The sequence below is a fragment of the Lepus europaeus genome, chromosome 21 (genome assembly GCF_033115175.1).
Source record: "Lepus europaeus isolate LE1 chromosome 21, mLepTim1.pri, whole genome shotgun sequence".
NCBI lineage: Eukaryota > Metazoa > Chordata > Mammalia > Lagomorpha > Leporidae > Lepus > Lepus europaeus.
This window is the reverse complement of record NC_084847.1, coordinates 15,117,002-15,382,272: the sequence shown is the minus strand read 5'-3', so window position 1 is coordinate 15,382,272 and position 265,271 is coordinate 15,117,002. Positions and strand designations below refer to the sequence as shown.

At 54.8% G+C, this 265,271-nt stretch overlaps 3 protein-coding genes across 7 annotated transcripts; 1 reads left to right on the top strand and 2 right to left on the bottom strand.

Annotated features, from left to right (window-relative positions):
* Positions 1-4,020: 4,020 nt before the first annotated feature.
* On the bottom strand, positions 4,021-24,644 carry CEP20 (centrosomal protein 20). Of its 4 annotated transcripts, none has more exons than XM_062180020.1 (5): positions 24,568-24,644; positions 22,109-22,306; positions 17,831-17,915; positions 11,714-11,850; positions 4,021-5,640 (listed from the first exon to the last, which is right to left on the bottom strand). In XM_062180020.1, exons 1-5 carry the CDS (start codon positions 24,593-24,595, stop codon positions 5,564-5,566), a joined length of 525 nt encoding a protein of 174 aa, XP_062036004.1. In that variant the 5' UTR covers positions 24,596-24,644; the 3' UTR covers positions 4,021-5,563. The 4 variants fall into 4 exon arrangements, with proteins under 4 accessions (XP_062036004.1, XP_062036005.1, XP_062036007.1 ...); XM_062180021.1 differs by lacking the exon at positions 24,568-24,644 and adding an exon at positions 24,092-24,218; XM_062180022.1 differs by lacking the exon at positions 24,568-24,644 and adding an exon at positions 24,092-24,229 and having other exon boundaries at positions 5,551-5,640; positions 11,718-11,850.
* A 49,973-nt stretch (positions 24,645-74,617) lies between these two features.
* ABCC1 (ATP binding cassette subfamily C member 1 (ABCC1 blood group)) lies at positions 74,618-207,054 on the top strand. The gene is made up of 31 exons (XM_062179593.1): positions 74,618-74,690; positions 115,762-115,938; positions 119,411-119,536; positions 120,672-120,809; positions 122,413-122,538; positions 135,284-135,345; positions 138,722-138,853; positions 148,461-148,694; positions 150,066-150,243; positions 150,328-150,489; positions 153,978-154,070; positions 155,600-155,803; positions 163,579-163,725; positions 164,562-164,649; positions 166,039-166,114; positions 168,533-168,659; positions 171,920-172,096; positions 173,801-173,968; positions 176,326-176,509; positions 185,878-185,968; positions 189,077-189,212; positions 191,040-191,235; positions 193,356-193,666; positions 195,455-195,654; positions 197,148-197,274; positions 197,795-197,896; positions 200,064-200,210; positions 201,185-201,343; positions 201,922-202,088; positions 203,196-203,390; positions 205,528-207,054. The coding sequence occupies exons 1-31, from the start codon at positions 74,643-74,645 to the stop codon at positions 205,634-205,636; spliced, it is 4,587 nt and encodes a 1,528-aa protein (XP_062035577.1). The 5' UTR covers positions 74,618-74,642; the 3' UTR covers positions 205,637-207,054.
* Positions 207,055-210,416: 3,362 nt separating this feature from the next.
* On the bottom strand, positions 210,417-261,589 carry ABCC6 (ATP binding cassette subfamily C member 6). 2 transcript variants are annotated; one of them, XM_062179975.1, is made up of 31 exons: positions 261,499-261,589; positions 260,331-260,513; positions 257,466-257,591; positions 257,205-257,333; positions 254,952-255,077; positions 252,767-252,828; positions 249,627-249,758; positions 245,308-245,493; positions 244,068-244,245; positions 242,198-242,359; positions 238,831-238,923; positions 236,287-236,490; positions 235,537-235,683; positions 235,277-235,364; positions 232,358-232,433; positions 230,636-230,762; positions 230,295-230,471; positions 228,431-228,598; positions 227,234-227,408; positions 223,881-223,956; positions 222,542-222,662; positions 221,115-221,322; positions 218,317-218,627; positions 216,868-217,067; positions 216,238-216,364; positions 215,271-215,372; positions 214,192-214,338; positions 213,267-213,425; positions 213,015-213,181; positions 212,123-212,317; positions 210,417-211,819 (listed from the first exon to the last, which is right to left on the bottom strand). In XM_062179975.1, exons 1-31 carry the CDS (start codon positions 261,541-261,543, stop codon positions 211,711-211,713), a joined length of 4,506 nt encoding a protein of 1,501 aa, XP_062035959.1. In that variant the 5' UTR covers positions 261,544-261,589; the 3' UTR covers positions 210,417-211,710. The 2 variants fall into 2 exon arrangements, with proteins under 2 accessions (XP_062035959.1, XP_062035960.1); XM_062179976.1 differs by lacking the exon at positions 230,295-230,471.
* Between the last annotated feature and the right edge of the window lie 3,682 nt (positions 261,590-265,271).

Sequence of the window (265,271 nt, the reverse complement as noted above, 5' to 3'; positions counted from 1 at the left end):
GCCAGAAGGAATTAAAAGCTAACTTTATTTTGATGGGGGAAAAGAACATTGAGATCCATGCACACTTTTTCATAACATGCGTTTCCCATATGCACTTTTTGCAAGACCCCTCGGAGGCATGGATGTCAGGGGATTTTTGCACCAAAATCACCCTTTCGCCGGGCTTCCCACGCCGGGTTTGGAGGGGCCCTCGGAAGACCCTCTGCACGGCGCTGTCGCTGGCTCTGGCCTCGGTCCCCGACTTCTCCCGGTCTCTCCCCTCGCGCTGTCCCACGCAAGCATACACAGGCCATAAAAGGAAGTCCAGGCTGGGGGCTGGCCCCTGGCCAGGCCGGGGACCCCCGCTCCCCGCGCGGGCCGGCTCCGAGGTTCCCGGGCCGGTCCTCCCTCCCGGGGCGCGGCGGGCGCGGGGCGCGGGGCGGGAGACAGCCCAAAAAGGGCAGGCGCGGGCTCCTTCCTGCAGGAATTCCCAGCGCCGCATACCAGCCCGGGACTGCCCGCTCCCGCTGACTAAATATGGTGCCTCGCGGCCTCGCGGCTCGGCCGGTGCGGGGAGGGCGCCCTGCACCCCGCGCGGGGCCCGGAAGGGGACCCCCTGCGTTTGGGGCACCCCCCCGAGTCCCACGCGCTTCCCGGCCACATCGGGCCAGAGCGCTTGAGGGAGTGGGTTCAGGGAGCTGGGAAAGACCCCAGCCTGGCTCTGGACTTGGCTTACGTAGGTCCTTATTCCACAACCCCGCCCCCTGCAACCACGTGTGCGTGGGGTGTCTTTATTAATACCCCCAGGCGGCAGGTGGGAAGACTGAGTCCCTACGGGGCCTCCCGGGGCCTGTCGGGGATGGGTGCTGGGGCCTTCTGACACCCCGGCTCACTTCCAGAGGGGAGCCCTAATTGAGAAAGGGCCAGGCCAAAGCCAGGGCTCTGGGGTGAGATGGCGGAGTGTGGATCTGCAGGGGCCTCTTGCAGCTGTTAGACCAAGGGCAAGCACCTCACCTCCGCCTGTGTGTGCCTCGGTTTCCCGGCCTGTGAAAAGGCAAGGGCAGTGGCTGTTTCCTGGCTTTTGGGAAGCAGTCCTCCTGTCAAACACACACTGCCCATTCCATGTTAGCCAGCAAACCTGAGAGCCCGGCCTGGGAGGACCGAGAGCCTGCTGGGCTTAGTGTTGCCTGCAGGCTCCCAGGCCGGCTGCACAGCTCCGCCCCGCACACCCTCTCGGTCCCTTCTCCATCCCTCCCACACCAAGCTCAGCCTGGAGAACAGCCCAGCTCCTTCAGTCAAGCAAGGCGCACCAAGCCGGCTGGGGAAGAGGGGCGAGGCTCTGGAAGATGATGGATGAGCTGCTTCCCCACATGCCTTTTCGCATCGACACTGTAAAAGGAGTGGAAACTGTCCCTGCCTCCGCACAGAGCTGATGTGGAGCAGAGAAGTAGGTAGAGGATAAACTGGAGCTGATCATCGTCTTCCCACCCTACAAAGATAATCCAGAGCAGCTGCTGGAATCCCACCCCCTGGCCGGGAGGCAAGGATCCCAAGGGGCTGTGGTGGCTTCTCCAGGATCTTGTTGGTAACTTTCCAAGGAGAATGCTTGTATTAGTGGAGACTTTGTAACGGTTTTCCCACGTTACTGTTGAAAATCCAGGTTCAATAATCTAGCCGAGGTAGGCAGATAATGTGGTGGTACAGCAGGAACGCCACCCCCAATGCCTCCCACCTGCCCCACAGAGTATGAGAATCTGAGGGTCTTTAACCTGCAACCCTGCCAACAACCAGCCAAGCAGTTCCGATGCCGAGTCTTCAAAACTGCAGTGTCGAACAAATTAACTCAGAGGCCTCGGTTTCATTTCTCATGGCTCAAAAGGTCAGTTATTTTGAGAAAAATGTTTTTTTACAAATGTCACTTTGAGCGAGTGCTGTCGGACCACTCTCCTCAGCGTGTCTTTTCTGAGGAGCTGTTGATGGGAGTTTCCAGGAACTTGTGAAACAAGATGGCAGAGGGGAAATTTCTCTCTTGGGGTCTTTTTTTCTGAATCAAAGAGCTTTTTATTTGCTACTGCATTCAAAAAGCCCCAACATGTGATCCCCTCCAGTTTTAAGTAACACCGAAGATGGGGGCCAGCTGTGTTTCCTTCTGTGTGTGTGTCAGGTGGACATGGCCCAAGATCTGCCTCCCTGTGAGTGTGGCTCAGCCCCACTCCTGCGGGAGAGCACTTCTGCTTTACCCTGGTGGCCCCCATGTGTCTCCAGGCACGACACTGCACTGCACAGACACCAGCCACGCTCTTGCCCTCACCACCAATTTCCACCTCCGGTGTTACAGGACCGCAATTCTCTACCTCCATCAGAGAATGTCCTGAAATCCCGAATTAAAGTAGCTTTAGGGTTCACAAAACCAACAAATGTGCATACGATCCAGCAAATGACACTTCTTAGAATCTACATCCACACCCAAAAAGCTGCACACAGATGTTAATAGTTTATTCATAACTGGCCAGACTTAGAAGCAATCAGGATGTCCTTCGGTGAGCGGATAAGTAACAGTAGGATAATATTCAGCACTGAAAGAAATGAGCTATCAAGTCGTGAAAGGAGACAGAGGAACTAAGAGAAGGAAGGCAATCTGAAAAAGCCACATACTGAATCTTCCAGCTACAGAACATTCTGGAACAGGTGAAGCAGATGGAGAACACATTTGCCATACATGTGTCTAAAACACACGAGTGCATGTGGGTGACAATGCTGTGGCTCGGTGTAGGTTCAGCCACTGTCACCATCGTACTGCTCTGGTACAGGATGCTGGTGGTGGGAGAGGCCGTACCTGTGGGGGGCAGGGGGAGATGGGAGGCCCCTAAACTTTCCACTCAATTCAGCCATGAGTCTAAAACTGCTCAAAAAAATAAATAAAGTCTATTTTTAAAAAGGGAGTTTTGTCTCACTTTCATTAAGCAAAAATTCATGAAGACCACACAGTCCTTGCATAACAGTTGTTGTTAGAAAAATAAAATACCAATGGCTGGGAAGCAAGTGCCCTCAATGCCTTTAAAGGCACATTCTCACCCGTGGCAATCCTTCATGCACACTTGGCTTTAGGCTGGGGTGAAGAAGCACACCAAGTTGACATAATCATACAGGCATGTGGGTCATACACAGATGTGTCCCTGCACATAATTACGAAGCCATTAGTTCATGCTATGCAACCATATACACTTGTCATCCGCAGAGGCCACCTCGGCTCTGGCCAGTTCTTAGACTACCCACGTGTTTGAAACTCCCCTTCCCTAAACCCCTCTTCAGGTTCAACGCTGCTCCTATTTTTCCATTAGTCCAGGTTTTCTGCTAGAACTGCTCCAGCGTTTCTGGAAGGTAACTTCTCCCAGTCACACCGACAGCAGCCACCGGGGACTCCTGTACCCTTACTTCCTTCTCCTTCCACACCTGTCTTTATTTCTTCTTTTCGTCCTTTGAGTTTTTAAACTGCCTCAGCTCATGCACCTTTTAAGATTACTGGATTGTAAACTAATTGGCATCGTTCGTTCAAAAATTTCAAGTTTAGATACTTCTAGAGCAGATTTTCTCAGTTTGTAGGAACACAAAGTTCTCCCTTTTGGATAATCATAAAAATCTCATACTGTCTTAAAAACTATTTTTTTCTTTTCCACATATAATACTATTTTCAAACCAAACATGGCCTCTCAGGCTACACTACTGCCCCTCAGAGACCGACACCATTCCTACACGCTACCCTAAGCAGTCACTGTTCAAAGGTGATATGGCTGCTGTCAGAGGCACAAGAGGCTACTTCAAAAAGCTCAGAAAATGGAGGTGAAAGAGAACGCTGGTCCCCATGAGCTTTTTGAAGAGCCCTCACACATCAGGACAAATCCCCCTCCCTCAACCCTTAATCGCTGCCTTCCAACAACCAAGTCTTGGAGGATCCCGCAGAGGGTCCAGAGACCAGCCCGTCTCTCTTCTGCCTCTGGCACCTGGCTTCTGATGACACGGCAAAGAAACAGACATCCTCTGTGCAAAGGTGAGTGGATTCTTTTTTATTATTATTAAATGGTACATTAAAAGTATAAAAATTGTCTAGGTACAAATTACAGAGTAATGCACACAAAAGCACTATGTGACAATCCACTTCACTCCCATTTTGATGACTTTATGTCAGCATCCACAATGATAAACTCCAGCATTTTTTCTGAATCTCATCCCACATGATTGTAATTCCTGAGGTAAACTTAGTGTCCACTGCCAATATCCTTGGATGTAAACCAAGTTCTCTGGAAGCATTGAGATATTTATATTCCCACATAAAACACAATGGAATTCATCACTGTAATCAGATATTACAGACTTAAAAATGGAAACTGGCCTTACAATACTTTGGCATCTATCTATCTATATTTATATGATTTTAAGCCCCACAACAGGGCCTCTCAAAACCTTGTGACTTATGAAGTTTGGTATTAAAGAGGTTGCATTAATCAGTTTATGCATTTAGATAAAAATTCCTGGTTAACTTTTAGTGAGTGAAAACTAACATCACTAAATACAAAATCAAAAGTTTCAATAATTTTCAAAGCACAGGATCAATATCCTGCAGAGAACGCCAATTTTGCCCACTACACTTAGTGGAAAACATTTAAGCTAACTGGTGTCAGAGTACAGGTACGCAGGCCAAGTTCTATTCTGAAGACACCCATCAAAGGACCATTTTAGGGAATGCATCCTAAGAGCTACTGTTTTTCTATCCTCAGAATCAAAACTGATGTTTAAAAGACTTTCAGGTCCGAGGGCGCGTGGGCTGGCCCTTTTCCGACTCATCTGTGTGCACAACTGACAGCCCGTGGAGGTGTACCAGGCCCACCTTTTAGAAGTCACTATGCTATTTCTTCCAAAGCCTGCCTCTTCAAGTATATTTCACAGTCTTTATAAAATAAGCTCTTTGTTTTACTTACAGCAAAATTAAAAATTATTTCATCCCTCTACCTTTTAATTAAACCTTCCAGTGCAAGCCAAAAGGAAGGAGAAAGTACATTGTTCTCTAGTTGAAAATTTCAACCTTAGATAGTAACTCAGACATTTAAGCCTATTTATAAATGGTTATGTGAAAATAGCTACTTTTAAAAAAATCAAACTATAGAAATTATAGGGTTTCTTTTTCTGGTTTTAATGTCATTTAAAATTTTTAAAACATGAATGAATTTTCTTACAAATTTTGCAGCTGACAGGAATTTAATTAATGTGCCACGTCAAACAGCTGAGCCTACTTGTGTGGATACACAGACCTGTGTGTTTGTTTAGAACAATGTACAAGGTACTGAAAAGCCCTTTCATGTCTCATCAACCTGAAGGCCTTTAAAATACTCCCTAAAACCCACATGTTTTCTTTCAAGTCGACTCCAGTAAGCTAGATGACAGAGTTAGCTTTTATTCACCAACGAAGGAAAACGTGAGGGGCAATGTGTTTTGTAGAAACTCAATTTCTACAACACTGGTAACACCATGATAATAAATAAGTTACTGACTAGAATAATTTTAGGACAAAGATACCCTGAAGGCCATGTCATCTCTTCACTGCCGGAGACACACGAAGATCTTCCGCGTCGGCACTCTTCCCTCTCTCTTTTCTTAGGTGATCATCTGAAATGAACAGAAATCCACACCTACGTTAGGATGTAGTATGAGGGTGCTTCAGAAAGTTCATGGAAAAATGGAACTATGTAAGTTTATTTTGTTACAAAAATTTTTTGAAATTTGTGCCTAGTTTTTGCAGAAGGCACGTGTTGGTACAGAAACAACTTTGAAATCCATCTATAGTTTGCAATTTTAAGTTTTATTTATTTGAAAGAGTTAGAGAGAGAGAGAGGGAAAGACAGAGAGAGAGATCTTCCATCCACTGGTTCACTCCCCTAATGGTCACAACAGCTGGAGCTGGGTTGATCTGAAGCCACGAGCCAAGAGCTTCTTCCACGATTCCCATGTGGGTGCAGGTGCCCAAGGATTTGTGCAGTCCTCTGCTGTTTTCCCAGGCCTGTTAGCAGGGAGCTGGATCAGAACTAGATCGGCCAGAACTCAAACAGGAGCCCAGGTGGGATGCTGGCACCACAGGCAGCGGTTTTACCCACTACACCACAGCACTGGCCCCTCCCCCCATCTATAGTTTTTTGATAATACTCCTGAACTATCTGAAGACCTCTGGTATATTCCATGAATTCTTTACAAAATATATACAAAATATTCACTATTTTGTAGTACTACTGAAGTAATCAGAAATGCTTAGTAATAAACACCCTAGTTATTTAAAAAGATCTCTCATTTGTAGAAATTCTGATTTGGAAAAAAAGATAGAACTTTAGAAAGATTTTTAAAAAATTCATTTATTAGAGAAAGATCTCAATCTCATCTTTCACTGACTCCTCCAATGCCTGCAATGTCCCAAGGGTGGACCGTGCTGAAGCTGGGCACTCGGTCTGGCTGCCAGACCTCTCAGGGTCTGCGTTAGCAGAAGCTGGAGTCAGGAGCAGGAACTGGGTACCAAACCCAGGTACTGCGATGGGGGATGCAAGCATACTACCTGCTAGGCCAAATGCCCATCCCCTTGATATTCTTTTTAAATTTATTTTCATTTATTTGAAAGAGAGAGAGAGAGAGAGATCAACCTTATATCCCCTGGCTCATTCCTAAATGCTTACAATAGCCAGAGCTAGGCCAGGCAAAAGCCAGGAGCCTAGAATTCCATCCAGGTCTCCAACATGAGTAGTAGGGACCCAAGTACTTCAGCCATCACCTGTTGACTCCCGGGCTGTACATGAACTGAATAGGACTCAGAGCAGAAACTTGAACCCAGGCACTCAGATATGGGATGTGCACACCTCTGGCAACATCTTAACCACTGCACCACACACTTGAACTAGCCCTTGGCTTTTTTTTTTTTTAAAGTGATTAGATTAGAATCCATGTATAAGGGGCTACAGAATTCTCTTTTAAGAAATGGAATTAGCAAGAAAGGACAAGGTGTTCAATCAGTCTTTTCAAGGATGCCAAAACTCTTCAATTTAAAACACTCTTCAAATGAAAACATCTGCTGGCAGCACCCCCTTAAGACAAGCAGAAAACTCAGCACTTACATGCTCCCTCCAAAATGTCAACTACCAGAAATTGTAGAACACAATCTTTTTTTTTTCTTTTTTTTTTTTTTTTCTTTTTGACAGATAGAGCTAGACAGAGAGAGAGAGAGAAAGGTCTTCCTTCCATTGGTTCACCCCCTAAATGGCCGCCACGGCCGGAGCTACGCTGATCTGAAGCCAGGAGCCAGGTACTTCTTCCTGGTCTCCCATGCGGGTGCAGGGGCCCAAGCACTTGGGCCATCCTCCACTGCACTCCCGGGCCACAGCAGAGGGCTGGACTGGAAGCGGAGCAACCAGAACTAGAACCCAGCACCCATATGGGATGCCGGTGCCACAGGGGATTAGCCAAGTGAGACACGGCGCCGGCCCCAGGAACAGTAAAACACATTCTTAAAAGCGAAAACAAAACAACAAAGCTCCCAGAGCACTCAGAAGTACCCAGGGCCCCGTGGCCACTCTGCACTTTAGCAGTAGCAAAGACGGTGGTTTCCTCTCAACTTCTTTTGTCATGGGGGTGAAATGGTAGAGGACAGAGCGCTCTAGATTAAAAACTGAAGGGACTCAGTATTTAAGAGCAATGACAATGTAGGGGCCGGTGCTGTGGTGTAGTAGGCTAAGCCTACGCCTGTGGCACTGGCGCCAGTTCAAGTTCCGGCTGTTCCTCTTCCGATCCAGCTCTCTGCTATGGCTTGGGAAACCAGAAGAAGATGACCCAACTACTTGGGCCCCTGCACCCACAAGGGAGACCCGGAGGAAGCTCCTGGCTCTTGGCTTTGGATAGACCTAGCTCCTGCTGTTGCAGAGTGAACCAGCAGATGGAAGACCTTTCTGCCTCTCCCTCCCTCTCTCTGTAACTCTCTCAAATGAATAAATAAAATCTTAAAAAAAAAAAAAAAAAAAAAAGCAAGGACAATGTCATGTAAAAACTAGATTTCTGAGAATATGTAGGCCTCCAATCCCCTAAGCAATTCTACAACTGACAAAACAAAACCTTTCTTGTGGCATTTTGAGAACTGGAGAAAAATACAAATTTAGGCCAGCGCCGTGGCTCAATAAGCTAATCCTCCGCCTTGTGGCGCCGGCACACTGGGTTCTAGTCCCGGTCGGGGCGCCGGATTCTGTCCCGGTTGCCCCTCTTTCAGGCCAGCTCTCTGCTGTGGCCAGGGAGTGCAGTGGAGGATGGCCCAAGTGCTTGGGCCCTGCACCCGCATGGGAGACCAGGAGAAGCACCTGGCTCCTGCCTTCGGATCAGTGCGGTGCGCCGGCCGCAGTGCGCTGGCCGCGGCGGCCATTGGAGGGTAAACCAATGGCAAAAGGAAGACCTTTCTCTCTGTCTCTCTGTCCACTCTGCCTGTCAAAAAAAAAAAAAAAAATTTAGACAAGCTATTAGAAAAAGGCAATATTAGGCCGGCGCCACGGCTCACTGGGCTAATCCTCCGCCTTGCAGCGCCGGCACACCGGGTTCTAGTCCCGATCGGGGCACCGATCCTGTCCCGGTTGCCCCTCTTCCAGGCCAGCTCTCTGCTGTGGCCAGGGAGTGCAGTGGAGGATGGCCCAAGTGCTTGGGCCCTGCACCCCATGGGAGACCAGGAGAAGCACCTGGCTCCTGCCATTGGATCAGCGCGGTGCGCCGGCCGCAGCATGCTACCGCGGTGGCCATTGAAGGGTGAACCAACGGCAAAAGGAAGACCTTTCTCTCTGTCTCTCTCTCACTGTCCACTCTGCCTGTCAAAAATAAAAATAAAATAAAATAAAAAAAAGGCAATATTAGCACCAGAACAGATACAAGATTTTCTAAGCCCCTCCCCTTTTAAACATTTATTTATTTGAAAGACAGTGTGACAGATCTTCCATCCCCAAATGGCTACAACAGCTAGGACTGAGCCAGGAGCCAAGAACTCCATTAGGGACTCCCACATGAATAGCAGGGACTTGGACCACCATCTGCTGCCTCCTCTGGTGCACATGAGCAGAGAGTTGAATAGGAAGTATAATAGCCCAAACGGGCCCAAGCACTTGGACCATCTTCTACTGCTTTCCCAGGCCATAGTAGAGAGCTGCATCAGAAGAGGAGCAGCTGGAACTTGAACCGGTGCCCATATGGGATGCTAGCACTGCAGGTGGAGGCTTACCCGCTATGCACTGGCCCCACTAGCCCCCTAACTCTTAAGATGGTGAGATGTCCACACAGTTTTGTTAGTCCTCAGAAGCTGATGAGCCTCACTGTGAATTCCATTTTACAGGTCTAGATAACAGATGAAAATCTCACCCTCATTTTAGGCAACTTTGCCAGACAGACAAAGTTAACAATTTTTAAAACATCACAATATTAGGTTTTCTAGAAAAGTCCCATAAAAAATGAAGTCTGTTATTTTTGTACATGAGACAAATATGTAAAACAGTTGAACTGGTAACAGTTTTCTCTATTATGAAATCTTGAATTTTGGGGGCAGGCACTATGGTGCAGTAGGTTAAACGGTCACTTGTAACACCCTCAGCCCACCTCAGAGTGCCTGATTTAAGTCCCAGCTATTCTGCTTCTGACCCAGCTTCCTGCTAATATGAGAGTGGAAGACAGCTCAAGGACTTAGGTCCCTGTCTCCCGTGTCGGGAGACCAAGATGGAGTTCCAGGTACAGGCATTTGAGAAGTAAATCAGCAGAAGGCAGATCTCTCTTTCTCGCTCTCTCTGTCACACTGCTTTTAAAATAAATAAATTTAAAAAAAAACTCAATTTTTATTTAACAAAAAAATTACTTAGAAGTATTAATAGCCAGCAGCACTACGAAGGATTATCTCAAAGGTAAGTATACCTTATAAACCCCCTTCATTTTTTTTTCAGTGCTTTGAACATTTTGATGAGAAATGCTTTCATCTTTGGACTTATTTTCAAGTAGATGTGAATTCAGTTTCAGTGTTTTATATTTCAGCTGGATGAGCTTTGATAAGGGCTGTGATCTGAAGAATAATTATTTTAATAGCTTCATAACCTTTTTAGTGCTGTCAAGAGTTATGTAACCTTCAGATGGTAGGCTGGAGTTAAGAAAGCAAATGGAATTGTTTAAGTGTGTTACTGAAAGATGATGCAATTTTTGGCTAACAATTCTTCAAGTCTTTGTGCAAAGAAGTTACTATCGTGCCAAGAAAATTTCTGATGATCAAGAAAATAATATGCAAAGTCACTGTCGGCCTCCCCTGAGCTCCGGGGTGATCCTCATTTCCGAGCTTTCCATAGAACAGGCCCCCAAAGCTGCTCTGCTGCCTCTGCCGCTCTCCATATAAAGATGTCTCTCAGCTGCCCGAGCACCGCCAGTCACTGTCCTGCTTAAAAAGAGATCCAGCCCTACCAGCTGGAAACTCTGAGCTAAACAAAACCCATTCAAGTCAAATTAGCAAACTGAGGTCTTATTGCTGATGCAATCAGAACGCGAGCTCAACTGAAAAGTGAGTATTCTAAAAGAAATATGGGCGATTCTCCTAAGACTGTTATTTACAAATAATTATCATTCCACCATAAAATATGGCGAGGGGCATGGGAGTTTAAATCACCATAGGTAACACTGGCCTCCCATGTCAGAGGACCAGTTTGAGCACAGCTGCTCAGCTTCCAATCCAGCTCTATGCTAGTGCACCTGGGAAAGCAGCAGAAGACGGCCTATGTGCTTGGACCCCTTGCCACCCACGTGGGAGACCTGCATGGAGTTCCTGGCTCTGGCTCTGGCTCCAGCCTGGTCCCGCCCCAGCTATTGTGGCTACTTGGGGAGTGGACCAGCAGATGGAAGACCCCTTTCTCCCTCTGTTACTTCTTCTAACTCTTTCTAGTTAATTTTTAAGAAGTATTCTGAAAATGTAATGGACACATACACTGAAACTTCTTTATCTGTATTCAGCAATCTTAACTTTTATTTTTCAGTCTTGAAGAGGAAAAAAAATCACTTGATAACAAGCTTTCTATTCAGTACATTAAGGACCTAAGCTTGGCTGGCGCCGGGGCTCAATAAGCTAATCCTCCGCCTTGTGGCGCTGGCACACCGGGTTCTAGTCCCGGTTGGGGCACCGGATTCTGTCCCGGTTGCCCCTCTTCCAGGCCAGCTCTCTGCTGTGGCCTGGGAGTGCAGTGGAGGATGGCCCAAGTGCTTGGGCCCTGCACCCACATGGGAGACCAGGAGGGGCACCTAGGTCCTGGCTTCAGATCAGCACGGTGCGCCGGCCACAGCGGCCATTGGAGGGTGAACCAACGGCAAAGGAAGACCTTTCTCTCTGTCTCTCTCACTGTCCATTCTGCCTGCCAAAAAAAAAAAAAAAAAAAAAAAAAAGGGACCTAAGCTGCTCCAAAGATTCTAAGTGTATGTGGACATCAGGCATTACAGCACTCTTGTACAGACATTACAGCTAAGGCCCTGCCCAGGCATCCCTGTCTCCCTCTCCCCTCGAGATATCCTTTCCATGAGGCATTTTGTTTTCTGGAAGTTAAATAATACAAGTTTAGATACAAGCAGAAATAAACTATGATTCAACAGATCAGGAAAAACTCCACCAAAGGAACAAATATACGGGAAGAAAAGACACTTGCTAGAAAATGCGTACCTACTGGCTTCCTCCCACTTGGTTGTCTGCCAAGGTTTGGGTTTGGAGGCTGAAGCGAAGACTCTTTCAGAAATGCATTTTGGAAGCCATCCTTAGCTCCATGCAAGAAATGAGCTAAAATTCCATACAAAAGAGGTCTGTAGCAGGAAAGACACATTAGGTTAAATCTGCACACATAATAGAAGCTTAACACACTTATTCTTTAAAAGGTAACCTTCTAACCCAATGGACAAGTTTTTAACTAGATTTAAAAACCTGAACGGGGGCAGGCATTTGGCACAGTCGTTAAGATCCTGCTTAGACACCTGCATCCATACTGGAGTTCCTAATTCGCATCCTGGCTCCACTTCTGATCCAGCTTCTTGCTAATGAGTACCCTGGGAGGCAGCAGGTAATGTCTCAAGTAGTTGGGTCCTCCTACCCATCTGAGAGACCCTACTAGCTTCAGCCTGACCCAACCCTGGCTATTTGTGGGCATTTGGGGAATGAATCAGTGGATGGGAGATGTCTGTCCTGACTTCCAAATAAATTTAAACAAAACTTTTGAGTTGCATTATTATTGAAATTGCAACTGTTCATACTCTTTTAAGAGTACCATGTAATTTGAATGGCAATTTTAAAGATTTTATTTATCTATGAGGTAGAGTTACAAAGAGAAGGAGAGACAGAAAGATCTTCCATCCACTGGTTCACTCTCCATCCACTGGTTCACTCTCCAAATGGCCGCAATGGCCGGAGCTGGGCCAATCCAAAGCCAGGAGCCAGGAGCTTCTTCCCACATGGCCATCTTCCACTGCTCTCCTAGGCCATAGCAGAGAGCTGGAACAGAAGAGGAGGAGCCAGGACTCGAATCGGCACCCATATGGGATGCCGACTCCGCAGGTGGAGACTTAGCCCACTATGCCACAGTGCTAGCCACTTGAATGACAATTTTAAACCCAGAGAAAACATATTAACAAGTTAAATCTCTTCTAAAGGAAAACACAATTTTAATCAAGCCACAGTATTTAGCATTTAAATCCCAAAGTTCAGTATAACCCAGTACCTGACAGTGACACACAACAGGCACGGAATAAATGTCTGTTAAATGAATAGATCCTCATCCAAAGAAGGTCTTATGTCCTGAGCACCAAGCTGCTGGGTTTGTCCCTTACGCAGGATTCTTAACCTAGCCAGCCTCATATTTCTTCCTCTCTGCATGAGAAGCCCGGGCCCTACCTCAGGCTTAGTATGCACTGAGTTCCTCAATGTCAGTGTTTAGAACTGCACCAGGCACATATTAATGGCATATAAATGCAAGCTACATGGGAGCTGGGCAATATCTTAAAGCTATCTCAAAGTTTACAAAACACTGTCACCTCTCTTCATTTTATGCTCATTTTGTGATGTCATAATCATCAGCTCATCAACTCCAATTTATAAACAAGAAAACAAGTGTGTAACTACAGATACCAGGTCCAAATGGCTTCCTGCCCATGGGGAAAGTCAGGTGTGTGAGATGCTCCAGAAACCCCACAGAAAGGAACCTGGGGCAAGGAATCGAGGTTTCCTACCAACAGCCTTGGCAATGAGCCCTTTGCAAGCACATCCACCAGAGCAGGGAGCCAGGGACCAGGTACTCGGGCCATCCTCTGCTGCCTTCCCAGTCACAACAGCAGGGAGCAGGATCAGAAATGGAGCAGCCTGCACTTGAATTGGTGCTCATATGGGATGTAGGCATCACAGGAGGTGGTTTACCCCACTGCAGCCACAATTCTGTCCCCGTCCAACTCACGTTAAGCCACCCTTAAGACTCCTCCAAATTATTTTTTTCTGTGTTCTCAACTGTATCATTTTCAGACTTTTCAAAAATTGTCAAAATGTATATATTTTAAAGTGTTACCCACTCTTTTGTCTAACACTCATTCAAATTTGCATCACCGCTTCTGGGCCTTTTGGCTACGATCAAGTGTAGTAACTACTTGCATCCATGAACACTAGCTCCACAGAATGTGAAAAACTATGCCAAGAAAGAAAAAAAGATTCCTTAGTCAAGTGAGTTTGGAGAGCCTGAGTTAGATAAGCAGGATTCTCTATACTGCAGGATTTCTTGGAGCAATTACTATATTAGCGTGCAAGATGGATCTCTAAGGGGACGTGTGCAGCGCCTTTCCCAGCAGACAGCCTTGTGCGGTGAGAACACAGGACAAGCACTGCAAACTCTGTAGTCAGTAATGTGTACTGTGGCATCCCCAGGCCCACACCAGTGCCCGGCACATAGCACGACATCAGATATTTTAAATGACCAATGTCTCCGACAATAGCAGGACACTAAAAACAAACTAAATGTCCAGCGATAAGACATTGTATAAATCAGTTATGATACAGGGAGCACTACTGAGTTGTTTAAAACACAAAGGAAAACATGGTCGTGACAGAGAGGGATGGGGACACGACAGGTGGTCTTCAAAGGTACCCCTAACATTTTATGTAGTTAAACAACTCTGAGACAGAAAATAACATCCCAAATCTGAACGGCAGGAACACAGATGTCCATTAGGTCACTCTTTTTCTCTGTGTGCCTGAAGTAACTCATAACTTTAAAAACAAGAAAAATGAAGATGGGTGTAAGCTGCTATGAAAAACAAGTTGCAGGGTCCAATTCCTTCTACATGTAGAAGAAAATATATACAGAGGTTTAAACAGATAGTGTTATGTGAACAAATGCAAGAGACAGTTGCCAGTGGTAATCTTCTGCTCCTTTAAAACTTGTTTACTTGAAAGGCAGAGTGACAGAGACAAACAGATCTCCCATCTGCTTGTTCACTTCCCAAATGCCTGCAACACCTAGGGCCACGCCTGGCCAGACTCCACCTGGGTCTCCCACATGGGTGGCAGCAATCCAAGTGCTTGGGCTTCTGAAGGGCACTGGCAGGAAGCTAGACTGGCAGCCGAACAGCTGGGACTCACACCTGCACTCCAACACGGGGTGCGGTCATCCCACGCGGTGGCTTAACCGTTCAGCCACACCCAGCCCACCAGTGGCCATCTGCGGGTAGTGAGACTGCATCTCAGTGGGCAGGGTGGGAAACAGTAAGTTTTCCTCTTCCATGAATACTCTTCCATGCTATCTCCACTTTTTACAATGCGTAACTGTCATTTTCACTACAAGTAAAACAAGTTCTAACTACCCTACTCAAACGAGCTTTATCCTAACCATTCCTGCTACTGCCTTTTCTTGTCCGTGGTCTTTCAAGTCAGTGTCTAATCGCGAGGCATGTGGACAAGCGGTCAGCTTGTTACACTCACCCATGTCTCAGGTTTACAAAGCCTTTTGAGAGCACTTAGCTAGATGGAGCCTACATGCTCAATAAATACTAAAACTAAATGCTATTTTTTTTTAACAGTTTTATTTACTTGAAAGGCAGAGCATCAGAGAGAGCGAGAGCCTCTATCTGCTGGTTCATTCCCCCAAATGATTCCAACCGTAGGGCCAGGCCATACTGCAACCAGGAGCCCGGAATTCCATCTAAGAAGATGGCCCAGGTCTTTGGGCCCCTGCACCCATGTGTGAGACCCAGAGGAAGCTCCTGTCTCCCTGCTTAAGCCCGGCACCAGCCCTGGTTGTTGCAGCTATCTGGAGAGTGAACCAGTGGATGAAAGATCTCTCTTTCTCTTTCTCTCTCCCTCTTTCTCTTAACTCTGCCTTTAAAATAAATAAATATTAAAAAAAAAAACAAACCTGTAAGAATAAATGAAATACACATGCAATAAAAGTACAAATTAAATCATCCAAAAACTTGCAAGGGAGAAAGAAGCAAAAATGACACAGAGAGGAGTCAGCGCTGTGGCTCAGCGGGTAAAGCCATCGCCTGAAGTGCCGGTATCCCATATGGGCACTGGTTAGAGTCCCGGCTGCTTTTCTTCTGATCCAGCTCTCTGCTATGGCCTGGGAAAGCAGTGGAGGATGGCCCAAGTCCTTGGGCCCCTGCACCACGTGGGAGACCCAGAAGAAGCTCCTGGCTTCAGATCGGCACAGCTCCAGTTGTCATGGCCAATTGGGGAGTGAACCATAGGATGGAAGACCTCTCTCTCTCTCTGCCTCTCCTCTCTCTGTGTAACTCTGACTTTCAAGTAAATAAATTAATTTAAAAAAAGACACAAAGAGTTAAAATCTGCACAGAGCCAATGAAGATAAAAGATGCTCAATGAGCATTTAGAGGGAGAAGAGGTGATCCAGGCTTCTAGGCTGAGGAAACGGTTTGTACAAAGGCAAAAAAGCACCAAATTGGAGCCTAGTGAGCCGCGGCGCCGGCCTGTTCTTTTTTTTTTTTAAAAAGAGTTTATCTACCTATCTATCTATCTATCTACCTACCTACCTACCTACCTACCTATTTATTTACTTATTTAAAAGACAGAGTTACAGAGAGGCAGGGGCAGAGAAAGAGAGAGAGAAGTCTCCCATCTGCTGGTTCACTCCCCGGATGGCCGCAATGGCTGGAGCTGCGCCGATCAGGAGCCAGAGCTTCTTCCAGGTCTCCCACGTGGGTGTAGGGGCCCAAGGACTTTGGCCATCTTCTACTGCTTTCCCAGGCCATAGAGAGCTGGATCAGAAGTGAAGCAGCCGGGACTCAAAGCAGCGCTCATATGAGATGCCAGGACTGCAGCAGGCAGCTTTACCTGCTACACAACAGTGCCAGCCCTGTCTGGCCTGTTCTAATCCTGGCTATTGCAGAATTTGGGGAATGAATCAGCAGATGGAAGATCTTGCTCTTTCTACCTCTCCCCCTCTCACACTCTGCCTTTTAATAAATAAATAAATCTTGAAAAAAAAAGTTTGAACGAAGAGTAGTCAATCTATAAAACACTGCAGACACTCTAGTAACATTGAGCATCTCAAGTTAGAACCACGTGTGTGCACCCACACTGGTGCAGAGCTTGGCACGTAGTACAGGATAAACATAACAAATGAATGACCCTGGAACATTAATTTTACACTAAGACTTTAAAGTTCACTGGCATATAATCTGAAACATGATTGTGCTAAACACAGTATATTATGAAGTAGAATGAAAAGTTCCACGAACTTTTAGGAAGAGAAAACACAGCCTTCGGAGACATTTCTCATTGGGGGAAGGCTGCTTTGAATTCTGTACTACAGTTGTTTTTGAAATTTAGGGACCCTCCAGAAACAGCTTTGGAAACACTGATCTACACAAAGAACTAAGAAACTACTAGAAAGTGGTCATTCTCCTTTTCCAAAACATAATTCAGTATAAACAGTGAGGCATGAATTAACACACACGAAGCTTAACACAGAAGGTAATAGAAACAGAAAGCACTGGAGGCGGTGATTAACTCAGGGGTAAGTCACTAACTGGGACACCTGCATTCCACGCTGGAGATGCCCGGTTCAAGTCCCAGCTCCTCTGCTTCCGATCCAGCTTCCTGCTAACTCATGTCCTGGGAGGCAGCACACGATGCTCAAGTACTTGGGTTCCCGCTACCCACATGGAAGACCTGGATGAAGTCCTGGGCTCCCAGCTTTGGCGTGGCCCAACTTCTGCCTGTTGCAGGCATTTGGGGAGTAAACAAGCAGATGGAAGATCTGTCTTTCAAATAAAATGAAAATACATAAAAACTTAACAACAAGCAGAAAGGAAACAAAAATGGAAAGCAGACGGTTGGTTCAGTAAGCATGGTGGTGAAAAGGCTCCTGGAGCAGGGACTAGGCGTTGGGAATTCACAAACAATTTTGTTTTTGTTTTTTAGTAGACGGGAAATCTGAACACATTCCCAACTTCAAATGGAGGAAGCAGGAGCAGGAAGAGTTAAATATGAAGAAGAAAACAATCGACAGAGCAAAGCTTCAAAAGAAAAAAGAAAAAAAAGATCCAAAAGCCAAGAAGAGTAAACCTGAGAAAGAAGGAGAGTCTAATTCCCTGAAGCCTCCAGAATTTCCACTCCAGTGAGCAGAGCCATCGACCGACTTGTTCATTGCTGCACGTCTGGCCTTTAGCACCTGCTTGACACACACTAGATCTCAATAAATACCTGCCAAAGTGAAATAAAACCACCTCCATGCAGTTATGACTCCAGTAAAATAATATCTGAGAACCTACTTTAAAAAATTCTTACACTGTGTTATCCTTGGACTCTTCAAATGCGTTTAGTTCACGAATGAGAAATTGTCTGTCCAATGGAACTACGGGTTGGCCAGATTCTGGGGGGAGAAAGTCATGAAAACACTGAGTCTATAATTCTAAAAAGTGATATGATTTTGATAAGAATCACACTTACCAGGTATACACATTTATCAGACTTGGGATGACAGCACATACCAAGACAGATCCAAGTGCATGTGACTGTGTGATTTCTAAAATACCTGCCTTTTGGGAGCTGGTGCTGAGCATAGTGGAAAAAGTCACCACCTGCAGCTCTGGCATCCCATAAGGGCACCGGTTTGAGTCCTGGCTGCTCCACTTGCAATCTAGCTTCCCGCTAATGCACCTGGAAAAGCAGAAGAGGACAGCCCAAGTGTGCAGCCACGTGGGAGACCCAGAAGAAGCTCCCAGCTCCTGCCTGGCCCAGCCCTGGCTGTTGTGGCCATTTGGGGAGTGAACCAGTGGATGCAAGCGCTCTCTCGCTCTCTCTCTCTGCCTCTCTCTGCCTCTCTGTAACTCTGCCTTTCAAATAAATAAATCTTTTTAAAAGATCTATTTTGTTGGCTGGCGCCACAGCTTAATAGGCTAATCCTCCGCCTGCAGCGCCGGCACACCAAGTTCTAGTCCCGGTTGGGGCGACGGATTAAGTCCCAGTTGCTCCTCTTCCAGTCCAGCTCTCTGCTGTGACCCGGGAGTGCAGTGGAGGATGGCCCAAGTGTTTGGGCCCTGCACCCGCAAGGGAGACCAGGAGAAGCACCTGGCTCCTGGCTTCGGATCAGCGTGGTGTGCTGGCTGCAGCAGCCATTGGGGGGGTGAGCCAACGAAAAAGGAAGACCTTTCTCTCTGTCTCTCTCTCTGTCTCCTCTGCCTGTCAAAAAAAAAAAAAAAAGATCTATTTTGTCACATTTGTGTAACTTAATAGTTTAACAAAGTCACTTTTTTTTTTTTTTTTTTGGACAGGCAGAGTGGACAGTGAGAGAGAGAGAGAGACAGAGAGAAAGGTCTTCCTTTTGCCGTTGGTTCACCCTCCAATGGCCGCCGCGGTAGCGCGCTGCGGCCGGCGCACCGCGCTGATCCAATGGCAGGAGCCAGGTGCTTCTCCTGGTCTCCCATGGGGTGCAGGGCCCAAGCACTTGGGCCATCCTCCACTGCACTCCCGGGCCACAGCAGAGAGCTGGCCTGGAAGAGGGGCAACCGGGACAGGATCGGTGCCCCGACCGGGACTAGAACCCGGTGTGCCGGCGCCGCAAGGCGGAGGATTAGCCTAGTGAGCCGCGGCGCCGGCCAACAAAGTCACTTTTTAAAGTCCCCAACTTTTGGTTGGAAAATTACTCTTCATGAGGTGGGTGTTTGGCCTAGAAGTTAAGACTAACATCCCACATCAGCCTGTGTCTGAAACCCGGCTTTGCTCCCGATTCTGGCTTCCTACTAAATGCAGACCTGGGAGGCAGTGGTGATGGTTCAAGTAACTGGGTTCCTTCCACCCACGAGAGACCTGGATTGGGCTGCAGGTTCTTGGTTTCAGCGCTACCCAGAGACTCTAAGTGGGCATTTGGGGAGTGAACCAGCAGATGGGAGCTCTTCTGTTTCTCCTTCTATCTCTCCAGCTCTCAAATAGATAAATTTTTAAGGTGGAAGTTATCTGTGGGCCTTAAATTGTGACCCACCCACCCCAAATACTGTTTCTATATCTAAGCTACAATTCTAGACTTCAGCCTATTTTCTAGGAAGCCCATGAATTTAACAGAGCACAACATCAATAACTTATTATTATTTTTTTTAAAGAATCCACTGATGGCAGTAATTCTAAAAGTTGCATTTAATAGGAAGGGCTGGCAAGGACATGGGGCAGCCAAAGCTCTCACACTTTGTTGGTGGAAAAGCAAAATGGTACAGCCATTTGGGGACTACTGAGCAATTTTCTTTTCTTTTCTTTTTTTTTTTTTAAATTTATTTATTTGAAAGTCAGAGTTACACAGAGATAGAAGGAAAAGCAGAGAGAGAGAGAGAGAGAGAGAGAGAGAGTTTTCCATCCGCTGGTTCACTCCCCAATTGGCTGCAAAGGCCAGAGCTGCACCAATCTAAAGCCAGGAGCCAGGAGTTTCCTCCAGGTCTCTCCACGTGGGTGCAGGGGCCCAAGGACTTGGGTCATCTTCTACTGCTTTCCCAGGCCATAGCAGAGAGTTGGATTGGAAGTGGAACAGCTGGGACTCGAACCGGCACCCACATGGGATGCCGGCACTGCAGGCGACAGCTTTATCCACTACGCCACAGCGCCGGCCCCTGAGCAATTTTCCTATAAAGGTAAGCATACACCAACCCCAGAGCCTGGCAACCCTCATAACTGTTCAGGAGAAACTTATATACACACAAAGACTTGCTTCCTAACTGCCAAAAACTAGCAACAACCCACATGCCTATCAAGTGATAACAAATGTTCACAGTCATATCATGAAGTGCTGTTCCCAGAAACCAACCACCAGCACTCAACGGCCAATGGACTCTGCCAAGGCACAGGAGGCAGGCTCACGGGTTACATCCTATATGACTCCTTCCGGGACACTCTGGGAAGGGCAAGTGTCAGGCACAGACAGCAGCACCTCAGCTGCTGCCAGGGGCTGGAGTACATGAACACGTTGACTATGAAGGGGCACGAAGAGTCTGGAGGTGATGGAAATGTCCAGTATCTGCACTGTGACTGTGGTAGTGGAAACACGAGTGAACGGGTTTGACAAAAATCTATACAACTGTATACTGAAAAAGGGCAATCACATTACATGTAAATTGTACCTCAGTTTTTTTTTTTTTTTTTTTAAACAAAAAGCCAAAACATTTAATATGAAACCATTATCACTATATTTTATCCTAGGGAAGCCCAAGACCAAGACACTGATATTGTCATGATGGTTTTCTTTTCTTCCTGTTAATAGCATTATGTAGCCATCTACAACAAACTGAGGAAAGCAGAGATACTGACATCAAAGCTCTCTATTGCTGTCATTCTGCCTTTCAATTAAATAATAAATAATCTTTCATTTAAAAAATTAATTTGAAAGGCAGAGTTACAGAGAGAGAGAGAGAGAGAAAGACAGAGAGAGAGCTTTCATCCACTGTTTCACTCCCCAGATGTCCACAATGGCCAGGAGCTTCTTCCGGGTCTCCCACGTGGGTGCAGGGGCCTAAGCACTTGGGCCATCCTCCACTGCTTTCCCAGGTGCATTTGCAAGGAGCTAGATGGGAAGTAGAGCAGCTGGGGTTGGAACTGGCAGCACTGCTACACCACAACGCCAGCCCCAGTAAATCTTTCTTAAAAAGTCTTTAAACCAATACAAACACCGGTCTTTACACAAAAAGTTAAGAGGTACACTTAACATCAAGTGTAGGATCTGCAACGGAAAACTCCCTTCTAAAACCTAGTTTGTGGTTTCTTTCCTTCAGTGAGGCATATCTCAGAGGTGTGAAACCATCTTAAAGCACAGATAAAACTTGACACAAGGAAGTCAAATGATGCACACACAGGTGCTCCTGACCACCCCCGACTGCAGTCCTCCCCCCAGCCGGGAGGGGCCCACGGGCTCAACTACCAGGCACCTGCGTATTTAGACTCTGCTCATTCTCCTGGGAGAAGACATCCACAAAGTCAGCAGAAGATGTGGAAAACACTCTCACGACCCCAGGTAATAACTGTTAGACTACAGAGTGTGTTTTTTAATATTTTCTTAAATAAAAATTTAACAGATGAATGTCTCTTGAACTACTCACCCCCTTCTCCCAATACCATTGCTCTCCCTCCCATCACTAGGGTGCGCATTTGCAATTTCCCACCTCATGTTTTTTAAACACCAGTTTTCACATACCGTGGTATATATCCTTAACCAACACACAGCAATAATTTGCCGTTCTTAGCTCCAACATCTTAAATACTTTTTAATAAAGATACGTGTAATCTTTACATGCTTTAAAAGCATATGCATCAGCAAACGGGGTAAGATGTCAACAGTTGTTTATTCTCTGCATCAGGAAATAAAGACGACTTTTTCAAAGCACACACCTGGTTTTGGGTGCCTGTTTAAGTGTCTACTTCCCGCACAGTTCAGCCTCGTGAGAACTCCCAAGAGTCATAATTTCTATGCTCTGGTCACCCAAACACTGCGGTTTGGTAATGGAATGACATTTCCAGGGTACACACTCCCCAAGGACTGGGGAGGGGAACAAGCAGACGTTGTCCCAGGAATGAACGGTGAGCACTCACCTGCCATGAGGACAGACGCTGTGTACTTGTATTTGTTGAATTCCAGATACTCCCGAATTAACTCATTAATGAGCAGGTTTTCATGGGACAACGCTGGCCGGGGCTCACGGTCATCATCCAGGGCATTGAACACTTCAGCTCGGATTCTGGCTTTTAAATGCCCCAATACTCCCTTTTTTTCCAAAGTGTCCCTTAACACTGTTAAATATAAAACAGCAAGGATCCGGTTACAGAACAAATTTTGTCACTGTTAGGCATACCTTGAAGATGTTTAAGAGGTGAAGGGCACAAACCTAAACTTCGTGACTGACTCAGTGGCATTAAGTACCATAGGGCATGTTTGTAATCAAAAATAAAGGTCCCAAGTTTCAGTGATTTACTTTTAACACTGGAGGAAATTCAAGTTCATCCCTACAGCATCTTCACTGTGTGAGACTACAGTCTAAAATCTATTATTTAGCGAGGAGAGAGGAGAGGATGGAGTTACAGTTAACTCACCGGGACCTGACTTTAAATGCCAGTCTCTCATCCATTTTCAGGAGTGTCTGTCACCACAAACAGGTTCTGTGTGTCATTAACAACCTCTGATCCAGAAAGATGATTAAGGAAAACAGTACACGCCATACAAGGAGGGATATGTCACCTTCCTGGCGTAAAAACTACTGATATCTAGAACCCATTCTGAATAAACAAGTGGTTTAAACAAACAAACAAAAAAAAAAAGTCAATCCTGGGTTAATTGCTTAAAATAGTAGGATTTTGAAAGTTTAAGTCTAGATAGAAATCTCCTATGTGCCTGTATGACATCTTAAGGAGTCAGGGGAGTGGATGGTAAATGTAACCCAACTCGATGGACCAAGGTCACCGTTAACAAGTGTCAGTTCGCGTAAATGGGATTGATCTCAAGAACTCAGTATAGGTGATCAAAGGCTTCGGGCTGAACTGGCACCACCCCTTGCAGTGCTCTGGAACCTTCTTTTATCAAACAGTCCTGATGGCTAAATGACAATTCCACAAACCCACGCATCTCATCCAGAGGGCTGAGAATACAGTGAGAGCTCGAGAAATGTTATCTAGGAGCTTTACAATCCAATGTTGTATTCCATCAGTCAAATGCAGCTTACTACTGCATCAAAGGCACCAAGTAAGCGTGCCACAATAAACAGAAACGTGAAGTACGATGTGAGTGCTTAAAAACATAAAAGTCCACAAAACATACGATGACTGGTTGGCAAACAAGTCTTCACTGGGTTTCTCTTCAACACAAAGTACATACAGAACTGGGGAATGCAGGAAAAAAAAAAAACTAATTATATATACAGAAGTAGCCCTGGGGCCAGCGCTGTGGCGCAGTGGGTAACGCCGCCACCTGCAGAGCCAGCATTCCATGTGAGCACCGGTTCGAGTCCCGGCTGCTCCACTTCCCATCCAGCTCTGCTATGGCCTGGGAAAGCAGTGGAAGCTGACCCAACTCCTTGGGCCCTTGCACCTGCGTGGGAGACCCAGAAGAAGCTTCTGGCTCCTGGCTTCCGATCAGCTCAGCTCTGGCCGTTGCGGTCATTTGGGGAGCGAACCAGCGGAATGGAAGATTTCTCTCTTTCTCTGGCTCTACCTCTCTCTGTAACTCTTTCAAATAATAACAATAATAATAATAATAAAAAAATCTCCAAAAAAAAAAATCACCATACCATAAACACCGCCTCGAGAGGCACTCTCAGAGGTCCGCTCGTCTTCCTGCTCACCAGCACGGCGTCCCAGACACACATTTCCATGCCTGGGAACTGAACCAGATTCTCTCCGCCTCCCCTCCAAGTCCCTGAGAGTAACTGCTCTAGCCCTCGGGTTTTCGGACACCTGGAACGGGCTCTAATCCTAACGCAGCAGTACAGCCCCGCGACTGGGACCTGGGGCTCAGACTCCACACACCGGTGCCCCCCACCCCTGCCTCTCGCTAGCTACATTAGTCGGGGCCCGCGAGTTCACCTCTCAGCGCCTCCGTTTCCCAGGCCATGAAACGGGCACAGAGCGGCCACAAGGAATCCAGCAGGTAACTCCCGAGCTAGTGGCGCAATCGCTGACGACAACACCCCACCCGAGAGGCCGAAGACGACCACGGAACCGTGGCGGGCACTGACCATGGTCATCAGCGCCCGGGTCCTCGGTCCCCCCCTCCTCCCCTCCCCTCCCCTCCGCCAGCCCCCGGTGGGGGCTGGAAAGACGCAGGCCTGGAGACCGCCCGGCTACCTGCAGATTCCGGACTCCTGCTCCAAGCAGCTCGGAGCGGGTCAACCCCTGGGCAACCACTTCCGGCCCCGAGCCGCCGCACCAGCCGGACGCTCCCCGCAGGCCCCGAGACCGCGCAGAACGAGCCCTCCAGAAACGAGGCCTTCCTTCCCATCCTTTTCATGAGGGGCAAGCCCTTAGATTTCCCACCCGGTCATCTCCCCGCTCGCACTCACCGGCCTTGAGCTCGGCGACAGTCGCCATTTTTCAACGGCTGCCGGAAGCGCGCCTTGACAGGACGCACGCGTATCCCCGCCCCCCTCTGCGGCGTGGCCTGTACCCAATAGGCTCTGTCTACATCCAGACCCGCCCCACTCAGATTCAGCTCTCTCCGTGGTTGGACGAAAGGCCAACGTTCACGAGAGACTCCACCAATCAGCTGGTGTTCTAGGCGGGCCCTATAGAGGGAGGCGGGAGCAGGAGCAGGAGAGACGCAATTCCTAGACGTGACCTGTGGGTGCTGCTAGTTTCTTAGGGCTTAGCTGTACTGGCTGGTCCTTTCACCGCTGGCCCACCGTTGAGCTCTGCGGCCTCAGGTTCCCACCGACGATTTCGCCACGTATCAAGCCTCTGGTTGGCAAACTTGAGCAGGAAGACTTTGACAACAAGCCCTGGAGTTTCTGATTCCGTGTGGGATGAGGCCTGAGAATTTTTGTTTCTGTCGAGTTCCCAGGTGCTGGTCCGGAAATCCCATTTCCAGAACCGCCGTGTTAAGCACTTCGCACCTGCCGGCCGGTGGGCCACGTCCGTTACGCCTCTTAGCTCATTCGCCTGTGATCCCCGTCCTGGACAGGGGTGGAAATGGCTTCTCCCATAATGAAGAGACCAAGCTCACCCAGGTGGCGGCGGGGACACTCGGATCCAGGCTCCTTGCTCTTCCGCTCGCATTCAATACTGGTCACACAAGGTGCCCACGAGCTGTTTGTACGAGTGAGCCAGTTCTAAGCATCCCAAGGAAATGAAGAAAAAAGGAACATGGGAATGCTGTCCCCAGAGCTGGTGTGATGCCAGTTGTGTTGTCAGGAAGGTCAAAAGGCTCAACGAAATAAGAGACTGTCCCACATTCTACAACAGTGCTCTTAAAACTGCCGGTCAACCAATGGTAGAAATCTGCTTTTCAGTGGAATCTCAGTGGTGCATTTTCCACGCAGTAGAATGAAGTGAATAGAAGACAGAAATACTGGTTTTTTTTTGGTTTTTTTTTGTTTTTTGTTTTTTTTTTGAAATGTTTGTTTCAGGGGCTGGCGCTGTGTGGCAGTGGGTTAAAGCTGCGGCCTGCAGCGCCAGCATCCCATATGGGTGCCGGTTCGAGTCCTGGCTGCTCCACTTTTTTTTTTTTTTTTTTTTTAGATTTTATTTATTTATTTGACAAGCAGAGTTACAGACAGTGAGAGAGAAAGAGACAGAAAGGTCTTCCTTCCATTGGTTCACTCCCCAAGTGGCCACAACAGCTGGAGATGCACCAATCCAAAGCCAGGAGCCAGGTGCTTCCTACCAGTCTCCCACACGGGTGAAGAGGCCCACGCACTCAGGCCATCCTCCACTGCTCTTCCAGGCCACAGCAGAGAGCTGGACTGGAAGAGGAGCAACCAGGACTAGAACCTGGCACCCACATGGGATGCTGGCGCCGCAGTCAGAGGATTAACCTAGTGTGCCACGGCAGGTGCCCCTGCTCCACTTTTGATCCAGTTCTCTGTTATGGACTGGGAAAGCAGTTGAAGATGGCCCAAGTCCTTGGTCTCTGCACCTGCGTGGGAAACCTGGAAGAAGCACCTGGCTCCTGGCTTCCGATCAGCTCAGCTCTGGCCATTGCAGTCATTTGGGGAGTGAACCAACAGATGGAAGATCTCTCTTTCTCTCTCTCAGGTTCTACCTCTTTCTGTAACTCTGTCTCTTCCTCTTGCTGTGTAACTCTGCCTTTTAAATAAAGTAAATAAATCTTTAAAAAAAAAAAGAGAGAGAAGGGAAAGTGCTACTGGTGTACTGATGTAGAGGCACATGGAGCTGGAGACATATAATAACAGGATGGCTAGTACAGAGCTCCTGCTCGTAGGGTAACTAACACCCATCACTGCTCTGTGTGGCAGGTGCCGCTCCAGAAGTCCTCACCAACAACTTGAGGAGACAGATGCTCACACAGCAGTTGACTAAAGTAAAATTTCATTTCAAAACTTGTGGTGTGGGCCTTTGACCATTAATTAAGAGACCCACATCTCATATCAGAGCGTCTCCACTCTTGACAATAGCTTTTTACCAATGCAAGACCCTAGGAGGCAGCAGGTGATAGCTCAAGACCCTAGGAGGCACCCAGGTGGGATACCAGCATTGAGTTTCTGGCTCCTGGCTCTAGCCTTGGCCATTGTGGGCATTTGGGGAGTGAACCAGTCCATGGGAGCTCTCTTTGTCTTTTTCTGCCTCTCTGAAAAAAAAAAAAAAAAAAGCATCCTGAAATTGAGTCATGCTGTGTTGGTGAGGACAGGTGTGACCTTACCTTACTGGGTAGGTGGACAGATTGGCAGCACCACCCAGAAGGCTGTTTGGCAATACCAAGTCAACCTTTCACACCCTTTGACACACCAACTCGAGTGCTACCAACATATCTCACAGATACACTCGTACCCAATTACAAGGGCGTTTCCAAAAGCTGGTGGAAAATGGAATAACAGGATGAGTTTGGAGAGCAGGTGTTCAGCCTGTGTTTCTGACACCTGTGTCCCCTATCATAAGCTTGGGTCCCAGCTCCAGCTGACCGCAGCTTCCCTCCAGTGCAGATCCTGGGAGACAGTGGTGACAGCTCAGGTACTTGGGTCCTTGTCACGTGGAAGACTTGGATTGTGTTTGGGGCTCTTGGCTCTGGCGCAGCCCTAGCCCCAGTCCCAGGGCATTTGAGGAGTAGACCTGTAGTTGGGAGCTCTGCCTGTCTGTCTCTGTCTCTCTGCCTCTTTAAAAAAAGGAGGGGGGATAAATTTATTTTGGCACAAATTTTGAAACCTGTGCATAATTTTTCCATAATAGGCATTTTCTTGAACCTTTTGAAATATCTTGGCTGTATAAGGCTATTCATTGTATCACTCTTTATAGTAAACTAAAAGCTACACACACCTACCAGAAAGGCTACAAAAACAGCTAGCAAGCATGTGTATGTTGCTGGTTGGAAATCAAAGTGGTATAGCCACTTGGAAAACAGTTTGCCAATGGCTTACTGTTAATGGCTTATCATATGACCCAGTAATCCCAATCATGGAATTTACCCAAGAGAAACAAAAACTTATGTCCACACATAAGCCAATACCCAGTAATAGCAGATTTATACATGACTGCCCCATACTAGAAATGACCATGTGTCTTCTAATTGGTGACTGGATAAATGAACTACAACATATCCCTCCCATGAGTCCCACACAGTGACAAAGAGCAAGTGACCACTGACACATGCCACAAAATGAGTCTTGAATGCTCTGTGCTCAATGAGAGAAATCAGATCCAAAATGCAATTTTTAAATTGTTGTTTCATGTTATTTGGAAGGCAGAGAGACAGACAGAGCTTCCACTCACTGAAAAAACTATTGGAAACATCAATACCATCAATGGAGGCACTGGGTATGTACATTATAGTACAACCACCAATCAAATACTGTAAAGGGGCTGGCTCCGTGGCGTAGCAGGTTAACACTTTGGCCTGAAGTGCTGGCATCCCATATGGGCACTGGTTCAAGACCCGGCTGCTTCTCTTTCAACCCAACTTTCTGCTATGGCCTGGGAAAGCAGTAGAAGATAGCCCAAGTCCTCGGGCCCCTGCACCTGCGTGGGAGACCTGGAAGAAGCTCCTGGCTCCTGGCTTTGGATCAGCACAGCTCTGGCCATTGTGGCCAACTGGGGAGTGAACCATCAGATGGAAGACCTCTCTCTCTGCCTTTCCTCTCCATGTGCAACTCTGACTTTCAAAAAAAAAAAAAAATATACGTGCAGTCATTCCAAAGAATGGGGAGCTCTAAACACACCCAAGCGGACTTCCAAAAGTTAATGGAAAACAGAATTAAGAGATAAATTTATTTCAGTTCAATATTTTTTTAATTTATAACCATAATTTTAAAAACATTTTTGAATATTTATTAATGGAGGAGAAAGTGAATTAAGTGTGTGAGAGAGTGAGGCTATTTACTTATTTATGTAAAAAGCAGATCTACAGAGAGAGAGGAAGAGACAGAGAGAGAGGTCTTCCATCTGCCGGTTCACTCCCCAGACGGCTGCCATGTCCAGGGCTGGGCCAAGCTGAAGCCAGGAGCAAGGAGCTTCTTCCAGTCTCCCACATGGCTAGCAGGGGCGCAGGCACTTGGGCCATCTCCCGCTGCTTTTCCTGGGCCGTTTGCAGGCAGTTGGATCAGTAGGGGAGCAGCTGGGACTCGACCGAGGGCCCATGGGGGATGCAGGCATTGCAGGCGGCGGCTTTACCAGCTGTGTCACAACGCTGGCCCCCTGGTTTTTTCATAATAGGCAGTTTCCATGAATCTTTGGAAGATCCCTTGTATGTGTGGGTTTCAATAACTCTGCCCCTAAATAAACTCATTTTTTGATTCCATTTTTTATAAACTTGGTATACAAACAAAAATTCCCCTGGGGAGGAGGACCAGCTGACTAAAAGTCAGTGGTCACAGGACATTTTCTTTTGTCCACAGACTGTTGGTTTGATTTAAATTTTTCATTAAGCACATGTATCAGTGTGTGCAGCCATCCGTTTACAAGTACAACCTTGATAGCACCTCCTTTTTTTTTGACAAAGCACTTAAAAAAAATGATTTGATCTGTTTATTTGAGAGGTAGAGTTACAGCCGGAGAGAGGGAAAGACAGAGAGAAGGTCTTCCATCTGCTGATTCACTCCGCAGATGGCCACAATGGCTGGAGCTGGGGTATCTGAAGCCAGGAGCCAGGAGCTTCTTATGGGTTTCCCACATGCATCCAGGGGCCCAAGGACTTGGGGCATCTTCTACTGCCTAACCAGGTCGTAGCAGAGAGCTGGATCAGAAGAGGAGCAGCTGGGACTTGAACCGGTGCCCATATGGGATGCAAGTGCCACGGGCGGAGGCTTAGCCCACTACACCACAGCACCGGCCCCTAGCGCCTCCTCTTGACTGCCTTGAGAATCTCTGACTCCATCCTGGGGCCTGCACAGTGCCATCCTCCAAAGGCTGCCTGCAGGCGTCCTCTCTGGAAATGGTCCCCTGAGCAGTGAGTGATGGGCGCCAGTGGAGAACCCCTGCCTCTAGAGGGCACTTGGGAGGCCTGTTTTACGTCGTCCCTAGAGGGGCTGCAGTGGGACTGAGCCCTCGTTGCCTTGAGTGGTACCCAGTTCAATCACTCACCATTGCCAAGATGCTGTCTCCTGTTTTTCACTCTTCAATTCTCCTACTCCAGCTTCCCAGAACTCTTTTTCGAGCAGGCATAGGAGTCCTGGTCGCAGGTTCTGCTTTTTGGGCTAAGCTAAGCTAAGGCCATTGCTCTACTGTGCAGTTGTCTCTCAGCGTGCAAGGCGGATTGGTTCCAGGATCTCCCAAGCATACCAAAAGCCATGGGCACTCAAGTCCCTTACATAAGGTGATGTGGTATTTGCTTAGGACCTGGGTTCAACCCCAATGTATTTTATTATTACTTGAAAGGCAGAGAGAAAGAAAGAGATCTCATCTGGTGGTTTCCTCCCCAAATACCTGCCATGGTTGGGATTGGGCCAGGCTGAAGCCAGGAGCTGGGACATCAGTCTGGTTCACTCATGTGCATGGCAGGGATCTAATTACTTGAGACAACACCTGCTGCCTCCTAGGGTGCACATTGGCTGGAAGCTGAGATGGAAATGGACCTTGAACCAGGCTCTCCTACATGGGTTGCAGGCATCCCAAGCAGTGTTTTTAATCACTGCACCGAATGCCCACCCCACCAGTTTATACTTTAAATCATCTCTAGACTACACATAATAGCTAATATAAATGCTATGTAAACAGTCAGTGTACTGTATTGTTTATGGAATAATGACAAGCAAAAAAGTCTGTACACGTTCAGTTCAGAAGCATGCAATTTTTTTCCAGATACTTTTGATCTGTGGTTGGTTGAATCCACCGATGCGGAACCAGCAGATACGGAGGAAGGACTGTCTGTCTAAACAACAACCTTCCTGGTGTGTCAGCTCCATGCCAAGCCAGGGCAAGGCAGAGGGTGTCGACATGAAATCAGAGTCACCATTGTGATTCTTCATCACAGCAATGATGAGCTTTGGCCTCAATCATGTCACAGAGTCTGAACTCATGAGTTTTCAGGATGACAAAATAGGAACTTTATTGGTGGTGTTTCACTTTGTCTGATTGTAATATGATCGTGTAAGTGGTGCAGACACACCTACCAGAGTGTACAAAGGGTATTCCAAACAAGAGAGAAAAAGCTACCTACAGAAGAGACTTGAAATGACTTCTCAAATGACAGAGGCTGGTTTTAATGTTCCAACGATCTTAGCTGGCAAATGGGAGTCCCACCTGTTTCTATAAATAAAGTGTTCTTAGTGCACAGCCCTGGGGCAGACATTTGGCTTGGTGGGTAAGACACCACGCGAGATGCCCACATCCTGCATCAGTGTGACTTGGGTTCAAGTCCTGGCTCCACTGCCCACCCAGCTTCCTGCTAATGCACACCCTGGGAGGTAGCAGTGATGGCCCAAGTAGTTGGGTCTCTGTCACCCATGTGCGAGACCTGTATTGAGTGCCTGGCCCTGCTATTGCAGGTATGCGGGCAGTGAACAAGTGAATGGGATCTCTCTCTTCCCACGCCGCCCCGGCTCTCTGTGTCTGCCTAAAGAAAGAACATAGACATGCCTATTTTTTGGTGCCTTGCCTATGTCTGGTTCCAGAGAGCTCAGAAGCTTAAATATTTCGGCTGCCACTAGAAGAAACAGTTTATTGACTTCTAAATTCTTGTTCCATATTTTTTTAGGCAAGGGGTATATTATTAACAAGTCAACCATTATTACTTTCTGAGCAAAGCCAGAAATAATAATAATAATAATAATAATAATAATAATAATAAAAGCAACTAACAGGTATGAAATCCTTACTGTCCTTTTTTCTTTAATCTTTTCAAAAATATTTATTCTCATCTTTTTTTCTATTTGAAAGGCAGAGAGACAGAGACAGAAAGAGAGGGAGAGAGAGGTCTTTGATGTGCTGGTTCACTCCCTAAATGCTGGAACTGGGCCAGGCTGGAGCCAGGAGAGAATCCTATCTGAGCTTCCCACATGGGTGGCTCCCTCCCAGGGTCTGTATGAGCAGGCAGCTAGAATTAGAAGTTGAATAGCTGACACTCAAACCCAGGCACTCCAATATGGGATGTGAGCATCCCAAGTGATATGGGATAGGCAAGTAGCTAGCTAGATCCGCGAGCCTGGAAGCCATCGCCTTCCCCTCCTACTTGTCAATCAAACCCTCCCAGGGATGCGTCTCCTTCGAAGGAGGCCTGTGGGAGAGACGCCTCCATCCCGACCTCCTCAAAGAGGCTGACAACTGGGAGAGCTGTCTCTCTGCTGGACACCACTGCTGGAGGAGGAGCTGAGGGGCCTCTCTCTCTCTAACCCCCACGCCCTTCTCCTGGGCCCACTGCCTACTCCTGCTTGGGAACTCCCTGTGTGGAGCAACCCCAAGCTCGTGTGTGTGTGTGTGTGTGTGTCTTACATATGCCAGCGTTAAGGATTCCTCTCCATGCATGGCAAGAGCCTGGAATAAAAATAAAGCCCACTTGCCCCACTGCGTAAGTACCACCGCTCCTTTCACAGAGGTGTGGAGAGTTTGTCACTCCCGAGCCAGCGCTGGCCCCTACGTCCGTCAGCTGACCGCTGCCCTTGCACAGTTCCCTTCGGGTGTCGGGAACCTCTCCTCGCTTGTCTCTGGGAAAATTCCTCCTGCTCTAGTTAATTTCCACTTACCCCTGGGGGCCAGTGCTTTCTATGCCTTCCCTGGCTCCAGGAGCTTCCTCTTCTCCAATCTCTTTCGGGAGTGGGAAGGGCTTCCAAGCCAACAGGCAGCCCCTTCCTGCAGGGTCCCTGGGGACCCCCACCCCAACTTGGGACAGTCCTGTAGGAGGCAGGCTGAAGCCTTGTTGGGCCTTCTCAGGTTCTTCAAAAAGTTCCTGGAAAATAGTATTATAAAAACAAAAAACATCCCCCCCCCAACACACACACAGTTCACAGATTTCAAATTTTTCACTGAAATAAACTTAATTCCATTTCCCAGCGGAAATTTCTTAAGAACCCCTCCCCCTTCCTGACCCCAAAGCCCCTTCCTAGGAGGAGGTCTCCCCAGAAAATGTCCTGCCTTTTGTCACCCAAGGAACCTGCCACTCAGGCCTGGAGCCTCCCCTAAGAGGCCGAGCCGCCTCTGGTGCTGTACCGGCTCCACCTCCACAGGTGCTCTGGGTGACTCAGCACTAAGCGATTCCCGAGCAGAGGGCGTGGCCCTTGCACCTGGAGCAGCTGGCCGGTTAAGGTCTCCCTCAGAACTCCCCCACCCATTATCGCTCTGCCTAGGTGGGGCTGCGACCCTCGGGGACCACACTGGACTGCTTCTCGGGACAGATCCTCCCGTCTGATAGAAGATACTTGCGGAGTGACTGCAGGAAGTCCCGCAAGGCAGCTCACCTTAGAGAATACTTAGCAATGGCCAGAAGCACTCGACCGTGAGTGGTGGAGCCCAGATTCTGAACCACATTTGGGCAAGTCCAAAGGTCAGCACTTTACGTCCTGGGGACTGAGAGCCTGGAACCCACAGGGATCAGAGCTGCCAAGTTCTGGACTGTGGCATATCCCTTGTACCTAGTCCTTGCATTTTGATGTTGTCACAAGGGAGGTGGACATTTTTGATGGAGGGGAGGGGTGCATATTAACGTCAGTGTTTTAGAGGAAATTAAATGGAACCGTTCAGGTAAAATGACACTCATTCAACTGTCAACAGGTCATTTTCAGGGATGAACAGTAAATTCATTCAATGCCTGTTTGCCTAGAGGATTAGAGAGAAAGGAATTCTTTTTTAAAAGTTTATTTTATTTATTTCAAGGCAGAGTTGCAGAGAGAGGAGACACACACACACACACACAGATTTTCCATCTGCTGGTTCATTCCTCACATGGGCGTCACAGGTGGCAGCTTAACCTGTTATGGCACGACTCGGGCCCCAAGAAGAGAGAATTCCTGTGTTAACTCTTGCTGAAGTGGGTTTGGACACAGGAACCCAGGGGCACAAAAGCTGCCTGTTCAGTTAAAAAGAAATCATTGCTTCTTTCCTAATAGATTAGCCTTCTTCTTAGGAGCCACAGGAGATGGTATGGTCAATCAGGAGGAAAAAACCCACAGGTGGAATTTTACAAATTGGAGACAGTTTCTTTATAGAAATGGCATCTTCTCATCCGACAAGTCAAGGCGGCTCCTAAAACTATGACACACCTCTGCCTCAGCCACGCACATCCCCTAAGACTATGGCAATCACATCTAAACCATGATTCAAAGGAACGGGATTGAATTCCTGACACATTCAAATTCTTTATGGATGTATTAAGCAGAATAACAGCAACTTTTAAAAAAAATTTATTTATTTACTTGAAAGGCAGAGTTAGAGAGAGACAGACAGGGAAAGACAGAGAGAGGTCTTCCATCCACTGGTTCACTCCCCAGTTGGCCACAACAGCCAGAGTTGGGCAGGTCCAAAGCCAGGAGCCAGGAGCCAGGAGCCAGGAGCTTCTTCTGGGTCTCCCATGTGGGTGCAGGGGCCTAAGCACTTGGGCCATCTTCCACTGCTTTCCCAGGCCATAGCACACAGCTGGATAGGAAGTGGAACAGCCAGGACTCAAACCAGTGCCCATATGGGATGCGGCACCACAGACTGCAATTTTAAAAATTTTTATTTATTTGAAAGATGGAGTTACAGAGAGAGGTAGAGCCAGAGAGAGATCTTCCATTCCGCTGGTTCACTCCCCAAATGACTGCATTGGACAGAACTGAGATGATCCGAAGCCAGGAGCCTCTTCCAGGTCTCCCACAGGAGTACAGGGCCCAAGGAGTTGGGCCATCTTCCACTGCTTTCCCTGGCCATAGCAGAGAGCTGAATTGGAAGAGAAGCAGCCGGGACTCAAACCAGCATCCTTATGGGATGCAGCTCTGCAGGCTGGGGCTTTAACCCGCCTCGCCACAGCACCAGCACCACAACTTTACCTTATATGCCACAGCCCCGGCCTACAGCAGCTGTCTTGATCTGTAGTCTTATTGTACCATATGCAATCCTAAGAACAGAAATGGCTATTATGTTTTGAAGTGCTCACCCATCTATTAGCCACTGCATGAACTGTTGCCCACACATCATTCCAGTTCATGCTCGCAAGATGGTGAGACACAGGTACGGTTGTTTCTGGAGGAAAGCAAGTGTAACTGAAGGGACACAAAGTGACTTCCTCAAGGTCAGACAGCTGGGAAGAGGCCTGGCCAGATGCCATGTCCAAGGTCTGGCTGTTTTCTCTGCCCAGCAAGTGGACGGAATATTTGATACTCTGGCGGGATTAGATAAATCTGTTTTTGTAATGAAATCATGTGTCCACAGAATAAGGACTTTTTCTCTCTCTTTTAAAAAGTTTACTTATTTTTATTTATGTGAAAGGGAGAGAGAGAGAGAGAGAGAGAGAGAGAGAGAGAGAGAGGCATCTTTCATCCACTGGTTCACTCTCCAAATGTCTGCAGCAGCCAGGACTGAGACAGGCTGAGCCGGGAGCCAAGACTCCATCAGAGTCTTCCACGTGGGTGACAGGGACCCAACTACTTGAGCCACCAGCTGCTGCCTCCCAGACTGTGCATTGGCAGGCAGCTGGATGTGAAGGTGAGGCAGGACTCAGTTCCAGACACTGCCCTATGGAAAGGGGATGCCCCAAGCAGTGACATAACCTGCTGCACCACGACACCCATGCCAAAGGCTTTCTCTTGTTGGAAAAGAATGCAGAAGGGCAAGCATTTGGCTCATTTGTTAAGTTGCCGGCATCCCATATCAGAGTGCCTGGGTTTGGGTCCTGGCTCTGCTCTTCTTCCAGCTTCCCGCTAATGTGCACCCAGACCACTAGCAGGGAGCTGGATCAGAAGTGGAGCAGCCAGGACACGAACCAGTGCCCATATGGGATGTCGGCATCACAGGTAGTGGCTTTACCCATGCCAGCCCCCTCTTTTCCTTTCTGATCTTCAGTCATTGTGAGGAAAATAGAACAAAAAACAGAGGCAGAGAAGGGTTAAGTACCTTGCTGCAAGTCACACAGGTGAGCCGACCTTGAACTCAAGCAGGCAAGGTGGCACCTGGCTCCAGGCCTGGAACCTCCTTGCTGCACTGACCTTGGGTTACAGCCTTGTGCACATATCCCGGACCCTCTTGGAGCTCTGTTGTCTATGCAGAGTCTGTGTTATCTGCATAAGGTCCGTTACTACACAGAACTGAGTGCAAATCCTTGCTAGTGTGTGGCCTTGGACAGATGGCTGTACCTCTCTGAACCTCAATTTCTGCATCTATAAAAGAGGAGGCCATACTAGTACATGTCTCCTGGAACCCTGATGTGGCCACAAATCAGCATGTGCAGGAGAAACACATAGCTCAGAATGGACAACATAGCGCACATTCAATGAACGCCTATTTCCTCGTGCTTCCCCACTTGGCAGGCTGTAGCTCAGCCCACTCCACACCTCCTCTGCCTCTTTCCCAGTCTCCAGGAGGCCAAACTGCCTGGAATAAGTGAGGAACACATTTCTCCTCCAGGCTTCTCTAGTTGATTTCCTTGGCAAATCCTCACCCCCATCCTCCTTTGCTAGGGTTTGAATGAGTCCCCCCAAATCCGTGCATTGGCAGCTTCATCCTCAGTGGGACATGGTGGTCGGGTGGTCCTCAGGAGTGGATTCGTAAGTGGTTCCTGATGAAAGCATGAATTACGTTTAGCTTCCTTTCCTTTCTCTCTCTGTTGTGTCTCCGTCTCTCCATCTCTCTCTCCTCTGCCCTTCCACTTGCTGTTGTAGGATGACACAGCAGGAACGGTCACTGGATGAGTTGACCTTGAACTTTGAAGCCTCCAGAACTGTAAGAAATTAATTTCTGTTCTTTATAAATTACCTAGTTATAGCAGCAGAAAAAACATCATCCACTCCTGTTCACTCAGCTGTCACTGTGACTCCTCCTCAATTAGGAAGGCCCGGTGATGCCTCCACTTCAACCCTAAATCTCTGTATCTTCTCTCCCCTTCCCTTCCTCTTCCTCTCTACAGAAATTTACTTAGTGTCTACCCTGTGTTAGGTGCTAAGGGTAGTGTGATGGACAGAATAGACATGGTCTCTTCTTATACAGAGAGCAATGACCCATGGGGAAGGCGGCCATTCATCAAATAATTAATTATATATTGAGATGAGTACTGTAATAACAAATGCAGTGACTCTGAGACACACTGGGCCTGGATCTGGACTGGGCTGGGAGCCAGGGGAGGCGTCTGCAGCATGAGGCTCTCGGGTCGTGGAGGACCCACTTTGTGACAGCTCAACCACGTGGCTGACAACTTGGCGCTTGGCTGTCAGCTGGGAACGAGGCCAGGGCGTGGGCAGTGGTCCCACTCCCTCTCTACGGGGCCCTCCATGGGCTACTTGTACTCCCTTATGGCATGGTGGCTGGGTTCCAAGAGGGAACACCCCAAGAGAACCAAGTGGAAGTGCTTTATCTTTTACGACCTAGCTTCAAGTCACCAAGCATCACTCCCACAGCAACCTCACTTGGATTCCAGGGAAGAGAACAAGCCCCCTGTGTTAATGAGAGAGGTGTTAAAGTCACTTTGTGACAAACAGGTGTGGCCCTATTTGGAAGATACAATGGCACAGTTTCCCTGAGGAAGCCACGTTTGAGCTGACACAGTAATGGACAAGGGGCACAGAACCACATGTGGAACAGGCTCGGGGTGAATGATCACCCGTAGGTAGTGAAGCAGACCCCAGAGACAGGCAGGGAGAAGGACCATGAATCTGAAGGGCCTGGTCATGCTGGACCCTGTCTGTCAGGTGCTGTCCACGGCTACTGTCTCCACTCAGCCATCATCACCCCTTCTTCCAGAAACAGCACCCTAACTTCCCACTATGGAACCACTCGGCCTCCCTACCACCCTCTCCACGCCTCTCAGTGGGGCTGCAAGAGTGGGTGTAAGACACAGATCTAGCCATTCAGGATATTCCACACCCCTTCACCAGCCTTGGTGGTTGGTTCAGGAGTGCACATGTGACCCAGGCAGAACCAATGAGTTTCAAACATGAGACCTCCGCTGCAGCTGTTGGACAAGGGATTGTCTCTCTCTTTGAGGGTTGCTAGGCAACCCTCTATCAGAGGTGAAAGCTCGGTGTCACTGTTGCCTCTAAGTGAGAAGAATGACACCTGCTGAGCACGACACCAACAAGGAGAGCAGAACCGAGGGACAGATACTGTGGAGCTCCCAGACCGTGATTAAAGCCGAATCTACTGCCGGACATTCTGGATACATGAGCCGATCTATTTTCCTTTAGGCTGAATTGAATTACTGTCACTTGGAACCAAGAGTACTGTTAATTTTTTTTTTTTAAGATTTATTTATTTACTTGAAAGGCAGAACCTTAGAGAGAAAGAAAGAGAGACAGAGAGAGAGGAGAGGGATCTTTCATCTGCTGGTTCATTCCCCCAGATGGCTATAACAAGCAGAGCTGGGCCAGGCTGAAACCAGGAGTCAGGAACTCCATCCTGGTCTCCCACATGGGTGGCAGGGGCCATTCGCTGCTGCCTTCCCAGGTGCATTTGCAGGACACTAGATCAGAAGTCCAGCAGTCAGGACTCACTTGGTGCTCTGATGTACTTTATTTATTTGAGAGAAAGAGCATTCTCTCCCCAAAATGTCCACCATCGCTGGGGCTGGGCTATGCTGAACCCAGAAGTCAAGAACTCAATCCAGGTCTCCCAGGTGGGTGGCAGGGATTCAACCACTTGAGCCATTACCTGCTGCCTCCCAGGGTACACAACAGCAGGAAGCTGGAATGGGAGTGGAGTTGGGACTTGAACCCAGGCACCCTGATGCGAGATGTAGGCATCCCAAGTGGTGTCTTAACCACTAGGGCAAACACTTGTCCCTCGAAGAGATTTTTCTTTCCCCTAATGAATGGTCTTGGCATTCTTGTGAAAAATCAGTGAAGGAGCAGGCATTCCGTCTAGCAGTTAAGATTCCTGTGTCCCACATTGGAGTGCCTGGGTTTGATTTCTGGCCCTCGCTCTTGACTCCATCTTGCTGCTAATGCACACGCTGGGGGCAGTGGAGATGGATCATGTAATTGGATCCTTGCCACCCAAGTAGGAGACCTGGATTGCATTTCTGGCTCTTAGCCTTAGTCTAGCCCAGTCCTGGCCATTGTGGGCATTTGGGGGAGTGAACCATTGTATGCAAGGTCTCTCTGTAAATCAGTCTGTCAAATAAATAAACAGCTTTTTTAAAATTAGAAAAACACAAAAATTGACCATAGAAATATGCTTTTGTTTCTAGATGCTTAACTCTATCCCTCTGATTTCTACATCTATCCTCATGTTAGTCCCATATGGTTTGACTATTGTTGCTTTGTAGCATCAAAGGACAAAATTATAAGAATTCAGTTTAATGATGATTTTTTTGAAGATTTATTTTATTTATTTGAAAGAGTTACAGAGAGAGGTAGGGCCTGAGAGAGAGAGAGAAAGAGATCTTCTATCCACTGGTTCACTCCCCAAATGACCACAACGGCCAGAGCTGAGCTGATCTGAAGCCAGGAGCCAGAAGCTTCTTTCGCGTCTCCCATGTAGGTGCAGGGTCCCAAGGAATTCGGTCAGCTTGCACTGCTTTCCCAGGCCATAGCAGAGAGCTGGATCAGAAGTGGAGATGCCAGGACTTGAATCAGTGCCCATATGGGATGCCGGTGCAGCAGGCTGGGGCTTTTACTCTCTGTGTCACAGCGCCGGCCCCAATGATCATCTTAATTCACTTTGGATTTTATTCAGGAATCTGACAACACATGATTGCAAAAAACACAACATGTGTTTTGAAGGACAGAGCTGAAAAGATTGGTTTTAAAGACAGAGGAAGGGGGCTGATGTTGTAGTGTAGCAGTTGAAGCTGCCACCTGTAGCACTGGCATCCCATATGGGCACCCGTTTGTCTTCCGGCTGCTCCACTTCCGATCCAACTCCCTGCTAGTGTGCCTGGGAAAGCAGTGGAGGATGACCCAAATCTTTGGACCCCTGTACCCGTGTAGGAGAGCTGGAAGAGGCTCCTGGCTCCTGGCTTCAGTATGGCCCAACTCTGTCTGAAATACAACAGATGGTTGCGTGTTGATCTTGTATCCTGCTATTTATCAAAAAATGTTTATTAGTTCTGACTTTCTGTGTATGCATGCATTCTTTACAAATTGCTACATATACGATCAAATCATCTGTTAATAAAGATGGTTTCGCTTCTGCACTTCAATTTGGATGCCTTTTATTTCTTTTTCTTGCCTAACGCTTTGGCTAGGAATTCAATGTATTAACCATGGTTCACTTTTTTGTCCTCTGATTTTTTGACCTTGACTCTGGAGAGACTGCCCTTTCTGGGGATCAACCAAGTGTGTCCTTCAAATGCAAACCAACAGCTTCAGAGCCCACGCCCCCTCCTTTCTTTGGGCTCACACTCCAGGCCATTATTCATCCACCCTAATCATCCCACGGCCAGGCATGAGGTCACAAGGGACAGTCCCTGTGTCCCAGAGCACACCGCAGCAAGCCGGGAGGCCAGCCCTAAACCTGCTTCTCCCGGCTCTCCTGTTCCTTCCTGTTGAAAACACAACAGTGACTCTGGTTTCTGTTTCCTTGTTTTCCCTCTGCTGACAGGTCCCAGTGCTTCTCCATGTATCACAGCGCCGTATGCTGCTGCTCGTGGGACCTGGGGCTACAGCAAACTGTCTTCTCCGTGGCAGTCACCTCCTGATCTGTTGGCCTAACCATACCTGAAGAGTAATAAAGCATATATATATATAAATATATATATATAAAAGATTTGTTCATTTATTAACTTGAAAGGCAGAGAGAAGCTGGTGCCACGGCTCAATAGGCTAATCCTCTGCCTGTGGCGCCGGCACACCGGGTCCTAGTCCTGGCCAGATTCTGTCCCAGTCACTCCTCTTCCTGTCCAGCTCCCTGCTGTGGCCCGGGAGTGCAGTGGAGGATGGCCCAAGTGCTTGGGCCCTGCACCCGCATGGGAGACCAGGAGGAAGCACCTGGCTCCTGGCTTCGGATCAGCCTGGTGTGCCGGCTGCAGCACACCAGCCATGGGCGTTGGGGGATGAACCAACAGAAAAAAGGAAGACCTTTCTCTCTGTCTCTCTCCCTCTCTCTCTCTCTCACTGTCCACTATGCCTGTCCCAAAAAAAAAAAAAAAAAAAGAAAGAAAGAAAGAAAGAAAAGAAAAGAAAGGCAGAGAGAGAAAGAGAGAGAGAGAGGGAGAGAGAGACAGAAGGATCTCCCATCTGCTGGTTCATTCCCTGATGGCCACAACAATCAGGCCTGGACCAGGCTGAAGTCAGGAGCCAGGAACTCCATCTGGGTCTCCCACATGGATGGCAGGGGCCCAGTACTTGACCATCTTTTGTTGCCTTCCTAAGTGCATTAGCAGGAAGCTGGGTCAGAAGCAGAGCAGATGGGACTCAAACTCGCACTCCAAAAGAGGATGCTGGCATCTCAAGCAATGGCTTAACCCACTGGGCTACAATGCCATAATGCTAAAACTTCCATTTCAAGTGCAGTGGTGAATAGAGGTAGAAGCAGGCATCCCTTACTGAGAGGAGGGAGCTCACACACTTCGGGTGGGAATGTAAATTAGTAAGCCATTTGGGAAGTTCCTCCAAAAACTAGAACTAGAACTACCATATGATCAAGCTATCCCACTGCTGGGTATAAAGACAAAGGAAATGAAATCAGCATACTACAGATACACGCGATAACTGCAGCTCTATTCATAATAGCTAAGATACGAATCAACCTAGGTATCCACTCATGGATTTATGAATTTAAAAAAATGTGCTATAGACATACAATGAATATTACTCAGCCATAAAAAGAATGCAAATTAAATCCCTTTATTTGTGGTGGCACGGATGGAACTGGAGGACATTATGCTAAGTGAAAAAAGCCAGGCACTAAAAAGCAAAACTCACTCATACGTGGAAGCTAAAAAAGTTGACTACACAGAAGTAGAGAGTAGCCTGGAGTGGGTATAGAGGGAAGTTGGGTAATGGGAACCAAAAATAATTACACAGATGGAATCAGTTCTATGTCTTATAGCACAATAGGGTGACTATAGTTCACAACAACTTCCTTATTTTATAAATAACTAAAAGAGAGGTGTTCAGAGCTCTCTCCAAAACAAAGAAATGAAAAATGTTTAAGGAGCAGGAATGCTAATCATGATCTGATCATTGCACATTTTACCATCACACTGAAACAACACACTCTGCCCCATAAATATGTATGATTACTGCGTCAATTAAAAATCATAGTAAATGAGTGAGCAGGCATCCTTGACCTTTCGCTGTTGAGTGTGATGTGGGTTTCTTGTATACATCCTTTATCCTTTCGAAGTAGCTCCCTTCTAGTCCTAGTCGCTGAGAATTTGTATCATGAAAAGCCATTGGAGTTTGTCCGATGCTCTTTTCAACAGCGTCCCTTCATTCTATCAGCGTGCCAGAGGACACTGAGAGGTGGCTAATTTTAACTGTCAACTTGATGGATTGACGGTTGCACAGATGGGAGGTGATGCCTTGTTTCTGGGTGTGTCCGCGAAAGTGTTCTCAGAGGAGGCTGAGCGTGTGCGTCTGTGGCCGGAGAAAGAAGATACACCCTCACCGTGGGTGGGCACCATCCAATTGGCTGAGGGCTGGGTGGGCCAGAGAAAGGGCACAGGTAGAGTCAGCTTTCTCTTCTGGTGGGGGGTGGTGCCTGTCTCTTCCTTGCACATCAGAATGTCAGGTTCTTGGGCCTTTGGATCACACTCGTGCCAGCAGGGACTCTCAGGCCTTCTGCTGCATGCCAGGGTCTGCACTCGGGCTTCCCTGGTTCTCCAGCTCCCAGACAGTCTGTCATGGGTCTTGTTAGGCTTTGCGGTTGTGTTTGCCAATTTCCCTAGTTAATCCCCTCTCCTATATCCTCTTGGTTGTGTCTTTCTGGAGAACCCTGATGAATACACAAGGATTATTTCCTTATATTGAATCCCTTGTGCATTCTTGAGACAAATGCCATGTTATTGTGATGTAAAACCTGTTTATATGCTGCCAGATTAGATTTGTGAGTATTTTGCTGGGTTTTTTTGCGTCTATATTCACAAGGGACACTGGTCTATAGTTTTCTTTTTTTGACAGGCAGAGTGGACAGTGAGAGAGAGAGAGAGACAGAGAGAAAGGTCTTCCTTTGCCGTTGGTTCACCCTCCAATGGCCGCCGCGGCAGGTGCACCGCGCTGATCCGAAGCCAGGAGCCAGGTGCTTCTCCTGGACTCCCATGGGGTGCAGGGCCCAAGCACTTGGGCCATCCTCCACTGCCCTCCTGGGCCACAGCAGAGAGCTGGCCTGGAAGAGGGGCAACCGGGACAGAATCCGGCGCCCTGATTGGGAGTAGAACCCGGTGTACCGGCGCCGCAAGGTGGTGGATTAGCCTGTTGAGCCACGGCGCCGGCCTATAGTTTTCTTGATCTATAGTTTTTCTGCAGGATTGGTGCTAATTATTTGAATCATTGGTGGAAGTTACCAGTGTAGCCATCTGTTCTTGAGATCCATCCTTCCTTCCTTTCCTTCCTTCCTTTCTTTCTTTCTTTCTTTCTTTCTTTCTTTCTTTCTTTCTTTCTTTCTTTCTTTCTTTCTTTCTTTCATCTGAAAGGTAGAGTTACAGAGAGGGACACACACACACACACATTTTCCATCCACTAGTTCACCACCCAGTGGCCACAATGGTCAGGGCTGAGCCAGACGGAAGGCAGGAGCCAGGAGCTTCTTCTGGGTCTCCCATGTGCATGGCAGGGGACCAAATACTTGGGTCATCTTCTGCTGCTTTCTCAGGCCCATTATCAGGGACCAGATTGGAAGTGGAGTAGCCAGGACACAAACCAGTACCCATATGGGATGTCAGCATTGTAGGCAGCTGCTTAACCTACTATGCCACAATGTCAGCTTCTCCTGAGATTTTCTATGTTGGAAATTTCCTTATCATTGGATCTCTCTACTTGTTATACATATACTAAGATTTTCTATTTTTTTCTTGAGTTTGTTTTAGTAATTTGTGTGTTTCTAGGGATTTATTAATTTCATCCAGGTCATCTAATTTGTTGACATGATTGTTTATAGTAGTCTCTTATAATCTCTTTGCTTTTTAAGACAACGTTTATTTATTTGAAAGGGAGACAGAGAGAGACAGAGAGGAACTAGGTCCTATCTATTGGTTCACACCCCAAATGCCACAACAGCCAGGGTTGGGCTGGGGCTGAAGCCAGAAGACAGAAACTCCATTCTCCACATAGGTGGCAAAACAAACAAACAAACAAACAAACAACAACCCAAAGCCTGAATTTGTTGCGTGCTGAGCGCTATGCTGAATCCTGTATATTCGCATCACTTCACGTCACAGAGCCTCAGTTCCTCTCCAGCACTCGTCTGAGCATTTACCACCTCAGGTCTCATTTATCTGCTAAGTAGTTAGGCATATGATGGTTGCACCTGTGCTGAATATCCACAAACTTCTTATCACTATTCTTTAAAAATACAGGTAACAACTATCTGTAGCATTTATATAGCACTGAGTCTTAAGAGGATCTACAAATGATGAGTGAATTCGAGAACTGTGCAGTCCACATGGCGATGCCATGCCTTGCACAGAAGGGATGAGAGCATCTGCGGATGTTGTTATCTATGCTGAGCCCCGAGGCAATGCTCTCTAGATACCAAGTGGTAGCTGTGGTTGGTTGTGTATTTCCATGCTGTCAGTCTCAGTCCCTGATTTGGAGAATTGAATCCATTTATATTTAACGTGATTACTCATAACCAATGACTTCTTTTTGCTAGTATGCTCTTTGTCTTCTGTATGAAATATTTTTTCTGTTCCTCAATTCTTCCATTATTGCCTTCTTTTGTATTAAATATTTTCTAGTGTGTCATATATATATTATATATATATAAAATGTGTATATATATAAATATATTCTGTTTCTTTATGGTTGCCCTGATAATTATAACACCTTAATTTATAATGAACTAGTTTGAATTAATGCTACTTAGCTTCAAAAGTATATAAAGTTTTATTCCTGTATAGCTCCTTTACCCCCATTATTCTATTATTGTAAAAAATTGCAGCTATATATATTGCATGCCCATCAACATAGATTTTAATTATTGCTCTAAGGAGTTTTTAAAAAATTTTATTTATTTATTTTTATTTGACAGGTAGAGTCATAGACAGTGAGAGAGACAGAGAGAAAGGTCTTCCTTCTGTTGGTTCACTCCCCAAATGGCCGCTATGGTCGGAGCTATGCCAATCTGGAGTCAGGAGCCAGGTGCTTCCTCCTGGTCTCCCATGCAGGTGCAGGGGCCCAAGCACTTGGGCCATCCTCCACTGCCCTCCTGTGCCACAGCAGAGAGCCAGACTGGAAGAGGAGTAACCGAGACTAGAACATGGTGCCCATATGGGATGCGGGCGCCACAGGCGGAAGATTAACCAAGTGAGCTGCGGTGCCAGCCCCAGGAATTTTTTTTAAAGATTTATTTATTTGTTTATTTGAAAGTCAGAGTTACACAGAGAGAGGAGAGGCAGAGAGAGAGAGGTCTTCCATCCACTGGTTCACTCCCCAGTTGGCCGCAATGGCCTGAGCTACATCAATCCAAAGCCAGGAGCCAGAAGCCTCTTCCAGGTCTCCCACATGGGTGGCACAGGCCCGAGTACTTGGCTCATCATCCACTGCTTTCTCGGGAGCACTAGCAGGGAGCTGGGTCGGAAGCGGAGCAGATGGAACTCAAACTGGCACTCCGATATGGGAAACCAGCATCACAAGCCGCAGCTTTTTTTTTTTTTTTAAAGATTTATTTATTTATTTGAAAGTCAGAGTTACACAGAGAGAGGAGAGGTGGAGAGGGAGGTCTTCCATCCGATGGTTCACTCCCCAACTGCCTGCAACGGCCGGAGCTGTGCCGATCTGAAGCCAGGAGCCAGGAACTTCTTCCGAGTCTCCCACATGGGTGCAGGGGCCCAAGGACTTGGGCCATCTTCTACTGCTTTCCCAGGCCATAGCAGAGAGCTGGATCGGAAGAGGAGCAGCCGGGACTAGAATTGGCGCCCATATGGGATGCCGGCACTTCAGGCCAGGGCGTTAACCTGCTGTGCCACAGTGCTGGCCCCACAAGCCACAGCTTAACCTGCCACAGTGCCCGCCCCAAAGCACCCTTGCATGTAGACATGACGTGAGGAAGTTAACAATTACCATATCTGGGTGAAGTTCATTGTGCTATGCTTCCAGCTTTTCTAAATATGAAGATTATTTTTCAACATTAAAAAAATAAAATTTATTCTTTAAAAATCACACTGGCTGATTCCAGCTGTGAAAAGTTCCTCAGTAAACAAAATCTCCTTCTCTCAGTACTCTCCACATGTGTTTACCCTATTACTGTTCTTTCCCTGCCATCTGTAACTCCAGCCAGCACTAGGCACAGTGTAGGAATGAAAGGAAGGCACCGAGTATGTTCTAGAGAGAATCCACAAGACGAGGCCCAGTGACCAGGAGCTTGGGCTTGAGCCACTGGGAGGTTGGAGAGGTTCAGCTCCTCTGCTGGGCAGGGGTGGGGTGGTGGGGGTGGTAGTGGAAGGTGTGGAAGACATCGGGCTATGTTTTTTGCTTCTAAGATACTCAAATGGAGGCTCTGAACAGGCAGTTATAAATGTGGCCCGGACAAGGGAAAATGAGGCAGCTTTACTTAAGAGTTGGACAGCACACAGAAGTCAATGGAATGGCTGGCACCACGGAGAGACGTGGGGAAGAGCAGCCAGTTGGTTCCTGCTCACCACCCTGCCCTTGCTTCTAGTAATGACATCTCAGTGTTCTCTGGGGGAGATACCACTCCCTTCCTGTCGACCAAAATGCCATCACACTTCCACCCTAGGAGTTGGCTTGTGACCCAATTCCTTTTCCTGGTAGCATCAGGATTAAAAGAATTTGAGTCCACTTCATTCTTCTTCTTCTTCTTCTTCTTCTTCTTTTTTTTTTTTTTTTGGGGGGGGGGGGTGGGGACTGGCAGAGTTAGACAGTGAGAGAGAGAGACAGAGAGAAAGGTCTTCCTTCCTTCCGTTGGTTCACCCCCCCAGAAGGCCGCTACGGCTGGTGAGCTGCGCCGATCCAAAGCCAGGAGCCAGGTGCTTCCTCCTGGTCTCCCATGTGGGTGCAGGGCCCAAGCACTTGGGCCGTCCTCCACTGCCTTCCCGGGCCACAGCAGAGAGCTGGACTGGAAGAGGAACAACCGGGACAGAACCGGCACCCCAACCGGGACTAGATCCCGGAGTGCCGGCACCGCAGGTGGAGGATTAGCCTAGTGAGCCGGCTGAGTCCTCTTCATTCTATCATCATTTCCATGCATGCACAAGATGACCTATGTGTTGTCTTGCCAAAATTGATTACCGTGGCTCTAACTCTGAAGAAACAATGAGAAAGTAGTGGACGTCTAGGCGAGGGTCTGCACAAAAGTCATAAAGGACACAAACAAAAAAAGCAAAAAGGGAGGGAGAATTCTTTTGGATTGAAAGAGATCAATGATACAAAATCAAAGGCAATGCATAGCTTTGGATCCTGGATTGAGTAACAAAAAGTCAGCTGACAGAATTACTAAACAAAGACTTCAATTAACTTTTACATATTCGCAAAGAGTTGAAGAAAATCACGGATAAAGAGTGAAAGGAGATGATGAACACAACGTCTTATCAAATAGACAATATCAGCAAAAAGACAGAAATTATACAAGGAGCCAGAGAGAAATTCTGGAGTCCGCTCAGTGACTAGGGGCGGGTGCTTGGCCCGGCAGCTAAGACACCAGTGAGGAAACCCGCGTCCTGCATCGGGGTGCCTAGGTTCGCGGCTCAGCTCTGGCTCCTGGCTGCAGCCTCCTTCAACACAGACCCTGGGAGGCAGCAGGGGATGGCTCAGACGGCTTCAGCCCTGACACTGCAGCCATCTGGGGAGGGAATCAGTGGGTGGAAGATCTCTTTGTCTCTGTCTCTGTCTCTCTCTCTAACTTAGCCTTTCAAATAAAGAAAAATAGGCCGGTGCCGCAGCTCACCAGGCTAATCCTCTGCCTGGGGCGCCAGCACCCCAGGTTCTAGTCCTGGTTGGGGCGCCAGTTCTGTCCCGGTTGCTCCTCTTCCAGTTCAGCTCTCTGCTGTGGCCCTGGAGTGCAGTGGAGGATGGCCCAAGTGCTTGGGCCCTGCACCCGCATGGGAGAACAGGAGGAAGCACCTGGCTCCTGGCTTTGGATTGGCGCAGTGCACCAGCTGTAGCGGCCATTTGGGGGTGAACCAACGGAAGGAAGACCTTTCTCTCTGTCTCTCTCTCTCTCACTGTCTAACTCTGCCTGTCAAAAAAAAAGAAGAAGAGTATTTTTCTCTCTCAGATGGTCAGGTGGGAGAATGCTGACACAAGTTTGAGAAACACTAGTCTATGTGATTTCAACAGACTTTTTTTTTTTTTTTTCAATAGACCCTTAACCACCACTACTATTACTGTAGCGGCAAATGCTTTTGGAATACTGATGACATCACATACGTATGTAGACATTTTACATGCACACGCCCAGTGACTCCTTATAGTAACCACATGTAACAGGTACTATTCTCATTTCCTCTCTGTACTTGGGGAAGCGGAGGCAGAGAGGGGTTGCTAAGAAACAGGGATGGCTTAAAGGCCATGAAGGCAATGCTGAAAGGCGCCTACAGCCACAAAAAGATCTGTCCGTCTCCCACCTTCTGGCCGCCCAGACACCCTTGGAACAGGCCCCCAGGAGGGACGAACTTGGCCACTATGCCTACATCAAGTCTCCCTGTCCCTGGAGCCTGCCCTGAAGAAAACAATGCCCTTGTGTTCCCTGTGAATGTCAAGGCCAAAGAGCCTGGATCAAACAGGCTGTGAAGGAATTGCACACTTAAGGGGCCAAGGTCAACACCCCGGCCAGGCCTGAAGAGGGGAGGGAAGCCCATTCCGCCAGCTCCCTTCTGGGAAGCGTTGGATGCTGCCAATAAAATGGGACGTATACGAGCCCAGCTGGCTAATTCAACATTTATAGGTTTTTTTCCCACCATAGTCAAAAAATAAAAAGGGAAAGAAATAGAGCTGAGGTTTAATCTCAGAGTCCGATCTACTTATGGTGCTGCTCTGCTGACCATAGAGCCGACATCACGAGCGCCAGAAGCCTCTGTTAAAAGGAAGATGCACGAGCCACACCTCGGATCTGCTGATCCAGACATTCCAGAATGGTTGTTTTACACAGTTCCTCCAAGGCTTCTGATGTGCACACAGCCTGGCGACTCCACCTCACTGATCCCAAGCCTTCTTTCTTCCTTCCCCTCCAAACTCCGGCTGTCAGGGGCATGTGCACATCTTCGTCAGTTCCTTGTGGGTTAAGGAAACGATGATTCAACAGCGGGGTGAGTAACCAGGTCTTGGGGGCAGGTGTTGTGGTACAGCAGGCTAAGCCCTGTATCGGAGTGTTGGTTCAAGTTCTGGCTGCTCTGCCTTTGATTTGGCTTCCTGCTAATGCATCCTGGGAGGCACAAAACATACACTAAAATAAATAGGATGATGGCTCACACATCTGGGTCCTTGCCACACCCAGATAGAGTTCCAGGCTCCTGGCTTTGGCCTGGCCCAGTATAGGCTATTGTAGGTGTTTGGAGAGTGAACCAGCAAATGGAAGCTCTCTCTCCCTTTCTCTGTGGCTCTGCCTTTTAGGTACATGAAAAATAAATAAATAAGCATAAATAAATAAATAGGACTCGGTTACTGCTGAACTTATGTCTTGGTTCTATGCCTATCCAGCAGCACGTTGGCTTGTTTTTTGATTTAGTTACTTGTTTTATTTGAAAGGCAAAGTGATAGCGAGGGAGAGAAAGACTGTAGAAGACAGAGATCTCCCATCTACAGGTTCACTCCCCCAAACGGCTACAATAGCCAGGACTGGACCAGGCTGAGGCTAGGAGCCCAAGACTCCATCCTGGTTTCCCACAGAGGCCCAAGCACTTGGGCCATCATCCCCTGCTTTGGCAGGTGCACTAGCAGGGTGCTGAGTCAGAGCTGGAGCAGCCAGGACTCAAACCAGCACTCTGGCATGGAAAGCTGGCATTGCAAGCAGTGGCTTCACCCACTGCACCACAATGGTAGCCCAGCTCTATGGTTTTAAAGGAGGCATCTAGGGGCCGGTGCTGTGGCATAGCAGGTAAAGCTGCTGCCTGTAGTGCTGGCATCCCATACGGGCTCCAGTTCGAGTCCCGGCTGCTCCACTTCTGATCCAGCTCTCTGCTGTGGCCTAGGAAAGCAGTGGAAGATGGCCCAAGTCCTTGGGCCGCTGTGCCCGTGTGGGAGGTCCGGAAGAAGCTCCTGGCTCCTGGCTTCGGATCGGCGCAGCTCCGGCTGTTGTGGCCAGTTGGGGAGTGAACCAATGGATGGAAGATTCTCTCTCTCTCTCTCCCCCCTCCTCTCCTTCTCTTTGTGTGTAACTCTTTCAGATAAATAAATCTTTAAAAAATAAAGGAGGCATCTGTTCTCCCCAAGCCTCAGCTTCCTTACCTGGGAAGTCAGAAGCGGGTGGGGAGTGTGGAGCAGCACCCGGGATGGTACCTGTGACTCACCGACGGCTGTGACAGTGACATCGTACAAACCCCTCACCGACCCATGGGCCAATGACCAACTGATTTCCATCGCCCCACCTGTAGGGCGGGGCTGCTGGGCCGTGCAGGCTGCAGGGAGCAGAATGCCTTTCCAAAGCAGCCCGCTCGGAGCAAGCATGCAGCGAAGTCAGCTCTTCCTTTTAATCATTTTCTTTATTTTGATGCCTCAGATAAAAAGAGACACTTAGAACAGCTTGACTAGGTCCGGAGTTTGCAGCCTCAGGGCCTTTTTCTTTGCTATGCCCTCTGCCTAATACACTACCCCAACTCCCGGAGGCCAAAATCCCAGTAGTCTCTCCTCCAGTCTCAGCACCAATATCCCTGGTGCTGGTGGAGTCTTCTCTGATCCCCTCAGCTGAGACTCTTCTCCCCTCCTGGGATGGTCACCTGTGGCTTTGTATGCAAAGTTGCTGGTCCCACCCTCCTCGAAGCAGCACAGATCTCTGCTACCCCGGCTTGGGTTCAAGGGATACAATAACTGATTCCTTTGGAACCTCCCGTTTTTTGTCGTAATGACTCGGGATACATGCGCTGATAGGGACCGGTCTCCCTGGGTGAGGAGCTGCTGACTGCCACCTTCCCGTGCAGGGAGGATCTCATCACTGCCCAATAGGAAAGGCCCCCGTGGAACTTGACCAAGGACAAAGGGTGCCGAGTTGCCCCCATGCAGTTACACTGATGGGAACACAGTGGGCAGGCGGCTACCGAGCCGGGCAGGTGCACAGGGTGGGCAGGAAGGAGCCTTCCTCTGGGACAAGATGTTTTGATTCCTTTCTAGGGAGGCAGATAAAAGAGTTACCAGAACCCAGTCCCTCCCCATGCCTTATTTGCAGACTGAGAGGCTTTCTAGACATTGTCCTTGGGTAGGCTGTGGGAGCTCTTGTTCATTTCAGAGCTAACATGAACAATAGCTACTGTCCTTCCAGGGCCAGCCGAGAGCCCGGCCAGGCACGGTCCGAGTCTCCCGGGGAACGGCCGACACAGAGCAGCTGGAAGTAGCAGGTGTCCTCTGCATGGTCTTCAGGTCTCTGCTCTGCTGTCGCCTTCTCAGGGATGCCCACCTTGACCACCCCACTGAGAGCTGCAGCCGGACCCCGGCCCACTCTCATCACTGTCCTTAGCATCTTCAAACATCTGCGTGACTTATTTACTCAAGACGGTTGCTTATGGCCCTGATATGCCCCACCCACCACAAGGGGCGCATCCACAAGCGAGAGATCTTGGCCCATGCCCGTTGGTGGGTTCCTGAGGCCTGCAACAGAGCCTGGCTCATGGTGACATCGAACAATCTATCAATCACAGGTGGCCTCTGTGTCTGCGGGTTCCACAAGCCTGGATTCAATCCAGTGCCGACAGAAAACATTCAGGCAAAAAACTGTACTGGACATGTGCAGACTTTTTTTCCTTTCAACACTGCCTACACAATACAGAAGAGCTATCTACAGAGCATTTACATAATAGTTATAAGTAGCCTAGGATTCAGGTATATGGAAGAACAGGCATGGGTGTATGTCAATCCTGCAGTATTTTATTTATATCTTAAAGAGAGAGAGAGATGGCCGTAACAGCCAGGGTCAGGCCAGGCTTAAGTTCAGGAGCTTGGAGCTCCACCCAGGTCTCCCACATGGGTGCAGGGGCCCAAGCACTTGGGTCATCTTCTGCTGTCTTTCCAGGTGCAATAGCAGAGAGCTGGATTGGAAGTGGAGCAGCTGGGACTTGAACCACCGCTCCAGCATGGGCTCCGAAATTTCTCACATTTTGCCTGACTCCTCTCTGGCCTCTGTAAAGGGGGAGATGAGGCCAAAATGGCCAAGAATTTGACACTTTTGCTCTCAATTCTCTAGGACTTTAATAACTTCACACAGAGAAATGGCAACGGGTCAGGGGCCCCCTACATCCAAGACTTTGTCCCCCTCCGAGGTCATATATCCTTATTCCAAGTCCTCAGGCAGGAGAGAGGGCTGGAGCCTGTTATATATTAATGTTAGCCGTCACAAACACACCGGACACTGGAGTAAGGGAAAGGGTTTATTGGGGAACACCCAACAGACTGGAGTGAAGGGGCAGCAAAGGAAAAAGAGAAAGAGAGTATAAGAGAAACAGAGAGGAGAGGAGCTAGCAAGGAGAGAAGAGAGCAGAGAGGAGCCGAGAGGGAGAGCCAAGAGACCAGAGGAGGAGGCTAGGGAGAGGAACCGAGAGAGAAGGACCAAGAGCCAAGAGAGCACGTGTTCAGGAACAGGCCCTTTTAAAACTTCGCCTGAGGGCGGGCAGGGAAGCAGGAGCAGTGAATCCCATTAGGATGGGGGTGGAGCCTGGCTCAGGTAGCTGGGCCATGCAGCCACCTGGCTAAAACTGCGCCAGTTTCCTAACAGAGCCTCCGCTGGAAGCCTCCACTTTCCCTTTCTCTACTCTTGCTCTTCCCTCAGGGAACACGACCTTCCACTTGCCCTGTCCCCCTTGCTGACCCTCCCCCACCTTTCCCTTCAGTGGCAGCCACAACAGCCCCTCCCCTCTCTTCCTGACCCCTCCTCCTCCACTCTGCCACTCTCTCCCCCTGGGTGCAGCACAGTGATTGCTCTGGAAAGCCCTGCACCTGGGGATGCTCCAAACTGCTAACACGACGCTGTGCACACTCCACCAAGGAGCCTTTCTCACATCTCCCACCCACCTCATCGGGGTCCCTGTGGAGCTGTGCACCTCCCCCAGCAAGCAGCGTAGGGAAGGACTCTGCTCAAGTGGAACCAAGCCTGACTTCAAACCCCTGCCCAATGTCCAGGCAGGCTCAACCCCACTCTCTTTATCCTCCCATTCTGCCCCCTAAAATAATCTTCTCTACTTTAGCTGCTTCCTCTCCTTCTTTGAACCCTAAAATCCTAAAACCTAACATACCACGTGGGTGCAGGGGCCCAAGCACTTGGGTCATCTCCCACTGCTTTCCCAGGCACATTAGCAGGGAGCTGAATTGGAAGTGAACTGGTGTCTTGAACTGGTGCCCATATGGGATGCTGGCACTGCAGGCAATGGCTCAATATGCCATGACGCCTGCCCCTTAAAATTTAATTTATTTTTACTTTATTTGAAACACAGAGTGTGGCAGAGACAGAGAGAAAGATAAAGAGACAGAGATCTTCCTTCTGTTGGTTCATCCTCAAATGCCTGCAAAAGGCCAGGCCAAACCTAGAAGCACAGGACTCAATCTGGGTTTCCTGTGTGGGTGACAGGAACCCAAGTACCTGAGCCATCAGCTGCTGCCTCCCAGGGTGGCATTAGGGGAAGCTGGATCGGAGGCAGAGCCGCAACTCAGACCCAGGCACTCCGCTATGGGATGCAGGCTTCCCAAGCGTGTCCTAACTGCTGCACCAGTGCCCACCCCTGCTTAACCGGTCCTCTGATGGACGTTCAGACTGGTGCCAACCTTTGGCTAGTATAAACATGCTGTGGTGCGCATCCCTGGGCAAACAGCTTTGCATAGTTCTGCACTTACATAGTAGGAAAGAGTCCTACATGAAGACAGAATTGCTAAGGCAAAGGCTATGGGGCACTGTAAATTTTCAGTTGATATTGCCAAGCCACCCTTCCCCGATGTCCACGGATACTCTCACCAGTGGTACACAGAAGAGGGTTCACTAAGGATGAATGAAATTGGGTGTGGGGGCCGGCGCCGCGGCTCACTAAGCTAATCCTCCGCCTGCGGCGCCGGCACCCCAGGTTCTAGTCCTGGTTGGGGCGCCAGATTCTGTCCCGGTCGCTCCTCTTCCTGTCAAGCTCTCTGCTGTGGCCCGGGAAGGCAGTTGAGGATGGCCCAAGTCCTTGGGCCCTGCACCCGCATGGGAGACCAGGAGAAGCACCTGGCTCCTGGCTTCGGATCAGCGTGGTGCACTGGCTGCAGCAGCCATTGGAGGGTGAACCAACGGTAAAGGAAGACCTTTCTCTCTGTCTCTCTCTCTCACTGTCCACTCTGCCTGCCTGTCAAAAACTAAAAAAAAAGAAAGAAAGAAAGAAAGAAAGAAAAAAAAAAAAGAAAGAAAGAAAGAAAAAAAGAAAGAAAGAAAGAAAGAAATTGGGTGTGGGGAGAGTCCCAACAACTCCCCTCTGCTGCTGGACTGTTGACAGGCATAACAGTGGAATCTGAGTGTCGAAAAGGATGTGAGAACTCACCGTGCTCTCTCCGACCCCCACCCCTGGCAGAAAAAGCTTTGCCAAAAGCCGTGTTTTGAATTCTTCCCCCCACCTATGGATTTCAGAATACACTGCCATTGGCGGGGATCATGTTTCTTCCAGGAAGTTGATTGTGTGTCTGGGGCAGCATCTCCCTTCCTGCCACCCACTCTGCCAGTCCTCACCCTGTTCTCAGGAGCAGTACAAAAGGGCTAATCTTCTTCCACATGACAGCCCTCAAAATGTCCCAAGATTGCATTCAATGTCTCTGAGGCTTCTCCTTCCCAGATAGAGTTCCTCTGCTCCTGCCAGACACATCCCGCAGCTGTCAAAGTGCTGAGCGAGCGGGAGGCCGTGAGCTTGGGGGCTGCGGGCGTGAGCCTGAGGGTCCCCCAGGTTTGGGCTGAAGTCCCTGCTCTCACGCTTTCCAGCCACCTGATGTCGGCTAAGTCCCTTCTCAGATTTCTGTCTCGGAGAAACTGTAGAACAGTTGGCTGGGTCACGGGATGACTTCTTCCCTAACAGGAAAACCTTCTACAATTGGATTCCATGATTACGTTGTTATAAAGAAAAAGATAATACAAGCAGGGCTATATGTATTTTTTTTTTCATCTGATTTGAAAAGAATCAGAACATGTTCATAGGGCCCTAGGGGTATGGTGGGCTTTAGGCACTGAACTTCCTGTAGTTGATGGATATGCAGGCCCTCGTGGCTGGAAGGAGGGCAAAGGAGAAATGATTTCACATTTGTAATGTGCTTGGCTCAGCGTGGAGCCTGCCTCTTTAGTGACTTAGTAAGTGATGATCCAAAATACAAAAGGATGGTACTGTTACGAAACCTAACACGTAGATCAATGGAACAGAAACGAATCCACTGGTTTTTGATGAAGGTGCCAGGAAGAGAGGAAAGTCTTTTCAATAAATGGTGCTAGCAGGGGACCGCATTGTGGTGCAGCAGGTTAGGCTGCAGCTTCTGGCATCCCATATCTGAGCCTGGGTGCTCTGCTTCCAATCCAGCTTCCTACTTATGTACCTGGGAAGGCGGTATGATGGCTGGAGTATGTGGGCCTCTGCCACCCATGTGAGAGATCAGGATGAAGTTCCTGGCTGCTGGCTTCAGCCTGGTGTAGCCCTGGCTGTTGTGGCCATTAGGAGAGTGAATCAGTAGATGGAAGACCTCTCCCTCTCTCTCTCGTTCTGTCTTTCAAACAAATAAATCTTTTTTAAAAATAAATATTTCTCCTTCTCACCCTAAACAAAAATCAACTCAAGATGGATCAAAGACCTAAATGTAAGATCTATGAAGTTGCTAGAAGAAACCATAGGGGAAACATTTCAAGACATTGGGGTAGGCAACTATCTTTTTTAGATAAGACCCCAAAAATCATAGGCAACAAACACAAAACCAGAGAAGTGGGATTGTATCAGACCAAAAAGCTCTGCACAGCAAAGGAAACAACAGCCTGGAAGGCAAGACAGAGGGGAGAAAGCATTCGCAAGCTCTTTATCTGACAACGAATCAATATCTAGGCTGCTTAAGGAACACAAGCAATTCAACTATAAAGTCACAGTCAGTCCAGTTCAGAAATGGGCAAAGGATATGAACAGGCATTTCTCAGCAGAAGAAATACAAACGGCTCACAAACACATGAGAAATGTGCCATATCACTAGCCATCAGGAAACACAAATCAAAACCATAATGGCAGATCGCCTTGCCCCTGGTAGAATGGCCAATATCCAAAAGACAAAATAACAAATTCTGATAAGGATGTGGAGCAAAGGCAACCCTCGTCCACTCTCGGAGGGAATGTAAATTAGCACAGCAACTATGGAAAACACTATGGAGATGCCGTAAAAAGCTAGAAAAAGAACTGCCATATGATCCAGCAATCCCACTCCTGGGTACATATCCAAAATCATTATATCAAAGAGCTGTGTGACCACACTTGTTGTAGCCCTATGTACAAGGGATGCAATCCACCAAGGTATCCCCCACCAGAGGAGTGGATAAAAACAATGGTATGATGCCATACATTCACACACAATGGAATGCTATTCAGCCACAGAAAGAAGGAAATGCTGTCATTTGCAGCAAAATGCATGAAACTGGAGGTCATTAAGTAAACAAACCAGACCCAGAAAAACAAATGCTACTTGTTCTTCCTGCTATGTGGAAGCTAAGGAAACTCACTCTGAACATGGACTAGTAATTATTAGAGGCTGGCAGGGGTGGGGGAGGCGGTAGAGAAGGCCTGGATAACTGGTACCAAATCAGAGTTAGAAGAAGAAGTTCCGGGGCTGGCGCTGTGGCAGGGCAGTAAAGCTGCCGCCTATGATGCCGGCATCCCATATGGATGCCAATTGAGTCCTGGCTGCTCCACTTCCAACCCAGCTCCCTGCTAATGCACCCCGGAAAAGCAGCGGAAGATGGTCCAGGTTCTTAAGTCCCTGCCACCCACGTGGGAGATCTGGAAGAAGCTCCTGGTTCCTGGCTTCAGCCAGGCCCAGCCTTGGCTGTTGTGGTCAGCTGGGTAGTAAATCAGCAGATGAAAGACCTCTCTCTCTCTCTCTCTCTCTCTCTAGTCTCTCCCTCTCTCTGTGTAGCTCTGACTTTCAAATAATTAAATCAATCTTAAAAAACAACAGTAGGAAGAAGTACCTAGTGTTACACAGCACAGCGGGGTAACCGCAATCCACAATAGCCTATTATGTATTTTCTGAGCAAACAGAAGAAAGGCGGTCCAAAGCTCCAATCATAAAATAACGACACTAAATCAACAACAGGAGTCACTGGGTACAGTCTCCCCACGTAGGATCTCTGTCCTTAATGTGTTTTACTATGAAACTTAAAAACAACACTACTAATTGAACAATACCCTATACCTTCTGCGGTTGTGTGAGGGCAGCCTGTTGAAATCCTTGCTTAGTATATACTAAGTTGATCTTCTGTATATGAAGGTAATTGAAAATGAAACTTGATGAAGGGCGGGATGGGAGAGGGAGTGGGAGAGGGGAGGGCCGCGGGAGGGAGGGAGGTTTGGGGGGGGGGGAGCCGCAACAATACAAAAGTTGCACTTTGTAAATTCACATTTATTAAAAAATAAAATAAAATAAATGACACAGAGGGAAATGTTCATTACCCCAGCACACACTAAATACGTGGATGGAGACCTCACCCTGTACCCCCTCAGTACACACTACCATTGTGACTCAAGAAAATTGTAAAACTTTTTAAAAAGGGGCTCAGAGAGTGGAGAGTGGTGCACTGGGGAGTGGGCCTGCAAAGTGGGTTTACCTGCCTGTGCTGGGACTCACTGCCTCAGCCTCCCGGAGAAGTGAGCGGACGGAGCTGCACCTGCAGGCGATGCTGTTATGTATAAAGTCACTAGAGGTTGTCAAAGGGGAGCTTACACAGGCGGAGGCGAAGCATGAGGCCAGGGAGACACAACACAAACCCGAACCCGTGTCGGCTTTGCTGGTTTTCATCACCTCTGTCTCCTTACCTCTCTTATGTGTGAACTTCAGCACAGAGATTCAGACAGGCGTGAGCCTGTGTTGTTAAAGGCAGCAGGAGAGTGACAACGATGAGGCCTCGGGTCTCAGTCGTGAGTTGGTCCTCTCCTGCTTCTCCCTGACGCTGGCTTTGGCAGGCTGCTCTCCCTCCCTGTGTGTGTCACCCTCTCTGCAGAATGGGGACATGACTGTCCCCACCTAGCGTGCTGTGAGGAAGGCCAGCTTTTACAATGCTCGAAGTGCCAAAGTGTCAAGTGCTAGGGATAAAATGTGAGGGACATCAAAGTTTGTCCCCAATTTTACATGTTCTGGAGTCTTGTGCCGGAGACGGATGATCTCGTAACTGGTCACCCAAACACGCATCAGTGGCCAGAGTCTTGAAGGATGAGTGCAAGATACTGAGAAGGGGGATGGGAGCTGGCTGGGGAAAGTCTTTCATTTTTCTTTAAATAAATATTTTTTTAAGGGAAAGAGAAAAGCAAGATGTATTTAAGTCAGAGATCTCCTGGCAGAGTGGCCAGGAGAGGGGCTCCAAGAGAGGCAAAACCCCAATATATATTTAACGACATATAAAACACTACATCTATTTATGGGGTCCCATAAATTCAGTACACGACCATTATCTATAGCCACTCCACTTTGCAAGAGAACACTAGAACTCCTTCCTCCTAACTAACCGTAACTTAGAACCCAGTAATCAATCATTTCCCCTTCCTTCCTCCTTCTCTAATTCCTCAGCCTCTGCAGCCACCACCATACTCTCACCTTCTACAAGGTCAAGTTCTTTAGATTCCACAAATGAGTGCTGGACTCTACTTATATCATTTAACATACTGACCATCCATGTTGTTGCAAATAGCAGAATTTTGTTCTTTTTATGGCTGAATCACCTTCTACTGTGCATATATACACATCACACCTTATTTATCCATTCCTCCATTGATGGACATCTCAGTTGGTTCTGTACTTTGGCTATTGTGAGTAGTGCTACAATAAATTTGGAAGTGAGGATGTCTCTGACAGATTGTTTTCATTTCTGGATATATACCCAGTCGTGGTATGGGCAGATCATACGGTAGCTCTATTTTTAAGGTTTTGAGGAACCTCTGTACTAGTTTTCATGACAGCAGTGGAGTGAGGTGGTATTTCATCATGGTTTTGATTTGCATTTCCTATGCTGATTAGTGACGTTGAGGATTTTTCCACGTATTTGTTGGCCATTTACATGTCTTCCATTAAGAAATGTCTGTTTAAATCTATTGTCCATTTAAAAATTAATTTTTTTTGCAATACTGTTTGTTGAGTCTCTTATATATTCTGGCTATTAACTCCTGGTCAGATGTCTAGTTTGCAAATATCTTCTCCCATTCTGTAGGTTGTTTCTTCACTCAATTATTTCCTTTGCTGTGCAGAAGTTCTCCAGCTTTATGAAGTTCTTTTTTAAAAAAGATTTATTTATTTTTACTTGAAAGCCAGAATTACATAGAGGAGAGGCAGGGAGAGAGAGAGAGAGAGAGAGAGAGAGAGAGAGAGAGAGAGATCTTCCATCCGCTGGTTCACTCCCCAACTGGCTGCAACGGCCGGAGCTGCACCAATCTGAAGCCAGGAGCCAGGAGCTTCTGCCAATCTTCCATGTGGGTGAGGGACCCAAGGACTTGGGCCATCTTCTACTGCATTCCCAGGCCATAGCAGAGAGCTGGATCGGAAGTGAAGCAGCTGGGACTCAAACCGGCGCCCATATGGGATTCCAGCACCGCAGGCGGCGGCCCTACCCGCTATGCCACAGCGCCGGTCCCTGATGAAATTCTTTTTGACTACTTTTCCTTTTGGGGTCTGATCTAAGGAATTCTTGCCTATTCCAATGTCTTGAAGAATCTTGCCTAAGTTTTCTTCCATCATTTCCAAAGTTTCAGGTCTTATGTTTAGGTTTTTAATCAATTTTTAAAAAGATTCTTTTTATTTGTTTGAAAGGCAGAGTGACAGAGAGAGAAGTAAAGACAGGGAGAGAGAGAGAAAGAGAGTGAGATATCCGCCATCTGCTGGTTCACTCCCCAAGTACTTTCAATAGCCAGGGCTAGGCCAGGCTGAAGCCAAGACCCAGGAGCTCCATCTGGTTCTCCCACGTGGGTAGCAGGAACTCAAGTATGTGGGTCAGCATATGCTGCCTCCCAGGTGCATGAGCAGGAAGCTGGAGTAGGTGGGACTCAAACTAAGTACAAAATAAGGGCTGTGGGAGCCCCAAGCAGTGGCTTGCCTGTTGCACCACAATGCCTACCATCTTGAATCCCTTTAGAGTTGATGTTTGCGTGTAAGAGATGGAAAGTGTGTGTCTAGTTTCATTCTGTTGTATGTGGATATCTAATTTTCTCAGCACTGTTTATTTAAGACTGTCCTTTTTCTTTTTTTATTGGAAGAAATTTTATTTTTTTCCAGAAAACTTTTATTTAAGGTATACAAATTTCATGCATTGCATAAACACAACTTTAGGAACATAGTGATTCTTCCTACCTTACCCACGCTCCCACCCTTCTTTCCTCCCCCTCTCTTATTCCCATTCTTATTTTTCACTAGGATCTATTTTCAATTAACTTTATACATGTAAGATTAACTCAATACTAAGTAAAGAGTTCAATAAATAGTGTGGAAAAACAAAAACTATTCCTCAACAGTCAAGACAAGGGTTGTTCAAAATCATCGCATCTCAAAGTGTCATTTTCATTTCTATAGATTACCTTTTAGGGCTGTATTAGTTTCCACAGATCAGGGAGAATATACAGTATTCGTCCTTTTGGGACTGGCTTATTTCACTATGATGTTTTCTAGTTTCATTCATTTTGTTGCAAACAACAGGATTTCATTTTTTAAACTGCTTTGTGGTATTCTTTGGTGTATGTATCCCATAATTTCCTTTTTAAAATATTTATTTATTTGAAAGTCAGAGTTATACAGAGAGAAGGAGAGGCAGAGAGAGAGAGAGAGAGAGAGGTCTTCCATCTGCTGGTTCACTCCCCAACTAGCCGCAATGGTTGGAGCTGTGCCGATCCGAAGTCAGGAGCCAGGAGCTTCATCCAGGTCTTTCATGTGCGTACAGGGGCCCAAGGACTTGGGCCATCTTCCACTGCCTTCCTAGACCACAGCAGAGATTGGAAGTGGTGCAGCCGTGACTCGAACCGTTGCCCATATGGGATGCTGGCACTGCAGGCGGTGGCTTTACCCGCTAAGCCACAGCAACATCCGCCCCCCCCCCATTTTTTTTTTTTTTTTTAAGATTTACCCATAATTTCTTTATACAGTCTTCAGTTGACAGACATTTGGGTTGATTGCCTATCTTAGCTATTGTGAATTGAGCTGCAGAAGATTTTTCCAGTGTGTGTTCCTGGCACCTTGTCAAAGACCAGTTGACTGTGGGTGTGTTGGTTTACTTCCAGGATCTAGCACACTCCATTAATCTGTGCGTTACTTTAAAGCCAGTCATGCTGTCTCAGTTACTGTAGTATTGTAATATATGTTAAAGTCAGGGAGTATAATGTCTCCCACTTTATTCTTTTGCTCAAGGTTGAGTTGGCTACCCTGGGTCTTTTGTGTTTCCACATACATCTTAGTAGTGGTTTTTCTACTTCCATGAAAACCATCATTGGTATTTTGCATCGAATCTCTCCATCACTTTGGGAAATATGCACATTTTAATGATTCTTCTATCTATGAATTCCGAATGTCTTCATTTTTTTGTGTCCCCTTCCATATCTTTCATCAGTGTTTTATAGTTTTCATTGTGGAAATCTTTCATATAGTTGGTTAAATTTATTCCTAGGCATTTAATTTTTTTGGTAAGTATTGGAAATGGGGTAGCTGTGTTGATTTCTTTTTCAGATAATTCGCTATTGGTGCGTAACAATGCTACTAATTTTTGTATACTGATTTTACATTTTGCAACATTGCTAAATTTGCTTATTATTTCTAATCTTTTTTTGGTGGAGTCTTTATATAAGATAATGTCATCTGCAAACAGTGACAATTTGGCTTCCTCCTTTCCAATTCATTTATTTCTCTGGTCTAATTGCTGTGACCCACTTCTGTTTTTCATGTTGTCTTTTTATATTGTACATTTCTAGGATGTCTACAATGACGTCTTGTTGTGATTTTCTGAAATAGTCAAAAGGAAATCTTAGAGACCACAACCTATTACTTTAAATACCTCTGTATACATTTCTAAAGCAATGATCATATCTATCTGTTCTGGAATTTCTCTGATAATTTTCTTTTCTCAGTTTGATTTTTCTGAAATTGTTATTATTTAGATGTCTGACTTTTTTTGTGTGATCTCCTAATATTTTCTCTGGAAGATTTCTTCATGTACTTCTTCCCCACCCCAGCCTTCATCCCACATATTTTGCTTCATAATTTCTTGTGTTAAAAGGTGTCCTGTTTTTGTTCCACAAACGCTGAATCATCTGTGACTTCCCTAAGACACGCAGCTTGTGGAAGGTTGTTTCCTTCCCCTGCGAGACTGTCTCTCCAATTCTCTCTTCCCTGATGGCCTGAGGTTCACATTAAAAGCATTTCCTGGATGTCCAAGGCCTTTGGCTGCCGGTTTGGGTTCCAGAACGAGGCACACTGGACAACTCCAGGGTGGATTCCCTGCAGGGAGGTGGGAGGGGCCCAGCTCTAGCACACAGATCTCCGAATGTCAGCATCTCCATGTCTTTTCTCCTGGGCTACTCAGTTTTCCGGGGAAACATTCTGCCACCTCCGCTTCAGAGGCTGTAGAAGTCACTGGTGCTGTTCTTTCTGGTCTCTTCTCTCCCACCATACTGAATTCTGTGAGGTTGGCTGGGATAATGTGAACACTTCTCACCAACACGGCAACGAACAATCCGAGATGGAAACTGAGATGACAATTTCATTTGCAAGAACACCAAAAAGAGTAAAATACTCGGGTGGCTGTTTGGCCTAGCAGTCAAGACACTGGTTGGTATGACCATGTCCCACATGAGAACGCCCGGGTTCCATCCCCAGCTCTGGTTCCTGATTCCAGCTTCCTGCTAACGCAGACCCTGGGAGGCAGTGGTGACGGTGAAGGAGGGGGTTAAGCTGCTGCCTGTGATGTCAGCACCTGATATGGGCACCGGTTCAAGTCCTGGCTGGGCTGCTCTGCTTCTGATCCAGCTCCCTGCTAATGTGCTTGGGAAAGCAGCAGAGGATGGCTGACTCGTTAGGACCCCTGCCAGCCATGGGGAGACCCTAATGGAGCTCCTGGCTCCTGGCTTCTGCCTGGCCCGGTCCTGGCCATTGTGGTCATTTCAGGCAGTGGCCCAGTGGACGGAAGATATCTCTCTCTCTCTCTCTCTCTTCATCTCTCTCACTCTGCCTTTCAAATAAATAACATTTTTACAAAAAGAAAAAAAAAAAGTCCTTGTCAGACACACCTTTTCTGGAAGAATGCTTACTCACCTGAATCCAATCAAGTTTTTAGAGCTAAAGCCTACAGAAAACACTCTGCAAATACAGGAACAAAGTAAACCAGTCCAGTGAAGAAAAACAGAAGAAGCCAGAATGTAGGACGTTCTGTGGGTAACTGACTCGGTCTCTTCAGTAAGACAACATCTTAAAAAAAAAAAGGAAGGAAAGACAAGGCAGGAGATTATTCTAGATTAAAACAACCAAATGCAACCAAATGCCGTGCATGGCCTTTGTGAGGAAAGAAACATGGGACTGGACGAGGCCAGTTCTTCAGGCTGGGATCCCAGACAGAGATAAAGGGAACAGGAAGTGAGAGTTCTCGCCAGGACATTCTACAACCGCAAGTGTCACAGTGCTGAGAAACACTATGCCCCTGAATTACAGGCGGTCAGAACATGTGCAGCTTGAGCCTCTATCAGCACAGGTTAAATACCTTCTAGGGCATGGGGAAGGGGTTGGGGGGTGGATCTAAGCCACGTGGACGTCCCACCCACGTAGAGAGCTTCAGACACGGGCTTCCGGGGTGAAACAGTCCACACTTGGTAACTTTGTAGTCTCCACGGCAACAGCACACTGGGTTCTTTGAAACCTTGCCCTTCATTTTGACTTCGGCCACTTTGTTTGCAGCGCTGCTTTGGTTTGAGTTGACCCAAACCCTTGACTCTGCTTCATTTAAATTTTACGTAGTGAGTGGGTGGGCGTTTGGCCTAGCAGTTCATTTGTTTATTTGAAAGGCAGAGTGATGGTGAAGCAGGGTGGGAGGGTGAGATTTTTTAATCCATTGGTTCACTCCTTAAATGGTCTCAGCAGCCAGGGCTGGGCCAGGCCAAAGCCAGGGGCCTGGTGCTCCACCCAGGTCTCCCATGTGGGTGGCAGGGGTCCTCTGCTGCCTCCCCAGGCACATTAGCAGGGAGGAATCACAAGCAGAGCCGCCGGGGCTGGAACTGGCTCTCAGATATGGGAGACGGACATGGCACGCATGAACTTCACCTGCTGCACCCAAACTAGGCCCTGGGCCTAGCAGTGTAGGTGCCAACCAAGACACCTGCATCGTCTCCTGTTAGAGCGCCTGGGTTAGAGCCCCAGCTCTGCTCCTGACGCCGGCTTGCTGTTCATGCAGACCCTGAGAAGCAGCAGGGATGGCTCAAGTGAGGGGGTTCCTGCCACCCGCGTGGGAGACCTGGATTGAGTTGCTGGCTTCCTGCTTTGGCTCTGGTCCCCGGGTGCTTGAAGGCATTTGAGGAGTGAACCAGCAGATGGGGGGTCTCTTTATTTCTCTTTCTTAACCTGGCAAATAAATAAACTAGAACACAAATGGCACTTGAACTTGACCCGCCCCTAAATCCTGTAATGACTTGGTTTTTCCTTTGTTTGCTAAGGTGTCCCGGAGCGGCATCACTGTGCCCTCACCTGCTACAATGTTCATGTGACTACAGGTCTGTCCCTGCTGGCCTTTTGGAGTGGGGCTACGAAAAATTCAGTCTTTTTTTTTTTTTTTTTTTTTTTTTAAGATTTATTTATTTGAAAGTCAGAGTTACACAGAGAGAGAAGGAGAGGCAGAGAGGTCTTCTATCCGCTGGTTCATTCCCCAGTTGGCCACAACAGCTGGAGCTGCGCCAATCCGAAGCCAGGAGCTAGGAGCTTCTTCCGGGTCTCCCACGTGGGTGCAGGGGCCCAAGGACCTGGGTCATCCTCTGCTGCTTTCCCAGGCCCTAGCAGAGAGCTGGATTGGAAGTGGGGCAGCCAGGATGTGAACTGGCGCCCATATAGCATGCTGGCACTGCAGGCGGCGGCTCTACCTGCTATGCCACAGTGCTGGCTCCCAGGCCTTCTTTGAAAGCCATAAACGGTACCAAAAGTATATTTTGGTGGAATAGGGAAATCTGAATGTGAATTGGGCATTAGGTGACCTTCCGGAACTTGGTGAGGTGTGATGCTGGTGTGGTGCCTACTGAATTATCTTTGCACAAAGCAGCATGAAGTCTAATTACTTGGAAATGGTTTTAAAAACAATACTTTTATTTTTAAAAAAGATTTATTTATTTATTTGCAAGTCAGAGTTACAAAAGAGAGGAGAGGCAGAGAAAGACCTTCCATCTGCTTCACTCCCCACATGCCTGCAACAGCTGGGGCTGGGCCAGGTCCCCAGTGTGTGTGGCAGAGCCGCCATCTGCTACCTCCCAGGTGCATTAGCAGGAAGCTGGGTAATGGGGACTCAATCCAGGCCCTCGGGTATGGGGTGTGCGTGCCCAAGAGGGGCTAACCCCGCAGCACCACAACACTCAGCCTCCACCTTTCTGTATGTTTCAAGGTGCTTACAATAGAGTTCAACAAAAGCAAACCAGAGCGCCATCATTGCACCTGTCCTGTGGACATGCAGAAGCCCTGTTGGAAGGCTGCTGGTTGCAGCGTTCCAGCCCTTCTTGTGGCTTTCAGGAATTTGGTCCCGCCAAGGCAATCACAAACTCTCAGAGCTTCTGACCAGAGAAAAGCATAGTGGTGGGGCCGGAGCTGTGGCTCACTTGGTTAATCCTCCACCTGCGGCGCCGGCATCCCATATGGGCGCTGGGTTCTAGTCCCAGTTGCTCCTCTTCCAGTCCAGCTCTCTGCTGTAGCCTGGGAAGGCAGTGGAGGATGGCCCCAGTGCTTGGGCCCCTGCACCCGCATGGGAAACCAGGAAGAAGCTCCTGGCTCCTGGCTTCAGATTGGTGCAGCGCAAGCCGTTGCAGCCATTTGGGGAGTGAACCAATGGAAGGAAGACCTTTCTGTCTCTCTCTCACTGTCCATAACTCTACCTGTCAAATTAAAAAACAACAACAACAACAATATAGTGGCTCCTGGGCTGAGTTGCCACCGTGCTATCCTCCAGGGATACGGGCGTGGGTAGGTTCCTTCAGCTCTTTCAATCTCTACCTCTTCAGGGAAACCAGCACAATGACGAAGTGAGGGCACAGTGCCTGTTGTGGCTGCAGGAAAGACCTGGAAACCCACCACGGATGGTCTAATACGGTGGCTTTCTCTGGTGTTTCCCTTCCATCTCTCAGGGTCTCCCTTCTCACTACAGCTGTGGCTTGATGTAGGGGTTCTTAGTTGCCGTGGTGCTCAGCACACAGTAGGTCAGCCTGTGTGTGGCTGGAGAGCCAGCCAGAGGGTGACCAGGGGGAACATGCGTTGGAGCCAGCGTCCGGAAGCAGCAGCCTGGATCTTTGCTCTCACTGAGTTCTGCCTCCTCTTCCTGCACCCAGGGCTCTCACCTCTCCCCGTCTCAGCGCGTTGCCAGTTTCCTGACCCCTGTTCCTGTCCACACCACCTCCCCTTTCTCCCGCGCCTGCCCCATTCTCCCCCTCGCAGCCCCTCTCTGCCGTGTCCTCAGCAGAGCTCTCGGACAGGAAGGGACCCTGCAGTTCAGTTTCTGCCCTGGGAACCCTGTCTCTCCCTTTCATTCGCTCGTTCATTCACTGGAAGTTTGCAACAAGAGCGTTGTGTGAACTTGCGCTGGGCAGGTGCTTGGGAGACTACAGGCTTCTGGGGGCTGAGGCCCAAAGCCCTGGACTCCTCCTTGGTGCCTGGATCTCTCAGACACCCCGAGTCTGATCTGATGGCAGATCCTGTTGGTTCCTCCGAGTGGACCGAGACGTTTCTCACCACCTCCACGTGTCACCCTGGCCTGCACCCACGCCCGCGGGGACTTCTGCAGTGGTTTTTCAAGCACTCTTGCTTCTGTCCACAGCCCCCACTCCTGTCCACAGTCTTTTCTCCACCCAGCTGCCAGTGATGCAGTTGAAAACACAGCCCAGGGGTTGGCGCTGTGGCACAGCGGGTTAACGCCCTGGCCTGAAGTGCCGGCATCCCATGTGGGTGCTGGTTCTAGTCTTGGCTGCTCCTCTTCCGATCCAGCTCTCTGCTATGGCCTGGGAAAGCAGTAGAAGATGGCCCAGGTCCTTGGGCCCCTGCACCCACGTGAGAGACCTGGAAGAATTTCCTGGCTCCTGAGTTTGGATCGGCGCAGCTCTGGTCGTTGCGGCCAATTGGGGAGTGAACCATCAAATGGAAGACCTCTCTCTCTCTCTCTCTGCCTCTCCTCTCTCTGTGTAACTCTTTCAAATAAATAAATAAATCTTTAAAAAAGAAAAACACAGCTCAAGTCATGTCGCCCCCTGTCTCAGTGCCTTCCCGCGACTCCCCACAAAGCCCTCTCCATGGCCGACGAGGTCCTGAGTGATCTGGCTCATCTCCCAACCGCTCGCTCCCAACACTCCAGCAGCCTCAGGCTCTCCGCTGCTCCCCACGCTCGGCCTTCCCGCTCCAGCGCCAGCCTGGACATTGCTGTGCCCTCTGCTTGGAGTGCCTTCTCACCTAACCATGTGTCCTCTACGCCTTTGTTTACAGGTCACTGCCCACACTCCCGGCTCTGTCATAGGCCCCCAAGGGCAGGTGTTCTATGCGGTGGTTAAGACATTGCTTGGGATACCTCCCATGTTCTATCAGAGTGCCTAGGAACAAGTGCCAGCTCTGTTTCCAATTCCAAACTCTTGCTAATGTGCACCCTGGGAGGCAAGAGCTGAGGACTTAAGTAGTTGGGTCCCTGCTACCTATGTGGGAGACTTGGAGGGAGTTCCAGGCTCCTGGCTTCAGCCTGGCCTTGCCTTGGCTCTTGTGAGCTTTAGGGGAATGAACCAGCCAATGGGAAAGCTCTGTCTCTAAGTCTTTCAAATAATAACAAATAAAAACGTAAAATATCTTTCTCTCATACATCATATCCCTTGTCTTTCCTTTTTCACATTTAATTATCTCACACCATAGATACTCAAAAGCATGTATGTTTACCTTGTAAACACGCAAGTTCTTTCTCTTTCCCACTAGGACAGCAGTGCTGTGATGGGAGGACTTTGGTGTGATTTACTTGATGTGCCCATAGCAACTAGACCAGGAGTTGGCAGATTTCTCTGTAAAGAGTCAAATCGTAAATCTTTTAGCTTTTGCAAGACACCTGGTCTCTGCAGCACCTCCTGAGCTCTCTTGCTGTAACATGAAACTATTCATAAGAAAAAAAAAAAAAAGGATGGACATGGCCCTGGGCCAATAAAACTGTTATTTACAAACAGAGGCGGTTGGACATGGTTTACCAACTTTTGTCCAGAATACTGCCTGATAGTCAAGCTTTGTTGATTGAATTTATGAAGGTAAATAAATCATTCTAGGAGGAGAGATAGGCAAATCAAACAACTTCAGACAGTGTTCAGTGCTAGGAAGAAATCCAAGAATGGGCAGGTGTGAAGCTTAGCAGTTCAATGCCAGCGTCTTACAACAGAGGACCTGGGTTTGATGCCCAACCCTGGCTCCTGACTCTGGCTCCAGTCACTGGGTTCCTGCCACCCGTATGGAAGACCTGGATTGAATTCCTGGCTCCCAGCCTAGGTCTGGCCCAGTCTGAGACACTGTAAGTCTTTAGGGAGTAAACTAGCAGTTGCGAAGGCTCTATTTTTTTGTCTTTTATATAAATAAAAAATTCATAATAAAGAAGGAGATTTTTTTTAAAGATTTATTTATTTATTTGAAAGGCAGAGTTACAGAGAGAGGGAGAGAGAGAGAGGGAGTTTGCCATCCACTGGTTCATTCCCCAAAAGGCTCCAAAGGCTGGAGCTGGGCTAATCTGAAGCCAGGAGCCAGCAGCTTCTTCCAGGTCTCCCACGTGGGTGCAGGGGCCCAAGCCCTTGAGCCATCTTCTACTGCTTTCCCAGGCTTGTTCGCAGGGCGCTGGATGAGAAACAGACCAGCTGGGAATTCAACCAGCACCCATGTGGGAATGCCGGCACTGCAGGCAGAGGCTTACCCCACTGTGCCACAATGCCGGCCCCTGGAACAGATAGCTGTGCTCCTGGCTTCGGATCGGCCCAGCTCTGGGTGTTGCGGTCATTTGGGGAGTGAACCAACAGATGGAAGACTTCTCTCTCCCCGTCTCTAACTCTACCTCTCAAATAAATAAAATAATAAAAAAAATACATATCAGTTTCAGTCCCTGCTCTGTGTCCTGCATACATGCCCGGAAATGGAAGTGCTAAATCACTTCCTGTAGGATTTTACAGCAAGAACACTGGGCGGGGAAGGGGCCCTGGAAACCTGAGGCAGGGGATGGCATTCGCGCTTTACTCTGGCTGCTCTGAGTTTTACGTGCAGTGAGGGTTGAGGTGGGATGAAGGGGACCCAGGAGACAGCAGGTACAGGGGGCCAGCTCAGAGACAGCAGCAGCTGGATGCTTCCAACGTGACTGGGGAGGTGTATGGAGCTAAGAAATAAATGAATGACTACAGCGGGAAGTACTGCCAAAGAAATGAAGAGAAAGCGAGTGCTATGACCACAGGAAAAAAAAGACCAAAAGGCTCTCTCTGGCTTCCTTCTTCATCCCAGTCCACCAGGCTCCCACAGCTGCCATGCAAAGCCTGCATTTTCATCCCGGATGACTGTGTTTGAGGCTGGGTGGGCGTGGCGGGGAGCCCTGAGCTGCATGCTCTAAGGGTATTTGATATTGGACAGGAGCGCCAGGTGGGGAGGAAGGAGGCTCCAGAGTAGGGACGGGGAGTGGTCTGCGTCTGAGCTGGGGGCATTGCACGAGAGGCTTGCCGGCTAAGCACAGAGCCCAGCGGGGCCTTCACCACGTCCCGGCCAAGGAATCCTGACAGAGGCAGGAGACCTCATCTGTTCTGGCGCCCGGTTTCTGCTTTCAGAAAACGGAGGCTAAGTGGTCTGGCCTGCTTCCTTCTCAGGACCACACGGGGGTCTTTGTATTGGTCACTGCTGCATTTGTTTTTTTTAAAAGATTTGTTTATTTATTTGAAAGTCAGAGTTACACAGAGAGGAGAGGCAGAGTGAGAGAGAGGTTTTCCATCAGATGGTTCACTCCCCAATTGGCTACACTGGCTGGAGCTGTGCCAATCCAAAGCCAGGAGCCAGGAGCTTCTTCCAGGTCTCCCACGTGGGTGCAGGGGCCCAAGGACTTGGATCATCTTCTACCGCTTTCCCAGGCCATAGCAGAGAGCTGGATCAGAAGAGGAGCAGCTGGGACTAGAACCAGTGCCCATATGGGATGCCGGCGCTTCAGGCCAGGGCATTAACCCGCTGTGCCACAGCGCTGGCCTCCACTGCTACATTTGTAACATGCAATGGGACAGGGTCTTCAGAAAGTTCATGGAATCAGATTATGAAAAAATTAAGCATTGATTTTGAAATATTTGCACCAGAATAAACATCATTATTGTTATCTGTTTGAGAGACAGAGAGAGTTCCATCCGCTGGTTCACTCCCTGAAAGCCTGCAATGACTGGTGCTGGGCCAGGGAAAAGCTGGGAGGGAGCAAGGAATCTAATCCAGGTCTCCATGTGGGTGGCAGGGATCCAAGTACTTGAACTATCACCCACTGCCTCCCAAGGAGTGCATTAGTGGGGAGCTGGAAACAGGAGCGAAGTCAAGATTTGAACCTAGGCAGTATTCTCACTGCTATACCAGACGTCCACTTTCCACATACTTTTTTTTTGCAGTATCCTTGTATATGAAGTTTAAGAACAGGCAACACTAATATATGTGGCTCAAAGTTAGAGCAACGGTTATCACTGCAGGTGCTGCCTAGCAAGGGGCCTGGGAGAATCTGCTGGGGTGGTAAAAATGTTCTTGAACTTGACCTGGTGGTAGTTACATGGTTTTTCAAACATGAGGGCGCTTCGAGTCCACGGAAAGTGTGTAGTATGAGAAAACTATGCAGGATTTCAAAATTTGGGGCAACAAAGCACTTTTTTTTCCCCCATGAACTTCTTGAAGTACTCCTGTACCCGAAGGCAGGTGCAGGGAGCCAGGTGAGAGGTGGCGGCTTGAGGCTTCCCCTCTGGCTGGGGAGGCCACACTCGATCATGAAAAGTGTGTCCTTTTTGTCTGGCTTCTGTCTCCCCTCACTCTGTGTTGTAAGATGGGACCTACTGTCGCTGTTAAGAATGGTTTTTTTGGAGATGCCTTTTGGTGGACCTCGCATTCCTGTCTCCTGGAGTGGAGAGGAAGTGCTGTGTCACCGTGTAATTGCATGTTTAGCTTTAGCAGAAATCGCCGAAGTTTTATCCCTAACACATTTTATCTGTGTTTCCTTGATGACTAATGATCTTGGAGACCTTTTCATGTTTGCTAGTAAGTATCTGTTGAAACAATGAATGAACAAAGAGAATAAAAATGGAAAATACTGAGACCGGCGTCGTGGCTTAACCTAAGCTGTTGCCTGCAGCACCGGCATCCCATATGGGCACTGGTTTGAGTCCTGGCTGCTGCACTTCTGATCCTGCTCTCTGCTAATGGCCTGGAAAAGCAGTGGAAGATGGCTCAACTGCTTGGGCCCCTGAACCCTTAACAGTTCCTGGCTCTTGGCTTCAGCCTGGCTCAGCTCTGGCCTTTGCAGATATTTGGGGGAGTGTACCAGTGGATGGAAAAAGATCTCTTTCTATCTTTCCCCGTCTTTCTATAACTTTGTCTTTCAAATAAATAAAATAAATCTTAAAAAAAAAAAAAAGAAAGAAATCTGACTTTGTCTCTTGTCCTACCTAGAACCATCAGTGGCTCCCCAGTATCCCTTTCCTGACCAACAACATCCTGTCTGCTCTGGCCTTGCCCACCTACCCTGAGTGCTTTTCTCTCTGGATTCCTGCCACCTGGGCCATCTTCAATATACTCCAAGGACTCTCTCGGCTTTGGGTTTTCCAGAAAAAAAAATTTTTTTTTTTAAGATTTTATTTATTTGAAGAGAGAGAAAGGTCTTCCTTTGTTGGTTCACTCCCCAAATGGCCATGATGGCTTGGCGATGCGCCGATCCGAAGCCAGGAGCCAGGAGCCAGGAGCCAGGAGCCAGGAGCTTCTTCCAGGTCTCCCACATGGGTGCAGGGGCCCAAGAACTTGGGCCATCTTCTACTGCTTTCCCAAGCTACAGCAGAGAGCTGGACTGGAGGAAGAGCAGCTGGACCAAAACCAGCGCCCAAATGGGAGGCCGGCTCTGCAGACAGAGGATTAACCTACTGTGCCACGGCGCCGGCCCCCAGAAAATGCTTTCTTCTGTCTGTAACACAAAGCAGGCCTTCAACTCAGACTCACTGCTTATGGCTCAGCTTAGAATCCCCTTCCTCCAGGAAGCCTTCCATGAATTTCACCCCCAGCAGGCCGGGATTCCTTTAGATCCTTAGGCTCCTTTTTTTTTTCTTCCTAGGTCTTACCACAGTTATTTTGTATCTTTACTTTTTAATTTTACTTTTAAAAATATTATTTATTTGAAAGGCAGAACAACAGAGATGTTCAGAGAGAAAGATAGGGACAGAGAGGTATCTTCTATCTGCAGGTTCACTCCCCAAATGGCAACAACAGCCAGGCCTGGGCCAGGCCGAAGACACGTCTTCTGGGTCCCAGGTGGGTGGCAGAGGCCCAGGCTGGGCCATCTTCTGTGGCCTTCCCAGGTGCATCAGCAGGGAGCTGGATTTCAAGAGGAGCAGCTGGCCTTGGACCTGCACACAGATACGGGATGCCAGGGTCACAAGTGGAGGCTTAGCCTGCGGTGTTGCAAGACGGCCCCTGTTTTTAAACTTCTGTATCTTTATTTTGTTTTACCCTTTTCTCTATGCCATTACTTGTTATCAGCTGCCCTACCGTAAACACACTTTCCAAAATACTCTTTAAGTTCTATAAGAACAACGATGTTGTCTTGCTGCTGGCAAGACCCTGACATTTACTCAGTAAATACCTGCTAAGCCCACTCAGCCTTAGGGGGACCTGGGCCCAGGAGACAAAACCACAGAAAATCCTAGCCCTGCGTGTGTGAGAGAGACTAGGATGCAGACCCTGGTCCTGTTGTCACTGGTACGGTTTTGTGTAGGGCACCGGACATCAGGAGGGGATTGAGGAAGAGGGGTGGCAGGGCAGCAGGGGTCCGGGCAGAGCAGCCCCACCACTTGGTCTGGTCCGGGCAAGGGGGACTCAAAAATTCAATACACCTGCAGCGGGCTGTTCTAAGTTGATCGTTGTGTATGGCCTGGGAATAAAGTTATAAATATTCCAGATGGCCCTGGGAGACGCTCAGGACTCGGCCCCAGGCCTGGGCGTGTCTCTGGCTGCCTGTGTACTGAACAATCCTGACGCAATGACATACTGGCATTGGCGTCACGGGGCTTCCTGAGACCCCCCTCCCCATGCAGCCTCCCTGGGTTCAAAGTCTGGCTCAGCCCCCTCCCATCTAACCAAACCCTGACAAACGGCTCTGCCTCTCCAAGCCGTACAGTGCATCCGCCACACGGGGATAACACCATCACTTACCTGGGGGGGGGGGGGCTGCCGTGAGGAACCACACCTGTTCATGCTCGTGGCTGAGAAGGGCTTTGACTACACCATGCTTCTCAGCTTCTGCCCCTTCGCTGCTGAGCTGAGGATCAACAACCAGCCCTTTCCCGCGTGGTGCTCAAAGAGGGCCCAGGAGAGGCGCAGGTGCTCTGAGCGCAGGGGGGGTCAGCAGGTGTTTGGAGTGGCTTCGGGCGGAATCCCATGTGCACTGCGTCCTGTGTGACCTTGGCCACGTGGCTTCACCTCTCTGAGCCTCAGTGCCTCCCTGTGCAGAGTCTCCCCACTTCTCTGCCACGTTTGGGTACAAATCCCAGCCCCCCCACGCAGTTGCCGGCCAGGTGACCCCAGGAAAGGCGCTGCACCTGCTTCGCTTCCATGGGGTGAGCGGCGAGGGTCGGCGCACGCCCCCAGAGGGCCTGTTCTCCGCTGGGCACGCACGGCGAGGGGCCAGACAGGACTCCCAGCCCCCCGGGGGCCGGGGGCCGCACACGTGGCTCCCAGCCGCCCCAGCGCGCCCGGCAGCGCCGAGGGTCCCCGCGCCGTCCGCGCTGCCCACGCCGGGCCGCGCGAGGTGAGCCGGGCGCCCGGGCGGGGCGGGGCGGGGCCGCCGCATCCCCGTGACGCGCGGGCCAACCAGGCGGCGTTGCGGCTCCGGCTCCGGCTCCCTCCGCCGCCGCCGCCGCCGCCCGCCTTCCCGCCGCCGCCGCCAGCGCCGGGCCCGTCCGCCCGCCGCCCCGAGCCCGCCGCCCGCCGCCCGCGCCGGCCGCATGGCGCTCCGGAGCTTCTGCAGCGCCGAGGGCTCGGACCCCTTCTGGGTACGTGCAGGGCGGCCGCGTGGGGCCGGCGGGCGGAGGGAGGCCGGCGGGCTGCGAGCGAGGCCGGCTGGCGAGGGCGAGCGCCGGGCCCGCGCCCTGCAGCCGGCCTGGGGGGCCGGGGGAGGAAACTTGGGCGACTCGGTTCGGGGTGGGGGTGCGGGCAGGCGTGAGCCCTATTTGGGGCCGGGGCCTGGGCGGGAAGGAGGCTTGTGTGTTTTAGGGTTCCCTTCCAGGAGACTGGGGGTTACAAAGTCACCTTCCCAGGACCGGGGGGGGGGACGCTGGAGATGGGGCAGTTAAAGGGGGTGTCCCCTGCCTCTGCTCGCCCATCTCTTTTGTGGGTGAGGGTCTCCCCTTTGAGCAGAACACCCCAGGGGTGAGCCAGGCCGGGGACGGTAGACAAGGACTTCCCACCGAGCGGGCTGGGGCTTGGCCTGTCACCCCCGGGTTTGACATCGCCCTCCTCCCCTGAGGTTTCATGTTGTCATCGTTTTCTGTCTCTGCTTACATACTGCTCCCGGGAAGTTCAGGGCAACAGGGGGAAAGTGAGGGAAGAAGGGGGCTGCCTCGGGGTCAGGGTGCAGCCGGGGGGAGCCCAGCACGCGCCGCCCAGACCCCTGGGTTTGACTCCCCCCAGGCGGGTTTCTCTGCAGACCCGAGCCGCTGGGTCCTTTCAGTCCACTTGCTGTGGCTCAAGCCCCAGCGCTTGGAGCTTCCGTGTCCCTCTAATGCGATTTGTTCCTCTGCTCCAGGAGGGGGCACTTGGGGCGTCCGGCTGTCTCGATTGTTGGTAAACCCAGCAGGCCAAATCTGGACTTGGTCGTTCGTCCCCTTTTGCTTAGGAACCGGGGAGACCACGCTTGGCTCTTAGGAGCGGGTGGTTGGCACCCAGAAGTACTATTTCCTGTAGGCTGCGGGGGGTGGGGCAAGGCTGCTCTCAGGACCCTGCTGGCAGGCCGTGTTTTTTTTTGGGGGGGGGGGGGTGTCGTTTGGGTTGAGGCAGCCGCGTGCCCTTGGCCACGTCTGTCGTCTTGAAGGTAGCCAGGTTGTAGTTTGCTGCCGGGTTGGGAGCAGCACGCTGGTTTCGGGTTCCCGGTCTGGGTGTGTTGGGAGCTGTCTGCACGTGGGTTCTTGTTCGCAGACAGAGGCAGACCTGTGGATTGTGTCCTGCTTAGCTCAGCGTCAGTCACAGGGAGACCAGCTCTGCCAGGTCCCACATGGAGGTCTGATGGAGCCTGGCTGTGAATTCTGGTGTCCATTTTATGCCGAGTAAAAGGAAGAGGGAGGGCAGGTGGCCCTATGTGGCGTTCCGTGCCCGGATCTGTTTTATCAGTGGCAACTGGCCGTCGGTGGCGAATGAGTCTCGTGGGGGGTGTCCCCTGTTTGTTTAGCTTAAGATGGTCATCCAAGAAATCCAGTTGTATATGTGTGTGCTTGAGATTTTATTCATTTCTTTGAAAGGCAGAGTTGGAGGTCTTCCATCCACTGGTTCACTCCCCAACTGCCCGCACTGGTGAGGGCTGGGCCAGGATGAAGCCAGGAGCCTTCATCCAGGTCTCCCACGTGGGTGCAGGGGCCCAAAGATCTGGGCCATCCTCTGCTGCTTTCCCAGGCACATTAGTGGGGAGCCGGATCAGAAGTGGAATGGCTGGGGGTTGGGGGCGGTTGTGTTTTTTATCCTTTGGAGGACTTTGGCTAAAGAAGTTGACAGGTGTGAGATTTTGTTTGGTGCTAAGTGGTAGCTGACCTTCAATCTGGCCAGTCCCCTCTCCTCCCCGAGTCTTTGGCCTTGCAGACTTGCTCTGCCTCCCTCCCTCGGAAATCCTAGACTTTGTGGATGGCCCAGTTTCTGGAGGACCAGAGTTTGAGGGTAGGCCGCAGGGGAATCCAAGCCTCCTAGAAAGCAGGCAGCTTCTCTGTTTGTTCAAGGCCAGGAGGCATAACTGTGACCCGGAGCAAACAGCTGGGCCTGGGTCTCGGTTTCCTTATCTGTAAAATGGGCACAGCCTCTTAGGGTTGTTGTGAAGCAGGCACAAGTTCGTGTGTCAGCGGCTCGGCTTTGCCTTCCTCAGAGATAAATGATGGTTGCCATCGTTCCAGGTCCGAAGATGAACTTGTGCCGAGGTCCTTGTCCTTCCCCGGGGACTCCTTCTCCCTTCAGCTGTGGGGCTGTGCACCTGCCCCTCACCCCACCCCCACCCCATGCATGCCTGACTCCTGTTAGAAATCAAGGGAGCTGGCCCCTGTGGGACTGTATCCACCGTGTCCCTGGGCCAATATCTGCCACTGAGCCCTCAGGAAATGTCCAGAAAAACCAGTATGGAGAAATGGCCATGCTGACTTATCACCTGCACAGCAGCAAAAGCCTGGGTGTGTGCGAGCAAAGAGGAACTTTGTTATGGAAATGGAAAGCCCTGGTTTGCTTTGTCCCTGGGTGGGTGGGGGTGATGGAGCCGCTGGGAGGGGCTTTGAGGTTGGTGTTCCAGTGATGGTTAGAAAAAGGTCGTGGGCTTTGGCTTGTGGGGTGAGTTGGTCCCAGGGCTGCTGGTTGCCTTGGAGATGCCCCGGGACTTTGTCCAGCCCAGGAAGCCCCTGATCATTGGACTGAGCGGCCGTGGTCTGGGGGAAGAAGACTGTCTTTTTTTTTTTTTTTTAAACAGGCAGAGTGGACAGTGAGAGAGAGAGACAGAGAGAAAGGTCTTCCTTTACCGTTGGTTCACCCTCCAATGGCCGCCGCGGCCGGCGTGCTGCAGCCGGTGCACCGCGCTGATCCGAAGCCAGGAGCCAGGTGCTTCTCCTGGTCTCCCATGGGGTGCAGGGCCCAAGGACTTGGGCCATCCTCCACTGCACTCCCTGGCCACAGCAGAGAGCTGGCCTGGAAGAGGGGCAACCGGGACAGGATCCAGCACCCTGACCAGGACTAGAACCCGGTGTGCCGGCGCTGCAGGTGGAGGATTAGCCTATTGAGCTGCAGCGCTGGCCAAGAAGACTGTCTTAGGAGCGATTAGAAATTCCTCTTGGGGTGATGCCTCCCAGCAGCCTGTGACGGAGGGAAGGGACCTTGGTCCCTGCCTTGGATGGCTGTTGAGCCTGAGGCCCAGGGCCGTGTCCTGATGGGAGGGGATTCGGGGTCCCCCAGGGGGTTGCCCCTGGCCACAGCTCATCCACCTGTTGGGCTGAGACTCCTGGGAGGCTGCGGGCTCCTCTGTAGTTAGGCCTGGAGGTGTCTCACCTCTGGAGTGCGCTGGTCAGGGACCAAAGCTCCTTTACAGGTGTTTGTTGATGGCGCTGATCCCTCGTGGCCCCAGTTTACCATGTCCCCAGAGGACCCGGGGCTCCCTCCCCCGGCCCTCCCAGACACAGGCCGACACCGGGCCGTGCTCCACTCCCTTCGGCCCTTCCTTTTCCGTATCTGATGGGTCAGCAAGTGCTGTCCTTTCCTTCACAAAGTATCCAACACTGCCCGCTTCTCAGGGCCCGAGCTCCCGCGGTGGCCCCGGGCACCGTCCGCTGATTCCTGGATTTGAAGCCGGCCTTCCCGCCTCCCTCGGACCTCTGCAGCCTAGTCCCAGGGCAGAGCTGGAGGGGTGCTGTAGAGAAACAGAGCATACCGTCTCCTGCCCAGATGCCTGCCGGGGCTCCTCATCCCTCTCCGGGTGAAAAAGGAAGCACTCACAGTGATCTCTGGCCGCATCTTGTTTTCTGTCTTACTGTGCTCCAGCGACCACGTTGGCTACCCTGCCAGGCTCCTGCCTCAGGGCCTTTGCACTCGCTGTTTCCATTGCCTGGAATGTCTCCTTACCTTTGAGTCTTTTTCCTTTTTTTTAAAGATTTATTTTTATTTGAAAGGTAGAGAGAGCAAGTGAGAGAGAGAGAGAGAGAGAGAGAGAGAGAGAGAGAGGTATCTCCCATCTGCTGGTTCATTCTCCAAATGGCCAAAATGTCTAGGGTTGGTCTAGGCCAAAGCCAGGAGCTCCCAGCACTGGGTAATCCCAGCACTGGGCCCGGTATCTGGTACTCAGTCTGCCCACGTTGAAGGAATGCATGGTTTTCAGGTGGGATCGGAGCCTCTTCACAGAGGTCCTGAGGAGGAGGTGGGCGCTCAGCTGTGGGGTGAGATGCTCAGAGGCTGAGCCTGCCAGCGCCCACGTGCAACCGTTGAGTCCCACCGCAGCCCCGGTCACCTCCTGATAGGAGCTGAGGTCTGCGCTTCACACCGGGCAGTTAGATCTGGCCCTCCTGGGTGCTGGCCTAGCTTCATTTCAGTTCTGTGAATTCCCCGTATTTACTGATTGGAAGAGTTCGCAGAAACAGCTGGTGTCTGGCCTCAGTGAAAAACGTGAGGATCCGAGCTCTCCGGGGCTGCTTGGTGCTCAGCGGGGCCGCCCCCGACAAAACAGGCTGCTGCAGGCTGCGGTCCTCGGCGTGGCAGCCTTCCTCGAGGGGCCAAACAGTGCTTGGCCGGTCTGCCTCCTCCCTGACGTAGCCCCCCTGGCCCTGTCGGCCTTGGCCTCACAGCTCCTGCTTTGAAACCCACCCGTACTCCGCGTCACGACTGGGGTCCCTCTGCCTTGCTGGTCGGACGGCACCATGGCCGGGTTCCACGTGGTCGTGGGGGCAGGAGGGGATGGGTCAGCTCGTGGTCACTGCCTCCCTGCCCGAGGAGTTGGAAGCGGGCATCTCGTTGGTAGATTGTCTCCGGATCTTCCCGGCTGGGTGAGGCCTTGTTTTCCTGTTTAATGGTCGATAAAATGGGTGCTCATGAAAGCTTGCCTGGCCCTGGCAACCGCAGCTGAAGGGGTTGGGGTCATGGGAAGAGCCCCAGGTGCCCGGGGCAGGTGCACCCAGCTTGGCAGGAAAACAGGGCGAGCTGCTGCTTCAGTGTGGAGGCTGCACAGGGAGGAGGCGGGCAGGGCTTTGGAGGAAGCCAGACCGCGGGGCTAGGGGTGCGGCTGGGGCGGGACCCCCTTTCTCAGCTGAGCATTCCTGGGGCGGGGGTGTGGGGGCTGTCCTGGGGCTCAGGATTGTAACAGCATCCCTGGCCTCTGCCCCCCAAGATTCCAGGAGCACCTCCTCTGTGACAGCTGAAGATGCCGCCAGACCTTGCCCCGGGTCCCCAGGGCAGGTGGCACCACAGCTATCGGTGCAGAGAGGGAATGTGGAGGACTTTCTGGCGAGACTTGTGTCCCACATCCCTGCGTTTCCCTAGGAGACTAGGCTGTTGAACCTGTAGTCTAATTGGCTTACTGGGGTTGCCTTGGAGAAGCTTAATGAGATGTTAAGGAGGTTAAACTCCACTTAGCAAGGGAAGGAGCCGCTGCGCCTGTGTGACTGTTGGCTCTCGGCAGGCAAAGCCTCTTTGAAGGCCTACCCCTTCATTTGTGACTATCCCCCCACCCCCGTCCCGGACTAGAGCACAATTAGAAAGTGGAGATGCTACTTAAGTGTCCCCTTGGCTTAATTGTGGGCTTCATCTCCTGGGGAGGTTGCCAAGGCCTGGCCAGTGGGTGCTGAGGCCCAGGGAGGGCAGCCCCAGGCTGGCCTCCTGGAACCTTCCAGCAACTTCCCCCTCCTGGCTCCGAGTCGTCTCTGGGAGAGCTTGTCTGTGTTTTGTGTTGTCCTCAAGGTAGCTCCTTGCTGGGGAAGGCCCCTCATGGGAGGGCTCTTAGCAAGTGCCCGAGTTTCCCAGGGAGGAGAACCTTAGTGTGGTGGTTCAAGACCGTGGCCCACGCCTGCACGTCGTGGTCAGTGCTGTGAAGACCTAGCCGGGAAGCGCCAGGTCAGGTGGCGAGCCACATGGAGGGCATGTATGCTGAAGGCCTTTCGGGGGGTGTGACGTTGACCCGCAGCCTCAGAGGCAAAGCTGGCCGTGGCAGGACCTGGGGACAGGGAACAGTCCTCGAGGTGCGGTGTGGTCAGAGCATCATGGGATTGAACTCCAAGGAACCACAGAGCCTGAGCCTGGTCTCATAAAAATCTTGGCTCGAGTGCTCTGCACAGCGCATAGGGCGCTGGCACAGGGATTTGGGGGCCTGGCAGGGCGGAGTCCTCGGATCCATTTGTGTTTGAATGACTTGCCTTTTTTTTTTTTTTTTTTTAAAGATTTATTTATTTGAAAGAGTTTGAGAGACAGAGAGGGAGAGACAGAGAGATCATCTATCTTCACTCTCCAAATGGCTGCAATGACCAGGGCTGGGCCAGGCAGAATCCAGGAGCCTGGATACTTCATACAGGTCTCCCATGTGGGTGCAGGGGCCCAAACACTGGGTCCATCTTCCACTGCTTTTGCAGGTGCATTAGCAGGAAGCTGGATGGGAAGTGGAGCGGTGGGGACCTGAATCTGCGCCCACATGGGATGCCGATGTTGCAGGCGGCAGCTTAACCCTCTGCACCACAGCGCCGGCCCTGAGTCTTTGCTTTTTAAGATGAAGTGTATCCAGGTCTCATCTCTGAGACCTGTAGGTGTGAGCTTCCTGGGTGGTTCCGTGGGATTCCCCGCGCCCCGGGGACCTTGGCTTCTCACAGCCCGGAAGACGATACACTGCCTTCTTTTGAGTTTGCGATGAGTTTCTGCAGATTACTAGACAACTCTCTTAAAAATAGTTGTTACTGAATTAATTGACCTGACTGATTTGCATGAGGAAAGCCTTGCACTCCGACTTTGTGATGGTTGCTGTTACTTCGGAAAGGGTGAGCAGGGAGCAGGTGTTCCGCCTACCCGTAAGGACGCCCACGCGCCTGGGTTGAAGAACCGGCTCTGGCTCCTGACCTGCTAATGCAGACTCTGGGAGGCAGCCCTGGTGGCTCACGGGGGTTGGGTTCCTGGGTTGCTTTTCAGGTCTCCCAGCTTTGGCCCTGTCTGTTGTGGGCATCTGGGGGAGAGAACCAAGGGCCGGGAGAGCTCACTCTGGTTCCCTAGCTGCCTCTCGAGTAAATGAGATAAAAAATGGTGAACACTCTAGGAGAATATAAAAGGGAAACTGAACATTCGAAAACTTCCTGCCTCTGCCCTCCGTCTGCAGTAGCCGTTAATGATGATCCTTCTAGAAAAAGTATCAAGTCCATAAAAATCTGTAAATAAGCACACGGATGTGTGTGTATGTATAATCTTACTTCCTTCTCAGATGGGTTCCTATTCTGCGTACTGTTTGGTATCTTGTGCTCTTCACTCAAAAAACCAGTCTTGATTTTTCTCCCCTTGTTAAGTCTATGCAAATCGAAAGAAGGAAGGAAAGCTTTTTTTTTTTTTTTTTGCAAGCCACAGTTTGCCTGTTCACCAGGCCCCTCTTGGTGGCTGGTGGTTTAGAGGCTTTTTTTTTGGCATGATTGAACATGGTGCAGTGACATGTTCTTGGACGCTGTGTGTACATGTATGTAAACAGATGTGACTGACCCAGCAGGATGAGCCTGCACGGGGCAGGGGTCCGCGATGAGAGATCCTTGTTTTCAGTTTGATGGTTAACTGCCAGGTCCACTGGACCCACCAGCATTTATTAAGCACCTGTTGGGTTCCTGGTCCAGCAGCGCACAGAGCTTCCCTCTAAGAGGGATTTTGCCCAGTGAAACCTTACATTCCAGAGGGCTTAAGTCAGGAGACCTAAGTAGTGGTTTTGTTACAATTTTTAAAATATGTGTTTTTTAAACATTTTTTTGACTTCCCTATTTTAAAAAATGCTTTAAAGTCAATGATCTAACAATGTGTAAACACTTTACTCATTATCTCGCTATTCTGATTCAATTTTTCCACATAAACTTTTACTTGAGTCGTGTAGAGTGTTCCGACTACAAGAAGGGCACATATTCTGGGGACAAAACAGGCAATAGAGAGAGATCTAAATTAAACTTGGACCTACTGCTCTTGGGGCTAAGCGGTAACCACAGTATTCTTGCATTCCTCTCTCTGCAGTCATCTTGTTTGAATCAAAGTGGATGATAATCATGACTGTGCTGTTTTCACTCGCCATGCCCTGTCGTCACTCCCACAGAATCTCAGGACTCCTTGGTAATAGTTGTCCAAGACACTCAGTTGGAGACCGGCTGGCGTTAATTCAGCCATTTCCTGTCAATGACCGTTGGTGGCGTTGAATTTTATGTTTTGTTCCACTAGCAATGCTCTAGTAAACATTTCTTGTACACAGGCCAAAATGATACCAGTTTTTATTCTTTAATACCTGTGGGCTGGTTATGCTCCAAAAAGGTGGTGGCAAATCCTTTCCCAGCCCCTCCCGGTACTGACGGCGGCTGAATTGTGTTGAGTTCATGGTGACGAATATTTTTTCGTTTGCATTTCCCCTGTGGTTAGAGGCTGAGCAGCCGGCAGCACCTTCCCCCGTGGCTTGTGTCTTCTGCGCTGGTCTCTCTGTGTCCTCCTGGGCTGCACGTAGAAGGGTTTTTGTCTCCTTCCTGTTGATCCGCAGTCTGTCAGTCTATAGGGGTCCTTGCCCCTTTGTCTGTAACGTTTTACCGCAAATACTTTTTTCTTAAAGTTCATGTTTTCATTTTTGATTTTAACATAAAAAAAAATCAAAGGTTGTGTGCGCGGATACACTGGAGCAAACCAGCTCCAGAGCGTGTGTTGGGAGGGCTGGAGAAAAACTGCTGTCTCACTCATGGAGTTCTTAGTCCTTTGCAAATCAGTGCATTTCTGGAGTGCAAGAATCCTCAGTCGTTTCTTAGATCGAACTACATGTAAAACTTCCCCTTGCCTTGTCCCTTTAAAGAGGCTTTTTAAAGGTTTATTTGAAAGGCAGAGAAAGGGAGCCAGAGAGATCAATATTCCATCCACTGGTTCACTCCCCAAATGACCACAATGACCCGCGCTGAGCCAGGCTGAAGCCAGGAACTCCATCCAGGTCTCCCATGGGAGTGACTTGGACAAGCACTTGGGCCATCTTCTGCTTTCCCAGGGAGCTGGAGCAGCCGGGACTATCCGGTGTTCCACGTGACGGCTCGAGCCACTGTGCCGTGACACCAGCCCAAGTCTCCTGTTCTCCACACAGGATGAATTCTTTGTGTCCGGCAACGTTCAGTGGAGGGGCAGCCAGCGCACCACCGTCTCCCTGGACAGAGAGCCTCCGGACGCTCTGTCTCATCGGTCTGTGTATTCTTCGTATGTTTCTCCGCCAGTTCCGATGGTAGTCTCATCCACACCCCCCGGCATCAAACTTACATGCTGGTGGGAGGCGTGTAGTCTGCATCAGAGCTCTCCATCACTGCCCACTCCCACCTGAATTTGCTCATCCCAGCCACTCCTGTGTGGCACTGGTAGTTCCTGGCTGGTCTGCGCTGGCCGCCATGTTTCCACCCCACCCCCTTTTCTGCCTCGAAGAACAGGTGAGCATCTCCGGTCTCCAGGCTTCAGGTACTTGCTTTTTTGTCCATTGCCATGTTAACATTCCAGTCTAGTCCACGTTTGCGTGTCGTTCGGCAGGGCTGTGTTTATAGATCACAGACCTCTTCATAACTTTGTGTCTGTATTTACTGCTGTAGGAACTTTCCCAGGTTCCTCCTAGAACCTTGGTAATTACACCTTTAAATGTCGATCAACCTGCCCGCGTGTTGGTGGACTGTAATTAGGACCTGTGGTTTGACCTTTGCGTGGTCATGGGTTTTTCCATTTTAGGATAATCATTGCAATGACCATGTCATAGTGACAGCACCTGTTGGCTTATTTCCTTAGAGTATATTCTTAGGAGTGGATTGCGTAGCTCAAAGCATTTGAAAAGCTTCCTCTCTAGCTGTTGCCTTGTGTGTTTATCCAAAAAGGGTTGGCTCTACTCTCTCTTCTAGGAGCGTCTGAGGATGCCTGGTGTTTCTGGGATGGTGCATGTTGGTGACAGGCTCATCTCGGTTCCCTCCGGATGGCCTGCGGAGGCTGGAGGTATCCGGTGCTGGGAAAGGTGACCTGGTGCTTATAATTAGGTTGGCTTATCTGGGAGCCCTTTGCTAAGGCCTCTCTAATTTGTTAACCCACAGTCTGGGAGGAAAGGCATGTGTTAGATCAGATCCCTGTGTTTTTTTTTTTTTTTTTTTTTAATGCTTTACATTTTTTTTTTTTTATGTATTTGGAAGAGAGAGACTGCAGTGCAGTTCAGCAGAGCCACCTTTTTTTTTTTTTGAAGATGTATATTTGAAAGGCAGAGTTAGAGAGAGAGAGAGGGAGAGAGAGAGAGGTCTTCCGTCCGCTGCTTCACTCCCTAGTTGGCTACAAAGGCTAGAATTGCGCCAGTCCGAAGCCAGGAGCCAGGCACTTCTTCCATGTCTCCCATGCGGGTGCAGGGGCCCAGGGTCTTGGGCCATCTTCCACTGCTTTCCCAGGCCATAGCAGAGAACTGGATTGGAAGTAGAGCAGCCGGGACTCAAACCAGCGCCCATATGGGGTGCAGGCGGTGGCCTCACTTGCTATGCCACAGCGCTGTGGGGCTGCCCTTTACATTTGTCACCCCTGAGATTGATGTTGGAGGCAGAGCCCTGCCCATGCCTGGGTCACTGCCCTTGGTGTGGGCAGGGGCTGGAGAGAGGACTCACCTCAGGGTGGCCTGATTCATCCGGGTGTCCCCACGGCAGAGCACCTGTGGCAGTTTAGGTTCATCCAAGCTGTGGCTGGAGGGGGTCTCTCTGTAGAGAGTGCCCCAGTCTGGGTGCAGCAAGCCCAGGAGGGTTTTGGACAAAATGAGTATCGAGGGTCGGCTCTGAAGTGGGATTGACGTGTGGGGAAGTTCACACTGTGGGTTTTATCTGCGCTTGAGAATTGGGGAAGCTTGCTTCGCCACCCCAGTCATGGCACACGCACGAAGCTGGGCTGTGACAGCCGCGTGCTTTGAAAGTTCCAGGGTTTCTATTACTGCAAGCACGGTGGTGAGTGAGTTAGCCAGCAGGACTTTTTCTTGGTCTCTGATGTGATCGAGGTATGATATGGCGTGATGGGGTGTGGGACTAGGCACAGGAAAGGTGAGGATTCTCCACCTTCCCACTCCACTCGGGTGGATCTTGCTGGCAGGTGCTGTCACACTCAGTCTGGCTTCCCCACCAATCCTGGATGCGCAGCACCCTGGGAAGACGCGAACGGGACCCCGTGAGCACACGTTCCTCACCCTGTCTCCCGTGGCTCGCGTATCTTGGATCCGACCCATTTTTCTGAATCAACAGGTAGTTTACTTGGAGATGAAACGCAGACGGGAACCTAGTGAAGTACTTGGGCTAATAATTGTTCCCTCTTGAGGGGGCTGCTCTCAGCCTTGTTTACCTCTGAGTGCACTGAGGTCCCGGGGAGAAGCTGGGCTTGGGCAAGTGGACATCCTCGTCCCGCCAGATCCCCCACCGGGTCAGTACCTGGGCCGGGGCCCGTCCTGTCCACAGCCTTGGGGGATCCCCCAGGTTTCCTTTAATTGGCCTTGGTGCTGGGAATCCAGAGGCGTGCAGTGTCTGGTTCACTGCCTTCCTTGAGTGGGCAAATAGGCGGAAAGTCAGAACCGTGGGGTGCAGTGGGAGGAGCCACGTGGCGCACTGCGGTGGACAGTTTGGGGTGGCTGGATGGAGAAGAGGGCCCCTTGAGTGCGGGGGGCTATGTTATGATCAGAGATTGTCTGTATGTGGTAATGTGGCACAGTGGCTTAAGGTGTGAGCTTATTTCTGTGTCATGACATCATGGTCCTCGAGATGGTTATAGGCTCGGGCTCTTCCCATCTCTTTGCTCTGCTGTCCTGGGGTGCTGCCCTCTGCAGACCTAGATGGTGCACCCCCACGTGCCCCTGTGAACCGCTGGGAGGGGGAAGGAGGGTCAGGATCCGGAGGTGGCCCACAGCTCTGTTCTTCACATCCCATTGGCTGATAGCCGGTCACCTGACTGCATATACCTGCAAAGGAGACTGGGAAATGTAGTTTCCTTTCTGGACAGCTTTGTGCCCAGCTGATTATGTTACTAGTGGCTGAGGGAGAATGGATATTGGAGTGCAGCCAGCAGTTTCTGCTACATAGGCGAAAGCAGAAGGTGAGCGTGTTCTAGGCAGAGCATAAAGGACGTGCAGATGCCCCAGCCTGGCAGCAAAGGCCAGCGTGGCCGCGGGCTCAGATGGTAGCTTGGCTCCTCCAGGAAGTTTTGGTTGCTCCCCCTCCCCGCCTACCTGCCTAGGAATTCTGACAGGGGCGTTGGAAGCACCGTGGAAAGGACCAGTGACTAAACCAATTCTAGCTTCTGCTTTATGCATGTCGTACTGTGTCACTTTGGTAAGAGGTTTTGGGTTTTTATGTTTTTACTTTTATTTTGTTTGAAAGGCGCAGAGGGAGAGAGAGAATATGAGAACGTACACTCCGGGGCTGGTGCCGTGGCGCGGAGGTTTAAAGCCCCTGTCTGCAGTGCCAGCATCCCATATGGGCACGGGTTCAAGTCCCGGCTGCTCTGCTTCCGATCCAGCTCCCTGCTATGGCCTGGGAAAGCAGCGGAGGATGACCCAAGTCCTTGGGCCCTGTACCCACATGGGAGACCCGGAAGAAGCTCCTGGCTTCAGGTCGGCTTAGCTCCAGCCACTGTGGCCTTTTGGGGAGAGAACCAGTTGATGGAAGACCTCTCTTTCTGTCTCTACCTCTCTCCATAACTCTTTCAAATAAATAAATCTTTAAAAAAAAAAAACAAACACAGAAATCTCCCATCTGCTGATTGACTTTGCAAATGCCCACAAAAGCCAGGACTGGGCCAGGGCAAAGCCAGGGGCCAGAAACTGCACCCGGGTCTCCCACATGGGTGACAAGGACCCAACCACGTGAGCCATCACTGCTGCCTCCCAGGATGCATCAGCAGCAGGGAGCTGGGTTGGCAGTGGAGGAGCCGGGTCCTGAACCAGATGCCCAGCTGCAGAAGGTGGGAGTCCCCAGCAGCGTCCTAACATTTGGCGTCAAGAAGTAGAAATCCTGGGGCCGGGGCTGGGGCGTAGTGGATTAAGCTGCCTCCTGTGTTGCTGGCATCTCATGTGGGTGCCCATTCAAGTCCCAGCTGCCCCACTTCTGATCCAGCTCTCTGCTGATGTGCTTGGGAAAGCAGTGAAAGGTGGCCTGAGGGCTTGGGCCCCTGCACTCCTGTGTGGGAGACCTGGATGGAGCTCCTGGCTGTGGCCTGACCCAGCCCTGGCTGTTGGGGCCATCTGGGGAGTGTACCAGTGTGTGCAAGATCTGTCTCTCTCTCTGCCTTTCAAATAAGTAAAATAAACTTTTTTTTTTTTTTGATAAATAGAAAGCCTGACATCCCCCTCCTCTGTGAACTAAACATAATGATTAAAAAGAAAATGTTGGGAATTGGATTACTTCTGGAAGTTGCTGGCATTGGCTTAGCGCTCCAGTGGCATGAGGGCTGAGGTCTTCCTCAAGGCCTCATAATGGTTGCTGTGGCGCTGTCGATCACATGTATGTTCAGGGCAGGAATGGGGGAGGACCACACCAGCCTCGTCCATAATTGGAGGAAGTCCAGTCGTTCCAGCCAGTCCTTGTTCCTGAACTGCAGACTCATGTCTAGGGTCAAGGCAGGCAGGAAAAGTGAGCGCTGGCTTTGTGCTTCCCAAGTGGGAGACAGAAATTGGGCCACTGGGCGAGCTGTTGAGTAAGGCAGCAAGTGGTATCTACTCCTTAGTGGTCTTTGAGTTTTTAAACCTTAATAAATTTATACCCAGATTTATTTGGAATATCTGTGAAGACACAGATTGGTCACATTCACGTGTTCACCTGGTGGCTGTTACAGAGAACAGAATGTCCCTCAGTGTCCGGGAGACTCGGTCCCAGCCGCCCGTTGGGTACCACGACCAGCAGGTGGTCAGGGCCCTAATGTAAAAATGGCATAATATTTGCATAATTAAGAACATCTCCCTATATGCTTTAAAACATTTCTGGGTTACTTATAATAACTAATACAGTGTCAGTGCTAAGGAAATAGTTGGTATACTGTGTTGTTTAGGGAGTGAGAAAGAAAAGAGTCTGTATGTGTTTGGCACAGTGTTTTTTTTTTTTAATTTTCATTTATTTTTTTTTTTAATCTCTTCAGTCTGTGGTTGAATCCATGGCTGTGGAACCGATGAATGGTGAAGGCTGTTCAAAGAAACAAAGATCCTTTTTTTTTAAAAAGAGATTTTATTATTTGAAAGCATAATGACAGAGAGAGAAATATATCTTCCATCCGCTGGTTCACCTCCCAGATGGCCACAATGCCCGTGGCTGAGCCATGCCTAAGTCAGGAGGCTGGAACTCCAATCGGAGTCTCCCACGTGGGTGCAGGGGTCCAAGGACTTGGGCCGTCTTCCACTGCTTTCCCAGGCGCATCAGCAGGGAGCTGGTTGGGAAGTGGAGCAGCTGAGACTTGAACTGGTGTCTATATGGGATGCTGGCACCACAGGCAGTGGCCTAATCTGCTGTGCTACAATGCTGGGCCTGTCGTAGAGACACTTGCAAGTCCTGTAGATGAGGGGGGGAGGCGGTTCTTACCCTGGGTAATGCTGTCCGCTTGCCAGTCGTCACAGCCAGGGGAGGGAGTTGGTGCTGACAGGTCGTGGGTAGAGGCCAGGGGTGTGCTGAATGCCATACAGTGCCCAGAACGGCCCCCTCCCCGTCCCAAAGCAAAAGCCCGGCAGGCCCCAAGCCTCAGTAATCCTGCAGTTGAGAAACCTCGGCCTGGGCTGAAGCCTCCTCGTTCTAGGCAGTGCTGCTGTTTCCCAGTCTCTCTGCACTGTGTAATCGGGGGTCCCCCCGGGAGACTCGGCACCGTCTGTAATTGGGGGACCCCGGGAGACTCGGCACTGCCTGTAATTGGGGGACCCCGGGAGACTCGGCACTGCCTGTAATCGGGGGTCGGCACTGTCTGTAATTGGGGGTCCCCCAGGAGACTCGGCACCGTCTGTAATCGGGGGCCCCCTGGGAGACTCGGCACTGTCTGTAATCGGGGGCCCCCTGGGAGACTCGGCACTGTCTGTAATCGGGGGTCGCACTGTCTGTAATCAGGGGTCTCCCCGGGAGACTCGGCACCGTCTGTAATCGGGGGTCCCCCGGGAGACTCGGCACTGTCTGTAATCGGGGGTCGGCACCATCTGTAATTGGGGGCCCCCTGGGAGACTCGGCACTGTCTGTAATCGGGGGTCCCCCGGGAGACTCGGCACTGTCTGTAATCGGGGGTCCCCCCGGGAGACTCGGCACTGTCTGTAATCGGGGGCCCCCCGGGAGACTCGGCACTGTCTGTAATCGGGGGTCGGCACTATCTGTAATCGGGGGTCCCCCCGGGAGACTCGGCACTGTCTGTAATCGGGGGCCCCCCGGGAGACTCGGCACCGTCTGTAATTGGGGGTCGGCACCATCTGTAATCGGGGGCCCCCAGGAGACTCGGCACTGTCTATAATCGGGGGTCAGCATAGTTTGTAATTGGGGGTCCCCCCAGGAGACTCGGCACCGTCTGTAATCGGGGGTCGGCACTGTCTGTAATCGGGGGTCCCCCTGCGAGACTGTACAGCAGCAGCACCTGTGTCTGGCGGCGGCCTGCTGGTGGTCAAGCTCTGTTCCCACAGATGATCCTCAGGTCTCCCACAGTCCCGTGCTTGTCCTCATGTCGTCTCTGCGTGGGAGCAGGCGTTTGGCGCGGCAGTTAATCTGCTGCTCGGGGTGCCCGTGTTTTGCATCTGAGTGCTGGGGTTCAAGTCCCGGCTCCGCTTCCACTTCCAGCTGCCTATTAGTGTGCATGCTGGGAGGCAGCAGATCATGGCTCAGCTGCCCCGGTCCCTGCCACCCGCGTGGGAGACCTGGATTGAGCTCCTGGCTCTGGCCTGGTCCAGCCCTGGCTGCTGTGGACATGTGGGGAGTGAACCAGTGTGTGGGAGATTTCTCTCTGCCTTTCAAGTGGATAGAAATACATTTGAAAATGTGGGTGTGAATTCCTGGGGTGCCCCTTGTCGTGGCTGGTGAGGGGGCAGCTCCTGGGCCGTGAAGCTGCAGGGGTTGAAATCAGAGCCCCCTTTGCCAGGCGAGCTGAGTGCGAGTGCTTGACACAGAGAGGCCGCCGTGTGGTGGAGGGCGCCTCTCCCGAGGGCAGGAGGGGCCTGTGGCCTCCTGGTGAGCGTGGCCTTTGGAAAGGGCGATGCTTTGGCACGGAGGAGGTGTTTCTGCCTCCTCTCTGCCTGGGTTTGGCAAAAACAACCCAGCCCAGGCATGCACTTGGTGGAGACATGAAGGCAGCTGGTGGGCGGAGGGGATCAGAGGTCTGGTCTCTGGCAGCTTTGCCTGAGCTGGCCTGGCCAGGTGGCCTGCCCTCCCTGACAGTTCCACTCGGCATCCTAGCGAAGGCAGAGGAGTTGCTATGGAGGGGAGTGTGTGTGAGTGACTGAGAAGGAGAGGGGTAGAGGGGGTGGGAGAGGACACGATTGCCTTTCTCCAGGGGTCAGCATGGCTTTCGATTTTCCTTCTGGGATCTGGAGACTTGGGACGAAACCGCGCCTTCAGCTCAGAGAAGTCGGCCCAGCCACGTGTCATGGCGTCCGAGAGGCCACCAGCTGTGTGCTCCATGCCCACCTTGCAGATCTTTGCCTATGAAGATGAGGCCGGCAGTGTTTGTCGCGGCGGCTGCTGGCGGGACACAGACCCGTGTCAGTGACATGGAGACGGGAAGGAGCACAGTGCAGTGGTAGCTTCCTGCTCTCCCTCCCTCCCACTTCCCTTCCTTCCTCTTCCGGATGCTGGTCCAGTATTGTTGCGCTAAGTGCTGGGGACACGCACCATGGCGAGGGCAATGTCCACTGTGCCTGTCTCATGAGCACAGCTGTGTGCAGGTTTGGAGGAACAAAAGCAGTACAGAGCTGGGGCAGCGCTGCTGCAGGTCCTGGCTCTGATGCCTGCTAGCTGTGTGTGACCTCAGACCAGTGCCTGCCTCTCTGGGCCCCCATCCTCTTGTGTGCAGAGTGGAGATACTAGCGGCACCTGCCTTCACTGGACGAGTTCGTAGCTCGGCGCACGGTGAACGCGCAGTGCCGTTGTTAACATCGCTAGAGCATTGCCTTGTGTAGTGATCAGTCTCTGCTGTTACATGGCGGTCCCCACCCTCGTCCGAGGTGAACTCTGAGCATCAAGAAGCAGGCTATGGTGCCGAGAGTCCTGGGTGTTGACGTAGTTCCAGCTTGGGCTCCGACGTGGCCCTGGTTAGCCTCAAGTCCTCTGTGTGCCGTGGTCTCCTTGGCCTCGCTCAGGGAGTTTCCCATTGTGTAGCCAGGGGCGCAGGAGTGGCACCTAACCAGGATTTAATGAGCTGGTGCACGGAAGGCGTGAGTGCCTGAAAAGCCATCTGTGGACAAGGAGACGGACCCTCCCGTCGTCTGCTTAAAGATTGGTTTCATTTATTTCTAAGGCAAAGCAACAGAGAGAGGTGGAAAGAGAGAGAGAGAGAGCTCTTCCGTCCTCTGGTTCACTCCCTAGATGGCCGCACTGACTGTAGTGGCTGGGGCTGGGCCAGGCTGAAGGCGGGAGCCAGGAGCTGCATCCCTGTCTCCCGTGTGGGAGGCAGGGGCTGACATGCGTGAGCCGTCACCTGCTGCCTCTCGGGGTGCACATGAGCAGGAAGCTGGGTGGGAAGCGGAGTAGCCGCGAACCAGGCGCTCCAGTAGAGGAGGCGGGCGTCCCACGGGACAACTGAACCTCTGTGCCCCACACTTGTCCGCTGCATGGGGGCCAGAGAATGGGAGTCCCAGGTAGGTGGCTGGTGCCTGCACGTGGGCGTGGACAAGGAGGCCCCAGAATGGGGCTCTGGACCACCGACTCGTTTTTGACGAGATCGCGGGCCTGGTTCGCTCGGATCCTCTGGGCCTGGGAGTTGTTCTGGTTCTGCTGTCGCAAGCGGTCGAGCTTGTACTCCCAGTTCCTCTTGCTGCTGCTCGGGCTATTTTTGGTCTTGGCCTTTAAGCAGGGCTGGTTGGGTCAGAGGTGGGGGTGGATTCTCAGGCCTTACCCTGCAGGTGCTCTGGGTTGCTACTGAGATGGACTGGTGCGCCCCTTCTCTCATTGGCTGAGTCCCTCCCGTAGCAGCAGGTGCATTAGATGGGTGTTGGGGAAATTCCAGTGGATAGGAAGGAGAGACCCTGAGAAGTCTACGGAGAGACGATCACCAGTTGGGACTTAGTGCCTGGGACTGCTCTGAGCACTCTCAGTGCCACCCCGGGAAGCAGTGGCCGTGGAACAAAGGAGGCCGCGAGAGACGTGAAGGCACCAGCTAGTCGTGGCAGAACCGGGTCAAACCTGGCCGTGTGGCTCCATGCTGCCCTGTGAGCACGCAGGGGCTGAGGCAGACGGGCAGCTTTTGGAGTTGGTGCCCGAGATGGGAGAGGACCAGGCAGGAGTCCCCTTTTCTCCCCCTGGCATTTGAGGCTATCCTGGGGGGTGGGTGGGAAGGAGCCACACATGCCACAGGAGGTCCTGGGGCCGGGAAGGGCACAGCAGGGTGGGTCTGGAGGAGGCCAGGGAGAGAAGGTCCTTGTGAGGATTGGCATGACCGTGCCTCATAGTGCTTGGTGAGGCTGTGGTGCTGGGAGCCGTGAGTGACCCTCGCATGCTGGTGTTGGCCCCGGGCACCGTATGCACCACTTGGATTTCACTCTCAGAGCGGCTCTGGTGCAGGGTTAGTTAAGCCACCACCTGGGACACTGGTGTCCCCTGTCAGCCTGGGTCCAGTCCCGGCTCTGCTCCAATTCCAGCTTCCTGCTGATGCACACCCTGAGAGGTCACAGATGATGGCTCAGGTAGCTGGGTCCCTGCCACCCACTTGGCAGAACCAGATGGAGTTCCTGACTCCTGGCTTTGGCTCGGCCCAGCCCTGGCTCTTGTGGGTATTTGGAGTGTGAGCTAGCGGATGGAAGATCAATCTCTAACTCTCTGCCTCTTCAAATAAAATAAAAGAAAGAAATTAAAATCCTAGCCCTATGATGTTGATAGTGTGTCATTCCCATTTTATAGCTGGGGAGACTGAGGCACGGAGAGCTTGTGTGATTTGCCCTGGGGAAATGCAGTGGCGAAGCCGGCTCAGGCCTGGCTGTCCGGCCCAGGTCCAGGCTGTTGGGTGCAGCACCTCTCTGCCATGGTGATTGGTGTGTCCACAGTGGCCATCATAGTGACCTGTCCTACATCAGCTATCATGAGTGCTTCCCACGTCAGTGGCAACAACAGGAGGACCCAGGGGGCTGGCCCAGAGGGGTCTCTTGGCTGATCGTGGAGTGAGACAGATTAGATTGAAAGAATAGGTCGTCTGGGGGCTTCAGCCTCTCAGCGTGTTGCTTCCTGGGCTGTTGTCTGAGTGGTTACGGCCGGAGCAGCAGTCACACCCTGGTAGCAGTAGCATCAGTGGACTCAACCCCCTGACAACCACCGGCCCGCAGCTTGAGTGAGAGAGCCGCTGGGAGATGGCGTTACTCTTTCCACCGGATGCTGGGAGTCAGAGTGGTGGGGTGACTCTGCCAAGGCCACACAGCCAGGAAGCAGGAGTGCCGGGCCCTTGACCACTGTCATGGCCCCTCCTCCCAGCACCGCCTCGCTCCCTGCCCGTGACTGGGCAGAGATGGGGCAGAACGAGGGCCCCAGTTGGAAGAGACCTCAGGATGGGAGAGGTGTGTGCCAGGCCACCCCTCGGGACGGGGCACTGGGGCGTCCCCAAGGGGGTGTTACAGGATGCCAGTGGTTTTTCTAGTCTCCTGTTCTTAGCTGTCTTCAAAGGAGAGTTATAGAAATGTGCTCCCTGGGTTTCATAACACCCAGGAGCTTTTGCAACATGTGGGTGGTGCAGCGTTTTCCCCAGCGCTCTCGCTCGTGTAGTGTCCTGATGGGAAACCCTGAGGGAAGCTTTGTCCCCAGCACTTACAGCCTGGCCTTGGGCTGTACTTGTCACCTGGGCCTCCTTTCATTCTTTGTGGATCAGAGAAACTGGGAGAGACTGAGTGGGGGGTGAGCTCCCTCCTGCCGGTGCACCCCCCTCCCTCCCCACGTGGCCACAGTGGCTGGAGCCTGGATCCAGGGACTCAGTCCAGGTGTCCTGTGTGGGGGACAGGGACTCAGCCACTTGCGCCACCATGTGCTGTCTCAGGCTGTGCCTTGGCAGGAGCTGGACAGGGATGGAACCCAGGTACTCTGGGGGGGAGGTGGGCATCCTGGCCCCTCGGTTCTACTTTGGAGTGTAATCGCCACCCTGAGCGTGCTGGCCGCTATCTTCCTTCTCCATATTCTTGTCCTTCCCTCCTCTCCACGTCCATGTCCACGTCCACGTCCACGTCCACGTCCACGAGTCTTAGCATCCTGACCCGTCAGCTTGCCTCGCGTTGGACGTCCTCCAGGAAGCCTGTGCTGACCTGCCAAGTGGCAATAAAGACCAGAGCTTCCGCTGGTGGAGCCACTGGCCGCTGGCTGCCTGTAACACCTCTGGGCGGGGCTGTCTCCCGCCCCCTTTACTCCCCCGAGCAGCTTCCTCCCCCAGCTGGAAGGGTTGGGGTGCAGGTGAGGTCATCGGATGCGTGCATTTCGTTCCAGCCTTATCTCTGGAAGGCAGGTGTCATCCACCCCACTTCCTCCTTTGCTTTGTGAATTAACCCATTTCTCTTCTCTGGACATCTCCTGCCTTCTTTTTTAAAAAAAGATTCATTATTTATTTGAAAGGAAGAGTTATAGAGAGGGAGAGACAGACCCTGTGTCCACTGGTTCACTCCCCAAATGGCTGCGATGGCTGGGGCTGGGCCAGCCCAAAGCCCGGAGCTTCATCCGGGTCTCCCACGTGTGTGGAAGGGGCCCGTCGTTTGCTTACGTTTCCAGGTGCATTAGCAGGGATTTGGACGGGCTAATTCGGGATGCCGGCGTCTCGGGTCGGACGTAACCTGTCACACCTTTTGTGCTTTTAAAATCTTCTGTGTTAGCTGTGTAGGTCCCTGTCCCGCCTCCCATTCAGGACCCCAAGCTCCTTCCGGGTGGTGTCTGGGTGAAGTGCTGGTGTAAGCAGCAGGTACCTCAGGGTCAGTAGATTGGGGAGCAGGAGAGGGGCCTGGGAAAACTGTCAAGGCAGTGGCTCTCAGCTGGGAGAGCGCCCCAGGGGACATCTGGTAAAGTCTGGAGTCATTTTTGTTGTGGGAGCTGATGGGGTGGGGTTGGAGTGGAGGCCAGAGATGTCCCTAAGCTTTGTACAGTGAGCGCACAGGACGGAGTGATCGGCCTGAAGAGTCAGGGTGCTGGGCTTGGAAACCCTGGGTTGTGGGAATACGTAGTCAGGCTGTGGGCGACGTGGCAATGGGAAAAGGCTCTGCGCTGACAGATTTTTAACAAATACAAAGGAATCCACGTCTGGATGATGTCTCATCTTACTGAAGTGATGGACTGTTGTCTGTGTGCTTGTTGATTGTTTGGGGAAGTATTTCACAGGGAAGATGAAAATTGCTTCTTGTCAGAATGACCCTGGGTCTTATAAAGATTTATTTATTTGAAAGAGTGACACAGACACCGACTGACTGATCTTCCATCTGCTGGTTCACTCCCCAAATGGCTACAACACCCATTGCTGAGCCAGACTGAAGCCAGGAGTCAGGAGCTCCCATCTGGGTCTCCCACGTGGGTGGCAGAGGCCCAGGCACTTGGACCGTTGTCTGCTGCTTTCTCAGCTGCATTAGCCGGGAGCTGGATCGGGGCAGAGCCGCCAGGACTGGAATTGGCGCTGGTCCGGATGCCAGTGTTGTAAGCAGGGGCTTAACCTGCAGTGCTGAGCGCCAGCTCCTCTGTGTTCGTGACGTACCACGGGCCGTGTGAATGCTGTGATTCACATGCCCCATGGTCCCCAAGGAACCTAACGGCTCTGTTGGCACCTTCTCATCCACCTGCTTTATGTCCTTAACCCCGGGCAAAATATGGGCCCTGCACGGGGACCACAATGTTCTCTGCTCTTTGTGTGCCCATCGGCTGGTTCTGCAGGTCTTTTCTGAGTGTCTACCTGGCCCTGGGTACTGTGCAGTGGGAGGGGAGTGGGAGAGACAAGAGCATTGGCTGCCAGAGTGGGGGCAGAGCAAGCTGTGCAAGGTATAAAATACTTATCCTCCTCGGTTCCTGCTGTGGCTCCTGACTCCAGCTTCCTGCTAACGCAGATCCTGGGAGGCAGTTGTCTCTGCCACTCACGGGAGACCTGGGCTGAATCCCTAGCCCTAGCCCTTGTGGACGTTTGGGGACTGGACCAGCAGATGGGAACACTCTGTGTGTCTGTCCCTCTCTCTATCTGCATCTCTATCTCTTGAATAAGTTTTTTAGAAATTAAAAAATTAGATCAAGCCATTGGAAACTGCCAGCATTCAATAACTGCTGATTACTTTCTTGGGCAGTGCACGTTTAGATACTTTTCCATTGTTTTATCAAAGTTTAAACAGTATATGGGGCCGGCGCTGTGGCACAGCGGGTTAACACCCTGGCCTGAAGCACCGGCATCCCATGTGGGCGCCGGTACTAGTCCTGGCTGTTCCACTTCCCATCCAGCTCTCTGCTATGGCCTGGAAAAGCAGTGGAAGATGGCCCAAGTCCTTGGGCCCCTGTACCCATGTGGGAGACCAGAAGAAGCTCCTGGCTCCTAGCTTTCGATCGGCGCAGCTCCACCCGTTGCGGCCATCTGGGGAGTGAACCATCGGATGGAGGACCTTTCTCTCTCTCTCTGTGTAACTCTGACTTTCAAATAAATAAATAAATCTTAAAAAAAAAAAGTTTAAACAGTATGCAGCAATGGTAGCATACACAGTAATTTTTCCCCCAAGATTTATTTATTTATTAGAGAGGCAGAGAGAGAGAGATTGGTGTCTTTCATCTGCTGGTTCACTCTCCAGATGGCCTCAACTGCTGAAGCTGGGCCTTTCCAGAGCCAGGAGCCTCTTCCTGGTCTCCCACATGGGTGCAGGGGCCCAAGGACTTGGGCCATCTTCTACTGCTTTCCCAGGCCACAGCAGAGAGCTGGATCAGAAGTGGAGCAGCCGGGACTTGGACCGCAGCCCACATGGGATGCCAGCGGCACAGCCAGCGGCTTTATCTGCTACGCCACCAGCGCTGGCCCCACAGTAAAGTTTATAGAGCTGTAAACCCCTGGAAATGGGTCCGCCTTCCTTTTGTGACACGTGAGAGACTAAATTCCCGTAGGATTTTCTGGGTGGGCACTGAGCCTTCTTTTTAAGGCTCTGCAGGTGATCAGACTGAGCCAGGGCTGTGTCCTTGTTTCCTGCCCCCTCCAGCTTAGCAGTCTTTAAGCCAAGCCCCCGATTAGATTAGCGTGTGTGAGTCAGGCTCTGCCTGTGTTTCCTTTAGCTTAAGAAGCAGTTTCTAAGGGAGTTCATTGTGTCATTGTTTGGAATAGCAGAATCCTGGCAGCCGCCCAAGTGGTGCCGGTCCCCAGGGGCTGGGTGAGTGCAGGACCTTCCTGCTTGCACCAAGGGAGTGGGGAGAGAGGCTGTGCTTTGTCTACTGATGTGGAACAGCCTCTGAGGTCCAAGTGTTAAAAAATTCTTGTTTGAAAGACAGAAACGAGTGAGCACACATGTGAGCTCCTGTCTGCTGGTTTGCTCCCCAAATGCCCGCGACATCCGGGGCTGGGCCGGGCCAAAGCCAAGAGCCCAGAACTCAGTCTGGATCTCCCGCCTGGGAGGCAGGAACCCATCACTGCTGCCTCCCAGGGCGTGCATCAGCAGGAACCTGGATCGGAAATGCAGCCGGGATTCGCACGAGGCACCTTGGTAGGGAATATGGGTGTCCCAAGAGGGACTGCCATGCCTAACGCCTGTCCCCACACTCCAGATTTGAAGTGACATCTAGATACAGTCGGCTGGCTTGTTTGGCGTGATACCGCTTGTGTAAAGAAGGGGACTGGTGAAAATATGTTTTGGGATTGGCACAAAGAATTTGAGAAGGATCCACAAGAAATTCAGGAATGGGCTGTGTGTGGGGAAGGAGAGGGAGGCAGAGTGATCACCTGTACATACACACCCACACACAGCAGGCACCCACGCATACACACATAGAAGGTACATATGTATACATATATACACGCATACACACATAGAAGGCACCCATGCATACACACACATACACCCACATACACACACACACATTTTGTAATTAGAGTGAATTCCTGTTTCCCTTGTCCGTGGCTCCCCTCGTTGGGCAGCATCTGCGGGGCACCCCCCACCCCACCCCATCGGATGTGGACGGTGTTTCAGAAAGGGCTGGGAGTGCCCGGGGTGTCTGGTGCAGCGGTTAGGACCCTGCTTAGGACCTGCACACCCATCTCGGAGGGCCTGGTTCCAGTGCTGGCTGCTCCGCTTCTGATTCCTGCCTCCTGCTAAGGCACAGCCTGGGAAGCAGCCAGTGATGGCCCAAGTGCGTGAGTCCCTGCCGCACACATAGAAGACACACATTGAATTCTGGGCTCCTGGCCTGGCCCAGTGCTGGCTGTGGCAGGCATTTGGGGAGGTGAACCAGCAGGTGAGCAATTTGTGTCTCCGTCTCTGTGCCTTTCTTCAAATCAGCAGAAAACTCAGGAAGCACAGAGCCCAGGGCTCATAGAGGGGCCTTGTCGGGTGTAGATTGACCTCGAGCCTGGGACTCGGCCTGGGCAAGGCTGCAGGGGCGTGAACAGCTGTGAGTACCAGAAGCCAGCCTTGCTTCCCCGCCGGCTCTTTCCAGCGCCTGCTGCATCCGTTGTCTGTGGCTGCTGTAGCAAACACAGAGCAGAGTGGCTTTGGCCAGCACACGTGTGTTCTCTTCTGGACCTGGAGGCCAGAAGTCCAGAACGCTGGGCTGGTGTCCTTCTGGAAGCTCTTGGGGAGGAGCCATTGCCTTGCTATCCCAGCTGCGCTGTTTCTTGAGCCCCTCCGTGGCCTCCGACCTGCCCGTCTTCCTCTTTCCCCAGGTGATACCCTGGAGAGTCCATGGGACACTTGTAGTTCATCCCACCCAGCCCGTGTCCCCATCCCAAGACCCTTAATGCCACCTTAATGTCCAGGTGCAGATCCCCCTGCTCTGGACAGCCCCACAGCCTGCTGCTGGGGACTGGGGCTGTGTGGCTGCTTGCCTGCCGGCCTGGTACAGGGCACACAGGAGGGACTCGGCCCACCTTCACTGAGTGGAAGAATGGGTCACGTCTGAGGCTGGAGGCTGTGGGAGGGACAGAGCTCGGGGTGAAGAGCAGTGCTGTTTACTGAGTCCCTAAGGTGTGCTTTGGTCCGGGCCTCATGAAACGCCTATTTGCATAGTCTGAGTATTCCCACTTTACAGAGGTGGAAACTGAGGTTGTGTTGCTCACCCAGGATCCCATAATGAGGAGCTGAAAGCTCAATGCCTGAAAAGGAGTGTGTTTGGGGAGTGTGGACTGCACACTTGGCAGGGCGGGGCTCTGTGCTAATAGGGTCTCTCCGCCCAACAGCCATTTGGGGGTTGGGGGGGGTAACTGTCCCATACATCCGTGGTTGCTTAGCTGCCTCCCTGGCCTCTGTGTCTGCAAAGGACCAGTAGCACAGCCCCCCGCCCACCTGTCGTGAGAACTTGAAAACGTTTCCAACCGTTGTCAGATGTCCCCAGAACTGACCTGAGGCCCAAGTCCCGTCTGGGCCCATCAACTCCGTGGTCTCCGTGTCACTCGGTGCAGAAGTGAAATCTCCTGGAATGGCCCGGGGGTCCCACACGGCCGCCCCCTCCCTGTGGCTCCTGGGCATGCTGGCCTCTCTGTTAGCGGTCAGAAGCGCCGGGTGCAGTCCTGCCCTGGGACCTCCGCACCCACTGTTGTCTCCGTTGCCTCACGCCGCTGCTTCCTTCCATCCTTTATGCAAATCCCCTGCTCTGTGTACCTGCTGTTAGCACACATGGCACTGTCTGCGTCCCAACCTATTTCTGTGCCTCCATATCCGTTTTTACCATCTGTCTCCTCTCCCTAGGGGGTCAGAGGGCACAGCCTCTGTCCCCATTCACTGCCGAGGCCGCAGCCCTGTGGGTGGATGGGTGCTGTCTGTCCAGTTTCTGCTGTGCCAGGCGTGTGCCTGGCGCCTCCCCCACAAGTCCCTGGGATGGGGCAGGAGGAGTTGAGGCAGCTCAAGAACGTGACAAGAGGCAAGACGTGGCTGGAGGGGACCCCCAGCACAGAATGGCTGGTGGTCCTTGTGGGGCAGGGCAGGGCAAGCCGGCCGCTGTGACATCTGGGCACCGCCAGTGGGCGGCCAGGCCTCTGAGGTCACTTCAGTGCCCGGAGCCCTGTTAGCATGGGGACCTCAGTGTCCTCTCCCTGTCTCACCAGGGTGCTCTGTTGTGGGTCTTGGGTGCGAGGATTTGGGTGGGACTCTCGCCTGGGCAGGGCCAGGAGCACCGTCGGCCATATCCTGTCACCAACGCGATGCTGGCATCGGCTGCCTTTGCGGGCGCCTCTCACCGGGTCCCAGCAGGGACCTCTGAATCTTTATCTCGTGTTTTTCAGGACTGCGGTGGGAAAATGTCAGCCCCATGCTGCACGCAGGGTTGGTGTCCCTGACCCGGCGGCCCCCGCCTCTGGCTGCCCCTCGCCAACCACCTGTCGCTCTGCTCCGTGGCGGGTCCCTTCCTTCGTTGTACGATGCAGGAGTGAAACAGAAACGTGCACCCGAGACCGGTACCTGGCTTGGGAAGAGCTGCCATCGTGTGACAGGCCGAGTGTGGCCTACGAAGTCCTTGGGACCAGAAATGCTTCTGATCGGGGAAGTTTCTGGTTCTTGGCGCTTCTGCGTACAATCTCTTGGTTGAGCGTCTGAAACCGGAGACACTCCAAAATCTGCAACTTGTGGGGTGTCCTGCTGGTTTGGGGTCAGGATGCCCAACCTGTGCCATGGCGTGCCTCTTCCTGGCTGAGTTAGATTCCCCGGCCTTGCACCCGTGTCAGCCCTGGGTGTGGTCCCGTGTGGCCGCTGATGGGCTGCTGAGGTGGTAACTGGATTCAGCCAGAGGCCCGCCTGGCCTGGGCCCCTACTCTGCTCTGACTGATGTCCCTGTCCTTTCATTCCTTGGGTCTCTTTCTCCCCTCCCCTCCCCTCCCCTCCCCTCCCCTCCTCCCCTCCCCTCCCTCCCTCCTTCCCTCCCTCCCACCTTCTTCCTGGCCTGTGTAAAGAGACACAGTGTCCACCAGGAGCCGTCCTGCCCTTGGGGCCCTTCTCCCAGAAGTCACCGTTGTGACCTCTTTCTAGGGCTTCTCGGCTCCTCCGTGTCCAGGGTGTCCTTGGCGTGTGGGTGTTCCTTCTTTCCCCGCCTGTTTGACCTAAGGGGTATGCCTGCATTGTGCACGCACCTGCGTTTGTTCCACAGGGCCCCACGTCAGCATGAGAAACGCTGAGCCTGCCTGGTCACCTTGCGGGAAGAGGCCCAGGTGTAGGAGTTAGGAACTGGGCCCTGGCCCCGGCGCTGGTGGTGCCCCTTCCTCTGTCTGCATCACTGTGTAGTCACTGTGCAGCTTGATGAGTGTGGACAGGTGCACATCTGTGAAACTGTCGCCCTGTCTATGCTTTAAACGTGTCCATCACCTCCAAAGTTTCCTCTCCGTGCGTGTGCCCCGCCCATGTTCGGGTCACTTCCCGCTTGGCTGTTGGGACTGCACTGTGGCTGGCAGGATGGGGGCTGTGCCAGCTCCATACCCTCTGCGGGTAGCAGCCAGCCTGCCCCAGTGGAATCTGGGCGTCGCGGGGTCTCGGAGCCCAGTGTGCTGGGGAGGATTGTTGTCCCCTGTCCTGGTTTTCCATTGGCGAGACCCCACCAGACCTTGCAGATGTAGGTACAGGTGCAGCTCCGTTCTGGGGAGTTACATCTGCGAGTTGGCGCCTACGTGCCTGGGTTGCACCTGGCGTCTCCAAATAGAATCCTGGCTGAGTGGCATCCGTGCAGAGACACGTGGACCGCGGGAGCTGAGCAGCACCTGGTACTCACCGTGCATGCCCCAGGGGAGGGACTCATAGCCTTGGCTCCTGCCGACTGGCTGGGGGGACTGTCTGGGCCCTGGCTCACCAGGAACAGGCAGTGTGCTCACACCGTGAGCCCTACCTCAGTGGTCCCTTTGTACGGCTTCTCCTGTGCTTCTTCCGCAGCCTCTCCCCGGCTCCGATCTCCTGGCCTGACCCCGGAGGCTCCTTCCCGGGGTTACTTCAGTGTGAGTTAGGCAACACCAGGCCCCTGCTCTGAGCTCACCCAGGAGGCCCACGGCGCCAAGGACAGATGTCTCTAATGTCATCCCTTGGGATCTGACAACTGCAGGTGCTCAGGCGAGGAATTTGCTTATAACCTAGGCACGTCCTGCTGTGGTCACTCAGGGTACTGAGTGCTGTGCTGTTTATGGCGCGGTGAAGAGGAGGAGGTGCTGTCTGTGTTTAGTACAGATGTGGTCGTTTTTCTGTTTTTGATCGTGGACTGCTCGAGCCCTCAGATCCAGTGTGGAAAGCCCAGCCGTGGAGGGTTGAGTGTCCTCTCCTCACCATGGCTTTGAGACTGCCCGTGACCCCAGGTGACTGCTCCAGCCCCCGTCGTGGGTCCTGGGTTACCACTGTTGTCACTTCCTCCACCGCCCCGGGGCCTTTGCACGTGCTGTCCCTCTGCCTTACACGTGCTCCTCCCAGATCTCTGTGCAGTGTCAGTGTCGGCCGGATGTCCCTCACCCCCCGGCCTGTGTTTCCGGCACCCTCCCCCATCCTTCATGGCACATGTCACCCTTGAGCTTACGTCTTCAATGGCTTCCGAGTCTTGGGAGGCAGAGACAGGGACTGATTTAGCCCCACATCTCCAGGGCCGGGCACGTGGTAGGTGCCCAGGAAACACTCACTGTGTGGTTAGTGAACGGACGGCTGAATGACAGGAGCCCTGCGCTTGGTTGCCAGGAGCAGAGACTGGGGCCACGTGGGTCTTCTGCCTTAACCCTCCTGGGTGCTCTAGAGTTAGTCTTGTTTCACCGTTGAACACGTGAAGGCCGGTGAGGCGGATGGACTTGGGCCCCATCAGGGACATCTGGCAGTATCTGGAGACATTTTTGGAGGAGGAGGAGGAATGTTCCTGGCACCTGGTGGGCGGGGGTGGGGGTGCCGCGTGGCTGCTGCGACACGCAGGAGGGTCCCCACATGGCTCAGGTGGCAGTGGTTCCAAGATGGAGCAGCTGTGTAGAAGGGCCCAGGCCAGGGAGCGGTGCACACAGGAGCCCAGAGCTGACCCTGTGCCCCTTACCACCTGCACTGCTCACGTCCAGCGGCAGCGATGGTGGTGGTGGTAGGAGATGTGGAGGGTAAAACATTCCCATGACCCTTATTTCCTTGTTCTGCGCAGATGAACTTGGACCCCGTAAGGCCTGAGGGTGTTTAGTTGGTGACCTGCCGTGTGCAGCCTAGGGCTGGGTGCTATGGCTGCCAACCTTGCCAGACCATTGGAGGTCCACACACACCTGGGTTAGAGGCACATGCCCATCTCCCCACAGGTTCAAATCCCAGCTCTGTCTCTGGTTCTTTTTTTTTTTTTTTTTTTTAATTTATCTTTTTAAAAATTTTTTTGACAGGCAGAGTGGATAGTGAGAGAGAGAGAGACAGAGAGAAAGGTCTTCCTTTTTGCCGTTGGTTCACCCTCCAATGGCCGCTGCAGCCGGCGCATCTCGCTGATCCGAAGCCAGGAGCCAGGTGCTTCTCCTGGTCTCCCATGCGGGTGCAGGGCCCAAGCACTTGGGCCATCCTCCACTGCAGTCCCGGGCCATAGCACAGAGCTGGCCTGGAAAGAGGGGCAACCGGGACAGAATCCGGCGTCCCAACCGGGACTAGAACCTGGTGTGCCGGCGCCGCAAGGCGGAGGATTAGCCTGTTAAGCCACGGCGCCGGCCCTGTCTCTGGTTCTTTTCTTTCTCTTCTTCCCTTCCTCCCTTCCTCCCTTCCTTCCTTCCTTCATTCCCCTCCCTTCCTCCCCTCCTTTCCTCCCCCCCTCCCTCCTTTCCCTCCCTCCTATCCCTCCCTTCTTTCCCTTCTTTCTTATTTATTTATTTAATTGAAAGTCAGAGTTACACAGAGAGAGGAGGAGAGGCAGAGAAAGGTCTTCCATCTGCTAGTTCACTCCCCAATTGGCCACAACTGCTGGAGCTGCGCCAATCTGAAGGCCAGGAGTTTCTTCCAGGTCTCCCACATGGGTGCAGAGGCCCAAGCACTTGGGCCATCTTCTAGTGCTTTCCCAAGCCATAGCAGAGAGCTGGATCAGAAGTGGGGCAGCCAGGACAGGAACTGGCGTCCTTATGGGATGCCGGCACTGCAGGCAGCGGCTTTACCTGCTATACCACAGCACCGGCCACAGCGCCGGCCCCTCTCCCTGGTTCTTGAGGCTGGGGAAGTGACGCGAATTCTCTGGGCCTCGTCGGCCTCACCTGCTTAGGAGGGTGCTTTGATCCTCCTGACTTTGTAGGGCTCGGGTGGACCCGCGCGTGCAGACGCGTGGCGCCGGGCCTGCCGTGGCACTGACAGCTGTTATTCCTGGCACCCAGTACGTATGTGCTGTCTGCTAGCTTCCCACTCGGCGTTTAGATATCTTCTAGCCTGAGAGTCCTGCTGCTCTTTGCTTACTCAAAGTGTGAACTGGTGTTATTCTTGTTCTTTCTGGGGTAGTGCATGCAGAGTGAAAAATAATCAACCGGGACAGAAGACAATAAACAAAATACTAACAGTCGCCGTGCTGGCCCTGGCTTCTGGCTGGCCTCCTGCAGACCAGCTTCTCTTTTTTACTTTGTTAAATCCTTCTAAGAAAAGGTCCTTGCCTAGACGTCTCTGTGTGTGTGTGTGTGTACGTACGTGTATATACATAGATACCGCTGAACCTCTGTGTGTGTAGGTTCTGAACCCGTGATCCAACTAAAAATACTGGATTCAAAAAAAAAAAAAAAAAAAAAAAAAAAAAGCGAGGGAGGCATTGTGGAGCAGCGAGGGAAGCTGCCACTTTGGACACACGCATCCTGTGTCCCAGAGCCTGGTCCCAGCCCCGGCTCCTCTGCTCCCCACCCCCCTTCCCACTCATGCACCTGGGAAGGTGGCTGATGCTGGCGCGAGTCCGTGGGTCCCTGCCCCCCCCCCCCGGTGGGAGACCAAATGGCATTCCTGGTTCCTGGATTTGGCCTGGGCCAGCCCTGACTGTTACAGGCATTTGGGGAGTGGACCAGTGCGTGGAAGATCTCTCCCTGTCTTTCAGATAAATGAATCCCTTTTTTTTTTTTTTTTTTAATTGCATCTGCATTGAGCAGGGACTGACTTTTTTTTTCACTTGTCATTGTTCCCTGAGCAATACAGTGTAACAACTACTTGCATAGCGTTTACGGTGTGTTAGGTTATTGTGAATAATCTAGCGTTGCTTTCAAGTCTACGGGAAGATGCACTTAGGTTCTGTGAGAACACTGCCATCTCAGGGGCTTGATAGCTGTGGGTTTTGGTATCTGCGGGCTCCTGGAAGCAGCCCCCTGCGTGTGCTGAGGGGGACAACCCTGTAAATGCGGGTAGTGGTACACGCAGAGGAGTGAAAGTACGCAGACGTTTCAAGTTCTTTTTTATTTTATTTTATTTTTTTGACAGGCAGAGTGGACAGTGAGAGAGACAGAGAGAAAGGTCTTCCTTTGCCGTTGGTTCACCCTCCAATGGCCGCTGCTGCCGGCGTACCACGCTGATCGGAAGCCAGGAGCCAGGTGCTTCTCCTGGTCTCCCATGCGGGTGCAGGGCCCAAGGACTTGAGCCATCCTCCACTGCACTCCCAGGCCTCAGCAGAGAGCTGGCCTGGAAGAGGGGCAACCGGGACAGAATCCGGCGCCCCAACCGGGACTAGAACCCGGTGTGCCAGCGCCGCAAGGCGGAGGATTAGCCTGTTAAGCCACGGCGCCGGCCAAGACGTTTCAAGTTCTTTGTGGCAGTCAGCACTCGGATTCCGATTCCTGAGCCTGCTGCTAGCAGAGTATGGGATGAGCTTCAGTTTTTGTGTCTGTGAAAGGGACTTAAGTATAGTTCCTCGGTCCTGGAGTTGTCTGTGGGGGGAACTGTGATGCCAGGCACTTAGGACCACGTCTGTCACACGCCGCCAGTGACCTGAATGGACTTCACTCTGAGCTTTTCTGTTTTTAAAAAAGCATTATTTGTTTGAAAGGCAGAGTGAGAAAGAGAGGGAGGGAGAGAGCTTCCATCCGCTAGTGCTCTCCCCAAATGCCTGCGGCAGCCAGGACAAGGCAGGCAGGAGGAGGCCCGTGTTCATTTCTTTCCCATCTCTGCTCAGAGGTCGCCCTGGCCCGGAGGCCTTTTCTGCCTGCCCAGTATCAAGCCAGCTGCACCTCTGCCCCTTAGTTCCTCCGCAGGCCGTTGGCCTTAACTGCAGATCATCTCCTGGTGGTATCTGTGGTGCAAAAGGGTGAGCCTGTGCAAGGGTGGAGACACTACCTGACTTCCCAAAGATCTTGGTGCGCAGTGGTCTCCCGGACCTGGCTGTCCACCGAGCGATGGATGCTCGGAAGGGTGGATGTTCAAACCCCAGTGGAACACGTGGCTACGTTTTGCTGCTGGCGTGCTCTCGCCCCAGGCCTGCGTGACTGAGCAGCAGTTCAAGGTCATGATCACTGACCCCTGTCGTCTGCTCTGTCCTCTCTTTAGCTTTCCCTCGCGTCCTTCAGTTGGCCTGCTGGTCCCGCACAGGTCCGCTTCCCTCATGCCCCCAGCCCTGGCCAAGCGTCCCCCCCTTGGATGCTGTGTCTTGCAGATGGAGTGGTGGGGGGTAGGGAAAACCAGAGGGGAGACCTGGTACTTGGACAAGTGCAGCTGAGCTGAGAGGGGGTCGGGGTGCCACTTCCTGCCTGTGTTCAGCAGGGCTGTGGTGGCAGTACCTTCTGAGGGTGACCCACTAGGAGAGAACCACGGTGGTGCTCCTGGGAGGTCCAAAGAGTGGCATCAGGAATGGGCTGGAATAAACCTACAGCACTTAGTAGACAGAATGGTGGCTCAGCTGGGTCCCCGATCCACCCCTGGCTGCTCTGACCGTGTTTTGGTCTACGGCAAAGAGGAGTTAAGGCCAAAGAGGGAAGGCAGGTTGCTGGTCACCGGCCCAGCGTGGGCGGTGATCGGGGGTATCCGGGGCAGGTCTGTAATCCGGAGAGCCCTTCTGAGTAGGAGGAGGAAGAAGAGCGAGAACCAGAGAGGGCCGTGTGGGAAGTCAGCCTGGTGCCACTGGCTCTGAAGATGGAGGAAGGGGCCGTGAGCCCAGGATGGTGGGCAGCCTTGGGAACTTGACACTGCACAGGAAGGCGGAGTCTCCTGTGGGGTGTCTGCGAGGGATGCTGCCCCGCCCATGCCTTGGTTGTCACCCAGAGGGACCGTTTTGGGGCTCTGACCCCAGAGCTCTGCTGTGTTGGTTTAAGCCCACAATAGGAAATTAATGCAGGTGCATGGTAGATTGTGAACTTGGCAGTATCTTCAGCTCTTCTACTAGCCCCGACCCAGAGTTCTCGTGGGTGAGATTTGTGAGTTACCTATGACTAGGAACCCACAAGGGAGTGGGGGCCCCCAGCAGTCAGCCCTCCGGGGTTGGCACCCCAGCCTCAGCCGGCTGTGAGACTTCTCTTCGCCTTCCTTTTCTTATCTTCTAAGTGGGTATGAAGACTCCTCCGTGAGTTAGTTCCTGTAAAATGCAGGCATGTAGCTAATGCCAGGGACTGGGTTCTCGGTCACAGTGGACCCCGATTATGTTAGCCATAGATCAATACAGACCTTATTTGTTTTAATTCTAAGAGAGTTGAGGTTACTGCCAATAGCCTTTTTTTTTTTTTTTTTAATTTATTCTTACCTACTTTAGAAAGGCAGAGTGATGGAGAGAAGGAGAGAGGGAGATACTCATCTTCCAGCTCACCCCTGAAATGCCCGCAACAGCGAGGGCTGGCTGACCCCAGGAGCCCGGGGCTCCATGTGGGTCTCCCGTTGATTTCAGGGGCCTGCTGCCTCCTAGGGGTCTCAGCAGGAGGCTGGATTGGAAGCAGGGAAGCCGGGACGTGAAGTGTGAGGCGGGGAGCCCTCTCCCGAGCGTGAGTGTGCGCCCAACACCGGCCAGGCTCTGCGTGCGTGTGATCGCAGGGTTTTAGGAGGGAGAGGCCAGCCTTGGTTCCAGGTTCTGTAATTTGCATAATGTCATGCAGCTCCTGCCTATGAAAGTGGCTCAGAGACTGCATGGAAAAATGGAATTAAACGTATAGATTTATTTTGATGCAAAAAAATGTTTTTTTTTTTCCATAACAGGCATTTCCCTGTGGCTTTCAAAATTTTTTTGTAGCAAAGTAAACTAATACTTTTAATTTCACATCCCATGCATGCTTTGAAGTCCCCGTGTGGAGAGGGGAGTGAGAGCTGTCAGGAATGGGCTTGGGGACAGAAACTCGGGGCTGGGGGCGGGGGGGAGCACAGGAAAGGGCAGAGCGGAAGAAAGTTGGGGATTCAGGAGCAGCCAGTGCGGGGTCTGGGGGTCCTGAGGACAGCACTCAGGTGAGCCTCGGAGAGGGTCAGGGACGTCCTGGGGCTGGGACATCTGATTCTGAGTTCTCCAGCGTATCCTCATCTAGTGGGTCAGAACTGGGATTGCTAGGGTGCTTGGTCTGGTGAGAGCTAATTCACGTCGGAGCTGTGTGAACAGTCAGGTGAGCTTACGGGAGAGGCGCAGTAGGAGTCTGGGCTGCAGGTGCAGCTCCATCCGGCAGCCTGCAGTGACGCCCATCCCCACTTTCCTTCATCTGCTCTTTTTGCCACGTCAGCTTCATTCTCAAAGCTGCCATGTAAGTTAGTGTTTTGATTTGTTTCTGACTTTTTGTTATATCTTTTTAAAATTTTTAAAGATTTATTTATTTATTTGAAAGAGTTATACAGAAGAGAGGCATAGAGAGAGAGGGAGGAAGGAAGGGAAGGAGAGAGAGAGGGAGGGGTCTTCCATCCGCTGGTTCACTCCCCAATTGGCCGCAATGGCTGGAACTGCACCGATTGGAAGCCAGGAGCCAGGAGCTTCTTCTGGGTCTCCCATATGGGTGCAGGGGCCCAAGGACTTGGGCCATCTTCTACTGCTTTCTCAGGCCATAGCAGAGAGCTGGATCAGAAGTGGAGCAGCCGGGTCTCGAGCCGGCTTCCACATGGGATACCAGCACTTCAGGCCAGGACCTTAACCCACTGCGCCCCCTGAGCAGAAGCAGAGGTGGGCAGTCGGGCTGGCCTGATCCTCAGGGCTCCCTGGGTTCCTGCCCACGGTGCCTGCAGCTGGGAGCGACGCGTGAGCAGCGTTCTTGAAGCAGAGGCCTCTCTGCCTCTCCCTTTGCAACCAGCCCCGCATTTTTGTCCCCTAACAGGGGATGAGAGTCCCCCCTCGGTGCCTCTTGGGGTTGAGGTCATTGTTTCTTTGGGTAAAGGACACACCAGGGGCCCAGCCAGTGAGGGTGGTGCTGGGGCCCCTGTGACCGCGGCCGCTGTGGCCAGGGGTGGCAGTGAAAGTTCACGTGCAGAATCAGACTTCCCCTTTTCACATCTGCCCTTCCTCCTCCCTCCCTCCGTCCCAGGGCCGCCATCTGGCTTGGAGCAGGAAGTTGGAAGCCCTTGGGTGTGCCGGCTGCAGAGGAAACACCCGGCCTTGCGGGGCGTTCCTGGCCTCTGCTTCCCGGGTCGCCCCCGGCCATCCTCGGGAGCTGGCTTCCAGGGCTCTGCTCCTAACAGCCCTCCTTGATCTGTTGCAATCCCACCTCATCCTTACCAGAACCCCTCTGCAAAGGGTGGGGGGCTGGCGTGCTGGGGCAGGGGTTAAGGAGCTGCTGAGGTTCACTGGGGGGGGGGGGGCAGAATCTGAATCCACATCCACCCGTCCAGGAGGCACGGGGTCACAGCTAAGCTCTTCTGTGACGGGGTGCTTTGTATAAAACAAAACCAAGGCCAAACCAAAGAAGGAGACGGTGCCAGGAAGGGAAGGTGTAGTTTTGTTTTCTTTTTAATTTGAGAGAGAGACAAAATGCCCATCCTCCGGTTCACTCCCTCAGTGTGTGCGGCAGCCTGGGGCCAACGCGGGGAGCCAGGAGCACAGCGGAGTTGCAGGTGGTGGGATCCCAGCGACTGTCGCCTTCCCGGTGTCTGCACCTGCAGGATGGCGGGAAGGTGGAGTCAGCAGTGGATGTGGGAGGCGCGCGCTCAGCAGGCGTGGTTTTAGATCCGAGGTGGGCTTAGTAACCCCCAGGCACCTGTTGGGTGAGGAGGATCGGAGACAAAGGTGACTCCAGCGCTGAGGTCTGAGGTCAGAGCTGGTGACAGGTGAGTAGGAACGTCACTGCCCAGGTGTGGGCAGGGAGCAGGACAGCTTCTTAAGAGAAGGGGAGCATCTCGGTTGGGTTTGGAGGTGTTCAAGCAGAAAGACATCACAGAGTGAGGGTCTAGCCCGAGCTGACCGAAGAACTGTCCCTTTCACTGCCCTGTGTGTGGGGACCATGGCTCTCCTGTCTCCTGCGCCGGGAACACTGTCCAACACAGGCTCGCTAAACCACGCACCTTTGAGGACGTGCCCGAGCCGGCACGTGGAGGAATGGACAGAGTCATGGAAGCCTCAGGGGCCGAGACAAGGATCGGGTCCTAAAAGGTAGTAGGGAGCTACTGCAAGTTGTCCCCACCCCCACCCCCCACCGGGAGAGGCACAGTCAGGTCTATCTCATTTGTTGATGTGTGTATCCAAGTCCACGCGTTTTCTTCGCAGCGGGAGAAGCAGACTGCTCTTAAACACACAGAGAGATCTTGTACTCCACAGCGAGGCATTTTCTTCTGTCAGACGGGCAGATGTAAGCGTGTCATACGTAGAGGGTGGTGCTTGGCTCTGGCTACGTGGAGTGTAAGCTACTGGTACCACCAGGACAGAGCATTTATCTAAATCCAAAGTGCGTGTGCTTCGTGCCCCAGCAGGCTCCCTTGTAGCAAGTGTTCTTACACACAGGCGGGCTTGTGTGTGAAACGAGGCACCTCCCCAGGTTATTTACCCAGTGCCGCCTTGTTTGCGAGAACAACCCAGATGCCAAGGCAGCAGGGGACCGATTAAGTCAGATGCATCTGTATGGTGGGTTACAAGAATGAGGAAACCGTTTTGTATAATTTAAAGTGTTATGCAGACAAAAAGGTAAGCTACAGATGAAGCTGCCTTCCACTCCGTGTTTGTTTTGGTTACCTGCGCACAGACTGTTTTCTGGAACGGTGCCCAAGAAGCCAGTAATGGTTGTTGCCTGGGGAGAGGACAGGATCGGGGTGAGGGCTAGGAAGTGGGGTGGGAAGGCTTGCCCCTTCTGCTCCGTGGTCCATGAGAACCGAGAATGAGGAAGGTGTGTGCTACTGATAAAGATCGGTTTCCAATGCCACTGAATGAAGCAAGCTACAGAACCTAGCGTAGGTTGTGGTGCCTTTTGGGGAAGCAAAACAGGGTCTTTCAAATGGGTTGCAGAAAATGGAATGAAAAGATAAGCTTACTTTGATGCAAAAAGTTTTTGAGATCTATACATTTTTTAAGAGGTTTATTTTTATCTGAAAGACAAAGCATGAGAGAGAGAGAGAGAGAACACTTCCATCTGCTAGTTCATTTCCCAAATGGCTGCAACAGAAAGGGCTGGGCCAGGCTGAAGCCAGGAGCCAGGAACTCTGTTTTCCCTCCCCCATGTGTGTGGCAGGGACTGAAGCCCTTGGGCCATCATCCACTACCTTCCCAGGTGGATTAGCAGGAAGTAGGGCAGCTGGGACTGGAACCAGGAACTCCGACGACATGTCTTGCCGCGCTGTGCTGGCCCATCCAGTTTTTTTCTTCATAATATGCATTTGTCTTGAGCTTGAGGACCTTTTGTTTGTTTGAATGTGAGTTCCTGTGTGTAAGACATTAGCAGTGGTAGCTTGCCTATGAGTGGGTGGGAGACTTATCACTATATACCTTTCTGTGTAGTTTGAAAAGTTTCAGCATATATATGTGTTGTCTATTAAAAAAATAACAGAGAAAAAAGAGACATAGATAAATGTGTAGGTAGATAGGTGGATAGACAGGTAGACAGATGAGTGCATGGGTGGGCCCGCGGATACATAGACACGTGGATGGGTGAATGGGTTTGTGGATGGGCAGGAGGCTACATAGGTGGATGAATGGGTGGGCTCGTGGGTAGGCAGGTGAGTGCAGGACAAGTGGATGGACGGATGGGCAGACAGATCTGTGTGTGGGTGTGAGTTACTCTGGCTTTGTACTCAGTGGGACCTGAGAGGGTGGAAGAAGAAGTATTGGGACGCTGTGGCAAAGGTCCAGACAAGGGAGTAACTGGGGCGTCTGCCATACGAGCCGTTCCCGTGTCTGTGACCGCGTGCAGTGAGCCCCAGAACTGTTTTCTCTCGAGAAGGGCAAATTCCTTTGGAATGAGCTTTTTCTGGCATCGGCTCAGAAACTCTTTAGCCCTTAATAACCACCCACGGTTTAATCCTCTCTCAAGCATCACCTTCAGGATTACCAGTGGTGTGAAACCCGCTCGGAGGCTCGGTCTTTGATGGAGTCCTTATTTACAGGGCGGTCCTCCAGAAGGCGTGAACTTGGTCCTTTTGGGGTTTCTTTGTGTCTGAGTACTTCTGAGCTGAGTGTGTGTGTGTGTGTGTTGGCTTTCCAACGCTTATTCATCAGTGATTCTGGAGAAATAGCTTTGTGTCGCAGAATGGTTGTACTGGGGAACCTTTCTTCTCCCAAGGGCCATTTGGTTATTTATAACATCATTTGCAGGCCACACAAAATTATCAGCTTAAAAATTAGCCTGGTAGAGACGTATTTGGATTTCGAGTGCCCCCTGCGGTTGCCTTGGCAGGGCCAGACCAGATGATTTCGAGGGCCTCGCGTGGCCATCTCTGCTCTAACAAAGTAGTTCAGGGACCTGCTTCCCTCTCCTTACCTCTCTAAAAAGTTTTTAAAATCAGTTTATTCGAGAGACAGCTTAGCGAGTGAGTACTCCCTTCTACTGGTTCACTCCCCAAATGCCTGAGCCTGTAGCCCACAGCTGGGATGTGCATCCAGGATCCAGGTGTCCCATATGGGTGGCAGGGACCCAAGTACTTGAGCCGTCACCTGCTGCCCCCCAGCTCTGCCTGAGCAGGGGAATGCAGTTAGGAGCCAGGGGCAGGTTTTTTTTTTTTTTTTTTTGAAGATTTATTTATGTATTTTAAAGTCAGAGTTACACACAGAGAGAGGAGAGGCAGAGAGAGAGAGGTCTTCCACCCACTGGTTCACTCCCCAACTGGCTGCAACGGCCGGAGCTGCGCCAATCAGAAGCCAGGATCCATGAGCTTCCTCCAGGTCTTCCACATGGGTGCAGGGGCCCAAGCGCTTGGGCCATCCTCCGCTGCTCCCCCAGGCCATAGCAGAGAGCTGGATCAGAAGTGGAGCAGCCAGGTCTCGAACTGGCACCCATATGGGATGCTACCGCCTCAGGCCGGGGCGTTAACCCTCTGTGCCACAGCGCCACCCCAAGGGGCAGGTGTTACATCCAGACATTCATGGGATGCTGGCATTTTAACTGCTATGCCAAATTCTCACTTCTCTTTCTTGTTTTTAGAAGTCAGACTATTTTATTAAAAAAAAAAAAATCTGTGCTGATCTTAACTGTTTTCAGGTTCACTGGTGGTCCATGTGTTCACATTTTTGGAATGCGTGGCACACGTACTTGGATCACTTGTGTCATCTCTTTGCTTCTTTGCTTTTAAAGATTTATTTACTGGAAAGGCAGAGTTAGAGGGAGAAGCAGAGATCTTCCATCTGCTGGTTCATTTCCTAAATGGCCACAACGGCTGGACTTGGGCCAATCCGAAGCTAGGAGCTTCTTCCAGATCTCCCACGTGGGTGCAGGGGCCCAGCTAACAGGGACGTCCTCCTCTGCCTCCCAGGTATATCAGCAGGGAGCTGGGTCAGAGGCAGAGTAGCCAGGACTGGAACTGGTGCTCCGGTATTGGATGCCAGAGTTGCAGGCGGCAGCTCAACCTGCTGGGCCATGACGCTAACCCCCACTTTCCAGGTTTCAAAGAAAAGCCAAAAAATCCAGTTTTTATGACATGTTTTTAACTGTTGGCAGCTAATCCAGTTTTTTTTTTTTTTTTAAGAATGCTTGAGGGGCCAGTGCTGTGGCGTAGCGGGTAAAGCCACTGTCTGCAGTGCTGGCATCCCATATGGGCACTGGTTCATGTCCCAGCTGCTCCACTTCCGATTCAGCTCTCTGCTATGGCCTGGGAAAGCAGTAGAAGATGGCCCAAGCCCTTGGGCTCCTGTACCCACGTGGGAGACCTGGAAGGAGCTCCTGGCTTCAGATCAGCACAGCTCCAGCTGTTGCAACCAATTGGGGAAAGAACCAGTGAATGGAAGACCTTTCTCTCTCTCTCTCTCTTTCTTTCTGCCTCTCCTCCTCTCTGTAACTGTGACTGTCAAACAAAACAAATAACTCTTTAAAAAAAAGAAAAAAAAAAGGCAGGTTGTCAGAGGCGGTTGGTGCCGGGGGACGGGTCGGGGTGGGGTGGGGGGCGGAGATCTTCCATGCACGGATTCACTCCCTAAATGCCCAGAGAGAGAGAGAGATCTTGCATCTACTAGTTCACTCCCCAAATGCCCCCGACAGCTGGGTCTGGCCCAGATGGAAGATGGGAGCCAGAAACTCCATCCTGGTCTCCAATGTCGGTAGCAGGGACCCACGCACTTGCGCCTCCGTCTGCTGCAACACGTCTAGGACCTGGCCCACAGGTGTTATCCACAGTGGTGGTGATGATGATGATGGTAGGGAACAAGGTGAGTCCTTGAGTGACAGCTAGGAAGGTAGGAGGCCACATGCAGCTAAAGGACACCTTTGGTTTGCAAGAGAACATTCCTCAGGCTTCCTTTAAATGGGGTCCTGTCTTTTGTGCCACGGGCTCTGGGCCTTTGGTTGGGTCCCTCTGTCCCCCAGGACTTGTTTCTCTGGGTGTCTGGCCAGCGCTCCGCAGAGCTCTCCTGCTCCTCCCGAGCGGCGCTCATGGGGCGGGATCTCCTGTGTTTGTGCCTGCAGGACTGGAATGTCACGTGGTACACCAGCAACCCCGACTTCACCAAGTGCTTTCAGAACACGGTCCTCGTGTGGGTGCCTTGTTTCTACCTCTGGGCCTGTTTCCCCTTCTACTTCCTCCACCTCTCCCGACATGACCGGGGCTATATTCAGATGACGCATCTCAACAAAGCCAAAACTGTAAGTCTCCAGGATGGGGGGAGGGGGTCAGGGTGGGGCTTGCTGGGGAGCTGGGCGTGGCCCTAAGTTCCCTCTCCTTGGAGACAGGCGGAGAGTGCGGTGGGCGGAGCCTGGACTCGAGCCCCGCACCTGCCTCTGGCCACTGCGCGACCCCCAAGCAGATGCTCTAACCTCCCCAGCCTTGGTTACCCCAGTTATGCAATGGGGATGGTAGGCTGTTTCTGGAGAGACTATCGAGAGACTATTGAAAAGGTCTTCCTTTTCATTTGTTTTATGTTTTTATCTGAGAGACAGGCAGAGTGAGCTGCCGTCCCCTGGTTCACCCCACAGATGCCCTCGGTGGCCAAGGCTGGGAACTGGGAACTCGGTCCAGGTCTCCTGTGTGGGTGTGGGGGGGTGGGCAGCCCATCACTCCTGCCACTCACTACCTGTGCCTCCCGAGTCAGGAGCTGCTGGAGCCCCGGGCACTCTGCTGAGGGATGCAGGTGTCTTGTATGTATGTATGTATGTATGTATGTATGTATTTGAGAGGTAGAGTTACAGACAGATGGAGAGGGTGGGAGGTCTCCCATCTGCTGGTTTACCCCACAAATGGCTGCAGTGGTCAGAGCTGAGCCGATCCAAAGCCAGGAGCCAGGAGCTTCCTCCGGATCTCCCATGTGTGTTCAGGTGCCCACACTCTTGGGCCATCTTCTGCTGCTTTCTCAGGTGCACCAGCAGGGAGCTGGATCAGGAGTGGAGCAGCCAGGACTCCCGCCCAAGTGCAAATGGGACGCTGGTGCTGCAGGCAGCGGCTTAACCCACTGCGCCGCAGTGCCGGCCCCTTCTGCAGGCTTTAAATTCAACTTACAAATAAGGCTTGCAGTGTTTGACTCAAGAGCAACCCCTGTCACTAACTCTTTCACAGGTCGCATGGAGTCAACCTGAATGTCCAGGCAATCCTGATTATCTCTGTTCTTCTGCTCTCTTTTCTTTAAAAAGATTCATTTATTTATTTGAGAGGCATAGTAACAGAGGGAGAGAGAGAATGAGAGAAGCCTTTCGTGTCTGTTGGTTCACTCCCCAAATAGCCACGACAGCCGGAGCTGGGCGATCCAGAGCCAGGAGCCAGGAGCTTCTTCTGGGTCTCCCATGTGGGTGCAGAGGCCCAAGAACTGGGCCATCCTCCACTGCTTTCCCAGACCATAGCAGAGAGCTGGATTGGAAATGGAGCAGCCAGGACTTGAACCAGCACCCATATAGGATGCTGGCACTGCAGGCAGTGGCTTTACCTGCTGCGCCACAGTGCCGGCCCCTGTTGGTTCTCTTTTTTTTTTAAGTTTTTTTTTGTTTGTTTGTTTGTTTTTATTTGAAAGACAGAGTTACAGAAAGAGGTAGAGACAGAGAGAGGTCTTCCATCCACTGGTTTACTCCTCAGATGGCCGCAATGGCCGGAGCTGCACCGATCTGAAGCCAGGAGCCAGAAGCTTCTTCTAGGTTTCCCACATGGGTGCAGGGGCCCAAGGACTTGGGCCATCTTCTGCTGCTTTCCCAGACCACAGCAGAGAGCTGGATCGGAAGAGGAGCAGCCAAGACTAGAACTGGTGCCCATATGGGATGCTGGCGCTTCAGGCCAGGGTGTTAACCCGCTGCGCCATAGTGCCGGCCCCTGTTGGTTCTTTTTGAAGCCGTTGTCATCTGGGACTCATTTCCTTGCACCCTGGGTTAAGCATGGAGACTCCGGTGGTTGTGCCGAAGCCCTTCGCCTCTCATAGGCCTGCCCAAACCTGCCTGGTTCCTACTACAGTTCAAGCCTATCTTAAGACGTTATCTACCAGGCAGATGGAAGCCGCCTGAGATCCCAGTGCACCCCAAGGGGAATGGCCCAAATCCAGAGCACAGGGACGGCCTCCCAGCGTGTGTGTCCAGTCCCAGCATGCCTGTGCCGGTGATGTGGTCGCCATCCTGGGCAGAGGTGTAAGCCGAGACTGTGCAGTGCCAGAAGGCACAGAGTGGCCGAGTGCCGCAGGGCCACGGGGACCTTTAAACATGCGTCACCGGCCGGCGCTGCAGCTCACTAGGCTAATCCTCTGCCTGCGGCGCCGGCACATCAGGTTCTAGTCCCATTCGGGGCGCCGGATTCTGTCCTGGTCGCTCCTCTTCCTGTCCAGCTCTCTGCTGTGGCCCAGGAGTGCAGTGGAGGATGGCCCAAGTGCTTGGGCTCTGCACCCGCATGGGAGACCAGGAGAAGCACCTGGCCCCTGGCTTCGGATCAGCGCAGTGCACCGGCCACAGCGGCCATTGGAGGGTGAACCAACGGCAAAAGGAAGACCTTTCTCTCTGTCTCTCTCTCTCACTGTCCACTCTGCCTGTCAAATAAATAAATAAATAAAAATTTAAAAAATGCGTCACCAAGTCAAAGAAGCCCATCAGAGCAGGCTCCAGGCTGTCCCCGTGGCTCCCACTGATGCCACCGTGGAAGAGGCCACGCTCTGGGCACTGCAACAGCTGAGGACAGGGTGGGGGATGGGAACTGACAAGGTGGAGTGCAGGGAAGACCCTACGGGGACAGCCCGTGTCCTCACGCGTGCGCCCTTGCCTGGTGATGGCCACGCGGCAGTGCGTAGTCATTGCCCATGCTGCCCGAAGCTGGCAGGGAGAGACCTAGGTAGGGGCCGGGCAGACGGGAGCCCTAGTACCTTCCCCTTAGTTGTTCCGTGAACCCGAAGCTGCTTTTTGGTTTTTTAAAAGAAATGTCCTCTCTCTTACTATCTGTGTAATGTCTTCCTCTCAGACCCAGGGAAGCTCTCGGTACATTTCTTGGGCAGCAGTGTCATCTTTAAGATGCAGATGGGGTGTTCCCCTTGCTTTGCTCAAAAACTCTCCGGGAGCTTCCAGAGGTCCTCCCACAGCCCAGCGTTGTCAGCTCCAGGCTGTCCGCCCACACCTGTCGCTGATTGCCCAGCAGTGACAAGCCCTCTGAGCGTGTTTCCGTCTGTCCCAGGGCCTTTGCACTTCCCATTCCCTTTGCCTCAGTTGTTCCTCCCTCCAGCGTCGCCTGCTCAGAGAGGCCTCCCCTACCCCTCTCTCGCCCGGAGAGTCCTGTCTGCTCTCTGACGTGGTCTTAGGTAGTTTTCAGCGTATTTCTTGCTGCTAGAATGTCAGCTCCAGGAAGGTGGGGACTCTGGTCGCTGTGGTGTCCCCGGCGTCTTCCTGAGCACCAGCGGCGTGAGCGTGGCTGGATGAGGAGTGGTCGTGTGGGGGCCTCAGCACACAGGGGCTGCGGCTGGAGCTCTTGGGTTTGCAGCAGCCAGCCGGCCTGTGGGCGTGGCTCGCTGCCTGCAGCCAGGCGAATGAATGCCCAGGTGCCTCCTCACCCTCCCTGGGCCTTGGCTTGTTCCAGGAGAGCTGTGGCACACAGCTCCGAGGTGCAGCCACTTCCCCGAGGACGGCTCCTCCCTGCCCCTCTGAGACCTCGTCTGCTTCCCTGCAGGCCTTGGGGTTCTTGCTGTGGATCACCTGCTGGGGAGACCTCTTCTATTCTTTCTGGGAAAGAAGTCGGGGCACGCTGCTGGCCCCGGTGTTGCTGATCAGCCCAACCCTCCTGGGCATCACCATGGTGAGTAGGGCCCCTCGGCCACCTGCCAGGCACCAAGGAGACCCACAGGAGTAGCTGGCATTTAGAAAGGAGAGGATCTCCCGGGAAAACCTGACTTCTCTTGGAAACCCTGAGATCTGGCGGTGCTGGACACAGTTTTTCAGGGCAGCCATCAGCCAGGGCATGGGCTGTCCACTTTTCCCTGGTCCCCACCGTGCCTTGTTGCCCTCCCTACCTCCGAGGCTGAACGGCAGGCGCCGTCTCCAACCACACTTGCCGTGTGCCTAAGGCATGTCTGTTAGCTGTGTGGAAGCTTCTGGGCTGTGGGGTAGGACTGAGCAGGAGGGCTCCCTGGTAGAGTGGGCCCCTCCAGGCGGTGATGGCTGACATGGGGCGAGTGCTCACCATGCGCCTGGCCAGGTTCTGAATGTTGGTAGCTCCAGCAGTTCATCTGCTTCTCGGGACAGCCCTGTCCCCATCTCACAGGCGAGGAAAGAAAGGCACATGAGCAAGGGTCACACAGCCCCCAGGGACCTGGCAGTTATGCTCTTAGCTCCGTGGTCACAGGGCGCTGTGGATTCAGGGCTGTCCCAGTGTCTGAGCTCTGAGCCTCCCTGAGGAGCTGGACAAGTTCTTAAGTGTTATTAAACAAGGGGGGAGGAAGTGGGAGGCGGCACCTTCTGAGCACCGAGAGCCGTTTATTTGTCCAAGGGAGGGGTGGTGATGAAAGGTGGAAGGGAACGTGTGGGAAGGAGGACCAGTTGTGCTCTGGAGCCTCTGGGGGAGGCAGGGGATGTGCCAGCAATGGGGGACTGGGCTGGGGGGGCCCATGAGCCTTCACGTACCACACAGTGTCTGCGCTAGGCACCATCCTTGTTTCTTACCCATGCGCTCATCCCCCATGTCATGGGTCAGAGAGGTGGAGGAGCTGGCCCAAGGCCACACAGCACACGTGGCACAGTGGAGGCTCAGGTCCTGTGATTGGCACAGGGGCCAAGCTGGCACGGGAGCTGGGCTGCCCGCGGGCAGCTCTTACACCCCTGAGCCAAGTTCTGTCCTTTCCCCAGCCTCCCGTGCTCCCAGGACCCTGGGGCCATGGGGGTCTTGAGGACCTGCCTTCTTCTAACAGCTGTGTGTCTACGCCCGTCTCTTCCAGCTGCTCGCTACCTTCTTAATACAGCTCGAGAGAAGGAAGGGGGTTCAGTCCTCAGGGATCCTGCTCACGTTCTGGCTCATAGCCCTACTGTGTGCCCTGGCCATCCTGAGATCCAAAATCATGACTGCCTTAAAAGAGGTAAGTGGTGGCCTTCTCCTGGGTGGGCCGGATGCCCTGGGAGCCACGGGACGGCCCACCCAGTCCTCACCAGGTCAGCTCCAGCCTTTACTCTAGAACCTACTTTCCTCCAAGCTCCACTTGGCAGGGCAGCTGTGAGGGACCCAGGGACGACACAGCACTGCGCCCTGAGCCTCTGTCCGCAGAGCATGGCCAGGCCGGCTCCCGGGAAGGAGCCATGTTTGCAGAGTGGCCGTGTACCCAGGGCAGTCTGGACGTGTCCTCAGGTTACCTTTGTGCCGTCAGCCACCACTCTGGCCGGAGAAGTTGTTGACTTGGCTGCCGCGCGTGGCTGCTAGGAATTTGGAAGTGTGTGCGCTTTGAGAATGCAGCCTGCTGTTCCCTGCGTGCCGGGGCTTATCAGGGGCTGGCAGGAGGCAAAGGAAGGGAGAGGAGCAAATGTTTGGTGAGCTGCACAGTGTGCACAGCATAGCTGTCTTCGGTTGCCACGGCCACCGGTGGCTGGTGTGGGCTGGGCCTGAGTGGTTCTTACGAACAGGTCTTTCGACTTCTCGCCAGTATTACTGCGATTTCTCAGCCTCAGCACTAACTGATGTTTTGGGCTGGAGGATGTTTTTTGTCTTGTGTTTTTTGTTGTTTTAAGATTCATTTTGTTTATTTAAAACGGAATTAGAGACAGAGAGGTCTTCCATCACTGGTTCATTCCCCAAATAGCTGCAATGGCCAGGACTTGGCCAGCCCGAAGCCAGGAGCTTGGAACTCCATCCAGGACTCCCACGTGGGTGCAGGGGCCCAAACGCTTGGGTTATCCTCCACTGCCTTTCCAGGTGCATTAGCAGGGAGCTGGATTGGAAGTGGAGCAGCCGAGACTAGAGCCAGTGCCCATAGGGGATGCCAGCATTGCAGGTGCTTAACTTGCTGCACCAAGGTGCCGGCCCCTCGTCTTGTGCTCTGTGGGATGTCGGGCCCCTTCTGGCCTCCGCCCCTGCCCCCAAGTTAGGACAGAAGAGTCCCCTGACACTGCCACGTGTTCCCAGGGAGGCAGAATCAGTTGAGGATGACTGGACTGTTTGTGGGTGGGGAAACTGAGGCCGGAAGAGGAGAAAGAAGGTGACACCAGGTCCCACAGCCGCTGCCAGCAGAGCAGAGCCAGGCCTTGCGTGCGGCTGTCTCACTCCCCTGCCCAGGGCACCCTCTGTGGGCCATAGTGGGTGGTGCTGCCTGCTGTGATGTGGCTGCCTTCTGTCCAGGGGAGGAGGCCAGATGCCCATGATTGGGGCTGCAGCCAGCCCTCCCAGCACTGGGTAGACTGGGCAGTTCACAAAGCACTGAGGTTTGCTCAGGTCATGAGTCTGGAGTCCTTGAGGTCCAAGGTCAAAGGGCCAGCCCTGGACACCGAGTCACAAGGTAGCGAAATGGAGCATGGGTGCAGACTGGGGCCACCCCACCCTCTTGCCCTCCTCCGTCGATGGCCTCCAGCTGCCGTCCCCATGAGGCTCTGAGGGTCCAGCCTCTACAGGAGCTTTGGGGGGACAGACCATGGCCCAGCCCCTGCAGCCCACTCCTGGGAGCCATCAGTTCTGCTTCCCTCATCCCCCCCCAGGATGCCCATGTGGACCTGTTCCGTGATGTCACCTTCTACATCTACTGTTGCCTCGTCCTGGCCCAGCTCATACTGTCTTGTTTCTCAGACCGCTCACCCCTGTTCTCAGAAACCATCAACGACCCCGTAAGTAACCACATGCTGCAGGGGGGGTGGGAGCTCTTGTCAGCTGCTGTCTCCCTGTCGCTGGCTGTGGGTGCTGAGAATGCTTGGGGCACATTGGCATTTGGGGAGGAGGGAGTTGGTGCCAGCTGGGAGAGTTCAGAAACCCGAGTGCCAGTGTGGGCTCCTCTGGGAGGAACAGAGCCAGAGAAGTTCGCAGGCCATTGATGAGATCGTGTGTATCTGTGTGTGTGCCCATGTGTGTGCCCGTGTGTATGCGTGTGCATGAGTGTGTGCGCACGCTCTGACTTCTGGCCTCCTGGTGTCTGCCTTTTCCAGGGCTCGTTCTTCCTGTGGCCAGCAAGGGAGGGGAGTGGGCCGATAGGAGATGCCCGCTGTGGTCTGGCTAAGAATCCCGGGGCTGTGCCTAGTGCTTCCTGCTCAGCTGTCGCGTTCACCCCTCACACCAGCCCTGATAGACTTGGCGGGATTGCTTTTCCCATTTTAGAGACAAAGAAACCGAGTCACAGGGAGGAGAGTGCCTTGGGCAGGTGCAGGCGCAGATCTGAACGCGGGATTGGGGGATTGGCAGAGTCGGGTGGCTTCTCTTGGGTGAGACCTGCTCCAGGGCGGGCTCTGAGCTGAGTGACAGCTTTGTGTTGGGCTCTGAGCCCCAGGAGGCAGAGACCACTCCACAGCCTCTGTGCCTGCCCTAGGGCCTGGCACGTGGTGGACCTCCTGCTCATTTGCTGCTACTGTTGTGTTGTCTGGGGAGGCACAGGGTAGTCCTCCTTCTCAGAGAAGGGAGAGGTCTACCCGGGGCCTCGGATGGCAGGTGAAGCTCCCTGGCTGCCTTCAGCCTCCTCTCGTATTAACAGGGAGGAAGTGGGGAGATCACACCTGGAGACCTGCAGGACCACTGGCACAACGCTAAAGCTTTTTCTCTAAAAATTTTATCTGTGTTTATTATATATATTTTTATACATAGAACATAAGATTTCCCATCTTACCCATTTTTAAGTATACACCTCGGTGTATTAGGAGCCTTTTATCTCGTTCAGACTCCCGTTACTCCAAGTGGGGCCCCTAGCTGGCAGTGTCGATACCACCTGGGAGTGGGGTTGCACACGAAAACGCTCGGCCAGAACCTGCACTTGCACACGGTCCCCAGGGAATTTGTGTGCGTGCTAAAGTGGGAGGCACACCCATCTAACCTTGCAGTAGCCTTGAAAGGAAGATGTTTCTTAAGAGAAAGGGAGAGATTGTGCTGTTAGATCCTAGTGTACACCCTGGGTCTGACAGTGGAGGCAGCATAGTGTGATGCAAGAGGAGCCTCATGGTACAGCTGGGCAGACCCTGGGCTTGTAGCCCACGAGGTGCCTTGATGCCTTCAGTAGACATGTGCTAAGCGCCTGTGGTTTCCATCTTTGATGCTGAAAGGGGGTGTGTGCAAAGTAGACATGGGTGGAGCTGGAAGGAGGAAACACCCTTCCGCTACCGTCTTAGTGTCAGTGACCAGGGTCAGTGGATTAAACTGATAGAAGATTCACAGAAGAAAATGCTTGTGAGAGGACTCGGGAGCAGGCCTCACAGAAGGGAAGACAAAACCTGGGGCAATGGTGAGGCCTGAGGTCTTGGTGACAGTTTTGTTTTTTTTTTTAAAGATTTATTTATTTGAAAGGTAGAGTGATAGAAAAAAAGAGAGAGAGAGAGAGAGAATCTTCCATCCATTAGTTCACTCCCCCAGTGGCCACAACAGCTAGACTTGCACCAATCCAAAGCCAGGAGCTTCTTCCTGGTCTCCCACATGGGTGCAGGAGCCCAAGGACTTGGGCCATTTTCGACTGCTTTCCCAGACCAGAGAGCTGGATCAGAAAGTGGAGCAGTCGGGACTCAAACCGGCACCTGGGTGGGATGCTGGCAGTGCAGGTTGTGGCTTTACCCGCTATGCCACAGCACTAGGCCACTGTATACCGTTTTAACAAAGGGTGATAAATTAGTGGAAAAAGAGACGGGACCCAGGGCAAGGGGGGTGGGTGGGCTTCTAGAGGTGACAAATCACGAGACGGCAGATACATGTGGAGCTAAGCGAGGGCGAGGACGGTTTAGTATGGGAAGTCCATGCAGGCCCAGACTGGCACCACTGTGCTAACAGTGGTTCTCCCGTGCGCGGGTGAGGAAGCGGTGAGGATCTTTGAAACAGGGACGTTGGTGTCCTGCTTTTGAGCACGGCGGCAAGGCGGGGAGGGCGGCAGAGAGCCCTTTCTGTGTGTTGATTCTTACCTTCAGCCCCAGTTGGCCAAAGTGGCGCATTTTGGGGCGGCCTGTTCTGTGGGAGATTGGATTCTGTGATGGCTTAGAGTTGGCCCCTCTGTACCTGTGGAATCTGCAGCTGCGGATTCAACCAAGCAGATGGAAGATAGGCAGGGGAACCATCTGGCCTGCCCTGAGCACGTAGGGGCCCTGCTTTCTCACCACCGTGCCCTCAGCCGTGCCGTGTGGCAGTTGTCCCCACGGCACTCATGTCGTGTTAGGCAGCCTACGTCACGTAGCGAGGAATCAGGGTCGGCGTGAATAGTGCTGCCTTCTGCAGGAGGGCTTGGTCCTCTGCACATGTGGGTGCCCCTGGGGGTTCCTGGGAGCCCGGGAGACCGAGGGACAGGTGCGTCTCTTACCCCATCACAGACCCTGAATCTACAGTAGCATGAGGCGACTACAATGGTGGATGACGGTGTCGGGTGGTCCTCGGGGCTGGCGGGGCCCCGCTGGGCTTGCTCAGCCTCTTCAGCATCACGTGGTGGCTGGGACTGCCCTGCCCTGGTATCCGGGGGTGCACACTGGCCCTTGGCGGGAGTCTCACCCAGGCCTGACGTGTGGCCCCAGCTTCCCCGCAGCATGGCAGCTGGCGTCCTAGAGTGAGCGTTCCGAGGGAGAGACAGCACCAGGCGGAAGCTGCACCACTTGTTTATTTTCCAGAGACAGAGGCGGACAGGTGGACAAGAGTGAGCTGCCGTCCCCTGGTTCTTCCCCACAAATGCTGTAACCACTGGGGCTGAGCCAGGCTCTCCGGTATGGGATGTGGGTGTCTTAGCCAGGAGCTCAACCATCACAACAGACGCCCGCTCCACTGTATGACTTCGGGGCCGAGTTCCAGAAGTCGCACCGTGTCCCTGCTGCCATGCTCCATGGTCAGGGTGGTCACACGGATCTGCCCAGTGTGATGGGGGAGGGGGGGACATAGACCCTGCCTCCAGAAAGGGGGCAGCCCGAGGTGGGTGGGTGGGGGGCCGTGGTAATGTTCTGGCCGTCTTTGGGAAATAGACCATTCGCGTGTACCTGCTCAGGGGCTTGGGTCCCATTGGGAAACAGCCGCTAACCAGGCCGGCAGAAGAGTAACCACACAGCTGCCATGGGGGTGCAGGCGGGGCAGGTGGGATCAGGTAAGGCGAGGTCAGCTAGATTGATGATTTGGGGCAAGTTGCTCTTCTTTTGGCGAAGCTCGGCGTCTGCTTCCTGAACGTGGGCTGCAGCTTTAGTTGCTGTTGGCTGCACCGCATCTCCTGGCCCGGCCCAGAGGCCTGTGACCTGCTGAGGGGGCGCTGCGATGGGTCCCTGTCACGCTCGGGGCTCAAGTCCCAGGGGAGCCCGGAAGGTTGTGGGTGTCCGGCTCCTGCTGCTGTCCCATCGGGCAGTCAGGTGGCGCCTGACCTCAGAGCGAGTGGTTGGCCCGGGCCTGGCGTGGCAGGGTCAGGTGGGGCCGCTGCCCTGTGCTGAGTCACCAAGTGGGCCGGCCGCCCCCACTGGCCCTGCACCCACTGCGTGACTCAGACTGCTATTCTGGGCCTGGCCTGGCGTCTGGGTGGGGCTCCTCCCATCTGTTCTTCGGGGAGCCAGGCTGTGGCTGGCTACGCCACCCGGGGCTTTCCTGGGGCTCCTTTCAGCCCCAGCCTCCCGTCCCTTTCTCTGGCTGATGCTGAGGCTACTCCTCCAGGGAGGGGGTCCATGGATCAGGGGCACAGAGGCCACGTGAGGTCACTTGGTAGGTCCCTGCCATTCCAGATGGGGTCCTTGGGCTAGCAGCGTGGGCTGGGCATCCCCCAGGGACTTGTTAGAAATGCAGAGTCTTGGGCCCCACCCCAGACCTGCGGATACCCCTCCACCCCTGCCACCCCCGCCCCTGCAGATTCATGCTTCAAAACACTGATTGATTCAGTAGAAGCTGCGCAGCTCCTTGCAGTAAGAGGGGTTTTCCCACGGAAATCCAACACTGTAAGTCCTTGCAGCCTCGGTTAGCGCTGGTTCTGACCCACATCTGTCCGACGGGCCACCTGGCCAGTCTGACGTCTGAAACGTAGGCTGGGAAACACGCTAGTGCCCTTCACCCCCTAAGTCGTGAGCCAGGTTTCAGTGTCTCTCTGCATCCTGTCTTTTCCCCTTACAACAAAAGGTCCATCCAGCGGCATTCCTGACCTCAGGTTACGGTGCGATGGGCTTCGATCTGTGACTCCCTAGAACCTCTGCCAGGATACAGAGCCTTACAGGGAAGGGAGGAAGTTCCCGGGGTCTGTTCTCGGTCCCCCTCCTCAGCTCATCCCCAGCACCCCGCCCGCAGGGGGCCTGGTCTTGGACCATGAGTCAGGCTCCTCCCTGATCGTTCCTCCTCTCATTTATGGAGAATTCAAGGTCCTGCCAGGGGCTGAGCTGAGCTAGAGGTGAACCACCTGGACCCCTGCCCTGGAGAGATGGGGAGGGGTGGGTGGCAGGCAGATAAGCCAGCAAGCGCTGGAGGAGGCTGTGAAGGGGCTGAGCACTGGGGGGCTGTGGCGGCCGGCCTCGGGCCTGGTCCTCCGCTCAGCCTGGGGGCTGTGGCGGCCGGCCTCCCTCGGGCCTGGTCCTCGCTCATCCTAGGGGCTGTGGCGGCCGGCCTCCCTCGGGCCTGGTCCTCGCTCATCCTAGGGGCTGTGGCGGCCGGCCTCGGGCCTGGTCCTCCGCTCAGCCTGGGGGCTGTGGCGGCCGGCCTCCCTCGGGCCTGGTCCTTGCTCATCCTAGGGGCTGTGGCGGCCGGCCTCGGGCCTGGTCCTCGCTCATCCTAGGGGCTGTGGCGGCCGGCCTCGGGCCTGGTCCTCCGCTCAGCCTGGGGGCTGTGGCAGCCGGCCTCGGGCCTGGTCCTCTGCTCATCCTGGGGGCTGTGGCGGCCGGCCTCGGGCCTGGTCTTCCGCTCAGCCTGGGGCTCCAGATCAGGAGGGAGAGACCAGGGTGGGGGGGAGGGCAGGAGGGTGCTCCTGGTTGAGGATCTGGCACGGACAAAGGCCCAGCAACAGGGTGGGACTTGGGGGTGCGTGGGGGAACACGTCGGATTCTGCTGGAGGGCCCAGGCATGTCAGGGTTGGGATGAGTCCAGGGGCCGAGGGTGAGCGGTCTGGGGAGAACAGTGCGTTGTTGTCATGTTTGGGGATGGGAATGCCCACCTGGCTGTGGTGGGAGCTGGTGAGAGTTGGTGGACACCGGGACACCCACGCCATGGGCTGTGTGTTGGCGACTCCCTCGGGCCAGTTTGGTGGCCCTGAGAAATCTGTGCAGGAACCCAAGCAGGCCAGGACTCTGACTCTGTGTATAGCAAGAGGAAACGGACAGGTGCGTGGGAACAGGTTCGGGGCGTGTGCCGCAGCCCCGGGCGGGGAGGTGCCGTGCACAGAGCGGGCTCTTCTCGAGTGCGGGTGTTTCAGAGGCGTCTGCTTGTTCAGGCCGTCCTGCCCAGTGTGAGGATAGCAGAGCAGCAGCGCTGTGCCCGTGCTTCGGTAGCCAATTATCTGATGAGGCAGGTGGCCAGGGCCCCACCCCCGGGGAGCTTGAGGAGACCCTGCAGTTCTTGGTGCTTCTTGGGCCTTTGTGGTTCTGCTCTGGGGTCGTCGCCTGCCTGCCTTCCTGTGGCCCTGGGGCTTTGCAGAGTGGGAGCGGCCTGCAGAGCAGCGGAAGCAGGTTCCCATGCTGCCCTGTTGGGGTGGTGAACCAACACTTCCCAGAGAGTCCTGCCTGGGGCTGTTGTCCCAAATCACTTTAAACCACAGGGTTTCTGGCCCAGGCACCTGGTGCTGAACACAGATGTCAACACAGATGGGAAAGAACACGGCTCCTTCTGTTTATGTAAACAAGACAGGCCCCTCCCACCTCCCCTGCCAGGACCTGCCTACATGTCTCATTTCTTCTTCTTTTTTTTTTTTTAATTTATTTTATTTATTTGAAAGTCAGAGTTACTCAGAAAGAGAAGGAGAGACAGAGAGAGAGAGAGAGAGAGAGAGATCTTCTATCCGCTGGTTAACTCACCAGTTGGCTGCAACAGCTGGAGCTGCGCCAGTCTGAAGCTAGGAGCCAGGAGCTTCTTCCGGATCTCCCACATGGGGTGCAGGGGCCCAAGGACTCGGACCATCTTCTACTGCTTTCCCAGGACATAGCAGAGAGCTGGATCGGAAGTGGAGCAGCTGGGACTAGAACCGGTGCCCACATGGGATGCTGGCACTGCAGGTGGCGGCTTTAACTGCTACACCACAGCTCCAGCTCCATACATGTTTCATTTCTAAATGAGACAGAGCAAGGGCCAGGCTTCCTTCATCCCACTCGAGGCCAATGTTGCTGCCTGTGTCTGAGGCTGGGAGTCGAAGCCATGTCTCATGCGCTTCACGTGTGACCTCGGGACGTTGTCCGTGGCTTCAGTCAGTGGTGTGGCATCTGCCTGGATCCTTACCCCTGACCTCTGTTTTCCCTTTTTTTTTTTTTCTTTTTTCTTTTTTTTACTGTTGCTCCCTGGCTACTTCAGAAGTCCAGTTATCTCTGTTATCAGACTTCCTGAACCCTGCCCCCACAACTGAGAGAGTGCTATCTTGGCTGTGGATGAACATCTGTAACTTCAGATAATGGGAAAATCCGTGGCTGCCTGCGGGGGTGTGGCCGGGAGGCCAGAGCGGAGCTTGCCTGAGCTCGTGTTTTTTCCCAGTGCCTGCAGCCCCGCTGTACCCAGGAGGGGGTTCGAGGTCTCCCGAGCTGTGCGCAGGTTGCACGCCAGCCTCCCCGGGCTGTCTGCACCTTGCACGCTGATGCACAGGCAGAGGAAGGCTGGACTTGGAGGCCCAAGAGCAGCCCACGAGTCCTGGTTCTGAGCATGGGCAGTCTCCAGGCCTCCGAGTGTTTGCTGCAAGGGTCCTTGTGAGCCAGGGTGGCCGAATGTTTCTGTCAAGGACCAGCTGGTCAGTTCTTTTTATTTTTAAAATATTTATTTTTCAGGTGTTTTTCAAATATTTTCCGATGTCCCATTGGCTGAATCCGCAGACGGAGAGCCTGGGGCGGGAGGGTGGGAGCCCCAGCTCTGCCAGTTGCCAGCCCTGGGACTGTGGGCGAGCTCCTTAGTGGCAAAAATGAAATAAAACAGTAAGAGCTAGGGACGGGGCCTGCCCTGGAGTAGAAGCTGATTGCTGGAGGCGGTGGCAACGGCAGTGATGACAATCAGAATTGTAATCCACCTCCAACAGCAGCAGTGGCTTCCACGTCTGTGGAGACACCGAGGTGGAGAGACCTCAGATACACGCAGCTCACCTGGTGGGTTAAGTCGCCACCTGCATCCCATTTGGACTGCTGGACCGAGTCCCGGCTGCTCCGCTTCCCATCCAGCTCCCTGCTAACGTGACTGGGAAGGCAGGGGAAGATGGCTCAAGTGCTTGGGTGCCTGCACCCATGTGGGAGACCTGGATGGTGTTCCAGGCTCCCAGCTTCTACCTGGCTCAGCAGTGGCCATCTGGGGAGTGAACCTGTGGATGGAAGCATGTGCTTGCTCGCTCTCTCGCTCTAACTCTTCCTTTCAAATAGATAAATCTTATTTAAAAGTTACATTTGTACTGAACACATACAGGACTTTAACATTTTTTTTAAAGATTTATTTATTTGAAAGGCAGAGTTACAGGCTGGTGCTGCCATTTCACAGTTGGTTAGGGTTAGGGTTAGGCTAATCCTCCACCTGCAGCACTGGCACCCCGGGTTCTAGTCCCGGTCAGGGCGCCAGATTCTGTCCCAGTTGCTCCTCTTCTAGTTCAGCTCTCTGCTGTGGCCTGGGAAGACAGTGGAGGAAGGCCCAAGTCCTTGGGCCCTGCACCCGTGTGGGAGACCAAGAGGAGGCACCTGGTTCCTGGCTTCGGATCGGTGCAGCGTGCCGGCTGTAGTGGCCATTCTGGGGGGTGAATCAACAGAAGGAAGACCTTTCTCTCTCTCTCTCTCACTCTCACTCTCACTGTCTAACTCTGCCTGTCAAAAAAAAAAAAAAGAGGCAGAGTTACAGAGAGGCAGGGGGAGTGGGTCTTCTACCCACTCGTTAACTCCCTAGATGGCCACAGGGCCAGAGCTGGGCTGATCTGAAGCCAACTTATTCCGGGTCTCCCTCATTCATGCAGGGGCCCAAGGACTTGGGTCATCTCATACTGCTTTCCCAGGCCACAAAAAGCTGGATTGGAAGTGGAGCAGCTGGAACTTGAACCAGAGCCCAGATGGGATACTGGCACTGCAGGCAGTGGTGTTACCTACTGTGCCACAGCACTGGCCCCATATAGGACTTTTACCTTGTCTCTGTGCCCTCACAGCATGGCGTAACAATTGCTTATACTGTGCTCACATTGTGTTAGGTATCACAGGTCATCTTGAGATAACCTAAACCCCTTGGGAAAGTGCCTAGGTGCTGTGCAGGTGCCACAGTGTTTGATACGAGGGATGTGCATGTCCACAGTGTTTGATGCCCACAGGAGGTCCTGGACCCCAGCCCGCGTGGAGACCCCTGACTACAGTTCTGCCTCACCTTGAGACTGCCCTCCACCCTCCTCCCCCATCTCGCTCTGGTGCTGTTCTTGTCCCTTGTTGGCACACTCACTGTTTCTAGTTTTGTGTTTGCATCTTGGTTTACTTACTGTCCCTCTTCTCCGCGGTGGAGAGCTACAGAGCTTGGGGACCTGGCTGTCTTGTCACAGCGCTGTCCCCAGCACTTCACCCTCAGCCCCACATTACAAGCAGGTCCCCCCTAAATGTTTTCCCGAGCAATCAGTGAGTGCCTACAGCTGTGCACCTGCACCCCCCCACCCCACCCCGCCAGCTGCCTCACATTTCATCGTGGGCAAGACTTGGGGGCTGCAGTTGAAGTGGACTTGACTGATAACCCACCCGCCCACTGTGGCTGTGGGCAGGGCTGCGGGCAGGAGAGGGACAGCATTGACCGCGGCTGCCGTGAGACCTCGTCCAGCCACCTCCTCCGGGAGTGATGCCGTTGACTTGGGCTGGAAATGCGCCAGCTTGCAGCACAGATCCGTGGAACCCCGGTCCCGCACCCCCACCTGGCCGTCCTGTGAGGGCAGCTGAGCAGTAGGAGCAGCCACACCCATTTCCCAGATGTGGAAATCAAGGCTGTGAGGTGCAGGGACTTGCCCAAGGTTCTTGAGTTAGAAAATAGCAGGGCCAGGATTTGAACCCAAGCCCACCTGGCCTTTGGTTGGTCTGGGCTGCTAGTGTCTTCCTTCTCTTACTACAGATGCACTTGTTCCAGGGCCCTGCCCACCCGCAGGTCCTGACTGACGTGGTCTGTCGGGGGCCCTGGGCATCTGTCCTAGGCACGAGCCCCCATGGACGTCTCACCTGGCATCACGTGTGGAGACCTTTCTGTGTGTGTCTTTCAAGGATACAGATTTTTTTTTTTATTTGTAATAACTTTCTTGGAATGTTTGACTCACAAAAGTTGCAAAACAAGTAGAGTCCCTATGTGTCCTTTACCCAACTTTCTCCAGTGATAACATCTGAAAGATAAGGAGGTGTTGTTTCATTTGTTTTAAAAATTTATTTGTCTGAAGGACAGAGTCACAGAGAGGGAGAGAAAGACCTTCTATCTGCTGTCATCCCCTGCCCCCTCCGCTCCAGTGGTCACAGGAGCCAGGAGCTCCATCCACGTGTCCATGGCAGGGGCCGTCTTCTGCTGCCTTCCCAGGCACATCAGCAGGGAGCTGAATCGGAAGGGGAGCAGTCAGGACTCCCCACGGGCATTCCCACGACGGGATGCTGGTGTCCTGAGCAGTGGCGCCACAATGCTGGCCCCAGGATTTAAAAACGACAATTGTAGGTGAGGGCTGGTGTTGTAGGACAGTGGCTTTAACTGCTGTCTTTGATGCAGAGGATGGCCCATGTGCTTGGGCTGCTGCAGCTCGTGGGAGACCAGTAAGGAGTTCCAGGCTGCTGGTTTCGGCTTGGCCCAGCCTTGGCTTTTGTGGCTGTTTGGGGAATGAACCAGTCATTGAAAGATATTCTCACTCTTTCTTTTTATCTGTAACTCTGCCTTTCAAATAAATACAAAATAAGTCTTTGAAAAAAAAAAATGAGCTGGCCTAAAAACTCTGCTAATTCTTTAAAATCGCCAAATATTTTAATAATCCTCTGTGGCCACAGAGTGGCCCCTTAAGTCATTACGCAGTGTTGTATTATTCTTTCGTTCCTTATCTGGGCTTTCTCTATGAAAAGACATTTCCGCTCATCTCTCTGGTCACCCTGGGGTGCAGCTCATTTAAGGAAATGGGGGGTGGTGTGGACAAGTGCTTCCTCCTTTCTTGTGTTTTCAAAGCAGTAACTTGGTTCATTTGCATCTTTTGAGTTGTTTTAAAAATTTTTTGAGGTAATATTTTAAAAGATTTATTTGAAAGGCAGAGTTATGGGGGTGGAATGGAGAGAGAGCTTCCGTTCACTGGCTCACTCCCCGAAGGGCTGCAATGGCCAGAGCTGGGCCTGTCCCAACCACCTGGGCCATCCTCCGCTGCTTTCCCAAGTGCATTAACAGGGAGCTGGATCAGAAATGGAGCAGCTGGAACTTGAACCCGGTGCACATACAGGATGCTAGCATCAAAGCCCGCAGTTAAACCACCAATATAGGATGCTGGTGTTGCAGGCGGCAGCTTTACCCGCCACGGCACAGTGCCAGCCTGGAGGTACCATATTTTCAACTTAAATTTTTACTGGTATTAATGAAAGGCTTAGTGGCTCCCCTGAGGATAGAGTTCAACAAATAGAAAGTAGACTCGCGTCTTTGTACAGGTAGTTGTGAACTGGTTTTCGTTGCTTTCAATACGAACAGGAACAGGTGCGCTCAGGTGTTTGGGGTGTGATGTTGGCCTGTGGCCGGCGCGCAGTCTGTTGGATGTGTTGTTCTACTGAAGTGCACGTTGGCTGGCGTCTGGCCGGGGGAGCTGCTGTGGGTGGCCCCTGGGGCCTCTCGTCAGTCCTGCTCCTTGCTGGTTTTCTTGCTGAGGGGGTGGGACTAGGTGTTGGAGACCTAGCGAGGACTGTCCCCACCCTGCAGCCTCCGCAAGCCTGAAACAGAACCAGAGTCTCCACGCCCTGGTTCCACACTGGACCTGCGTCATGGGGCTCTCTGAGATGGGCAGAACCGGGGTGTAGAATTCACTGTACTCGCCGCCCGGGTAGAGCCGCTTGTTTGGAGTTGGCCGGCTCCGCTGGCTCTGTGAGTGCAGTGCGTCCTGGGCCACAGATCTTGTCGCTGTACGGCAACCCTCCCTCCCCTCTGCTGAAGCTCGTCTCTCAGGACAGCTCGGCGTGTGCCTGCTCTGTGCTTCTAGAGGCCCGGGCCGTGGAGCTGGGAGTCATTTTCAGGCCTCCGGGAAGGAGGTTCTTTGATGACTTGCATAGAGCTGGTCAGTGACCTCCTACGGCCGTCAGATGAGACCAGAGTTCCTCACGTGCTGGCCGCTGGAGCTGCTCAGGCCCCTCTTGGTTCCGGAGCCTGCAGCACGTTCTTCCAGCCTGGGACCCTTGCACATACTGTGCGCTCCTGGGAAGACCTCACTGCTTCTCTGCCCCCCCCCCCCCACTCGCCTTTCTTAGGGAAACTGTCTTCGACCCTGGAATCTCGGTCCGCCCCGTCCCTGGCGTGGGCTCCTTGCTAGTACTCACCCGCCTTGCAGCGCACACCACGAAAGCAGTTTAGCCATTGTCTGTGTGACCCTGGGGTTCCTGGAGCCTGTGTGAGGTTCCATCCTGTCTCTGCCCCTCTCGGGCCCTGGGGCCTTGGGGAAGTTCCCTGACCTCTCTTCCTCACTGGGAGCTGCTGCCTAAGGTGGTTATGAAGACCGGGTGAGACACTTGGGGTGGAGTGCCGGCGGCAGAGTTGCCTGGTTGGGAGCGCTGGCAGTGGTGTTGTCATCTCACAGCGGACCCCACACTTTCCAGAGGCCGGGGGCCCGTCTGTTCTGGTTCGTGTGCAGCAGGTGCTCAGGGAATCCTTGGTGGGTGAACAAGTTAACAAATGAAGTAGAGGTAACAGCAATCCGTATGCTTCGAGTTCCCTGGGGACACAAAGCAGTGCGGGTGTGCAGCTCGTGGCAGAGGGCCTGGCCCTTGGTAGATGCTCAGGAAGTCCTTGTTTCATGAATGGACGAGTGAGGGGGTGACAGTCATACCGGCTCGATGGCTTGTCCTGGGGACACGGGGCGGGGCGGGTCTGTAGTGTGTTCCCCTGCTCGCCGTGGCAGGTCCTCCGGCAGAGTTCGGAGGAGCCCCCCCAGCCCCGCGGGCGGCTTTCCTCTGGGCTCGGGGGCGGAGTCTCGCGGGGCACGGATCAGCACAGGGCTGGCTGGTGGTCCTGAGCGAGGAGGGCGTCCCCTGCCTGTGCTCGCAGAGCTTGGGCCCGCTGAGAGGATGAACCACTTCCCTTGCTGCCCTCCCGCCTGTGTTTTCTCTCCCGTAGAATCCTTGCCCGGAATCTGGCGCCTCCTTCCTCTCCAGAATCACCTTCTGGTGGATCACGGGGTAAGGCGGGCCCTGGGCACTGAGTGGACGGTGGGCCTTGGCTCTCCCCGACCCTTCCTCGCTTGTCTGGGTCTGCCTGGGCTGCAGTGTGGTCTCACACGTTCCAGCCTCATCCCCAAGTTCATGACCTTGAGTGGGAGAAATTGTGACCCCTGAGCACTTTCAACTCTGGAAGGCCTGGCCTGGGACAGCCAGGAGCTGTGCTGTCTCGGCTTAACTTTGGGTTTGGGTTTTTTCTCACATTCAGCATAAAATGACAATTATCCCTCGGTATCCTCATGGCAGCAGTTCCAGGAAACCCATGGATAGGAAGATCCCTGGATGCTCAAGTCCCGTAGAGAAAACGGTGTAGCATGTGCATGTGAGCTACACACACCCTCCTGTGTAGTGTACATCATCCCCGGATTACTTATAATACTTAGTATAATGAAAATGTTATACAGATAATGACAAGAAAAAGGTCTGTGCATGTTTGGTTTTATTTTATTTTTTAAATTTTTTAAATTTATTTATTTTTGACAGGCAGAGTGGACAATGAGTAAGAGAGAGACAGGGGGAAAGGTCTTCCTTTTTCCGTTGGTTCACCCCCCAATGGCCGCAGCGCACACCGCACTGATCCGAAGCCAGGAGCCAGGCGCCTCCCCTGGTCTCCCATGCGGGTGCAGGGCCCAAGCACCTGGGCCATCCTCCACTGCACCCCCGGGCCACAGCAGAGAGCCAGACAGGAAGAGAAGCGACCGGGACAGAATCTGGCGCCCTGACTGGGACTAGAACCCAGGGTGCCGGTGCTGCAGGCGGAGGATTAGCCTGTTGAGCCGCGGCGCCGGCCCCATACATGTTTAGTACAGATGCTTTTTTTTTTTATTTGAAAGGCAGAGTTATAAAGAGGTAGAGAGAGAGAAAGAGAGAGAGGTCTTCCATCTGCAGGTGGCTGCAGCAGCCATAGCTGTGCCAATTTGAAGCCAGGAGCTTCTTCCAGGTCTCCCACGTGGGTGCAGGGGCCCAAGCACTTGGACCACCTTCTACTGCTTTTCCAGGCCATAGCAGAGAGCTGGATCGGCACTGGAGCAGCTGGGACTCAAACCGGTGCCCACATGGGATGCCAGCACTACAGGCAGCAGCTTTACTGCTGTGCCACAGCGCTGGCCCCCAGATGCAGTTTTTAAAATGATTTGAAAGGTAGAGCAGTGCTCACACACACACACACACACACAGATTTTTCATCTGCTGGTTCACTCCTCAAATGGCAACAGCAACCAGGGCTGGGGCAGGACAAAGGCAGGAACTCCATCCAGGTCTCCCACATGGGTGGCAGGGGCGCAGGTGCGTTAGAAGAAAGCCAGATTGGAAACGAAGTAGCCAGGGCTCAAATCAGTGCTCTGATAGGTGATGCAGGCATGATGCCCACCCCACTAATAACAGTCTTAGTTTTAATCACTGTGCTCCGGTTCCGCTCCGTGTGTCTGGGGCATCCACACTTGGGTTTAGGGCTAAAGGTGTGTAGAGTCTATCTGACCAATGGGTCAGAAAAGGCAGGAAGCGTTGCCATCCATTGGTGTGCATGGATGGGGAGAGGCAGAGAACGGAACTGTGAATGTGGCAAAATACTCAACCAAGTGAGCCAAGTGAATTCTTTATGTGAGTCCTGCAGTTTTCCTGTTGCATTTGAAATTACTTCAAAGCAACACACGAAAATGCTCACTGTACTTTCTATTATGAAAGTACACAGACACGTGAATCAGCTGGTGCAGGCTGAGTATCCCTAATCCGAAATGCTTCAGAATCCTTATAACTTCTGGAGTGCCCGAGAGGCGCCCCGCCTGGACCATTCCACTCCTGACCGTGTGCGGGTCACACTGCAAATGCAGGTGCACTAAAAAGACTGTGAAACATTTCCCAGGGCCCCATCCCTGCAGTACCTTACTTACCTACATGTACACGTTCCACAGTCTGGAAAAAAAGCACTCTAAAACTGAAAACTCTTGGCCGGCGCCACGGCTCAACAGGCTAATCTTCCACCTTGCAGTGCTGGCACACCGGGTTCTAGTCCTGGTTGGGGCGCCGGATTCTATCCCGGTTGCCCCTCTTCCAGGCCAGCTCTCTGCTATGGCCCTGGGAAGGCAGTGGAGGATGGCCCAAGTCCTTGGGCCCTGCACCCGCATGGGAGACCAGGAGAAGCACCTGGCTCCTGGCTTCGGATCAGCACAATGCGCTGGCCGCAGTGGCCATTGGAGGGTGAACCAACGGCAAAAAGGAAGACCTTTCTCTCTGTCTCTCTCTCTCTCACTATCCACTCTGCCTGTCCAAAAAAAAAAAAAAAAAAAAAAAAAACAAAAAAAAACTGGAAACTCTTGGGGGCCTAAACATTTCATTGGAGGAATACCTGACATAGGTAGCAAAACTCAGCAGGTATGGCCGACACTGTGGCTAAGCCTCCGCCTGCAGTGCTGGCATCCCATGTGGCATCCCAGCTGCTCCACTTCTGATCCAGCTCTCTTCTTTGGCCTGGGAAAGCCGTGGAAGGTGGCCCAAGTGCTTAGGCCCCTGCACCCACGTGGGAGACCTAGAAGGAGCTCCTGGCTTCAGATCGGCCCAGCTGCCACCGTTGTGACCATTTGGGGGTTGAACCAGCAGATGGAAGACCTCTCTCCATCTAGAACTATGCCTCTGAAATAATAAATAAATGAATAATCTTAAAAAAAAAAAAAAAACTATCCAGCATGCACTGCCCAGGTGTATTGACTGCTAGTACTCTCTTAGGTTAGCCACCTCCCCTGCCTTTTTTTTTTTTTTTTTTTGGCCAATTTGAATAGTAAATTACAGCCATCTTACCATTTCTCTCCTAAATATTTTTTTTAAGTTTTTTATTTGTTTGAAAGGTAGAGCAACAGAGACAGAGATCTTCTATTCATTCCTCAAATGGCTACAACAGCCAGGTCTGGGCCAGGCTGAAGCCAGGAGCCTGGAGCTCCATCCAGGTCTCCCACATGCGCGGCAGGGCCCAGGGACTTGGGCCATCATCTGCCCCTTTCTGAGGTGCAGTAGCAGGGAGCTGGCTCAGGAGCAGAGCAGCCGGGACTCAAACCAGTGCTCCAGAGTGGGAGGCAGGTGTCACACGTGGCAGCTTAACCCGGAGTGCCCAGCGCCGGTCCCTCTCCTGAATACTCGCTATCCATCTCTTAAGAACGCGAGCTCCTCTTTTGCCTTGGTGACCTAGCGGAGTGAGCAGCAGTACCTTCTCGTGCCCTGATGTCCATCCCTGTGTGGGTTTCGCAGGGGGCGGCTGAGCGGCCCCAGCAGGCGTGGGAGTGAGCCCCGCCACCCTCCGCCTCCCTGCACCTCCCCTCACCGCTGGCCCCTTGTGGTTTGGCCCCAGGTTGATGGTCCGGGGCTACCGCCAGCCCCTGACGGGCAGCGACCTGTGGTCTCTGAACAAGGAGGACACGTCGGAGCAGGTGGTACCTGTTTTGGTAAAGAACTGGAAGAAGGAATGTGCCAAATCCAGGAGGTAAGTGTGCGTCTCTCGCACTCCCGGGGAAGCCAGACGCCCCCTGGGGTGGCCCGGTCACCTCCCTCCCACCGCCACGGCCCGGACCCGCCTGTGCCCTGGCCGTGCCGTCTCCCTGATTTTTGTGGTCCCAGACGTGTTGCTTCACTCCTGCTGGCCACGGTTTGCTCCTGTGCCAAATGGGGCAGAGTCTTGGGGGCAGTCAAGGCAGTGTGGTGGGAAAGGAGAGAGAGAAAGGCCTGGGGAGCTGGCGATGACGTCTGCTTGCCCGCACCCTGCGCGAGTGTGTGCCTGGGCCCCTGGGCTCTGGCCTCTCCAAGTCCACCTGGCGTTGTCTGCTCCTCTCGGAGCTCCCAGCGGCCTGAGCTTTCTGGATGTTTCCTGGTCAGCAGAGCTACTCAGGGCTGGCTTTGATTATCCTAGAGTTTGTTTATTTTATAAAGATGTATTTATTTATTTGAAAGGCAGAGTGGCAGAGAGAGAGAGGAAGGGACCGAGAGATCTCCCCCCACTGATTCATTCCCCAGATGGCCGCAACAGCCCAGGCTAAGCCAGTCCAAAGCCAGGAGCTCCATCCAGGTCTTGTACGTGGATGGTACTGGCTTAGATACCTGGACCCTCATCTGCTGCCTTCTCAGGCACGTTAGCAGGGAGCTGGATGGGAAACTGTGCAACCAGGATAAGCGATGCAGGCTTTGGAAGTTGAGGCTTAACACACTGCGCCCCATCCTGGAGTTCAGTCTCTCCCCTCCCCACCCCCTCCTTGTGTGCCGCATGCCACCATATGACCGCTGACGCCTGGTGGTTTCGGGGACCAGACCTGGACTTCCCCAGCACCTTGCTCGTGTGGTCAGATCTAAGATGCCATCAGGTGCACGGAGCGTCATCATTTTACTCCTGCTCCTTGTGATGCCGTGAGCCTGTTACTCACCTCCCAGGGCCGCTGGGGCTGGGCCTAACCCGTGCCTTGGATTTGCCGCAGGCCCCCTCACCCTGACCGTGGGCCTCCCGGGTCACGGGCCCGAAGTCAGGCCCAGGCTCTGGGTGAGAACTGGGGACGTCCGTGGTGCTGGCCCTGGCACGTTCACAGAGGACCTTGTGACTGCACTGCGGGCTGCTTGAGGCCACGGCAGCGGGAGCTTGGGCCTCTGTGGTCAGCCCTCGGGAGGCGGGAGCCCTGGTTTGTGACCCAGTTGGAGGTCCTTTTTCAGATTTTTCATGGACTTGAAAGGCTGAGCCACCAAGGGAGGGAGAGATCCTCCATACATTGGTTCACTCCCCAGCTGCCTTCAACAGCCAGGGCTGGGCCAGGCAGGGGCCAGGCAGAGGCCAGGAGCTCGGTTGGAGTCGGGCCCCTGGGTGTGAGTCAGGCTGTCCAGAGAGACGGAAGCCATAGTGTGGATGAATGGGGGAAGGCTAGGGGATTTCTCTGTGAGCAGGCGGATAGGATTAGGGTAGGTGGGAACGCCTCCAGGCAGACAGCTCTGCCCATGTGCCCAGGCCTTAGATCTGGGAAGCTGGAGGGTGCAGCTCTCAGCTAGGGAAACTGAGGGCCCTGGTGCTATGATCAGAGGTAGATGCAGGGCGGGGTGCCGCTGTCCTTTGCCTGTTCTTTCCTGGCCCTCTGCCAGTGCCCGCCTGGAGAGCAAGGGCAGCTCTTCCCCAGGCCACCCACGCAGATGCCCGTCTGCTGCAGCAGTGGCCTTGCAGACCCCTGGAGATCCCCCACAGCCCAGCCACGTGGACCCCTCAAATCCGCCCCTGCAGCCTGGCCCGCAGCACCTGCCCCGTTCGTGGCTGGGCTCCACCGCTCTCCCTGCCCGTGCCTCGCAGACTGCTCGGCCGGGCGGCACACCACAGCTCAGTGGGTGTGGGAGACTGTTTGAGAGAGGCAGGCAGGGAAGCTTCCCAGAGGAGGACGGGCTTTGAACCCAGAAACTCTCACACTGCTCTGGCCCTTAGCTGATGAATGCCGGTCTCGTGCCTGGTGCTGTCCAGGGCCTGGGGGTTCACAGTGGAGCGAGGCAGGCAGGCGCGTCGTCTGGTGCATTTGCCGCGTGAGTCGGGACGCGGGGAGTAGTCCCACGTGCGTTGACGGAAACCTGGGACGGGAGTAGTGTCAGGGTGAGACTGACACGAGGCAGCGTGGGGGGAGCTGTTGTAGACTCAGTGGTCAGGGCTGCTGGCCTCCAGAGGAGGTGGGGGAGGAGCTGTGTGAGTGCCTGGGGCACAGCTTTCCAGGTGGTCCGCAGGTGCCCAGGGAGCAGCAGGCAGGCAGTGTGGCTTGAGTGGGGGAGCAGGCAAGGAGCATTTGCAAGCGTCTTTCGTGCTGTGGGAGACAGACTTTTTAAAAGCTTTTATTTTAATTGTATTTGAAAGGCAGAGAAAGAGACTGACAGAGGTGGAGACTGACTGATCCTCCATCCTCTGGTTCATTTCCAAAGCCGTGCTGAAGTCAGGAGCCTGAGACTCCATCCGGGTCTTCCACGTGGGTGGCAGGGACCAAGGCCTTGCGCCATCACCTCCTGCCTGCTGGGGTGCGCATCAGCAGGACGCTGGGACTGGAAGCAGCCATGGACGCAGGTGCTCCATTGTGGAATGTGGATGTCCTAGGTGGCGACTGCCTGCCGTGAGCCTCTGGGTTTGAGAAGACGGGCAGGTTCCAGGCCATGAATTCTGTTATAGCAGCCACCTGGGCTACCCTGGGGAAGGCGTGTCCTCAGGGCAGGGGTAGGGGCAGAGAGCATGATGGAGGCCTAACTGCCATCCATCCGAGTCCCTGGTGTTGCCCACGGAGCCCCTGAGCTCTCTGGGAGACAAATGCCGGAGCCCTGGCAGGTTGCAGTTGTGTTGATTCACTGGGCGTGGCCCTGGGCTGGAGGCAGTGAGCACAGGCTCCTGCGGCTGCTCCATTAATGCCCTGGTCCCCGAGGGCTGAGGGCTGCCTGCCTCAGGACACCAGCAGGTAGTCCACTTGTTTATCCCACACCTGGCTCCCAGCAGCCCTGAGGGCAAGGAAGGGAGGAGGAGGAGGGTCCTCTTGGGGTCAAGGTTCCCCAGCACGGCCCCTTGCACCTGGGACTTTCTGGTTACCTGGAGAAAGGAGTGGGACCCCTGCTGCCTGGGGGATGCTGGGGGTCCCGGGCCTCCAGGGAGGAGGTGCACAAACCCCGGGCAGGGGCCAGCTTGGGTTTCTCGGCCACTGTAACCCCCTCAGAATCAAGTTCGTCTTGGATAGCGTGTTTCCTGCCGGCCAGGATAAGCAGTGGTTCTGTGGACCTGGATGGAGTTAGGTAATTTTTTGTGTGTGTGAGAAAAATGGAGTCAGCGTATCAGCAGTTGTCGCACTCCTAGGCACAGACCCGAGAGAGGAAAACTGGTGCGGACTTGCGGCTGCTGTGTGGGAGCCAGGGCCGGAGCTGCTCTGAGTGCAAGTCCAGGTGCTTCCGGATGGCGGGGTGCATCTCCGCGGGGCTCTGTCCCCTGGTGACACCAAGTGAAGACCTCGGACCGAAAAGAGGCCACACTGCTGCGGTCATCTGGCTGCAGTTGTAGGGAGTGCAGGCAGGAGAACTGACGGAGGGTCCCAGTGGGCCAAGTTCACCGTCCTGGCCGTGCAACTTTGTGGGTGTGCCCACGTGTCGGCCTAAAGACGAGGGTACTTCAAAACATTCGTGGAAAAATGGGATTAAAAGGCAAATTGATTTTGGTGCAAAAAGTCGTGAAACCCACGCCTGTGAGGGAGATCCTCAACGTGCTGCTGGAAGATGAGATGTTCAGTTTCCTTGGCAGCAAAATGAGCTTCCCTTTCCCGTGGAATTTCTGAGGTGCCCGTGCGCACAAAAGCCATCAGGACGAGAGAAGGGCCGACCGTGTTCTTCGGTTGTCTGTGTTTCATGAAGGAATGCAGACAGCAGAAAACCCACAGAGACCCCAAGCAGCACTCACAGAAAGACACGGCGAGAGTGGTTCCCAGGCCCCTGCGCAGATCTCCCAACACCCGTCCTGGTCTCGAAGGCAGTGCGCACAGCGCTCGCCAGCTCCTGCGGAGTTGCGGTCAGTGTGGAGCTGTCCCCGGGCAGGGGAGGAAAGGCCAAAGGCGAGGCGTTGACAGTAAAGTGACAGGCATTCCAGTGCGTCAACGCTGGCACCTCCTTGGGACCCACCCCTCCCCTCTGTGGTTCCCGGCACTGGAAGCACCTTGAGATTTATTTATTCGAAAGGCAGAGCATCAGAGGGAGAGAGAGAACTTCCATCTGCTGGTTCACTTCCTAAATGGCTGTAACAACCAGGGCCGGGCCAGGCAGAAGCCAGGAGCCTGGCACTCCATCCACATCTCCCACTTGGGTGGCAGGGACCCAAGCACTTGAGCCATCCTCTGCTGCCTTCCCAGGCACATTAGCAGGGAGCTGGATCGGGAGTGGAGCAGCTGGGAGTTGACCATGGCGCTTTGATACAGGGTGCCAGCATTGCAGGTCCACTGCGCTACGACACTGACCCCCCAGGGAGGAGGTTTCACAGGGTGGTGACCAGTGCTTGGCAAAGTCCCCAACAAAATAGGATCGTCCCGCAGTTTGCACAGTGGTTATAATAAAATAAAGATCAAGGTATATTTAAGTATACAAAAACATACACACCCCATATGGATTTTTTTTTTTGGTCTGGACCTGGAAGTAATGCAGACTTTGCACCTGCTCGGACACCTGCCGGGATATTTCTGCTGGGAACTTCCCCCATGCAGGAGGGGACAGAAGGAGTCAGAGGGACAGGTACTTGGCGAGTCATGAGTCACCCCAGGGCAGTTGGCAAAACACCCCCCACCCCGGAACCCTTGTTTTTGAGGGACAAAAAGAATAAGGAAGAGAGCTTGCTCTGGAATCTGTTTGTAAGCTGTGCGGGGCCCACCGACATCCAGCTGCCACCGTGCTCTCCCTGCAGGGTCTTAGGAGGCCCCGGGGGTCGGTACGCCCGACTCTGGGTTTCAGACGTGTTCTCCTGACTGCCGACGGCCCCACCCTTCTGTGATGTCCTGGAGTTCCGGTTCAAAGGTCAAGCTCCCGACACTCAGAAAATACAGAATTTTACAATGGGGAGGCCTTCTAAAGTTTAAGCTTTTGCCTTTGCAGATGCTTTATAAGGATCTCATTCCACAGGTGATGAAGCCAGCAACGGGAGGGGACTTCAAAACCTTCATGGGGATTGGGATTAAAGAATACGTGTGGTGCTGACGCGTTTGAAGTTCACGCACGGTTTATTCGTAATGCGCACGTTCCACGGGCTTTTCTAAGACTCCTCGTAGCCCCTCCTTCCTCTTTGATGCAGGCAGAATTGCAATGAAGTGTCACCACCTGAATCGGCAACACTGCTTTTCATAAAACAGGCGTTCCAGCAAGCCCAGGGCTGGAGAGCAGAAACCACAGACACAGGTGTCGGTCCTCCTCCCGGGACCGGGAGGTAGAACGACAGAGAGATGAGCGGCGGCGTTCTTTCTGGCCCCCCGGTCTGTGTAAGCAGAGGGCAGGGGGATCTTCACGACCAGTCCTGTTTGGGGAGCCGGGCCGTTCTCTCTCCTCCTCATTCTTCAGGTCGGTTAAAAGGTTCTGAAACAGCTTGGCGCTGTGGAACCTGGGCGAGAGCACCTCCAGTTTGGTTTCCAGCCTGGTCTGTTGGGGCTTAGTGCAAGAGTTGAGCCCCAAACAAGGACCTCCTCTGATGCTTGCTTAAAACGCCCTTTCTGTTCCCTGTGTCCCCCCCCCCCCCCCCCGAGTTCTTGGAGATAGCTCCAAGCCCACTCATTCTGTTCCCTCTGCCTGGAACACCCGTTTCCTCCCCGGCCGGGTCTCCACTTAAGCGTCACCTCCTCTAGGCAGCCACGTGGGAGCACATCTCCTGCAGCCCCTGAGGTCATGTTTGCTGTGCTGCCTCACGGGTCCCCGGATGGTGGCTGGCCCCTGTGCCTGGCCTGCGGCAGGTATCCACCAATGTAAGTGGGTGAGTGGCCGATGGCCGCCTTAGCCCACGTTGAAATGTAGCCTCCGCTCCCCTGACCAGCACCTCTTCTTCCCAGCCCACGTTTCCGCCTCGCCTGTCCGCCGGGTCGGGGCCTGCTGCAGCCCTTGCCTGTCTGTCCGGCCCAGAGTCCTCTCCCAGTGGTGCTTGCTGCTGGGGGCTCCATCCATGTCCTGCTCGCTGGCGGTTGTCCTTTTGTGACTCGGCGTGGCTGATTGCTCCCACTATGCCTCTGCCGCCAGGATTTGGCCCTCGTTTCTGTCCTCCTTCCTTTCCATTCAGCAGCTGTCCTGGCCCTCCAAGACCAGCCCAGGGACGGGACAGCCCTGGTGGAACAGGACCAGGGCCCCATTCAGGAAGGGGTGCAGAGAACGCACAGGGTGGGTCTCTATGGGTGAAAAGAAGTCCCAGTGTGCATCCCAGGCAAAAGCCTGGCTTCAGGGAGGGAGAGCGAGTGAGTGAGCGAGTGGGGAAAGACCCTGTGTGGGGCCTGTGATCCTGTGAAGAGCAGTGGAGGTCTGGGGTCTGTGGTTCCTCCTCCTCCCCACGCCCACCAGGATGTCCACGACCTTGAGGTTTGAGAAGTTAGGCCGTGGCTGTGCCACGCCGGACCCCCAATCCAGCAGAGACGGGGGTGTTCACGGGGCTGGCCAGCTTGTGGGGAAAGCAGGCACCTGCGGTCTCTAAGGAGCCTTCCTGGTTCTCAGGTCTCTAAAGGAGAAAGGGAAGGCGGGGGAGGTCAGGGGTGACCCTGGGCTCAGCTGATTATCAGGCAGATTCCCAGGCTCTGTTCAGATAATGATCTTGACCCGGCTAGGCGGAGGTTCCTTCACAGTTGATGTGAATTCCTCACCTGACTCTGATCCCTTAAGCCTGAGGATCACAGTCACAAATTCCTCCCTTATCAGAGATGTGGCAGTTCCAGGCTTTTCCCTGAGGTCAGTCCTGGAATTCCGACTGATGGACCGAGCTGCCCTTAACTTTTGGTAATCAGATTGTGGGAAGGAGGATGTGTGTATCCTGGTCCCCAGTACTGTGAATGCCGTCCCTCGCAGGACACAGGTTTGCAGATGGAGTAAGACTTCCCAGGGGCCACCTCCCAGGTGGCAGACCTGACTCCTGGCTTCAGCCCCACCCAGCCCTGGATGTGATGGGTATTTGGGGGAGTGAACCAGGGGATGGGAGTTGTAACTGCCTCTTTGTTGCTCTGCCTTTCAAATGTGTAAATATTTTTTTTTTTTATTTGAATTGGGGAGAAAATTCTGGGTTCTCCGGGCAGGGCTCATACAATTGCAAACTTCTTACAGGAGGGAGATGAGGTAAGAGAGGAAGAACACACACTCCTATTCCCCAATGCTTGCGGTGGCCAGCACTGGGCTGGGCTGAAGCTGGGAGCAGGCGCTCAGTCCGGGTCTCCCGTGTGGGTGGCAGGGAGCCCACTTCTTGAGCCATCACCCCTGCCTTCCAGGGGGTGCGTCAGCAGATGGCAGGACTCGGGAGCAGAGCTGGCCAGGTCTCAAGCCCAGGTGCTCCAGTGTGAGATGTGTCTTTTGTAAAAGATGTGTTCATTTTTTGTTTGGGAATGTGTGATAAATACAGGGGTGAGGTGGAGAGAAAATCAACTGTTGATTTACTCCCCAAGTATCTGCAAAAGCTGGTGCAGGGCCAGGCCAAAGCCACTGGCCAGGGACTCTGTGCAGGTCCTGGGTGGGAGGAACCCAAGCACGTGGACATGACCTGCTGCCCCTGGCACGTTAGCAGGAAGCTGACTGGGAAGCGGAGGAGCCGGGACTTGATCCCGGGCATCTGATGTGTGATGTGAGCCTCCCAAGCAGCTGCTTAGGCCACTGTGCCGTAACACGTGCCGAGATGTGTCTTTACTGGTGTCTTAACCGCTAGGCTGAACACACTTCAGGTTTCCGACCTGCGGAACTGGGAGATGATTTGACTACATGAGGGTGTGTGCATTTTGGGAGAGGAAAGCTGGGGTGTAGCAGTGTATTGCTATGTAACTGATTACCGCAGAATTACCTACTTAAAAATATGAACAAACATTCACTACCTCCATCCCTGTCTCGGGGCCAGGGGCCAGGGCGTGGCATGGCCGGGTGGATGTCCCGGCTTAGGGTCTCCCGTGAAGTCTCAGTCACTTTGGCGGCCGGGGCTGCTGCCGTCTGCAGGCCCACCTGGGGCCATGGGATCTGCTTCTGGGTCGCACACGGCTGGCGAGTTAGTGCTGGCTGTCGGCAGGGGCTCACCATGGGGGCTTCTCCAGGGCACTGCGTGAGAGTCCTCAGGACCTGCCCGTTGGCCACGTGCAGGGCGGGTGACCCAGGAGGAGGCAAGAAGGAAGCCATGTGTGTGCTGTAACCTGCTCGCGGAGTGAGGCTCTTGCTGCTCCCGTGCTGTGCAGGAGGGGCCCCGGGGCTTTGGAAGCTACCAGGGGTTACGGGGGTGGCAGCAGAGTTGGATCCTGGACCCATTTCACCACGTCTCTGAGACCGTCCTTTCCCTGTTGAACAAAGGTGACACCCTTGTCCAAAACCAGTTGGGTTTTTATCTGGACTTTTATCTGAAAGGTAGAGAGAGATCTTCCATCCTCTGATTCACTCCCCAGATGGCCACAGCGGCTAAGGCTGAGCCAGGCCGAAGCCAGGAGCCTGGAACACCATCCGGGTCTCCCACATGGGTGGCAGGGGCCCAAGCGCTTGCACTGTCTTCTGCTGCCTTCCCAGGCACTTTAGCAGGAGGAGCTGGATCGGAAGTGGAGCATCTAGGACTCGAACCGACGCTGCTTTGAGATGCTGTTGTTGCAGGCTGCAGCTTAAGGCACTGGACAACCAGTGCCGGCCTCACTGTGCTTGTCTTGGTTACGATTGTTGTATAGTTAAGTTTTGAAATCAGCAAGTGTGAGCCCTCCAGCTTTTAAAAAAAAAATGATTTTGTTTATTCAGTCCTTCCTTCAAAAGGCAGGGGGAGAGCGCTTCCATCCTCTGGTCCATTCCCCAACTGCCTACAATGACTGGGACTGGACTGGGGCTGGGAGCTGGGAACTCAATCCAGGTCTCCCACGTGGGTGCCTGGGAACCATCACCTGCTGCCTCCTGGGCTCTGCATTAGCAGCCAGCCACAGGTCGGGGCTGGGGCTGGGCGTTGAATCCGGGTCCTCCGGTACAGGGTGTGTGCATCTTAACCAGCGTCTTAACTGTTGGGCCCAACACTCACCCGGAGTCTAACAACTTTGTTCTGTCAAGATGGTTCTGGCTGTCTGGGTCCCTTGAGTTACCCTGTGAACTTGAAGACTGGCTTGTGTGAGTTTCCACCGAGAAGCCGGCGGTGTGGGTTTGGCATCCCTTAACGCACTCACTTTTCACAGCAACCCCATGAGGTAGGTCTTGCTTTGGTCCCATTTTACAGATGAGCACGCCAAGGCCGGCAGAAGTTCAAGATCTTGCCTAAATGCCACAGCTGGGAGCTGCCCAAGCCCGACTTTGACCCCATGGCTCCTGAGGCTGTGTCCTTAGCCAGCGTGCGAAGCGGTCTCTGGCTGTGTCTTCCCTGGCAGACCCCAGCACTGCCTTGCCTCCTTGTGTTCCAGGCAGCCCGTGAAGATCATGTACTCCTCCTCCAAGGATCCCACCAAGCCAAAAGGGGGTTCCAAGATGGACGTGAACGAGGAGGCGGAGGCCTTGATTGTCAAGTCGCCCCAGAAGGAGCGGAAGCCCTCCCTGTTCAAGGTCCTGTACAAGACCTTCGGGCCCTACTTCCTCATGAGCTTCTTCTTCAAGGCCATCCACGACCTGATGATGTTTGCCGGCCCCGAGATCCTAAAGTAAGCCCCTGCCCTGCCCTGCCCTGCCCGCCGGTGCCCCTGCACCTCCTTGCCACACTCGTGACCACCAGGTCCGGCGCGTGCTCGCGGGGATTCGCAGCCGGGGGTCGGTCTGTCCTGGCTTTGCTGTGTGTTTTACTCAGCTGCCGTCTGAGTGAGGGCCGCGTGGGCTGCAAGCAGCCGGACCCCAGGCAGCTCCCCTGGAGCCAAGATGCGGAGGGTGTGGGATTGTCCCGGGAGTCGGGGAGCAAGAGAGCCAGCGTAAAAAAGGCATAGCCCAAAACCAGGCGTCCGGAAGGCTTGCCTACCACCTCTCCCCCTTCCTCCCCATCGCCCTGGGGTGCCACCTTCTCCCTCTCTCCCTTCCTCTCCGTCTCCCTGGGGTGCCACAGTCTCCCTCTCTCCCTTCCTCCCCGTCTCCCTGGGGTGCCACCTTCTCCCTCTCTCCCTTCCTCCCCGTCTCCCTGGGGTGCCACCTTCTCCCTCTCTCCCTTCCTCCCCGTCTCCCTGGGGTGCCACCTTCTCCCTCTCTCCCTTCCTCCCCATCTCCCTGGGGTGCCACCTTCTCCCTCTCTCTCCCTTCCTCCCCATCTCCCTGGGGTGCCACCTTCTCCCTCTCTCCCTTCCCCGTTTCCCTGGGGTGTCACCTTCTCCCTCTCTCCCTTCCTCTCCGTCTCCCTGGGGTGCCACAGTCTCCCTCTCTCCCTTCCTCCCCGTCTCCCTGGGGTGCCACCTTCTCCCTCTCTCCCTTCCTCCCCGTCTCCCTGGGGTGCCACCTTCTCCCTCTCTCCCTTCCTCCCCGTCTCCCTGAGGTGCCACCTTCTCCCTCTCTCCCTTCCTCTCCGTCTCCCTGGGGTGCCAGCTTCTCCCCCTCTCCCTTCCTCCCCATCTCCCTGGGGTGCCACAGTCTCCCTCTCTCCCTTCCTCTCCGTCTCCCTGAGGTGCCACCTTCTCCCTCTCTCCCTTCCTCCCCGTCTCCCTGGGGTGCCACCTTCTCCCTCTCTCCCTTCCTCCCCGTCTCCCTGGGGTGCCACCTTCTCCCTCTCTCCCTTCCTCTCCGTCTCCCTGGGGTGCCACCTTCTCCCCCTCTCCCTTCCTCCCCGTCTCCCTGGGGTGCCACCTTCTCCCCCTCTCCCTTCCTCCCCATCTCCCTAGGGTGTCACCTTCTCCCTCTCTCCCTTCCTCTCCGTCTCCCTGGGGTGCCACCTTCTCCCTCTCTCCCTTCCTCCATCTCCCTGGGGTGCCACCTTCTCCCTCTCTGCCTTCTCGCCGCCATTGTCAGCATCGTCTGTCTGCTGATGATGAGACGGGGCGTTGGTGCAGGAGCCCCAGGGCAGAATCATCCCGGGCCCTCTCCCCACTCCCCCACAGGCTGCTCATCAACTTCGTGAACGACACGAAGGCCCCGGACTGGCAGGGGTACTTCTACACGGCGCTGCTCTTCATCAGCGCCTGCCTGCAGACCCTGGTCCTGCACCAGTACTTCCACATCTGCTTCGTGAGCGGCATGCGCATCAAGACCGCCGTCATCGGCGCCGTCTACCGCAAGGTAGGGGAGGGCCCCGCGGTCCCCGGGACATCGAGGGGAGTCACCTGCCGCCCTCACCTTCTTTGCCTCCGCTTCGTCCGGCAGGCGCTGGTGATCACGAACTCAGCGAGAAAGTCCTCGACGGTGGGCGAGATCGTGAACCTCATGTCCGTGGACGCGCAGCGGTTCATGGACCTGGCCACGTACATTAACATGATCTGGTCAGCCCCTCTGCAAGTCATCCTTGCTCTCTACCTCCTGTGGCTGGTGTGTGTTTGACATCATTCCCCTTCGTGCGGCGGGAGGGACGTGGGGGCGGGGGCGGGAGTCGGAGCAGGCCATAGCTCCGGGCGCTCCTCGCCGTGGTTCCCATTTGAGTTCCTGTTGCTTTAACCGGCTCCTGGACATCCTGCCCCTCCCCGGGCTCGTCGGGTTGAGTTCTCTCTTGGTGCATGGCGCTTGTTTGCGTTTGTATTTCCTTGGCGTCCTCTGTGACTAACAGCCCCAAGATGTGCACGCTGCCTCCTCCCCTGTATCCTCTCCAGTGCTAACCAAGCCATTCATCACCGCTTCCTAACATTGTCGGGGAAGACGCTCTCGGCGAGGCAAAGACATCCACCCGCCAGCAGCCTGAGCCAGTAAAGGGTGGCCAGGGGAGGCGCGTACTGGAAAACCTTGGGCGCTGGCGGATCCAGGAGCTCCAGCGCTGTCGTCACTGTCGGAAGGGCTCATTCTCACGCCTTTGCCATTTCTCAACCCCGTTTTCCTCAGTTGGCTTCGTTCTCGGTGGGATTTCCCCACGTGGCCTTCATGGCCTTGAGGCTCAGGTCATCTTTCCAGGGAGGAGAAGGCCGCACCTGTGTGCCCCAGCCAGTCGCAGGGAGCACGCGAGTGGCCCAGGAGGCAGAGTTCTGAGCCTGGCCAGCCTGGGTCCTGTGTCCTATCCCACTGTAGAAGAGATGTGATTGACAGTCCTTTCATCCAATGAAATGATGATGGGCCAAGAGGCTTAGTGGACACATGTGCCTTGTTCTTCCTCATCTGGGAGCTCTGCTCGTGCACTTCCTTCCTCCAGGAGGGGCCTTCCTTCCTTCCTCCCAGGGGTGTGGTCCTGCCCGTCCGCCAGGGCTGCGCCAGCGGCCACTACTGCTGGTTGTGCCCCTGTCAGTCACACGGGCTTCCTCTCCTCTGGGTCTGATGGCTCTGGTGTAAGAACTGGTGTACTGTTGCCTTCCGTAGTCTGTGACGGCGTGCCCTCCTCACCCAAGAGCTGCCCGCGCACACAGCATCTGACGGCTTTTGTATCCTCTCTGTGGTCAGAGCCACAGCAGGGCTGGTGTACGGTAGGCACTCGGAGGATCTTTGATTTACTTACTTATTTGGAAGGCAGAGTGACAGACACACCACCTGCTAGTTCCCTCCCTAAATGGCCGCAATGGCCAGGGCTGGGCAGACTGATCATAATTGGACTTGGAGGGAGAAAACCCACTAGAACTGTGACCCCTGGGCAGATGACTTTACAGATGGGCAGCTCACGGTGTCCGCTTTTCCAGCCAGGGCTGCTGTGGGTGAAAAGTCTTCACACAGCGCTTCCTGCACAGCTACCTCTGGGGTTGCTTCCTGAGCCCTTAGGAACGTCGCTTAGCATCGCGCTGGGCTCGGATGGCGGGGTGGTGTCCCAGGCGAGCTGGCTCCCCGTGGCGCAGGGCTGCAGGTGCACCCCTGGCTGCCCACCACACGCTCACAGCCTGCCTCCTCCCGTCGTACCAACCGCACTTCTGCATTTGACCAGGAGAAACACAGCGAGGGGAGTGGATGATGGGGTAGGCCCATTGCCAGCTCTGTGCCCTCGGACATGTCTCTGTGTCTGAGCCTTGATTGCCCCATAGTGAGGGTCCCGTGGTCAGGAAACAGGACAAGCAGATGAGTGACAGCAGATCGCGTTCACAGAGCAGCGCCTGCTCGTTGTGTTGGAGTTCCTCGCTGTTGGAGTTGATCTGGGATGCCTTGGTCTTGGTTCGGCAGGGATAGTCGAGATGCCTGTTGGAGTGGCAGCAGCATCTTTGTGGTACTCAGAGTGGCATCCCCTAGGGCAACAGTTTTGAAGGGATGAACACACCTGTTTTTCTGAATGTCTAGGTAGAAGGAAACAAATCCCATTATCCTCTAGTCTCGTGTGTGAGGGTGCTTCGGAACGTTCATGGAACGTGAACTTGAGCTCACTTTATTTTGATGCAGAAATTTTTTTTTTTTTTTTTGACAGGCAGAGTGGACAGTGAGAGAGACAGAGAGATAGGTCTTCCTTTGCCGTGGTTCACCCTCCAATGGCCGCCGCGGCTGGTGCGCTGTGGCCGGTGCACCGCGCTGATCCGATGGCAGGAGCCAGGTGCTTCTCCTGGTCTCCCATGGGGTGCAGGACCCAAGGGCCTGGGCCATCCTCCACTGCACTCCTGGGCCACAGCAGAGAGCTGGCCTGGAAGAGGGGCAACCGGGACAGAATCCGGTGCCCTGACCAGGACTAGAACCCGGTGTGCCAGCGCCACAAGGTGGAGGATTAGCCTGTTGAGCCAAGGCGCCGGCCTTGATGCAGAAATTTTTTAAATCCATGTGCATGAGAGTTTGCAGAAAGCTCATGGAAAATGCATGTTCTTAAAACAGAAAAGGCAATGGATTTGAACGTTTCTCCGCACCAGACTCGATCTTTCACTTCTATCCTCCCGTGACCTCTTGGCGGTACCCTGGCGTGTTCCGGCTACATGCGTGTTCACCAGTCACCCTCTTCAGGGGTCTGTTTCTGGGTGTGGCTTAGAAAGGAGGGCAAAGCCATAGGTCTCCCTCTTGTCTCGGCCTATCGGCACACGGGGCAGGAGAACAGGTCTGAACCTCTTACCCACGCGTGGCAGAGCCAGAGGCGTGAGCACCTAGGTTCCCTCGCTCCTTTGGCGGCAAGACGGAGCTGAGGAGGCGTTTGCAGTCGGGGTGGTCTCTGTGCGATTACTGCTGTCAAAAGAGAAGTGTGTTGGATCTCAGCCCTGTGGCAGCCTGCACCGGCGGCAGCTCGTTACCCAGAATCACGGCAGGTTCTGTGGCCCACCAGGACTCCCATGCTTACCTTGGGTCATACCCACGCCTGAGATTTTCACGAGCAGAGTTAGTATAGGGTGAAGGCGCCGAGGCTCTCCCTGGCTGGAGTCACACGGATGCGCTGTTCCCCAGCCACGAGCCAGCCTTCTACTCGTACGGTGTTGGCACCCAGCACAGCCCAGTCGAGACTGGGTCACTCCCTGGGGGCTGGTCCCATAGGCATCCGTCGCCCCGTGTGTCAGAAGAAGAGGTGATTCAGTGTGATGTTTGTATGTCTAGTGTGCACTTGGAGGGAGACCTCGTGAAGGCCACGTTCCCAGACGCCACCTGGACCTGTACACAGCCTGGAAGCCGGCTAAGCAGTCAGGCGGCTGCTGTGTTAACCTGTTTTCTACTCGGTGCCTGGCTGCCATTCTCGGATGCTGAAACTCTAATTTGCAAATACTGTCTGTCTCCAGGGGCATCCGACAACGGCTTGTGGGCATGCGTAGTCCTAGGAAGCTTGGGAGGACCCTGAGAAAGCAGAATTTGAACGCCCCATGTCTGGGTGCGAGGAAGGCAGTCCCCGGAGTGCTGGGCAAAGTGGATGTGGGGAGGACCAGCCCCAGAAGCTGTTCAGGCCCTGTTCTCTCCCATCCGGCGGGGGATCGAGCGTCTCTTCTCTTCCGCAGAACCTGGGTCCTTCCGTGCTGGCCGGGGTGGCTGTCATGATCCTCATGGTGCCCTTCAATGCTGTGATGGCGATGAAGACCAAGACCTACCAGGTGGGCTCCAAGCTGCACCCCCCCCAGCCCAGGGTCCTTCTGTGTAGACTCTGGGGGTTCTCAGCCCACCAGAATCACTTGAGGGGTTTTAACCAGTGCTGAAAGCCCGTGCCCGTTCCTGGGATTCTGGGTCCCTGACCATGAGCGGGCCCAGGCATGGGGTTCGACCCGGCTTCCTAGGTGGGGGCAATAGGTGGCCGGGCAGAACACACCTGAGACATGGGCCTGCAGGCGTGAGAGCCTTGTGAGGTGGGGAGAGGGGGGGGGACAGGAGTGTGGGGCTGCAGCTGTCACCCTTGATTCCCTGGGCAGCGTTGAGTGTTCTCACCTGTGACTCAGGAATGACCAAACCCCTGAGCAAAGGGTCCTTTTGAGCACCAAGTGCCTGCACCTGCCAGGCAGCTTTCTAAGCATTTGCAAGAGCTGGGTGGTGTTCATGCTCTCAATGGCTGGAGGGCCTGGACATGCCCCAGTCAGGACCAGCACCAGTCAGGGTAAGAGACACGGCAGTATTTCTTGAGTTACTCAAGAAAATAAATAGAAAAGAACATCATCATCCTCTCTCCTCTCCCACCGTTGGAGCAGAGGGTAGAGCCTGTGCCCCCTCTTCCCTGACGCATGAAGACTTTGTTCCTCGATTTTAAATTTAATAGGCTGCCCCAGTGTCCAGCCCAATGGGCTTGGAAGCAGTTTTCTTTTCCTTGATTTTTTTTTAAAAGTTTTGTTTATTTGACAGGCAGAGTTATATAGAGAGAAAGAGCTTCAACTCGCTGGTTCACTCCCCAAATACTTGCTACAGCCAGGGCTGGCCAGGGCTGAAGCCAGGAGCTTCCTCCAGGTCTCTCACAGGGGTGCAGGGGTCCAGGCGCTTGGGCCATCTTCCTCTGCTTTCTCACCTGCACGAGCAGGGAGCTGGGTCGAAAGTGGAGCATACGAAACTCGAACCAGCGCTCATGTGGGATGCTGGGGTCTCAGGAGACGGCTTAACCCTCTGCACCACAACACCAGCCCCTCTTTTCCGAGATAGGGGAGTCCTTATGTGTGGTCACAGGGCCAAGAGTAGGGTTTGTGGGATTTACAGATTCCACTCTCCCACCCCCAGGAAAGCCCATCTTTACTACAGATGGTGGTATTGGGACCAGTGCTGTGGCACAGCAGGTTAAGCCGCTGCCTGCGATGCACATCCCATATCCAAGTGCCAGGCTGAGTCCCGGCTGCTCCACTTCTGATCTAGCTCCCTGCCACTGCTCCTGAGAAGGCAGCAGAAGATGACTCAAGACGCCCGCCTTTGCCACCCATGTGGGAGACCCAGATGGAGTTTCAGGTTCCTGGCTTTGGCATGGCCCAGTCCTGGCTGTTGTGACCATCTGAGGAGCAGACCAGCAGATGGAAGCTCCCTCCCCTCCTCGCCCCGTCAAATAAGCCTTGCAAATAAGCCTTAAAAAAGAGTTCATGGAAAATGGAATTAAAAGCTCAGCTTAGGTGGTGAGCCCGAGCAACAGTGGTGCTGATTGCCCCTGTCTTTGAAGGTGGCCCACATGAAGAGCAAAGACAACCGGATTAAGCTGATGAATGAGATCCTCAACGGGATCAAGGTGCTGAAGCTGTACGCCTGGGAGCTGGCCTTCAAGGAGAAGGTGATGGACATCCGGCAGGAGGAGCTGAAGGTGCTGAAGAAATCTGCCTACCTGGCGGCCGTGGGCACCTTCACCTGGGTCTGCACCCCCTTCCTGGTGAGTGAAGCCAGCCTCCTCCCTGGCCCACGCACTTTCCTGTGGTCCTCTCTCTTCTTCCTTGAGTGGCTTTTATTTTTATTTTTTTATCTGAGAGGCAGAGTTACAGACAGACATACGGAGAGACAGAGAGAAAGGTCTTCCAAGTTCACTCCCTAAATGGCCACAACGGCTGGAGCTGAGCTGACCCGAAGCCAGGAGCCAGGAGCTTCTTCTAGGTCTCCCACACGGGTACAGGGGCCCAAGCACTTGGGCCATCTTCCACTGCTTTCTCAGACCACAGCAGAGAGCTGTATGGGAAGAGGAGCAGCTGGCACTTGAACCAGTGCCCATGTGGGAAGCCGGCACCGCAAGTGGAGGCTTAGCCTACAATGCCATGGCAGCAACCCCCCCCCCCCCATTAGTGTTTTTAAGCATTGGCTAAGTTTTTCAGGGAAGCCTTCTCCAACACTTTTTTTGGTTTAAATTCCCACCCTAGCCCCGCCTCCTGTTTCCTTCACGGCACCTAGCAGCTTCGAGCCAGCCAGTTCAGGAGCTTGATCCAGGTTCTCCGTGAGATACGGAGTTGGCTGCACCAGGATATAAACCAGTGCTCTCCCTCCCTTCTGGAGAAAGTCTTGTAAGAAATCAGGGTTAGCCGAAGCAGTTGCTTGCCTGGTCTGGCCCTTTGGTCTCATGGCCAGGTGGCCACAAAGGGAATTGTCAGGGACTCGGGGACCACAGGCTGGGTGGCACCGCCCACACTCTGGAATTTACCTGGTTTGTCGTCAGTGTCTCCACGGGAGTCTCAGCTCGAGGTGACGGTCTGTGTATCTTTCCAGAAAGGAAGCGTGCGTGCATACAGGTGTGCAGCCTTTGCGCACCGTCAGGTGTTGTAAGTTCTCGGGAGATGGGTTTGAGGTGTGCAGGAGGTGCGGCAGGCGCTCTGCAGACACTGCGCGTCGTACCCCAGGGGCTGGAGCCTCCGTGGGTGCTGGTGTCCTCGTGGGCCCCAGGACGCTGGGGGACGGACGGCTGCGTGTTTTCTCTGGGAGGTGTCTGGGAGCGGAAATGGCGCGTTCTAGCAAACACTGGGCTTTTCGCTCAGACTCCTGCCTGCTCCGTCCCAGCCGGGCGGCAGCTTTGAGGTTTCAGGAAGCTCCTGTCGTTCCTGCGCCTGGGGACCTGTGCCTGCGTTCTGCCCAGGTACTGCTGGCCTGTCCACACGCCTTCCGGAGCCTGGGCCTTGTGGGGGCCGCTGGCCATGGGGCGAGCAGCATCAGAGCTCCTGGAGGCCTTGTTCAAACCCTGCCTGGGGCTTCTGTGGAGGCCTTGTTCAAACCCTGCCCGGGGCTTCCGTTTCAACAGGTCTGGGCAGGCCTGGGAGCTCGCATTCTGGTGGGGCCGCACTCTGGGCGCTCCTGGAATGGAGTTTGCCGATACCGAGTGTGGTCCATGGAGCCGCAGCATTGGCACCACTGTGTTGCTGGTGGACACACAGACCCTTGGGCCTCAGCCCAGGCCAGCTGGGCCGGAGCCTGTGTTTGAGTCACTGCTCCTGTGGGGGAGGCTCCCAGGCACGGGGAGGTTTGGGAGACCTGGCAGGCGGTGGGAGTCGGTGTGTGCTCTGCACAGGGCCGGCTAGCGCGTGGAATGACCGGTCTGAAAGAGGAGTCGGAGACGGTACGTGAAGCAATGGTGGCAGCAGGGTTCCTGCAAGATTGGAATTTTACATAATTTGCGTACAGCATGAGATCGGTGTTTGGATTTTCTCCCCCTAACCATTAAAAAATGTAAAATCAGTTCTGAGTTCATAAGCAGGTGTGGGCCTCACGGGGACTGCCTGTGGCTTTGTTGGTTTTCTTTTTTTCCCCACATATGTTTATTTTTTTATCTGCTTGAAAGGCACCGCAGATGGGAGATGGTGGGAGGCATGGGTGGAGAGAGAGGTCTTCCGTCTGCTGGTTCACTCCCCAAATGACTACAGAAACCAGGGCCAGGCCAGGCCAGAGCCAGGAGCCCAGAACTCCATCTGCATCTCTCACCTGGGTGGCAGGGGCCCAAGTGCTGAAGTCATCTCCCCCTATGTCCCCGGAGCAGGGAGGTGTGAGTTGGAAGCAGAGGTGCCGGGACTTGAACTGGCACTCAGGTCGGGATGTGACCATCCCCAGTGATACCTGTACCACTGAGCCACAGGGCCCGCCCCTGGCTTGTTCTGAGAGCTGGGACACCTGTTGTGTCCTGCTGCCAGTCCCAGGAGTGAGCTGAAGCCTGTCTTGGTCCCTCCCTGGCTGGGGATTTTCTCATGAAAACTGAAGGGGTTGGATCACAGGGGTGTTCAGTACTGGGCTAGCCCTGTGCCCCCGTGGGTCTTCCCGACTGGTCACGAGTGGCAGGCCCCTGGGTGACCGCAGCCAGCGTCCCCACAGCGAGCCCTCTGGCCAGGCGCCCCAGCACCCGCTGATGCAGCCTTTGTGCACTTCCTAAGCTCTCGGCTGTCCCCGAGGCCTTGACACTTGGCTTTTGAAAAGTGAAAGTTACGGCTGACCTGTGGTCCTGTAGAGGGAGTGTGCATTTTCCTGGGAGGCCTTCGTCTCTGTGGTTAATAGAACCGCGCACTGGTCTCTGCTTTTCTGTGCATGATGTGTTCTGTTTTCCTTTTTTTTTTTTTAACTTTATTTTTTTTTTTTTTGACAGGCAGAATTAGACAGAGACAGAGAGAAAGGTCTTCCCTTTTTCCGTTGGTTCACCCTCCAATGGCCGCTGTGGCTGGTGTGTTGTGGCCTGCGCACTGCGCTGATCTGACGCAGGAGCCAGGTACTTCTCCTGGTCTCCCATGGGGTGCAGGGCCCAAGGACTTGGGCCATCCTCCACTGCACTCCCGGACCACAGCAGAGAGCTAGACTGGAAGAGGAGCAACCGGGACAGAATCTGGCGCCCCAAGCGGGACTAGAACCCGGGGTGCCGGCGCCGCAGACGGAGGATTAGCCTAGTGAGCCACGGCGCCGGCCATGTGTTCTGTTTTTAAGATGGGGAGTGACAGTTTCATGGCTTCAGCAGGGCCTGATGGTCTCCTCCCAGCAGGATAGCGCCCATGCACCTCTGGGGCCAGGTGACTCCTATCGTTCTGGGGGTGGGGGTGGGGCAGTCTGTGCCCTGTATGCTGTGCCACACCACCCCAACTCCACCCCCTGCCTCATGGGCAGCACCTCCCCCTGCTCTCCCCAGCAGCGGCGACCAGAAACGTCACCCTGTGGACGCCCCCTCCCCCAGCTGAGAGCCACAGGGCCCAGTGTTCGGTTCCTGTGTTTCCAGGTCCAGCAGTGGGCACAGCTGGGAAGCAGGCAAGGCCACGGGAAACAGCATTTGGGTTAATTTCAGTGCAGCAGCTTTGGAAATCCAGGCCTACAAAGCTGTCCTCAGACGGTCCTGGAAAAACGTGTCTCCCAGAGAAAGTACTTGGGATTTCAAAATGTTTCTTTTGCACCCCCAGTCAGCTTATTTTTTTTTTAAAGGTTTATTTTATTTATTTGAAAGAGTTACAGAAGGAAGGAGAGAGAGAGAGGTCTTCTATCCGCTGGTTCACTAACCAATTGGCTGCAGCAGCCAGAGCTGGGCTGATCCGAAGCCAGGAGCCAGGAGCTTCTTCCAGGTCTCCCACGTGGGTGCAGGGGCTGAATGCTTGGGCCACCATCCACCGCTTTCCCAGGCCATAGTAGAGAGCTGGATCGAAAGTGGAGCAGCCAGGACTCGAACCGGCACCCAGATGGGATGCTGGCACTGCAGGCGGAGGATCAACCTACTGTGCCACAGCGCCAGCCCCTTAGTTGCCTCTTGTGCCACACAGGCGACCTCAAGCTGTGTGCATGTTTGTGACAGCTGGGACCCCTGTCTCAAATGGGAGACCTGCAGCCCTCTGGGGAGTGGGGGGTGGCCAGCAGTGGCGGACCCCTGTCTCAGGTGGGAGACTTGCAGTCCTGGGGTGGGAGGAGGGTGGTGAGCAGTGGCACCTGAGGTGACCACGCTCAGGATGAGTTGGAGGCGTGGGGCGGGCCGTGGGGGTGCTCTGCGCCTTACTGATCAAACTTGCGAGCTGCAGGTACTCGCCCGGCCACGCTGGCCCTTCCTTCGCCCCCTCCCGCCCTGAGGGTGGTAGCCAGGGCCAGAGATGCCTCCGAGGAGGAGCTCTTGAGTCCGCAGCTCCGCAGGCGTGGGGGCCCCGGCTGAGACACTCTGACTACATTAGGATAAAATATGTGGCCTTGGCAGGTGTCTGTGTGTTCTTTCCACTGGCGAATTCCTGTGCTTCAAGGACAGGGAGGTCCCCAGCCAGCGCGAGGTGTGATGGAAGACAGAGGCCCTGGGGGTCGGCTCCATCCTGCGGGGTGGATGGGGCTGTTTTTCTGGGGCCCAGAGCCTGCGCTGTCCTGTCCCGTAACACACTGTCCTAAAACGGCCTCCCCAGGCAGCCGGCCGCGCTCCGCCTTCCCCCTCTCGGTGACCGGGCAGCTGCTTGCCTGCAGCTTCACCTCTTGTCACCCTGCATTAGGGTGGTGTTCCCTGTGGTAGGAAGCTGGCTGCAGGGCAGGGTCCGGGATGCACGGACCTCGCCATACTCTACTTACGCGCTCGGAGCTCAGGAGACGGGGCGAACGACGCTTGTTCTGTAAATGTACACGGAGGAGAGGTTGACATAAACTGTCAGTCAGCCGTCTTGGCATGTGACAGAAACCTAGCTCAGATCAACTGGAGTCACGAAACTGAAAAGTCTGGCCAAGTATTCTTGTAGTTTAAATTTTTGTTGGAGAGGCAGAGAGCGAGCGGGTGTAAGCTCCCATCTACTGGTTCATTCCCCAGATGGCCACAACAGCTGGGGCTGGGCCAGGCTGAAGCCAGGAGCTTCTCGCACATGTCTCACGTGGGTGCAGGGGCCCGAGCACTGGGGCCATCCTCCCCAGCTTTCCCAGGCACATCACTAGGGAGCTGGGTGGGAAGCAGAACAGCTGGGATAGGAGCCAGCTCCCGTATGTGATGCCAGTGATGGCTTTCCCTGCCAGCCCTGGTGTGGTTTCTTTGTGGGTGGGGGTTGGCAGTCCTGTGTCTCCTGTTCCCCCAGCAGCCCCGGAGGGCCCGGATCGGCAGCCCTCCATCTTCTCGTTCGCCAGCAGCCCTGGAGCTCCTGCTGCCTTGGGTCTCAGTGGTTACATTTGCTTACATGTTTCTTAGCCAGCATGGGTCCTGGCCTGGGTCCTGAGCCTGGGGTCAGAGACACCCCAGCTCTTGGGGCTCAGGGAGGTGCTTGGAGGGACTTTGTTCGTAGCTGACACTCAAAGATTAAGACTGGGAGAAGTTGGGTTCCCCAGAAGAAAAGTGGGGTGCAGCCAGAAGCAGGCCTGGGCACAGGGCCAGCAGGAAGAGCGGCGGTCCACGCTGAGAGGCAGCCATGCGTTCCAGGGCTCAGGCTGTAGCTGAGGGGTCGGGTCATTGGTTTGCTGTGGCTCGCAGAGGAGGTCCCGGGGCGGACGCTTGTTCCTCACTGCCCGTGAAGGCCGTCCCGTGTTCTTGGCGCCCGTTTCCTGCCAGGCCGTGGCAGACCCCGGCTCCCCGCCGCCTGCAGCCGCAGCCTCTGTGCCCACTCCACATGTCCTCACGGGCTTTCAGCGAGGCCTGCCCCCTCCCACACACAGCGCCTGGCACGTGCAAGGTGCTTGGACACGTGCTGCTGGCCCCAGGGACGACCTCTGCTTTTTCAGGAGCTAGGCCCGCGGGCCTGACCACAGCTGCGTGACATGGCCCCTGGGGAAACAGGGCTCAGGCCAGAGGCTCACTGAGAAGGTGACCCCTGAGTCAGGGCCAGCGTGGGGCAGAGGCGGGGGCAGGGGGGAGCGTGTGCCATGGCCGTGTTGGGGGAGTGACCCCAGAGGCACACCGTGCCTTTCCTGTGAGCCTCCTGATGGCCCCTGGTCTGCGTAGGTTGAGGACCAGAGCTGCGTCCCTTTTTGTGGGTGCCCTCGGACAGCTTCCGTGAAAGGTCCTTTGGGGTGAGAGGCTGGTGTGTCGCCACCGCCCAGTCACCGCACGTCAGTGGCCTTGTGAGCACGGCCTGGAAAATCCCTGTGCCTGCTGCAGGGTCGGCGGGGTCATTGGCATCAGAAGCACCACAGGCACCTGGTTCATGGGAGGTGGGACCGAGTCCTGGGACGAGAATCGAAACCAGCTGGGCCTGCGCCCTCGGCCAAGCTCTCCGTTCAAGTGCCTTCATCTCTTGTTGCCATCTGTGCTTGAAGGAGTCTCATGATGCCCGTTTGATAGATGAGACAACAGAGTCCTGCTTAGGGAGGAGAAGTGAGGCCCCCAAGGGTTACCCCCCGAGACACAGTGAAATGTATGCCTTTTAAATTTTTTAAAAAAGATCTATTTATTTATTTGAAACGTAGAGTTACAGAGAGAGAAAAGCAAAGACAGATCTTCCATCTGCTGGTCCCCACCCTAGATGGCCACAACGGCTGGGGCTGGGCCAGGCTGAAGCCAGAAGCCGGGAACTCTGTTCGGGTCTCGCCATGTCAGTTTCAGGGACCCCAGCTCTTGGGCCATCCTCCACTGCTTTCCTAGGCGCATCAGCAGGGAGCTGGATCGGAAGTGGAGCAGCCGGGACTTGAACTGGTGCCCATATGAGATGCTGATGTCGCAGGTGGCAGCTTTACCCGCTGCACTGCAGCGCCAGTCCCTGCTTCTACTTTTCGAGCCCTCTGACCTTCCTTGGTGGTGGTGGAAAGCTCGGGTCCGCAGTGCCACCAGAGCGGGGCCTCTCGGATCTCCTGACCTCCGAGGCACTGTGTCCCGAGCTCCGAGAGGCAGGAGCCTGGGGGGGTTTATTGTACCCCAGCGAGAGCCTCTCGTGCTCTAGGGCTGGCGGCTGCTATGGGGCAGGGATTTATGCGGCTTCCAGTGTCCAACACTTTGGAAGTTGCTTGTGACCTGGTGTCACACTGATCTCATTGTCTTGCAGGGCAACACCCGCACTGCTCCTGTCCCTGTCAGCTCCACCTGTCACCTTCACCTCCCTTCCAAGCCATGCTGCCCACCCTGCGTTAGGGAGGGCACCTGCCTTTCCCTGCAGGGGAGGCGGCTGACTTTGCACTAAGGTGCTGGCGTCTCCACAGCCATGCCTAAGTTCAAGTGGTCTCTGAGCCTGGGCTACCAAAACCCCGGGACCCCCAGAGGGTCTTCCCAGGACCACAGGCTGTCTGTTTTCCTTTATCTTTGGAGGCTTCCTTTCCTCGGGGCGTCTGAGCACAGCTCGGAACTGGGAGAGGAGGGGGCCTTGCCCAGGGCGGTCTCGAGGGCCCAGTGGTGCACAGAACAAGGGCCGTGCCTTGGCGGAGTTGGCGATTCAGCACAGGAGGCAGACAGTAAATGCAAGGTGATGGTAGGTGCTGGGCAGAAAAGTAAGCCGGGTTCAGAGGGGAGAGGGCCTCGGGTTGGGTGGTGGGGGTCACCTCCTGCAGCCGGAGTCCCCGGCAGGGGCAGGGGCCTGGCCATTGGACCTCCAGGGTGCCCGTCCGGTGGGTCGCTGAGAAGCCTGGGGAGGGAGGGACGGCGCCGGGACTTCGGCTGCCAGGCATTCGTTTATCCAAAGGATGAAATCTTCACGTGTTGATGAACTGTGTGCTGTGTTTCTGACCCCGCCCGTGGCTGTCGCCGCCGCGCCTGGCTGGCATGGCCACGTGAGGGGAGCGTGGTCGCGGCCCCCGTCCCATCGGGCGGCACAGTCAGTGCCCGTGTTCCGCCCGCAGGTGGCGCTGTCCACGTTTGCTGTCTATGTGCTGATCGACGAGAACAACATCCTGGACGCCCAGAAAGCCTTCGTGTCCTTGGCCTTGTTCAACATCCTCCGCTTCCCCCTGAACATTCTGCCCATGGTCATCAGCAGCATCGTGCAGGTATGGCAGGGCCAGCGCCCACGTCACTGAGGGGGCTCAGTGGTGGCGGCGGGGGCACAAAGTAGAGGGGCTGGGGATCGCCCCGGACACCTCCCTCTGCCTCGGCACGCTGCCTGCTGCGCCCATGGCCCCGGCCCGGGTGGCCCGGCCGTGCTGATCCTGCGTTCTCCTTCTCACTGAGGAACTCGCACTTGGGTCTGTGGAGTGAGTTCCACGCCCTGAGGCTTTCTCGCAGGCTCTGTTCTGTTCCATTCGGTCCACTCTGCCCTGGCCAGTTGATTGATGGCACACCCCGCTGCTAGGTCCTGATCCTACCCCAGCCCCAAGCCAGCAGCTGGCTGCGGGTGGGGGGTTTGGGGATGTCCTGCTCAGTAGCCGGTTCCCCTCTGCGCCCCTCTCTCTGGGCGGCCGCGTCCTCCCTGTGCCCCCTCCCAGCCCAGCACACGTTCCTGTGCAGGGAGCGCCCCCTCTGCACCCTGGCAGCTGACTTTGCATGAGGGAGACTTCCCAGAGTGTGCAGAAGTGGGGCGAGCAGGGGAACAGGAGCCCCCCGACGGCCTGCAGCTTGGTCCTCACCCGCCCCCATGGGGTGCTTTATCACACCTGAGCAGACGAGCCACAAGGTATCCCGGCGCTCTGCGGGGCCTGGCATCCTGGCTGCTGACGTCTGAAGTCCCTTTTGGAAGCGGGCAGTCCCCTGCCTCCCTATTTCGTGCCTTCTTCTAAGGGCCAACAAGCACCGCAACGCATTTTACGTCTTTTCTCTAAAGCCGCCGACAGCCTGAGCCGAGCTGCGTCTGAAAAGTAACCATTCCTTGTCCCTGCTCTCCCTGCAGGCCAGCGTCTCCCTCAAGCGCCTCAGGATCTTCCTGTCCCACGAGGAGCTGGAGCCCGACAGCATCGAGCGGAGACCGGCCAAGGACGGTGCGTGCCTTGGCCCCGGCCGCGGGGTTGCCCGCCGTCTGCTGCCCTTGGCTTTGGCCCTGCTCAGCAGCTTGTCTATGCGACCCCCTCTGCAGAACACACAAGGGAAGGGACGGGAAGCCTGGCCTCCTGGGATCCCCTCGGCCTCTCTCCGAGCCCACACTTGCACCACTGGCCTGGCTGAGGCCTCTCCAGGGCTGGCCCCTGATTGTGTTCCGTGAGGACTCACAGCCTGGCCGGCGCCCACCACCCACTGGCTGTGTCTATCCTAATCAGAGCCTTAGTATCCTCACCTGGGTATTGGGAATGACAGTACCTACCTTTGGCAAGGTGTCGTCTGGGTTGAGAGGCAGTCGGTTGGTGGGCTTGGTAGCGGGGTTGTCTTGGCTATGGCGACCGTCCAGTGTGTGGCATGCCTGGCCTCTACCCATCAGGTATGGTGCCGTCTGCCCCCGTTGTGTCCCTGTGTGTGTGTGTGTGTGTGTCGGGGTGGGCCGGGCCGGGGAGCATGGAGGGAGAACACAGCGGCCCCCAGAGAGAATCGCTGCAGTGGAGGCTGGAGTCCTTCTCCCAGCATCCCCAGCCTGCAGCTCCCTGGGTCTGCCGTGCTGGGGACACAGGCCCTTCGCGGGGCGTGGGAGAGCAGCCGGGCTCGGGGTGGAGTTTCTCTGTGGGCCGGGCCTGGCTGGTACCTGGGGCAGCCCAGTCTGAAGCCGGGGCAACTGAATTCTCCCTTTCACCATTTAAACAAACAAAAAGCCTGTCTCCTGTGCGTGGTGTTAAGGAAGTTCAGAAGCAGAGATAAGGAAGCCCCAGGTCCTGCGGGAGGCTTGGGCACCGGCTCTCCCCTCCCCCACCCTGATACTGCACTTCCTGTTCTCTCTCTCTCTCTCTCTCTTTTTTTTTTTTTTTGCATTGCTTGTGCCTGGTGTTTTAGAAAGGTTAAGGTTGACCTGCTGTGGGGTGTGCAAGGAGGTGTGGCTAGAAGGAGAGGACACAGGGGACCACTCCAGGACCCAGGAGGAGGAGGAGGAAGGGACCTGACCTTGACCTGGAAGGATGGCCCCTGGGGGTGTGAGGAGGCTGACCTGAGGGGAGACAGGTCTGCAGGAGGCCCCACCAGTCCCCACTGACCTTGGCCGCTGCCTGGCCCTCCTGGCCTGAGCAGCCCGGGTGGCCCAGCCTCCGTCTCACGGGGCCAGCGTGTGAGCTTGCCTCCAAATGCGCAGGCTGAGACACTTCTGAACGACACCGTGGCTGAGCTCCCCAGTTAATGCCTAGTGCCCTTACGGTCCAGTGTCGGGGGTTAAGTACTTGATCAGAAAACAGGGGCCTCTGCCGACGCTGGGCTGCACCTGTGCCTCATGGGCTGTCTCTGGTGCCTTTCAGGTGGAGGCGCCAACAGCATCACCGTGAAGAATGCCACGTTCACCTGGGCCAGAGGCGAGCCTCCCACGCTGAACGGGTAAGGCAGGGCAGGGGTACCCTGGCGGGCTGAGTTCAGATGGGGACTCCAAACCCGGCCGTGCTCCAACTCTTTGACCTTGAACCTTTGCACAGCTCGCTTTCCCATTCTGAGCCTCAGTTTACCCATCTGGAAAATGGGTCCACTCCCACGTGTCTGGGCTGCCGCAGGGGGTGGGTGTGAAAGTGGCCTAACCAGGAGGGAGAGAAACCTCGCATGGCCAGGCCTGGGCAGCCAAGCGGGTATGTTTGGCTCATGGTGCCCCGCGGCCCAGGCACTCAGACAGTGTCCTCAGAATTCTCTTTGTCCTTCCTGGCGCTGATTCGTCCTCAGACATGACGGCAGGTGGCTCCCGGTAGCTGCGGGCTCTGTGTGAGGCTCTGACTGCCTCACACGGAGCCGCCTGCCCCTCCCCGAGCCAGTCACCGCGCCGGAGGGAGCAAGCACGCTCATTGGCCAGGCTCAGCTCGAGCGGGTGACGCTGTTCCACTCAGGCTTAGGTCAGCGGCAAGGCTCTGTCCCCGCACTTCCCGTCAGGGTGACGTTGTCCTCCATCCTCTGCGGGGCCCCCTGGCTGCCTGGCTCACCCCCCAGGACCCTGCCCACCGCAGTCCTTATCTTGCTAAAGCACCCGGCGTCCCAGGAAGTGACCTTACTCCCCCAGACAGCCTGTCGGTGCCTCTTAGCTCTTCCCAGCTGGAGGCCTGGCCTAGGGCCTCTGACGGGTTTCTTCATGGGAGCCCCAGAATGCAGCGTTGATTTATTCCCCTGTGCTTCTAGACAGTTCCCGCCTCACTGGGTAGTCAGACCGATGCTGTGTTTTATCGGGCAGTGGATAAACTCCAGAGAAAAGATCCTGTACCTTTTTGAAAAAGAGCTCTGTTTATTTGAAAGGCAGAGCGACAGAGAAAGAAATCTGTCTGCTGCTTCCCTCCCCTAAGTGACGGCTGGGGTTGGGCCGGGCTGAAGCCAGGAGCTGAGAATTCCACCTGGGACTCTGACACGGGTGGCGGGGACCCAGGCACTTGGCCATCATCTGCTGCCCTCCCAGGTGCATTAGCAGGGAGCTGGATCCGAGGCGGGGCAGCCAGGATTCCAACTGTGACTCTTAAGCAGGATACTGGCATCGAAGGTGGCAGCTTAACTTGTGCTGCAATGCTGACCCCAAATTTTATACTTTTTTTTTTTTCTTTTTAAAAACCTCCTTTGAAAATTCCTGGTAGGATTGTATGTTTAGGAAGTTCTTTCTTACGTCTAACTTAAATCCTGCTTGCTTCAGGTGTTGCTGTTCTCTTTTATCTTCCTCCATAGCTAAGCTGTGTGTGAGCCCTGCCCCTTCCTCCATCCTTCCAGTGTCAGAGCCTTTCTGTTCTGGGCACTCTGCCTCCCGGATCCCCCAAACCCTGTTTCCCCTCTCCTCGGCTTACGGAAACAGGCCGGCGTAGGGGTGCGTTCGGCTGAGCGGTGGACACTCAGTCCCTGCCTCTGGCTCCAGACTCGGGCTTCCTGCTCGTGCAGGCCCTGGGAGGCAATGGTGATGGCTCCAGTAACCGGGTTCCTGCCTCCCACGCGGGAGACCTGGGCTGGATGCCCAGCCCCGGCCTCAGCCTCGTCCTAGCCACCACTGGCATTTGGGAAGTGAACCAGTAGCTGGGAGTTAGTCCTTCCTGTTTCTCCAAAAAACTAATTAAAAAAAATCCAGTCCTATCTGGAGGGTGGCAGCTGCTGCTCCCTGGGCTTCCGTCCACTCAGGCCCCCGTGGCCCAGCCCCCTCGCGGTGATCAGTGGGACTGCGTGGCGGCCTTCTGAGGTGTGTGTGTGCTTCCACCAGCCTGCACGTAGCAGCAGCGGCCTGGGGCTGCCCACGCCGCGGGCCAGCGTTCCTCCTGGTAGAAAAAGGAGCTTATTTGGTCGTCCTTTGCCCGCTGGTGTTTGTTCCAAGCTCCTACATGTCAGCCTCCGAAGGCTCCTGCTGGCCGAACACGGGCATCCCCGCATGGTGTCCCCCGAGGTCCTCCAGGGTCTGGCCCGCCCAGCCCAACAGCGCCACCTGCCCCCTGTGACTCCACCCCTCCAGGCCGAGCCATTCAGAGGCATCCGTCAGGGGCAGGCCTGCACTTTCCCACAGGGTCCCTGTTGCTGCGTCCCCTCCTTGGGGATGTCACCTTGGTGCCCGTCTGGCCGACTGCCTCAGTGCCACGCCTGATGGCCCAGGTCACACATGCATCTGCATCCTGCCCCCCCCCCCCCAGTGATTGCTGAGCCGAGCCCAGCAGTAGGAGGACAAGAGGACTGTCCAGGCATCCCTCTCCCCGCTGGGAGTGACCCCAGGCCTGGGGGGCAGAGGTGGTAAGACCCGGGGGGCCAGCCCGCTCGGGCAGGAGCGCGGCTGAGGGTGGCTGTGTTGTGTCCTTTCAGCATCACGTTCTCCATCCCGGAAGGTGCCCTGGTGGCCGTGGTGGGCCAGGTGGGCTGTGGGAAGTCGTCCCTGCTCTCAGCGCTCCTGGCCGAAATGGACAAGGTGGAGGGGCACGTGGCTCTCAAGGTAGGACAAAGGCCAGGGGGGCGGGGGGCAGGGTGCCGACGGTCTGGGAGGAGGCGGGAGGCAAGAGCAGAGGGGCTCTCTGTCTGTCTGTCTGCTCGCTCTGCGCCCTCCTGGTGTCAGCCGGTCCCTGCCGTATCCCAGCCCTCAGAGCAGCAGGCACTGGATAAACACCCCTGTTGACTCGCTCTCTCCTTCCCTCCCGGCTCTGCCCCTTGTACTGCGTCCTCTTGTAGTCTCTTCACGTGGGAGGCTTTCTGGGTGGTTCTTTTTCCCTTTCTAAGCTTGATTTGTATATTTGGAAGTCAGAGTTACAGAGAGAGGGAGACACACACACCACACCAGATCTTCCATCCACTGGTCCACTCCCCAAGTAGCCGCAACAGCTGGGGCTGCCTGGGCCAAAGCCAGGCGCGTGGAGCTCCCTCTGGGCCTGCCCGCGTGGGTGCAGGTGCCTTTTCCCGCTGTATTCTCGGGTGCATGAGCAGGGGAGTGGAGCAGCCGAGCCCCGTGCTGGTGCTGATGGGGGACAGCGGCGTCGCGGGCAGCAGCCTAGCCCGGCATCGTGGCCCCTCGCTGAGTTCTTCACGTGCGGCTGCCCGTTGCCTGCCCTCAGCACTGTCACCTCGGCAGAGAGCCCTGACCCTAGAGGAAGTCCCCAGAGCGTGCCTACGGGGCTGCCGGATGTCCTGCTGGCAGCCAAGGCCCTGGCTGCGCCCGCGGCGAATTCCCCACCAAGGCCTTGTCCTGGGGTGTGGTCTACACGCTAGCTCGTGCCGCAGGCTCCCTTTGCAAACCGAGGCCCCAACCCCCTCTGATCCTCCCTCTCGGGGAATCCACAGTCCACAGCTGGCAGAGTACAGGCGCTGAGAAGTCCCGCGAGGAGGAAGAGGGCGAGTTAGCGTGGGCTAACGCAGCCCATGCGAGGCGTGTCCACCTGCCTGTCCTCGCCGTCTGTGCCCCGCTGTCTCCGTGCCCAGAGCTGGCGTCTGGGAACCTGTGCATTGGGAATGCGGCTTCGCGCCCAGGCTGTCCCGGGGGAGTGGCACCCTGGCCTCATGGGTCACATGGCGCCTGTCAGCAGTACTTGGGCCCAACCCTGTGATGTTAGGTCCGGTTACCTAGCGGGGGAACGGCACCATGAGGTCAGTTCATGGAAGAACGTTCTAGACCACAGTGGAATCCACACTGTGCTCTGTCTGCCAAACCTGGGTCTCCACAGTCTCCCAGCCTTGTCCCCGTGGGAGTCCCTTGCTTCAGATGCCCCTGGCTCCCCACGCCCTCCCCCTCCGCCTGTGCGGTGGTCCGCGGCCAGCTCTGCCACCCCGCTCGTGGATCCTGCCCGTCCTCCGCACGCCATCCACCCCGTTCCGCTCCCACTGGCCTCTGCCCGCCCTGACCTGAACGAGCCCAGCCCCCTGCATGCTGTTCCCTCCCCCGAGGATGCTCTTCCCTCTTCGCTTTGAGAAACTGACTTCTTGTTTTTTTTTTTTTTTTTATTTTTTTATTTTTGACAGGCAGAGTGGACAGTGAGAGAGAGAGAGAGACAGAGAGAAAGGTCTTCCTTTTGCCGTTGGTTCACCCTCCAATGGCCGCCGCGGTAGGCGCGCTGCGGCCGGTGCACCGCGCCGATCCGATGGCAGGAGCCAGGTGCTTCTCCTGGTCTCCCATGCGGGTGCAGGGCCCAAGGACTTGGGCCATCCTCCACTGCACTCCCTGGCCACAGCAGAGACCTGGCCTGGAAGAGGGGCAACCAGGACAGAATCCGGCGCCCCGACCGGGACTAGAACCCGGTGTGCCGGCGCCGCAAGGCGGAGGATTAGCCTAGTGAGCCATGGCGCCGGCCCGAGAAACTGACTTCTTGTTTACCCTTGAGTCCTTGTTTTTTTGAAAAGGTTTTTTTTTAACAAATCTCAGCATTTCTTATTTTCAAGAGTCTGAATTTTTAAAAAAATGTTTGTTTATTTGAAGGGCAGAGACAGGTCTTTTGTACACAAGTTCACCCCCCAGATGGCTGTAACGGCCAGTGCTGGGCCATCACCTGCCTCCCAGGGTGTGCATTGGGGAGCTCACGGGAAGCAGGGTAGCCGGGACTCGGACCAGGCGCTCTGACGTGGAGCATGGCACCCCACGCAGCCACGTGACCTGCTGCACCACCTCACCCTGGTGTTTTCATTTCTAAAGGACATGAAACACATGTCCTTATTCCAGCCTTCAGTATCGTGCTTTTTTTTTTTTTTTTTTTTAATACTTATTTGCAAGGCAGAGTTAGAGAAACAGATCTTTCACCTGCTGATTAACTCCCAACATAGCCGCAATGGCCAGGGCTGGGCCAGGCTGAAGCCAGGACCCAGGGGCTTCTTCTGGGTCTCTCACATAGGTGCAGGGGCCCAAGGACTTGGGTCATCTGCTGCTGCTTTCCCAGGCCCATTAGCAGGGCACCAGATGAGAAGTGGAGCAGCTGGGACTTAACCCACTGCACCACAGGGCCAGCCCCTCATGCTATTCTTCATCCCTTAAGTTATTTGGAAATAAAATGACAATCACTGAAGTGCACTCCTTTGATCCAGAAACGAGAATTAAAATTTCCTCAGGGAATTCCTCCCTGGAGTCGCAGGCAGACTTCTTCTTTGTATCATATTGATGGAGTGATTTGAAAAGCAGAGTTATGGAAAGAGAAGGAGAGGGAGAGACCGAACACATGCTTCCATCTGGTGGTGCACTCCCCAAATGGCCACAACGGCCGGGACTGGGCCAGACCAAAGCCAGGAGCTTCTTCCAGGTCTCCCACGTGGCTGCAGGGGCCCAAGCACTTGGGTCATCCTCTACTGCTTTCCCAGGTACATCAGCGGGGAGCTGGATCAGCAGTGGAATAGCCGGGTCTCAAACCAGCACCCATGTGGGATTCTGGTGTCACAGGCAGTGGCTTAACCCTCTGCACCACAGTGCCAGCCCCAAACTTTTTAAAGGCCCCCCAGGTTCTGTTTCATCACTTTCACCACGACTGTTTTGGCCACACCAGGGACATCCACTCTTTAGAGGCAGGAGTTTTGTTTCAGCTGTAGAAAACACTTATGAAGTCAGCCACTGCGGTTTGTCAGTGAGGGGTTGAACTCCCTAGCTCCTGTGACCTGGGCCCCTGCTGACTCAGTTTCCCCCTTGTTGGAGCAGCATGTAGGGTGGCTCTGTCTGGCAGGCCGGCGGACAAGCCGCCGTCTTGTCTACCAGGTCCGTCAGTCTGTGCGTCTTCGGTTGCCACGCAGGGCTCCGTGGCCTACGTGCCCCAGCAGGCCTGGATCCAGAACGACTCCCTGCGAGAAAACATCCTCTTCGGCCGGCAGCTGCAGGAGCGCTACTACCAGGCCGTGCTGGAGGCCTGCGCCCTCCTCCCGGACCTGGAGATCCTGCCCAGCGGGGACCGCACGGAGATCGGGGAGAAGGTCAGTGCGGCGCCGACACGGCACAGGCCCACGTTGTGCCCTGGGCCGGGGGCTGGGCAGACTTGGCTTCCCCTGCAGGTGTGGCTCCCACCTGCCCCACAGGGGTTCTTGCTGGGGCCTGGGCTGAAGGCAACCCGAGAGGAGGCTTCTGGCGTGCGAGAGAGAGAGAGAGAGAGCACACGGCCCCTTCCACCCACAAGGTACCTCAGGCACTTGGCCAGGCTCAGAGGCCAGGGATCAGTGCATTCTGCCTCTGTGGTCACATGACTGCCAAGTCACATGACCGTGGCCATGATGCAGGGAGGCCGGGTGGCGTTCAAGGGTCTGCAGTCCCTGGCGACAGAGATAATAGAGTGACACAGGAGCTGTCAGGTGCTGAGCATTTCTGTGTGCCTGTCGGGGCGCTATCTGATGGGAACCGCACTCCCTGAGATGGGATTTGTTCTTATTTAATGGGTGAGCCGGGGAGGCACAGAGAGGCTAGGTGACTTCCCTGAGGACACACAGCCACAGAGAACACAGCCCCTGTGTGCCCTACCTGCTGTATTTTGTTCCTTCTAAGGAGGTTCTCTGTGCTCCCCCTGACCCCGGCCCCCTCTCACTGTGTTCCAGCCCCCAGGGAGCTTCCTTCCCAGCACACACCACCCCTTCTTGCCTCCTGGCCTTTGCAGGTGCCTCCCTCAGGCCTGGGCCACTGTCCTGGGCCACTTCTGTGTCTCGCGCTGGCGCCCCCTGGTGGATGTCTGCCTGCATGCCCTGTCTCTGCTGTTAGCCAGAAGCCAGTAGCATCACCTGGGCTCTTACCTGGGAACGGCTGGTTTTTACTGAGCTAAGTCTGCACCTCCTTGGAAAGAAGATGCCGGTGATTGGCAGAGTTCTTTGGGCTTGCAAAGGAACTTGAGCTGGTGTGAGCTGAAAATGAGAATGGAGTTTAAGGAGACGGGTGCAGGGGAGGGATCTAAGGGCGGAGTGTGGACTCAGGGAGGGGCGGGTCCTGCTCTGCTCTGGCCATCCCTTTCTCCCCATCAGCTCTGTCGTCTTCTCAGAAGTGGCTGGTGCTTGGACACTCCTGACAGTCCCTGTCGTGGTCACAGTGCCAAAACCTGGAGGGAGAAAATCTGATTGGCTTGCTTGGGTCCCATTAGCTGTGGCCAGAGGGGCTGTCACAGAAGGAGAGCAGGCGTCTCCCAGGAGGGGGCTGGACGCCTAACACCGTGGGTGTCCACTACGTTTGGGCAGCCACACGTGGAGGTGGCGTTGGGCTGCCTGCTGCTCAGCCCTGGGCAGCGCGTGCTGTTCGCTGTACGTGGCTGCCCTGGTGTGTGACAGATCCAGCGTAAGCATGCAGAAATCACTAGCTGTTAACAATGATGACTGCAGAAGCGGCAGTAACAGCATCGTCACCACGTCTGCCGGTGCCGACCGGGAGACCAGGAGCTGCCCTGCAGCCATCGCCATCGGTGCCGTCAGCTGCTCTTTGCTGAGCGCTTCCTACGTGCCAGGTGCCCTGCGCAACAGCCCGCAGGAGGCCTTGGTGCTTGGCTTCCTCCCATTTTGCAGGCAGAGGGGCACCCGAGCACACGGTCCTGTGCCCAGTTGTGCGGGAGCCTCAGGCCCCTGCGTCCTGAGCCGCCCCTTGGGTGCTTTGCCCCATTTCTCGAGTCTCCAGTCTTCCCTGGGGTGACACACCCTTTCTGTCCCCAGGGTGTGAACCTGTCCGGTGGCCAGAAGCAGCGCGTGAGCCTGGCGCGGGCCGTGTACTGCGACTCCGACATCTACCTCTTCGACGACCCCCTCTCGGCGGTGGACGCCCACGTGGGCAAGCACATATTTGAAAATGTGATCGGCCCCAAGGGCATGCTGAAGCACAAGGTACCTGCCGGGGGGCGGGCGCTCCTGGGCGAAGCCGAGGGCTCCTTCACTTCCCAGGCCTCTCGGTTGGTTTGTTTACGCCCGGCTTTAAGCCCGCAGCCTTTCGCGTGTTTTCCTTGGAACTTTGCCAAGGCAGCCGTGTGGCACTTGTGTTTGTAGGCCTGGGCCCTGGTCTCTGGCTTGAAATCTTGGCCTCCCCAGCTGCAGGGGCCTGCCTCAACGTCCCAGGGGGAAATCCCATCCCATAAACTTCCTGCTCTTCCTGCCGGGCCCAGCTGGCCGTGGGGTGGAGCTTTAGGGCCATAAAACTGGCACGGCACCTTCAGTGACCAGGAGTTCCTGCAGCAGAGAAAGAGAGAAAGGAGATCTCTCATCTGCTGGTTCACTCCCTAAATGGCTGCAATGACCCCATCTGGTCCAGGCTGGAGGCAGGGGGTCAGGAACTCCACCGGGTCTCCCACGTGAGTGGCAGGTGCCCAAGCACTTTGAGCCATTAGCAGAGAGCTGGGTCAGAAGCAGAGGAGCCAGGACTCGACCTGGCACTCTGATATGGGATGCTGGTGTTGCAGGCTGCAGCTTAGCCCACTGCACCACCGCCCCGGCCCGCGCATTGGTAGTGAGGACACACACCTTCTTCTCTTGATTACAGGAGTAGTGTATGACCCTGCGTTGATCATCACACAAGGTGTGCGTGTTCCAGATTACTGTATCACACCCCATCGGCATGTGCAGAGCTTAGGTGTCAATGAAGTTTTAAAACCATGATGATGGAGGGAGAAAAAACTTGCACATATACCTATTGGGGAAATAGTGAAAAATACCTACAAAAGTAGGTATCAACACTTGGCGACTCTGGATTACTTTCGAGTTACCTTGCCTAGGCTTACCACGTCACACATGACACCTGCTTCAAAAGGCTCACGCAAAGTGCGCATCGTGAACCACGGCGTAGATGTCCGATTTCTTTTGCACCAAAAGGAACTTACTTTTAAATTCCGTTTGTTACCGTGAACTTGTTGAAGTCCCCTTGTGTGTACGAGCATATAGAAGATGCCATGTCACTTAACCTGTTAGACACATCGCTGCACACCACTGAAGGTCTGTGCAGAGGCGATGTGTAAATACTAAAGAATGTGTTTGAGTGTTCAAAGGAGTACACACCCAAAATCCAAGAGCGCGAGGAGATTTAGAAACACAGATACAAGCAGTGCCCCTCATCTTGTGCCCCCTGTTGCTCTCTTGAGAGCAGGGGTCAGCGAGCTAAGAATGGCTTTTAAATTTTTAAACATTGTCGGTGCGGGGGGGATCTAAAGAATTACTTGTGACATGTGATACTCGTGTTAAACTTCCAATGTGCATACGTGAAGCATTATTGGAACGCAGCCAGCCGTTCTGTGCGGCATTAGCTGTGGCTGCTTCCTGCTTACAGCAGCCAGAGCTGAGCTGTTGCCACAGCGACCGCACCGCCCATGAAGCTGCAAATACCAATCAGCTGGCCCTTTAAGAGGAAAATCGGTGATCTCTGCTGACAGGTCGCTGAGCACCTTCCTAAACCTTCAGATCTAACACGTTTTCTGATAGTGTTCGGCCATCAGAGGCCAGCGTGGCAAAGAAAGGACTGGGCCCTTGGGTGTGAGTTGTTTCTCTGCCTCTTTCTGTTCTCCCACATGCTCGTGCCTCCTTCCTGCTTCTCTTGGGGGTTTTTATTTAAAAGTAGCCTTCCCATCCCCTTTGTTTAAAGAAAGATGTATTTATGTGAAAGGCAGAGTTAGAGACAGAGAGAAGGAGAGATCTTCAATCTGCTGGTTCACTCCCCAATTCCCTCCAGTAGCTGGGTCTGGACGAGGCTGAAGCCAGGAGCCTGGAACTTCATCTGTGTCTCCCACGTGGGTGCAGGGGCCCAAGCACTTGAGCCAGTCTCTGCTGATTTCCCAGCTGTATTAGCAGGGAGCTGGATTGGAAGCAGAGCAGCTGGGACTTGAACCAGCGCTCTGAGATGGGATGCCAGAGTCGCAGACAGCAGCTTAACCTGCTGTGGCACAAGGCCAGCCCCTCCCCTTGCCTTGGTCACATCACAGCCCCCTTCCTCTTGGTGCCCCGTCCCCTTCCCTGCTGTCCCTGTGACTCAGAGTCTGGGGCAGGGCCCTTGTTGGTTTTGTTCCCTGCTGGTCCCCAGCTGTTAGCGGTTCCTGGCACAGGTTCAGATCCCTGCGCATGCCTCTGCCGTAGATGCATGCCCCAGCTTTGGACCTGGGCTCTGATCTCCAGGGTCCCGTGACTCTCGCCCTTAGCCCCGGCTGTGCCGGGTGGGCTGCGTGCGCATGCGCTGACCTGGCTGGGTTTCCCTTTGCCCACAGACGCGGATCCTGGTCACACATAGCATCAGCTACCTGCCGCAGGTGGATGTCATCGTGGTCATGAGTGGCGGCAAGATCTCCGAGATGGGCTCCTACCAGGAGCTGCTGGCCCGGGACGGGGCCTTCGCTGAGTTCCTGCGCACCTACGCCAGCGCCGAGCAGGAGCAGGATGCAGAAGATGAGGGTGAGGGCGGCCACCGGTGCCTCGCGGAGGGCTGGATGGAGAGGGCACTCAGGACCGGTCCCCCTGCGTCCGGAGCCACAGCTGCATGCCTCCTTCTCCCCGGCATGACTGGAAGCAGCTGTGAGGGCTGGGAGATGTGGTGCTGGGCCAAGCTGGAAGTTGGCAGGGCCTAGGGTTGGTCCCGGTTCCTGTGGGACCTCAGGCCCTCCCCTCAAACCCTCTGGGCCTCGGTTCCTCGCCGATTAAGCAGTTGGTGGGCAGAAGCAACCCTCTCACGCCGGGTGTGGGTTCAGTGCGGTGAGCTGCCAGGAGGCTTTGGCACGTGGTAACAGCCGCCGTCATGGGCCCCTGGGGGAGAGTGCTATCAGCCAGGCCACTACAGCCCTGCCCGCTTCCAGCCGCCTGGCCTGGCCTTGCCTGGCCTCCCAGGCCGGGCCCCTGAACGTGGGGTCATCATGGAGTGCCCTCTCAGTCCTCAGAACCCTGAGCAGGGACCGCGCCCTGACCTGATGGGCAGCAGGCTCGGCTCCTAGGATCCTGTTCGCACTTGGCTCCAAGTCCAAGGGGTCTGCTTGCAGCCTGGGTCTGTCGGTCATGCTGGCTTCCTGGGGTGTCCTCCACTCGCCTCCTTTTGGGGATCTCTGCCCCGTGTCGACACGGAAGGGGACCCCACCCTTGGTGTGAGGGACGCTGCCTGGGCTCCAGCTGCCGCAGTGGGAGTAAAGGGCGCACACTGTGTCGCTTCTCAGCCTTCTGGCTAAGGTCAAGTGTAGGGCGCGCACCTGCCCTCCAGGTGAGGCGCAGGGCCGCCCCCCTGCACGGCTCCCAGCGCGAGTCAGTGTCACAGGCTATGTGCGGCTGTCCCAGGAGCTTGGGGCTGCTGAAGGGGAGCTGTTTCCTGTTTGTGTATTGAGCTGCTCAGCGGAGAGTGTTCAAGCACCTGTTGGGGGTTAGGTTCGTGTGCGGATTATCTTCCTAAGGCCATCGCAGTGAGCGCCTCCGACAACACACACTGGCTGGCTCCTGGTCCTGGAGGCCGAGGCCCGAGACCAGAGTGTGGGCCACGACTCCGTCCTGAGCTGCTCTCCCAGCTTCTGCTGGTTTCCTGCAATCCGTAGCATTCGTGGGCTTGTGGGAGCATCACGCTGATCTCACCTCGTCTGGGGTGTGTTCCCGAGTGTGTGCGTGTGTGGGAGTGTGTGCACATGTGTCTGTCTCTGTAGTTCTCTCTTAGGGAATCACGCTGTGTGCATTGTGTTAGCAGGGCCCAACCCCCTCCAGTGTGACTACATCCTAGCTAGTTACACCTGCAGGGACCCTGTCTCCTGGGAGCTAAGACTGCCACGGGTGAACTTGGGGAATATAATCCAGCCCCAAGCAGCACTGTAGTAGCTTTTGGGGAGACAGCAGTGACCAACACAGTAAACAAATCCGTACCCTAGAGGGTCTGAACCCGGAGGGGGAGGAGGACACCAAATGGACCCACAGGCTAAGGATGCTTTCATACACCATGGAGAGCCCCGAGGTGTGACGGAGTCACAGGGGCCTCCAGGGTGAGGCTGGCTCCAGAAAGGGCGGCAGCAGGGAGAAGGTGTGGGGAACAGTGTTCTGGACACATGGAACAGCCGGTGCCAAGCCCTCTGGACCAACACGAGCTTGGCTGCAGCAGCCGATGGAGGCTGTTGTGGCCGGACTGTGGCCAGCAGGGGCCGGGGGCAGGAGGTGGGGTCAGCGAGGTGACCGTCCTGCAGGGCCTTCCCAGTAGGGAGTTGCGATTTTGGCCTAAATGCAGTGGGGAGCCACTGAGTGTGAGAGAGAGGAAGCAGCTGGCCCGAGGACGCACAGTGGCCTCTTAAGTCTCCCGTCCTCTGCTCCTTTTGTGGTCGCTGGGTCTGCCCAGACGGGGTGCGTGTTCGCGGCTGAGCGGGCCCCCATCTGAGCCCTGTACCCAGCTGTCCGCAGTCTGCTCATGGCGTTGTGCAGCCGGCGCAGTCTTTCCGAGTTCATCTGCTTTTTCCTTCCTTTCCTCTTGTTGCTGAGTAGTACCCCCCTGTGTGGCCTCCCCTCCTTGTGTCTCCCCCTCTGTGTGGCTCCCCCTCTGTATGGCCCCCCCCGTGTGGCCCCCACTCCATGTGGCCTCCCCTCTGTGTGGCCCCCCCCCGTGTGGCTCCCCCCTCTGTGTGGCCCCCATCTGTGTGGACCCCCCTCTGTGTGGCCCCCATCTGTGTGGACCCCCTGTGTGGCCCCCTCTGTGTGGACCCCCTGTGTGGCTCTCCCTCTGTGTGGCCCCACATCCTTGTGGCCCCGCCTCCGTGTGGCTCCTCCTCCGTGTGGCCCTCCTCTGTGTGGCCCAACATCCGTGTGGCTCCCCCTCTGTGTGGCCCCCCCTCCGTGTGGCCTCCCCCTCCGTGTGGCCTCCGCTCTGGATCCCCCTCCGTGTGGCCCCCATTCCATGTGGCCTCCCCTCTGTGTGGCCCCCCCGTGTGGCTCCCCCCACCGTGTGACCCCCCCGTGTGGCCCCCCTCTGTGTGGCCCCCCCTGTGTGGCCTCCCCTCCTTGTATCTCCCCCTCTGTGTGGCCCCCCCGTGTGGCCCCCACTCCATGTGGCCTCCCCTCTGTGTGGCCCCCCCGTGTGGCTCCCCCCTCTGTGTGGCCCCCCCTGTGTGGCTCCCCCTCCGTGTGGCCCCTCCTCTGTGTGGCCCCCCCTCCGTGTGGCCCTCCCTCTTTGTGGCCCCTCCTCTGTGTGGCCCCCCCCCGTGTGGCCCCCCCCTCTGCTTTCCCTATGTATTCATCTCTGCACAGGTATTGGGCTTCTCTCCTTTCCAGGCCGTCGTGAATAATGCTGTTGTGCGGCCCTGCTGATTTTGGAAAACTGACGTATGTATGTGACGTGACGGAGATGGCCTTCATCTGCTGGTTCACTCTCCGCATGGCCACAACAGTCCGGGCTGGGCCAGGATAAGCCAGGGGCCAGGCGCTTCATCCGGGTCTCCTAAGTGGGTTGCAGGGGCCCAAGCACTTAAGCCATCTTCCACTGATTCCCAGGAGCACTGGCAGGAAGCTGGATGGAAGTGGAGCGGCTGGGACTCACACCAGTGCTACAACGTGGAGAGCCAGTATGGCAAGTGGCAGCTTAACCCACCGCTCCACAGCGCTGGCCCCCATAGTGGTTCTGAGAGAGGAACCATGGCCGGCGACGCGGCTCACTAGGCTAATCCTCCGCCTGTGGCGCCGGCACCCCGGGTTCTAGTCCCGGTCTGGGCGCCGGATTCTGTCCCGGTTGCCCCTCTTCCAGGCCAGCTCTCTGCTATGGCCCGGGAAGGCAGTGGAGGATGGCCCAAGTGCTTGGGCCCTGCACCCCATGGGAGACCAGGAGAAGCACCTGGCTCCTGGCTTTGGATCAGCATGGTACGCCGGCCGCAGTGGCCATTGGAGGGTGAACCAACGGCAAAGGAAGACCTTTCTCTCTGTCTCTCTCTCTCACTATCCACTCTGCCTGTCAAAAAAAAAAAAAGAGAGAAGCCATGTTTATGCATTTTTTTTTTTTTTGGCCAGGGTTTGATCTCTGCGTTCCCTTAAGCTTCTAGTCTGAGTGTGGTGAGTTACTGTGCGTTCACGCCCTGGGGGGTGGGAGTTCTCCCTCCAGTCTAGTCTGCTTCCTTCCTGCTGCGGCCACTTTCCTGCCTGCCCAGAGCCAAGTCCCGGCAGCTTCTGGCTCACCAGCCAGCGTTTCCCCGGCCGCCAGGCGTGGGCTGCTCTCAGAGGAGGATAACGCCCTGTGCTTTCAGAATCCAGGTGCCAGGGATCCACTGAAGCCCCTTTCCTGTCCAGTGCGCACAGAATGTCCTGGAGCCCTGCTGACCTCAGAGGCCCCCAGGCGCGTCTCCTCCAAGGCAGTTTACGCCAGGCGTGGCCAATTGCCACATAATTCTGTGTGTCGTTCAGCACTTCCCTAGGCAATGAAAATGACCCCCCCCCCCTCCACAGGAAGCCCCAGCCCGGTGGGTCTTAAACTTAGCAGGTGCACCCCACTCCCCCCTGGCTCTGGGGGAGTCTATTTGCATCTTGATGTCAGGGCCTGGTCTTGCTCAGCTGTCGCCAGTGCCAAGTGCCCATGACCTTGGATTTGTTGGAGCCCCATTTTTGGCTCCTCCTAAAGGGAAGCTGGATCCATCAGGCTTTTTATTTATTATTTTTTAAACCCACACTGAAGGAGAGGGGCTTCCTGGGACGGGGGGAGGGGTTTCATGCTCATGAGGAGGGGGCGATGCCATCCCCCCAGGAGGTACACTATTACATGCCCTAGTGATCTCCAGGAAATGTGTTTTTATTCCTAAATGTCTTGCCTGCCAAAATGCCTTACATACTGGTTCCTGAGCCTGCACGGTGTCAGGCAGAAAGCAGGTGGCGTCTTTCCCGAGGTCCCCAAAAGAAGGCAGCCATTTTTGCGGGGAGGGAGCAGTTCTGCCCGGGGAGGAGGGGTCTCTGGCGGGGTCGGGGGACACCTGTGCTTGCCACGGCTGCAGCCACTTTGCTGCTGGAGTCCAGCGGGCAGGGGCCCTCAGTGCCGCTGACCCTGCTGTGCCCAGGATGGCAGCGGGTGGGCCCTCCAGCCACGCCTCGGCTCGGGAACCGGGCCCGCACTCCAGCACCACGCCCAGTTTCCAAACCTCACGATGAGTCTTTTTCCCTCTTCAGTATCTACTTAGTTTCAAGCCCGGTCCGAGGCGGGCCGTGGACCTGGAGTGGCAGCAGTTAGGTTTCTCCTGCGTCCGGGCTCGGCGGCCCTGTCAGCAGGGGCCCGCACATGGCTGCCCACCCGGCTCCGCGCGAGGTCACGCTGCCAGCACGTGGCTGCCCATCGGGCTCCGCGCGAGGTCACGCTGCCGTAAACGCGCCTGCCCACCGGGCTACGCGCGAGGTCATGCTGCCGTAAACGCGCCTGCTTGATCACTGCGCTGTCGTAAACACCGTGCCGCTACGGAGTGCTCACCGCGCCCACGTGTGTTCCTGTGGGCTTCCCCCTGGCCCACGAATCTGGGGCTGGAGGCTGGGGGTGGCCACTGCCCCCGCCGAATCTGTTTCTGGTCCTAAGTGAGGCGTGGGGTGTGAAGCGGCACGTTGAAGTCTTCCCTCGAGGGAGGCCCGCCAGCTGGCGCTTGCCCGGGGAAAGTTCCAGAACCTGCGGGAGGGGCGCTGAGCCTTTGGCGGCCGGCTGAGGGGCCCGGCCGCGGGGCCGAGCCCAGGCTGCGCCGCTGCGGCTCCGGTACGGCCCGTGCCTGGCACCCACGGGAGGCCCAGGCGCTTTCCCTGCCCGCGCGTTGTGCCTGTTCGCTTTAAACCCAAAGGGGCGGTTCTTCTGTCGGGCGGGAGTGTGTGTGTGTGGAGAACAGGGCCCGGCGCCCAGTGGCTCCCGGGAAATGTGTCCGGTGATGGCTCAGGGTGCCCCGTGTGCAGGCGCGGCATGGGGGGCTTCTGACACCGACAGACGGGAGGAATATCCGGATCGGGTACGCGTGAGCGTGTGCCGCCCCTCCCACCCCCGCCCGTTTCCCCCAAGGCCGATTTAGAAACTCGCTTCGCAGGTAGGGTTGTAGGGTGGCCACCGAGGTGCCGCCTCCTGACACTGGAAGGTCAGCTCGGCTTGTTCCCTCCTCAGCCTGTCCGTCAAGTGAGTGCAGAGTGCCTGCCGTGTGCCACCAGGCCATCTGGTGCCAGGACCACCGTCTGGAGTCCCCCCGCCCCAAGCAAAGTCGCGCAGTGTGCATCCTGTGTAACTGCACATGGCGCATGGCGGGTGCTGTGAGTGGAGTGGGAGTACTGCCCCAGAGAACTCACAGTCTGATGGGAAGTCCCTGGGAGCTCAGAGTAGCAGAGAGCCCGTGGGAGCCCAGGGGAGGGGCCCCCATTCCAGCCTGGGAAGGTCCGGGGCAGAGTGAGCCGAGTCACTTTTCCTGGATGCCTGTGCCCTTGGCTCAGCCTGTGTTTCCATGGGCCCCAAGCCCCGTCATGAGCAATGCCCTTGAACTGGAACTGTGGACTGGGACGGAGCCGAGTCACACCTCTGTCGCCTCCCAGCGGAGCACCCGCCGCGCAGTAAACTGCTTCCTTCTGCAGCCACACCGACAGCCACAAAGGCGGAAGGCTGGCCTGTGTTACTTTTCCAGCTCTGTGTGTGTGTGTAAACCAGAGGTGTGGCTTATACAGGAAATCTGTTCACGCCCTCAGGGCGTTTAATGGGCACAGGGAGAGTTTCACCCTGGTTCTTATTAGCATTTTATTGGCTCTGGTGGGTCCCCAGGTGGCAGAGTGGCGGGTGAGGAGCGGTGTCAGGAGCTCCCGCCCGTGGCCACAGTTGGCTGTGCGTGCGTGGCCTAGAACTGGTGCTGCCGGCGGGGGGAGGGCCCCGAATGTCCGTGCGTTTACACCTCCGCCCGTTCTCCATTTGTTCACTCAGCCGACATTGGTTAAGCACCTACTGTGTGCCAGGCTTTGTGGTCGGTGCTGGGGGATTCGGGTCAAGCTCGCAGACCTGTGACTGCTCACCTGGTACCCTTGGCAAAGCCTTAGCGCCCCGTAGGTCACATCTCCATGTCCAGCATGCTTCCACAGTGTGCGTGGGAGTCCTGGCCCGCAGTAGGTGGACAGTAAACGCCAGCATTCCCGCTGCTTATACACCACCCGTGCGTCCCGGGACGTGGGCAGGTGTGGACGGTGCACTCTGACCGGCACCTGACTGGGGTGCAGGTGGGAGAGTCAGGGAGCAGGGTGGGAGCAGGTTCCCCACACTGGACCAGCCCCATCCCCCTCGCCTCCCACCAGCAGTGGGTGTCTGAGAGCCCACACCAAGGGCTCTGTGTACACAGTGCAAGCTCACTGCAGCCACCTGGGGAAAGGTGTGTTTGGGAAAGATGGGTGAGCGGGGAATCAGGAGAGCTGAACGGAGCACCCGGGGAATTAAGCCACTGAGGACAAAGCTACTCAAACTGCCTCTGAGCCCTTGGGGCCACTGGACATGGGTCAGAGACCCACGAGGGGGCCCTGGTGGGGTGACCTCGGTGGGGCCCCCTGGGCCGGGGTTTGAGGGAGTGCTCAGAGCAGGGATGCCCGTCCTGGTTGTGCCGGTCGTTTATGTGACGTGCGGGAGAAGCCCCGAGCGCAGACCGCTTGTGAGCGCAGTTTGGCCTCCCGCTCTGGAGGGGAGGGTTGGCTGATGTGCCCTTCGGGGCTCCGAGGGCTGGATTGCTGCCCCAGGGCACACAGCTAGAGGTGTAAGAGCCCTTCCCCCGCCCTCATGGCCCTTGGTGTCACACGGGACCCATCATTCATAGAGCCCACTCCAGCCACTCAGTCACAGCCCACTCTGAAGGTCCTTGCTGGGAGCGTCTCCCCGTCCCCTCTTGCAGTCCTGGCTGTAGTTCCCCAAGGCTGGTCTGAGGACCTGGGCTGCTCAGACTCCACTGGTGTCCCCTGGGGCGTCAGCATGCTCCGAGGCCACCCCTACCTGCCTGCCCGCTGCGCTCTGTCCCCTCGTTCCTGCTCCCTGGCAGCTCTCTCCTGACACCCAGGAGCAGGATGCCAGTGTCCCCGGGGGGAGATAGGGCCATGAAGATGAAAGGAGTGGGCACCCACTGTGTCAGCTCTGCGGTCCCTGCTGGGATGGTTGCCGTGGATGGTGGCTGGGCTGTGTAAGGTTGGGGCCGGTGTCTAGCTGGTGTGTCCCAGGGTAGCTTGATTGGTTGTTCAGGTATTAAAATGCTTTCTTGGGGCCAGTGCCACGGGCTAAGCCTCCGCCTGCAGTGCCGGCATCCCATATGGCTGCCGGTTTGTGTCCTGGCTGCTGTTCTTTTTCTTTTTTCTTTTCTTTTCTTTTTTTTTTTTGACAGGCAGAGTGGATAGTGAGAGAGTGAGAGAGAGAGAAAGGTCTTCCTTTTCACCGTTGGTTCACCCTCCAATGGCCGCCGTGGCCAGCTCATCATGCTGATCCGATGGCAGGAGCCAGGTGCTTCTCCTGGTCTCCCATGCGGGTGCAGGGCCCAAGGACTTGGGCCATCCTCCACTGCACTCCCGGGCCATAGCAGAGAGCTGGCCTGGAAGAGGGGCAACCGGGATAGAATCCGGCACCCCAGCCAGGACTAGAACCTGGTGTGCCGGCGCCGCAGGCGGGGGATTCGCCTGTTAAGCCACGGCGCCGGCCCTGGCTGCCGTTCTTTTGATGCAGCTCTCTGTTATGACCCGGGAAGGCAGTAGAACATGGCCCAAATGCTTGAGCTTCTACATCCCTGTGGGAGACCTGGAAGAAGCTCCAGGCTCCTGGCTTTGGATCAGCCCAGCTCCGGCCATTGCAGCCATTTGGGGAGTGAACCAGCAGATGGAAGACCTCTCTCTCTCTGTCTTTCCCTCTCTCTGACTGTAACTCTACTTCTCAAATTTTTTAAAAAATGCATCCTTATTGGGGCACAGCCACTGCACAAGGTACCCCCTTCCCTTACTACTTCCTTGTGATCTGGCAACTGAAGGGTTAACTCTCGGCACTGCAGGGGATCCTGTGGACCTCTGCCCCCCCCCCCCCCCCCCCCCCGCTGATGCCCTGGTCTAACCTGGTGATACTTGGGGACTAGAGGCCTCCGCCCTTTTCCCTGTGTGAGTCTCTGTGGCCAGGACTTGTGAGTAAAACCTGAAAGTGGTGAGCTGCTCTCACCTGAGCCTGGCCCGGGGTCCTCAGCGGGTGGGGTCTTCTAGGTGATGCCAAGCAGCGTCCTTGTTGACAGGGCCCTGGCTCTGGGCGGCACCTGCGCCCCAGCCACGGGACTTGTGTGGGACCTCAGCCGAGCAGGGCTGGTTGTCTTTCTCTCCTTCCTTCTTCCAGCCCTCCTTCTGTTTCCTGGCAGTGTGGGAGGGGAGACTCTCCACCTCCTTCTCCCTCCCTCTCCCTCCCCCTCCCCCTCTCCCTCTCCCTCCCCCCCTTCCCTCTCTCCCCCTCTCAGCAGAGATACAGGGGGAAAGAGAGATCTTCCATCCACTGGTTCTCCTCCGTATGACTGCAATGGCCAGAGCTGGGCCAGGCTGAACCTCAGAGCCTTGAATTCCATCCCAAGGACCTGGGCCATCCTTCGCTGCCTTCCCAGATGCATGAGCAGGGAGCTGGATTGGAAGCAGAGCAGCCAGGACTCGGACCGGCACTCATTTGGGATCCCAGTGTTGTAGATGGCAGCTTAACCCCCCGCACCACAACGGTGGCTCTCGGCACCCTGAGCTTCCTGGCGGCCAAGTTACTGCTCTTCTCCCCAGAAGGGTCTTGTTTCCTCTGTGGCTTCGTCGTCAGCTCTTAAAACCCCACTTGCTGCATTTTGTGTCTCCCTCTGCAGGGTTAACGGGCAGCAGCGGCCCTGGGAGGGAGACAAAGCAGATGGAGAACGGCATGCTGGTGACTGACGACGGGGGGAAGCAGCTGCAGAGGTGAGGGCGCTGGGGGCCTGACAGGGGCGGGCGGGGAGACCAGGCAGCAGGCACAGGCAGGCTTCCGGGGCCCTCTTCCCGAATCCCCCAGGGGCCTTGATTTCCAGAGCGCAGAGGCTGGGGGCGGGGAGGCTGACCCCATTCTGGTCAGGTGGCACGGCTCGCACAGGTGCCGGCATCTGGCTGTCGGCCCTGCTTGCTGTGGCTCTTCAGTCAGCTTGCTGGTGGGGGGCGGGGTGGGGGGCAGGAGTGTTCAGGCCGTGGGAACCTGCGCTTGGTCACGGGGAGTCATCAGGCAGGAGCGACTGCCTGGTTTGTGCTCCGCGAGGGGCTGCACAGCCGTTTCAGAGGGGAGCAGACAGAGCTGTGCGTGAGTCAGGCAGCTCGGGAGAGACTGGGCTGGGGTCTGCACCTCCGTCTGGTCTCTGAGCACGTGCGCCTACGGGCCAGTATTAGCGCTGCCTTAAGGGAGCTTTGCTTTCAGCAAGGTCCTTGGAGACCCAGTGGGCTTCGCTACCAGAATGCTTTGTGCCTCGGTCTTCTCCCTGTCAGATGGGGTTTATGGGGACACATTTATTTCACGGCGGGCTCTAAGCTGCCCGTGTCCCGTGCAGTGGGGTTGCAGAAGAGGCTGTGTTCCGGTGTGGAGCCTTCCTCAGACCCCTGTGGCCACATTGTGTGACCTAAAGGCCTCCTAAAGGTTGGTTGGTTTGAAAAGCAGAGCAGCAGAGAGAGAGCTTGCTTCCATCCACTGGTTCACACCCCGAGTGCCCATGACAGCCAGGGCCGGTCCAGGTGGAAGCTGGGAGCCAGGAACTCCATCTGGGCCTCCCACGAGGATGGCAGGCCTGCACATAAGATGTGAACTGAAAGGCTAGTTGATGGAGCCCTTGATGTGAAAATCAAGTATGTGTATCCTTAGGTACACACACTTTGGTAATGTGGTAGAAAAGATTGCATTGGGCCTGGTGTTGTGGTGCAGTGGGGTAGCGACACCAGCATCCCATATGAGCATCAATTCAAGTCCTGGCCGCTCCACTTCTGATCCAGCTCCCTGCTAATACCCCTGGGAAAGCAGTGGAAGATGGCCCAAGCACTTGGGCCTCTGTCCGCCAAGAAGGAGACCCAGGTGAAGTTTCTGGTTCCTGCCTCTCCTCCTCTTCCTGGACCTTTCAAATAAGTGAATCTCCAAAATAATGGGCGGGAAGGGAAGACAGCTTGAGAACTGTGATCACCTCTGTGGCATTAGTGCTTGGCTAACACACTGAATTTTAAACAGTTAAAGGAACTAGTACAGTGTGTTACCATCTGTTGATGTGTCATTGGCTGGTACATGATCTCTCAGCTATTTTGAGGTTCTTGTGGTTGATACATTTATCACGTCAGAAATGAAATGATTAAAGATTCTGAAAAGTGATACGTTTGTATACAGAATGATACATATATAATTATGGAGAGGGAGAAATGATAAAGTAAATGGGGCAAAATGTGAAGAATTGGTGAATCTGGCTGCAGGACATGTAGTCTTTTGTTCTATTGAACTTTTCTTTAAAATAGAAATTTTGATGCGGGTAAAGTTACCGAAAAACCTAGAAGCGACCTCCCTCTCCCACCAAAAAAGCCAAAGCAACAAAAAGATAAGTCCGTAGGGCTAGCCTTTTTTTTTTTTTTTTTTTGACAGATAGAGTTAGTGAGAGAGTGAGACAGAGAGAAAGGTCTTCCCTTTTTCCGTTGGTTCACCCCCCAAATGGCCACCATGGACGGAGCTATGCCGATCTGAAGCCAGGAGCCAGGTGCCTCTCCTGGTCTCCCATGCAGGTGCAGGGCCCAAGGACTTGGGCCATCCTCCACTGCACTCCTGGGCCACAGCAGAGAGCTGAACTGGAAGAGGAGCTACTGGTACTAGAACCTGGTGCCCATATGGGATGCTGGCGCCGCAGGTGGAGGATTAACCAAGTGAGTCTTGGCGCCGTCCCATAGGACTGGTCTTAAATCATCTTTCAAACAATAAAAAGAGCCAAAAAAATAAAATGAGAAAAAGCAAAATGGGGCAAAGTGCCACACTGGTTCTGTCATTTCATGTTACAGAGGTGGCCCCGAGAGGGTGCCCTGGGAGAACGGTGCTTGTGTGCTGGTGTCACTCAGCAAGCACCCTCCAGCCCACGGTGGTCATCAATTTTAAGCCGACCCGTCCCGGATGGCCACAGACCATGTTGCTCATCATTCTCATTCCTCATGGTTGGTGCTTGCAACCCTGGAGTGTGCGTCCCCTTTGTCACTGCAGCTGGACAGCTGGGACAAGCTCCTTAGGAGGTAAAGGTCATTTAGCTCACAGGTTGGAGACAGTCCAAAAGGCATGGCAAAGGTCCCATAGCAGGTGACAGGGGCCAGAGCACATGGAGGCAGGCACACGTGCTGAGCCAGGACGGAGAGAGAGACAGAGAGATTAGGGTCCCACAGTTCCCTTGGAAGGCTTGTCCCAGTGACTTAAGGACCTCACTAGACTCCACCTCTTTTTTTTTTTTTTTTAAGATTTATTTATTTATTTGAAAGAGTTACACAGAGAGAGGAGAGGCAGAGAGAGAGGAGTCTTCCATCCGATGGTTCACTCCCCAAATGGCCGCAACAGCACCGATCAGGAGCCAGGAGCTTTTTCTGGGTCTCCCATGTGGGTGCAGGGGTCCAAGGACTTGGGCCATCTTCCACTGCTTTCCCAGGCCATAGCAGAAAGCTGGATCGGAAGTGGAGCAGCTGGGTCTCGAACCAGCACCCACATGGGATGCCAGCACTTCAGGCCAGGGCGTTAACCCGCTGTGCCGCAGCGCCAGCCTAGACTCCACATCTTAAAGGTCCACAGCACCTCCCAGTACCCCCACTCTGGGGACCAAGCCTCACATAAGGAGCTTTGGGGTACTCTCAAGATCCAAACCTTACCGCCTGAAGGATGAAGGGTGTGTGTGTGGTGTTGTGTGTGCTTGATCCTGCACATGTGCGAGTATGTTGTCTTGCGGCCATAGCTCAGGCGCACACAAGCGGCCCAGCCCAGGGGCCACTGCCCCTTGCCCTGAGCTTCCGTTTGGGTGATGCTCTTGCACTTCGTTTTTCCAGACAGCTCAGCAGCGGCTCCTCCTACAGCGGGGACCTCAGCAGGCACCACAACAGCACCGCTGAGCTACAGAAGCCTGGGGCCAAGAAGGAGGAGACCTGGAAGCTGATGGAGGCAGACAAGGCCCAGACGGGGAAGGTAAGGCCCCTCCTCCTCAGCGGGAGCCGTGGCCAGTGTTCCTGAGCACCTGCTGTGTCTGGGTGCCGTGCAGAGTCCCGAGTTCATAGTCAGGCCTGCATCTCTCCAAGCCTGGAGAGGTGGGAAGCCAAGGCAAGAGAAGCTAACTGCTGTGCCTGCCCCAGGTTGCAGCTGCTGAGCCACGGAGCTGGGATTTGAACCCCGGCCATCAGACGGTCAGGGGGTGGCGCTTGCAGTCTCTGCTGCCCTGACCACCACCCACCTTGACCAGCTCGGGGCTCTCGGGAGCTCTGAGGGTGACCTCATGTGTTTACCCGGGGCTTCCCGTGGCTCAGGTGGGTTCAGGTTGCAAGCAGACCCAGTGCAGAAGAGCACCAGGTGACACAGTCAGAAAGACACTTGTTGTCCTTGGGTTCCTTTCTCTTTTAGTGCACGTGGCTGTATTTGTGAGAGTCTCGGCTGGGTGCTGGCCTCTCTAACAGGGAGAGCACCCAGGAGCTCTTGTTGTGTTACATTCTTTCAGAGATCATCTGTTTCCGGCAGAGGTCAATTTTCCATGGATGAGCATGATACAAAGTGTATTTTACCTTTTTGTTTTTTTTTAATGTTTCTTTTCATGAACTTGAAAGGCAGAGCAACAGAGAGAGACAGAGAGCCACCTTCCATCTACTGGTTTACTCCCCAAACACTTAAAACATTTAGGGATGGGTCAGGCCAAAGCCAGGAGCCTGGAGCTCTATCCAGTTCTCCCACATGCGTTACAGGGGCCCAAGCATTTGAACCAACACCTGCTGCCTCCCAGGATGCATTGTCAGGGAGCTGGATTGGTAGCAGAGTAGTTGGGACTTAAACCAGGCACTCTAATACGGGATGCAGGCATTCCAGTGGGGCTTAACCCACTGTGCTACAGTGCCCGCCTTGAGAATTTATTTTTATTTCTTATTTTTTTTTAAAGATTTATTTATTTATTTGAAAGTCAGAGTTACACGGAGAGAGAAGGAGAGGTGGAGAGAGAGAGAGAGAGGTCTTCCATCCACTGGTTCACTCCCCAAATGGCCACAATGGCCAAAGCTATGCCAGTCTGAAGCCAGGAGCTTCTTTCTGGTCTCCCATGCAGGGAGCCCAAGGACTTGGGCCATCTTCCACTGCTTTCCCAGGCCATAGCAGAGAGCTGGATTGGAAGTGGAGCAGCCGGGACTAGAACCAGCACCCATGTGGGATGCTGGCACTGCAGATGGTGGCTTTATCCACTGCGTCACAGTGCTGGCCCTGAGAATTTATTTTTAAAAACAAGTGCAGTTTGTGTGTGCGTGCTTATTTATACACTTTTATATATGGATGTAATGCAGTTTTTTTTCCTTAAGATTTATTTATCTATTTTGAAAGAGTTAGAGAAGGAGAGACAGAGATTTCTTTCATCTGATGATTTACTTCCCAGGGGCCCACAGTGGCCAGAGCTGGGATAGGCCAAAGCCAAGAGTTTCATCCACATCTCCCATGTGGTTGCAGGGGCCCAAACCCTTGGGCCATGCTCCTCTGCTTTCCCAGGCCATTAGCAGGGAGCTAGATTTGAAGTGGAGCAACCAGTACATGAACCAGTGCCCATATGGGATGCTGGCGACACAGGCAGCAGCTTTACCAGCTGTGCCATAATACGAGTCTCTAGAAAGGAATTTTGAAAATACATAAAAACTATGAGAGAAAAACACCCCGGGAAGGAGCCCTGCCGTAAGCACAGCGGAGGCGGAGGCTCTGAGCTTGGCCTGGCTGTGCAGGTGCAGCCGGGGCTGGGGCACTGTGTGAGATGTCTTCTCCCGGGGCCTCCAGGTCAAGCTGTCTGTGTACTGGGACTACATGAAGGCCATTGGACTTTTCATCTCCTTTCTGAGCATCTTCCTCTTCTTGTGTAACCACGTCTCCTCCCTGGCTTCCAACTACTGGCTCAGTCTCTGGACGGATGACCCCAACGTCAACAGAACCCAAAGTCGCCTGAGCGTGTATGGGGCCCTGGGCATTTCACAAGGTGGGTGCCCCCATTGCCACCCCACCCCACCCAATTCTGGCCCCTGTAATCACGTCATTCTGTAGTTACCCTTGCAGTCCTCGTGGTTTTGTGGACACTAGACCCAGGGCAAGCCCAGATGAACCATACCTGTCATATCACACACACCCAGATCTTCATAGGATGGATGTTTCCAGGATGCTGTGTTTCCCATGGCCCTGGGAGCTAGAAGGGAGGGGAGCTCCAGTGAGCCCATTTTACAGATGAGGAACCTTGAGAACAGAGACTGCTGGGAGCAGTGCTGGCTGGAAAGACCTCCTTCCCCCTGTGGCACTGTTGGGGTGAAGAGGTATCTGAAGTCCCATCGTGGCCCTTGGCATCTTCCGTGCAGTGGAGACTCGTGTGTGTTCCTGGTTCCCAACTATGGACACTGTTGTCCCCTAGGGGACTTTTTTTATGATTTTATTTTTATTTATTTGAAAGGCACTTACAGATAGAGGAGGAGGGCAGATCTTGAGAGAGAGATTGATCTTCCATCCCCTGATTCACTCCCCAGATGGCCATACCAGGCAGGGCTAGGAGGCCAAAGCCAGGAGCCAGAAGCTTCTTCTGGGTCTCCCTCATGGGCGCAGGGCCAAGTACTTTGGTCATCTTCTTTTGCTTTCCCGAGCCACGAGCAGGGAGCTGGATCAGAAGTGTAGCAACCAGGTCTCAAACCAGCACCATGTGGGATGCCGATACTGCACCGGGGACATTTGATGACCCCTGTGATGCTTTGGGTTGTTGAGGCTTGCAGGGTGGGGTCTGTTGCTGATGATCTAGAGGCCAGAGGTGCTGCTCACCATCCCACGGTGCCCAGCACAGGCCTCGGAGCGGTCTTCTGGCCTCATCTGTCAACAGTGACAAGACTGAGGAGCCCTGCCCTACCCCTTCTGTGTGCTGGCCTGGGGCCCCCAGCATGCCATCATTGACAGAGTCTCTGCTTGGTGCCTGGCTCTTCCGTAAACACTTTCATATGCTTTGACTTCTGTGTCCCTGGCACGGAACGAGGCAGGTGTAGCCTGGGAGCCCCGGGCTGCTGTGCTGTGTGCTTTTATCCAGACATGTCCGTTCAGTGCCTGTGATGTATGCACGCAGTAGGAGCATACGCTTCCCACATTGGAGCACTTCCTGTGTACCAGGCACACTGCAAGGTCAGTGCTGCACATTTGACCATGCTCAGAGCTCAGTGTCACTGTCCTGGTTTTATAGATGAGGAAGCTGAGGTTCAGAGCGGTGAAATGACTTGTTGGAAGGTCCCACAGCTGCTAAGGGCAGAGACAGGTTGGGCAGTGTTGGCTCCGGGGCCTATTGTCTTGGCCTCTGCCTGTTGGATTTCTTTCTGATTAAGTGGGTGGAGGTGGGGCCCTCTCTGTCCCTGTGAGATTGGCACGAGGGGCACATGAGCGCCATGCAACGTGACGAGTGTTGAGAGGAGCCAGGAGGTGGCTTTGACGAAGCCATCCGAAGAGCAGATGGGAATTCTTGAGCCTGTCCTTCCCTAACCTCTCCTCCCCCGCCAGTAGGGAAAAGACTATGGCCTCCCAATTATAACTGAGGGAAGGGAAAGCAGAGACCCAGGAGGATGTGGTGCTCAGCTGAGGCCACACAGAGCAGCGTCTGATTAGAGCTGTGGTACCCGGTGTGGACGCTGCAGGCGCAGGTAGCTGTGTGAATTGCAGTTAGTGACCGTGAGATCAGATTTAAAATGGGGTACTGGGTTGGACTGGCCACGTGGCAGGTGCTCAGTGGCTGGCACGCAGGGCAGCACAGAGGCCGAGCAGTGCAGAGTTCCACGGGACTGTGCCAGTGTAGAGGAACGGGGCACACGGGACGAGCATGGCCCCGGGCAGGCTGCCTGGATTCCGGGCCGCGCTCTGCTGCCTGGCTTCTCCTCTGTGAAAGGGGTAGCGATAGAACTCTCTCTGAAGCATTGTGAAGGTGAGACTCACTCACATCCCAAACTGACAGCACCTCCCAGCTTAGTGCACAGTAAACGCTGAATAGTACCAGCCATTGTCATCTTCGTCGTGGTCACCACTGTTGTTAGAAGGTCAGGAGCTGGGCCTGCTTTGTCCGCGCTGACCGCAGCCTGCCTGCAGGAATCGCCGTGTTCGGCTACTCCATGGCCGTGTCCATCGGGGGCATCTTCGCCTCCCGCCGTCTGCACCTGGACCTGCTGCACAACGTCCTGCGCTCGCCCATGAGCTTCTTCGAGCGGACGCCCAGCGGGAACCTGGTGAACCGCTTCTCCAAGGAGCTGGACACGGTCGACTCCATGATCCCACAGGTCATCAAGATGTTCATGGGCTCCCTGTTCAGCGTCGTGGGCGCCTGCATCATCGTGCTGCTGGCCACGCCCATCGCCGCCATCGTCATCCCCCCGCTGGGCCTCGTCTACTTCTTTGTGCAGGTGAGAGGTGTGCTGCTGGAAGCGGGGGTGGGTCTCCGTCCCTGTGAACCCTCAGTGGATTCTTTCCAGCTTTTTTGTGTGTGTTGTTCTTCTAGCTGTAAATTTGAAAAGAGAATGCAACCTATAGCTATAAAGTCACTTGTATTATTTATTTATTTATTTTTACAGGCAGAGTGGACAGTGAGAGAGAGAGAGACAGAGAGAAAGGTCTTCCTTTTGCCATTGGTTTACCCTCCAATGGCCGCCGCGGCCAGTGCGCTGCGGCCGGCGCACCGCGCTGATCCGATGGCAGGAGCCAGGTGCTTCTCCTGGTCTCCCATGGGGTGCAGGGCCCAAGCACTTGGGCCATCCTCCACTGCACTCCCTGGCCACAGCAGAGAGCTGGCCTGGAAGAGGGGCAACCGGGACAGAATCCGGCTCCCCGACCTGGACTAGAACCCGGTGTGCCGGCGCCGCAAGGCGGAGGATTAGCCTATTGAGCCGCGGCGCCGGCTGTCACTTGTATTATTAAAAGTGTCTTTCAGTATAAAGTCCTTAACTCCCTAATGCCTCCTCAGGTAACAGAGACACAGAGAACAGTGGCTAAACAACATAGCGAGCGTTTTTCCTGCTAATGTGCGCCCTGGGAGGCAGCAGAGGGTGGCTGGAGTGCCTGGGGCCCTGTGTGTGAGGCCTGGATGGAGTGCTTGGTTCTGAGCTTTGGCCTGGTCCAGCCCTAGCGATTGCAGGCATTTGGGCAGTGAACCAGTGGATGGAGGATCCATCTCGCTGTCTTCCCAGCTCCCCACCATGATCACTGACTCTCACATAAGTAAAAATAAACTTCCTGGGAATTAGCGTAACCATTTGTGCCTGCTGGGGTTGGGAATTGTCAAGTTTGGCTCCCAGAGTTCTGGGGTCCCAGGGGCAAGCCCACCTCTGGCTTGAAGCCTGAGTGGCCATCCACAAGGCCGACCACACCGGCCTTGTAAAAGCCACGGGTGTAACATCCAGTGCCTGCTGTGGCCCATCTGGCCAGGGTGGGAGGCCAGGAGGTCTTGTTCCCTAACAACCCTCCAAGTCCTCCAGCTCTGCCATTAAGAAAGCAGTTGTGGGGCCAGTGTTGCCCTACAACACTGTCAAGACAACCACTTTGCATTTTGGGCTGCCTGGGCTTGATGCCCACTCTGGGAGGCAGCAGATGAAACCCTGAGCCATTGGATCCTTCTCCCTCACATGGAAGACCTGGATTGCATTCCTAGCTCTTGCTTTCAGCCTAGCCCTGGCCATTGTGGGCGTCTAGGGAGTGAAGCAGTGCCGGGCGGTTGAGACCAGCCCTGCACTGGTCAGCATCGTGGCGCAGCAGGTGAAGCCACTACTCACAACTCCGGCATCCACATCGGAGCACCTGCTTGAGTCCCGGCTGTCCTGCTTCCAGTCCAGTTTCCTGCTCCTGTACCAGGAAGCACTGAATGACGTGCCACACACGTAGGCAGCCTGTGTGCAGTTCCTGGCTTCTGGCTTCGGCCTGTCTCACCGCTGGCTGTTGCGACCATTTGGGGAGTGACCCAGTGGATCAATGATCTGTCTCCTTCTCTCTGTCAGTGTGCCTTTTGAATAACTGAATAAGTAAATGAAAATGCAGATAAATCTTTATTAAAAAAAAAAGTCACCTCCAAAATTTTGCCTTGGGGATGGAGTGCAAGTGGATTGTAGTCACGTCCAGACTCCTCGAGCACGGCCCCAGGAGGATGGGGGGAGAGGTCCTTCCCCTCCCCCCAGCTCTGTCTCCCTGTCCCCTCCATGCAGAGGTTCTACGTGGCCTCCTCACGGCAGCTGAAGCGCCTGGAGTCGGTGAGCCGCTCCCCAGTGTACTCGCACTTCAACGAGACCCTGCTGGGCGTCAGCGTCATCCGCGCCTTCGAGGAGCAGGAGCGCTTCATCCGCCAGAGCGACCTGAAGGTGGACGAGAACCAGAAGGCCTACTACCCCAGCATCGTGGCCAACAGGTGCGCCGGCCTGCGGCAGTGGGCCCATCCCTGCACCTCCACGCGTTCCTCCCACCTTCTTCCCGGGGGAGGGTGGGGACGGGAGTGTGGAGAGTACCAGCGTTCCCCTGGAGCCAGAAACCCTGCAGCTCTGTCCCTTAGCCAGTGTCCTGGTGATGCCACATCATCGGGGTTAGGTGCACTCTGTGCCTGTGTGCTCTCCCACGAGGCCTCACCTAGGGGTGCAAGGTGTGTCTGAAGCTGCATTGTATGAAACCACCACTTTGTGGCTCCAGAGCAAGGCGTATCCGTCCATACAGGGGGTGTGGACAGAACTTCGCTATTTGCTGAAGTCAGGCGTGTGGTTGAGCCCCGTTTGTCCGTCTGCACCCTGATAGATGTTTGGGGAACAGAGGTAGAGAATGCCCTGGAGGGGGCCAGTGCCCACCGGGAGCCCACCTGGTGCCATCTCACCCATCTGTGCAGCCGCAAGGGGGGACCACGCATCGCCGGGGGCCTTGGCTTCCTTACAGAACGCAAGGAGTCTGTCAGGGTCTGGCTCACACGAGGCTGTGTGACGTGCAGCGCCAGGGCCGTGCTGGGAAAGAGCGAGGACACCCTCTCCCTGGGGACAGGGGCGCCACCTAGTGCTCCTCACGCTCCCAATCCTTACAGAAGGCAGCTTCCAACAAGTGTCCGTACATTTCAGAAGGGAAAATAATGTGTTAACGTTTCTGAAATCTCTGGGGACATGAAGGAGGCATTTAAAATGGGGGTTTGGGGGCGGGCATTTGGCCTCGAGGTTAAGCAGCCCCTGAGATGCCCACATCCCATATAGGAGCACCGGGTTTAGGTCCCAGCCTCCGTCCCCAATTCCAGCTTCCTGCTAATGTACGTCCTGGGAGGCAGCAGGTAGTGGCCGTAGTCCTTGCGTCCCCACCACCACGCGAGAGACCTGGGTTGAACTCCCCGCTTCCGGCTGCTGCAGGCATTTAGGGAGTGAACCAGCAGATGGAAGAATCTCTCTGTTTCTCTCTCTTTCTCTGTCTCTCAAATTAAAAAGAAAAAGACAAAAACTGAAAACTTAAAAATGGGTGAGATGGTAGTTTGCTTCTCCCCCTCAATCTGTCTCTTGCCCAGGGTTCAGATCACCGATGCCTCTTATAGTTGATGACTTCTTAGTATGTAGGCATTTCCATGACATCTGTTTTTAAAGATGTCTATAAGGATAATACTTTAAAGGCTTAGCGAGAAAACTTGATCCTTAAAAAGGAAAGCTTTAGATTCTTGGAAGGCCGTTTCTAGGGAACTCGGCTTTCTTCCCCAAGCTGGCCAGATGGTTCAAGACAGACGCTGTGTCCCCTGGACCCTGTCCCTCTGCCCAGGCTGCACATTCCAGATGGAGCAGAGCCGAGAAGGCCTCTGTGTTGGTCACTTCAGTTAGCAGAGCTGGCGGCCATGTCCCTGGGAGACTGACTGCTTGCGTCTGTGTGCCCTCCCCCGTATCTCTGCAGGTGGCTGGCCGTGCGGCTGGAGTATGTGGGCAACTGCATCGTGCTGTTCGCCGCGCTGTTTGCCGTCATCTCCCGGCACAGCCTCAGCGCAGGCCTGGTAGGCCTCTCAGTGTCGTACTCACTGCAGGTAGGAGGGCTGCTATGGTCAGATTGTCAGTCTCCTGGTACACTTCCCAGGCTTTTGCTGGGATTCCTGTGGGAGTGGAGTGGGGAGGAAAGGGGCTGAGGGGGGTTTGAGGAGTGGGCCCGAGGCTGGTGACCTGCCTGACCTGGAGCGGAGTTTGACATGATGTCTCCCATCAGTCAGGGAGACTCTGTGCAGGCCGGAGAAGATGTTTCCATCTGTAAGGGTGGTGCTTTTAAAGCCACACGTTTCCCCCTAGGGCTCTGTTAGCTGCATCTGCCGAGTTGTGCTACATTGTGTTTACTTACCACCATCTAGCTCAAAATACTTTCTGATTTCCTTTTGGATTACTTGGGTGGCACACGGGTTATGTGGAAGATGTGGTACTTGGTTAGTGTGGCAACTCTGCCTGTGGGGTGGCTGGTTTCTGTGCGTCTCCTACCTGGAAAGTTCGTAATTCATAGTTAGTGAAGACAAGGCAGCACTGTCCACTCGAGTAGCTCCTCGCGACTTCCGCTCACAGGTCACCGCGTACTTGAACTGGCTGGTTCGGATGTCGTCCGAGATGGAGACCAACATTGTGGCCGTGGAGAGACTCAAGGAGTATTCAGAAACTGAGAAGGAGGTAAAGCAAGGGCCTCGGCCCAGCCTTTCGGCCTCGATCCGCCGTGGCTTTGCCCGAAAGAAACCTGAGCCGTGCCTTGTGTGTTCTCTGCGTCTGGGCAGCGGGGGTGTGTTGCTTGCCCCACCAGGTGGAAGTCCATCCTCCTGTGGTCTCCTGTCCCATTTAGATGGACAGGGGTTTTGTGTACCCCAGTGTCTCCCGCAGGGTGCAGTGCCCGCATCCAGGGTGATGGGGTGCTGGCAGGGCATAGGGACAGCCCACGTTCGTGGCAGAGCTAGGAGACATTTTCCCTTCCGATTCTGTGTCCTTCCTCATGTTGACACCCCAGAAACTCTGGATTCCGTGCTAGAGAAAGTCTTCCTCTAGCGGACCGCTGAGCAGCGGGCAGTCTCAGGCTCGCGCTTCGCCAGGCAGGCGCCGTCTGGATCACCTTCTCTTATTTGCTGCGTGCTTTTGTGGGGCTTTCTTTTATGGAACACGGTATGGGTTTTCCATCTGTGGTGCTAGATGAATTTTCCTCTGAGATAAGTTGAGAAATGAAGGGTGAATGAGTTAGCAGTATTAAGAGTGAGTACACAGACGTGGTGAGGCCTTGGCCAGAGTTTGGGAACTCCTGCAGTTACGTACCCCAAGTCCCCGATTTATAGATGGAGAAAAATGGACCCCGGGGCAGTGGCTGATCCAGGGTCACATGTGGCTCAGCAGAGCAGCTGGGACCAGGACCCAGGGCTCCAGACTTTGCCGCCTGAGGCCTCGCACACCCCCGCCGGCAGTCCTGGCAGTGATGCTGGTGATCTGGCAGTGCCTGGTGATGCGTGCATACCGTGCCCTCGTGGTCCGCCAGGCCCTGCCCTAGACATTTGACGTAGCCTTTCGTTCACTTTTCGTGCAGCCTTATGACTTAGATGCCATTACTGTCCCATTTGACAGGTTGAGGCAGTTGCCCAGGCCCGCAGGGCTCTGCACCTTGTGCCACCCATCCTAAAAAAGGCCCCTTTGTGGGTAAGACCAAGGCCTGCGCCCCAGGCTACAGGAGTCTGGTTCGCCTCTCTGTCTCGGAGAGCTTTGCTCACGATGGTGCGAGCACCCCCTGTAGGAACAAGCGTGCATTACACTAGGAGTTTTGCACCAAAAAGAAATTTATTTAGTTGTCAGATCTCTTTAGAAATCTTAAGATTTTTTAAAAAGTTTAATTTACTTTCATTTTATTTGAAAGGCAGAAAGAGAGCTCTTCGATCTGCTAGTCCACTCCTCAGTTACCTGAAAAAGCCCAGGGAATTCGGTCCAGATCCCCCAAGAGGCTGGCAGGGCCCCAAGCACTTGAGCCATCAGCTGCTGCCTCCCTGGGTGCGCACGAACAGGCAGCTGGGTTGGAAGCAGAGTGACCAGAACTCAAACCAGGCACTCCGACACCGGAGGCACACAGCCCAAGTGGCCACTCTAGTGCTGTGCCAGACGCCTGCCTCTGTAGTTAGTTTTTATAAAAGCTGAGTGCCATAGTGCACCCATTAAAAGTGCGAGTTCCATTAAATTCAGCTTTGAAAAGTATTTTACTTGATTTTAACTTATTTTTACATTTCTATAGTAAGACTGTATTTGAAGAGTACAAGAGAAAATAAAGATCACTGTAGTCATTATGAATATACAAATCTACATTTTTTATAGCTGAAAAGTCCCACCTACTTCTCTCTAAATCCCTCTAATTACCCTCCTGCAGTGTTTTCTTAGTCCATATTATAAATTACCAATAAATTATAAATAAATTGTAAAATGGAGATATGCTACAGGCAGAACCACAGAAGCTTCTGGAGGGGAGGCTGCCCATCCGTCGGGTGCTGTGTGCTGAGTCCTGGGAGGCGACAGTGACCGTGAACGCGCCTGTCCTCGCAGAGGGTAGTGGGCAGTCAGTGCTCTGAAGGGAGGTGAAGCAGGGGACAAGAGAGGGGGACTCGGGGCTAGCAGGGCCACGGGCACTGCCCTGAGGTGTGCAGCAAGGGAGCGAGCAGGCTGTTTAGGGAAGAGCATTCCAGAAAGAGGGAGGTGCACGTGCAAGCATGCTTGGGAAACAGCCCTGAGGCCTTACGGCCCCCGAGGGGGTCAGAGGGACCAGAGGGACTCGGTGGGCCAGACTTCAGATTGCTTACCCTCCCATCCTGCCTGATCCCAGGCTCCCTGGCAAATCCAGGAGACAGCTCCACCCAGCACCTGGCCCCAGGTGGGCCGAGTGGAATTCCGGAACTACGGCCTGCGGTACCGGGAGGACCTGGACCTGGTTCTCAAGCACATCAATGTCACCATCGACGGTGGCGAGAAGGTAGGTGCACGTCGCGTCCCTGCCCGCTCACCCTGTGCGTAGGCCACAGATCCACGGGCGAAGCCAGCTGTGTCATCTCCCCACACAGGCACGGCCCCATCCCCTGGGCTCAGCGCACGGCGAGCACTTGTGGAAGAGTTGTCTGACAGGGCTGCGAGCTAGGGCATTTTGTGTAAAAATCCCACTTCCTGCTTGGCTGAACTATCAGAACTGCAGGCAGCACCGGGCCCTGCTCTCTGCCTGGCTCGGTGTGAGCGCAGTGGGTGCCTCCCAGTTTCTCTCCGCTCGGTTCGTGAGCTTGCTCCCCCAGGCCTCTGAGTTTGTGGCCTGGAGCCCAGCGTGGCTGAGGGTGCGTGAAGTCATCAGGATGCTGGAACTTTCCCCTGGTTCCCAGCTATTCCTGGAAGATGTCCTTGCCCTGAGATCCTACGAATTTCCTCAGAAGTCATGCTAAGGCCATTTGCATCTCCAAACAGAAGGATTTGTTCAAGTGTGCCTGCCCCAGGGCTCTGAGTGTTCCGTTCCCACAAGATAATCTCTCCAGCTTGCACTTGCGCCCTTGTGACAGCTGTCAGGCTGGGGCCCGCCTCTCAGGAGCCCAGCGGAGGGGAGAGGAGACTGTGATTGGAGGTCAGGAATGTCCGTCGTCGGCTCTGTCCCAGATGCCTCAATCCCTCGAGGCGGGGCTAAGTGGAGACAGCTCAGGGTGGGAAAGTCACCAGCAGAGAAAGGGTGGGGAAAGACCCGATGGCTGAAAGTCGTTGCTAATTTACAAGAGAGTTCCCTGGGAAATCCCAGCAAGCCGACCTTTGACCTGAACCCAAAACAGCCCCTGAAGGGGTCCTTGGGAAGCTGCGGAGGGAGCAGGCAGTGGTGGGGGGAGTCAGGTTGACCAGATGACTGGACCGCTGTGGGGCAAAGGCGTTGTCGGGCAGGGGCGACCCCAGGGAGCAGCATTCCTTCCTGGCCTGCAGGTTGGCATCGTGGGGCGGACAGGAGCGGGCAAGTCCTCCCTGACACTGGGCTTGTTCCGGATCAACGAGTCAGCAGAAGGCGAGATCATCATCGATGGCGTGAACATCGCCAAGATCGGCCTGCACAACCTGCGCTTCAAGATCACCATCATCCCCCAGGTGGGCTCCTGCCGCGGCCCTTGGCCCCCTGTTCCCACCAGGACGGCACGGCCTCTCCTCCCGTGCAGTCTCCTTGGGGCCACGTACACCCAGCTGGGGGTTCACTGGGGACCGGCCCCTCCCCCGCCACACGGGAGCATCACGAAGTCGTCTTTCTCCCCTGCCTGTCAGAGTCAGGATGAGAAAATCTGACCGCTCTCCTAGGCAGGGCAACAAGTAAGAATGTTCTAGACTCATCCCCGCGGGTGGTGAGCGCTTCCTAGGTCTCCTTCGGGTGGAACTGCCCGAACTGGGATTCTCGGTCCGAGGCGGGGAGAGGGCAGGAGCCCACCACTTTCACAGCTGGCATCACCCTCGGGGGGTCCCTAGTACATCTGCGTGGCGAAGGCTCTGGGGAGCTCTGTCGAAAAGGAATCTCTGCTGTTCGGCTAAACCCGGGGTTTCTGGCGTTTCCCGCCCCACTAGGAGGGTCTCTGGAAAGAGTGGTTTTTGAGGGGCCCTGAGCCCCATCTGGCACGGTTCCATTCCCCCCAGGCCAGCTGTGAGGTTCTCATGCGTCCACCCCTCTCCCTGGACAGGACCCCGTGTTGTTCTCCGGTTCCCTGCGCATGAACCTGGACCCATTCAGCCACTACTCAGACGAGGAAGTGTGGACGTCCCTGGAGCTGGCTCACCTGAAGGAGTTCGTGTCCGCCCTCCCCGACAAGCTGAACCACGAGTGTGCGGAAGGCGGGGAGAACCTGAGGTAGGCGGGAAAGCGGGTCTCGGTCAAGGCTCCTTATACCCTGAGGTATAACCCGGATGGCCAGCACGTTGCCTTTCTTACGCCAGCTGCAGCCAGCTAAGAGCAGCTGACAGTTACTACACTTACTGAGGGCTTCGATCCCAGTGAGCAGATAGCATGGCGGGAGTCCTCCAAGTCCACCCCCACCCCCAGCCCGGACCCTTCCTTAAGGAGTCCCAGCAACCGCCCAGCGACTGGCAGAGGTGGGGAACGCCCAGCTGCGGAGTCACCCGGCCTGACCCTGCCAGGTGACTGCAGACAGGAGTCGAGATCCGGTACGTCTGCAGCAGGCTGGTTTTTCAGTCACTTGGTCTCCATGGCCTGTGGATGACGTTGTAAATGCCCACACGGCTCCAGGCAGAAGAGCGGTTCCCCAGCACTGCACGGCAATGATGCGTGGCACAGCCAGGAACCTCTGTGGTCCTACTTGGTGTCAGTGCCTGGTCAAGTTGCCCATTGCTGTGGTGTCCTGCCTGCGTGGTAGTCGAGAGCAGCAGCAGTTGGTGGGTCGTTGACCTGCCGGGGTGATCACCCAGGTGGCCCTGCTGCCCCCGCTGGGTCACTCGGGTGTCTGGGGGTCACCTGGCTGCTGGCTGACTGCCTTGACCTCAGCTGAGGCCATGAGGGTGCGCTCAGGTCCCTGGTCCAAGAGCAGATGGCCCAGGCGTGGTGTCCCAGGGAGCGTTTCCTCTTCAGGCTGCTGCTGGCCTTAGCTGTCCTGGTCAGCATCCCCTCGCCAAGTCCCGTGGCTGAGTCCAGAGTCAGCTGTGCAGGCCCTCCCCTGGGACAGGGCCGTTTTTGTGTCCCACACTACTCCCTGTGCCGCCCTGGACAAGTCTTTTGAATAGCACCTGAGCCCTGTGTTGAGTGATTCTTATCCTGCTTCTAAATCAACAGGAGGGGTGTTGTGATTGATTAGTGATGTCTGCTGTGGGCACAGACGTGGGCAATGGACGTGCTTTGCTATTTGAAGGGTCACTGAACGTTTCCTGTCCCTTAGCTCAGGCCTGCGTTCAGGGCCAGGGTTGGTTTGATACTTTATCTCCTGGCTGTTTCCTCCTGCTTAAGTGTCGGGCAGCGCCAGCTTGTGTGCCTGGCGCGGGCTCTGCTGAGGAAGACGAAGATCCTGGTGCTGGACGAGGCCACAGCGGCCGTGGACCTGGAGACGGACGACCTCATTCAGTCCACCATCCGGACGCAGTTTGACGACTGCACCGTGCTCACCATTGCCCACCGGCTCAACACCATCATGGACTACACCAGGTGAGGCCCCCACCCCCCGTGGCCTGGGGCTTGCCCAAGTCGCTGACTCACCACTGTCCATATGCCCAGTGACAGCCCGGCTACGAGGCCCGTCTGTCCCTGGGGCAGTAGCAGGTATTCCTGGCATCCTACTGTCACCCAGCACACCTGCATGGAGGGCCCACCGCGCTGGGCCTCCACAGGGGTGCCTGCCTCAGGGACTGAGTACCTTAGTCAGGGGCCACAGACAATGGCAGAGCAGCTGACAGCTGAGACCCCTGAGGGTGTCGGCACCAGAGGCCCCTAGGGGCTCACTAAAAGTGTTTGTTTTCTATTAAATATCAGAAGGAAAACAATTCATGATGTCCAGGCTGGATTCCGTTTGATTCCATAGAGTTTGTAAGATTATCTACAGAAAAAGCAGCCCACATGGGCGTCACATGGCCCTGGTGCTTTGAGCTGAGTGGGGGTGGTCAGGGAAGGCCCCTCCAAGGAGGCAATGTTTGAGCTGAGCCCCAGCAGTGGGAAGGAGTTGGCTGTGGAAAGATCTAGAACAGGGGCCAGAGTGTCAGCTCAGTGGCCATGTGCCGACTTGTGGCTACTCTACTCTGATGGGTTGTGTGGAGCAGCCGTGGGCATCACGTAAAGGAGGGGGTGTGGCTATGCTGATAAAGCTTCACTCATAAAAACAGGCACTGATGGCTGCTTCCTAAGCTTTGAGGTAAGGAAAGAACATTCTAGGACCCAGAGTAAGGGCCTGAAATGGGGGTGCATGTACTGGCCAGGAGGAGCCTGGAGGTTGGGGCTGAGAGGGCTGTGGCAGGGGACAGGGCCAAGAATCTGGACCATGGAGGGCCGAGTAACCACAGATGGAAGTGTGGGCGTGTTCCAGGGGCTCCATGAAGCAGTGGATGGGTGGGGAGTTTGTAAACGACCCCTGTGCACCTAATACATGCCAGGCACCATGATGTCATGTCCCAGCGCAACCGAGAGGTGGAATGTGTGGGGTCTCACAGCAAACTGTGGCCACAGGCCAGATCCGGCCCTGTGTTTTTCTAAATAGTTGTGTTTTTTGTTTTTTTTTTTGTTTTTTTTTTTTTTTTGAAGATTTATTTATTTTGGAAGTCAAGAGTTACAGAGAGATAGAGATCTTCCATTCTCTGGATGGTCACAACGGCCAGCACTGGGCCAGGCCAAAGCCAGGAGCTTCTTCAGGGTCCTCCATGTGGGTGCAGGGGCCCAAGGACCTGGGTCATTTTCCACTGCTGTCCCATAGCAGAGAGCTGTATCAGAAGTGAAGCAGCCGGGACTAGAACCGGTGCCCATATGGGATGCCGGTTTCGAAGGTGGCAGCTTTACCCGCTATGCCACGATGCCGACCCCATGAGTAAAGTTTTATTGGCACACAGGCACACCTGCTCGATGTCTTCGTGTCTCCAGCTGTTTCCACCGTGTAACTGCAGCACGGAGGAGCGCCAGCCGCAGAGGCTGAAGTCCTGACTCCGGCGGCTCCTCTGTGGAGGAGGCTGCTGTGCCTGTCATAGACTGCCGTAGGAGCATTGTGTTACCTTCTGGGTCTGGAAATACTGAATATGAACACTTGATGGCATTTTGTCACCATTACTACTCCTTTAATTTTTAAAGCAATATCACATATATATTTGAGAAGCACAGTGATGGGGCTGGGGGCTGGGATTGCAAGCAAACACATCTCCTGTCTGCTGGTTCACTCCCTAAATGGCCACAAAGGCCAGGCCGAAGCCAGGAGCTGGAACTCCGTCCAGGTCTCTCAGGTGGGTGGCAGGGGCCCCAGCGCTTGGGCCGTCTCCACTGCTTTCCCAGGTGCCTTAGTAGGAAGCTGGATCAGAAGCAGAGCAGTCAGCTCGCAAACGAGCACTCATATGGGATGGCAGCGTCACAGGCAGGGGCTTAACCTGCTGAGCCACACTGCCGGCCCCTGCACGACTGATGTGAGGGTGCAGGTTGAGGAAGCCTCCTGGGAACGGGAGGTCCACGAGAAGTGGGGACCAAGGACGGGCAGGTAGACGAGGGCTACTACAGCAGTGCCGGCAGAAGATGCCCGGGCCTGAGCGAAAGCCCGGACTCACCCACGTGCTGTTCCCTACCGCCTCACTTGTGCTTCCCCCCACCCCCGCAGGGTGATCGTCCTGGACAAAGGCGAAGTCCGGGAGTGCGGCTCGCCCTCCGAGCTGCTGCAGCAGAGGGGCCTCTTCTACAGCATGGCCAAGGACGCCGGCTTGGTGTGAGCCCCAGAGCTCAGCAATGCAGGGCCCGCGAGCAGCGTCCCGGGCCAGACCTGCACCGAAACCAAACACACACACACAAACCAAACCAGAAAACCAAAACACACCCAGAGAGCAGCAGCCACCCTGCAGCCCTGTGCCTGAAGTCGGCCTTGTGGAAACAGGAGAGATGAGACACAGATGCCGCCGTCCCCAAACACACACCTGCTTCCGGTCTCCCTCGAGACAGGCGCCTTCACCACCCCCGGGGAACGAGAGCCTGGCTCCCGGCACAAGCAGGTGTGTAACAGATGCTAGTGACCAAATCCAGCCGCCCGCCTGAGATCTCTCCAGTCCAAAGTCTGGGGTTGTCGAGGCTTTGAGAAGCCCTTGGCCCCCTGCCCACTCTCCCCACTGCCTCCAGCATCCTTGCCTGGTTCCTCGAGGAAGGCCTCATGTCATTGGGGCTGCAGTTTTGAGGTTGAAGAGTACAGTGAACGTTGTTGTCACCATTGTCACCATTATCCCAAGGACCCAGATAATGCTCTCACCAGCCGTTGGGCCTTCCAGGAGCTGGGGTGCTGGGATGCGGCCTCCACCGAGACTTGCCGCAGTGGCCACAGGCAGCCTCCTGCCCCCACGCACCGATGAGCGGAGGGTCCGGACCCAAAGCCCCAGGGTCGGGGTCTCGTCTCTGAGCGCCGACCTCCCCACTCACTGGCCCTGCTGCCGCCCCGGCTCTCCTTCCTGCTGCCCCTCACCCGTTGCCAGGGTGGCTTTGCTCCTGCTGGGGCCAGCAGGGGTGGAAGGGCTGGTCTGGTTATGACGCATCCAAAGGACAGAGTGCCAGGCACCTCCCGGTGTGACCAGTCGGTACCCGAAGCCTCCCCAAGTCGCCTCCTGGTTTCCGGTCCTCGAGTCTCGCCCTTGGTATCTGCTGGGCTGTCCAGGGCGGTGGTGCCGAGAACCCAGTGTTGGCTGCTCCTCTGCCCGGACAAGATTCTGCTCATGAGTATCAGTTTCCTTTTTTTTTTTTTTTTTAACTGAAAAAAGTACTGCCCCCCGGAGAAAATCCGTCGGAAGCGTTTAATTCCTTGGGAAGAAGCGTTGGACCGAGGACCAGCCTTCCCAGGGAGTCGCCGAAGCCGGCCTGCACTTGACCGTGGGGCTTGTGTTCCCAGAGGACGGACCCGGAGCCCCTCTCAGCCTGTCCCGCGGGGGTCTCTGTTGTAAGCAAAGCCAGACCCCGGCCACGGAGTGCGCTCGCTGCTGCCCCCGGGTCGTACTTGCTACGAATTACGTTGCTGACTTCAAGCCAGAGAAAGCATCTTTCTTCTCTTAGGTGAAATATATATTTATTTTTTTGTAAGTTATACCATTCTCTCATGTTGAAGAAACCAAGTTTTTCTTGGGAATCTTTTTGTAATGACTTACACTGGAAACGTGAATATTTGCAAATAATTTGCAGTAAAAAAAAAATTTATTTCTTTCTAGACAAGCATTCCATTTTCTCTGGGGCATCAGCGGGCATGGCAGCTTCTCCGGCCGAGTCAGGACGTGGCAGATCGGTCGTCTCCAGGGGGCGCCGCTGTCGGGGTTTAGCCGGCAGGCGGGGGGTAGGGCCTGAGCCCCACTCAGGTGTGAGTCTGTGCTTGTCACTTGTTGGTCGTGTGACCCTGGGCAGGTCCCTGGGTACTGCTTTGTGAGCTGTCAGGTCTTCCCCATGAAGAAGTTCCGGAGCTGAGCAGCAGTGCCCGGGGTGTGTGTGGTGTGGGCCAGCGTCACCCGTAAACCTGGCGTGAGGGTAGGTGGGCCAGGCTGTGTAACCAGTGAGCCCCAAGTTGTCAGGAGGCAGAGTGTTTTTTGCCAGTCCAAGTCTTGGAGAGGATCGGGTGCCATCCCAGAGCAGCTGCCTTCTGTGTGGTGGTTGAGAGATCCATCCAGAAGCTTCTGGGCTCAGCACCTGTCTCCAGGGCTGGCCGCCCAGTCCCCACAGCGGGGGATGGGAGCATGTGGACGATCGCGCCCACCCATCAGCGTCGCCTCCACTCACAGCCCATTGGCAGAATCAGTCACATGGCTCCAGCCAAACCAGAGGAAGCTGGGACGTGGGGGCGTGCCTCTGGGAGAGAAGTGCTTCTTCCTGTCCTGATGTGGTTTCTGAGGTTTGAAAGCTGGGGTAGTGAGATGTGGTGTCTGGCTTCCAGCTTTGAACTGGGGGAGCCTGGGTAGTGGTAGTAGCCTGGGTCCACACCTCTTTGCCGTATCCTGAGATGGAACGTGCCAGCAGTGCCAGATGGCTCACGAGCATGACTAGCCTCGGAGACGCTGGATCGTGAGGGTGCACAGTGGGAGGGCCTCGTGTGGTCGGGACCGGCAGGGTGAGGAGGGGTTGGATCTGCTGGCGCGGGGCCTTGGTGTCGGTTGGGAGTGTGCAGCTCAGAGCCTGACCCTGAGCACCGAGGTCCCAGGTCAGGTCCCAGCCACGTCTCCCACGGTGCAGCCCCATGTGGGGTGGGCAGCTTGCTGTTCTGGAGAAATCGGTGACGTTCATTGAATTTTTTTCATTTTCTTTTTATTTGCAAGGCAGAGCGACAGAGATCCTCCATTTGCTGGCTCGCTCCCCAAATGCCCACAGCAGCCAGGGCCAGGCCAGGCCAGTGAGAGAAACCCAGCTGCCTGAGCCGTCACCCTGCTGCCTCCCAGGGGCATTAGCGGGGAGCTGGGAGTGGAAGCAGCACCTGGACTTGCTAGGGAGGCAGGCGTCTTCACTGGCTGTGGTACAGCAGCAGGACAAAGGGGAGGCAGGAGCAGTGGTGTGCACCTGCTACGCACCCCACCCTGGCTTCGGTGTTTGCAAAAGTCCTCCTGGGAGGGGCCCTGGCCAGGACAGAGGCAGGACTGGGGCTGACAGGGTCAGTGATGAGCTGCCGGTCCGGTCTCTCTCCCTCCTGCTTCCAGGCCCCCTAGGCAGGCCATTCACTTAACTTTCTCCCAACACCGGACTCTGCCACTTGTCCTCCTCTTGCTGCCATGCTGGTCCCAGTCCAAAGCCTTCCTCGGTGGTCTCCGGGCTGCTGTCCTTTGCCACCTTCCCCCACCTCCCCTGGTCTGTTTTCGATCCCATGAGTGCTTGCGTCCGCTGGTGTGGCCACCGTGCTCTGTCCCCACCTCCCCAGGTCTGTTTTTGATCCCATCAGCGCCTGCGTCCGCTGGTGTGGCCACCCTGCCCCGGCCCCACCTCCCCGCGGCAGCCTGTCTTTGATGCTCTGCACAGCCTGGCTTCCTGTGGCCCCCATGCTCAGTGCCTCCCTCCTGTTGTCTCACCCCGGAGGGTGGGCAGCCTTGCTGGTTCCCCCTCGAGCCCCCGAACGGGGGACTTCTGTCTTCCTGGTTGAATTCCTACCTGTGGGGCACGGGCAGCTGTGTGCACAGACTAGGTTCTTCTGCCAGGGACCTGAGCCACACTGGCTCTGGCATCCCCTCGTGGGTACCACTGGTCACCGCCTTCCCAGGCCGGGAGGACGAACGCTGCCGGGAGAAGGGCCCCGCCCCCCGTGTGCTCTGAGGACGCCATCGGCTGTGGTGGTGTCACTCGCTCGTCCCTCTGCACACAGCATTCACGGAGCCCATGTGCCCTGTGCTGTGCTCGCTGCTGGGGAGCGGCCATGGACCCAGTCAGGAAGGCAGGCAAGCCGGCCCTGTTGCCGAGGGGTCCTCGTGTGGACATCAGGTTGCCAGCGAGCTGTCGGCACTGCAGACAGAACACCCAGGTGCGGAGACCCCATCCTGTGCCGTTTCATCTGTCCACAGGTTCTAGGAAGGGGCCACGCTGCGTTGCTTCTCCCCTGGCTGGGAGAGCTGTGTCTGCAGCGAGGCGGTGGGCGCGGGCCAGGTGGACCCTGCCGGGACACGTGTGGAGCAAGGCAGCCGTGCAGTGGCCTTGCTGGCTCTCGCCGGCGTCCCACCCTCCTGGCAGGTCTCCAGACACCCCCATGGCTCACCCTCTGCTCCCTGGCCAGGCTGGTCTGTGGCAAAGGCTTTGGTGACCCCAGAGCAGCCCCTGCCTGTGGTCACTCCACAGGGGACACCACGTGGCCCAGCTCCAGGCAGGCAGAAAGAGTGCTGTCCCTGGCACCGCCCCTTCCTGTAAAGCACAGCGATGACTGGGGACTGGGGCGGGGCTTTCCCAGCCCCTGCTCTGCCTCCTGCTGGCTGGTAGTGGTTGCCGCGGCAGCACTCTCCACCTGTCTCCTCATCGGAGTGCGGAGCTGCTAACGGGCAGTAAGAGCCGCTCTGGGGCTCTGGAGGAGGCCTAGGGGAGTGTGCTGCCGGGAGTGTTCCATGCACACGGGGGCTGTGAGGCCCCTCAGCCCGACAGCAGGCTGGGCCACTGCAGAGTCCTAGCGGCCTGGCAGGGGTGGAGCAGGTGTGGGTTCCTGGCCACGCCTGGCTCCAGCACAGCCACTGCCTAATAATCAGTGGCTCCTGGGTGGCAGCAGGTGGTTTAGACTGGGGAGTTTGAACTGGGTGGCTCGCCCCTCCCCCAGCCAAGGGGCCTGATGGCAGATGTCTTGGTCACTACTCCCATGGGACCAAGGTGTGTGGGCGGAGCTCAACGCCCAGGAGTCCCACGTGTCGTCTCTGCTGCTCACCGGCTCTTTGCCACGCGGTGTCACCAGGCCACCCAGATCAGACCAGTGCAGTCACCTGGCCTCACTCGCTGCTCTGCACACCTCTCTACCAGTGACCTTGGGCTTGGCCACTGTGGATGTAGCTCTTTCTCCATTCCTGAAGCTGTGAGTTTGTTTTTAAAGCTTTATTTATTTGAAAGGCAGAATTAGAGGGGGCCAGACAGATCTTCCATCCGCTGGTCCACTTCCCAAGTGGCTGCAACAACCACATCTCCCACATGAATGGCAGGGGCCCAAGGACTTGGCCCATCTTTGGCTGCTTTCCCAGATGCGTTAATGGAGCTGGATCAGAAGTGGAACAGCCAGGACTCGAACTGGTGCTCATGTGGGATGCTGGCATTGCAGGTGGTGGCTTAACCTGCTACACCACAGTGCTGGCTCCCTGAAGCTGGTTTTGAGTCCAGTCTTGGAATTCTGGCCCCTGTCAGAACCAGGTCTGAGCTGGGCCTTGTTGTCCTTGGTTCAGTCAAGTGCTTGGCCTTCACCTGGTGGACTTTGACGGTGAGCAGTGTCTGGTGCAGAAGCACTGGGCGCTCCCAGCGCAGCCAGGGCTCCCTTGGCAGCTGGAGTTGGGTCTTTTGCCACCGTGTGTATCAAGTGTGCCAGGTCCCAGGCACATTCTCCCGACAGGGCCCAGGAGTCCTGGCTCCTCGCATTTCCTCTGGGAACTGAACTTGCTGGGGCCTGGAGAGCCCTTGTTGGGGGCCGTGGAGGCACCTGGCTGTGTCTCCATCTTGGGAGCACCCCGATGGGGGCAGAGGGACAGTGGTTCCTGGCTGTGACTGCACCCTGGCATCACAGAGGGCAGCCATGAAAACACAGCAGCAGGACGGAGCAGTGGTTGGGGCCGGAGAGGGGTGGCTATGGCCAGGAGATGGTGGCAGGAGGGACCCGGTGGGGAGGGGACCGCTCGGTATCATCTGGGGTGATAGGACGGCATAATACTAAATGCACCAGCAGACACGATGCATGTGCGCGAGATCAGTGGGTCATCTCCACGCCAGCGTCGTGGCTGTCACGTCATTCTGGAATTGTGGGAGCCGGCACCACTGGGTGCACAGGGCCCATGGAGCTCTTGTTTCTTAAAGCTGCTGTGAGGCTACAGTACGCTCCAGAGAGGGGTGATTAGTAAAAAGCACATACGGCCTGGCCCCAACGATTCTGGGTTCATTCACCAGGATAGGGCCTGGGCTCAGTGCTGAGGCCTCAGGTGAGTCCAGGCAGCCCGGTCCATGTGCTATGGACAGGGCTGGGTCCTCAGGATCGGACGCTCTGGTTACCAGCCACTCTCTGCCTCCTTCCTTGCAGGGAGGGGACGAGACTGGACATCATGGGGACAGACAGCAACGCCAGGGACGCTGCAGGCTCTGCAGCCTGGGGGTGGGGGCAGGTGCAGGGCTCCACTCACACCAGGCCCGACTCCTGGGCCAGCCTGTAAAACAGGCCCTTCTGGGCCAGCAGCTGGGCCGGGCTGCCGCTCTCTGCTACCTGCCCCTGGTCCAGGACCAGCACTCTGTGGGAAGAGGGAGAAGGGGACGGGAGAGCCCAGCACAGCCTCCAGCTTTGCACCCACAAAACCTTTCTGTACAGCCGCACCGGCAGCCTGCAGCCCCACCCTAGCCTGGGCACCAGCCTTGGCATCTCTGTGAGGGGTGTTCGTGGAACATGCGTATTTTGAAAACCGCGTCCAGGGGTGTGTCCTCTGCAGTGGCCCCTTGGGAATCTGTCCCATGGCTTCCTAGCCCTGCTCCCTGCTCCCAGTCCCAACGCCTGCTGCCACTGGGGCACCTGTGGGCCGGCGGGAGGGGCTGCTTACCTGGCGCAGTCCATCACGGACTGCAGGCGGTGGGCGATGAGCAGCACCGTGCACTGGGCAAACCAGCTCCCCAGGGCCTCCTGCATCTGCAGCTCGGTGCCAGGGTCCACAGCGGCCGTGGCCTCATCCAGGATGAGGATCTGGGTTTTCCGGAGAAGCGCACGAGCCAGACACAGGAGCTGCTTCTGGCCCAGGCTGGGAACCAGTGGGACAGTCAGGCTGTGTCTGCTTCCTCGGGCGTGCCTGCCCCAGGGCCTCTGGGACAGCCACAGAAGTGGGGTGCCTGTCTCCACGCCTGTGGTCCCCACCTGCCATCTCGGAGCACGCTGACAGGGGGCGGGGGGTGGCAGGCACGGCAAGCCAGTCCTTGCTGCCTCAGTTTCCCCACCTGTGAAATGGCTGTTTTCTGTTTCCATTCATGGCTGTTTCCTGCCTATAGCCTTTGCCACGTGCAGGATGCATTCTAAGCACCTGTGCACACATGGGTTCGCATCTGATAGTGACCTCAAAGGGTGCAGTGTTCTGTCTTTCTGACGGGGAAACAGCTGAAGTGGCTTGTTCAAGGTCAAGGTGAGTGAGAGGCAGAGCCAGAATCTGTGTTCCTAACGGGTCCTTCTTCCCCCAGCCATGAAGACAGAGTCCTATAATCATACGTGCTCGTCACACAGCAGCCACTTGGCATGCAACAGCTTCTTGGATTGCAGACAGGCAAGCTGGGGTTCAAGGTCACATGAGACCCCCACACCCCTGATGGGCTCTGGCCCTGGGGACCCAGCGTGGTCAGGCTGCCTCCTGCCATGCTCGGCTTCCTCTCCACAGAAGTCATTCGGCACAGCAGCTGCTCTTCCCCAAGTCAGAACCCACCAAGGCCCGGCCGCAGGTCCCCCCATACCTCAGGTCATCACCCTGGTCGGCACACTCGTAGTGCAGCTGGCCAGGCAGGCTGGCCACCAGTGTGCTGAGCTGCACCGTGGCCAGGGCTGCCCAGATGGCTTCGTCCGTGTGCTCCTGCAGCAGGTCAAGGTTCATCCGCAGGGAGCCAGGGAACAGGGTGGGGTCCTGGCCGGGGTAGGAGGGGCGGCAGTGGTAAGAACAGGTGCAGGCCCTGCCTCCCACCTCTGCTGCCCCTGCTCCATGTGCTCACCTGGGGGATGATGGTGATCCTGGACCGCAGCTTGTACAGCCCGACATGGGCGATGGGGACCCCGTCGATCCAGATCCCGCCCTCCGCCGCCTCCTGGAGCCGCAGCAGGGCCCCGGCCAGGGAGGACTTCCCAGCCCCTGTCCTGCCCACGATGCCCACCTGCAGGGGATGGCAGGGCGAGGCTTGCTCCCACCAGGCCTGGCCAGAGGAAAGCAGCCCAGAGGGTCTGTGGGCATCCATTGGGAGATGTTTTCTCCTGTACCCGAGTCTCCCCTCACCTGTCATCCTGGGAGCACCCACCCTGCCACCTGTCCATCACACCTTGCTCCTGTGTGTTTCCCCTGTTGCCCTTATCCTAGCATCTCTGTCCCGTGTACCCATTTATCCCCTACAGCTTCGCCGTCACCACCCTTCTCCACCCTCCTAACTACACCCCTCCACCTCCCTCATCTTCCTTCCACCCAGTCCCCACCCTGCATGGCCCTCATCCCCTCCCCTCCTCACGTTTCCTTTCCTTCCTCCCATCACCACCTTAGCCCTCTCTCATCCTCCCTGGCCATCCGTCCCTCTTCCACCTGCCCACCCTCAACACCTGCCCCTCTCCCTCCCATCATCCGTCTGCCCATCCCTTCTTCAGACTGTCTAACAGAGAATGAAATACGTGGGTCGCCCACTGGGTGCCAGGTAGCACTTTTCTGGGGTGAGAGGTGCAGAAATTCCAGGGTCCTTCCTCCGAGGTGTGCACTATCTGCTCTTAAAATGGTGCAATGGTGTATTAAGTAAACTTCATACAGCGGCACGAACGTGCTCTGACCTTACGTACTTATGGAGAGAACAATGTAGCTGCCATTCGATGGAGAGAGCCCAGTCCAGTGTAGGGAGAGAGTCTGAAAGCCGGGGGCCTGGCCTCTGGGAAGCTGCTCACCTTCTCTCCTGCATGGATCTCGAAGGACACGCCGTGCACAGCCAGCGGGAGCTCAGGCCGGTGCCGAAGCCCAAAGCCCCGAAACTCGATCTGCCCTCCTCGGGGCCAGGGGGGCCTGGCAGCACAGGTGGGCAGCCTCCAGGGGGCCTGGAGCAGGAGGGGACGGGGTAGGGGTGTCAGAGGAGCCTGCCACACCTCGCAGTCTGCTTCCTCTTCTGTATTAGGGGCATATTTACTGCTATTGTACAGGGCCGTTACAGGAATTCCATCAGAGGCATGGAACAGCAATGCTAGGAACTACATGACATAAAGTGATGCTAGGCCGGCGCCGTGGCTCACTAGGCTAATCCTCCGCCTGCGACGCCGGCACACCGGGTTCTAGTCCCAATTGGGGCGCCGGATTCTGTCCCGGTTGCCCCTCTTCCAGGCCAGCTCTCTGCTATGGCCCAGGAATGCAGTGGAGGATGGCCTAAGTGCTTGGGCCCTGCACCCCATGGGAGACCAGGAGAAGCACCTGGCTCCTGCCATCGGATCAGCGCGGTGCGTCAGCCACGGCGGCCATTGGAGGGTGAACCAACGGCAAAGGAAGACCTTTCTCTCTGTCTCTCTCTCACTGTCCACTCTGCCTGTCAAAAAAAAAAAGTGATGCTGCCAGCTCCATTTTCTCTCTTTTGTAGTAACTTAGTATCAGCCACTGTTTCTAGTCAAACCATCTCTTGTGGTAAGGGAGGACCCTCCCCTCGGAGAACGATGCAATGGAGAAGCCCTGTGCCCTTGAACAGCTCATTCTATGCCCCCTACCCTGAGCCTTGGTTTCCACACCTGTGAGATGGGGCTAACAGGGGCACTGGACATACAGTGCGTGCTTGCAGTGGGCCAGGTGTCACGCGTCCCTCCAGGAAGCCCAGTGCTGGCCTGCTGTCCCTCGTGGGTGACCTGCCTGGCTCTGTCTGGAAGCCGGATTTGTCCCCGCTCAAACCGCCCCAGCTGAGACTCCAGAGCCCACAGCACACTGGGCCTGGGCCCGCTGCCACCCTGCATACCCCAGCTGGGGCACCCCCGTCCCACTTCCCCGTCACCTCCTTGGGGGTCCGGGCGTAGTCTGTCACCCGCTCCACTGACACGATGCTGCTCTCCAGGTCTGTCCAGCTGCGAACAGCCCACTGCAGCGTCTGTGTCACCTGGCGGGGAAAAGACATGCAGGCTCGCAGCCATCCCTGCGACCCAAGGGAGGAAGGGCAGGACACAGGAACAGGGCAGTCCAAGGACGTGGGCCCAAGGCTGAGAGGCAGGAATGCACCCCTCCCGGGGAGCCCGCATGTGCAGAGGGAACCCTGACATCAGCTGCGCCAGCCTCTTGCTGAAAGGGAGGCAGGACCAGAGAGGGTGCACAGCCCTCCCGTGGGCACCCAGCAGCTCCCAGGTCCATCGACTCCATTCTGACAGCTTTCCCAGAGGGGCGGGGTTTCCACCCACTTCCCCCACATCCCCTCCCTCTCCACCTTCAGCCCACCGCTCCCCAGGCACCTGCACTTCCTCCTCTGAGGGCTGCCCTGCACCCCCACCCCCATACTTTGTCCTTGAACTTGCTATCTCCTAAGCTTTGTTGCCAGAGATGCCTCAGCTGTAATCCTGGGCCCGTGACAGCACCTCCCGACAGGAGTTCCATGTCCGAAGCTCTTGGAGCCAGGCCTCATCGGTCACACATGCCACTCACAGACATACACACACATCTGTCCTGACCCAACATCACATGCTGTGATCAATACTCAAGGAAAAGCGAGCCGTGACCTGGAAAGGCGCTCCGTGTACTTAGTCTACAGTGCCGTGGTGACGGGCAGCTAGCCCATTGTTCAGATGAGTACACTGAGACCAGGAGGAAGATTCTGTTCCAACGTCTCCAGAGCCAAGCCTGCTCATATAGAGCTGTGACTCCCTCCTGTCAGGTAGCCGGAACTCGGGCTACTTGAAGGTCCTGCTGGCAGAGGTCTGTCTGTCCCCCTTCTACTAAACCCAAGCCCAGGGCAGGGCAGGGGGTCGGGGTACCTGGAGGGCGGCAGAGACAGAGAAGCCCACGAGGCCAGCGCTGAGGTGGTCCTTGCTCAGCACGGCACACAAGGCGGCCGCAAACACCAGGCCATTCCCCAGGAGCTCCAGGTTGGTGGCCAGCCACCTGTGAAGGGAGGCAGGTGACAGCAGGGTCAGTGGATGCCCTTGGGACCTGCTTCTCTGGACACAGGGACGGCAGCTCTGTACCCACAGGGGTCCCAGGCACAGTCTCGTCCCTTCCGAGCTCAGTGGGAGTCCTGTCTCGCCTCAGCCCAGTGCTGGGACTTGAACTTGTGTGTGTCTGGGTCACAGCTATGTTCTTGTAGAGAACTGGGAGGAGGCTGAAGACAATTGTGCATCTGCTCCATCACCAAGGCAACAGCCTCTTCCAGTCGCCTGGCAACAGAGCTGCTTCCTGCACCCTCTGCAGGGGACCTCTTAGGCCAGGTTCCACCTGCTCAGGCTGTGAGCTGAGAGTGCCTGTGGGCTACAGCCTCACCCAGGCCTCGGACTCTCTGGGTGACCATGGGCAGAACACTTGACCTCTCTGGCCACTCAATGTGGCCTCAAGCCACACAGGGGACACAGATGGATGACAAGGTCTTCTCTGCCCCAGGCTCTTCCTACCTGTCCGCCACCAGCCGTGGGAAGCTGGCCCTCTGGCTCTCGTCCACACGTGCATCGCTCTCATCCACAAAGGGGCCCTGAACTCGGAACGCCCGGACCACAGCGCTGCCCTGGAAGGTCTCAGCCATATGGGAGCACACAGACGAGAAGCTGGCCGACTCCAGGCGTTTCAGCTGGCACATGCTGGCCACGTACAGGCTCTGAGGCAGGAAGGGTGGAGAAGCTATGGACACAGACAAGGAGCTTCTAGAAGTACAGGGAGCCCCCAGATGAACCCTAGACTGAGCTGTGCTGCTAGCTTGCTGTGTGGCCTCAGGCCTGGCGCTTGCCCTCTCTGGGCTCTGATTTCCTTATAGCATCCTTGTCCCACGGTCCTTCTGAAAAATCACCTGGGGAGCTTCAGAAACTACCAGCGCCCCACCCCTGACATCCCTGGTGAACATGTGTTGCTCTCTGGCCGGAGGTCGTAAGCTGTGTGCAGGCAGTGGGCGAGTGGGAACTGAGCGTGCTGGCTCTGTAGATGTGGGGTCTCATTTGCTGTAGGATGGGCACGAGCAGCACGCAGTTTGCAGGTGGGAGCACCTGAGGCTCAGGGGCTTAGGCGCTGGTCTGACAGGTCCCAGTGCCCGAGTCCTAGCTTTCTCTGCCTGACCCCAACGCTCACAACAGAGAAGCATCCCTGGAGCCGGGAGGACTGTGGGTTTTGTTCAACTACCCTGTTTTTCCTCCTACTTAACTTTGGTTTCCTTGGCAAGGGTCCTGGGAAGTGACAATCATGGGACCTGATCATGGAGGTGGTCACATGCCCCAGCCTAGCCAATCAGAGCACACTTTCCATTTGCTCACTGTGATTGGTGCATGAAAGGACCAATCAGAACCTTCCCTGGGCACGCTATATGAACCCTGAGCTAGAGAAAGCTTTCTCTGTGCTGGGGTTGCTAAGATGGGAGGTGTGAGTACAGGTCAGCTAGCGACCATCAGACCTCACACCTGGAAAGAGAACCTGAGCAGCAGCAGGCCGAGCGGAACTGCCCAGTGGCTCTCAAACCTTGGCACACGTCAGAAGTACTAGGGGTCTCAGGAGACATGTGACCAGGCTTGTGTGGGCCCATCCTTTGGGGAGCACTGAGAAGAACAGCGTGTGCTAGGGTCACTCCCTCCACAAACCTCCCAATTCCACTGAGGCAGGTCTCCAGCCCTGGCCACAGTCTAGCTGAACGCAATGGCCTTGGAAACCTAGCAACACCCTCTTGGTTTCCGGACAACCAGTCGGCTGGGAACATCTGGGAGATAGGCACTGGGGTGGAAGCTTGAAACATACAGTGGTGCCTCCACCTAGGGATCCCACTAGGGGCAACCCCATTTGCCCAGCTGGGCAGACTCTCCCAGGCTCACTCCTGCCCAGAGATAGGGGACTGGCTGAGGTGCCCCCGGCTGACCTCCCCCTACCTGAAACCCAGCGTAGAGGAGTGCCAGTGGCAGGATGGCCACCATGGCCAGCGGCGTGGCCATTGTCACCACCAGGATGACCTCCAGGAGTCCGAAGGCATAGGTCAGCAGGGACCGGAGCTTGTCTGGCAAATCCACGTCCACCGTGTCCGTCTCCTTGGAGAAGCGGTTCAGCAGGTTCCCCACAGGCGTCCACTCAAAGAAACCGATGGGAGACCGTGCCACATCCCACAGGAGCCTCTGGAAGAGCAGCCTGGACGCCCGGACCCCACCCAGCAGCACTGTGGCCATGGAGGCAAACAGCCCGATAGCTGGGAAGGCAGAAAGGGTCAGACAGTGAGAGCTGGAGCCCTCGGGAGCCTCGCCAGGGCCTGGGTGGGTCTTCCCGTCACCCTGTGGTGGCCATCGTGTGGCTCGGCCACCCTGAGTGTCCCCTGATAGGCCTCTCTCCCAAGTCCATGGGCATCTGGAACCTCAGAATGTGACCTTATTTGGAAATAAAGTCTTGACAGATGTAAAGATCTTGAAATCACCTTGGATTTAGGGCGAGTGCTAACTGCAATCATGTATGTGTATGTACATATACACATATATAATTTTATCTTATTTATTTCACAGACACCCCCCCCCCCTTCCAGTGAATCGCTTCCCAAACCTAACAGCTGGGGCTGGGCCAGGCCAAAGCTGGGAGCTGGGAACTCCACCCAGGTCTCCCACGTGGGTGGCAGGGACCCAGCTACTACTGCTGCCTCTCCGAGTGTCCAGCAGGGAGCTGGAAGTGGAGCCAGGACTCCAACCCAGGCACTCTGACGTGGGGTATGGGCACCCCAGGAAGCACCTTAACTGCAGCACCAATGTCCACTCCTTTTTAAAAGACACAGAGAAGGAGAAGTGAAGGTGGAGGCAGGGCCGGGAGCACACGTCCATCCAGCAAGGAAGCCAAGGCTGGCCAAAGCCACCAGGAGGGGCAGTGTCTCCCCCAGAGCCTCCGCAAGGGGCCAACGCCGCCAGCATCGTGACTTTAGGCCTCTGAACAGTGAGAGAACACATTTCTGTTGTCATAGGTGTGTGGTCACTTGCTTTACGGCAGCCAACACACAGCCCTTCCTCGTGGTGCCCACCTCACCTAACTCACCCCTTGGTTCCAGAGTGGGGAACGTTTAGCCTTGGCCAATCTGAACTACTGCCATTGGCTCAGGGACTGATACCCGACTCAAGTCAGGCCAGTCAGAACAAGACTGCACTTCGCCAGAACATGTGTGAAAAGGACTTTGGCTGTTTTGAGCTGTGAGTTATCATCTCGCCCCTCGAGGGGGTACCCTGCCACGACAGGAAGCAGTTTCTGCCAGCCTTGTTTGGAGCCCTGGATCCAGCCATACCTGAAGCCAATGACTTGTGGCTACCATTCCCATGAGCCAATAGATTCTTTTTCTGGTTAAAGCAGCTTAAATTGGAGCCGAGTCTTCTGTTCTTTGTATTCGGTCACTCTGGACTCCAATCTGCCCATCTTTGAAATGGGTACAATAAGACCCATCTTTACCTATCAGATGAGGGACAGGAGGATGTGACATGATTTTCGGAAAGAAATGTGCCACCCAAATGGGGCTCAGTTCATTCAAGGACATGGTTCGCTCTGACAATTCCATTTCTACTTCCTCTTTAAGTAAATGTTCACCTGGAGTCCTCCACAGCACGCCCAGTGCTGGCCAAAGAGCCTGTAGGCTTCTGGACCAGACGGAGCTTCGAGTTCAGGCCTGATGCCCTCATCTGACAGAGGAGAACTTTGGTGACATGGCCGAGGTCACTCAGCGCACCAGCTGAGTCAACACAAAACAATGAGCCAGTCCTTTCACGATGAGGTTACGCTCACAAGTTGGGCCTCGTACTCCCTTCAGGAAAACCAGGGGCGAGGGACAGGGCAGGGCAGGGGAGGCTGTGAGGGGGCAACAGGAGGGCCTGTGTGGTGGTGGGATGGTCCAGGACCTGCCTGGGGTGGTGGACACAGGAACCTGTGTAGGGGACAGAATTGCATGCAGGTGCACACACAGCTGGGGAGAGCAGAGGCCTGTGGGTTGACCTAAGACAATATCCTGGCTGATACCATCTAGCAACCCATTATTGGGAGAACGGGGCGGGGTGTACCAGAGAGCCTCTCCTTGCTTCTCACAGCTGATGCGAGTCTCTACGGAAGGCTTGCATTCAAACAAGGGAGAGGGAGCAAGTACTGAGCTAGCGGCAAGATGCCTGCATCAGACATGGGAGTGCCCGGCTTTGCTTCCCGGCTCTGGCTCCTGACCTCAGCTTCCTGCTATTGTAGACCCTGGGGGCAGTGGTGTTGGCTCAGGGATCGAGTCCTTCCTACTCTCTTCGGAGACTTGGATCGAGTTCCCAGCTCTGGCTCCTGCCCAGCCCTGGTTGCAGTGGGCATTTGTGGCATAACCCCGGACAAGTTAAGATTTTAAAAGGTGAAAGAAGAAATGGGAGATGCTGGTGGCAGTGATGCACCTGTTGGGGAGGGTCCAGCTCTGGAGATGTGGTCCGAGCAGGGCAGGCAACCAACAGGCAGAGTGGGGGAGGGGCTGGGACCAATTCTCAGGGGTTCCAGGGAAGGAGAGATGGGCACTGGTGCTGTCTCTGCTCCCTGCAACCCCATCTTGGGAACCCAGGTCTGGGCTTGGGCCCAGGAGGGCATGCAAAGATCAGGGAAGACAGGCAAGCCTGGGGTAGGTGGGCAAGGGAGCCCTGAACCCCTCTCCACTCCGTGGAGCTGGGATGAGGAGGTTTGGGGGGAGGGGTACCTTGGAGGCAGCCAAGGAGCCCAAAGATGCAGCCGCGCAAGGCCGCCTGCGCCTGCCTCCCATCCACGGCGGGGTCATCTGCCCACAAGCTCAGCCAGTAGCCCCGGCAGAAGGAGGCCGCTTGCTGGCACAGGAAGAGAAAGAGGACGTAGAGGCAGAACGGGCTGCCCACGGCCCGCAGGTAGGTCAGGTACATGGTGGCTTTCACCTGCAGCACACGTCGGGGAGAGGGTGGCAGAGAAGGGGGGCGGGGTGAGTTGGGACAAGGCCAGGGGAGGCTCCCAAAGCACAGACCAATCATGGGCTCTTGGTGCCCCTACCACCAGCTGTAGCATCTCCCTACGCACCCCCCAGCCTCAGGCCCCACGCCCACCCCCCGAAGGTGACGCTCTCTGGGTTTGCAGTTTTCTTGAACACCTACTAAGGGCCAGGCATGTGTCCCTACCCTGGCACTCACCTCCATCCCGCGGGGAAGGAAGCTGAGGCTCAGAGGGGCCGGGGCGAGGTCCTACTCCTCCCGGCCTGCGGCTCTCCACCCGCCACAGCCAGGGGGAGCTCCGGAGCACATCAGCCCAACCCCGTCATGCTGAGCTGCCTGCTAGGGGCTTCCTCTCCCTTCTCAGATTCCCTGCCACTCGGCCCTCCTCACTGGACCCCCTTCTCTGCTCGGGCCCGGGAGCTGTTCCCTCCGCCTCCTGCCTTCCACAGCAGCTTCCCTGGCACCCCGCAGGCAGCTCCGAGCAGCCTATCCCAGCGGACCCTGGCCCTCAGCTGGGCTCCACCTGTCACCCTGCTCTGGCTTCTTTACAGAACCTACTGCTATCTGACACTAGCCTGCTTGCTGGCCCAGCTATGCACCCTCTCTCCACCCTCCCTGGCGTGCGAGCACCACCAGGCCAGAAATATCTGCTGGGTGGGTGACAGGATGGATGGGTGGGTGGAGGAGTGGGGGCTGGGGAGGGTAGGTATGGAGGTGAGTGGGCAGACAGACGAGCAAATGCGTGAATGGGTGGGTAGGTAGCTAAGTGAAGGGCCAATGGATAAATGGACAGAGAGATGAACGGTGGGTTATGGTTGGGTATGTGCTTAGGTGGGATGGAAGGACGAGTGGATAAATGAGTGGGTGGGTGGGCACGTGGACGGGTGATGGGATGAATGTGTGAACAGAGCCAGAGAACTGGCACAAGCTCCATATTTGGTCTGGTCCAGATTCATGTCCTTTGCCAGCTGTGAACACAGACGAGTCCTTAGGTCTCTAAGGTGTCTAAAATAGGGTTCTCACTGTCTACGCTTTAGAGAAGCTGTGGGGAGTAGGAGACATGAGGGTCTAGAACTCCACTTGGCACACAGTAGGTAATCAATCAAGGTCTGCTCCCGGGGCGGCAGCAGTGCGTGGGGAGGGCAGCACAGCAGCCGCCGGTGGTTACCCTGCCAAACTGCACGCTGTCCTCTCCTGGCGGCCGTCCTGCCCCCTCGGGGTCATCGAGCAGGGCCCCTGTGTGGGCTGTGGACGCGCCCCTGACCTTCTCCAGGGCTGGCTTGATGGGCCTGTCAGTCACGGGGAATGAGGGCAGATCAGCGTCTCTCCTTTGCCGGGGGTTTCATACCCAACCCTCAGGCCTGCCGGGAGCCCCTGGGCTCTGGGTGCACCCCTTGCCCACTCACACCTCTGTCCATTCGCTGGCACTGAGCACCAGCCAGGTGCCAGAGCCCCGCCTCCCTGGGCAGGGTCCAGCCTCGAGAGTCAGGACGCCTGTTCCTCCAGCACCACCTCCCTCCATGAACCCATTTCCCCAGCTTTCGGGCTCTGCTTCCAAGTCTTCCTGCTGACCTGAGCTTAACTACGATCGTTTGTCCCCCTCTTGCTGACCTCAGGTTTGTCCGTCCAACCTGGTGGAATAACAACTTTGCACAATTTGGACGCTGAGGACTGGCTCAGTTTTCCCGGCAGTAAAGATGGGGTTTCTCTCGGAACACATCAGCTATTGTCTATCATGCATCGTCCACTGATTTGTTACCCATCTGCATACTTGCGTGCACCTGTTTATGTAGCTACCTTAGCTGATCTTGGGATTCTTGTACACTACAAAGGCAGGCGCGCTTGCCCAGTGTGTGTTCTGAGTGGCCAGCTGGGGTGGAGAGGGAGGAACCAAGCCAGCTTCAACATTTCCAAGGACCAAGGTCCCTTGATGTTGTGCCACACCACGACAGCTGCCACTCAAGCTCAAGCCATCCAGTGTTCAATGATCTGTTCTGTGAGGCCACCCACCTCAGAAGCTGAGTGCCAGGTGGTAGATAGCCCTGCTGAGAGGCCAGCTGTGCTCTGCCTCAAAACAGCTGGGCGAAAAGGGGCCAGCAGGCCAGCTCTGGGTGACCCCTCGCCTGCATGTCTGGGAAAGCACCAAGTGATGCCACGAGTGTGGACTCAAACCCTGAGTGACAGGGCCTGGTGGGATCGTGACCGGCTGTGTTGAAGATTTGCCATTGGAACTGGTCCTGTCCACTCAAGCAAGAAACTCTAAGAAGTATTCATTAAAACATTCACCATGGAGAAGGGCAAATCCTTCATGCAGTGAACTGGCCACTGGGGGCTTAAGCACTTCAGCCAGCTGACCAAATCATCTTTGGTGAATTATGGCACAGCTGAACACTGGGGAATATACAGCAGGTGCTCTGTCCAAAATAGTTTTGCCCACCCTCCCTTCCTGCCTGAGATGCCGGTGGTCATGCTGCAGACCTGTGCCCCCCGTACCCCCGGGGACTCACCTCTCTGGCCTCGGCTCAGACCTGTCGCCTGCAGGGGAGCTCCCGGGGTCCTTGGCACTGGTCACATGTTCCGTCTCTGCAAGGCCAAGGGAGTCAGGTCACACCCTGGGGGTCCCCCTGAGAGGTCTGAAGCCTCCACCTCCCCGATCATCTGTTTGTCCCAGACTCAATCCTGCTGCCCTTCCCAGCAACGTCTCTCCCCTCCCTGGGATCTTCTGAAAACACCATTCATTCATTCATTCAATGGGGTACCTTCAAAAGGTTCCTGGTAAATAGAATTGAAGGTTCAGTCTGCAGGACTGGCAATGTAGTGTAGTGAGCTAAGCCACCACCTGCAACACTACAGCCCCACGTTAGAGCACTGGTTCGAGTCTCAGCTGCTCTACTTCTGATTGCTCCCTGCTAATGCACGGGGAAGGCAGCAGAAGACGGCCCAAGTGCTTGGCCCCAGCCACCAGTGGGGGAGACCCAGCTCCTGGCTTAGGCCTGATCAGGACCCCACTGTTGCAGCCAACTGGGCAGTGAACCAGCAGATGCAAGATCTGTCTCTCCCACTCTTACCACTCTGCCCTGCAAATAAATCTTTATAGCAAGGGAAAAGGAGGCTGGATAACGAAGATTTGTTCTAAAATTTTTCCACCCGAAGCACATTGATTTTTTTTCTTAGTCACTGAGTTAAAAATAATTTTTTCCTAACATTTACATAGGGCACAAAATGATATTTCTACGTGTGTATTCAGCAGGCATTGATCAAATCAATGTATTAACAGTTCCATCTCCATATCATTTCTTTGTATTTGGAGACTTCAATCTCTCCTCTAGGTATTCACAAAGTATGTAAGGTTAGTGTTAACTTTAATCATCCTGCTCTTCTATGGAATAATAGGAATTATTCTTTATGTTTCTTGGATTTTTTTTAAAGATTTATTTATTTGAAAGGCAGAGTTACACAGAGAGAAGAGAGGCAGAGAAAGAGAGAGAGTCTTCCATCTGCTGGTTTACTCCCCAGTTGGCCGCAATGACCAGAGCTGCACCGATCTGAAGCCAGGAGCCAGGAGCTTCTTCCGGGTCTCCAACGCAAGTGCAGGAGCCCAAGGACTTGGGCCATCTTCTTCTGCTTTCCCAGGCCACAGCAGAGAGCTGGATTGGAAGTGGAGCAGCTGGGTCTCGAATCAGCACCCATATGGTATGCTGGCACTTCAGGCCAAGGCATTAACCTGCTGTGCCACAGTGCCGACCCCTATTGGATTTTTTTAAAGATAAATTTACTTTGGTGCAAAAAAAAAAAAATTGAAATCCACACCTGTGAGGGATCTTTGAAAAGTACATGGAAGGGGACAGCACTGTGGCATAGTAGGCTAAGCCTCTGCCTGCAGCACCAGCATCCCATATGGGTACCGGTTCGTGTCCTGGCTGCTTCATTTCTGATCCAGCTCCCTGCTAATGCACCTGGGAAAGCAATGGAGGACGGCCCAAGTGCTTGGGTCCCTGCACCCATGTGGGAGACCTGGAAGAAGCTCCTGGCTCTGGATTGGCTCAGCTCCAGCCCTTGCAGCTATATGGGGAGTGAACCAGCAGATGGAAGACTTTTCTCTCTTTCCCTCTGTCTATAACTCTACCTCCAAATAAATAAATAAATAAAATCTTTAGGAAAAAAGGTGCATGGAAAATGGGCATTACAAAAAAGCATGCACAGGTCTGAATTTTTTGCACTAAAATAAACCTTTTCATTCCACTTTGTATGAGCTTTCTGAAGCTTCAGATTTGTAGAACTGAGTATCCAATATGAACTTGGAGTTGGTAAAACAGCAGTGAACATTGTTCAACATCAAGTGACTGCTGCCTGCCCCCCGACACTCCTTCGGACCTGTGATACTCTTTTCTGGCTAAGTTCCACCCAGCCTTGGTGGCCACCTCCCCAAGACAGGACCGCCCTCCCTGACCCACCGCCCTGCAGGCAGGCCAACGCTCAGAGACAGAGCTGCAGGGGCTTAACCACAGGTCTGTAAGCAACAAACAGCCCATAAGCCACTTGGGGGTTGTTTGTTCTAATGTAGCTGTCACAGCAAAAGCCGCCAACAGAAACAGGCAAGTTCTACGAGGCACCTCTTCTAGCTTGGGGTGAAAATGGAGTTACGAAGGTTAGCCCGTTGTGGTGCAAAAAATGTTGCCATCTATGTCTAACTTTTTGATAACATGCATTTACCAAGAACTTATTGACTACCCCTCAAATGCATGGATTTCAACATTTCCTAACCAAAAGAAATTTCTCATTTGATTCCATTTCCCAAGAGCTACTGGAAGTACCCTCGTGGCTTTCAGCTCCATGATGGTGGTGCTGTGGGTCAGCACTGGAGTGGGCCAGGGCTAAGCAGACGTTTTCAGAAGAGGCTGGGCTGTGAGTCCTGGCTTCGCCGTGGAGGGGCAGGGATGACAACACCATGTTCTCTAGAGTCAAGTTCAAGTCCCAACACTGCCACTTAGAAGCCAAGTCATATGGGACCAGTGCCCTCACTTCCGGCACTCGGCTTCCCCATCTGTAAAAGGCAGATCACCTGGGCTCCAACCCCACAGGTGCACCGTGCTGTCTGTTGTCAGCTGTCACTCCCCATCAGGGCAGGTGAGCTCAGGGCGGTGACCGGGTGTCCAGCTGGCCATGCGTTCTCTGTCCCTAATGTGGCCTTCCTGGCTCCACAGATTTTCCTGCTCAGCGGAAGCTATGAGCATTGTTTCTGGACCAAAGTTCTAATCTCTGACCTTGGGCAAAATTTAACTCTTGGGACCATGTTAGGTGCAGCTGGTTAAGCCACCGTTTTTAACGCCCATATCCCGGTTCAAGTCCCAGCTGCTCCACTTCTGATCCAGATCCCTGCTAATGCACCTGGGAAAGCAGTGGAAGGTGGCCCAAGTGCTCAGGCCCCTGCACCCATGTGGGAGACTTGGAAGAAGCTCTGGGCTCCTGACTTTGGCCTGGACTAGCCCTGGTCATTGGGGCCATCTGGAGAGTGAACCAGTAGATAGAACATTGCTCTCTCTCTCAAAAATATCTTTTAGAAGAAATGAAGGAAAGAACTACTGAACTCTTTGTCTCGGCTTGCTCACCTGTAAGATGAGCGAATTGAACAATGGGTGTTCAGGAAGGGACGTGGCACAGACCCTGGCACACAGGAGGCGTCACCTGCTCGTGCTGGGGGAAGCAGTGGCCTCCTGGAAGAGCCATTTCCTGCTAGATCGGGGCCCACGGCAGGTGAGTGGGGTTTACCAGGGAATGCCCGTCACGTCGCTGCGACACCCAGAGCCTTCTCAAGTGTGGCCCGAGTCAGATGCAGAGACTCCACAACCCCAGCCAGTACCTCCTCCTCCTCTCTCCCCCGGCGGGCTGGCTCCCTCCAGGAGGCCCACCAGGGCGCCCTTCCTGTGCAGAAGCTCCTGGTAGGAACCCATCTCCGCAATGGCCCCGTCTTCCAATACCACGATGCAATCAGCCTGGGGTAGCACGTGGAGCGCGTGGGTCACGAGAATCCGCGTCTAGGCAGTGGAGGGGTAGAAGTTACGCTGTGCGCTTGGCCAGTCCCCTGGAGCTGGGGGCGGGGGTGGTGCCCTTGGCTCAGCACCGGGAGTACCCCCCACTGCAGGGGACACCTTCAACCTGCGTCTTGGAAAAGGGTTCCAGGGAGCTCATCTAACTCAACTCAGAACTTGCAGTGGACCCATGCAGTTGACCCTCGACCTCAGACAGGGTTACCCTGACAAACCCATGGTATGCTGGGAAGATCGTAAGTCAGAATGTGTTCAGCTGGAGCCAGCACTGTGGTGTAATGGGTTAACCCATGGCCTACAGCGCCAGCATCCCATATGAGCACTGGTTCCAGTCCCGGCTGCTCTACTTCTGACCCAGCTCTCTGCTAATGCACCTGGGAAAGCAGCAGAAAATGGCCCAGTGTTTGGGTCCCTGTCACCCACATGGGAGACCCAGAAGAAGCTCCTGGCTTTGGCCTGGCCTCAGCCCTGGCTGTTGTGGCCATCTGGGGAGTGAACCAGCAGGTGGAAGACCTCTGTATCTCCCTCTAACTCTTTCAAATAAAAAAAAATGAATCTTAACAATAAAAAACGACGTGTATAATGCACGGCCTAGCTCAGTGACCTGGCGCATGCACTGTAGAGCCTTGGTCGGTGACCTCGGGGCTGGGCTGGGAGCTGTGGCTGCTCTCGGTGCACCATGTGAGACCCTCCCGGCCCTACCCTGGACAAAGGGAACTGAAAAGGCCACATACAGCATCTTGCTGAATGCATGTCACTCTCACAGCATCAGCCAAAAGACAGTTAAGTCAAACCACCCAAGCCAAAGACCAGCTGGAGCGCTTTAACCGGAGGCCGCCACTCAAGAAACAGCAAGCCACGGTGAAGCCGCCAGGGGCTGGCGGCGGGCTGTCACACACTGACTTCACAGGGACTCGAGGTGGGGCCTGTGAGGGACCTGGGTCAGGACTGGGCTCTACGGGCTCCCTCTGCACAGGTCCTGGGCCCTCGGAAGTCTCTCCCAAACTCACCGTTCCCCGAAGCAGCCCGGCGGGTCCGATGACCTGGTTGAAGACGTGCCGGCCCACGTGGGCGTCCAGTGCCGCCAGGGGGTCATCCAGCAGGTACACGGCTGCCTTTCTGTACACAGCCCGGGCCAGGCTCAGCCGCTGCTTCTGACCCCCGGAGAGATTCATACCCTGTGGCCACACGGAGGGGCAGGGACTGGAGTTGACATCTGCCAGGTGACACGGGAGCCACTGGGCACATCGGGGGCAGTGCACCTCACAGTGCCTGTCCCCAGGGCCACAATCAGCTCTAAGGAGTTGCTCCCAGGCCATCCTCCCGTCAGTCTTTGCTTCTCCCCTTTCCAGGCAGGCTTCTCGGAGCAGGTATCTGTAGCCCCTATATCTATTCTCTTCCCACTTACTTCCTGTCCACTATAGCTCCAGTTCCCATTTCTCCACCGACAGCACCTTCCTGGGGGACACCAGTCATGTCCCTGAGGCTTAATCCAGAGCTGGCTTTTTAGCCCTCATCTCTCCCTCTCTCCCCTCTCGTTCATGTACCACTTACTGTTTGGCACTGGGCACCCAGCAATAAACCAAACCTGGATCTCTCATTCTAAGGAGGATGGGATGGGAGGACGATCCACACAACAAGAGAGGGTGACAGCAAAGCTGATGGCGTTCTGTGCTATGGAGAAAACCCAGCAGGGAAGGGTACAGGGGCCACCGAGCAGGGAGAACTGGGTAAGGCACTCAGGAAAGCCTCTCTGGTGGGTGACAGAAGGGAGGAATGAGCCGCAGGGACTTCTGACCAGGGCATGGGGGGAGGACATCCTAGCAGATGGCAGATGCAAAGGCCCTGTGCATGTGGGAGCACCGTGGAGACCCAGCAGGCCGCAGTGAGGCGGCAAAGGGGGTGCGTGACCAGAGGACAGATGGAGAAGTGGGGTGGGTGGCGGGGACCTCGTGGGGGATTGTCAGGACTCTGGCTTTGACTCTGAGGAGCACGGGGAGCCCCTGGAGGGTTCCGAGCAGAGGAAGGAAGTGGCCCACGTTTGCCCATTCCCCCTGGCTGCTGTGCTGGCACTAGACTGCAGGCATGGATGACAGCAACCAGGGGGCGGGCGGGAGGCCCCAGCATGGAGAGCTGACAGCAGGGACGAGATGTGGGGGTATGGGAGAACGAGAGGGACTGAAGGGGCGCCCAGGGCTCAGACGCTGGCCTCGGGAAGGGTGCAGGTGGAGGTGGCGATGCCACAGATGGGCGTGGTGTGGGCAGAGGAGGTCCTGAGACCCCAGATGTCTGCACAGCGTGGGAGGGCGGCAGGCGGCCCCCTTCTTGAGACACTCGGCTCGCCCCGCCCACCCTTGGTGCCCCCATCCTCCTTGCTGGCCCACCCTCTGCTCCTCTAGACCCTCCCCTGGGCCTGCCCCCTGCTCCCCAGGAACCCTCAGCATTCCCTTAATTTTAACGCCACCTCCCGCTAGAAGACCCAGCTCCAGGGTCAGCAAACTTCCTCTGGCAAGGGCCAGGTGGCAGCTCCCCAAAGCCTTGCGGGTCACGGTCTCGGTCACAGCTGCTCAGCTCTTCCTTTGAGTGCCCCGACAGTGGGCGTGACTGAGGCCCAATAAAACTTTATTTATAAAAACAAGCCGTGGGCCGGATATGGCCCCGTGGGCAGAACTGTCTGAGCGCTGCCCGATCCAAAGCTCCAGCTGCCCACATCCTGTTTGTTGGACACCTCCGCCCAGACCCTTTGATGAGATCCAGAGAGGGGAAGCACTTTGACCGGTGTCACCCAGCAGGGCCAGGCAGAGCAGGCCAGGATCAGACGGCCCCCATCGCCTGCAAGGGGTGCCTGTCCTACAGGGACCATGAGGCCCTCACCTGCTCTCCAACCGGGCTGTGCACCCCTGCGGGGAAACTGTCCACGTCTGGCCCCAGCGCGCAGGCCTGCAGGACCTCCGCCAGCCACGGCAGGTCCGGCTCCTGCTGGAAGCACACGTTCTCCAGCACGGAGCAGTTCTGGACCCAGGCCTCCTGCGGCACGTACGCCACGGGACCCTGCAACGAACGCAATGCGCTTTGGTGGGTGGAGGCAGGAGTGATCCTGGGGCGGGGGGCAGAGGGAGGTGGGGAGTAACTGGGAAGGGGCTGGGTGGTGAGGTGGGGACCCTCAGGCTGAGGACGAGGGGACACTCCTAGCAGACGGGGGCCGGGCGGCTCACCTTGATGCTCACAGAGCCCTCCACCTTCCACAGCTCCCCAAGCAGGGCAGAAAGCAGGGAGGACTTCCCCGCCCCCACTGGGCCCACGACAGCCAGCAGACAGCCCTGTGGCACGGTGAGGTTCACCCTGCAAGCCGGGAGGGGACACGCATCCCCAGTCAGGGCCCTGCCGGCCTCTGTGCATGGTGAGTGAATTCACACCCCCTTGGCCTCTCCTGCTGGTCACTCTGGGAGGTCGGGAGATGGCTGCTGAGGACCTCAGAGGCCAGTGCTCCCCTTGCCCAGTCCTCATCAGGCAACCCCAGAGGCCATCCTGCCCACGTCTTTGCATGCAGAGCTCACACACACACACACACACACACGCACACCACACACACCTGCTTGCATTCGCATGCGTGTGCCCAAATGCAAGCATACTCATGCCCTCACGTAAGCATCCATGCACGCATACCATACACGTGATGTGTGCACACACATCTACACACATGTAAGTGTGTGTGAGGGAATACGTGTATTCATACATGCATGCCCACATACAGGTGCACCACACACGGCCGCATCACACAGGTCCACTCTCACACGTGCACATGCACACAGCTGATGGTCGCACGAAGCCTTAACCGCCATCACCTCCCACCTGAGCTCCCCTGGAGGCTCCCCATGGCTCTCACTGCTCTGCCCCTGGCCGTGTCCCACAGCTCATCCTCTACCCAGCGGCCGCGAGGACCTCTTTAAACCCAGCTTCAGCTCTTGACAGTGCCTGGCTAAGCCAGGTCACTTCCAGTGCTCCCATTTCGCTCAAGGTCAGAGCTGAGGTCCTCCTCCCGCTCTGCCTCAGCCACACTGACCTCGTTCTTGAACACAAGAGGCCCATAGTTCTCAACACAGGGGGAGTTCATCCCCCCAGGGGTCCCTTGGCAAGGCCTAGAGATCTAACTGTTACAGCCGATGGCCCTGCATCTGGTGGGTAGAGAGTGCAGTCGACGCACAGGACAGCCCACAATAAAGGATTATCTGCTCCACATACCAGTAGTGCTGAAGCTGAGAAGCCTGGGTCTGGCGCACTCCTGCCCCAGGACATTTGCACTTGCTACCCCCACTGTTTAGAGAGCTGCCTGCCATGGCTCCTGACATTGACCACTGCACTCCATTCCCCACCCCACCTCCATCAGGATGTCACCCAAGAGAGCGGGGCCCCGGCCTGTCTGTTCCACGCTACCACCGGTGCCTGGAGCAGCCCTGACCCACAGCGAACACTCAGTGAATACTGCACAGACGCCGCCCAGGGAACTCTCTTTCCCTTCTTCGCAGCCTCGGGGCTGGCGCGAGTTCTCAGCTTTCACAAAGGCTTGCCCTTGAGGTGGGGGCCTCAGGGGACAGTGACCACAGGACTGACACAGAGCACATGGAGATGCGCACAGCCGACAGGGCCGGGCCTATGAGCTCCTCTTGGTGTCACCTGGCAGAGTCTGGAAGCAGGGGGACATCTCGCACCCGACGTAGGAAGCTCACATGCCCCTGTCCCCCACCCCCAACCACAGAGGCTCTGGCTTCCCCCAGGGCGCTCTCAGTGGGGGCAGTACCAGGAACAGCCAGCCCTGCCCCGCCCCCTCTAGCCCCAGGCTGGACCCGGACCCGCAGGCCCCCCAGGCAGGAGGAGACAGAGCCCCCGCAGCTTCTCCCTGTGGCTGTGAAGGGTGCTCCCAGGGCAGTCCTCCGTACCTGTGGAGGCAGGGAGGCCCCTCCTGGGCCCACGAGAAGGTACCGCTCTGTACAGCGATGCATTCCTTCCCAGGAGCTGCAGGACACAAGAGGCGGTTCTAGGAGACCCCTGCTTGGTGGGCACTCCCACCAGAGACACCCCCAAAGCTCTCCCACTGAACCAGACACTCTAGCTTGTGGGTGGCAACCCTGCAAGGGTCCTGTTCTCTCTATCTCCCCCTCTGGCTATTTAACTCTGGGCTAGGCAAGCCATGGCTAAGGCCAAATCCCACCTGCAGCCTACTTTTATAAATAAAGTTTTATTGGCACACAGCCACACTTGTTCCTGTGTATTTTTTTACGGCTGCTTTGGTGCAGTAACAGCAGAGCTGAGCGGCTGCAACAGGGAGTGGGTGGTCCCCAAACCTCAAACAGGCACAATCTGGCCCTTTGCAGAAAAAGTCAGAGAGCTTCCGAGATAATTTATAGTCCTGCCCAGGGCTTCATGGCATGAGGGCAGCAGAGTTAGCGCCCCCCCCCTCCCCCGGGGATGACAGATGGAAACGGGCTGTGGTCTCCCCGTGTCTGTGGGCTTGGGATTCTTCTCAGTGTAAGGAAGGAGGAATCCGATGAGCGGCTGTTCATTCTGAATGCATACTTGTCTTAAAAGATTGTCTTAAAAAGGGCAAACAGGTAGCTCAGAATCTCTGGCTGGGGGTAGAGTGCTGAGCAAACACACTTCTCCATTATTTTAGTCACTTGGACAGTGTACAGGGAAGGCTGCAGGTAAAACACAGGGTGAATTTCAGGTCAACAACGCAGCCGGTTTTTTCTTACTAAAAGTCAGGCTCAATGCTGCATGGGCTACGCCTGTACAAAAAAAATACTCTCAGGGCAGGCAGGGCGGAGCAGTTAGGATGCCTGCATCCCACGTGAGTGCCTGGCTGGAGCCCCGGCTCTGCTCCTCTTCCAGCTTCCTGCTGGTGTGCACCTGGGAGGTGGTGGGCGATAGTTCAAGTTCTTGGGGTCTCTCCTATCCACATGGAAGACCTGGGCTAAATGCCAGGCTCCTGGCTTGCAAGTATTCAGGGAGTGAACCAGCAGATGGGAGATATCTCTCTCCCATGCCCCCTTTTCAAACAAAGTAAATTTAAATATTAGAATTCCGTTTAGCTGAAATTCAAATGTAATGGCAAGTCTCGTATTCTTGTGAATCTGGCCGCTCTGTTCTCAGGACTTGTCCTTTCTTAACCTGAAGTGTGGGGATTTTCCTCTGCCTCTGTCTCCCCATCTGTATAATGGGTAGGTGGCAGAAGCACCTCCCACTGTGTTGGCACAAGGGTCGGTGAGTGTCTAAGGACACAGGTCTTATTGTTCTACGCCGGCACAGGGTGTGGTGGCTGTCGGCATCTGCACCAACCTTGCTCTCACACCCTTTGGTGCAGGTGAGTGGGGGCAGTGAATGAGTGAGGCTGTGGCCTCGGGCAGGTGACCAAGTGCATCCAACTCGCAGCTCAAACAACAACTGCACCTCGGGTTGAGGTTGCACATGGTCCTCCATGGGGACAATGGCACAGCTGTCATGGACCCTCGGCTCCCAAGAGCCAGGCACTGGCTTTGTGTGGCCCTCAGGTTCTCTGGCACGGCCGGGCACGAGCCACACCGGGCAGGTGAGAACCCTGGGGACACAGGGGGCAAAGCCAGTGCCCAGGGCTGCCAACATTTGGACACGAGACCTCCCTGAGCCCCCGATCACAACAATGCAGCTGAACAAAGCCGTGTGGCCGAGAGGGTTACAGTTGTGAGCATTCCCGGAAACACCGATTCTGGGTCACTTCAAGGCCTCTTTTCTGACATCTGGGTTTGTTTAATCCTTAATGACGACCATACTAACTAGAACACACTGAGAACCAGCTGTTTACATCTTCCATCTGCTGGTTCACTCCTCAGATGGCCACAATAGCTGGTACTGGTCCAAGCTGAAGCCAGGAGCCCAGGACTCCATCTGGGTCTTTCATACGGGTGGCAGGGGCTATTTCCCACTGTTTTCCCTGGGTGCATTAGCAGGGAGCTGGATCAGAAGTGGAGCAGCAGGGTCATGAATGAGCACCCATATGGGATGCCAGTGTCACAAGTGGTGGCTTAACCTACTGTGCCATAATGCCAGCCCTAAGAAAATTTTATTTGAAAGGCCGAAAAAGGCAGATGAACCTCCTGTCCACTGGTGTGCTCCCTAGATTCCTGCATCAAATGAGGAGCCTGGAACTCAATCCGGATCTCTCACAGGGATAACAAGGACCCGAGCACTTGAGCCATCACCTGCTACCTCCCAGGGTGTGCAACAGCTGGAAGCTGGAATGGAAAGCAGAGCCAGGACTGGAATCCAAGCGTTCCCACACAGGATGCAGGTTGCTCAATGGCAGCCTAACCCACTGAGCCAGACCCCTGCTGTGTGTGTGGCACCTGTATGAACTCACCTGATCCTCACAACCCCAGGCAGCTGGTGCTGTGGGCTCACCATGCCCATCTTACAGACAGGAATACTGAGACTCAGGGAGAGGTGCTCACCAAGGTCACTCAGCTTAGTCAATACTAGGGCTGGCATATGGACCTGGGTCCTCCACAGCTTCAGCCTGGGCTTTTCATCACTACCAGGTTGACCAGATGGCTCCATTACGAGGGGGCAGGCCTGGAGTCACTGGGGATGGGAGGTGGGAGGTGCGGGTCCCACTGCAGCAGCCAGCGCCGCAGGGGCAGGGAAGAAGCCCAGCTAAGCAGCGCCTGGTGCCCTCACTCAGTGAAGGGCCTGGGCTCCCCGGCACGAGGGGAGAACCTGGCTGCGAGTGCCCTGATGACTGGGGATGCTCGGGACTTGTGGCCCGCACTCACAGCCTCGCCCCCACATCCCCGCCCCCCAGGCCACGCCCGCCAGACACTCACAGCACTGGGAGGGGCTCAGGGCCACAGCATCAGAATCCACTTCGTGCAGACACAGGAAGGCAGCCAGACGGTCAAGGGACACCCGGGCCTGGCGACACCGGAGGAGCGAAGGACTGAGGCTGGAGAGGCAAAACCGCTCCAGCCCGTGCCCGCAGGACCACGTGATTGACAGCAGCTTAGCCCAGACCCCCCCACCCGTGGTGCCGCCCCCTTGGTGGACTGCCGGCGTGGGCAGAGCCCAGCGCACCCCGCCCTCTCACCTGCATGACCGAGTGGGCGGAGAAGGGCAGGAAGGCCTGGGCCTTGTTGAGGATGCCAAGGACGGTGAGGGTCACGAAGGCTTTCTCCGCGTCCATGGCGCTGTCTTCGGCCACCAGGGTGTGGACGGCGAACACGACCAGAGCCACCTGGGGAGACACACGGAGGGGAGGGTGAGGCCAGGCCCGGGGTGTCTGTCGGGGGTCACAGGGCGTGGGTGCTCCTCCCTCGGAGTGATGGCTGCCTGGTGCAGAGGTGACCCCCGGGATCCTTTCCGGGGGCCCTGCTGGTTCTAAGCCATGGCACTGGGGCCATTTGCAGTCATAGCCGGTGGCTCTATGGTTCCAGATCCCTGTGGACACAGATGTGGCTTAAGGCCACATGCCAGTGCCTCCAGAGCTAAGGGCAGAGACAATGTAGAAGTGCTGAGGCCAAAGCCGTGATGAGGGAGGCTCCGCTGGCAACCGACTGTGCGGGGAGTTGGAGGAGGATGGGGCTGTGGGCTGCAGACATGGGCCAGCCAGCATCAGGGAGGCCACGCAGACCCCGCCTGGAGCTCCCCACACTCACAGCCCCTGCCCATGAGTGGAAGCTGCGGTTTCAGATGCCCGAGCTCTAGGGAAGAGGCGGCACCCCGTCTTCCTGCTCATGGGAACAGACACAGCAGCAGCAGCAAACAGGACACGGGACGTTCTGATGGACGGGTGGTAGGATCAGGGCGCCCCCTCCCCCGGCCCATGCTCAGCGGTCACCAGAAATGTGGACGCTTGGAAGGACACCAGGGACACGGAGAAGAGGAGGCCGGAGGTCCTGAGGGCGCCCAGCTCCTGGCCCCGGACGTGCAGGACCCGTTGCATGGAGGCCTCCTCCCAGCCCAGGAACTTGATGGTCCTTGTGTTCCTGAGCATGGAGCCCGTGAGCCGCGCCCGCGAGTCCTTGTGCCTCATCTGCTGCTCCTAGGGGGGGAGGGGAGGGGGGAGGGGAGAAGGGGTCGAGGAGAGGACAGAGTTGAGCCTCAACTTCTCCTTCCCTGCACCCCCAACCCCCGTCCACACTGCAGCGAACCCCGCCCCCAGGCTCATCCTGCACATCTCTGCTCCCATCAGCATCTCTGCCTCACTGTCCTGATCCAAACCCAGGCCACCACCAAGCTCCTGCCCAAGTGCTGCAGGAGCCTCCTCCTTCGGCCCCACCCCTGTCTTCATCACATGGGACAACACCCCACCCCCAGAGTTCCCAGGAGACAGAGGCCTGAGCCGGCCTTGGTGTGGCACCACCAGGAAGGCTCCCTGGAGGTGGGGGTTATGCCCGAGCTGCGTCTTCAATGATGAGTTGGGTGGAGGTGGGGAAGTTGGGGTGGGGGACCCTGGGGCAGGAGGGGCAGGAAAGACCTAGACATGAGGTACAGTGTGAAAAGGCAGCACCCAGGGTGTGTGTGTGGGGGGGAGGTGCTGCTGAATAGCACTGGGACTCAGGGTCAGGAGGGGAGACTTGGGCCAGTGCCATGGCTCACTTGGTTAATCTTCTGCCTGTGGCACCTGCATCCCATATGGGTGCCAGGTTCTAGTCCCGGTTGCTCCTCTTCCACTCCAGCTCTCTGCTGTGGCCTGGAAGGGCAGTAGAGGATGGCCCAAGTGCTTGGGCCCCTGCACCCGCATGGGAGACCAGGAGGAAGCACCTGGCTCCTGGCTTTGGATCGGCGCAGCACCGGCCATAGAGGCCATTAGGAGAGTGAACGAACGAAACGAGGACCTTTCTCTCTGTCTCTCTCTCGCTGTCTATAACTCTGAGGGGCACTGTCAGGGGATGGCCGTGTGAAGAAGGCCCCATCGGGGGCTGCAGGAGAGGAGGCCCCATCGGGGGCTGCAGGAGAGGCTGGAGCAACCGCAGATGACAGGTGGCTGGGGTGGCAAAGACAGCGCCGATCACCTCCCTGTCACCTCCTGGGTTCACAGATACACAGCGGGCTCCCCCAGGCGCCAAGCACTGTTCTAAACCCAGAGTCCGCTGCCGTGAGTGACTCCCACTGCCAGGAAGCTTCAGGTCTGGTGAGAACGAGACGGCCATGCCCCAGTGCTCAGTGCCTGGCTGGCGAGACGGAACACAGCCATGGGCAAGATCAGACCAGGAGGGCGTGGGCAGCTGGCATCCCAGCTCTGGGTCCTGGCTCCAACTTCCTGTGATGCAGACCCTGGGAGAAGGGGTGATGGCTCAGCGGTTGGGCCCCTGCCCCTCTATGTGGGAGACCTGGACGGGAGTTCCCAGCTCCCAGCCATCGTGGGTGTCTGGGGAGAACCCTGGGAGACAGAAGCCATCTCTGTTCCTGTCTCCGAAACAGAAGTCAGCGTAGGCAGAAGAAATGGAGCCCCTGGGCTGGAGGGGCAGTTGCTGCTGCTGCTGCACCGTCACCATGGCAGGGAGGGGGCGGGAAGGGGAAGGAGGGGACACGGGGGTTGAGGGTTCAGGGGTGAGCGTGGTCCCAGTCGAGGGGACAGCGGGGATGAAGCCGGAGGTAGGAGCATCAGATGGCTGGAGGGTGACGGGGGGCCTGTGCAGGGGGCCGGGGCGGCCACATGAGCACAAGGCCAGGACCCTGTGGTCACAGCCACCGCAGGGCTTTGGTATTGACGCTGGGAGGTGGAGGCTACATGGCCTGAGCTCAGGAGGGGCGAGACTGTGTTGGTCTCTCAGGTCTGGGTGTATTTGGAAGGCGATGTTGGCCACATCTGCTGATGGACAGCGAGTGGGACAGACAGATGGAAGCGGAGCCTGGCGGGCAGGCGGGTGGGCGTTGGCTCAGCCCCGAGATCCTGCATCTGAGGCTTGGCCCTGCTCCGCATCCTAACTTCTAGACTTTGGGGGGCAGTGGTGATGGCGCAGGTAGTCAGGTCCTTGTCACCCATGTGGGAGAGCTGGATGGAGTCCCGGGCTCACCACTCTGGCCCAGCCCAGCCCTGGCTGCTGCAGGCATTTGGGAAGTGAACCATCAGATGGACAATCTCTCCATCTTTGTCTCTCTGCCTTTCAAATATATACAAACTAAATACACTTTTCAACATTTAAAGAAAACTGTTCTTAAAAAAAAAAAAAAAAAGGTGGACCCTGGGTTGTAACCTAAACACTGGATTCAGGATGGACGCGCCATCCCCAGAGGGGGCTCAGGGCCCAAGCTGTAGGCAGACTCAGGCTGGCCCGGGCCTCCTGCCACCCATCCCCCCACCATCTCCAGCACAGCCCAGGCCCCGTGGGTTCCTCTGCACCCCTGGCCTGCTGTGCCCCTTCCCCCAACACCAAACCTGGTAGTGGTTCCTCTTCTTGGTGATGAGGAAATTCAGAGGCAGGAGGCCCAGGAAGACAGCAATGGCGCTGAGCGCAGAGGGGCCCAGAAGCTGGGGACAGAGGGCACAGGACATCATGAGGCACCTGGGAGCCTGGCTGCCGAGCCCCAGGGACTAAGACAGGGACACCGGGGAAGCTGATGAGGGCAGCCGCCAGGGGCCCCTCGACGTCGGGGAGGGGTCCACATCCAAGGTGGGGCGCGCGGGGGGGGGGGGGGTGTTCCTGGCCTCAACGGCCACATCAAGTCATCTGGGAGCAGCAGCCGGGTTCAAATCCCCACTGTCGCACTTGTAGTATGGACTTGGCACCGCACTGACCTTCCTAAGCTGCAGCTCCCTGCTCTGCCCACAGAGCCATTCCGAGGGTCTGTCCCAGTCCTCGCTGTGCCCCTCAGGAAGGGGTCTCACTCAGCAAGTGACCGTGTGGGACACCCAGCCGACTTGGAACTTAAGGTAAGAAACGTATGGATTTTTAGTATAAGTATATCCCATGCAATTGGGGACATACTTATGCTAAGAAGGTTATGTGAAACTCACTATCAGTGGGTGTGCCGAGTCTTTTCCAGCACCTCCCCCCAGCTTTGTGACTTGGGGACAGTTTCTGTCCCTCTGCACTTTGTCTTTATTATCTGAGTGAAGTGACTTTGAGAACCCTCTCTAGAGGTCATCTAGACCTGTTCTGTAGATGAGCCCCGCCCCGTTTCCTGTCTGGGGGGGCCTCAGTTTCCCCTCCCTGCCCCTCAAGAACACAAACCTGAACCTGGGAACAGACCCAGCCAGTTTGTTTCATTTATGCAGCTTTGGCGCCACCTAGTGGCCCAAAAGTGCTCAGAAGGGAAACACCGGCCAAAATACTCAAAGGCCACTGAAGATAAGGGCCGGTAAGGGCGGGATCCTTTAACTGTAGCAACAATGCTCACGTCTTCATCAGCAGAGATCTCACCGTGATGTTAGGGATCATCCTCCAAGAGGCGGTAAGGGGGCACAGCGAAGACCACCGGTGTGTTATCTGCAGGTACCTTATTAGCCTCATCTGGTTTTTATCAACCTGGACCATGGGTCTACCTGCTCTACCGCCCTCAACTTCATCCTTCCTCCCTCTTCCCAACAGCAGGTTCCATCTACGGATTACACACGAGGCACTGCTCGGACCCTGTGTCTACTTGCTAGCGCCAACTGCGTGCAAAGCCCTGGCACACAAGGCGAGTCACTGAAGCTCCCAGCCCCACGAGCGATGCAGCAACATGGACAAGCACCTGCACGGGACGGCACCTTGGAGTATCCAGCGCTTACTCCCGTCCGCATGCCACTGACTCACCCACCCAGGGTCTGACAGCCACAGCCTGTGGGCGAGACCTCTCCGTCTTTCCGTACTGCCCACTGCTATGGAAAGATTTTCAGTGGCTTCTGCATTTGAACTGTGAAGTTCAAAGTGCAGTGTCCACACCTGCAGTTTTGTTGGAACGCTGTCGTGCCTGCTTGGGGTGGCCTCAGGCTGCTTCTATGCGCCCAGGGCAGAGCTGAGTGACAGCAAGAGAGATCCCAATGCCCCGGATTCTAGCGTAGCCATCCTCTGGGCCTGTGCGGAGAACCCAGGGCCCTGCCTCTGGAGCGCAGCTACAGTGACCTCACCCCCTGCACGATTCCCACTCAGTCCAGCAAAGAGCAGAGCACAGCTGTGTGCTACCCGCTGCTCTCAGAGCTACACACACACAGGCTGAGCCTCCCTCCTCCGAAAACCTGAATGCGTCAAGACTCATAACTCCTTGAGCCCCAAGTGGAAAGGTCACAGCCAAAACACCAACCCAGGGGGCCGGCATTGTGGCATAGCCGGTAGAGCCACTGCCCATATGGGCGCCGACTCAGTGTTCCAGCTGCTCTACTTGGGATCCAGCTCTCTGCTAATGCACCTGGGAAAAGCAGCAGAAGATGGCCCAAGTGTTTTGGGCCCCCGTCACCCACGTGAGAGACCCAGAAGAAGCCCCTGGCTTTGGCCTGGCCATTGCAGCCATCTGGGGGAGTGAACCAGAAGAGGGAAGCTCTCGGTCTCTTTCTCTCATTTAACTCTCTCAAGTAAAGCCATCTTTTAAAAAACTCACAGACCCACTGAGAATCTTGTGTAGCATCCCCATCTGGCTATGCTCATCAAGAGTACAGGGAACACACGTTAATTTTTGCATTCAGACTTGCAAATTCCGTCCCTAGGATCTCTCACTACGGATTTGTAGATACTGGGGGAAAAAACTCCAAATGGTGTCTGCTCCTCTTCCAATCCAGCTCTCTGCTATGGCCTGGGAAAGCACTGGAAGATGGCCCACGTCCTTGGGCCCCTGCATCCATGTAGGAGACCTGGAAAAAGCTCCTAGTTCCTGGCTTTGGATCGGCCCAGCCCTGGCAGGTAAAGCCACCACCCGAAGTGCCAGCATCCCATATAGGCTCCGGTTCCAGGGTTCCAGTCCCAGCCGCTCCACTTCCGATCCAGTTCTCTACTATGGCCTGGGAAAGCAGTAGAAGATGGCCCAAGTCCTTGGGCCCCTGTACCCTTGTGGGAGACCTGGAAGAAGCTGCTGGCTTTGGATCTCCGGCCATTGTGGCCAATTGGGGAGTGAACCAGCGATAGAAGACCTCTCTCTCTCTCTGCCTCTCCTCTCTCTGTGTAACTCTTTCAAATAAATAAATACATCTTAAAACGCATACACACACAACAACAACAACTCCAAATGCTTCAGATGTTGGGCGCCGGGGGTGGATGGGGGGGAGGGGGCCCCGCCCCTCCCCACGTGCCTAGCTCATCTCAGGCAGTGCATAGGACCGTCGTGGGGAGCAAGCACCATCTGACCACCTGTAAGTGGTCAGCGCAGGATCTGAGTGCAGCAAGTCCTAAAACAGTGACTACCACTCCATAGGAACAGAAAATCTCGCCCCACTCTGTCCAGGGGACTTAGGACAAGTTCCAGGGTCCTGGCCTCACAGCCACCTTGGGCTTCTTAGACAGTCCGTGGCAATTTCTCCACCCCCTCCCCCCGGCTGTCCTTGGCTGGTTTTGTGGTTGCTGCTGCCGCTAGTGCTGGCAATGCCTGCACACTCCCCTCAGCCAGGGTTTCCTCTGCCTCCTGGGCACCCGGAACACGCACCTGCCAAACGCTAGCACCATCGTCATTCTACAGGGGAGAGACACGGAGGCCCAGGGGGCGAGCCTGTCGCCCAAGGTCTAGAAGTCATCCTAGTCTAGGCCTTTTCTGTGACACCAGCCCAGTGTGCAGGCAGGGACAGGACCACGGGAGGGGGAGCAGGAGGAGGTGCCCCCCAGGTGGGCCCCACGTACCTGCCAGAGGTAGACAAAGCAGATGACGATCCAGACTAGTGGCAGCCACAGCCCGTTGAGGTAGAGGATGCTGTCGGTCAGCCGCTGCACGTCCACAGATACCAGGTTGACCACGTCGCCCACTGCGGTGGCCTTTCTGGAGCCACTGGACAGTGCCAGGACCTGGGCAGGGGGTGGAGGACAGCAGGAGCCCAGTTGAGAAAGGCCATTCAGTCTGCACCTCTGTGTGGTGGGCCAGGAGCTCTTCTGGGAGCCAATCTCCCGGGGCTGTCACGAGGGTCCTGGGAGAGGACGAGCAGGAGCCCCCGAAGCCGTGACACACCGCACTGGGACCGGTGCAAGGTTGGGCGCTAGCCAGCTGCGCGGGACTGCACCCCACGTACGTGCCGGGGCAGGGGCAATATCCTCCCGCAGCAACCATGATGCAGGCACCGCCACACACCTGTAGGTCTAACACCCCAGAGGGACAGCTCTGCCTCCGTATGGCTAAGGAAACAGAGCCCGCATCCCAGATGCCTCCAGTGTAGGAGGCCCAGGCCCGCGTCTGTCCCCTTAGCCCCAGGTACCCGCACAGAACTGAGGGCGGGGTCCAGCGGGCCCAACTTCCAATCACCAGACTCGAGGTCTCCAACAGAAACAACCCAGCTGGGGTTATTCAGGGAAATCCACGTGTGGAGCAGAAGGTAATGACCACCTGGTGCCCCCCAATCCTCACCCCCACCCCCAGCCATCATAAAAATTCTCTTAACGAGCCCGGAACCCCCAACCAATCCCAGGAAGGTCACAGGCATCACTGAGCAACCAGAAAGGGTGGACATGAGCTGACCACGCCCCTCCCAGCCGCAACTTCAATCCCTCTGACCTTCACCTCTAAACCCTCCGGGAGTCTGGGATGGAAGCCACAGCTGCCCAACTCCTTGCTCTGCAATAACACCTGCTTCCTTCCACCCCGCCCCCCCCCCCCAGACATCCGTGATTGGCATCCCGGGGGTTCTACAGCCACACCCCCAGCTAGACTGGGGGTTGGTCTGCAGCAAGACTATCTTTCCCCAACTAAATTTAGACAGAGACACATCCTGATTTCAGAAGTGAAAGGTAGGAAAAACAAAGGTAGGAATCCATGAACTATACAGTATTAACCCCATTTTACAGGGAAGCAAACTGAGGCACAGAGGCATAAAGTAAGCGGTCCAAAGTCACAGGGCTTGGGAAGTGACAGCCAGGACTGGAATCCAGGACCACTGAGGCCTGGCATGGGCTGTAAGGGATGTCAGGCCCCCCTCCCCTGGCAGTTCATGTGCCTGACAGCCTCACGTGGGCCTGGATCCTGGGGTCCCAGGGGACCCCTTCCAGCGGGGTTGAATGCTATGCTAAATGTGCAGTTACTCTCTGTTGGTGAGCGGAGTAAGCTAGGAACAGCTCAGTTACAAATTCCCCACTCAGCGAGTCCTTAAAAAGCTCCCACTGTGCGCTGAGCAGGCGGTGGGCACCCGAGAATCCACCGAGACTTCATAATGCCTCCTGCAGGGGCAGCTCAGTGGGGAGACAGACGCTGTGACTCCATCAGGAGGTCAAAGGCAGCCCCGGTGGGTGGGCCAATCAATGTCCAGGGGTCCTCCTGTTAGAGGAGGCATTGGACTCCCAATAAGTGTTCCTGGCCAGTCCCCGCTGTGCTGAGCCTGGGACAACAAGGTGGTGGGTGATGAGGTCAGAGAGAAATCAGGGTCAGATCACGCAGGGCCTTACAGAAAAAAGCAAAGGCAGGGAGAGTGCCTGTGTGTTCTCCCTGGCCTGCCAGCACCTTTAGCAGCCCAGGGACGTTACCCCCAAGGCGAGGCGGGAAGGGCCTGCACCTGCGCCCGGGCCTCACCTTTCTGTAGACCAGGCCGGTGAGAGCTGTGCGCAGCCTCATCTGCAGCACCTTGACCTTGAACATGGAGTGCTGCTCGAACAGCGTCTGCAGGCAGGCGGCGAGGAACATCAGCACGGCCAGGACGTAGCCCTTCCAAGCCGGGAGCTCGGGCTCACCAACAAACTCCAGAAACAGGCTTGAGCAGAGAGAAGGGGGCGGGGGCAGAGAGCACGAGCTGGTGGGAAGAGCCACCCCGGTGTTGCCAGAGCCTGGTGGGTGTCAGCTTAGCCCAGGTGGCTGCAGATCCCCCATCCCCACCCTGCTATCCCCTCTCCAATTCAGTGGAACTTCCCAGCCCCTCTGATGGAGGGGTGGAGTTTTCATGCCCACAAAATTCCCCTTCTGAAGCCCAGGCACCTGTGCGTGACCATTTGCACGAGGTAATTTAAGTTGAAGCTGTTACAGCGGCCACTACTTCTAGCTGGTGCTCTTAGGACAGGAGGAAATTCAGACACACGAGGAGACCCCAGGGGTGCGCCGTGTGCACACAGACAAGACCAGGTGAGGACACAGTGAGCAGGTGGCTGCCTGCAGGCCAGAGCCAGAGGCCACAGAAGAACCTGGCCCCGCTGACCCCAGGATCTTGGACCTCAGTTCCCAGGACTGCGAGGAAGCAAGTTTCCATGTTACTGCATGGCAGATGGATTCTCCACCCCCTGAATCTAGACTAGGCCATGCAACAGCTTTGGCCAACTGGGCAGGGTGGAGGTGACCCCGGGCAGCTCTGAGCCCAGACTGCAGAAGAAACTGCCGCTTCTGTCCCATCTCTCAGAAACCCTGCCGGGTGGCCTTGAGAGCCAGCTGAGCCGCTTTCTGGATTACGGGAGCCACGCACCACAGGGCTGGGCAGTCCGGGTGGAGACCACGTTGGGCGAGCCTGCCTCCAGCCAACCCGGCAGCAGGCCACAGACCCGGCAGCAACCCCGGCTGAGAGGCTAAGAGCCGCCCAGCTGAGCCCAGCCTGAACTGATGACCCCCCTTATCACGAGCTAAATAAACCCCTGTGGATGTAAGCCACTCACTCTGGGGGTGTTGTGTTAGGCAGCAAAAGCTAACTTACAGTCGGGCGAGGGCTCACTCACCTGCCCTCCCCAGGGCCGGACCCTCGCTCAGTGTCCTCACCCACCCCTGGCGTCCTGAGCACGGGGTACACAGGCTGAGGCAGAGACCCCCCAGCCTCAGCAAGGCCTGCACTCACCTGAGGAGCTTGGGGACAGCAAACCTGAAGACGTCACTGATGACAAGGCTGAGGGTGCCCAGGAGGAAGGTGGAGCGGAACACCTGCCAGATGGCTCTGAGCAGCGGGCCCCGCGGGAGCCCGGCCGGCTGCAGCAAGGCCTCTGTCTCCGGGGCCTCCGCGCTGCCACCGAGAGCCTTGGTGCGCCTTCGGGGAAGAGAGACACGGCTCCAAGTCCTGCCTTAGGCGCTCAGCCGCCTAGAGTGGGCGGGGACCCAGTCACCTCCCTCACCTGTTGCTTTTTATAGACCAGAGGGCCAGGGTGGGGGGAGGGGAGCCGAGAGGGCAGCCCTCGGCTTCACGGGTGATGGTAGGGACGTACACGCATTAGGAACCACTGTGTGCCACATGCCAGGGACTCCTCAGTCCTTCTAAGACCTCCGCAAGCCAAGTGTTGCTCCCATTTCACAGATGAGAAACCTGAGGCTCAGAGGGATGACGTTGTCTAAGGGCACAGAGCTGAGAAGCCCAAGAAATGGGATTTGATCTCAACTCTCTGCCTCCAGAGCCCATGATCGGAGGGAGGGAGGGAGGGAGGGAGAGGGAGATCTTTCATCTGCTTGTTCACTCCCCAATGCCCACAGTAGCCAGGGCTGGGTCGGGCTGAACCTGGAGCCTAGAATTCAACTTGAATCTCATGTGGGTGTCAGGGACCCAACTACTTGAGCCGTGACCTGCTGCCTCTCAGGGTGCACACGAGCTGGAAGCTGGAATTCGGGGAACAGCTGGGACTGGAGCCTCGACACTCACATATGGGATGTGGGCATCCCAAGTAGCTGCTCAGCCACCCCCCCGCCATGCAGTTTTTGGTCCATCGTGTTGCCTCCCTGGAGAGGGACAGACCCCAGCTGGCCAACCCTTCAGTGGTTTGAACCGGTTGAGAGCTGGTTTAGAATCTCAGCTGATGTCCCTGGGCCCAGCACACCAACTCTGGGTGAAACCCCAGGTGGTAGCTCATGCCCAGATGTTGGCCATAATCAGAGCCGGGGGCAGAGCTAAGGGAGGGAGAGAAGGAGGTGAGGAGAGGCTGGGGGAATGCGGTAGCGGTCGCCCCTGGTGCTGTGTGGCCCCAGGCAGGCGGTGCCCGCTCTGTGTGTGTGAGGAGAGGTAGAGCTGGGCCCTCTCCAAGTCCCTTCTGGCTCTGACAGCCCTCGGGGTCCCCAGTCATCTCGACCCCTGTTTACACATCTGTGGGCCGGGTTCCTGAACCTCCTGGCCAGGCAGGCACCGTCAGGTCCCAGTGTGACCCAGCGGGGCACTGAGGCCATTACAAGTGGTGACAGCCGTCAGGGGCCACACTGTGAGGGCAGGGCGGCTGCACCCAGATCTGAACCCACACTTTACACAGTGACTCCTCGTGCACCAGGGACCCCCATCATAAAAAAAGAAAAAAAAAAAGAAAAAGCTTTAGAGAGGTGAGGGGGCCGCATGTAGTCGACAAGGCCAAGGCCAAGGGCCCTGCCCCTCCTCCCTGGCTGGCTTGCTGTTTGGTTCAGCAACTGGGCAGGGCTGTACTCAGACTTGTGTGGCTGCACCTGTGTGGCTCGCCACTCACAAACGTTTCGGGATTCAGATCTCAAATGCCCAAAGGACGTCACTCCAGGCAGAGGCTGTCCCTGGCCACTGTCCCTGTGCGATCTGGCCTTTTAGTTCCTGGCCTTCCTAGCCATGCCTGCTTTCTCCATGCCCTCCTTGTTTGTCTCTTTAGCACTCCAGGTGGGTGGACCTTGCCTCTGCCTCCTGAACATAGTAGGAGCTCATTAAATACCTGTGCAGTGAATGGGAGAAACAGATGGAGTGGGGCGTGCACAGGGCCTAACAGGGGCGCTGGCACTGGGGCTGGCGTGGTGGCACAGTGGGTTAAGCCTCTACCTGCAACACGGGCATCCCATATCAGAGCACCGTTTGACTCCTGGCTGCCCTGCTTCTGCTACAGCTCCCTGCTAATGCACCTGGGAAGGCAGCAGAAGATGGCCCAAGTGCTTGGGTCTCTGCCACCCACTGGGGAGACCCAGATAAAGCTCCTGGCTTTGACCTGACCCAGCCCTAGCTACTGTGGCCATTTGGGGAGTGAACCAGCAAATGGAAGATCTCTCTGTCTCCTCTCTTCTGAGCCTCAGTGTTTGCATCTGCAACACGGGGCGAGGGAGATGCCAGTGATGGCCTCTCTCAGGCTAGATGCGTTGCTGACGTCGGCTTCCATTGCTTGTCCCAGTCTGAGCCAGTGAGTGTCACCTCTGCGAATTTTCCCTCTCCAGTGAGTCTCACCTCCCATCCAGGAAAACCCGCAGTTTGGCATCTGCTTTCGGGATGGAAAGCCATTTAGTGCAGGGCCCACAAATGCTTAGCAGTGGAGAGCATGGCCCACCCGACAGCACATGCCCTGTCCAGTGGCCCAGCCTGCACCCAGCTCCCAGATCCTATTGCCATGCAGGGCTGTGAGGGGCTACCCGACCCACTTTCGGAGGGACCAGAGGCAGGCGTGGTGGCGTAGCAGGTTAAGCCACCGCCTGTGGCAACAGCATCCCATGTTGGGGCACTGGTTTCAGTCCTGGCAGTTCTATTTCCATTCCAGTTCCCTGCTAACACACCTGGGAAGGCAGAAGAAGATGGCCCAAGTCCTTGGGCCCCTGCAGCCTATGTGGGAGACCCAGATGGAGTTCCTGAATCTTGGCTTGAGCTTGGCCCAGTCCTGGCTGTTGCAGGCATTTGGGGAGTGAACCAGCAGATGGAAGATTCTCTCTCTCTCTCTCTCTCTCTCTCCCCCTTTCTCTGTCACTCTGCTTTTCAAATAAATAACTACATCAGAGCTAGAGAGAGAGAGCGAGAGAACAGAATTCCAGGGGTTTAAGGGGTAGGTCCACCGTTAGTTATGGACAACTCACTAAAGCAAACAGAAAGCAGGATGGGGGCCAAGCCCACTATGTGACCCTCACTTGGCCAGCGGGCAGATGACCTCCTCTCTGCCCCGCAAGGGGTTGCACAATATATCAGACCAAAGTTCTCTCTCTCTCTCTGTCATCAGCTGGCTCTGAAAACCACTGAGCCTGGTGTGGGTATGAGCCTGCCTTTCTCATTCCCTTCTGTCCCTTGCCTTTAGCAGGTTCTCAAATTGCTCTGCATAAAGGCTCTGCCTTCGGGCCCCAGAGTCGGGGGATGAGTATTGATCCCACCGGCCAGGCCGGGAGGCCAGGAGCTGGGAGAGGGCGGAACAGCCCCCAAAGCCCTCTGGGTTGAGGTCTGCCCGGACTGCAGAGCCATTGGCCCAGCTGTGAGCTGCTCTTTGAGTTTGCGCCCAACACTTTCCCATTTTGGAAAGCCCCACCCACTTCCTTAGGGGAGCAGCCCCCCGTCCCCTCCCCTGTGAGGTTCTGAAGGAATGACCAATCATGGGACCAGCATCCTAGGCCCCTGATAGGGACGAGACTTAAACCACGCCAATCAGAAGCCTTCCCTGGGATTTTCTATCTGGAAGTTGGAACCAGGGACAGGCCCTATGGAGAGATGAACCCACAGACCATAGCTGAGCTGAGAGAGGCAGGAGGGAATCCTGAAGTCATTCATGCCTGTCCCTAGGTCCGGCCACACTGAGGCTAGGCCAGCTCTGTCTGTCTCTGTCTGTCCTGAAGTGTGGGATTTGGCCATCTACGACCCCCACCACAGAAACCTGGAGTATGGAGAGCCTTGTTACCCTGCCCACCACACTCCCTGTGTCTGTTCGGACCCCAGAACATTGAGGTGCAGTGAATTGAGGCAACTGGCATGAGGCCGTCGGAGCCCACAGCCTCTGCAGAATGCACGCCCTCAGGGTCGTGCTGTCAGACGGGACTTCCCAGGCCTCAAGGGCCCCACCAAGGACAAGAGCGACACAGCGCAGACAGCGCCAGAGATCTCCGCATCCCGCCGTGAGCTCTTGTGTTTGTGATGAATTTGCTAAGTTCTTTTTCCTGAATCACCTTTTCTTATCCCTACTTTTCTCATTCTCCTCCTAGCTCTGTGCTAGCGACAAATGACATCCCCACTGAACAGATGAGAAATGAGTTCCCACCCAACCCTGCACCCTGTCTTAAATACCCCCGTCTCCTCCCCTGGGGGGCCTCCAGGAGTTCCTGCCCCTCAGTTTCCCTCTGGGGCCTGCAAAGCACTCTGGGAGGAACCGGATCTGACCAGTAGTTCTCCTGCAGCGAGGTCAGTAGCAAGCAGAGGCCAGAACTGGGCTAGGGGCTGGATGGGGCCCCAGGGACGGGCGTGGATGGAGTTCTTGCCCGCCCCACACTCACCGCTGGGCCACGCTGCGGTGCCTCGTCCATTCCCTCTCCAGCCGGGAGACGAGCTCTTCCGAGGAGTTTTCTTTTCCAAGTGACCACAGGTCTTCTGGGCTCAGCAGCTTCCGGTAGCCCCTCCAGACCAGCCTGCAAGAGAGGGTCATGGGGACCAGCTCCTCCCGCTGTGGGCCCTGCTGGGGCTCTGCCTGGTGGCTGTGGGACCCTGGGGAAGCCCATTTACCTCTCTGAACCTCTGCTGTCTCCCCCCTCCCCCCAGGGGGGGGGGAATGAGAACAATTAACTTAATCCCACCTAACTTTTGAGGGACATTCCTCGTCTAAATCTCACGGAAGTCCACGTAGGTTATGATAGACCCATTTTACAGGTGGAAAACAGAGGCTCGGACAGGTTAAGCAAGGGATAAACTGTGTGGCAGGGGCAATAGGCAGGGTCTTCAAAAACTTCATGGAGAATGAGTATTAGGAACAAACTGCATGGATTGCTAACTTTTTGTGCTAAAATAAATTTATCTTTTACTTCCATTTTCCCCCCAAGTTGTTGGCAGCATTTCTGTAGATTTTCCCGGAAATCAGAAGTCCAGGGCCCAGTATTCTCAGTGTGGAGGAACCCGAACTCCTCCTTCAGCCTTCCGTGTCCCCAGTCGGCTGCTGCTCCATGGCTCCAGCCACCTGGCCTCAGGACCACTGTATGTGCTCTCCACACTGCTGGAAGTGCTTTCCCTGTCTTGCCTCGGCTGGCCCTATCTCATGCATCCTCCAGAGCTGAGCTCAGATGAGACACACTGCCTTCCTCCCCACCCCCAGCCCAGGCGGATTCCACACTGAGCGCGCACGGCTTCCCTTAGGATGCTTGTCAGTTTGGGTCTCCATCCATTCTCTTCTATTGCATGGTAGGCTCTGTGGGTGCCAGGGCAGGGCCTGCCTCACTTCCCCTTTTACAGTTTTTTTTTTTTTGGATGGCAGAGAGAAAGAGAAAGGGGGCTAGAGAACAAACTTCCTTCCATCTACTGCCTAGAACTCCATCAGGGTCTCCCAGGTTCACGGCAGGGATCGACCGCTGCAGCCACCACCTGCTTCTTCCCACGGTGTGCACTAGCAGGAAGCTGGATGCCAAATGGAGCCAGGACTCAAACCCAGGCCCTCTGATAGCGGGTGCGGGTGACTTAACTGCTGCACCAAACACCACCCCTCGTTTTCCCTCTCTTGTGTCCTCACCTGCTGGCACAGGAAGCAAGATTTGTCAGCGAGAGCCATCCTGCCCAAGCCTGTGTCCTTGGCCAAGTCCTTTCCCATCAACAGGCCTCAATTTCTGATCTTAGAATGGGCCAGTGTTGTGGTGCAGTGTATCGGGGAGCCAGTGTGAGTGCCGGCTGCTCCACTTCTGATCCAGCTCCCTACTAACGCACCTGGGAAAGCAGTGGAAGATGGCCTAGTATCTGGGCCCCTGACACCCACATGGGAGACAAAGATGGAGTTCCAGGCTCCTGGCTTCAGCCTGGCCCAGCCCTGGCTGTTGTGGCCATTTGGGGAGTGAACCGGTGGATGGAAGATTGATCTCTCTCTTTGTTACACACACACACTCTCTCTGTCTCGGTCTCTCTCTCTCTCTCTCTGCCTCTGCCTCTCTGTCACTCTGCCTTTCAAATAAATAAGTGAATAAATTTATTAAAAATGAGGAAGTTTCCTAACACAGGGCCTGGTGTGGATGACTATAGCTGGCACGAATGTGAGAAATTGAATTCCAGAGACTTCCATAGTCAGGGGTCAGGGCTCACTCCATGCTGGCCTTTGACCCCAGCTCCCTTTCCAACAGCCAGCAACAGGTCTGACCTAGAAATTATTAACATGTTTGCTTTTCCCTGAGATTACGGTGGCAACTGAGTCCATAGAAGTTTCCAATTCTGGCAGCAAACGGAAAGCTTCCTTTTAAAAAAAGCTGATGAAAGTTAAAAAAAAAAAAAAAAGATTGATCTAACAAAAAGCGTGTGTAAATAGAGTGACAGCCCGATATGGCAACAAAGCATAAAGAGGGGTGCATAAATGCTGGGGAGCAGAGCCTGGACCCCAGGAGGGCTATCTGAAAAGTCCATGCTGCAATACCGACATCCAGTATGAGCGCCGGTTCAAATCCTGGCTGCTCCATTTCCAATCCAGCTCCCTGCTAATGTGCCTGGGAAAGCAGCAAAGGATGGCCTAGGTGTTTGGGCTCCTGCCACCCACGTCTCAGACCCAGATGAAGCTCCTGGCTCCTGGCTTTGGCCTTGCCCAGCCCTGGCCATTGTGGCCTTTTGGGGAGTGAACCAGCAGATGGAAAACTTCCTCTCTCTATCTCCATCTCTGCCTTTCAAATACATACATAAATCTTAAAAAAAAAACAAAACTTTTTTATAAATGGGCAATTCCATGCTCTTCCTACCAACTCATTTCCCAGCCCTTTCCCTAACGTCACTATGCACCAGATTCTGATCTAGGTCCTTTACCACAGGGCAGGTACCGCCATTGGTTTCACTTTATGGGTGTGTAGACTGAGCCACAGAGAGGTTAACCAGCTTGCCCAAGATTGCACAGCCAGGAAGTCATGGTCCTGGATTCAGGTCCACATCCCCCTGAGGTCAGACTGTACTGGAGCCAGAAGGGGCCCCCAAGGTGGGCACAGCCTGGGCTGGTGCTAGAGAAACAGTGAGTAGGGACTTATGTTTTCATCCCCCATCCCTGGTGCTCAGCACACAGCAGGTGCTTATTAAGTGTTGGTGGAATGACTAAAGCTGAACAAGGCACACTGTTATTGAGTACCTGCTGTGTGCAGGCACCAGGCAGCTTCCATTGAATGAAGACAGAGTTGTCCCCATTTCACAGAGGAAAACTCCGAGAGGCTGATGGCTGTGGCCTGGCTGCTAAGAGGCAGAGCCAGGATTCAAATCCGTATCTCACACTTGCGAGTGACTGGGGACAGGATGTGGACAATGGGCACAGAAAACAGAGGGAGGCACTGAGGCTGGGACAGAGACAACCCGGCAGGCCCTCATCGGCCTGATAGGAAACCCCTCGGAAGAGCTGTGTGGGGGCCCAAGAGCAGCAGCCCTGGTTCCCCCTCCCGCCAGTGCCGCGCAGCCCCTTGCCTGCCCCCTGACTTACCTAAAAACCCACCAGAACAGGACCTTGGAGGGGAAGGAGGCCCCGGACTCTGGACACGGATTCTGCAGGAGGTGGGGGAGAGAGAGCTTCAGTCTCACAGCAGTGGCAAGTGTGGGGCACAGGGACACCAAGGACAGAGACACAGGGTGGCCTGACAATGGGCTCAGTCCCCGGGGGCCCTGGCCTTTGTGGGGAGGGATGCGGGGGACCCTGGGGAGCTTGGCACATCCCCACAGCCAAGGGCCAGAGGGCTGACAGTGCACACAAGAACTAAGGTTGCCTGGAGGAACAACTCTACTTATACTCAGAGCTACAAGTTCTCTGCACACGACAAACAGCCATGTCCCAGCGCGTGCTGTGGAGAAGGCCCTGGCCTGAGATTTTTGTCAGCTGCTCCAGAAAGGCCTCCTCAATTTCTCCTCTTTACCAAGAAGCTGTGAAGGTGCCCATTTCACCACATCTTTGCCACCACAGCTGGTTACCAACTTGGGAATGTTTTTGCCTTTCTCACAGTCAAACCAACAAAAAAAAGTCCTGTTAGGGTTTTAGCTAGCTTACTCAAGTGTGCGAGCATTTTTTTTTTTTTTTTTGAAAGGCAGAGTTACAGAGAGAGGTAGAGACAGAGAGCGAGGTCTTCCATCTAATGGTTCACTTCCCAGATGGCCACAATGGCCAGAGCTGCGCCGATCTGAAGCCAGGAGCTTCTTCCAGGTCTCCCACATGGGTGCAGGGGCCCAAGGACTTGGGCCATCTTTTACTGCTTTCCCAGGCCATAGCAGAGAGCTGGATAGGAAGAGGAGCAGCTGGGATTAGAACTGATGCCCATATGGGATGCTGGGCACTTCAGGCCAGAGCATTAACCCGCTGCACCACAGCGCTGGTCCCAATGCGAGCATTTTAAAAGATGATCTCTGATCGGTCTCTTCCTTGGAGAATTCACTCCTGATCTCACAGACCACTGTGGTGTTCCCTGTCATAAACTCTCAGGGTGCACCACCTTCTCCTGCTAAGCCGCGGCTCAGGTGTGATCTCCCACACATCTGTGTGGTTCCATGACTCAGGTCTGGCTCTCCTACTTGACTTTTAGCTGCATGAGGACATGGGTTCTGTGTGTTCCCAGCAGCTCCTGTGTGCCCAGTGGGGCACATACAGCAGAGGCTAGCAAATAGGGGCCTCTGGACCAATCTGGCCCACGTCCTCCTTCTGCAAATAAAGTTTTATTGGAACACAGCCATGTTCATTTGCTGACGTACTGTCTGTGGCTGCTTTTGCACTACAATAGCAGAGTTGAGTGGTATGCATACCATACAAAGAGTACGGTATAGCTCACAAAAGTCTTCTTTTAGGGGTGAGTGTCTGGTGCAGTGGTTATGGCGATGCTGCTTGGGATACCTGCATCCCTTTTCAAAGGGCCTGAGTTCATATCCCAGCTCCACTCCTGATCCCAGCTCCCTGCTAATGCACACTATGGAGGCAGCAGGTACTTGGATCCCTGCCCCCCATGTAAGAGACCTGCATGGAGTTCCTGGCTCCTGACTTCAGCCTGGCCCAGCCCCAGCTACTGAGGGCATTTGGGTAGGTGGAAGAACTTTCTCTGTCTCTTTGCTTTTCAAATAAATAAAATTTCAAATAAATAAAAATAAATGAAAATTTAAAACATATTTTCTAACTTGCCCTGTACAGAAAAAGATGCCCAACTGTGCACAAATGCAATACACATTTGGCTGAATAAATAAAAATCTACAGAGGGGCCAGTGTTGTGGTGCAGTGAGTTAAGCCACTGCTCATGACGGTGGCAGCCCATATCAGAGTACTGGTTGGAGTCCAGCTGCTCCACTTCTGATCCAGCTCCCTGCTAGTGTGCCTGGGAAAGCAGTGGAAGATGGCCCACGTGTTTGGGCCCCTGCACCCTCGAGGGAGACCCAGAAAAAGCTCCTGGTTCCCACATCTGCCTGGCCAAGCCCTGGCCATTCTGACCATTTAGGGAGTGAACCAGCAGATAAAAGATATTTCTTTCTCTCTGTCTCTCCCTGTCATGCTGCCTTTCAAATGAATAAAAATAAATCTTAAAAACAAAAACTAAAGACCCATGCCCTAGTCCAACTCTGTGTAGTTACCGGGAAGGCTGAGACCTGGAGTGGTGCAGGGACCAGAGAGGTACTGGGGTGGGGCCTGGGCGACTCACAGGCTGCTGGGGCTCTTTGGGGAAGAAAGGAGGCCGATCCACCAGGCAGGACAGCACAAACTGTGCCACAACCAGAGACAAGCACAGGTAGGTGGCCAGGTGGCGGATGGGATCATTCTGGAAGCCCTGCAGGAGAGAGAGCACAAGTCCAGAAACAGTCAGTGCTGAGCCAGTAAGGAGCAGGGGTGGGGGCGGGCGCCAGGAGGGGACACAGGTTGAGGCTGGACTGTGTTTCCCGGGCTGTGTGCAGGGCCACCGTGTTTCGTTGGTTGTGGGGATTTCTGAATCCCTGATGTGCAAGTGCGCTGGTCTATAGAAGTGGTGTCCTGGGCTGTGTTGGGGGTGCCCCACCACACAACCCTGACTCCAGCTGGTGTTCACATGCTGCGTTTTAGTGGTGGGGTGATCGAGGCTCAGAGAAACCACAGCACTAGTTTTCCTCCAGGGTACACAGCAGAGCTGAGCCAAGTGGTGAGCTTTTGCTGCCACACTGCTTTTGCATCTGCTGCCCTGTCTTCTGGTCTTAGCAGCCTCACTTTTCTCCCTCCATGCTCAGGCGTGTGCTTGGTGAAGAACCGACTCTCCTCTAGGGGTAGCAAGTGGTGGAGGCTTGGCCAAGGAGTACATTCTAGTGCCCTGGCTATGGTGATTGGAATAGGAATGGACAGAGGACCCAGTGAGAGCTGGAACCATTGGGAGACTCCACTGGGTTTGCTACACTGGTTAAACCAGGAAGTCTGGAGCTACTGTTGGCTCTCCTTGCCATCTTATTGGCGAATGAGGCTACCATAGCAGAGCCACGAGACAGACGTGATCTGGTAGTATTATTTGAGTGCCTGGCTCAGTTACATCTGGGAGGTCCCATGAATATGAGCTCAGAAATGAATGAGCTAATAAATTCCCCCAGAGTTTGCTTTTTCCTTAAGTTAGTGAGTTGAGTTTTGGGTACTTAAAACAAGAGTCCTAGTTTTAAATCTAATTCCTCTACTGGATTTTCTATTCTTTTTTTTTTTTTTTACATGGATTACAGACAGTTTGATATTCCAACTACATCACAGCCCACCTCCCCCAAGTTGCCATGGTTACCACCGTTCCTATCTGAGAGTTTTTTCTGAATTTGGGTGAGATGGACTTGGACTCTGAACTCCCAAGCTGTGTGGCCCTGAGGAAGTCTTTCCCTTCTCTTAGCCTCAGTTTCCTCATCTTTAAAATGGGACCATTAGCCTCTACCACAGAGCACTGTAACGAGAATCCAACAAGGACTGGCAAATTTAGCCACTGGGCCTGACCCGTGGCTGTGGCTCCAGCATGTTGATGGTTCCAGTATTCCTGTGTCCATGCTGTGCCCCCAAACAGAAGAGCCAAAAGTCAGCTGTGAGAAGCCACCCTTCATAGGGTAGTGGATGGCCTGTGAGATTTTCCCATTACCTATAGAAGTTGCTGGTTTTAAAAAAGAAATCTGTCCTCTCCCTTCCCCTCTGCGAGCAGGTGCAGCAACCACTTGGTTCAGGATCAAGTGATGTGATGAGGACCTGCAGCCTGCTGCAGCCTGCACATTCCTCCTGCTCCCAGAGCCTTGGGGGAGCATTGGGCCGAGGTGAGTGGTTCTCCGTGAGGGGGTGATTTTACCTCCCAGGGCACTGGGGTTCCATAGATGGGGGGGCTGACCTGCTGGCACTAGGTGGGTAGAGGCTGGTGATGCTGCGCCACACACTACAATGAACAGGGTGGCCCCGCCCCCAAAAGAGAATCATCCCCCACACTGTCAAAAGAGGTGCAGTTCAGGAAACCTGGTCTAGACCACAGGTCCTTTTGTTTGCCAAGGAAAAGAACCAATCAGTTTCCTAACAGGGAAGCAAACCGGGAATCTGGAATGCGGGTGGGTGTGAGGTCAGAGGCACAGGTGCACGGGTCTGGGGTGCGTGTGAGAAGGAGGGGAAATGAACCTGGCTGGAGGGTCAGAGTGCACGCCTGTGTGTGTGTGTGCACGCTTGTGAGTTATGCTAATGGGGGCACCAAGTGCGTCTCCATGGTGACAATGGAGTGTGCAATGTGGGGGAGATGATGGGAATTGGTGTTCATTAGAATTGTATCAGGCGATGGGGTGTTGTGGGTGAGCAAGTGCACTTGTGTCTGGGATTTAAGGGTGTTTTTGTGCAGAAATTAAGTCATGTGTGCAAAGCCGGGGAGAAAGGAGGAAACTCGAGGTCTGAAACTGTGGTGTTTTCCCAGGGAGCTCAGAGCCCCACTTACCCCTCTTGAGGCCTGCTGGGCAGTGCTGAGAGCCGGCAGGAAAAGGCAGAGCAGCCAGTACCCAAAGAGCACCCCAGACGCCTGCACCCCCTTCTTCCTCTCAGTGTGCATCAGGAACACAGCAAAGCTCTAAACAACAAAGTCCAGACAGGCCCCTTAGGTGGGGCTGGGCGTGGGAGAGGAGGCCCATATCCCCTCCCGGGGCGGGCAGCCAAAGCAGCAACCAGGAGCAAGCCAGGGCCCAGAGAGAGGGGGCATTACCATGGTGGTGAGCCACACCGTCGGGTGCATGAGCAACTCTGGGGCCTCGGGCACTCCATGCTGGATTTTCCAAAGAGCGACAGCCACGCTGAAGGTGCACAGGACCACGAGGGCAAAGGCAAGCACCTGGGGAAACAGGCTTAGGTAAGGTTGGAGAAATTTGGTGGCAAACTGGAGGGCGACGCCATGTCGAGTGTGAACGTCCTCCATGGGCCTTGGAATGAGTCAAGGTCGCAGGTCACCCATGTGTCAGTGCATAAGGGGCATTGCTAATTGATCCTGTAACTGTCGTGTAAACAGTGCCCAAGGACTCGAGCCCACCCGATGTTCTCCCAAATGCAGGAGGTGCTCTAGGTACACACAGGTGAGGTGACTACAGGTAGGAAGCATGAAATGAAATGTACTCACTGGGTGAAAACGTCACAGCTTCTTCAAGTCATGGTCAATCCATGCTACTCAAGGAAGGACAGACTCTCTCTTGGGCTGGGAGGTTTTGAGGGTCTCTCTAAAATGCACTGGCCTCTTTTGAATAAGAGGAGGCCGGGAAGTGGGTGGGCAGTGGACACGCATACTTGGGAGACAAGGCCAGAGCCAGGTGCCTCGGAGGAGCTGGTGAGAGTACTGGTGAGGGCAGAGGGCGTGGAACCTAGCAGAAAGAAGCCACATCCCACACTGGAACACCCCACTTTGTATTTTTTTCTTTTCTTTTTTAAATATTTATTTGAGAGGCAGAGTTACAGAGAGAGGGAGAGACAGAGAGAAAGGTCTTCCATCTGCTGGTTTACTCTCCAAAAGGCCACAACGGCTGGAGTGGGGCCGATCTGAAGCCAGGAGCTTCTTCTAGGTCTCCCAGGTGGGTACAAGGGCCCAAGGACTTGGGCCATCTTTAGGCCATAGCAGAGAGCTGGATGGGAAGTGGAGCAGCCAGGACTTGAACTGGTGCCCATATAGGATGCTGGCGCAGCAGGCTGAGGCTTACCCGACTAAGCCACAGCACTGGCCCCTACAGTTGATTCTTAAACAATGCAGGGGTTAGGTATGCCAGCCCCCTGTGCAGCTGGACACCTGCCTCTGAATTCTGACTTCCTGCACTATCAATAGGAAGTGGCTGAGAGACTGTGGCAGCGGGGAACCTACGCGCAGCAGTTCATGAGATGCACTGAGGATTCGATCCTGCATCTTGGTGCTCGCTAACATTTCTGTTAACGGCGAATGGGACCACGTATGGTCAGATGTGTGTAGATTCCATGGTAGCCAATGACAAAATTAGTCCTGTATGTCTGCTTTATGCTTTCATGACATGCCGTTTTCTTCATTATTTTGATATGTCTAGGGTACATGACTCATCTCAAGCTTTTGAAAATTGGCATAAATATAAAAAAAAAAAAACACCAAATCTGCCAATAAGCAGACCCATGCAGTTCAAACCCATGCTGTTCAAGGCTCCACTCTACCTCAGTCAGCTTAAAGCAGAGGCTGACAAATAGCCACCTGCAGAGAGGCTGGCCTGCTTCCCGTTTCTGCAAGGCCTGTGAGCTAAGAGCGGTTATTGCATTTTCAACCATTTAAAAAAAAAGGTCAGAAGGGGCGGAATCTCTCATGACCCATGAAAATGACAGGAAATCCAAATTTCAGTGACTGCATATCAACGAAGTTTACTGAAACACAGCCACAGCTCTTTGTCTACCTTCTATAGCACCTACTTTTTCTGCTGCCACGGCAGAATTGGGCATTTGGAAGGGTCTCTGCCCCTTTTCTGCTAGAATGAAATGCCTGAAGCTGGGTAATTGTTAAACACAAGTGGTTTATGTAGCTCCCAGTTCTGGAAGCTGAATGGTCAAAGAGCACAGCACAGGAAAGGCCCTCCTGCCTGTAGCACCTGTTAGCGTTTGGCATCGTGGTAGGAGCAAGAGGGAGAGGGAGAGTCCACAAGGTGAGTCTGGAGGCCAGAGGAAGGTTCAGGGCTTTGGCTCCCTCCCTGGAGAGACAGCTACTTAAAAAGGGCACGCCCCCAGTGACCTAACTACCTACCCTAGGCCCTACCTCTTAAAGGTCCCATAGCCTCTTAATGCTATCGCCCTAATGACAAAGCTTCCAAGACACAGCAAGAGAGATGGCACAGCCTGCAGAGCCTCAAACATACATGATGTCTTTGAAAAAGTTCATGGAAAATGCGTATGATTAAAAAAAAACTATGTATGACTTTTAAAATGTTTTTCCACCAAAAAGAAATTTATCTTTTAATTCCATTTTCCAATGAACTTTTGAAGTGCTCTAGTACTCTCTAATAGTTGAAATTCACCAGGTTCTGGATAGCTGGTAGGCCCTGGAGTAAAACTGAACAAAGTGGAGTGGGAATGGAAACTTTGAAGAGCATTCTTGTAGGAGTTTGGAGGAGAAAGGGGCAGCTCAGCAGGGGATGGATGACTGGAGAGGCTCACGCTTAGAAGGTCCGTGTTTAAAGCACTAAAATAAATGCATTATAGCTTTCAAACCTGTCCCGTAGCACTGCCAGTGGGGAAATTTCTGTTAGAATGCTAGAAAGGTTCACCCTAGTGTGGCTTCACATCACCTTGTGTGCACACCTTGGAAAATGCCTGAGTATGGTAGCTGTAGGTGTCCTGGACTGGGTGCCTACGTGTGTGTGTGTGTGTGCACTTTCAGAATTACAAAGTCTGCTTGGAGGAACCATCCAGTTCACCTCTGTTGCCCCTTTAATATTGATCTATTTGATTAACAGGTTCCCTTCTTGGCAGGCTGCCCAGTGGAAGGGGTGTCCACTTGGGGCTGCCTTCCAGATTCCAGCCCCAGGTTTCCCCTCCCCCCTCAACCTGGTCCCAGGCTCCCCACAGTCCCAGTGGCTACCATTTTGGTTTTGAAGAGAGGAGACATCCGGAGGTAGCCCCTGCCATGGCGATGGATGTAGAAGAGGTAGACGGGGCCGAGGACCCACAGGTATATGGGGGGAGCCCAGACCCCTGCTGTTCGCAGGAAGCACAAGTTTAGTAGGTAGGCAGCGGCAGGCTGGGGCTCCGACTGGTTCCAGACCTGGGGGAGCAGCAAAGGGATGTTCAACAGGATAGGTCCACACTGGGGTCCCCAGCTCCCTGCCTAAGGGACCAGGTAACTTACCTGACCCCTTACATTTACATAAAAGCACTCTCTGGAATGCCTTTTAACTCCCCTCCTTTCACCCTAACACTGGCCCACAAAGGTGTATGTACTTGTCCCACTGACTGGGGGAGATGAGGACACACAGCCCCGGAGAGACTGAATACTGTGGCTGATGGCATCCAGCTGGGATTTGAACCCAGGGAGCTGGGTCCTGGAATCTGGGAGACTTGGGCTTTGTGGTAAGTGCTAGGTGCAGTTTATCACTCAAACTTCATAACAACTCTGGGAGGTGGGTGCTACTTCCCCATTTCACAGCCCAGTAGACTGAGGTGCCGAGGGAATAGCCTCTTTCCACTGGAAGTGGCTATGCTGTCTTCTAAGGTTCTGACCCTACAGATGGTGCTACTGGGGGTCTTGATCTGTGGTTTCGACCTCAGCCCCCTTGCTGGCCCTCTTGAACCACAGAAGAGATTTAAATGGGGCCTTTATAGGACACAGCCATTTCCACTCTCCCGACTGAGTTCCTGCTGGACCCACCACCCGCACAGGCCATCTTCACCTTCCTCCCCCACTCACCAGCCTGTCTGTGCCTCAGTTTCCGTACCTGCATAAGGGGGACAATAGACCCTACCGCCAAGGGTCCCTGCTCAAGGGTCCCTGCTCAGCTGAGAGCCAGGCAGGGGGTCCAGAAAGGGAGAGAGGCTCTCTGCGGGTGGGAAGGGCTGGGGGTGCACCAGCTCCAAGCTAATCAGCGCCAACGCCCTGCGTAGGTAGTGCTGGGCACTCGGGCTGGGGTCTCAGTCGCTGCTCTCTGAGGTCCTGGACGTTGGGGTGGGGTGGGGGGGGGTCTCTCCCCTCCCCAGGATCGCAGCCCGAGAGATCTGCCGGCAATAGAGAGCCGGGGAGGGTCGGCACTCACCCCCAGCCCCGCGCAGGGCTCGCCCGGCGGCGCGGCCATGGCCATCGGGCGCCCCGCGGTCCGTGGGTCCGAGCGTCCGTCTGGCGGCCAGTCCCGGGCTGCCTCCGTCGCGGCGCTCCGGGCGGGGAAGGGGCGGGCCGAACGGGTCTGGCTGGGATTGGAGCTCCGGGGTCGGAGGCGCCGGGCAAGGTCCGGCCGCGCGGCAGGGGTGGGGCGGCTGGGGCTGAAAGGAGGGCAGGCGAGGCGAGGGGGCGCTCGGAGAGGGGGCTCCAGGACCCCCTGTGTAGTGTGGTGATTGCCCCGTGTTCCTCCTCTCTCTGCCCCGAGTATGCTCCTCAGCTTCCCGAGCTCCATGGAGCCAGCAATCCCAGGAATTTATCCTGGGGGAAGAAGCCAAGAGGCGTGCAGGTGTTTGTAACAGGAGCAGCAGGCTCGGCCTGAGCAGCTAGGGATGGACAGTGTCCACCGGTAGGAGGGTGGGAAGAACTGAACGAGCTGATTAATAAAGAGCTTAGCACGGTTCCCGGGACACCGCAGGCGCTCATTACACACTAGCTGCTATCATTAGCGTTGGTAGGGTCACTTAGTCTAGGTCGGTGACTTATCAATCAGAGGTTTAAAACGCCATTCAGAAACATATGGCTATGGAAATATGGTTGCTACAGGCTGTGAAAAAGACATTATAACGCAAAAAGTCTATTTTTTAAAAGATTTATTTATTTGAAAGTCAGTTACACAGAGAAGAAGCAGAGAGAGGTCTTCCATCCAGTGGTTCACTCCCCAGTTGGCTGCAATGGCCGGAGCTGCGCAGATACGAAGCTGGGAGCCAGGAGCTTCTTCCAGGTCTCCCACACAGGTGCAGGGGCCCAAGGACTTGGGCCATCTTCTACTGCTTTCCCAGGCCATAGCAGAGAGTCGGCTCAGAAGTGGAGCAGCTGGGTCCCGAACCGGTGCCCATATGGAATGCTGGCACTGCAGGTGGTGGCTTTACGCGCTATCCCACAGCGCCGACCCCTATAATATATTTTTAAAAAAGAAGAAAGTGTTCTTCCTAAGTTTGGGAAAATGGAGAAAAAAGTGCTGTTACTTGCTTGCCTCTCCTGGGGTATGTGTATGTATGTATTGTATTGGAAAGGCAGAGTGACAAAGAGATCTTCCATCTGCTGGTTCACTCCCCAAATGCCTGCAACAGCTGAGGCTGGGCCAGGCTGAAGCCAGGAGCCAGGAACTCTATTTGGGTCTCCCACATGGATAGCAGGGACCCAAGAACTTGAGCTATCGTTGCCTGGCTTCCTGGGTGCGTTAGCAAGAAGCTCGATCAGAAACAGAGCAGCTGGGACTGGGACCAGTGCTCTGACATGGGGTGCTCCCATAGGGGAAGTGGGGGTTTAACCCACCGCACCACACCGCCTGTCCCCCCAGCACAGGCTGCTTTAGCCATGATGCTCTGTAACATAATTTATGCACAAAGAGTTGGAAAATGCATGGAAGCCACTATCATGGGGAATCCTAATTCTCTTTTCTATTTTCTTTCTGGGATGAGCACATGCCGCCTTCCAAGACGCACAGGTGTTTCCTTTTGGGAGCAGAATAAGAACCAGCTGCAGGCCGGCGCCATGGCTCAACAGGCTAATCCTCAACCTAGCAGCACTGGCACACCGGGTTCTAGTCCCGGTCGGGGCGCTGGATTCTGTCCCGGTTGCCCCTCTTCCAGGCCAGCTCTCTGCTGTGGCCCGGGAAGGCAGTGGAGGATGGCCCAAGTCCTTGGGCCCTGCACCCGCATGGGAGACCAGGAGAAGCACCTGGCTCCTGGCTTTGGATCAGTGTGGTGTGGCCGGCTGCAGCGCCAACGGCAAAGGAAGACCTTTCTCTCTGTCTCTCTCTCTCTCTCACTGTCCACTCTGCCAGTCAAAAAAAAAAAAAAAAAAAAAAAAAAAAAAAAAAAAAACCAGCTGCACTGTGTACTTGGTCCTGTTTGCCTACAACAGAGTGGGTTCTTTAAGCTCTGTTTACCTGTGTCTTTTTTTTTTTTTGAGTTTTCCCAACGGAGGTTGGGACCCTTTCAACCAGAAGGGCTGGGACACAAGAATCCACAGGTGTGTGGTGAAGCTGCATGGGATTCTGAGTTTACATCGAAGCCATGTCTGTTTATTGGAGGTGGCTTTGGTGGCGGCGGAATGGGAGCTGTAGCAATTCCTGCAAGCCCTCGTCACCCCCAGCTGGTGCGCTTTCTTTCTTTGTGTGTTTGAAGTTGAATTGGAAGGAGTGGTCAGGAAGCCGGCAGCACACAGAGCAAAGCAGCAGCTGAGCCAAGAGCAGGACCTGAGTTCCCCCAGTCTGCACCTCCATCGCAGGTCTCTGCCTGGGGCTGAGCGGGGAGTCTCAGAGGAGCTCCTTTCCCTTCCTGGGCTTTGGTTTCTCATTCTGTAGGTGGAGAGGGTTCCCCAGGCCAGCACTTCCTAGCTGGTGACTTTCAGCTCCCCAGGGGTCTGCTGAGACCAACCCTGGACTCTTGGAAGGTGAAAGACATTGCTTTCCATGAAGGTTATAAACAGCCACCTCCAATAAATAAACTTATTTAAACTGCTCCTCTCCATAACACTGTAGTGGAGAGTTTATTTGTATTTCAGGTGAGAAATCAGAAGCACTGGTGATTGTGATCCTGACGTCCATGTATCATCTCCTCAAAGCCATGGTGGCAGTTTGACCACCGTGTTGTGGAAATGCAATGTGATTCTTAGTTATATATTGCTTAAGTTTTAACCAGAATGGCAAATTGTGGTGGGAAATCTTCTTTTATCATTTAAACAAAATATAGTAAAAATTATCAAAATAAAGCAAACATTAAAAATATATCCTATTTACTCAAAAGGCAGAGAGAAACAAACTTCCGATCTGCTACTTTAGTCCCCAAATGCTTGCAACAGCAGTTCCTGTGAACTCAACTCAGGTCTCCCATGTGGGTGACAAGAACCCAACTACCCGAGCCACCACCTGCTGCTTCCCAGGGTATGGTGTTGACAGGAAGCAGGGAGCTGGAATTAGGAGCAGAGCTGGGACTAGAACCTGGGCGCTCCCGTATGGAATGTGAGCGTCTTAACTGCTATGCCAAATGGCTGCAGCAAAGAGCTTTTTTCCAAAGGAGCAAAATGGAAGAATTCAAGTATCAGGTGAGAAAAGCAATTTTTGTCTATTCTGATGCATGAAATTCTATCTACATTATATTATTCCTCCAAAATTAGGCATACTGATGTTTGAACTCATTTTTTTCTTTCTTTCTTTTTTTTTTTTTTTTTTTGACAGTAAGAGTGGATAGTGAGAGAGAGAGACAGAGAGAAAGGTCTTCCTTTTTGCTGTTGGTTCACCCTCCAATGGCCGCTGCGGCCGGCGCATCGTGCTGATCCGAAGGCAGGAGCCAGGTGCTTCTCCTGGTCTCCCATGCGGGTGCAGGGCCCAAGCACTTGGGCCATCCTCCACTGCCTTCCCGGGCCACAGCAGAGAGCTGACCTGGAAGAGGGGCAACCGGGATAGAATCCAGCGCCCCAACCGGGTCTAGAACCCGGTGTGCCAGCGCTGCAAGGCGGAGGATTAGCTTGATAAGCTACGGTGCCGGCCTGAACTCATTTTCAAACACATCGTACTTCATGTCCGAGAACTGACTCATAGTAAATTACACTACGTGCACCTCAAGCTCGAGGGGGAAATCCTCAGAATGTGTTCTACACCAATGTTACAGCAGGGGTTAAATGCATTTTGAATACCTTCTTTAATAT

Excerpts from the sequence above, each read along its gene's own strand:
- CEP20 (XM_062180020.1), bottom strand. The coding sequence starts at position 24,595 with ATGGCGACTGTCGCCGAGCTCAAGGCCG. Across the intron at positions 17,916-22,108 it reads AGCGTCTGTCCTCATGGCAG|AATCTGGCCAACCCGTAGTT; the intron begins GTGAGTGCTCAC and ends TTCTCCCCCCAG. Across the intron at positions 11,851-17,830 it reads GAGTCCAAGGATAACACAGT|ACCTCTTTTGTATGGAATTT; the intron begins GTAAGAATTTTT and ends TTCCTGCTACAG.
- ABCC1 (XM_062179593.1), top strand. The coding sequence starts at position 74,643 with ATGGCGCTCCGGAGCTTCTGCAGCGCCGAGGGCTCGGACCCCTTCTGG. Across the intron at positions 189,213-191,039 it reads ACAAGGCCCAGACGGGGAAG|GTCAAGCTGTCTGTGTACTG; the intron begins GTAAGGCCCCTC and ends CGGGGCCTCCAG. Across the intron at positions 202,089-203,195 it reads GAAGGCGGGGAGAACCTGAG|TGTCGGGCAGCGCCAGCTTG; the intron begins GTAGGCGGGAAA and ends CTCCTGCTTAAG.
- ABCC6 (XM_062179975.1), bottom strand. The coding sequence starts at position 261,543 with ATGGCCATGGCCGCGCCGCCGGGCGAGCCCTGCGCGGGGCTGGGG. Across the intron at positions 244,246-245,307 it reads GCTGTCCCCAAGCTCCTCAG|CCTGTTTCTGGAGTTTGTTG; the intron begins GTGAGTGCAGGC and ends TCTCTGCTCAAG. Across the intron at positions 215,373-216,237 it reads CTGTCTCTGCCGCCCTCCAG|GTGACACAGACGCTGCAGTG; the intron begins GTACCCCGACCC and ends TTTCCCCGCCAG.